At 34.2% G+C, this 236459-nt stretch overlaps 1 protein-coding gene and 1 pseudogene across 3 annotated transcripts; both read left to right on the top strand.

Annotated features, from left to right (window-relative positions):
- The first annotated feature begins 33789 nt into the window (after positions 1-33789).
- Positions 33790-38132, top strand: LOC127546703 (Fanconi anemia core complex-associated protein 24-like; annotated as a pseudogene).
- Positions 38133-90907: 52775 nt separating this feature from the next.
- Positions 90908-221824, top strand: LYN (LYN proto-oncogene, Src family tyrosine kinase). Of its 3 annotated transcripts, none has more exons than XM_051970178.1 (13): positions 90908-91284; positions 164050-164123; positions 167470-167521; positions 167819-167924; positions 169237-169335; positions 169456-169559; positions 171960-172109; positions 173115-173267; positions 189382-189564; positions 191833-191909; positions 210054-210207; positions 211829-211960; positions 218700-221824. In XM_051970178.1, the coding sequence occupies exons 2-13, from the start codon at positions 164055-164057 to the stop codon at positions 218900-218902; spliced, it is 1482 nt and encodes a 493-aa protein (XP_051826138.1). In that variant the 5' UTR covers positions 90908-91284; positions 164050-164054; the 3' UTR covers positions 218903-221824. The 3 variants fall into 3 exon arrangements, with proteins under 3 accessions (XP_051826138.1, XP_051826136.1, XP_051826137.1); XM_051970176.1 differs by having other exon boundaries at positions 164050-164186; XM_051970177.1 differs by lacking the exon at positions 90908-91284 and having other exon boundaries at positions 163439-164186.
- The last annotated feature ends 14635 nt before the right edge of the window (positions 221825-236459 follow it).

Raw genomic sequence — 236459 nt, 5'->3', positions numbered from 1 at the left:
AAGTCCTAAATAAATCAATCTCTGAAAAGAAATCGATCTACCTACAAAATAAATGTTTGGCTGGAGAGTGGGGGTTGGGGTGGAGAAGGGAGGAACCTTTTGGTGTTGATAGAGTCATAGGATAATTCACAGAATCCACTTTTCACAAGTTAATCTCAAAAACTGAGAAAGAATCCTTTTATGATATAACTATGGTCCTAATATCTAATCCTTGGAAAATAAGATACAAAAAGAAAACTGTAGGTCAACACCATTAATTATTCATTCTTGAGGACACAATCTAGATGGTGGAATAAAGCAGTAATTTGTAATGACCGCATATAATTCACCTAAACTATCCCAAATTCACCTCTAAACAACTATGAATTAACAACTCAAAATGAATTTTGGGAGAGCAGAACCAACAAAAGAAAGGAGTAAAAAAGAAAAAAAAATTTCCACCTCCAGATTTGTTTCACTTAGGTAGAGAACATCCAGTGCAGAAAGTGTTTGGGCAAGCCAGCAACAGGTCATGCCCCAGCATAGCAAGACAGTTCCATAGCTGTCCATACTCTTAATACAGTAGGCTAGCAGCCAGGACCCAAGCTTGCAGTATAAGAAGCTTGGGACAATGCCTCTAGACCCCAGGAGCAGAGCCAAACTTTAAAAATAATGAAAAAGGCCTGAAAAATGAGCCAGAAAAAAAAAAAAAAACACACAGAAAACAACCCTCACCAATAGAAAGTTATTATGGTAACAGGGAAGATCAAAACACAAACTCAGAAGAACACCACAATGTCAAAATGTTTACATGAGAAATCTAAAAAAATGTGAATTTGTCTCAGGTCCCAAGAAGAGGGACTTTTAAATCTACAGAGAGAGGTAAAAAAAAGATCAGCAAAAGAAATGAGAGTCATGCAAGAGAATCATGAAAAAAAAAAAAAAATCAACAGCTTGGCCAAAAAAAAAAAAAAAAAAACACAAAAAATGGGAAAAGATGTGTAAACATCCACTAAAGAAAAGAGAGGCTCACTGAAGAAAAAATTCCTTAAAATTAATTAGGCAAGTAGAAACTAATGGTTTCATGAGACATCAAGAAACAATTAAATGAAATCAAAAGAATGAGAAAAAATGGGAGAGGGGAGAGGGGAAAGTGAGCTAACTCATTGGAAAAACAATTAATCTGGAAAATATATCAGAGAGATGATACAAGAATTATTGAACTACCGGAAAGTTATGATCAAAAATAAAAAGTCTAGACATTATATTTCAAGAAATTATCAAGGAAAATTACCCTGATATCCTAAAACCAGGATAAACCAGAATTTGAAAGAATCTACTGATCACTTCTAGAAAGAAAATCCAAAATGAAAACTTCCAGAATATAGTGAAATTACAGAACCTCCAGATCTTTTTTCCCAAGGAGAAAACACTGCACATGGCCAGAAAGAAACAATGTGAATATAATAAGAGTTATAGTCATGCTTACACAGGATTTAGCAGCTTCTACATTAAAGGAATAGAGAGTTGGGAATATGAAATTCCAGCAGGCAAAGGAACTAAAATTACCAAGAATCATCTCCCCATTGAAATATATATATTTCAATATAATAATCCTTCAGGAGATGGAAAGAGGGGAGAATGAACATTCAATGAAATAAAGAATTTTTCATTCATTCCTAATGAAAAGAGATGAGTTGAACAGAAAATTTGATTTTCAAATACAAGCAAGACTCAAGAGAAGCATAAAAAGGTAAACATGAAAGAGAAAACATTAGGGACTCAATAAAGTTAAACTTTTCATCCCCACACAGGAAGTTGATACTTCTACTTCTTTTTTTTTCAAAAGTAAATATTATTATTATTATTATTATTATTATCATCATCATCATCATCATTATTATATTTATTAAAGCTTTTTATTTACAAAGCATGTGCATGGGTAATTTTTCCAACATTGACCCTTGTATAATGTTTTGTTGCAAATTTTTCCCTTCTTCCTCTCACCCCCTCCCCTATCTGACAGGTAGTCCAATACATGTTAAATATGTTGAAATACATGTTAGATCCAATATGTGTATACATATTTATACAGTTATCTGGTTGCACAAGAAAAATCAGATCAAAGACCAAGAAAAAGAAAAACTGAGAAAACAAAATGCAAGCAAATAATAACGGAGAGTGAGAATGCTATGTTGTGTTCCACCCTCTGTTCCCATGGTTCTCTCTCTGGGTGTAGATGTCTCTCTTCATCACTGCACAAGTGGAATTGGTTTGAATCATCTCAATGTTGAAGAGAGCCATGTCCATCAGAATTGTTCATCATATAGTCTTGTCGTTGCCATGCATAATGATCTCCTGGTTCTGCTCATTTCACTCAGTATCAGTTCATGTAAGTCTCTCCACAAGCCTCTCTGAAATCATCCTTCTGGTCATTTCTTACAGAACAATAGTATTCCATAATATTCATATACCATAATTTATTCAGCCATTCTCCAATTGATGGGCATCCATTCAGTTTCCAGTTTTTTGCCGCTACAAAGAGGGCTGTCACAAACATTTTTGCACATGTGGGTCCCTTTCCCTCCTTTAAGATGTCTTTGGGATATAAGCCCAGTAGTAACACAGCTGGATTAAAGGGTGTGCACAGTTTGATAACTTTTTTAGCATAGTTCCAAATTGCTCTCCAGAATGATTGGATCCGTTCACTGTTCCACTAACAGTGTATCAGTGTCCCAGTTTTTCCACATCCCCTCCAACATTCATTATTATCTTTTCCTGTCATTTTAGCCAATCTGACAGGATAGTGATTTCAAAGAGTTGTCTTAATTTGCATTTCTCTGATCAATTGTGATTTGGAGCACCTTTTTATATGGCTACAAATAGTTTCAGTTTCTTCATCTGAAGATTCTATTCATATCCTTTGACTATTTATCAATTGGAGAATGGCTTGAACTATTATAAATTTGAGTCAACTCTCTATATATTTTAGAAATAAGGCCTTTATCAGATCCTTTGGATATAAAAATGTTTTCCCAGTTTATTGCTTTCCTTCTAATTTTTTCTGCATTAGTTTTGTTTGTACAAAAACCTTTTTAACTTAATATAATCAAAATTATCTATTTTATGATCAATAATGATCTCTAATTCTTCTTTGGTAATAAATTCCTTCCTCCTCCACAAATTGGAGAGGTAAACTATCCTATTTCTTATAATTTGTTTATAGTATCATTCTTTATGTCAAGGTCATGAAACCATTTCAACCTTGATACACAGTGTTAGGTATGAGTCTATGCCTGCTTTCTGCCATACTAGTTTCCAATTTTCCCAGCAGTTTTTGTCAAATGGTGAATTCTTATTGTAAAAGCTGGGGTCTTTGGGTTTGTCAAACACTAGATTGTTATAGTCATTGGCTATTTTGTTCTGCAAGCCTAACTTATTCCACAGACCAACTAGTCTATTTCTTAGCCATCAAATGGCTAAGCCAAAACCATCAAATGGTTTTGATGACCGCTGCTTTATAATATAGCGTTAGATCTGGTAGTTAGGCCACTTTCATTTGATTTTCTCTTCATTAATTCCTTTGAAATTCTTGACCTCTTTTTCTTCCAGATGAATTTTGTTGTTATTTTTTCTAGTTCAGTAAAATAGTTTCTTGGGAGTTTGTTTGGTATATCACTAAATAAATAGATTAGTTTAGGGAGTATTGTCATTTTTATTATATTTTCTCGACCTATTCACAAGCCCTTGATATTTTTCCAATTGCTTAGATCTGACTTTATTTATGTGGAAAGTATTTTGTGGTTTTGCTTATATAGTTCCTGACTTTCCCTTGGCAGATAGATTTCCAAATATTTTGTATTCTCAACAGCTAATTTAAATGGAATTTCTCTTTGTATCTCTTGCTGTTGGATTTTGTTAGTGATGTATAAGAATGCTGATGATTTATGTAGATTTATTTTGTATCCTTGCAACATTGTTAAAGTTGTGGATTATTTCTAATAGCTTTTTAGTTGATTCTCCGGGTTTCCTAAGTATTCCATCATATTATCTGCAAAAGAGTGATAATTTAGTTGCCTCATTACCGACTCTAATTCCTTTAATCTCTTTTTCTTTTCTTACTGCCAAGGCTAGTATTTCTAATACAATATTGAACAGCAATGGTGATAGTGGGCAACCTTGTTTCACCCCAATCTTATTGAGAATGGTTCTAGTTTATCTCTATTACATTTGATGCTTGCTGATGGTTTTAAATAGATGCTACTACTATTTTAAGGAAAAGTCCATTTATTCCTATACTCTCTAGTGTTTTTAATAGGAATGGGTGTTGGATTTTATCAAATGCTTTTTCTGCATCTATTGAGATAATCATATGGTTTTTGTTACTTTGGTTATTGATATAGTCAATTATGCTAATAGTTTTCCTAATATTGAACCAACCTTGCATTCTTGGTATAAATCCTACTTTGTTATGGTGTATTATCCTGGGGATGATTATTTGTAATCTCTTTGCTATTGTTTTGTTTAAGATTTTTGCATCAATATTTATTAGGGAGATTGGTCTATAATTTTGCTAGAAATTGAAGTCAAGTTCACCAGCTGTTATTTAGATGTTTTACCTTCTTCCTTTTTACAAAAATTGGGACATTTGCCCTTCTCCAATTTTATAGTATTTCTTCTATTTGCCATAATTCTTTAAAAAAAAAGAAAACTATGGCCATAACACATACATTATGCTAGGGGCTTAAAAATGCAATGCCTGAATATGCTCATCATTCAAATTCACAAATTTGTGTAGAGAGCTGAAACTCTTGAGTCATTGCCCTGAGGTCGGTTCAAGCACTTAGGGCTAACTACTGATTGGACAATACTCTATAGGTATATGCTTGGAAAATGGTCCTTGCACTATCCTTTGCTGACTCAATGATTGGTGTATACAAAGGATTGTAGGAGGGACTGGGGGTGGAGTAAGACAAGGCAGGGTCACTTTGGCAGTAGACAAGGGAAAAGGAAGGTCATGGAGATTCTGCTTCCATCCAAGTCAATCCTGTGTCTGAAGACCAAGAATAAAGACTAAGGGCCAACAAAATAGTCATAGTGGAGTTAATCCTCCAATCACCTGTGACCAACTAACAGGTGTAGGTTCTTATGCAGAAATTTCAGTACAGATTAATTACTCCTTAACAACTTATGGGCAAATTGCTGCTGCTGCTATCAAAGCATGGACTTTGCTCCCCAATAAAAACAATAAAGATGAAGCCTTCACTAAAATAACACAAAGGCCAAATGAACCCTTTGCTGATTTTGTGGAACATCTGCAGACTGCTGTCATACGAACTAATGGTGAAAATGCAGTAACAGACATTATGATAAGGCAACTTGCTAAAGAAAAATGCTAATGAGGTTTATAGAAGAATTATATTAGGACTATGCATGGATGCTCCTTTAGAGGAGATCATAAGATACTGCACCACAGTGGGCACAAATACCTTTTATAGCCAGGTTATGATACAGACTTCCCAAGATCTCAGCATGGGAAGACAGGGTCCCTTTTGGCAAGGGACTTCCAGAGAGACTTGTCAATTCTTTCAATGTGGTAAAGTAGGGCATCTGAAAGCTCAATGTTGGCATAGAGACAGAGTGAGAAAACAGGGTGGGAGAACAAGACCCAATATCCCATGTCCAATATGCAACAGGGGCTACTATTGGGCATCAGAATGTAGGCTGATTCAGGGAAATGGGATGGGGGGCCCAGCCCCAGGGTCCAAGGCAAAAAATACTTAGGGCATGTTGGCAGCCAATGCTACACCCAGAGAGTGCCTAGAAGTCCAGTACCCACACATGACCAATCAGCCAGGAAGCAATTTGATGGGAGAAAGGGATTACCCTTTTCAGGATTCACTTTTGCCATACCAGCAGCAAAAGAGACAGCCCGAGTGGTCACTGAATTCCTCACACAAGCATTTGCCATTATGAGTGGGCCACAAGCAATAAAAACAGACAATGGTCCTGCATACACCTCCAAACATTTTGCACATTTTTGTGCACAGTATAAGATTTTACACACCACTGGCATACCCTTTAATCCTCAAGGGCAGGCAATAATAGAGAGGATAAACAGACATTAAGATACTGCTCCAAAAACAAATGAAAGGAGGAGCCACAGGTAACCCTAGAGAACTTCTAAATCTAGTTCTTTATACTATTAATTTCTTGATTTTTGACAAAGATGCACTGGCTCCGGCAGACAGGTTTTATAACCCACCAGAAGGGCAGGGTCCAGTGCGAGCAGCTCCACTATCTTTAGATAATCGCCAGATGATGTGGAGAGATAAGAAAGTGATGAATGGAAGGGACCAGATAGATTAATTGCATGGGGGAGAGGGTTTGCTTGTATCTCTGCAGATGGAGAAGGAATCAGATGGGTGCCAACGATCCATATTCACCTTGTCCATCACAGAGACGATCATACACCAGCTGAGATAAGGTCAAGCACCTCATTTCTGAGAGTATTGCCTTTAAAAGCAGAGATTTAACCTCTTGCATTTCAGCCTTCTGCCAAAGTTTTGAACCAGTACCCTGAAAGAATAGAAACTTTAAAAGTAATTAATAAGCAGAGAAATTTTTGATTTTGGTTTTTTGTTGTTGTTTTTGTTTTGTTTTGAGGGATAGGTATGTAGAAGCTGTATAGGCTAAATTCACTGTAGATATTAATGGAGCATATTGGGCTTTCCACTGGTTTTCAGAATTGAATAGGAAAAGTGAACTGGATTTTCTTGGGGAAACGGTTACTTTACCAAAGCCTATCTCTCTCTCTCTCTTTTATTTTATTTATTTATTTATTTTTTAAAATAATTTTTTATTGACAGAATCCATGCCAGGGTAATTTTTTACAACATTATCCCTTGCACTCACTTCTGTTCCGCTTTTCCCCACCCTCCCTCCACCCCCTCCCCCAGATGGCAAGCAGTCCTTTATATGTTAAATAGGTTACAGTATATCCTAAATACAATATATGTGTGCAGAACCGAACAGTTCTCTTGTTGCACAGGGAGAATTGGATTCAGAAGGTATAAATAACCTGGGAAGAAAAATAAAAATGCAAGCAGTTTATATTCATTTCCCAGTGTTCTTTCTTTGGGTGTAGCTGTTTCTATCCATCATTGATCAATTGAAACTGAGTTAGATCTTCTCTTTGTCGAAGAGATCCACTTCCATCAGAATACATCCTCAAACAGTATCGTTGTTGACGTATATAATGATCTTCTGGTTCTGCTCATTTCACTTAGCATCAGTTCATGTAAGTCTCTCCAAGCCTCTCTGTATTCATACTGCTGGTCATTTCTTACAGAACAATAATATTCCATAACATTCATATACCACAATTTACTCAGCCATTCTCCAATTGATGGGCATCCATTCATTTTCCAGCTTCTAGCCACTACAAACAGGACTGCCACAAACATTTTAAGCCTATCTCTTTTAATGTGGGCATCCCTCTAGTGATATTTTCTTTGGCTGAATGATACAATACCATAAACTCCAAAGAATTAAAGTTCCGAGCCTTGCCACCATTCATAGGAAATCTAGAGATCATAATTAAAATGGGTAGGCTTCAACATATTACAAATAAAGAAAGATTCCATTTTTCTTAAGCTAAGCATATAATTCTAATTTCTCCTTCAGAATTATCATCTCTCATTCAAATTGCTAGTTAAGCACACATAGATAAGAATTGCACATGAAAAGTGTCATAAAGGATACCATCATTGAATTGTTTGATTGGAAAGGAAGGTGTACTTATCTTGTAATGAGATTAAAGGAAAATCAATGATCAGTTCATACTATTTGTTGCTATTTGCAAAGAATATGCATATATTTTAAGTGTTTTTTAAATTAACAAGGTAGTAACGAAATTGTTCTGTTTGCTTCTGTTTCCATCTGAACTTCTTTTTGTTTTCTTTTATGTATATTTGTAGTTATATTCACTTTTTTTTTTCATCTCTATCACCTCTCAGTAAATCTTCCCCACACAGCCAAGCTCAAACGCTCATCAACTCTCACTTAGACTATTTAGATAACCTTCAAATCGATCTCTCTGCCTCCAATAAATCCTTCACTCAGCAGCTAAAGGTTTTTTGTTGTGTGTTTTGAATATTTTTTAATATAAGTCTAACCTCCTTATCCTAATTCAATGACTTTTTATTACCTTCAGGATCAAATATAAAGTCCTCTGTTTGGCATTTAAAGTTCTTCATTCCTTTGTTTTTTCCTACCTTTCCAATCCTCTTATACTTGACTTCTCTGCATGCTTTCTACAATCCAATCATACTAATCTATTTACTATTCCTCATATAGGACACTTCCTTTCATCTCCACTATCTCTTCATGTGTAGAATGCTCCCCATTTTCTTCTCTATTGCCTTTTTCAGGCTTCCTTCAATTCAAAGCCCAGCTTCTGCAGGAGATCTTTCCTAGGAGACCCTAGCTATTAGTACCTCTTCTCTGAGATTACTATCCTTTGATGTTTCTACTCCATTTATATCTTAAATACTATTTATATGCTCTCTCTACCAATTGGAACTCCATAAAGTTAAGGTCTATTTCTGCCTTTCTTTGTTTCTTCATTGCTTAGCATAAAGCCTGACATATAGTAAGTGCTACTGATTACTTCCACAATTTTTTTTTTACCTCAGTCAATTAGAATACCTTCTCAGAAAGATGAATTCACTAAGCAATTTACTCAGCAAAACTGGCTTATCTTGTGTTTTTGTTTTGTTTTTGGTGAAGCAATTAGGGTTAAGTGAGCTGCCCAGGGTCACACAGTTAGCAAGTGTTAAGTGTCTGAGATTGGAATTTGAACACAAGTCCTCCTTACTTTAGGGCCGGTACTCTATCCACTGTACCATCTAGCTGCCTCCCTTGTTTATCTTTAGGAGTCTCTTCCTTCCTTCCTTCCTTCCTTCCTTCCTTCCTTCCTTCCTTCCTTCCTTCCTTCCTTCCTTCCTTCCTTCCTTCCTTCCTTCTTTTTGGGGCATGTTTGCTACACAAAAATTAAATCAATGATGACAATCCTTGAATTCCAATCTTAATTTAATTCCTTTAGAAATTAGAGACTTCCCCTGCCAACATTATCTTTTGCATTCATTTTATGGAATCAACTTATTGATGAAGAATAAATGAAGAACTCCAATAATGTTTTAAAGCAATTGTGTTTGACACAGCTAAGCTGTATTTTGACCGGTTTCTTGTGTTTGTGTAGTAACAAAGGTCCTCTCATATGTGGGTATCTTAAATCTACTTCGGATTGAAGGCATATTGTGGAGTATTTTCTACTGAAAGTCATAGATCATGAGTTCCCACCAATATTTTGTTGTTGTCTTCAATTGTTATATTACTGTTTCTCCATGTAACGTATGGCCTATGAAAATCATGGAACCTGAACAGATTACTTGAAAAACGATGGTAACTTTCCCCCTACTTCCCTCTAGCAACCAAATTCTGAACCCTCCACAAATATAAGCTTTATAAGCAACAGTCAGATTGATAGAGATGCGTCTATTTCATATTGTGATTGTCTCCAGAAAGAAATAATTTTAGTTGCTTTGTGCCATAATTGGTGGGATACATCTCTTTTAAGAGACAGTGAGAAATGAAAATATAACAAACAAGCAGTAAATTATGAAAAAACAAGATAGATGATTTCAGAAAAGCCTAGAAAAACCTAAACTGATGCTGAATGAAGTGAATAGAACCAGGAAAACATTGTACATAGTAACGAGATTATGTGATGATCAACCATGACAGACTTACCTCTTCTCAGCAATACAACAATTCAAGGCAATTCCAGTATGGAAAATGTTATCTTCATCCAGAAGGAGAACTATGGAGACTGAATGTAGATTGAAGCATACTTTTTTTGTTTTTTGTTTGCTTTTTCTTTCTCATGGTTTTTTGTCTCTTTTGTTCTGATTTTTTTTTTACAACATGACTTATATGGAAAAATGATTGTATATATGTGTGTGTGTGTGTGTGTGTGTGTGTATGTGTGTGTGTGTGTGTGTGTGTGTGTGTGTGTGTGTATAGCTTCTTTCAGATTGCTTGTTATCTTGGGGAGGAAGGAGGTAAGGGAGGGAGAGAGAAAAAAATTTGGAATTGAAAATCACCTTTGCCTGTAATTGGAAAAATAAAATACTATTGAGAAAAAAAAAAACAAATTGGAATATGTATAAACATCCCAGATGTGATGAAAAGTGCCTCTCTGAGACATTGGATATCATTAAGTGAATAGCAATTACAATGATAATCAACAAAGTTGTTTTGCAAATATATAAAAACATTCTCTTTTGGAATCCAGAATATTTTTAAAAGTAGTAAACACTGAGAAACCATATTTTAAACATAAAGAATCTGAAACCAGTGCTTTTGATGTAAAACTGTAGGACCACTAACAAAATGATAAAAAGAATTCCATCTACTCACCGATCTCAACCATCCTGACTTCCAAGGAAAACATGATCCTTAAAGTATCCCTTCAGTCATGGCATGCCTTCTCTTTAAATCAGAGGTTCTTAATCTTTTGTCATGGACTATGTGTCACACATATGTCGTGAAACATGTGAATCTCTTTGGTACTCTGATAAAACTTAATGGATACCTTCTAATAATAATATTTGGATAAATTTTCTCTGTCAGAAAATATCTCAAAGATTCTCATCAAAATAACCTCACCAGAATAAATGCAAGTATTATAGTTTCATTTCAGGAGTTTTTATACCCAATGCAATGCTCTCAGCTTTAATTAACACTTCCTCTCTCTACTTATTTTCATTTACACAGCATTTCTCCTTTTTTTTGTCTGTGAGAACAGCAACATCCAGTCAGTAGTAGCTTTCTCATACAATATCCAAATTCACTATTAGCATAAGTCTTTACATAAGACTTTCCAATTTAGTTTTTAAAATATTAAATTACATAGAAATATCAAATTCCTCTAATAAGGAAGTGTTGGCATACATATTTTTAAATGGAAAAATTTATCAAAAATTGTTGTATTTTCATAGCCCTGATAAGGTCAATATCAGTACTAAGTAAAGTTCTGGTTTTTAGTTTACTTCCTAATTTTCCCCTACTCTATGCAATTTACAATTCAAAAAGAGAATGTAAGGACTTTTAAAAATATACTGTTTGCAATTTTCTGGGTGATTCCTTTCACTGTATAGTCCCAGACTCTTAATCATGCTTAACCCAACCCACCTTCCTACCATGCTTTTCTGTGGCCACTTCGTTCCTATACTCATATCTTCCCAATGGAACCTTTCTACTTTTTGCTTTAGGAAATGTAGTCAAATCAATATTACTATCAGTCAACTATAGTATGGCTATACTTGCTACCCCATGATTTTTCAAAGCAAAATAGTTTTTCTTTAAAACCAGTCCCTTAGATATGTAGTCTTTTCCTCTCAGATGAAAAGATTCTAAGGACCAGTGTAGGATTGGGAGTAAAAAAGACATGGGTTCAAGTTCAGACTCTGACTCTTATTAGCTGTGTGTCCTGGACAAATCATTTATCTTCTAATCTAACTTTCTAAAGCCCATAAGTTGAACAGAAAGTACATTGGTGAAAAGGGTTCCCTCACTGGGAGATCCCTACCCTGATATAAAAAGAGGAAAAAAAGATGTAGAAAGTCAAGACTAATTTTTTCTATTGGCGTGCTAAACATTTTTTATAATACCTGGCATATACTGAGCCTTCATAAATTATTTTTCATTCATTTATTCATGTTTTTATTCAAGTAGTACTATATTATGTATAAATAGACAATTATAGAAACTCACAATCAGAAGGCATTATTTCCTTCATTTGAACCTTTTTTTTTCACAAGCTGCCTGCAAAAACTGCAATAACAAAATTACCATATTGCTTAATGTTCACCATAAAGCACCACCATGAAAATAAATAAATAAAAATAAATAAAACACTATTTTGAATCCAGTAAAAGCCCACAAACCAATCCTCTCAGTCTTCATTTCTAGATCAAATTCTTGCTAATTCTGTAATATTACTGATGTTATAGGATTGAGATGAGATATGATATAGCATAGAGATGTGCATGAACTGGAAATCTTTAGAGGACCTATGTTATCCTTTGACACTATCCATAGTAAAATTATCCTTTTGAGGTACAATAATCTAACTTTCTGTCTTACTCACAGGTGACCCAAAATTTAGTCCATAAATAATATGAACTAGAGGTCCTGATATAAGGAGAAAGAAAACAAAATACAAGCAAATAACAACAAAAAGGTGAAAATACTATGTTATGATCCACACTCAGTTCCCACACTCCTCTCTTTGGGTGTAGAAGGCTCTCTTCATCACAAGATCATTGGAACAGTCTGAATCATCTCATTGTTGAAAAGAGCCACATCCATCGTACAATCTTGCTGTTGCTGTGTACATTGATCTCCTGATTCTGCTGATTTCACTCAGCATCAGCTCATGTAAGTCTCTCTAGCCTCTTTGAAATCATTTAGCTGATCATTTCTTATAGAACAATAATATTCCACAACATTTATATACCATAACTTAATTCAGCCATTCTCCAATTGATGGACATCCACTCAGTTTCTAGTTTCTAGCCACTACAAAAAGGGCTACCACAAACATTTTTGCACATGTGGGTCCTTTTCCCTTCTTTATGATCTCTTTGGGATATAACCCAGTAGAAACACTTCTGGATCAAATGGTATACACAGTTTGATAGCCCTTTGGGCATAGTTCCAAATTGCCCACCAGAATAGTTGAATCAGTTTGCAACTCCACTGTTGGAATCCAGTGTTGCAGAAGGAAAACAATGTTAAAATTCTTAAGAACTCTAAGAAATGTGATGACCAATTACAACTCCAAAAGACTGTTGAGAAAGCCTGTTTCCCTTCTCCTGATGAAGAAGGGATGGACAGTAGGCATAGAGTGAGACACACATTTTCAGATACGACCAATACAACACAAATTGGTTTTGTTTGATTACTTATTTCTTACAAAGGAGTGGGAAAAGAATTTTATGAGACAGAAAAGAAAATATAGATACTAACTAAAAGAAGAGACAGACAGATGAGAGAGAAAAAAAGAGAGACAAAGAAATGAGCTTTGATGAAACAATTTTTTAATATAGAAGATAATATAGAAGAGAAGGAATACATACAAATGAGTCAGTGTTGGTACTACTACATCAAATTTAATATGTAATTTAAAAAATCAAACTGGAGGCAGTGTGACATCATAGATAAAGAGTTGCCCTTGAGTCTTGAAGACTTAATTTCAAGTCTGCCTCAAGTACATTCTGGCTTTGTGGCCTCTTAGAACACTGTAGTACCAAAACATGCAGATCAGGTGCTGATCTGTACTGGCAGGTAGACTTCACCATAGGAAATACCTTTGCAGATAAAATCATGATCTGGTTTTGTTGTTTTTTTGTTGTTGGTTTTTTTTTTTTAAAAGGAGGAAGGGACCCAAACTATATATAAAAGATTTATGATTTCCATATAGAAGCCTCTTTTTCTGTTCTTTATATATGGAAATAGTTATTTTTGTTCTTGGTTATTGAATTTATGATAAAAAGGAGGGAAAGTTATTTTTAATTCATCAATATACCTATCTTGAGAAAGTAGCAATGGTTAACAAGCTAGGCTCAGAATTATGTGGCAGAAGGAGGTCAGGGTTGATTTCCTTTAGGAAATTGCATCTGTATGCTATTACAAAATCTCTCTGATAACAGGCAAATCACCAGAAATATGTAGTAGTTAGCAGGTTTGACAGATTCTGGGAGATCTTCTTCCACTTTACTATACTTACTTTATGACAAGATAGCAAACCACAATATCATTGATGTCAGGTCAACAGATAGCTGCTTTAGTTCCCTTTAGCAATCAACTACCATTACTAGTCTGTTCTTCTAACCCTTAAAGCACGATCTCTTCCCTCTAACAACTTTTGTATATACACATCATTATTCCTTGAAGGACAGACAGCTGCTTCCTCCTTGGAGGGCCCAACTGTTATTCCTTAGTATACCAGAAAGCACACTGTCTTCATATCACCTTACTGGCTAAGAAAGTGGGCTCTATCTTATATAGTAGCTGCTACAAAGCGTCTCACACACACACACACACACACACACACACACACACACACACACGACTACGATTGCCAGTACCACTACCATTACTATTACCACAACCATCACTACTACTACTCTTACTGCTACTGCTACTAGTAATAGTAAATGAAATTTTAAATGCTCTTTTACTGAACCCAGAGGTGTAGAATAATTTTATTGTGGAACTGACTCCCATTGGCTCCTAGTGCTATCCTGGTAGATCAGGCTTAGGTGGTTACAAATATTGGCAAGAGCTCCCAGATTAACTGGTGTCTTTTCCAAAATTTTGCAGTAGCCTATTTCATTGCCAATACTACTTTACTTTAGTCAAGCAGGAAAGAATAGACATAACAGACACAGAAACAACACCAGGGCCATATGCCTATGTTTCATGTTTATCCAGGAAGCAAAAGTAGGACACTACCACTAATTTTCATTCTCCATCTCTCTGGGTCTGTATGTCTGTGTGTCTGTGTGTCTGTCTGTCTGTCTGTCTGTCTCTGTCTCTGTCTCTCTCTCTCTCTCTCTCTCTTTTCTCCTTTTCTCTCCTCTCCCTCTCTCTCCTCTCTCCTCTCTCCTCTCTCTCTCTCTCTCTCCCTCTCTGTCTCTCTCCTCTCTCTCTCTCTCTCTCTCTCTCTCTCTCTCTTTCTCTCTCTCTCTCTCTCTCTCTCTCTCTCTCTCTTTTCTCCTTTTCTCCTTTTCTCTCCTCTCTCTCTCTCTCTCTCTCTCTCTCTCTCTCTCTCTCTCTCTCTCTTTCTCTCTCTCTCTCTCCTCTCCCTCTCTCTCCTCTCTCTCTCTCTCTCTCTCTCTGTCTCTTTCTCTTTTCTCTCTTTCTTTTCTCCTTCTCTCTCCTCTCCCTCTCTCTCTCTTTCTCTCTCTCTCTTTCTCTCTCTCTTTTCTCCTTCTCTCTCCTGTCCCCCCCCTCTCTCTCTCCTCTCTCCCTGTCTCTCTCTTCTTTCTCTCTCTCCTCTCTTTCCCTCCTTTTCTCTCTCTCTTTCTCTCTCTGTCTGTCTCTTTCTCTCTCTCTCTGTCTCTTTCTCTCTCTCTGTCTCTCACATACATTCTCACTCTCTGTCTCTGTCTCTCTCTGTCTCTCTGTCTTTCTGTCTGTCTTTCTCTATATCTATCTATCTATCTCTATCTCATTGTCTCTCTGTGTGCCTCTTTTTCTGTATCTCTGTTTCTGTCTCTGTCTTTTTCTACTCCCACTCCTTACCTATAGACTTACACTTTTTTCTTTCTCCTTCAGTTATAGCCAGACAGAAATGATAGAAAGTTGTTTCTTTTCTTTCTGCTCTAAGATTCAGTTCTAATTCAGTATCCTCTCTCCATTATAACATAAACAGACTAGAAACAATAATACTTTCACAAGCTCTGAAATGGGGAATAGGGCCCTTCCATTATAAGTCTTTGCACCTTTCTGGAAGCAGGCTTCTGGGATCTTCCATGTTTCCTAAAAGCAGGACACTTTTCTCTAGGGCCAAACTCCCACTGGTCAGTCTCCCCACCCCACCAATCCCATTATATTAGATTGTAACTTCCTTAAGATAAGGTATTAAATATTATTTATTGTTGTATTTGTCCTTGTATATAATACTTGTAGTAGTAAAATAATAATTTTATTAAATGAATTTGCAGTGTGCAATATACTTTGGGAAACAGAACAAGGGAATTCTTTAAAACTTAGTAATATTTAATGGGAGGTAAAAAGCAAAATCATCTTTTTCTTGTACAAGATCTAATAGAAATCCCACTCCATAAATTTAACAGACCTAAAAGATCTATTTTCTTGATCTAGCTTTTGATTTTGTTCATTTCTTAAAACTTGAAATTGACCAATGCAAAAGGTACATACTAAGGAGCAATCCTAATAGTTTTCCTTTTCCTCTTCCTTGCTCCTCATAAAAGCACATGAAAAGGTAACAGCTTTGAACTTTTCAAAAACAATTGATCTTTTCCGTCATTTTAACTTACTCGATATTATAAGAAATGTTGTCATGTGGACATGACTTTAAATTATTTCTCCATTTGAAATAGAATTATAGAACTTTTTTAGTAAATGACCATAGACAATGGTAGGCCAAGTACTTAAAATTAGTTCTTTCCCTTTGAGATAGAATTTTTCAAATGACATATGGAAACAATTTAGAAAAACATAAATTCCCAATAGACCTCATCTTCTCAAAAATTCATTTGCCATCTTTAGCACCATCTATAAATTTAAAGCCAAAGGAGAATATATGCTTCTATTTTCTTTTAAGAACAGTGATATTTGTTTCATAATATTTGTCTAGTGCCTCCAAATTTGGTGGCCTATATATAGCAGTTATTAGAGACATAACTAAAGTGAGGGAAGGAGGAATTTTAGGCATACTTAAGGGAATGTGGGAATTAAGAACAATTGTCAGAATTGCTCAAGTAAAAATTTGTACTTGTAACTCACAAACTATTCACTTAAACATGGTGCCTTTTTCCCCATCATGAAACTGAGGGGAGAAATTTAGGCCACAAAAATTCACAAAACTGACTTCATTTTATGAGGCAATTTTAGAGGCTGAGAGATTAGAGCTATCAGCTCCTTTCATTCCCAAGTCAATGCCTTCCTTCCTGACCACATTGTTTCTGTGGTAGTCTGATATCTAAAAGTACATTATGAAAAACAGACTTCAGTTATGAGACTGATGTTAAAGATGGCTGTATGAAGAGTGCCTGAAACCAGTTCTCTGTGAATTTTCTGGTTTTCTCTCCCTTCTGGATACTCTACTGCAATGAATACAGCATAAAATAGACTGATTTAAAAAAAAACAGAACTGGAATTTAGAAAACAATAATGCATTATATAAATTGAAAGAAGTTCAAGGAAATTAAACATTGTGTAAACTTGATTCCAGAAAAAATACTTACTTCAGGGACTATATGTGGGATGTCACATGAACTATCAAACTTAATATGGTAATTGGTTTTTGCACAACTTAAAAAAAAATCTTTATAAGAGATGAAAGTTTCACCAGGTAGGGGAAAGTAAGAAGAATGTGTTCAAAAATGAATTCATTATAAAGGTAATAAAAACTATTCACTAGATTTTAAAATATAGTGCTGAGATATGGGTGAACAAGTTCATTTACCATATAGTATCTGCAAACATAAATCTAAAAACAATTTTTTTATTGCTTTGGGAGAAACTTCCTGAGATGGTAAGAGTTTTCATTGACTATGCTTTCTATCTAAGCTCTAGTTATCACTGCAAGCAGGTGTTTTCTCATGCAAAACATATTCTTGGCCTTGTTGAAAGTCATGCTGCATCCAAATGTTTAGTTGCCAACCAGAAACTGCAGAATGGTTGAAAACAGAAAGACTAGGAATTTATGTGGATAATCTGTTCTCTCATTTACCTTTTAGGGTAAGGTTCTTAATACCCTTTTTGTGTCATGATCCCTTTGGGAATCTGATGAAACTCATTCTCAGATTAATGTTTTTTAATGGATTATTTAAAAAATAATTATATTGAAATAAAAGATAAATTATTTCACAGACACCATAAATTATGTTTCAAAGGGACATACTATTCTCATAAATTCATTCATTTACAGGAAAAGACAACAGGATTATAAAAACTGAGGTCATTACCATTACATTTCTGCTGTCTTTTCCTGTAAATGAATGAAGATGTGAGAATTTCCACAGTACCCTCCATACATTTAAATGAAGAATGTTGCTACTGCTGACCCTGCTAAGTTTTAAAAAACATTCTTATTCATGTTTTGTTTTTATATTACAAACCTTTGCAGATTATTTCTACTTCATGAGGTCTCTTATAACAAAGTAAAATAATTTGTAAATCTAATAATGTAGTGACCTCCTCTGAAAGAACATGCAACATTCTCCACCTATTCCCCCTACTTTTCTAGTTAAAAAAATAGAATTCTATTTTCTCTCTCTCCTGCTCAACAAATCACTGAAAAAGAAAAGAAAAGAAAACCAAATTCTTTGTAGCAAATGTGCAGAGTTAAGCATAACAAACTCCCTTAAGGGATGTAACAAAAATTATCTGTCTTATTCTGCAGCCTAAATCCATCAGCTCACTGGAAGCATATTCATCATTAGTCCTCTGGAATTATGAAGTTATTGGATTTCTCATAGTTCTTTCAGCTTTCAAAGCTGTTTGTTTTTGAAGTACTGTTGTTATTGTATAAATTGTTTTTTCTAGTTGTTCTTTTATTCATTAGTTTATAAAAGTCTTCAAAATAGTTAATTTTTGTAGTATCGATGATTTCTGCTTCTGCTCAGTACACTCTGCTTTAATTCATATTTTGATATCTTTTTTTGAAATTATCTATTTTCTTAATTTTAGAGCATAATAATGCCCCAAAATTTGTCTTAAATAGTGAGTTTTTACCTCAATAGGAGGGATATTTAGATTTATGAACTTGTTCTTTTTTTTTTAAGAACTTGTTTTTTATTTAACTAGTTTCCTTTTTGTTGCTTTTCTTAAAGGAAGGGAGGGCTAGATTTATTTTAATTTATCATGAAGATGTTGGCCTCTAAAAGGCATTTAAATTAAAGACAGCTATACTAGTAACAACAAGCTAAAAGCTTTGACATTTCTTACTACCCTAAAAACAAAAAAGAAGTAGAGAATTTTCTCTCATTTCCACGTGATAAATTTCTAAACTCCCTTTAAAATCCTAAAGTAAACTGAAATTTTTATTTTCAATTTAGAACTTATGTTATCTACAGTGACTAAGATGAAAAGCCTCAAAGTTCAACTATATTAGTTTGCCTTTACTGTATAACTACGAGAATCTATGACTGCCCACTATATTCTTGCTGTTGAATGGAGGAGGGGGAACAGTATACAATAGCAGAAAATAGGGTTTGAATTTTAAATTAAACTAATAGGAGGGATCATTACAGAAATTCCCTACTTCACCTAGGGAGTTGTATGGACTTAGCTAGTATATTAAATCATAAAATGGTGCTCAAAGGCTCACCAGCCTTAGGTATTTCAACAATCTCCTCCAAAGGTAAGATGTGCCTAGAAATCTTAATGAAGTGATTCCAAGCTCTACTGCTGGAATTTTGAATGGGTGTGCTCCTTTCTTTTTTCTTGCCCAAAGTATAAGCCTTAAGGAACTTGTTTATTCATGACAACACAATAATACCAACAGCTCTCTAATAACTAAGCAATTGCATGGTTGATACAATCTTGAGAGGCTACATGTAGTAACCATAATAATTATCAAAGGCTCATACACCCTGAATCTGAGGGGAATCACTCTATGTGTAAAAGAAGTCAAATTACAGACAAGCAAAAGCCTTATAAGAAATCCAAAGCACAATTCATAAGAGAGACACTCGATTAGCTGGATAACTGATTTCTGTTGGACTGGCACAGCAAATATGGAAGGGACAGTGAAAATGTCTACAAGCAGATAATTTTTTTTTTAATTCAGCAAAGATACTTTTAGTCTTAAAAATATTCAATAAGATTTTGTATCAAAAGAAAATAAAAACTCATGGTTAAATTGTTGTTTATTCAATCATTCTTGAAATCAATTTTAAATTTTGCTAAAAGAGTAATTAACATGTCTATTTTGGGGGGGAGGGGGATTTGAGATGCTACTACTAGGAATATTTATTTCCCCAGAAAGGCAAGATCAAACACACATCAAAATATTCATAGTACTTTTTGTGATAGCAAAGAAATAGAAATAGAGTAAATGCCCACTGAATGGGAAATGACAAAAAATTGTAGCATATTAATAGGATATTATTGAACCAGAAGAACTGATGAAAATGAAGAATCCAAAGAAGTATAGAAAAAAGTATTAATTGATGAAGAATAAAGTAAGCAAAAAAAAAAAAAAGGAAAACAATACACATTGATTAAAACAATGTAAATTGAAAGAACAAAAAGCTGAAAGTGAACACTGTAATTATAATGGTCAAGTTTTCTCCAGACAGAACTGAGCAGATGCATCATCCTCTCTCCTTTGTCAAGGCAAGAGACTATAGATTTGGAATATTACATATATTGTCTCTTTCAGTTGGTGTGTTGATCGGTTTTGCTAAATTCCTTTTATTCCTGATTTCTTTTTTATTCTTTGTTACAAGTATGACATAATAACGGGAGGGTAGAGGAATGTATTCAGAAATTTAAATGATACAAAATAATATGTAATTACAAATGATACTGGAGTGGTTTGCCATTTTCTTCTCCAATGGATTAAGGCAAAGAGAAATTATGTGACTCATGTTTAACCTGTATTGGATTATTTGCTGTCTAGGGAAGGGGGAAAGAAGAAAGGAAAAGAGAAAAAAATTGGAACACAAGGTTTTGCAAGGGTGAAAGTTGAAAACTATCTTTGCATGTATTTTGAAAAATAAAAAGCTATTATGAGACAGAGAGACAGAGAGAGAGACAGAGACAGAGAAATTAAGTGATTTACGCAGGTTCACACATCTCATAAGTGGCTAAGGCCAGATTTGAACTTAAGTTTTCCTTATTCCAGGCCCAATGCTTTATAGCTACCTAAAAGTCCCATAGAGATTCAAACTCAGATCTCTGGATTCAAAGAACAGAATGCTAAGTACCACACCATGGAACCACTTTTAACTTGTCAAAGTTATGCTTTTCTCAAATGACAGGTGGCACTAGGTGGTCTCTATGAGCCCTTCCAGTTCTTTGTTTATTATCCTATGATGGGAAATTTCTCAATTCTTCATTTCTTATCCAGAATCTATCCATTCCTCAAGAACCAGCTTAAGGAAGTTCTTCTTAGAAACATTAGAAAATATACAGAATTACAAAAGAATTCTTGAATGTGTGTGCTCCTTTTTGTTCTTGCCAAAAGTTTAAATTTTGTAAAACTTACTTTTTCATGAGCAAACACATTAATGGCACAGATCTCTAGAAACTAGGTTGTTGAAACAATCCTGAGGAGTAACTACTGAAATACATTTGTCAAGACATTTTTTAAAAATGTTCACTGAATCCCATTTAAGAATCCCTGCTCTAGACAGAACAGGAGAGGAGAGCTAGATCCTAGTTTCTCCCATTACAAAGTCATATATATATATATATATATATATATATATATATATATATATATATATATATACAAAGAATCACAGAATTGCAGGATCTCAGAATTGAAAGGGACAGTTTAGCACAGGATTCTGAATATAATGAATGTCCTATAAATATTTTATTGATTGATTACAAGTCTAATTGACTGATTTCAAGAAAAAGGATCAATAGCAGATGAAAATAGCTGGATAGTTGTATAACTGAGAGATTATTTTAGCTTTAAAAAAATAAGTAATCACAATTCTGGAGCAACTAGATAGTACAATGGATATGATTCTGGACTTGGAATCAGGAAATCTGGCCTCAGACACTTACTAGCTGTGTGACCCTAGGCAAGTCACTTTACTCCACTTCAGTTTCCTCAAGAAGTTGCCATCAGTAACCTCATTAGTTGCCTCAAAATGAGTTGGAGAAGGAATTGGCAACCACCTCAGTATCTTTCTCAAGAAAAGAGGTCATGAAGAATCAGATATGATTTAAAAACAACTAAGCAAAATCACAATTCTCTATGAACCGTTAGCTATTCACCTGAAAAATGACTTTCTGAAAAAGAAAATTATAGAGACAATGTTAGTTTTCTCCATAAGAAATAAACTGCGGCTATCTTGTGGTTCAGAATCTATTTAACTATTTAACTAATTATCAGTAGAGAACTTATTTAACTTTTTAAAATTTAAGTTGAAGAAATGACAATCTCTGGTATCAAAATTGTTCACTTATTACAAGTACTTAAAAAGTTTTCTACGTACTTTTTTTTTCCATTTGTGGTTTTCCGGCCATGGGCAGAGTAGCTATATGTTTAGTTAGGTCGCTAACATTTTTTCACTTCTCTAACCTCTGGTGTTCTTCCTGACTGACCAGCTGGCTAACAGCTGTCATATTACTTATAGTTGCTAAATTGAAGGGACTCCATCAAAGAGCTATTATTTTTTACTATTTAAACATTTAGAGAAAGTATCCTCATGTTGATGTCAGTGTCTACTGGAGAGACATGATGATTTTATGAATAGAGTTCCAAAGTCCTAGATTTTTCTTGGCTTCATTTTTGACTTCCTGTTCCACATGTTGAGCAACTCAGCGAAACTTTTACAATTTCAGTATTTCAGTCATTAACTGGAGACACCAACTGCTGCTGAAAGGCATTGTGACCCATGTTTAACTTATATCAGATTGCTTGCTAGAGGGGATGGGGGGAGGAGAGAGGGAGAAAAATTTGGAACACAAGGTTTTGCAAAGGTGAATGCTGATAATTATCTTTGCATGTTTTTGGAAAAATAAAATATTATTAAAACAGCAAATGTATCATACTATAGCCATAATTTAAGTTCTCATACAAATAAAATAAAATAAAAATTGCATCATAGGAAAAAAAAATTCCTCTCTTAGACCAAACTAATTTTTTAGACAAGGCTATTTTACTATAAAATAAAGAAAATGTTGAGAATTACATCAATATTTTAAGAAATTACTTGAGAGAATCTCTCATGCAATTCTTGTAGGAAAAATAAAGAAATTTGCACTAGAAAAAAGAGACCTATTTGACAGTACTAGATAAGTCAAGATACCAAATTCCATTTCTGGTAAGTAACCATGGGAATTTATTTAAGCCCTTGGAACCTCAGATAGTTCCTAAAACTATAAATTATAGGTGAGCTGTCACTCACATAAATGGAAGGAATTCCCACACTGATAAAATCATGAGTATTGACATAGCCTAAAGACATAGTGCAGCCACCTGGAAGAAACAGAATTATAAAGTAGCCATTTGCAGTTTCTTAGAAAATGTGATATTGATACTTTTACAAATTAATTCAGTGATGTCTATTCAATGTCAGAGAGCTAGAAGTCCTGCCCATTGGCAGGACTCTGCTCTCACTCATTCTCCACCCCTTCCTACACAGAAGATAGGGAGAAAATTTACACAGAATAAAATCCAGATGGGTTATGAATAATGCTGCTGTAGGGAAAACCCACATTAACAAGGTCAGAGATAAACCCATACAGATTTCAAAATGCATTGTAAAATTTCTGATCCTATACTAGTTTCCACTTCATGTTTTCATGGGAAATTTGGAATCTGATTGCTAAACTTAATTCATACACAGAGGATCATAGATTTTGATTCATAAGAGACCTTAAAGAGCAGGGCACTATGGAAAGGTTAGGGGACCTGAGTTCAAATTATGACTCTGATACTTAGGACATTCATCAAAACATTTAACTTCTGGTACCTCAGTTTTATGATGTATAAAAGGACAGGGTTGAACTAAATGGTCTCTGAGGTCTCTTCTAGCTATAGATCTAATCATTCTCCCCGACATCTTATAGATAAGGAGCCCAACAAGTCTAAATAATTTGCCTCTCACTTATAGGCAAAAGATCTACCCATGTCTTCAAACTCCAAATCCAACACCCTTTCCATTATAGCAAACTGCTTCCCAAGCCTGCAAGAGCCCGATTTTATTTCAAGAAGCAGATCATAGATTTAGAGTTGGAAGGAATGCTAGCAGGACCCACTCCACCCCATCCCTCGCCACCCCCATTTTCAGTGACTTGTCCAAACTCACATAGGCAAGAGTGTCAGAGCCATGAATGAAACTTCTGACTCCATAGCTAACATAGTTTCCATTATACTTGGCTTTCTCTAATGTCATTAGTTCATAGGTAAAGTGTTCCATGCTACCAGTCACTAGGTCACTCTGAAGTTGCTGTTTTCTACTTCTTAGCAACACTGGCTCAGCAGGAAGTAAAGCTGCTTCCAATATGATTACCTTTAGAGCTGGAGCCTCAGTCTAGTTGGTTGGACCATAGATAGAAAAACTTCCTCTTTGCAAGATGGACAGATTTCCATGAGAATGTTTTACAATTTGGGAAGCTACAAAGAATATATTTCTTCAACTTTAGAAATATATGGACAATTCAAGTTATAATCAGATAAATCCTCACTTATATAGCATATCTTCAGGAGGGTACAAGTTTTCACAGAATGGAATTGGTTTAATGTCTTCATTTTTGTTTTTTTTTCTTTTTCTATCAAAATACTTGCACAGATAGTTTTCAACATTCATCCTTGCAAAACCTTGTGTTCCAAATTTTTCTCCCTCCCTTCCCTCTATCCCCTCCCCTAGATGCCAAGTAATCCGATATATGTTAAACATGTGTAATTCTTTTATACATATGTCCACATTTATCATGCTGCACAAAAAAAACCAGATCAAAAAGGAAAAAAAAAATAAGAAAGAAAAAAGTAAACAAATAACAAAAAAAAGATGAAAATACTATGTTGTGATCCACACTCAGTCCCCATAGTTCTCTTTCTGGGTGAAGATGGCTCTCCATCACAAGTCTATTGGAACTGGCCTGAATCACCTCATTGTTGAGAAGAGCCAAGTCCATCAGAATTGATCATCATATAATCTTGTTTCTGTGTGCAATGATCTCTTGGTTCTATTCACTTCACTTAGCATCAATTCATGTAAGTCTCTGCAGGCCTTTTGAAATCATCCTGCTCAACATTTCTTATGGAACAACAATATTCTGTTATATTCATATATCATAATTTATTCAATCATTCTCTAATGGATGGGCATCCACTCAGTTTCCAGTTTCTTGTCATTACAAAAAGAGCTACTGCAAATATTTTTGCACAGGTGGTCCTTTTCCCTTTTTATGATCTCTTTGGGATACGGACTCAGTAGAGACACTGAGTATGCCCAGTTTGGTAGCCTTTTGGGCATAGTTCCAAACTGCTCTCTTGAATGTTTAAATCAATTCACAACTCCACCAACAGTGTATCAGTGTCCAAGTCTCCCCACATTCCCTACAACATTTATCATTATCTTCTCCTGTCATCTTAGCCAATCTGAGAGATGTGTAGTGGTACCTCAGAGTTGTCTTAATTTGTATTTCTCTAATCAATATTGATTTAGAGCATTTTTTCATATGGATTTCCTCTTTAAAAAAAAGTTTTATAAAAGGAAATTTACTTACAAGGTACAGCAAATATGAAAATTGTTTCACTCCAGGTGTGAATGAGGGCACATTCTTCCCATACCACCTTGGTTCCTTCCAAGAGTAGGCTTATTTTAGTGCAGTTTCTATATGGTATTCACTTCATCAGGTTCATTCATTTCTAAATGCTGCATGGTCAATGGGTGGATGAGAATTCATCTCTGCTACTACTGGACTAGGTCCTAGAAAAGTCATCACTATTAGTACTGCTAGACTAGGCCAAATTAGCAAGGTCTTTGAGACTTTACATTGTCTGGCTTGTGGCAAATTCTGCCATGGATTTTAGCTATCAGCTTTTTGGTGCCTTGCTCTCCAGAAATTTTTAAATTCACAAGGAGATAGCCACCCCAATCTTCCAAAGCAAGCAAGAAGGGATATAACAAAGCAAGAAAACAGTAGAATCATGTATAATACACTTCATGCTGACTGTGTATGTGAGTGTGAGAGAGACACAGAGAAAGAGACAAAGAGAGAGACAGACAGACAGACAGAGAGACAGAGAGGCAGAGACAGAAAGAGAGAGAGACAGAGACAGAGAGAGACAAGGACAGAGAGAGAGACAGAGAGACACAGAGAGAGAGAGAGAGAAACAGAGAGACACAGAGAGAAACAGAGAGAGAGACAGAGAGACAGAGACAAAGAGAGAGACAGAGACAGAGAGAGAACAGAGAGACAGAGAGAGACAGAGACACACAGAGAGACAGAGACAGAGAGAGAGAAACAGAGAGAGACAGAGACAGAGAGACAGAGAGAGAGACAGAGACACACACAGAGAGAGAGAGACAGAGACAGAGATACAGAGAGACAGAGACAGAGACACAGAGAGACAGAGACACAGAGAGAGAAACAGAGAGACAGCGAGACAGAGACAGAGACAGAGACAGAGACAGAGAGACAGAGACAGAGAGAAAGAGAGAGAGACAGAGAGAGAGAGAGAGAGAGAGAGGAAGAGAAAGAGGAGGAGGAGGAAGAAGAGGAAAAGGAGGAGGAAGAAGAGGAGAAAGAGGAGGAATAAAGAAAAAGAGAGAGAGACAGAGAGAGAGAGAGACAAAGGCAGAGACAGCTCAAAGCCCTTGCCTCATTCAACTAGCCCTCTTACAATGTTTCTTGTCCAAAAAGAGCCAGAGCTAAGAGATTCATCCTGGCTGACCAGTGCCTTTTGAATGCACCCTAGTTCTAACTATAAAGAGAATCAACAGTTCCTATCCTCATCACATGTTATGCAGACCAGAGCCAGCTACAAAATATCTCTGTATGCTCCTCATCAAGGGAATGATAATCTTTTTATTTTACAGATAAGAAAACCAAAGCCAAGTGGGGGAGGTGGGGACTGGGGGAGGGGGGGCAGTGAGTGATTTGCCTGAAGTCTCATAGTGAGTAAGGAGGAATCAGAATTCTAACCAGGATCCTTTGGCTACAAATTTAGTGTCCTCCTCTAGACCATCTGAGTCATAATCCAAGGAGGTGAATAGAATCAAGTGAATTATTCTGTTTTGGGTGGGAATTACCTTTCTCTGAGGAGACTGCAAGGGAAGATTGAGAGCATAGAATATGGCTTTTAGAGACTGCTAAGTGGTGTAATGTGTTGGCTTTAGAGTCTGGAAAAACTAGGTTCACATGCTGCCTCAGATACTTATTAGCGGTATGTGACTCTCAGTTGGTTTCTCATTTATAAACTGGGGATAACTTACTTCAAAGAATTACTATATCAAATGAAATAGCTTATGGAAAAAAATTTATAATTTAGCACCATATAAATACTAGCTCTTAATATATGTGATCTTCCAGCTGTATTTATTGTTCATCCAGGGGTCCTCAACCTACAGCCGCGGGCCAGATGCGGCAGCTGAGGATGTTTATGCCCTTCACCCAGGGCTATGAAGTTTTTTTATTTAAAGGCCCACAAAAAAAAGTTTTTGTTTTTACTATAGTCCGGCCCTCCAACAGTCTGAGGGACGGTGAACTGGCCCTCTATTTTAAAAGTTTGAGGACCTCTGAATTCTAAACCAATAATATCATGGGTAATGTCTTGACTCGAACATGGATTGGATTTAAACTAGGCAGAGCTTCACAGAGTTGTCAGTGGCATTCTCAGTTCTCGAGTCATCCAAGTCCAGTGGTAAGACAAAAATCAGGAAGATGGTGAGGAGTCAGAATGCAATGAATGACCTTGGTCTCTGATGTTGACCAAGTTCTAAGCAGTATCTGCTTTAGTTGCCTTCATGGCCGTTGAAACAAATTGTACTCATCTGCCTGTTATGTACGGAAAATCTTCACATGCTTGGGGCAGACATCTGACTTCCCAACAAGGTTGAGTACCCTCAACCTGGTACACTGAAGTGTGGTCTCTATGCATGCTACAGCTTTGGGGGGCCACAAGTGAGATCTGGGTAAATCAGGTGGACACCAAGAGCAGATGACCCACCCTGAAAAGGGTTCAGCAAACCCTCACACGAGAGGTGTTAGTTCCTCCTCCTGAATAACCCATACATCCTTGTTCAGTTATAAATTAATTGCTAATTAATTGACTGAGGGAATTATATTCCTTCAGGGAAAGGGGAAGGGCTATTGATAATACCCACTCCAAGGTGTGCCAGCAGATATGCTTTTTCACACTCATACCTAAGGTCACAACCATAGGTGAATAATGAAAATCTAAGTAAGTAATGAAAAGCAAAAGAGATAACTCCCAGACAAGAACAGATAATCCACAAGGAACAAAAATTAGGATTTTACTGTGTATGCTGTGAGATGTCAAAGAAATATCTGCATCACAAATTTTCTCTAAGAATTGCTTTAACTATGTCCAAAAAGTTATCATATTATAATAAATTCTCAGTAATCAGTCAACACATATTGATTGAGCACTCAGGAGTGTGCTTATAAATATTTAAAAATTGGCTTGCGGGGGACAGGGAGTATGTTAGACACATTTTAAAGTTTAATTTTTATTATTAATATTTTCTTTAACATTGTCTTAAATCTGGATATTCAATAAAATGATAAAAACAATCCCTAATTTGTAGCATTTGCTGATTTTTGAGGTATAAATGCTCACATCGGAAATTTAACAATCAGCTAGCATGAGGCAAGTATAAGCCAGCTCTAGCATTCCCCCAAATTGCCTCAATGTGATTATGGAGGTCATGAAGGAAGAGTCCTAGATTTAAGAGTTGCACAAACTAGACTCAAATTCTACTTTTGTGACTTTGACTTTATAAAATACTTGTCCTCTTTGGACTTAGTTGTTTTGTAGGCAAATGACCTCTTCCAGCACTAAAGTTATGATGTTAAGAATAAGCTATAGACCCTCCTCTTTTTTTTTAAATTTTAATATCTTTTTATTGATAGAACGCATGCCAGGGTAATTTTTTACAGCATTATCCCTTGCATTCATTTCTGTTCCGATTTTTCCCCTCCCTCCCTCCACCCCTTCCCCCAGATGGCAAGCAGTCCTTTACATGTTGAATAGGTTACAGTATATCCTGGATACAATATATTTGTGCAGAACCAGACAGTTTTCTTGTTGCACAGGGAGAATTGAATTCAGAAGGTATAAATAACCCAGGAAGAAAAACAAAAATGCAAGCAGTTTATATTCATTTCCAGTGTTCTTTCTCTGGGTGTAGCTGCTTCTGTCCATCTTTGATCAATTAAGGCTCTCTTTATCGAAGAGATCCACTTCCATCAGAATACATCCTCAAACAGTATCGTTGTTGAGGTATATAATGATCTCCTGGTTCTGCTCATTTCACTCAGCATCAGTTCATGTAAGTCTCGCCAGTCCTCTCTGTATTCGTCCTGCTGTAAACCCTCCTCTTAAGAATTTACTAGCCAATCTTTCCCTGTGTCCTACCATTTTAAAATAGCCTTATTAAGACCACTTAGGTCACAGGGGTCCTCAAACTACAGCCCACAGGCCAGATGTGGCAGCTGAGGAAGATCATCCCTCTCACCCAGGGCTATGAAGTTTCTTTATTTAAAGGCCCATAAAACAAAGTTTTTGTTTTTACTATAGTCTGGCCCTCCAACAGTCTGAGGAACAGTGAATGGCCCCCTATTTAAAAAGTTTGAGGACCCCTGAGAGAACTGCAAAATGGGTTTGTAGGTGGGCACTAAACTGCAGTTCAGTGGAACACTCATGTTGGGCCTTACAGATCCCCTGCAGCATCAGTAGCTGCTTTAAGCCCAGAAACAGTAACAGGGTCAGAAAACTGGTCAAAAAGAAATTACAGGAAACCCTTTACTGGCTCTGGCTGCAGCTGGTATTGATGGCAACTCTATTGCCCTATGTAGTTTTGGGTCACAATTCCAGGTTGGAAGAGTGTGCTTGTAATCAATCTCAAAGGAGCAGGACTCCTGATCACAGTTTTAGGGCCAAGGGGAACACTAACACTCACAACTACAAGAGAACAGGGGACCTTGAATAAAAATCAGAGTGCAGACCAGGACAGCAGTGACCACACATCTCCCAGAATAACATCACTTTGGAAGCACTGAAAGCTGGCAGTTTGGAGCGGCTAGATGGAGAGAGTGCTGAGCCTGGAGCCAGAACTTCCTGGGTTCAAATCTGGGCCTCAGACATATACTAGCTGTGTAACCCTGGACAAGTCACTTAACCCTGTGTGGCTCAGTTTCCTCATCTATAAAATGAAACAGAGAAGGAAATGGCAAACTATTCCAGTATGTTTGCCAAGAAAACCCTGGATAGGATTGTGAAGAGTAAAACAGAACTGAAACAACTAAGCAACAAAACAAGAACTAGCTCTGAATATGGTAGCATGAAAAAAATCTAACCCTAGATAAACCAAGTCCAACTTTAACATAAAATTCAAAGTAAATTCAAAGAAAAATGAGCAAAAAACAACAGCAACAAAAGAACTTAAGTATAAAAAGTTAGTGTGGTGGCAGAGAAAACCAAGACAAATTTAGAAGACAACAATGTGAAAAGAGCTACAAGCAAAGCTTCAAAAAAAATGCTATTCAGAACCAAATCCAACAAAACTTCGTGGAAGAGTGATTTTTTTTTTAAAAAAGAGTCCTAAGAATTGTAAATGAAAAATTGTGGAAAGAAATGAGAAAAATGCAAGAAAATAATGAAAAGAAAAAACAGTTTGGTAAAAGAGGTATAAAAAATACTGAAGAAAATAATACCATAAAAGTAGAAATGGCTTGATAGTAAAATGGACACAAAAGTTAACTGAACAAAAGAATATGGAACTCAACTTTTTAAAAATGTTAAACATAAAAAATTAAAATTAAAATAAATAAAAATCCTTATATCCTTTATTTTCTCATTTCACCTTATCATGTAATATTCCTTTTTTACTTTATATATAATCAATGAACTATATAAAAGTGAGATGGGCTGCCACTGGAGGCAATGAGTACATTATATTTCCCTGGAGGTCTTCAGTCAAAAATTGGATGACCATTTTATGTGTTTTATATTAGGGATTCTTTTTCAAGTATGAGTTAGACTACAAGACTTCTGTAGTCTCCTATAACTCTTAAATTTTATGACAGTAGAATTATCACAGAATAATCACAATAATACATTTTATGTATTTATTATAGAATTGAAATATGTTATATTGTTTCTTTTATCTGGTAATTTATTTTTTATTAAAGCTTTTTATTTACAAAACATATTCATGGGTAATTTTTCCAACATTGACCCTAGCAAAATCTTTTGTCCCAAATTTTCCCCTCCTTCCCCCTACCCCCTCCCCTAACTGGCAGGTAGTCCAATACATGTTAAATATGTTAAAGTACGTGTTAAATCCAATATATATTTATATGTTTTCTTGCTGCCAAAAAAAAAAAAATCAGATCAAGAAAGAAGAAAAAGAAAAACTGAGAAAGAAAACAAAATGCAAGCAAATAACAACAGAGAGAGTGAGAATGCTATGTTGTGTTCCACACTCTGTTCCCACAGCCCTCTCTCTGAGTGTAAATGACTCTCTTCATCATTAAACAAGTGGAACTGGTTTGAATCATCTCTTTGTTGAAGAGAGCCACATCCATCAGAATTGATCGTGACATAGTCTTGTTGTTGAAGTATATAATGATCTCCTGGCTCTGCTCATTTCACTTAACATCAATTCACAAGGTCTCACCAAACCTCTCTGAAATCATCCTGCTGGTCATTTCTTACAGAACAATAATATTCCATATTATTTATATACCATAATTTATTCAGCCATTCTCCAATTGATGGGCCTCCACTCAGTTTCCTATTTCTTGCCACGACAGAGGGCTGCCACACTCTCTTTAACAATGAGATGAACCAAATCAGTTCCATTTGTTCAAAAATGGATAGAACCAGCTACACCCAGTGAAAGAACTCTGGGACATGAGTGTGAACCAGTACATAGCATTTCCAATCCCTCTGTTTTTGCCTGCCTGCAGTTTTATTTACTTCATAGGCTAATTGCACACTATTTCAAAGCCCGACTCTTTTTATACAGCAAAATAACTGTTTGGACATGTATACATATATTGTATTTAACTTATACTTTAACATATTTAACATGTATTGATCAACCTGCCATCTGGGGGAGGAGGTGGGGGAAGGAGAGGAAAAATTGGAACAAAAGGTTTTGCAATTGTCAATGCTGAAAAATTACCCATGCATATATCTTGTAAATAAAAAGCTATTTTTTTAATGGAAATTCTCATTAATCACAGTAGGGCTAAACACAGTTGTTATTAACACACTCAAGTTGTTGCAATTAATTAGCTAGCAAATTTAAAATACATTGGGCCTTCATAAAAAATCACGCAAAGATTTCTATTTAATATTCCTTTCTACTAGTATTTGTCTTTTTTATTTTTAAAATTTTGAACTTAATTACAAAAAACTTTCCATGTATGCAGTACAACAGAAAAAGAAAATTCAATATAAAATCATGAATTTCATTTTACATTGTTTACTTTTGAAAAACTATGTACTAAATGCTATATATTGTTTTCAAAGATAACCCTACTTTTCTGTGCTTCCTTCTAAGTTTTCTTCTATTCTTTGCTGTGCATTTTTAATTTTTTCTCCCTCCCCATAATATGTGTGTAATACATATGTATGTAAAACATACTATACATATTTCTATTGATCAGTTCTTTCTGATATAGGTCCTTTGTAGTTGAATTGAATATGTACAATGATCAAGATGAGTTAATTATTTAAAATTGTTCTTAATAAGAATATTGCTGTTACTGTGGATCATGTTTTCTTGGTTCTGTTCATTAAACTCTTTGCTATTTCATGCAAAAAAAGAGGGTTGCCACAAATATTTTTGTACATGTGGGTCCCTTTCCCTCCTTTAAGATCTCTTTGGGATACAGACCCACTAGAGACACTGATGTATCAAAGGGTATGCACAATTTGATAACTTTTTGAGCATAATTCCAAATTGCTCTCCAGAATGGTTGGATCCATTCACAGTTCCACCAACCATGTATCAGCGTTCTAGTTTTCCCACATCCCCTCCAACAATGGTCATTATCATTTCCTGTCATTTTAATCAATCTGACAAGTGTGTAGTGGCATCTCAGAATTGTCTTAATTTTCATTTCTCTAATTAATAATGACTTGGAGCACCGTTTCATGTGGCTACAAATACTTTCAATTTCTTCATCTGAAAATTGTCTGTTTATATCCTTTGACAATTTATCAACTGGAAAATGGCTTGAACTCATAAATTTGAGTCAATTCTCTATTTGTTTTAGAAATTAGGCCTTTATCAGATCCTTTGGATGTAAAAAATGTTTTTCCAGTTTATTGCTTCCCTTCTAATCTTGTCTGCATTTTGTTTGTACAAAAACTATAATCAAAATTTTCTATTTTGTGATCAATAATAATCTCTATTTCTTTGGTCACAAATTCCTTCCTTCTCCACAAATCTGAGAAGTAAACTATCCTATGTTTTTATAATTTGTTTATAATATCATTCTTTCTGTCTAGATGATAATTTATTTTGGAACAAAATAGCTACACAATTACTTTTTGTCTGTGCTTTTAATCTCATCCACTCCAACTTGCTTAGATAGAAAAACAGAGACAGAATGACAGAGAAAAAGGCGGGGGGGGGGGGGGAAGAGAGGGGAGGAGAGAGAGAAGAAGGGAGAGAGAGAGAGAGAGAGAGAGAGAGAGAGACAGAGAGACAGAGAGAGAGAGAGAGACAGAGAGAGACAGAGAGACAGAGAGAAAGAGAGAGACAGAGAGAGACAGAGAGAGAGAGACAGAGAGAGAGAGAGGAGAGAGAGAGAGAGAGAGAGAGAGAGAGAGAGACAGAGAGACAGAGAGAGAGAGAGAGAGAGAGACAGAGAGACAGAGAGAGAGAGAGAGAGAGAGAGACAGAGAGAGACAGAGAGAGAGAGAGAGAGAGAGAGAGAGAGAGAGAGAGAGAAATGAGAGAGAGACAGAGAAAAGGCAGAGGAGAGAGAGAGAAAGAGAGACAGAGACAAAGAGATAGAGAGACATACACAGAGAGAGAGAGAACACCTTTACCAGCTACTTAAAGAACTCCATCTTTCACTTAAAGGGTAAAGATGGAGGGCATTATTAGGTAATTATCAGCTTCTAAAGGCCTCTGTATACTGCACCTCCCCTTCTTGCTGGGAGATTTCATCCTGATTCCTGTTTTCCATTTCAGATCGCAGAAATATTTCAGAGGGGAAACCACCCAATGTGGTATCTGTCATTCTTACAAGCTCCCTATTGTGACTTACTGTACAAGAGGTCTGTTGTTTTCTCCTGAATATGGATTCAGGAGAGTTATATAGGCAGTGAATGAAGAAAAGACCCAGAGAGCTTCAGCTCAAACCAGAAAGGAGTATCCATTGTCAGAAGACTATAGGCAGACACATTTGCCAAGAAATACACTAGTAAATCTAGCCGGCAATGTCTGGGTGGGCAAATATTAAGGCAAAATGGGAAATGTTCCATTTCCAACATGAGATCTATGGGACCTTTATGTTGAATTTTGAATTTCTGAACAAGTTTCTTCAATTCTAAATTATGGCTTTTCTAATGTGTTCTGTAATTTTAATGTCTACTAAAGAGAAGATTTTTAAGTAGCTGTTTAAGCAATGTAAGAATGGGGGGGGGGCAGCAGTATTTGGACTAGAGACAAGTTTTGAACATACAAAAGGGTTAAGCTTTTTCTTTTCTAGTATTAATTTAAAAAGTTGCTGTTTAGCGATTTCTATGTTTTTACCCTTTAAATTATTTATATCAATGTTGCTGTTAAATAATGGAGGGGCTGTCTTTGGGTTTTCTCAAGCCAATTGATTGATGTGATTACTCTCTTTATTTGTGGTAATTATAATTCTGAAAGCTTTTGCTGAAAGGCTACCCTGGGTCCACTTATTCCTGCATTGTTTATAAAAGCAAGTGGAACTTACTTATATGTCATAATGAGATGGTTGTTTTCCTTTCTTTTGTAGCTTTTTAAGTTTTTTCCCATCTCTTCAAATAATTTGTTCCACACTTTTGATTATCTATGCCTCATGGAGAGATATTCCCAGCTTGTGACTTTTCTGCTGTTTGTTATTAGTGACAATCTCAATAGCAAGGCTCTTCTTAACTCCCATCTAGCCCTCTTTTATATTTCTTTCCTTCCATTAGCTTCCATATAATTCTGTTCCCTACTAATATTCACATGTCTTTATAAGGGAAAGTTAAGCATCCAAGATGAACTCTGCTTCCCTTATCAGGGAGTACATTACAGTGAATCATTGAAAAGACTTAACCAAATCAAGGACCTGATACATTTTAATCATTTTTGTTTTCCTCCCTGAGAGTTAAATATAGGAATAGAAAAGCAGGCCTTCCATTTCTGTGCTGTACAAACTCGTTTATATTTAAGTCATTACTAGTTTGTCAGTTGGAGACTTCCTAAACCTCCTAGGGACCAGAATTTCCAGTGAATATGAAAGACACTAAAATCTGTGGCTGCATTTTTAAATGAGTTAGAGATAGCAATTGTACCAATGTTTTATTGTTGCAAAGATCTGCTGGATCAGGAAATTGCTTCTACCAGTTCAGATCAGCATCTTTTCTTTGATTTATAATCTTAAATTGATTAGAGGGCAAGAGGAAGTAAGGACAGGAAGAGTAGAAGGAAGAGCATGGGAGTGAAAAGTAAGATGGGAGTGGGAGAAAAGAGAAGAAGCACAGATAGTGAGACAGAGGGCCCTAAGCTTCCACAAGTACAGCTATGTCCCTAAATTCTCAAAACTAACTCTGGCTTCCACTTTCCTAACTCCTGATTCCCCATCCCTCAACAGTAAGTCACCATCATAACTATGAATCAGAATATCACTGATAGAAAAGGAATCCATACTTACAAGCATGGATCTTATATTTGTTCTTTTTGGACATGTTGGATGTGAAAAGAAAAGGTTTTAGTTCAAGAAATGTAAGGGAAGGTTGAACTTACCTTTGAGGAAAACATGACACTGATGAATTTTCACCTTTCTAGTGTATTCTGCATTTTTTATATTACTGAAACAGATTCAGTGTGGTAGGAAGCAGCTATAAAAAAGGGCTGTTCGACTTAGAAATGCCGATAATCTTTAAAGGATTATGGTAGATGAAAAAACACAGACGAATGAATGGTACTTTTTTTTTTTTTTAACAGTACAGAAATTTGTTCTGGAACTCAGACTTGTATTGCTTTTAAAAGCCAGCCAAATGGAAGCATTCCAGTTCATTATCCAACTATTTGTGAACAAACTGAAGAGAGGAATAGGAATCCTTTTCTCAGCTCTCTGAATCACCAGTACCTTGAACAGTACAACAGATACAAGGAGTTGGCAAAGTTATAGCCTTTTGCATCTGTTGCAGGAATTTACAAGTATCTAAGAAGTGTATAATAAGTATATGTGTGTGTGTGTATGTATACATTCTTTACATAAATTAGATAACATGGCACAGTCCTCCAAGCTTTATTGTTGTTTTCCAGCACCATCATATCTTAGACTGCTTTTCTTACCTATTTGAAAACCAAGAAACTAACTTTTGCATCTTATATCAAATATTGAAAAGTGAGATAGATTTTGAATCACAATGCCTAGACTCACATTTTAATTAGCTACTCTGGCATTAAGTGTTAAACTAGCAAAGCAAATACTGCTGTTTCTTGACCAGTTGTCTAAAAATGCTTTTTGTGTGTGTGATTCTCAAAATGATCACAACTTGAATGTATGGTATCACATTCTTTAGAAAATTAAGAATTTATCCTAGTTTCAATTTTTAAAAGCAATAATTAACTGAAAACATATTCTTGAACAATGGCATGACCTTAACTCTAATATCTCTCTCAGGCTTCCTCTGACAATTGAAGCAACTGTTTAGAAAGTCAGAAGCAAAGAAAAAAAGAAAGAAAGTCAGAAGCAATAACCAGTGAGATGTTCTATTTCATGGACAGATGCTTACAGATATCATAATGTTGTTAGCTTTCAATACCGCTCATAAAATGTGATTGACTTAAAGACCTCCAAAATAAATGCAGTTTCTGCTGCCTTAAAAAAGTTACCTTAGAGCAATTTTTTGGTTAAAGTGACCTCCTCCTCTTTGTAATGGCCAGAAACTGGAAACTGAGTAGCTGCCCATCAATTGGAGAATGGCTGAATAAATTGTGGTATATGAATGTTATGGAATATTATTGTTCTGTAAGAAATGACCAGCAGGATGAATACAGAGAGGCTTGGAGAGACTTACATGCACTGATGCTGAGTGAAATGAGCAGGACCAGGAGATCATTATACACTTCAATAACAATACTATATGATGATCAATTCTGATGGACGTGGCCATCTTCAGCAATGAGATGAACCAAATCAGTTCTAATGCAGCAGTAATGAACTGAACCAGTTACAACCAGTGAAAGAACTCTGGGAGATGACTATGAACCACTACATAGAATTCCCAATCCCTCTATTTTTGTCCACCTGCATTTTTGATTTCCATCATAAGCTAACTGTACAATATTTTGGAGTCCGATTCTTTTTCTACAGCAAAATAATGGTTTGGACATGTATGCTTATTTTGTATTTAATTTATACTCTAATATATTTAACATGTATTGGTCATCCTGCCATCTAGAGAAGGGGATGGAGGGAAGGAAGGGAAAAATTGGAACAAAAGGCTTGGCAATTGTCAATGCTGTAAAATTACCCATGATATAACTTGTAAATAAAAAAGCTATTAAAATTTTAAAAAAAGAAAAAAGAAAAAAAAAGAAAATGACCTCCCTGGGGTCAAGGAGTCTGAGCTCAAGTTTTCTGAGCTCGTAGACAACTGTCTATCCACTACACCATATACAACTATGATTAGATATTTGAAAATGTGAAGATATTCAGGATTGCCCTGACAAAAGTAGCTGAAAAAAAAACATTGAATTTTCTTCTTTTCATCTGGATCTTGTGGTATCATCTAGGTATACTGAATTGGTTTTATTGAATTGGTTTGGGTATCTGCAGAGTCTGAAGAAGACACAGAAATTTTTTTAAAAATGAACAAAAATAATTTATGTCAGTCACTGAACCATTTCTGATGACCAAGGTCTGATTATGAAATAGCATGAGAACTTACATCTGTAGAATTTGTGGTACCATAGCCATATACAGATGGCATGAGATAATTGATGATGTTCTCTCCATGTGACCAGAAATTTAATCTCTGGCACAAAGCACCAAAAAAGCCATCTGATAAAATTGCCCAGAACTTTTCTGTTAAGACTGGCCTGGTCCATAATAAACTGCAGTCAATAAAGTTCTACCAATTGAGGATTGGCAGCATATTTGGATTACCTAAAGCTCCCCACAAACAGCTGAATGAAAGTGTAACAGAACCCCCAAAAGAAGAACTAAAAACTGTTACATTATAAAATTAGCCCTTCAGAATAACAGATGGATGAATGACTGGGCCTTCTGCCATGTCTCCATTGTGTCTAACATGAGGGATATAAGCAATGTGGTCTAACAAGGATTAGCTCTAGTTCTAGGGAAGAATCCTGTTCATTCATTCACTCATTCTAGCTGATGACCAGACAAAAGGCATCATCTGGAAAGAATGATAAATAGGTAGTCAGAAAAACTGGATTCTGATCTGTAGGCTTTAGGTTCCTTATCTATAAAATGAAAGGGAATGGATGAAATGAACTTCATGATTCCTTATTTTATGAACTTAAGTCTAGTCAACTTCCTGCAACTACATCAAATAACCAGGTAAGGAAATAAACCTAGTATGTGACACTGCTTACTTTTAAGATTATATTTTACTTTCTTCAAACAGCAGAAATTCATCTTCTTCCTCTCCCCCCACAATTGAGAATGAGAGAGATACATAACACCTGTTATAAACATGTATAATCAAGCAAAGCAAATTTCCGTATTGGTCACATCCAAAAGATATCTCCTCTTACCTTACCCCACCTTAACTCCGTATGTCTCATTCTGCATACTAACTCCTTTAGTTCTCTATCAGGAAGTAGATAACATGTTTCATCATTATTCCTTTGGAATTATTGTTGGGAAATTCTCTAATTAGAATTCCTATTTTTTTCAAAGTTTTTGATGTTGTTCAGTTATTTCAGTTGGATTCAATTCTCCATGACCTCATTTGAGATTTCTTGTCAAAGATAATAGTTTCCTTTTCCAGCTCATTTTACATTTGAAGGAACTGAGGAAAAGAGGATAAAGTGATTTTTCCGGGTCATTAGTTAGTAATGTCTGAGTCCAAATTTTTGTACTCTATTCACTGTGCCTCCTACCTTCCCAACAATATTGTTGTTACTGTAAAATTTGTTCTCCTGATTCTGATCATTTCACTCTACATTAATCCATACAAGTCTTCTCAGGTTTCTCTGAAATCATCCCCCTCATCATTTCTTATAGTACAAAATCATTCCATCATATTCAACCATTCCCTAGTTATTGGGTATCTTTCAAATTTTCCTTCATTATCTTAAAAAGTTATACATATTTCTTTAGGACTTGAATCTCCCACAAATTTCCTTTTCTCCCTTCTTTCCTTTTGCTCCTTTCTCCCTGTTAAGTAAAATGTAGCTTTGCACTCAACTGTGTGTACATATTTCCTCCTATGATCAATTCAGATGAGAGTGAAGTTGCAGGGTCAGTCCCTCCCTCACCTCCTCCTCCTTGTTTATATGGACATCTACTTGTCCATATTGGTTTTGTGAGATAGTTTTCCCCATTCTTTTCCTCTTACCCCCTCACCAGTATATTCTTCTTCCCCATCACTTTCCATTCTTCTTTTAAGATTATTATGACATACCTACTTTTTGACATAATGGGACATCTTTGTTTAGCTAATAAGATAATTTGAATCAAAACAAAAAAATGCATAATGACTTACATCATTGCCTGCTTAGACTTTAAACTCTTATTTCTTTCCCTCCTCCATTCTTTCCATCTTTGCTACCAGGAACAGGGTACAGTTGCAAATTGAATTAAAAATGTAAAATTTCAGTAGTGATAACTCAATAAATTCAACAGCAAGTAAAAAAAAAAATATGATGACATAAAACCACTCCCAGGCTCTCTGTTTGTAAACCTAATGATGACAAGTTTCAGAGGGGACACATGTATCATCTCCCTGTGATAGAATGCAAGCACAGTTGGTCCCTTAGGATTGTTCATTCATATTTACCATTTTACATTTATCTTAACTACAGTGTTTGAAATGAAAATGGGATTAATAAAAGCATCCACCTCCCATAATTGTTGTGAGAATCAAATGGGACATAGTAAGTAGGTGCTTAATAAATGTTTCCTTCCTTCAAAGTTTCTATGTTCTACTCTTCTCATAAGGAATGCTTGCAAGTCCTCTATTTCATAAAAAAGTTCATTTTCCCTATAAAGTTATATTCAGTTTTATAATTATACCAAATATTCTTGGTTGTAAACCTCTATCTTTTGCCTTCTAGAGAATTAAACATCAAGCTATCTACTCCTTAATCATTTGCTAATTTGTATGGGATCCTGATTGTAGATCCTCAATACTTGAATTATTTATTTCTGGCTAATTTTTTTTTAAACGTGGAAGCTCTGGATTTAGACTATAATCTTCCTTGTAGTTCTTATTTAGAGTTTCTTTGTGGGGATGATAGGTTGATTCTATTTCTCTTTGCTTTCCAGTTCTATGCGATCTGGGCAGCTTTTTTTTTTTTTTTTTTAATATTTCTTGAAATGTGATGTTTAGGCTTTTTTTTTTTTTTTTTTTTTTTTTTTTTTTTTTTTTTTTTTTTAGTCAAAGAACTCAGGTAGTCTTTAAGTTTTTCTCCTTGAACTAGTATCCCAGTTTAATTCATTTTACTATGAGATACTTCTAATTTACTTCTATTTTTCCCCAGTATTTTGGCTTTAAGGAATTTTTCTTGTAGTCTCATGGAGTCATCAGCTTCTATTTGTTACATTCTAATTTTCAGGGAGCTTGTTGCTCTTGTGCCAATCTGTTAATTCCATTTCCCCTTCTTTATTGCATAGCTCTCATTTATTTTATGAGTTGTCTCATTTAATTTACAAAAAAAAATTTTTAGATTTTTGTTTCATCTCTTCCAGGAATTCTAATTGAATTTGTGCCCAACTGATCATTTTTTAAGGTTTTGCTTGTAGATTTTTATGTCTAGAGCATCCTTGTCATTATTATATATTTTTGTAGTAAAATTCTTTTTGTTTATTTGCTCATTCTTCTAACTTACTGACTTTAAATTTGAGGTTAGTTTTAAGTTATATATGTTTCTGGAGATGAAATTTGGGTTGATTTTTATTACTGGAGTTTTGGAGTACTGAGTTTTGTTCTATTTTCAAGGTTAGTTCAGACTGGTGACTTAGAAGCTCTCAGTGTTCCCAAAGTGGTCTGATTCAAGACAAAGGATGATTATTGTTCTCCTCCTGGTCTCAACTCGACAGTTTTTTTTGGTCTGAGTCTGAGGAATAATAAAATGTCTCCTGACTCAACAGCTCTCAGCTGTATGAGGGACAGAACTGCAGGCTTGTCTTTGATATAAGATTTTTCTTTAGGTTTCAGACTGAATGAAAAGCTAGAATTAAGATCCCACTCCACTCCTAGAGTAAAAGTTTCTGGTCTTGAAAGCTACTGCTTCTGAACTTGCTCCTCTCTTGGTATAAAACCCCTGAATACCACCCCTTGTCACAAATCTCCTCGTAATTCTGCTTTGGATCTGTGACTCAGAAATGGAAATAGCAAGTGACAAAGCTGCATATTCTCATCAGTTTCCTTATCTTGAACAGGATTAAGATGCCTTATTATGAATCTGGGACCTCTGCTTGCTCAGATATATAGCCTCTCCATTGCCCTGGAGTGCTCCTTAGACGATATTACATCCCCAGGGTCCTCAGACATCTTTAATTCTTTATGTTATTGTTGGTGGAGTTGTGAAACGATCCAACAATTCTGGAGAGCAATTTGTAACTGTGCTCAAAGGATTAGAAAACTGTGCATACCCTTTGATCCAGCAGTGTCGTTATTGAGTCTGTATCCCAAAGAGATCATAAAAGAAGGAAAAGGACCCACATGTGAAAAAATGTTTGTAGCAGTCCTTTCTGTAGTGGCAAGGAACTGGAAAGTGAGTGAATGCTTCTTAGTTGGGGATTAGTTGAATAAGTTATGGTTTGTGAATGTAATGGAATATTATTTGTTTTATAAGAAACAATGAGCAGGCTGATTTCAGAAAAACCTGGAAAGACTTACATGAACTGATCCCTAAGGAAGTGAGTAGAACCAAGAGACCATTGTGCACAGTAACAAGATTATGTGATGATCAACTCTGATGGACATGGTTCTTTTCAACAATGAGGTGATTCAGGCCAGTTCAATAGACTTGTGATGGAGAGAGCCATCTGAACCCAAAAAGTGGACTATGGGGATCAAATATGGATCACAAAATAGTATTTTCTCTTTTTTGTTGTTTCTTGTGTTTCTTTCCCTTTTGATCTGATTTTTCTTGTGCACTATGATGAATATGGAAATATGTTTAGAAGAACTGCACATGTTTAACTTTAAAAAAATTATTTATGCTGACTTGATCTGGAAAAATTACTCACTGTGACTTTTTTCCCCTAATTTTCCCATTAGGATTTGTGCTTTATAGATCTGATTGAAACAGTTTGGGGAAGAGTTTTTTTAAATCTTCTACATGACAAGTAATACATAATTCTATTGTTTCCCATAATACCTGTGGGAAAAACGGAGCTTTGTAAAACAATCAGAATCTTTATAAGATGATAAAATCATAGACTTGAAGTTAGAAGAACCTGGAAAGTTATCCTGTTCAACTACCTCTTTTTATAGAAGAGAAAATCAAGATTCCCATATTAGGTGACTTGTCCAAAGTCACACAAATGGTGAATAAAGGAGCTGACTTTTGAAACAAGCTCTTCTAACTTCAATTACTGAGCTCTTGCCCTGAGATATTTTGTCTCCCTCATCCCAGGTGTCAAACTGAATTTTAGGATGTTCCAGTTCTCAGAACACCTACTCAGAATACCACTATTGTTGCTGTTCAGTTTCAGCCACATCTAACTCTCTGTGACTAATTTTAAGAAATTTTCTTGTCAAAGATACTGGAGTGATTTGCTATTTCCTTTCTCTAGCTTATTTTATAGATGAAGAACTGAGGGAAAAGTTTAAGTGATTTGCCAAGGGTCACACAGCTAGCCAGATTTGAACCCATGAGGTCATAAATCCGGATTCATCACTCTAACCATCTAACTGCCCCAAATCACAAGCTTTCAGTGCTTCCAAGGTGGTGTTCCTGTTTGAAGCTGAATTTGAACTCATGAAAATAAATCTTCTTGATTCCAAGATCAGTGCTTTATCCACTGTAAGTTAGCTACCTTAAAAATACAAAAGAAGTAAAGAAGAAAGATCAGTGGGTCAAGAGTCTAAAAGCTTACATTTAAGACCTAGATCTGTGTTATTCTGGGTAATTCACTTTGTATTTCCTGGTGGGGTTCCCTCAACAGAAACAAAAGGGGGAACAAACATACTCTTATCCATGTGAACTAGGATGAGAAAATTAGCCTGAGCTTAGAGAAGTGGTAGTGTAACCTCTCAACTAGGTATAAACTCTAGACAGGAAAACCATCTTGAACTGAAGTTTCCAACCCTCATTTATAAAATGAATGTATTGGATTAAGTAACTTTCAAGCTCTTTGTGAGTAATCTTTTCTGCAGTGCTTCAGTAATTCCATGATTTCATTGGAATGGATACTCCACCCATCTTTGCAGGTTACAGCTTTTCTAGCATTCTTATCTTATCCAATTTTCTTTATACTTTCCTGTAAATTCTTCATAAAAAGTAGACAACTTTGTGTCAATTCATCTAGGACAAATAGGAATAGAACTCAGCAATGAACAAAAACCATTTAAGAAATGGACTGAGACAGAGTATGGTTCTATCAGAAATGCTGGAAGGTAGAGTGAATATAATTACTTCACAAGTGGTGGATTTAAAACTAACCCAAGTCTTCAAGCCACAATTAACATGAGCATTTCTTGAGTTTCTGTCTGCATAGAATAAAGAAGATAATATATCAGCTCCCCACCCAGAGACTGAAAATCAGGATTCGCCTGCTCCATCTCAGGATTCCTCAAAAGCCTTTTTTTCTTATGCCTTTGATGACAGATGCTAACATTCTTCATAGAAAATTCACCTGGGAATCTGAGGATCTTCCTGTGATTCATTTGAAATGTGAGTTCTCCTGAGACAATGTAAAGAACGCTGGTTCTAAATTTAATGAACCTGGATTCAAATCCCACTTCCAGCAGTCCACACCTACTTGGTTGGGCAGGGCATAAATCAGTTCACTTGCTCGAGTCTCTGAGCACAAGGAAGTGATTAGACTAAATAACCTTTATATTTTCTTTCTAGCTCAAAACCAATTATTGTAATTCACTATGATGTTTTTGCTGTGGAAACTGTCTCCTCCAATGATTGCAACATATCTAACTTATAGATAGGCATTGTTCAGAAAGAATGTTGATATGGCATTGGAGGACCTGTGTTCAAATCCCAGTTTTACCTTTCTAGGTCTCAGTTTCCTTATCTCCAAAATGAGAGGATATTGGACCTCTGAGGCACTTTCCAGATCTAAATCCATGATTTGATGGCAGTTGAGAGTCTCAGAGAGTTAAGTGATATATCCATGGTAACATGACTAGTAAAGTTCAGAGACAGAATTTGATTGCAGGTCTTCTTGAATCCTCACCCAAGACATTATTCCTTGTACCATTCTTTTTTGTTGGAAGATTATTTCTATAAATTGTTTCTGACTCTGTGACCTCATCTGGGATGTTTTGGGTTTGGGGTTTTTTGTTTGTTTGGTTTTTTGTTTGCTTTGGTTTTTGCTTGTTGATTTGTTTGTTTGTTTGTTTTATTTTTACAAAATTACTGGAGTGGTTTGACATTTCCTTTTCCAGCTCATTTTTACAGATGAGGAAACTGGGGCATTTTTTGAAAGTGTGAGTCTACTGATCTAACCATTCCTGAGAACAATTTGGAACTGTGCCCAAAGGGCTACCAAACTGAGAATACCTTTTAATTCATCAGTGTCTCCACTGGGTCTATGTACCAAAGAGATCATAAAAGAGGGGAAAGGATCCACATGTGAAAAAATATTTGTAGCAGCCCTTTTTGTAATAGCAAGGAATTAGAAAGTAAGTGGATACCATTAGTTGGAGAATGGCTGAATAACTAATGGTATATGAATGTTCATGGAATATCATTATTCTATAAGAAACAGTCACGCGGGATGATTTCAGAAAGGACTGGAGACACTTATGTGAACTGATGCTAAATGAAATGAATAGAAGCAAGAGAACATTGTACATGGAAACAACAAAATTATGTGATGACCAAGTCTGATGGTTATAGCTCTTTTCAACAACAAGATGATTTAGGCCAGTTCCAATAGACTTGTGTTGGAGAGAGCCATCTGCATCCAGAAAAAGGATTATGGAGACTGAATATGCATCACAACATAATATTTTCACCTCTTTGTGTTGTTGTTTGCTTGCTTTTTTTCTTTATCTTTTCCCCCCTTTGTGATCTGTTTTTTCTTGTGCAACAAGATAAAGGTGGAAATAGGTATAGAGGAATTTCACATTTTTAACTTATATTGGATTATTTGCTGTCTGTGGGGAGATAGGGGAAAAGAAAGAAAATCTGGATCTCAAGGTTTTACAAGGGTGAATGTTAAAAATTATCTTTGCATGCATTTTGAAAATAAAAGGCTATTATTAAAAATAAGTATGGTTCTAATGAGAAGACAAAAGAAAGGGAAGAAGGGAAGGAATAAAGGAAGAAGAGAGAAAGGGATGAAGGGAGGAATGAAGGAAGGGAGATAGAAAGGAAGGGATGGAGGGAAGGAGAAAGAATTTACTAAGAGCTTACCATGTTTTAGGCAGCATGCTAAGTGCTTTACAAGTATTATCTCATTTAATCTTCACAACAATCTTGGGAGGTAAGTACTATTATTACTTTCATTTTGAAGTTGAAGACACTGAGGCAGGGAAATTAAGTTATTTGCCCAAGCATATAGAACTATAAATTGGATGAAGTTGGATTAGAATGATGAAGAATGAATTTGGATTAGAACTCAGATCTTCTACCACTACACATCTGTCAGATTGACTAAGATGACAGGAAATGATAATGACCAATGTTGGAGGGGATGTGGGAAAACTGGGACACTGATACATTGTTGGTGGAGTTGTGAATGGATCCATCTATTCTGGAGAGCAATTTGGAACTATGCTCAAAAAGTTATCAAACTGTGCATAGCCTTTGATCCAGTAATATTACTAGTGGGCTTATATCCCAAAGAGATCTTAAAGGAGGGAAATGGACCCACATGTGCAAAAATGTTTGTGGTAGCCTTTTCGTAGTGGCTAGAAACTGGAAACTGGGTGGATGCCTATCAATTGGAGAGTGGCTGAATAAATTATGGTATATGAATGTTATGGAATATCACTGTTCTGTAAGAAATGACCAGCAGGATGATTTCAGAGAGACTTGGAAAGACTTATATGAACTGATGTGAAATGAGTGAAATGAACAGAACCAGGAGATCATTACACAAGGCCACAACAAAACTATATGATGATCAATTCTGATGGACGTGGCTCTCTTCAACATTGAAATGATTCAAATCAGTTCCACTTGTGCAGTGATGAAGAGAGCCATCTACACCCAGAAAGAGAACCATGGGAACAGAGAGTAAAACATTCTCACTCTCTCTCTGTTGTTATTTGCTTGCCTTTTGTTTTCTTTTTCAGTTTTTCTTTTTCCTTTCTTCTAGATATGATTTTTCTTGTGCAACAAGATAACTGTATAACTAAGTATTTATTTATATATATATATATATATATATATATATGTATATATACACATATATATACATATATTGGATCTAACATGTATTTCAACAATATTTAACATGTTTTGGACTATCTACCAGTTAAGGGAGGGGGTGGGGGGAAGGAGGGGAAAATTTGGAACAAAAGATTATGCAAGAGTCAGTGTTGGAAAAATTACCAATGCATATGCTTTGTAAATAAAAAGCTTTAACAAAAACAAATGTAAAAAAAAAAGAACTCAGATCTTTCCAATGTATGAACTGATGCAAAGTTAAGTGAAAAGAACTAGAATACTATACACAATAATAGCAATATTATAATGATGATCAACTGTAGAAAGCTTGGCTATTCTGAACAATACAATGATCCATGACAACTCCAAAGTATTCATAATAAAAAATGCAATCTACTTCCAGAAACAGAACTGATAAACACTCAATGCAGATAAAAGCATATTTTTTCCTCTTTCTTTATTTTGCTTGCTTTTTTTTTTTGCAACATGACTAATATGGAAGTATATCTTGCATGACTTTACATGTATGATGGATATTATATTGCTTGCCTTCTCAATAGATGGGAGAAGGGATAGAGGGAGAGAAAGATTTTGGAACTCAAAATTTGTTAAATGAGTGCCAATAAATAAAACAAATGAATGAATAATTAAAGAAAGGAATTCAAGTCTTCCTGACTCCAGATACAGAATTCTATCCACTATGCCATGTATATTCCCCCTAATTTGAATAATAAAGGCCATGTGGTGTGATGAAAATTGTGGCATCAGGAAAAATGTGGGTTTAATTCTTGGCTCCAATACTTATAAGCTATGTGATCTGGACCAAATTATTTAAATCTTTCTGAGCCTCAGTTTCCCTACCTATAAAATGGGGATGCTGCAAAATGCTTCTCTCAGAAAGCTGTTGAAAGGAAAGTGCTCCATGGAACAAACTACTACATAAATCTGAGTTTTTGTTATTGCCTACACAAAGGCTTATTGGCAACTTCTTGCCATCTATTTACATTAGTTTCTAAGAACTTTTTCCCCCTAAGAATTGTTTTTTCCTAGTCATCTTTGTTTTTCTATAAGCCAGAAGAAAGAATTTCAGGGGTTAATTACTCCAAAATTATTGGTAAAATGGTCTGACTATCAAAATCTAGGGAATACCACTATAAATGTTTCTCCTTTCAGAAAAGTTTCTTTTAATCCTATATTACAACTGTCATTAAATGAGTTTTCAATCCATGAGAAAATATTTTTCTTGTCCTATTATTAATCAAATGTAATATTTTGTTGAGACTCTTTAGAATGTCATGTTTCCTTGTGTCAAACATTACAAATGAATGGATTATTTTGACTAAGTTAGGTACAATAGTTATGTAATCTATGATATTGGATTTGTCACTAAATGATGACAGGCACAAAAAATGGAAGAATTCATAATGGTCATTCTCTTTGGCAAAAGGTAGATGTATTTAGGGAATTAGTTACAGACAAAACAAAGGAATATGATAGACACCAGGAATGGTAAACATGAAATAGAGTTGGGAGAGCATATGAAAGACAAGTTACTTAGTGGAACTCACAATTACCCAGTAGAAAGAGAGCATCCCATGAGGTTGGGGCTTGCCCTTAGCTGGCAGGCTAAATCTTGGAATGGACTTAGCACCCTAAAAGACTGAGAAAGCTGAAAGGAGAAGTGGAGTTAAGGGAACTACTATGTGGCTTGAGGCAAGGGGAAAGTGAAGGGGAAAAACACATCAAGGTAGAGTGTTATGGCAGGCTGACTCAAAGGAAGGCTCTCAAGTAGGTTTTATAGGGAAATTTTTACTTCAGGGACATGAATGAGATTTCTACAGAGGGTAAGAATTCCACCCTCTTGTCAGATTCAGATATAGGTGTGAATAATTCCATTAGAAAGAAACATGATTTTGGAAATCAAGTTAGAAGGAGCTGACCTCAAGTAGAGCTCAAAGAGCCATCCTTCAGACTCCTTTTATCCAGATGAACAAATCTCTACCTTTTGAAGTTCTGTGACATTTCTCTGGGATGGTGGGTTTTCTGATTTATTGGTCCTCATCCATACCTGTATTCAAACTCGAGAAATAATATTAGTTTCTTCTCAAATAGCCCAATCCTATATCAAAGGTTTTAGATCTAAAAAAGAAAAAAGCTTACAAATCATTGTGCCTAAAAGTCTCTTAGGGTTGATATGGTGGAAGGTAGTAAATAATGAGACCATGATGCACCTAATAAATGTTAGATTATTTTGATGAATGAACTTTGAAATAACCATTTTCAGAGAATTTGCAGTTAACCAGAAATCCAACAAACTTAGAAGTTTCTTGTATTACTAAACAGTAGAACCTTGATACAGCATCTTATCTAAGTGATCTTTAGTATCACAGAAATGATTTTGCTCTTAAGCACCACCAAGTTGAAAAATAAAACTAAATATTCAGATATTAATACCATGTAAACATAGGCTATCTCTTCCAGCAGGGAGGGCTCAAAGAAGGGCTGAGCAGAGTGGGATTCTTTCCACTGTCCCCAATAATCTATGAAGTGGGGGAAGGGCTTAGAGCAGATTAGGAGTAGCCACAACCAGTAAGAGAAGCTTGGACCAGGCCCTCCTTCATAATTATCTCAACTGATCTAAAATAAAACTATGATACAATTTTCAGTCCAAATTTCAGATTACATCTGTATTTTCTTTCTTGTTTGGGAATTTCACATTCCATACCAAGCTCATTTCCTAAGGTTTATGACCTTGCTAGCTACTAGAAAGAACACAAATGATAACTAAATAATTTTGAATGAAAACTTCATAAAACAAAGTAGACACATGTCCAGCAGGGCTAACAAAACTTTAAAATATAGCTCAAAACATTTTATAATTGCACAATATACAATTTAGAAAGCAACATGAGTTAGTTCCTAAATACATGTCATCCAATTTAGAAGATACAAACATGTGATTCAGTTTTTGCTTACAATCAAATCAAATACAGATTTAAATTTCCAGTGGTAATACTTACATATTTGCACACATCTTATACCAGAATAAACAAGTTCATACTTTTAGCATGCATTAGTTAATTAGTTAATAATAATTAGTCTAACCCAGACTAGCCAGGCCAGATTTCACAAGTCTCTCTAAGGGAGAGAAAAAGGAAAAAGCCCATAGAGAGGGAGCTTTTTCTTTCTGCAGCTATTCTGCAAGCCTTTCAGGACCGAAGAAGGCTTTTAGTTACAAGTCAAATCATTACTTATCAGTTAATATCTACTAAATTTCATAGCAAATATATTTCCTTTTTAAGTCAATTAAGAAGAAACAAGTCACAGTGCCAAACAGCTTAATGCTTAGTCTTAAAAACCCCATAATCTGCTAAAATATGTTAGCAGTTCCATAACTTAATTAATTATTTCTATAGACCCAAAGTGGCCAATTCTAAGTTTACAGAAATATGTCAGGTTTTTTTTTTTTTAAATATGACAGTTAAAAACTTTCCCTATCTCAGAACTAGTTATTATGGCCTTCAGGGATGAGAGAAGGGCTCAAAACCTAGAGTGCCCAACTCCTAGAAAAAGTCATCCACAGTCCTTCTTCTCACAGGACAGGAAAGCTAAATAGCTAGCTAAAAGCTATTTACATAAATTCGATTATAATTTCAAAGACAATTCGGGTCGACAAAAGGAAACCTTTCAGATTAGAGAGATTTTTTTTAATTTAAAGAGTCCTTTTTCTGGCATAAGGAGGTGTTCTTCCTGCCAAAAGGTACTTTTGATAAAAGGGAGCCCTAATCCCATCCTTTTAGCTGACTCCCACAGTCTCAGAGTCCTAGAAAAAGGGGGGTCCACATCAGAAATGGCAAAACTACTTGATTTAGGGTATCCTCCAAATAAGTCTAACCAGTAGCCCCTAGTTTGCTAAGGGATCAATGAGCCTTGGAGGAGAAAAACACTGGGTCTCCCCAAAAAGCTTTGCTATATGGAGGACTGGAACTTAAAAATGGGTGGAACCTCCTAGTTTTGGGCTAGACTCTGAAGGAAATCTAATAAAATTAGCAATTTGCTTAGCTAGTTTTAATAGCCTATAAAGTGATAAAAGAGAGTTAAGGAAAATAAGTGAATGTAGGGGATTTTCTTGGAGACAAATAAGGAGCAAAAAGGTTTCAATTGCTCCACCATCCTTAACTAGACAGTTAGACCCTGGAGTATGATCCATCATTTTCTCTTTTTTTATCTTTTGGGGAGGAGAAATTCTGGGAACAAGGGCTGTCTTCTCCTAGACCATGGCTTTTTCAAGCTGGAAAAGGGCATAATTCATCATATAGGTAAAGTTTACATTCTACATCTAAAACTCATCTTACATACAAAAAGAGAGCTACTTTTCTGGCTACATAACAAGGACTTGTTCTGGAAACTTAGGACTTAATAATTTATCATTTTTCATTATCATTACTAATTCAGCCATTAAAATCCCACCAACAATAAATGGTCACTATGATTTCTTAGGGATGAATTAGTAATGATAATTTTAGAAAGTCAATATTAAAGCATCAGAAATAGCAACTTTCTAGGGAGAATTCAGCTACAATAAAATCTGGAATTTCAACTGCATTACAATTCTGCATTTCTGTTTTAGTAGAATCCCTAATTTAAATTGGATAACTTTTTATCAAATGTCAGCACAGAGTACATGAAACTGTCCAAACAAGATCATAGATCTAGAATATTTTGCCAAGTTTAGGGCTCTGCTGCACCTTCTATGTGATTCCCTGAAAATCCATATTGACAAGGATCACAGTTTTCAGTGGGAAAAGGAGAAATACCTTTCAAAGCTAAAATGATGAGCTGATAAATTAGCTGAATTTACAGCAAGGATCCCAAATTCACAGCTTAATGGTTAGTCTAAATGAATTTAAGCAGAATGACTGAAAATCAATTTGGAATAATCAAGCTGAGAATTAGATATTTTTTCAGAATTAATCTGAATGACTAAAATATTTATGATATTTCTATAACACAGGTGTATGTCTATCAATGGCAACATATTTTAAAATGGTTATATTTTGGCATGGTATACCAATGGTATATGGTATACATATAGTATAAAAATACAAAAAAAATTACTTGTATCTTTCCTCATTCAATATAAACTACTTTGGATGCAAAAGTATGCAAGAAAAACCAGTTTTTCAGCAATGGAATAGATTATTTGTTGGATACAATTTTGTCTTATTTTCCGCAATTAATTTAAGGGTTCTCTTATTCCATGGTCTATTCATTTGGAGGGAAAAGAGAAAGATGTTAAGGTACAAAAGGTCCCAAATTTCCCCAAACCACCTGGAGGCAGTCTCTGTCTGGAGAGGAAGAGGGTGGGGAAGTATCTCCAGAGGAGAAGCTGAAATGGTCACACTCTTCTATATATTTGAGAGAATTTTAGGAACTCAGGAAGTTGGGGATACAGGAGGTCCTCATCTAGAGAGAAACTGAGGCTGGCTTCAGGGTATGGGGAGAGGGTTTTGGGAAGCCTACCATTCATCAGAAAAACTGGACATAATCCAAGCAGGTATCAAACAATATTTTTATGCAGTCAGAGTGGTGTAGTGGATAGTGTGGTAGACTTAGTGTGGAAAAGTCAAATATCCATTTATATATACATATATACATATATGTATATATGCATATAAATACACATTTATGTACAATAAACATATATAGTATGCATTATAGATGGATAGGAAAGCCTCCTATAGAAAGTCAGATTTGAATTGAGATTTGGTCAGAAGAATTTAGAAGAAGTGAGAAGGAACAATGTTCCAAACCTAGGGGGGGGGATGCCCATGAAAAGTTAAAAAGATGTTGGATGACATTCATGAGAGAGGAATAGAAAGTAAATCATGAAGCTGCATCACATAGAACATGGGCAAAGTAAAATAGACGAAGGCAGGAAAAACAGAAATGTGATTTGCACAGACTGAGATATAACGTCTAAAGGATAATATTTACTATTCATTTTCCTTTGCCTAGTAAGAAGTGTAAACAGAGAACTTCAAACATAAGCCACTCCCTACTCAACAAACAGCCTTGTGAAATTATTTATTTTCAGACTCCAAACTCAAAGCTGTTTTTGACCTATCACTAAAGTTTATAGAATTTTAAACAATCAAATATCTCTTCAGAATGACTCAACTAAGAATCATATTTGGTACACTTTCCTTCAAAGATTGAAAAAAATGAAGCTGCTTATCCACCCCACCTCCCTGCCAAAAAAAAAGATAATTGAGTGACTTCTTATTTTTATAACACTAGATTCTCCACTTCCAACTTAGGAATTCAGGAATCATATTATTCTCTATCATCATTCTAGGATAAAATAGAATTATAGGTTGAGAACTAGAAAGGATTTGGGGGAATCCAGTTCAACGCTATCATTTTACAGGAAGCTGAGGGACAGAGCCCAGGATCACACAATTAGGAAATGTCCAAGGTGATATATGAAGCTAGGTCTTCTTGACTTCAGCCCCTTCTTTCTTTCTATTACAGAGTGTTGTTTTTTAAATTGTCATTTAATGCCTTTCAGTCTGACTTCAGTCTGCTCTTACAGATTTATTTCTCATTATTTCTCTTCCACACCCTATGTTGCAGCCAAACTTGCTGTTTCCTGAACTAGGTATTCATTCCATCTTTTGCCTCTCTACTTTTGTATATCGCTAGAATATGCTCCATCTTCTTTTCTGTCTCCCTAAATTCTTAGCTTTTTTTTTTTTAATCACCTACCTCCTCTCAAATGATCTTGTTTTTATCTCAACTTCCTTTTTCTCAGAACATAAAAAACTCCTCAAGTGCAAGCACTATCTTTTTCTTTTGTCTTTATATTCCTAGATTTCTCTCCCTCCTTATCTTCACCTTTTTACTTCCTTCAAATCTTATCTAAAATTTCATCTTTTCCAGGAAGCCTTTCCCAATCACTTTTACTACTAAGGTCTTCCCCTTGTACATAGATTGTTGATGCACTATTGTTTTTGTGTTCTCTCCCCTATTAGACTGTGAGAACAAGGAAAATCTTTTGTTTTTCTTTATGTTTCAAGCTCTTAACTTGGCAGCTAGTTAAGTGCCTAATAAATGCTTATCGACTGATGTAGTAAGTGTTTAATAAATGCCTTTTGAACAAATGAATGAATGTCCTGTGTTCTTTAATTTCTCTTTGCCCATTTTTGATCAGGATGTTGGAGTGGGGAACAGAGATGATTTTGTAGCAATAATGAAGAGCAAAGGAAGTATGTCTAGTGCATAGTTAGTGTACAAATAAATGAAAGGAAGGTAATGGCTAAATTTATGTTATTGTATCTAAGTGGATGAATGAATAGGCTGTAGTCTACATAAAATCATTAAAAATATAACTAAAAGGCAAAGGGTAGTACCATGATAGGAGCCATATATTGAAGGTATTCAGCTATGCTAATTACTAAATTGGCAGCAACTCATAGGCAAAAAGTTTGAAAGTCTGTTCTTTTCTCACCCATTGACATTGTACAATTTTCAATTGGAAAAAAGAGAGAGGATATTATTTTTAAAGAAATTCTGTAATCTTTCATCTTTAAAAAAGGTATTTTTCATGTAGCCTTTTTCAAGGATGGGATCCTTTTTCCAACCTCCATTTGAAATGATGTCACGTTCCCCAGAGAAATACTAGTGGCTATATCTTCCCTTTCAAGTTTTGAGGGTAACATTAAGGGGTTAAAAGGTAATTCTCTAATGCCATTGGTTCAATTCTCCATTCCAGTGTTTTTCCTAATAGTTATTACTGTTACAGCTAATATTTTTCTTAATCAATGATAATAGATTGACCTAGTGATTAAGGACTCAGATTAGATAACAAATTAATATCAATTAGCTTTTTACAAAATAATATTTACTAAAAGGATATATTGAGAACAGAAGTTACAAAGCATTCCCCACCCTTGGCCATCTATGAGCACATAACCCCTAAATATTCCCCAAGTACAATTCTGAGTAAGGTAGACACTGGATGAGTCATCTCCAATGCCATAGAGAGGTTTTAACTACATCTCACTCAGCTCAGCTGGTAGCAAATTCTGGTGTGGATTCCCAAGACTGAATCTCAGATTTTTCAAAGTCACAAGATTGTAGCTATTTCCAATATTTCACCTAAAACTGAAGAGGCAAAGAACAGAGGTATATTCAGAGTACAGTTTCCATTGCCTTTTTATGTCTTCCTTCAATAGCAACCAGGAAAAGGGAGGAGACAGAGGAAAAGATAGACACACACACACACACACACACACACACACACACACACACACAGAGTTCAATTGTCTCTCACAGCTTTTTGTATTTATGTTTATTTTCAGGTCAGTAGTCAATCAAAGATGCCCTTTTCCCTCACATGGTAAGAGAAAGAAAAAATAATTTTTTTTATTATTTTATAATATGTGGGCATACTCTAAAATCCATTTGGGGATGGTAACAGATAACACACTGCACATGCTTAAAAGTTTCTTTGACCATTCCAATGTTACAGTCATTAATGCTGGTATTTTGGAGTTGTTTTTTTTTTTTAATTGATTATGAGAGATATTTGGTCCTTACAATAGCTTTTTGAGAAAGGTGAAAAATTGGTTCCAAAGCTGAACTAGAAGGGACCTTGAAGATTCTAAAGGTGTTGTAATTTAGTGTTTGTTTTATTGTTTGTTGTCATTTTCAATCATATCTGTCTCTTTGTGACCTTATTTGGAGTTTCTTTGGCAAAGAGTGGTGTGCTATTTCCTTCTCCAGCTCATTTTCAGATGAGAAGACTGAGGTTAATTGACTCATCCAGGGTCACACAGATAGTAAATGACTGAGTTCAGATTTGAACTCAGGATGATTATCTTCCTAATTCCAGGTCTGGCACTCTATCCACTGAACCATTTTTATTATTATATTATGTTATTACAATATCATATATTATAAGCTACCTTATGTTATAATGGTAGAAATGAAAGAACTGAATAGAACATCAAACTAACTAATAAAATTTTTGAGGGACCATTTTGGAGAGAAGTATAAAAATTCAATGAATCACAAAACTTGCCATACTTCATGAAGTTATGAGTACATTACTAAGATATTTTCATAAAAGGAATAAAATTTCATGGCAATTTTCTTGAATTATTTCTTGCATTATTGTGTCAAGGTCCTTATTTGGTTACAACTTTCAGGCAATCCAATTATTCTTATATTTTCTCTTCTTGATCTGTTCTTCAGATTTGTCATTTTTCTTATATTTCTCATTCTGTTTTATTTTTTCATTCTTTATAATCTGTTTTGTTATTTCTTGGTCTCTCATAACTTCCCTGGCTTCCCCTTGCCCAATTCTAATTTTCAGAGTTGCTTTTGTCTTTGAGAATCTGTATCTTCTTTTCTAATTGGTTAACTTTTTTTCATAAATTTTTTGTTTTTATTGGATGGCTTTTATTTTTTTTAATTCTTTACCAATGTCTCTCATTTGATTTTTTAATTCTTTTTTGAGTTCTTTTATAAATTATCTCTGGCCAGGGAGTCATTTTATGTTTCTCTTTGGGGAAGAAGCTTTTATTACTTCAATATTCTCCTGTGAAGATGAATTCCCATCTTCTCTGTTCCCACAGTAGGTTTCTATGTTGGTTCTTTCTTTGCTAGTTCATTTTTTAAAATGAGATGTTATATAAGCATCTTTAATGGTGGGGTAGGGGAGATGGTGCCTCAAGCTTTCCTTCAGCTCTCCCTTCTGATCAGTAACCCCAAACCATAAGTTCCTTCAGCCTGAAAGTGCCCACAGCCAACAGCCATCCCTGCTCCACTTTGCCCTCACTGGTGTGCTGATTCCTTCTCTCCCATGATCAGGTCTGCAGCACAGCTGAGCCTGGCATTCCCAATCAGCTGAGATTCTTTCAGCCTTCCCTGACTCGGGCCCAACTCCACAAACAGTCCAGAAAATGAAAATCTCTGTGGTTCCAGCTGAGGCTTCAGTTCCTCACTTACTGTTTCAGTGGAGCTACCCTGGAGGTGTTTATACTTCACATGGGTTAATCCCTGGCCAGAGGTCTTTCTTTGGATCTTCTTGCGTTGTATCAGGAAAATCCCTATTCTATTCCAAGTCTTCTTGATTTTTCACCAGTATATGTTCACCCTGAGACACAAATTTGTTTCATTTATGGGAGAAATTGAGAGAGCTTAAACTTTACCAAACTCTCTGCCTTCTTCCCAGAATCTTTCCCCTTTTGTTTCTTCATAACAGTGAGAAAAGCAGTGATTCTGGATTCAGAGGCCTGGCTTCAAATCTACTTTCTGTTGTTTAAAATTTGTGTTTACTCAGGCAAATTACTTGAGTTCCCCAGGCCTCAGCATCTTCCCCTTTTTCTCTAGCCTCCCCTTCCATCCCAACATTCAAAGTAAATTCTGTCTTGCAGTTCTGGGCTTTTGATTAGTGAGAGGTTACTGTAATCATTCTAACTGAGATTCAGAACACAGCTGCTGCTTCCTGACCATCTCCATACCATGCTACTGAATCTGCCCAAATTGGTGGATATCTACTTTGCTTCCAGTTCTTTGCTATGAGAAAAATGTATTTTTTTACTTTTTCTGTCCTATAATACTTAATACTTTTAAGATCTATGATTTTTTCAGTGTGGGTATTCCCTTGTTGATTCATATTGCAATTCCATTATAATCTAGAAGAGGAGACATTTGGTTTGGGCTTTAAAGGGTTGGTCATCACAAGCTTCAGTAGTTGAAAGATCAACCACATAGTTATGATATTTAGATTTTCTCAGACTGGAGACTCATATAGTCTGCCTGTTCCCAGAACTATACTCATTCTTCAAATCTCCTTTGAAAATTATATTTTCTTGAACTAATCTAAGTTGAACACTGTATCACTTTCTGTTTTGATTCTTAACCACTTTAGCAAATAAGAAAATATTTTTATGTCAGTCACTAAAGTGTACAATTCACATTTAAAATCACATTTACCATCTTTTTCTTCTCTTTTCCTTCATCACCAAACCCATTCTTCCTTCTGACTTTCTGGTTTTGCTTATGGATTCTCATTTTCCTGGATCCCACATTAGAAATTCAGACGGCCTTTTTGACTTTTCTTTCATCCTCTCACAGTCTGTGCATTCTTACTTCAAAATTTCTCATCCATCATTCCATTTTCCATTTTTGCTGATAGTTTCAAAACATAAAGAAGTTCTTATTATCTTATGCATTGGTTGTTCATCTAATTTTCTGTTAGGCCAAATTCTGCTCCTTCCAATATAGTCACAGAATCATAAAACTGGAAAGGAACACAGAGGTCAACTAGCCCAAAACATACCTGAAAATCAATCATTAAATTGTTATATATTTATTAATCACATATTATGTTAAAGGTATCTATTATGTGTAAGATACTATGCTTAGTAATGGGAAAACATAATAGCTCCTACCCTCAAGGAATTTATATTTCTTCAGGATAGACCATATAAAATTGTGGGATAGAAATCAAGAAAACTCCTGGAAAAGTTAGGAAAGTCTTTATGAAGTTTTGTAGATACTAAAGCACCTGCTAAAAGTATTTACTAAAGCACATTTATAAATTTTATAAATATTACTTCATTTAATACAACTCATCACTGTCCCATTCTTTGTTATAATTTAATCTCATATCATACCAGTGAACTTGGTTGGCATCTTTTATACCTGGTATTATCACCTTTTCCCCATCTCTAAATATTGTTCATATACTGCAAAACTCAGTTCAAACAGTACTTTTTATAAGTATATCCAATGAGATAATATTCATAAAGTGTTTAGCACAATGCTTGACACATAGTGGGTATTATATAAATGCTTATTTCCATTCACTCCACCATATTCTGTCAGTGCAGTTTGATTGAAAAACATAGGAAGGAGAATAATGAATAATAAGATTGAAAAGAAAATACAGGGTCAAGTTGTGTGTGTTCCATAAAGATTTATTTCACTTAATTTTGTTGAAAGAAGAAAAAAGTGCCTATTTAGCTTAATGATCATCATAAAAGCATAGATTTAGAACCAGAAAGGGCCACAAAGGCTGTCTAGTCCAACTCTTTCATTTTACAGATGAGGAACTGAGGTTCAGAGATGTTATGACTTGCTTTGTCTGAGGTAGGTTTGGAACCAGGTTTTCTGACTACAGAACTAGACTATGGGCTCTTCGCCCCCAAAGAGATCACAACCCTTCCCCCTTCTTATTTTTCATGATTTTTATCTGTAGTAAAATGGAAACAAGATTATAGATGTACAGATGAAAAAGACTACAGAGATCATGTAGTCCACCCATCTCATTTTAGAGATAAAGAAATTAAGTCCCAAGAAGCTAAATGAATTGCCCATAGTTACATAAGTAATAAAGGCTTGCCCTCTGAAATCCAAATTAGTATTTTTTTCAATGTAATATAGCAGTACCTGGAGACTAATGATATAACAAGATGGGCTTTTGTCACTAGTGGCACACAGGTTATTAGTATCATTGAAAATACTATGCAATTCCCCTCATCTGCTTCTCCTACTACTCATTTCTATGCTGGACTTATCATCACATAGGTGAATTAATTCAACCCAGATGCATATAGAAATCTTGATAACATGTATCTTCCATTCATTAGTATTTCACTTAATTTCCAAATGCAAATGTCTAGAATTATCTTTTTTACATTATTATGGATTTTACTGAATCTGTGGTTTTCCATGGCTTAATATTATTCATTTCAATGCCATAAACAATTTGGAGCTTAGCAAGAACCTCAACACCACAGTATACTGAGAATATCACACTCAATAGTAAAACATAGAAAATTCTTAGCAATGAATGGAACAGATAAAAATTGTTATCACTGTTATAAACCCCTATAAAATTTCAGGTCATGTTATTCTTGCTCTATATAAGTCTCCAGTTCTTGAGTCCCTGGGTAGTTTTCAAAGTGAGCTTCCTCATCAGTTCCCCAGATTAAAGAAAAAAAGAGGTTAAGAAATAATTTATATCTAGAAATAATTGTCCCTCCACTATTTTGTTATCTGATGCTAGCTTAAAAAAGAGGAACTATAAAGCTATTGAGAGAAGTGCAACATTTTTCACTTGATGTCTTTTATACTTATTTTATTATACTGTGATCTGTGTGTCCTAAATTATTTCTCTTCTTTATGAATACTATTAAAATATATGCTAACATTAGATAACAGTTACCTCTTTATTGACCCAAAATGTTGCCTGAACTTTGCATCAAATTTATGTTTAATATTAATGAGAAGGAAAAAGAACCAGGCACAATAAAACAGTTTCCGATCTTTAAAGTTTCATAGTGAGTCATGGGTCTGTCTAACAAGATAAATGTAACAGGACATCCTGTAGTCACTGTATAGTTTTTCCAACCCATCTAAAAATTTTTTGGTCCTCATGAAATTGAAAGGTATTTAATCAAATATTAAAACCTGCTTAACCTGTAGCTACAATAAAATGCAAAAAAAAAAAAAAAAGTAGCAGAGGATCCTTAAAAAGGACCATATTTGGAATTAATTCCTATTTTATTTACAATTTTACTTATGATGATTTTGAATACTATTTATGATTATTTTTAAAATAACAAACAAGCTAATCTTAGTGTTTTTATTGTTGTTGATTTATTTTCACCCTTTCTTGATGTATTCTATTTTTTGGCTACATTTTTAGCATTTAAAGGCAAATCAAGAACTTTTCTTTTTAAAGACTTAAAGTATTTAATGTTCCTACTAGACATGTCAGTTTGTTAATTTTATTTCCTATCCAATCTATAACTATGAACTTAAAAAGAATGTTTTTCCACTTTATGCTTCAAATGCAATCATGAACAATTCATATCAAGCTAAAATATATATAGCCTTCTATGCTACCAGTAAAAGACAGGAATGAGTGTCTGTGTGTGTGTGTATGGGTGTGTGTGTGAAAGAGAGAAAGAGAGAGGAAGAGAGAGAGAGAATGTGCTATCTATACATGTATATATGCATATATGTGATGTCCATAGTCATATATACACATACACATATAGATCAAGGGGGAAAGACTGAATATTAGCTAATGGCTACAGTTGTAAAGGACAATTAGCAAGTTCAGATTATTATTAGTTTGCTTATATGTCAAAGGAGTGTTATAGTTGGTTTTATTGCCCTTATATTAGCTTTTGCCTTGCTTATAAAATTAATAGTGATTATTATTTATTAAATTAAACCACAAATATGTTTTAATTTCATATCAACAAGCTGTATGACATTTTAAAAATGTGATGCAGGTTTAAAGAATCAGTAAGTCTATTTAGTTTAACCTAAGGGGATTTAGAAATAAACAATAGGATAAGTCATAAATAATTCTTTCTTATCTGTGGATTTTTTTAATGATAAAATCATATGAAATATAATTATATAGTACAATCTTGATGTTATTGTAAATATAAACTATGATTGTTGACTTCTGGCATTATTCTTGTCTTTGACTGTACATTTTCCCATGAAGCTATCTGAACTTCACATGCATATGTATTTATATTTATACATATATCATGTATATGTGCTCTATATATTTTATATATTTTTGCTTTATGTAAACATATAAAACAAATAAAATGTTCTGAGAGGAATTTGTTCTGCTTTGAACATGGATATAACATGAGATTCACATTTACTTGTAATATATTATTTTAAAAAAGATATTATCTGCACTTTTTTCATCTCTCATAAACATTAGCTCTATTTTGTTTTGGAAAAAGTGCTTAGAATTTTATCTCTGTCTCTATATGTGTATATAATTTAGCATATTACGAAGCTGAAATTATGGGATGGCTACATAGTAATAAGCAAATCCTGCATTATTACACTTGTTTTAACCTTTCAATCTAGTTGCCAAAATATTTTTATATGTTTTATAGTTATCAGAAATTCACAAGATTCCATAATTCACTTGACATTATCAGTACCTCCAGGAATCTATGCTTGATTTGTTTTAGCATCACCATTTTGTGTAGATTTGTTCATATTTTTGGCATCTTGGGTAAATTCCCTCCCTTCTTTGTAGATAGACCCATAAATATAAAGTAAATGTCCAGTTTGGGGTATTTTATTCAAAAGCAGAACATAATAATATCTTTACTAGCATCTATCAACCTCTTGGATAAGTTTCCTCCCTTCTTTATAGACCCACAAAACATAAAAGAAATGTTAAATTTTGAGCATTTTATTCAAAAACAGAATATATTAATGTTAACTGGGGAAATAAAAAACTATAAACATCATAAAGAAAATACTTTCTTGTAATAAGTATAGGGATGGGAACTGACTCTGTCATTTCACTCTTCTAGAACACTCCTAGGTAAGGGAACTCATTCTATCCATGTGAGTTAGAATCTTTTCTGAAGAGATATAGCATGAGTGTACTCTGGTACCCATTACCAGAATTCCTTGCATGTTACTTTTCATCCCTCCCCCCAAGGAGTTAGGAAAGGATTCCAACCTCTCTCATTGGATAGAACCCCCCTAACTGTTCTTCCCCATTTTAAGATTCAAAGTATCATTCTAGTTCCACTTAACTATGTAACAATCAGATCAGCTTTTACAAAGCAGTATTAATTCAAAGATGTGGTATGAACAAACATTTCCCCCACTACATAGGAGCATAATATTGAAAGAAGAATTAGGCTCATAGCTTAATTTAGGTCCAACATAGCATTAATCCCACCAATTCAAGTCCTAGCCTTCCTTTGGCTTGTCTCTGGGATCTTGGCTTTCTTAGTGCTTTCTTGATATGTTGACTACATATCTATCCTGGAATAACAGGCTCTAAAACCTTACAGCTTCAGATCTTGGTCCTAAACTGCATTCTGCACCTCATACTCAAAAGACCAAATGAAATAGATTTTTTTTGGAGCCACATGGCCTGAGGAAAGGGAAAAGTGACCAAAAACTTTCTCTGATTATCACATATTATCATCCATTGTGTTTGAAGGAGTCCTTCAATCCTGGATACTATAGCAAATGAGACTGCCCTGGCCAGGTAATTTTTAAAATACAGTGAGCTCTAGCTAGTCTGTCAATGGAAAGCCCACCAAGTAATCAACTACTTATTTTTCATGCTTATGTCTTACTTGAAAAATTGACACTGAGCTTGGGTTAAGTATATTTCATCACCCATTTTCATGCATCAAGTGTTAATCCACAATCTCTCCTTCAGCACCCATTATCACAGTATTATGCACTTAGAGCTTGAAGAAGTCTCATAGGTCATCTAATCTAATGCCTTCATTTCAAAAATGAGCAAACTAAGGGCTCAGGTAATTTGTTCAAAGTCATGAAGTAGTAAGGACTCCAGAGCTAGTATTCTTTCCATCATGCCACAATTATATATGCTGACATAGCTTGGTTTTCAACCCTAACTTCATGGATGATACCTGGCATGAGCTAAAAATTGAGGTAAGAAGAGATGAGGGAATCCCATATGTGAAAAATAGGACAAGGAGAAATCACAAGCAGGGAATGAAGGGTTGTTCCTGTAGTCATTCAAATGTAATGAAAACATGAAAAAAAAACCCACAAAACAAAATAATTTTGTAAATGAATAGCTATCTGCAGTCAAAGAACTGTACTTTCAAAATTCCCATCTGACTTCTTAGAGCTTCTTTTTTTTTATTATAACTTTTTATTGACAGAACCCATGCCTGGGTAATTTTTTTACAACATTATCCCTTGCACTCACTTCTGTTCCAACTTTTCCCCTCCCTTCCTTCACCCTCTCCCCCAGATGGCAAGCAGTCCTATACATGTTAAATATGTCACAGTATATCCTAGATATAATATATGTGTGCAGAACTGAACAGTTCTCTTGTTGCACAGGAAGAATTGGATTCAGAAGGTAAGAATAACCTGAGAAGAAAAACAAAAATGCAAACAGTTTACATTCATTTCCCAGTGTTCTTTCTTTGGGTGTAGCTGCTTCTGTCCATCCTTGATCAATTGAAACTGAATTAGATCCTTAGAGCTTCTTTTAAAAAAGAAAGACTGCTATAATTTCTCTAGAAACTGTGACAGAGTTTATGTGTAGGATTGTGTTTCATTTGTTTGTCCGTAGAGAGCAAGGGATGGACTCTAATTCAGAACTGGTCTTGCTACAATTCACTTAGTCTCATAATGAGTCAGCTCCCTGGCTTTCAGAGGTTTAGCTTCTATGTAGTTTACTCTGTGTGGGCAATTCAAATGATGGTCCCAAAAATGTTTTCAGAAGAAATGAGCCAATCAGAGATGTGGCATGCAGCATTCTGCTTATACTTCAGAATATGGGGTTTCATCATATTCCTTTAATCCCAAATTCAACTCAATACACATTAGTTAATGAGTCAACAAGCATGTATTAAGGACCTCTTATGTGTTGGACACTGTGCTAAATACTGGGGACATGAAAGGCAAAAAAAAATCTCCTTCAGTGCTCATTGTCTTAGGGAGGAGACAATATGCAAACAATTACATACAAACAAGATTTGGGGTGATATCAGAGACAAAATATTAGTGTTGGAGAACAGAGAAAAGCTTCTTACAAAGGATGGGAGTTTAACTCCTACTTAAAGAAAGCAGGCAAGCCAAAAGAGTTGAGGAGGGAGAACATTCAGGGCAGAGGGGACAGCCCATGAAAATGCAATGTTTCCATGGAGATGGAGTGTTGTGTGCAAGGATGAGCAAGGAGGCCGGTGCCCTTGGATCGCAGAATATGTGGAGGTAAGTAAAGTCTGAAGACTGGAAAAATAAGAAGGGGTTAGGTTATGAAGGGCTTTCATTGACAAATAGATGATTTCATATTTGATCCTAGGAGGAATAGGAAGCTATTAGGGTTTACTGAGTTTCAGAGGGGCATCATGATCAGACCTTAATTTATTTGTTCAATGGAGGATAAACTAGAATGGGGAGAGACTTCTGGAAGGACCAAACAGGAGATTATTATAATAGGGCAGGCATGAAGTTATCACTTGTACTGTGATGTAGCTGTGTCAGGGAAGAAATGGGAGGGTACATATAAAAGGTGCTATAAAGGTAGAAATGACTGGGCTTGGCAATTAATGGTAAATATCAGAGGAGGAAAAAGAAAAAAGTTGAGGATGACACCTAGGTTGTGTGCCTGGGTGACTGGGAAGATTGTGGTACCTCTACCAGGAATAGGAAGTTAGGAAGGAGGAATGGTTTTAAGGAAAAGATAGTAAATTAGATTTTTTATATTTTAAGATTTTTATGTGAGGATATCTATGGAACATCCAATTTTAAAAATATTCTCTCATTTGATCTTTGGGGTAACTTTAGACACTTCCTAGCTGTGTGATCCTGGCCACAAATGTTCACATGGACTACCTGGGCTCAGCTTGTGGTAGAGCCTTCCAAGCTTGTATTGGTCTGATCATTCATAGTCAAACACTTCATACTCTGATTCCAACCTTGTGATGTCATTTTGGTCCTCTTGGAGAATGAAGAATGAGAATCAATTATCCTTGGCAAGTCACTTAATTCTATTTCCCTCAGTTTCCTCATCTGTAGAATGAACTGGAAGAGGTAAACCATTAGCTGTGTGACCCTTGGTAAGTCACTTATCATCTTTGCCTCAAACATAGGATAGTTTATCTCTCAGACTTATGGAGGAGAAAGAAATTTGTGACCAAAGATGAACTAAAGACCATTACCAATCACAAAATAGAAAATTTTGATTATATCAAATTAAAAAGCCTTTGTACAAACAGAACGAATGCAAACAAGATTAGTAGGGAAGTAACAAACTGGGAAAACATCTTTACAATTAAAGGTTCTGATAAAGGCCTCATTTCCAAAATATATAGAGAACTGACTCAAATTTATAAAAAATCAAGCCATTCTCCAATTGATAAATGGTCAAGGGATATGAACAGACAATTTTCAGATGAAGAAATTGAAACTATTACCACTCACATGAAAGAGTGTTCCAAATCACTATTGATCAGAGAAATGCAAATTAAGACAACTCTGAGATATCACTACACACCTGTCAGATTGGCTAAGATGACAGGAAAAAATAATGATGAATGTTGGAGGGGATGCGGGAAAACGGGGACACTGATGCATTGTTGGTGGAGTTGTGAACGAATCCAGCCATTCTGGAGAGCGATCTGGAATTATGCCCAAAAAGTTATCAAACTGTGCATACCCTTTGATCCAGCAGTGTTTCTATTGGGCTTATACCCCAAAGAGATACTAAAAAAGGGAAAGGGATCTGTATGTGCCAAAATGTTTGTAGCAGCCCTGTTTGTAGTGGCTAGAAACTGGAAAATGAATGGATGCCCATCAATTGGAGAATGGCTGGGTAAATTGTGGTATATGAATGTTATGGAATATTATTGCTCTGTAAGGAATGACCAGCAGGATGAATACAGAGAGGCTTGGAGAGACCTACATGGACTGATGCTAAGTGAGATGAGCAGAACCAGGAGATCATTATACACTTCGACAACGATATTGTATGAGGATGTATTCTGATGGAAGTGGATTTCTCTGACAAAGAGACTTAACTGAGTTTCATTGGAGAAATGATGGACAGAAACAGCTACACCCAAAGAAGGAATACTGGGAAATGAATGTGAACTATTTGCATTTTTGATTTTCTTCCCGAGTTATTTTTACCTTCTGAATCCAATTCTCCCTGTGTAGCGGGAGAACTGTTCGGTTCTGCAAATATGTATTGTATCTAGGATATACTGCAACATATTTAACATATATAGGACTGCTTGCCATCTTGGGGGGGGGAGGAGGGAGGGAGGGGAAAAAACGAAACATAAGTGATTGCAAGGGATAATGTCGTGTAAAAATTATCCTGGCATAGATTCTGTCAATACAAAGTTATTATTAAATAAAATTAAATAAAAAAAATCATCTTTGCCTCAGTTTCCTCATCTGTAAAATGAGCTAGAAAAGGAAATGGCAAACAGCTCTCATATCTCTGCCAAGGAAACCCCAAATGGAGTCATGACCGAACAATAATAACACACTTGATCTTCATAACAGCCTGCCATTATTGTGCCCGATTTACAGATGGAGAAACTAAGTGATTTGTTCACAGTCATGTCCAGGACTAAAAATGGAGATCCAGGGAAACTAAGCTTAGCATTCTTTTCATTGCATCCCATTGCCTCTTGGAAAGCATACCTTCCTATAGTTCTTTTGTCTTCATCTCTTTCTCTTGAGTTGGGCTGGGTTTTGTTTTGTTTTGTTACTGTAAATCTATATTTCTTAAAGTGTACTAGAGGGCTCAGAGACCTTGATATAGAAAGGACCTGAAAGGTTATCTAATCTAAACATCTCATTTTGTAAGTGAAGAGATTGCAATCCAAAAAACTGATTTATCCACAGGTAGTAATTAAGTTGCAGAGACAGGATCTAAGCTCATATCTTCAGATTCCAACTGTGTTGCTCTTTCTCCTGCTGTCATTCCCTAGCTGTTCTAGTTAGATTAGCTTAAGAATGTGTTTGGCAGCTGATGAAGGCCCAATATTCATTTTGTTACCAATGATATTCTTACAATTCTATTGATATATATGTATACTCAACACATACGGAGTTTTTCCCTCTCTAAGATAAAGCTGCCTTAAAGAACTTTCAAACAATAACAGAAAAAAAAAAAAAAAACAGCTCCATGATGGTAAACTAACATATCATAATGATTTGAATATAGAGAGCTGAATGGACTTCCTAAAATGGCATGATAGATAATTTTAAGGTCCTTCACATTCCTATTCACCTTCCATTTTTATCCTAAATTTTATTTCTAAAATGTGGCACCTATAACTTATTGCAAAGCTGAATTGGGTCAAGAGTTAAGTAATAAGAGAACATTTAATTTGAGAAAAGGATTTTTTCAATTATCTCCAATGTAAATTCTTTTGCAAAAGCTAATTTTTTAAAATACTGATATTCTACCCATGAGATTATGAAGCTGCAAGTCAGGAAATGCAATCAAATTAGAAAAAAATAAAATTACAAATAACCCAAAGGATAATGAAAAGAAGTGTGATAGGTATAAATAGATTATACCATATTGCCAACAATGTGGCAATAATATCAAGGAAACATCCAATCAAAAAAGATGGAACTGATGTGTTGAAAATATTCTAATATATTAAAATGATCAGTAGACAGCCATTGAATTGGGTAAGTTATATAGCAGCCCTCTATGTAGGATTTATAGAATAAAGTGAGCAGAACTAGAAGAATGTTATATACAGTAACAGCAATATTGTACAATGAAGATTTATGAACGTTTAGCTATTCTCAACAATACAATTATCTAAGACAATCCTAAAGGATTTATGATAAAAAAGTACTATCTGCCTTCAGAGAAAGAACTGATGATTTTTGAATATAGACTGACATACTCTTTTTCACTTTATTTCTTTTTTTTAGTTTGAGTTTTCTTCCACAAAATGACTAATATGAAAATGTTTTACATGATTGCACATGTATAACCTATATCAAATTACTTGCTGTCTTGAGTAAGAGAGAAAGGAGGGAGAGAGGTAAAGAATTTAGAACTCAAACTTTAAAAAATGTTAAAAATTAATTTTACATGTAATTGGAAGAAAGTAAAATAGTAAAGAAAGAAAGACAGGAGAAAGGAAGGGAAAAGAAGGGAAGGGAAGACAGGAGAAGAAAAGGGAAGGGAAGGGAAGAGAAGGAAACAAAAGAATATTCTTTCATTTAATACCAATGAATCTATACTCATAAGATTATTATAGATCCTATATAATAATAATTATTATTATAGATCTTATAAACAAAGATGATACTTTCTTTCAAATTTACTTTTATGTAAAGATGGAAATCCCATCCACCCCCAATTCCTACTTAGCCTATAACAAATTTATCAGGTGAGAATTTATCTGTACTGATAAATAAATGTGGACAAGACCTGGACATTTCCTTAAGTGCCACAAAAAATCTGTTCAGATTGTCTGAGGGACTTGGTCCTACCCTCTGGCACTTCTAGTCAAAATTGGAGATATCTGCCAACATAGAGGAATCCAAGTAAATTCTGAATTAGGAGAGGGCTTTCCAATGAGAACAAATTTCTTGGGAGTGGAGGAGGAAAAAAGAAAGTCCCTTAGCCCTTTCCTCCTACTCAGTCTTGTTTGGAGGAATGCCTTATATATTAGGAAGATACAGAGGGTTTGGATATTTTCACTGATATTCTAGAAGCATCCCTGGAACATCAGCAGCTGGTGGTTATCATTGTCTGCCTCAAAAGCTGTGAACAGATGGGACACGGGAGGAAAGCAGATTCAAGGCTCTACAACGAGCTCAGCAGAAAAGCCACACTATATGGAAGGGGAATATTGGGAGAACTTTAGCAAAAGGATTTACAAGAATTATAAATTACTCTCTTGCTACATCTACTCTCTAAACTCAAGGCCATTTTTTCCTGGACTTTGCATATGCATTCTGGCCCCATAATCCAGTATTTCACTAGTCCCATCAACCTTCTGATTTCACATGAACTGGAGTTATATAAAACACAATTTTCTTTGACTTATCATCCCTAATCAGAATTTAGTCTGGGAAAAATTCCAAATGTAGTTTGTGTCTGTATTTCAGTAAATGTGGTTACTGGGGTCCCCAGTTCTGGTAAGCAATACAACAAATATGTCATATGGAGAAAGCTTTTATTTATCCCTTTAGAAAACTGCAGACAGAACAAAGGACTCACAAGAGCTCATAAAAAGATAAAAGAAATGCATAAAGTACTAACAATAATCCAAAAGCTGTCCATTGGGGGGGGGGAAGGAAGTTTGGGATACCCAATATGGCAACACTCTGATATTCAAGGGAAATTTCCCATAGTTTTTGGAAGGAGATGGGATTGAGAGCTAGGTACATCAGTAAATAGATTCTGTGTCTGGAGTCAAGAAAACTTTGGGTTCAAATTTGGCTTGGCAAGTCATTCTATTTACCTCAATTTCCTCAACTGTAAAATTGGGATAATAATAATATCTACCTTACATGGTTTTTGTGAGAATCTAACGAAATAATATTTGTAAAGCACTCAGCAAAGGATCTGATACATAGTGGTACCATATAAATCCTACTTATTAATTTTTATTATGATAATAATTAAGAAGAGATTTCTTTGTTCAGTACATTTAAATTCTCTAAACATTTACAAACACAGTACAAAAACATTAATGAAAACAAATCACAAAATTTTGGGAACTCAGAATAAGAATTCATTGATTTATTCTTTAACAACTTCAAAACAGGGCAACTAGGTGGTACAGTGGATAGAGCACCAGCCCTGAAGTCAGAAGGACCTGAGTTCAAATCTGGCCTCAGACACTCAACACTTCCTAGCTATGTGACCCTGGGCAAGTCACTTAACCCCAACTGCCTCAGGAAAAAAAAATCAATAAACATTTATTAAGCACCTCCCATATACATTATGATATTAGGTACTAAGGACATCAGGATGAATATTGACATAGTCTTTGCCTTAAAAGAGCTTAAAATCTAATGAGATAAGATTTACAAACAAGTGTAATACAAGGTAAAATAGATGAAAAAGAGGTTCAGGCAAAGTCCCATAAGAACTCTTAAAAGTGAGAAATCACTTTTGCTTAGTGATATCTAAGCAGGATTCATAGAGAAGGTAACACCTAATTTAGGCCTTGAAAAAAAAAAAGGATTTCAACAATCATAGACATGGAAGGAATCTTTTCAGATACAAAGAATAGTAAATGCAAAGAGTAAGATAAATATGCTATGGCACATTATGGCAGAAAAAGAAATTATGTGAAAAGAATTAGAGTAAAATAAGGCATTTGTTAATGCCAGATTAGGAAGAGGCATAAATGCCGATCTAAGTTTGTATTTTATCTTATCAGAAGAAGGGGAAGCACAAAGTTCTTTGAAGAAAGGAATAATAACTTGATCAAACCTGAATTGGATGGGATATGAAGAATCTTGGAACTTGGGAATAGAAAGACAACAGGAACAGTTAGAATGTTTCTATCCTCCCAAAAGTCAAGAGCAAAAAGCCTATTTTTTTAGGGCTTGGAGGAATGAAGAAATTGAAAGGATGATTTATTTTAATATAGCTAGGAACAGAAAAAAAGAAATGAGGAAAGTGAGTTAAAAAAAATTACCAGAGCAATAAACATGCCCAGAACACCTGAACAGTTCCTTTGTTTGGAGGGTATAAAGCTTTGTAAAACAACAACAGAAGAAATAGAGCTACAAGAAGATCAGCTGGGATTCCAGATAATCCTACCATGATTATACTGTTTAAAAGCTATCATAATGTCCTACAGAAAAAGAAGGAAATGTCAGAAAGCATCTATGGAAGGGAAGTCAGACTTCATTGAAAAGGATCACTGATGGCTTCTGGAATGGAGAATTCAGCTAAAGAGCTGAATAGGAGGAAAATGTATTAAGAAATAAGAGCTGAATGGAAAGAAGCAGAATTGAGAACAGGGACATTAGCAAAATCATGATGAAGCAAAGAGCAATGAGGTCAGGAAGATGCAAGAATGGGTAAATGGTACCAAGAACAACCAATTATCTACTGCATCACTGGAGTTCTATCTAGAGAGATACCAGCAGCTAAGTGGAAGCATATTTAGTCAGTCAGAAGGAACTGAGTTCAACTGTGACTTCATGTACCTATTAGTTGTGTGACATTGAGTAAGCCATTAACTTCTACTTGCTTCAGTCTCCTCGACTATAAAATGGGAATATTAATAAGATTTATCTCCTAAGACGATTGTGACTTTCAAATGAGATTTTATTTGCATGTAGATCTTATCCCACTATTAGATTTTAATCTCTTTGAGGTTAGGGATTACACCAATATTCATTTTTATAACCTTAGCACTTACTAAGGTGCTAAATGTTGTTGTTCTGTTATATCAGTTATGTTTAACTTTTCATTATTCCCATTTAAGGTTTTCTTGGCAAAGAAACTGAATTTGTTTTCCAGCTTCTTCTCCAGATCATTTTACTGATGAGAAAACCAAGGCAAATAGGGTTAAGTGGCTTGCCCAAGGTCAGACAGCTAAAAAGTGCTGTAGGCTTGATTGAAACTCAGGATGATAAGTCTTCTTGATTCCAAGCTCAGTGGTCTGTCCACTTAGCTGCCAACTTGTAGGTAGAAAGCACTGCTATTATTACTGTGATGGTTGCAGGGATCATAAAGAGTTACCCACTAAAATATGGCAAAGGACCCTCCTATCTCTCAATAGGTACAGATACAAGTGGTTTTTATGTTCTTTACTGTATAAATAAAATCTAATCTAGACTTTTTGCCTTGTGAATCTAAGAGTTTATGAGGAAAGTTGGAGTTAACATTGAAAAGGACCATATACTGGTATATTCAAGTTTTACCTCCAAGAAATCAAATGAATCAAGAATTAAGAAGTGCCCAAACTCCTTTATTTCAAGAGCAACCCAGTGGAACAAAGGTACATTAGCAAATATTTTGTAAACTTTCTAGTCTCTATGATAGAGAGCAAAGATTTGAGACAAAGATACTAGTTAGAGACTATAATAGTCGTCCAGATGAGAGGCAATGAAGGCCTGATCTGAAGAATTAGCATTGTAAGAATAAAAAGGATAATGGATGTCAGAAATATTATGGAAGGTGTCGATTTTGTAATTGGTTAGACAGGAGATTATGATGAAAAGGTGACTCCAAGCTCATGACCCTGAGTTTCTGGGAACAGGAAAGCTTGCATGGAGGAGATGACATTTGAACTGGGCCTGGAAATATGAGTATTTCAACAGGTAGAAATAGGGAAAGAAAAATGAAAACAAAGTAGGTGCTCATTGATTGGACAAACTGAGTAAATTAAGGGATATGACTATAATAGAATAGTACTATACCATAAGAAAAATAAAAATAAATATTTTAAAGAATTATAAAAAGATATATATAATATTTTGAAGTGAAAAAGGAGAACCAGAAATAACATGCACACACATACATATATATTTGTCATAATTAAGCTGCTAAAAATAATTGTGGTAACAAATATATACTATATAATAAATCAAATAAAAAACATATTAGAAAAACAAAGGTGATGTGGCTAGTACTACATTAACAACATAGACATCTCTTGATTAGAGATTAGTTATTGATAAGAGAAAATATAGGCATAGACAGTCATGTTTATTGATTTCTCTTCATTTTCTTAATATTTTTCTTTTGCTCTCTTGTTCAAGCATATTTATATTCAAATATTCATACTTATTTATGGAAATTTTTAAAGACATTTTTTAAAAGAGATTGGGGGAATGCTTTAGTTATAGGGTAATTCAAGAGTAGAGGTCTGACCAAAGTGATTAGTTCCTATGATGATGAGTAGTACAATTTGAGCATAGACTACATGATGGGAAATAATTTGATATGAGGTTAGAAAGGGAAGTTGGGACCAGACTGTGGAAAATCTTGAATATCAAACTAAGGAATTTTACTTAGTAAGCAATGAGAAACCATTTAGGGTGTCTGAACAGAAATTAGATTAAGAAAATTATCTACATAATATGAGTTGTAGGGGTGAAGGAAAGAATGGAGATGAATTAGACAATTATTACAATAAAGTAATAGAGACTTGAAGTAGATTTTTGGTGATGGGAAAAGTAATCCATATTATATTATAATCCATATCATTTTCAATCACTCTGTCCTCTCAATCTAAAATAATCTCAAGAATCTATCCTCACTATTCCCAATTATATATTTCACATTATATTGAACAAATGAATATAATCTCACTATGCTCTGTCTTCTTCAATTTACATTTGGATTATTGTGTCACTTTTAATTGCCTCATTTTAAGATAAACTAGAAATTTAGAAAGGCAGCATGATTTAGTGGATAGAGATAACCTTAGAGTAATGAACATCTGTGTTCAAGTCTTACTTCTGATATTAATTGTGCAAGTATAGGTAAGTCACTTAATCTCAGTATCTCAGGCTGCTCTCTAGGATGATAAATTACTAAACATTTACCCCTTGCTTTTTTAGAAGGGGTTTCCACATAAGTGTTCACAGACTGAAATCAAACATTTTTAAATTGATAAATTGGGAAGGAAGAACAGTCAAGATGGCAAAGAACTTGAGATCATGCCACTAGAGAATAGACTGAAGAATAAGAAACAGGATAAAGGAGAGGAGAGAGTAGAGGAGCAAAGTTAAAGAGGAACATAACTGTTTTCAAGCATTTAAAGGGCTTTCATGAAAAAGTACTTGCTTGGTTTGGTCCCAGAGAGTAGAACTGGGAGCAATAGGCAGGATTTGCAGAGGAAAATTTAAATTTTATATAAGAAAACATTTCCTAACAATTAAAACTGTCCAAAAATGTTCTGGGAGCAGGTTTTTCTCTTGTTTTAAGTCTCTCAACAAGGAAAAGAGGACCATTTGTCCAGCATATTACAAATTGAATGAATTCTTCTTAATGTATGGCTTGGACTAGATGGACTTTGGGATCCCTTTCAACTCTCAGATTTTGTGATTCTGTGAATTGTCTTTGTTTTTACTGTAAATTAATCTGTTCAGAATAATTGTATCTTCTTGTCAGTCAAGTGCTTAAAGTTATAAACACCCTAACAGGATTTTCTTATGAAATGAACTTATCTAGAAAAACAACGGCTTTTAAAATAAAAACTATATTAGAAATGCAAGAATGATCAAAGATGGGATAGGATCAGTTTTTAGGGTGAATATAATGATGAAAAACTACAGACAGAAGATAGAAATGCTTAACTAATTTTGCTTCAGTTTTCTCTGCTAAGGAGAACGATTTTTTGGACTGATAAAGATAGAATTAAAAAAAAAAACAGCTAATGGGGAGTTAAAATCTAAGATAAACAGGAAAATAGCAAAAGCTTCTAGGTTTTCCTTTGATGAGTTCAGCTCACTCAACCTAAAAGAACTACATTCCATGGTGCTAAATGAACCATTAGATACAATTCTGAATCACTATCAGTGTTATTTGGAAGATAGGAAGAACAGAAGAGATACAGCATTGAATAAGAGAAAAAGTCTTTTTTTTTTTTTAAGGAATAGAATGGCAACTTTAGCTAAAAACCTTGACTTATATACCTGGGAAAATTCTAAAATTTAGTTATTAGGGGGTTGAGGGGTGGTAAAGAAGAAACAATCAAATTTATGAGTTTTCCAACAAACCTGATAAATTACAAGGTTTAAATCTTTGTTGCCTGGAATCTGAGAGGGACTTCAACTCAGAATAGGCATATCCACTGACGCCTTGTTGAGACAACACAAGGAAGTGTTCTGATTGATTCCTAGTAATCAGCTGCCTCCTCTATGATAACTAATCATCACAAACCAGCCCAAACCTTATAAAAGGTATTCTTGCTATCTTTTCAGGACTTTGTCTTTTTCCTTATGAGTTCGTATAACAAGTGGGCAACAAGAAAGGATAAGATTTCTTTCTTCCATTGACTAGAACGCTTAATGGTGACTTACTGATAAAGCAGATGAGGCAAGTTGTCTGTACTTCTGGTAGCCTGAGGTTCTTATACTTGAAATTATTTATATGCTTTATTTTTGTTTCCTTTTCTGAGTGTAGATTGGAGACTAGGATTCCTGTGGACAAACATTCCCTACTCAAAGCATTCAAAGCAACTAGGGTATTGATAAAAATAATGCAGAAGTACACAGCAGAAATATACATGTATTTGCATGCAGCCTTGGAAGAGAGATGTTGGAGGAAATTTTCCATCTCTCTAACTTAAAATTCAATAGTTTTCAAGTTCAAGAGTTTAGGCAAAGATAGAGTTCTTAAGCAGTGTAATTAGGAGAAATTGCATAAATGGCTCCAGTTTCTGGAAAGCTGTGGGAAAGAGCAGGTAACCTAGATCTTGCTAGTCCCCCCCCCCCCTCCACTTATTGCCATGAGTTTCTTGGATAATGCAGATATGCTATAAATGAGGTTCTTCTTCAAAAAACCCAACATGCATTTATCTTATGGGGGAGATCTAATATTCCATTTTTGAGCATTTGCATCTCTCCTTGGACTTTCTGTGAATCCTTTGTGCCTTATGCATTTTCTGTAGGGTGAAATAAAGGCTGCCCCATACCCAATATGAATTTAGTGGCCTCCATACTTAAGCATGACCTGTTATTACCTCATTCGAGCAAACCTAAACAAGAGCTATACCATAAATTAAAGATTTTTCTGGAGAACTATAGATGGGGGTGATGAGTCTCCAGGATTGAATCCAGATCATGTGAGTCCAAGTCCATGGGGGTCCCTGGATTAAATATTTTTAAAAGGATGATTTGTATGACTTGTAAACATTTAGAGAAAATAAAAAGCTGGTGATGATGAAGAACCAATTAATTATTTCCAAAAAGTATTTATGGAGAAGAAAGAAGAGAGGAGAGGAAGAGAGAAGAAGAGAGGGTAGAAACTGTGTTAATTTTGTAGTTAGCTGGTTTACTGTTCCCTTGCATTTAAAGGCAAAAGTAATTGTACTCTTGCTGGGCTTAGACAAGAGCCCTTGCTCCAGCTTTTCCCTTTTACCCTGACACCTTTATTTTCTTTGACAACTAGATTTAGTGCTTAAGATACTAGACAGTGTATGTGGCAGCAAATAGGTAGAGGCCATTAAAGCTCTTAAAATATAAGCTTGAATAGTTGGGTTAACCTAATTTTATCTTAACCATGATAGAAAGAGAGGGAAAAGGAGAAGGAAGAGGAAGTTCACAAAGTGGGGGGAGAGAAAGTGGGGAAAGAGAGATACAGAAACAGAGACAGAACGTTAGAGAGAGAAGACTTGGAAGGGAGATACCTGATAACTCTTTTCAAGTATTTTAAGAGGTACTGTGGAAGAGGATTGGACTTGTTTTATTTGACCAGAAGTCAAAACTAGGAACAATGCAGAAAAGATACAGAAACAAATTTTGGTTTAATGTAAGAAAAAAACTTCCTTATAATTTGTTGTATTGCTCTTCAGTAATTTCACTTATGTCCAACTCTTTGTGAAGCCATTTGGACAGATACTAGAGTAGTTTGCCTTTTCCTTCTTCAACTCATTTTCCCATGAGGAAACTGAGGCAAATAGGATTAAGTGACTTGCCCAGGGTCACACAGCTAGTAAGGATTTGAGGTCAAATTGGATATCAGGTCTTCCTGAGTCCAGACTCAGCATTCCATCCACTGTATCATCTAGTTGCCCCTTTCCTCATAATTAAAGTTCCTTAAAAGGGACTCAGGATGCCTCTAGACATAAGGGATTCCTTCCAATTAATAGCCTTCCAGCAAAGGCTCTGAGGTCCCTTTCAATTTGAGATTCAATGATTCTTTATAAAATAATCTTACAGTATGCGTCCAATAACAGTCACTTAGACCTCCAGCATAAAGCAATCTTAGAGAAAGTGAACATGTCTAAACAAATATTGAAATAAAGATACTATATAACATCAGAGAATTTATAGGATCTTTCATTATATCAAGGACATGTTTCATACCCATTGTTTTAAGATAAGTAAGCATTGTCACAAAATCTGTGAGGCTTAATGCAGTATTTGTTAACTCTTATCATATAGGATCTTAGCCTTTTACAAAACTTTGCTGTTAAAATATATTTTTAAATGTTTTACTGATGCCTTTTATGTTTAAATTGTACTCATTCCTAGCTGTTTCTCTCCACTACTTTCATCCCCCACCAAATGTATCTTTCCTTGTAACACCAATAATCAATCAATTTAATTAACAATTAATTTACCAAGTAACTACAACAATATCGTGTCTAACACTGTATATAGTATATGTGGTATTCTGCCTGTCTAGAATCCAACCTCTCTACTGAGAGGCTTTATCATCTTTTTTTTTTTTCTCAAAAAATTATTGATTTTCCATTTACTAAGAGCTCAGCTTCTTTTCAGTTATTCTTTTATTTACTTTGTTATAGCTATTGTGTATTTTGCTCTTCAGTTCTATATTCTTCATTTTGTATTATTTCATATACCTCAGTTGATTCAGCCATTTTTGATAAGATACCCACCTTGTTTCTAATTCTTTGCTACTATTGAAAAAAGACAGTTTCTATTGCTGATTTCCTTGAGAATATACACACCACAGCATGATCCAAAGAGCAAAGGATATGAATAATTTTGTCATTTATCTTGTACAATTCCAACTTGTTTTCTGGAGCAGTGGGACTGACTGATAGTTCTGTCACATTATAATTAGTGTGCCATTTTCTCCAAACCTCTTTGACACCAGTTGTTTTGAGAAATATTTTTGTGGCTCATTTTCCTAACCTTTTCTAAAAAGGCACACATGAATACTTTTCATTTTGTGTAAGTTGTCCTATAATATCAGTCCCACACATAAGTATCGCCACCAACACTACCATCCCCTCTTACATGGATTAAAAAGAGTTAGGTCTAGTGATCCTCGTAGGTTTCTATGTTAGATTGTTATTGTCCATCCGTAATTTCTGAAGAGGACTAATGATATCATAGTTGATGACCCCAATGTGAATTGGATTAAGCGGGTAGAGTTGCACAGAGTCATCCGCCTCTCTCTTATAAAGTTATTGAAGTCCAATAGCAAAACAAAAGTTAAGATGATTGGTGATAGCCCAGGATGCAGTGGATGACCTTGACATCTTCAATGTCTGACCATGCTCTAAGCACTGCACAATGTCTGCTTTAGCTGCCTTTATGGCAAACTGTTCTCACCCACTCATTCTGGAGAAGTATTCACATGTTTGGCGGTTTATTCACATTCCCCTAACTCACCAACAGGCTTGAGAACTATTAGTTACCTTCAACCTGGTTTAGCTCACCATGCTAAGATGATTTTGTTGAGATATGGCCATTGTGAATTCTACAGCTTCTTGGAGGCACAGGTGAGAGTTACATAAAAGTGAATATTAAAAGTCGATGCGCAGCCCTGAAATGAATTGTTAAGTCCTCACACAAGAGGTACTAGCATACAGAAGTTTAGTTATATATGGCAACTTCCTATGGTTTCAGTAAGTCTAGAAATACTTTCTGAAATTCCCATAGTAGTTCCCATTTGTAGTTCAGTTTTTAAACTACATGAGTAATTTAGTTTTCAAATGGTAATCAAGTTTCTTCTGATAGTAAAAGTGAATACATTCTGAACATCTTAAACTTATTGGATCTTATTTTCCATTTAGTAATTCTGATCCATCACTTAGAATTGGATTTTAACATGTAGCTGAACAAACTGCAAGTAGTGTAAACAAGGAACAGTCTGTGATATAATAGTTATATTTTTAGTATAGTAGCATCCTTAGAACTTTATAATAACATAAAAATAAATAGAACTTCTAAGGAACATTATATATAAACTATTGAACTAACAATGAAAGACACACCCAGAGTCAGGAGCATATCTTACTAAAGTTTATGTCACCCAATGTCACATAGCCAAATGTTGATCTTTCTAATGAAAAGGACCTGGGGTAGGATGATAGGATAGAAACATTGATATAAACTGCCAAATTACAAGATACCAAGGAGATTATAACAATTCAGGCAATCTTTATTTTAAGGATTATTTGTGATTTTTGTTTTTGTTTACAGCCTTAGTACTGTCATAGCATTGCCAAAATCAGAATGCTGGAGTTAGGCCAACATAGCAACATAAAGGATTTTGTTACATGAAAGTGTTAAATTTGTAAAGCATATCTGAGACATTTGTTTACTCCCAATTACAAAAGAAGGTAAAATTTTCATGAGTCCATCTATTCAAATCAAACTGGAATTCCAAGAGAGTCTCGAGTTGGATTTGTGCTACTGTGTATCCCTAAATGAGAGCAAAGTTGGACTCAGGGACAGATACACTGTTATTATGCCCTTGATGCGTCCTTTTCACTACTGGTTTGCTTTAGTATCAATAAATTATAGTAATATAAGTTTACTAAATATGAACAGTATCAATTTCCTTCATATACTCCGCTCAAGCCAGAACTCTTCCTTCAGGACCTAGCATAGTGATAGACTAGATGTTAAATGTTTGCTGAATGCAACTAATGTTTCCTTCATTCTTTTTAAGGTTGTGAGCAGGTAACTATGTGGCAAAAAACAAACAAACAAATAAACAAACAAAAAAAAAAAAAACTTGAGGTTGGAACACTTAGGAGTAGTATCATAATCAAATATAACAAAAGAAAGTTAATTTGGCCACATAGTCAACAATCCACATAATTGCCATTTTATCCCATGGTAATTATATTATATGAATTCAATTTTCTTTAATTTTCTGGTGACCGTAAAGAACATTAATTTTTCATTTATTCAGCTTATTACCTATCCTTCTCTTCATTTCAAATATACAAAATTATACTGATAGGTCTCATATCTTATTTCCATCAATCCAGTAGAGTGCCTCCTCATATTCAATTATTATGCTCCTGACCACAAGAGTTAGTCATTCATAAGAGAGGACATATTATAGAAAAAAAGATAGATTTTTAAATCCCCAACATATGAAGTCATGGGTGAAGCAAGGGGATGGGGAAGCTATTGGGGAAGCAAGGGTGGGGGAAGAAGTCATGGGAGGAGAGCCAGGAGAAATAATTTCAGAAAGGGAAAGTACTAAAGAAAATATTCACTTGTTTTAATGCTTTGCCTAGAGCTAGCCTTACCTATTCTCTTCCTAAAGAACAAGACAATTGCCATTTAATTTTTTTGCCTATTCTTCCCAACTATATGTCATTTGCTCTACCAAAGTAGTAGAAGGATGGGAATGAGTAAATCACTATCTCTATAGTGACATTTAATCAAATACAGGGATAGGGAAGGGAAGGACAGGGAAGAAAAAGGACAGGATAAAGCGGTGACCTCCAAACAGCATCTGATAGACTAGAAATGATCCATGTCAAATACTTACTAGTATTCAATTTTTTTTCTACCAAAGATCTTTATTTCTGAAAATCTTTATAAGCTCATAAGAACACATTTCTTCTTTTCTCTTCATTCTGATCCTTCTTTCCTCAGCTGGATTTCTGGTGTGTGATCCTAGAAAAACTACTATTTATTTTATCAATTTGAAGGATAGGAAGTAAGAGACCAACATGAGACAAATCAGCCTCTATGATGCAGCTAAACTGATGCTACACTGACAACTGGCCCTCCATCATTGCTTTAGAGAAGGGCTTCTTAAACTTTTTTCTCTTGCTATCCCTTTGTGCAGAGAAATTTTATGTATATAGCCATATAAAATAGGCATATAAACCAAACATTTATTGATAATAAGTTACAATTTTAGGATCCCCCCTTTTCTGCTATGTGACCCCATGTGTGGTTGCAACCCACAGTTTAAGGAGCTTTGCTAGAAAATGAATCTTTAACATGTCATTCTATATACCTCACTACCTTTCATAAAGTCATACTAAAAACTTAACCTAAAGGAGTAGAGAAGTAGGCCAGTCAGCCTGTACCTGATAATTCCAACAAAAATTTCTCATAAGAGCCATACTAGAATATTAATGGGGTATTGATCCTGAGAATGTTCTATTTATCTACTATCACCCAGTGAAGCTACTCTCCTAAATTCCCAGACTTTTCCTTTATAGGGGTTAGAAATTTTTGACTTCTTTTTATTTTTCCAATCTCAATTATTCCAGATCTCTGAATTCCTAAGAGGAAGTCATTCTACTTCCTAACCCCTGCTATGTATTCACTTGTTCTTTTATGAACTCAATTCTATCCCATCCACGTCCTACTCATGTCCCTTCCACTGTGCCCTCTGAAATTCTATAATAAATAAGCTTCCCTTCATCTTGACCTATTTCATTCATATTCCTTCCATTTTCTGGTATTCACAGAGATCTAGCATCCCTTGATATTTTTTTTTCCAATATTAGTTGCACTTTGTCGTAATACCCAGTTCCTTTCATGAATCGCAACTGGCCAAACTATCATACCAGTGATCCTCTCACATAACACTGCATCTCCCTTCTCTTTTGCCTTTGTATTGAGTGTCTCCCATGCCTGGAATAACCTATTCCCTTGCCTTTGCCTTTTAGTTTCTCTATCTTCTGTCAAGAGTCTGTTCAAATTTCATTTTCTGTTAAACTTTTCTATCAATGCTCCTGGCTATTAATGATTTCTTTTCAGATTAGTTACTCTACTCCACATATATCTTGTGTGGGCTTCATTCTTTACATGTTGTTTCCCCCATTAGAAGTAGAAGTTCTTTGAGAGCAGGGACTGTTTTCTGCAATTTTTTGTTTCCACATTAGCACAATGCTTTTAGTATTTGAATGTTTATTGATGGTGACTATTTTGTCTCCCCTTACCAGATTATAAATTTCTTGAGGTCAGAGACCATTTCATTTTGTGTTTGTATCCTAAGAACTTAACACAGAGCATGGTACATAGGTAGGTGATTAGTAAATGCTTATCAAATGATTAATTGTTTCAAGGTCCAAGGTTCTTCCCTGATTTATACAATACAGTTGATCTTCTCTTGTGGACTTGTTACTTATTGTTTACTTGTCGCTTTGTAAGACTTCTTGATTCTTTTTCTTAAGCATGCTGCAAGCTTCTGTGTTCCATATGTTAATATTGTTGCAACCAATAAACTATCAACAAATATTTAGTAAATGAGCCCTCTGCTCAGCATTGGTGTGCAAGGTGCTATGGAGACACCAAAATAGTATCATCCCTGTTCTCAACATCCAGGTCTATCCCACATGGACAGTCATAAACAATACAAGATAGTACACGATTAAGTGCTAAATTGGGCAACATTGACTGCAAATTAGACAGGAAAAATTCAGAAGTTGTTGAGGTGGTCAGACATGCCTGATTTTCCATGATCCCCATTTAGGGATTTCTTGGAAGAGATATTGGAGTGGTTTGTAATTTCCCTCTCCAATTCATTTTACAAATGAGGAAATTGAGGCAAACAATGTGACTTTGTTCAAAATCACATAGCTAATAACTGTCTGAGGACAAATTTGAACTCAGGAAGATGAGTCTTCCTGCCTCCAGGCTTGGCAATCTATCCCATTATTTATACCATTTAGCTACCTCATTCAGAAGGAGAGAAAGGGTTAAACGAGGATGGAAACAGTAAAGGAAGGCTTTATAGAGAAAGTCTGTAGAGAAAGCTTTCTATAGAGTAACAATGACTTCAATATCACAAATATCCATTCCAAGTCTCCATAGATGTCATTGGTGTGAGTGGTTCCTCCAATGATATGGATTGAAATTCATTCATTAATTCAGGGATTTTTAACCTGAGGTTTATAGACTCCAAAGTTAACTTTAGATAGATGATAGGGGGTCTTGTGAAATTGATTCAAAATATTTTAATAACCAAGTTATAAAAATTGTTTCCTTTTCAATCTTGTACATAATTTTTAAAATCAAACTTGTGATTTTATATTATGAAAGGAAAGGATCTTTTGGTGAGGAACTCCCTGTATCAATTCCTAGTGTCATTTTTTTTTTTGCAACTTACATTACTTTTTTTAAAAAAGCTTTTTATTTTCAAAACATATGCATAAATAGTTTTTGACATCCACCCTTGCAAAACTTTGTGTTCCAATTTTTTTTCTCCCTTCCCCCCACCTCCTCCCCTAGATGGCAAGTAATCCAATATATGGTAAATATACAACTCTTCTATATATATTTCCACATTTATCATGCTGCACACACACACACGCACACACACACACACACACAAATAGATCAAAAAGAAGTGGAAATGAGAAACAAAACAAAATGCAAGCAAAAATAACAAAAACCACAACAACACTATGTTGTGATCCACACTCAGTCCCCACAGTCCTCTCTTTGGGTGCAGATGGCTCTTTTCATCACAAGACCATTAGAACTGGTCTGAATTACCTTGCTGTTGAAAAGAGCCATATCCATCAGAATTGATCATCATATAATCTTATTATTGCTGTGCACAATGTTCTCTTGGTTCTATTCACTTCACTTTGCATCAGTTCTAGCCTTTCTGAAATCATCCTGCTGATTATTTCTTATAGAACAATAATATTATGGAATATTCATATACCATAATTTATTCAGCTATTCTCCAACTGAAGAGCATCCACTCAGTTGCCAGTTCCTTGCCATTACAAAATGGCTGCTACAAACATTTTGTACATAATAATTTTTTACAATTAAAAAGATTTTTCTGAGAAAGAGACCATAGGCTTCACCAGTCTACAGAAGGCATCCATAACAAAGAAAAGATTAAGAACCTCTGGATTAGCAAACAGTTTAATGAGGTGCCTTGGCCAGAAACAATTTATTAATTTGAGAAAAACCCTTGGGTAATGAATTACCTTATGGTAATCTGAGGATTACTGAAATATGCTACAATTCTGGTCCAAACTCAAAGTCTTTTTGACTGAGCAGGAATTGCTAAAGCTTTTGTTTTATAATCATAGTCTTTAAAAAAAGATCCAGAGTCATTCTTCTACCATGATGAAGCACAAGAGTAAGCACTTTAATAGGATTAAAAATACTTTATATGAATTCACTTTTATATAGAAATTTATATAGTTATTCCTTCCACATTGCAACTTTACCCATCGTAGTTTTGATATATCAAGGATTGGCATAAGAAATTAAATAAAATTTTTTGGGAGTTTTGTGGAAGTTTCAGACTGTATACAAAGGCCAGCAAATGACACAGAAAAAGTTTAGAAGCTTAGAAATACATAAAATATATGTATAGTATTACATATTATCAACATTTTATCTCTTAATGCTATAATAATTTAGATTTCTTCTTTGGCACAAAGGAAAGGACAAAAAAATTTCACATGAATTTTCCAGATTTGGGGGAAGGGAGAAAGGAGCAGTTTTAATCCAAGTGATATGGAAAGGATAACTATAGTTTATAAAGCACTTACCTTCCTATGCATAGCTACCTTGAATATTCTCATTTTAGAGATTAGGAAACCAAGGCTCAGAAAAGTTAATACCAAAGCCAAAATGCTAGCAAGAAGGAAATAAATGCCTTTGACTCCAAGTGTTTTGTTCTTTATATTATGGTATGCTCTTTTCAGAATAGATAAATTTGGGATAGATAGAGAAAAAAGGAAGAATCCCAAGATGATTTTCAGTTTAAAAAAATCCATTTTTTAAATAGGCAAAATATTCTCTTAGAGATGCTGCATAACTATAAATCTTGAACACAATAATTTCCAAAGAATCAACATGGTGAGTGATACAAAAGCCAGTGGAGAAATACATAGAAGCAGATTGTAACATATTCCAAATATGTTGAAGAAGTAGAATTGAGGAAATGTCCAATGTGTGATCAGAAAAAAAAAAAAGGCAAGCCAATCATATAAGGGAAAATAAATGCTTAACTGGTACTCATGAAATACAAAAAGACCTGGAGGAAAGCCTCCAGAATGTTGAGATGAGATGATTTTTCTGTGAAAAATCTTGGATATGTACAAACCTTGTATAGAATGAGAATATAGGGAAAAGTTGTCATTTTAACTAATGATTTCATACTCTAGTGAAATATTGAGATAAATACATTGAAATACTTAAATGTTCTTTTATATTCTTATCTGGAAAGACCCCATCTGAAGTACCATGTTTGGTCTGGTACCTCACATTTTCTTTTGTTTTTTCCCTTTTTCTTTTTATAAAGCCTTTTCTTTTCTTTTCTTTTTTGATTTTATTAAAGCTTTTTATTTTCAAAACATATGCATGAATAATTTTTCAACATTAACCCTTGCAAAATCTTGTGTCCCATTTTTCCCTCCCTTTCCCCCACCCCCTCCTCTAGATGGCAAGTTATCCAATATACGTTAAACATGGTAAAATATATGTTAAATCCAATATATGCATACATATTACAATTATCTTGCTGCACAAAAATCCAATCAAAAAGGGAAAAAATGAGAAAGAAAATAAAATGCAAACAAATGACAACAAAAAGAGTGAAAATGCTATATTGTGATCCATTCTCAGTTCCCCTAGTTCTCTATCTGAGTGCAGATGGCTTTCTTCACCACAAGATCATTGGAACTGGTCTGAATCATCTCATTGTTGAAAAGAGGCCCGTCCATCAGAATTGATCAACGTATAATCTTGTTGTTGCCATGTAAGATAATCTCCTGGTTTCACTCATTTCACTTAGCATCACTTAACATCATTAGAGGAAGCATTTATTTCCTTTAAGTCTTTCCAGGCCTCTCTGAAATCATCCTGCTGATCATTTCTTGTAGAACAATAATATTCTATAACATTCATATACCATATCTTATTCAGCCATTCTCCAACTGATGGGCATCCACTAAGTTTCCAGTTTCTTGTCACTACAAAAATGTTTGCTGCCATAAACATTTTTGCATACATAGGTCCTTTTCCCTCCTTTAAGATCTCTTTGAGATATAAGCCTAGTAGAAACACCAGAGGATCAAATGGTATGGACAATTTGATACCCCTTTGGGCATATAGTTCCAAATTGTTCTCCAGAATGGTTGGATCAGTTCACAACTCCAACAACAACGGATTAGCGTCTCAGTTTTCCTACACCCCATCCAACATTCATCCTTTTCTTTTCCTGTCATCTTAAAAGATTTTTATTTTTAATAAACACATGCATAGTTTTCAACATTCACCTTTGAAAAGCCTTGTATTCCAATTTTTTTTCTTTCTCTTCTCCCATCCTCTCCCTTAGATGGCAAATAATCCAATATATGTTAAATATGTACAATTCTTCTATACACATTTCCACAATTATCATGCTGCACAAGAAAAATCAGATCAAAAAAGAAAAAAAATGAGAAAGAAAACAAAATGCAAGCAAATAACAATCACCAAAAGGTGAAAATACTATGCTGTGATCTATACTCAATCTGTGCCACAGTCCTTTCTCTGGGTACAGATGGCTCTCTCCATCACAAGATGATTGGAACTGCCCTGAATCACTTTGTTGTTGAAAAGAGCCATGTCCATCAGAATTGATTATTCTATAATCTTGTTGTGAAGCATCACGTTTTATTTTATTTTTAAATTAAATCTTTTTATTTACAAAACATATGAATGGGTAATTTTTCAACATTGACCCTTGCAAAACCTTCTGTTCCAGATTATCCCTTCTTTCCTCCCACCCTCTCCCCTAGATGGCAGATAGTCCAATACATGTTAAATATGTTAAAATATATGTTAAATCCAATATATGTATACATATTTATACTTCTATCTTGCTGCACAAGAAAAATCAGATCGAGAAGGAAAAAAAAAACCTGAGAAAGAAAACAAAATGCAAGCAAACAACAACAGAAAGAGTGAAAATGCTATGTTGTGGTCCACACTCATTTCCCATAGTTCTCTCTCAGAGTGTAGATGGCTCTCTTCATCAATGAACAATTGGAACTGGTTTGAATCATCTCACTGTTGAAGAGAGCCATGTCCATCAGAATCGATATTGTTGTTGCCATGTACAATGATCTTCTAGTTCTACTCATTCACTTAGTATTAGTTTGTGTCTCTCCAGGCCTCTCTGAAATCATTTTGTTGGTTGTTTCTTACAGAACAATAATATTCTATAACATTCATATATCATAATTTATTCAGCTATTCTCCAACTGATAGGCATCCAATTTCCAGATTTTAGCCACTACAAAAAGGGCAGCCCACAAACATTTTTGCACACGTGGGTCCCTTTCCTTCCTTTAAGATCTCTTTGGGATATAAACCCAGTAGAAACACTGGTGAGTCCAAGGGTAAGAGCATCACATTTTGAATAATATGATGAATTGAAGTAACGAGGATGTTAAAGGGATAGAAAATCATGCAATGTTAGGCTCTGAAGAGGTTTAGCCTAGAAAAGAGAAAACTTAGAGGACCATGATCTCTCTTCAAGCATTTGAAGGATTATCAGGTAGAATACAGATTATGCTTATTCGCTTATTCTTTTTGACCTGAGGGCAAAACAAGGAGTGATGTGTGGAAATTGTAGAATGGAATTTTGGCTCGATATAAGGAAAAACATCCTTACTTTCAGAAATATATAGGCCATCTCTGAAGATTTAAGATTCTCTTTTATTGAATGTCTTTAAGATAGCAAGTGCTTAATAAATGTTTGCTGAATTGAATTAAAATTGAACAAACTAGATGATAAAGGTGCCACACCTAGGTTGTATAGGAGATTATTAGTAAAATATTAGAAATTCCTTTCAACTCATATTCTGAGTTTATTCTTTGTATAACTCAGGAAGCAGTAAGGTATGGTGGTTACAGAATTAGATTTAGGGTCAAGCACTAGATCTCAAGACATTTTATATATGTGATGCTGAGCAAAGTATTTAACTTTTCTCAGCCTTACCTGTATCCTTACCTGTAAAATTGGCATGATAATATCTGTCATGGTTACTTCACTGGGTTGTTGGAAAGATTCATTATTTGGAAAATGAGGAAAATTATAAGTTGTATTTACTTCAGGGTTATTGCGAGGAAATAATGAGATTATTTATGTAAAGTGTTCTACAAATCCTAAAGAATTATAGAAATTTTAGTTACTTTTCAAAAACATTGAATTGTTAGTTGTTGAGAGCAGAATCTTTGTCATAGTTAAACTACCTTTTCTAACCCCAGTACCTTGATCAGAAGCTTTTCACATAATAGATTTGGTGATGTTAAAATTATATATCTTTAAAACTCTTGCAGAAAAATTTAAAGTACCGAAACAGGAAGAAAAACAGGTAGAGATGGTCTAAGACAGGGGTTCTTAAACTTCTTCTATTCACTACCCCTTTTAGACTGAGAAATTTTTATGTAACTCCAGGTATATAGGTATACCACAAGTATACAGATATACCACAGGTATTTAGGTATAATTATACAAATCAAACATTTACTGATAATAAATTATAATTTCTTGACCCCCCCCCCACATTCCCAGAACGGGATGATGAACCACAATTTAAAAAGCTGGATTCTAAGACAATGATCTCCAAACAGTGTTTATTACATACCTTTATCAGTACAAAAAAAAAATCAGTATGCATTCCCAATTTAAGTTATTAAAGTTAAGCTGTTAAAACAAAACTACACTAAATCTTTGATATATATTATGAGTACATACATTTATAAATTAAATGCACATACTATTGTATTGATATGTACATAAACATGGTAAATAAAAATTAAGATGAAACAAGCAATATTTTAATATTTATTTCTTAATGACATAAAAAGCCTTTTCATTTTTGAGAATATGATTGAATATGCTTCATTATTTTAAAAACCAAATAAATAAAATGTATATACCTTGAGAATAGAGTAAACTTGTAATGGTTAGTATTCATTAAATTAATGTGATCTATATGGCTAACCAAATTGATGAATTTCATGTTTGCATACTTTTCTATCGAAAAATATGCAATGCCACAATTACATTATAGGTCACAACTGTCAGTAAACAGAACAGTTTTTCAGCAGGAGTCAGGTTTCTTGGTATATTGATATTCACTATAAACAAAGCAACAACAAAAGAAAAAGTGAATTATCTTTAATTCATCTTAGCAGGGAGTTTTCCACATAAATTCATTCCTCTTTTCCCCCCTGATTCTGCTTATTGTATTACATCAGAGCTTAATTTCCTATTCATGTTTGGATATTTTAGTTGTATTTTTTATATGAGCATGAGAAACAACAAGAAGACCAGTTTGGCAGGATCTTGAAATACTTGAAGAGGAATAATGTATAATAAGGCTAGAAAGGTAGACTGCAGCCAAGTTGCGAAGGGCTTTAAATACCAAACAGAAGACTTGATACTTGATCCTCGAATTAACAGAGAGCTGTTGGAATTTATAGGGTACCAGGGATGACTTGGTCAGATTTAAACATGGAAAACCACTTTGACATGTGTGGGAGTAGAAACTGCAATAGGGAGAGATGAGGCAAGGAAGTCAATCAGAATCCCATTAAACTGTTCAGGTAAAAGGGCCAAAAATGGGAAAATGGTTGGTGTGAGAGGAGAGATTAGAGAAGGGAACAAAATGAGAGGTGTGGATTTAGAAATGACAAGATTTGCCAGCTTCTTGAATGTGTGGGATAAATGAAAGTGAGAAGTCCAAGATGACTCCAAAGTTTCAAACTTGGATGACAAAGAATTGTGATGACCTCAACAGAGATAGAAAGAGGATTGGATTTCCAGAGAAAGATAATGCAATGACACCTATAATGCAAAATGCAACCCTTTTCTTTGGGATAATCCTGTGAGATTTTTTCTATCCCAGAAGAAAAGAAGAAGTTAGGGCTTTTGTTCACCTATCACTTACTTCCTTGGAATGGAGAGCCCACTTTCTTAGGAGCTTCTGACTCTGGAAAGGATCCAAAGGAAAAGGGTGAGGATATGTTAAGGATTTAGAGAAGGGTTTTCATCAAGGCCCCATCAGTTGGTGTCTTTGGGCTTAGGTTATAACTGTTCTTAAGGGGTAGGATGTCGAGCATCCTAAATTCCATCCACGTTCTTCCTTTTTTAAATCTATCTTTTTTGTTTGTTTGTTTGTTGTTGGCTTTTTTTTTTTGTTTGTTTGTTTGTTTGGTTTGGGGAACTCAGTCCAGATTATGCTTAGCTTCACCCGAGTAGCAATTTATAGTCTTGCCTGGAGCTACGGATAAGGGACTTGCCCAGAGTCACATAGTCTAGTAGTCAGTCACTACTTCAACACAGTAGTGTCAGACATTACTTCAATAGAGGTGTTCCCGCTCCTAGAATTTTGGATCTTGTGTTTCCAATGTCAGGCCCCTCCTGTTTTCTTTTCCCTGTATAGAGGTAACTTAGTGTAGCAGAAAGAAGCCCCAAATCATCAAACCTGAGTTCAAATCCTATCTCTGACACTAACTACTCAATGTAACCTCTCTGCGAGTGTTAAGTAGTAAATAATTCTCCCAGGTCCCTAATCAGAGCCAATCCTATAGATATCTCTATCCCTCCCTCTCCCCCCCATTCCCCCCCCCCCCATCTAAACTGAAAATCTCCGAACTGCAGCTCCAATCCAGAGACTAGTCTTTACTTGGCTTTGCGCGGGTTCCCCCCTCCCCGCCCTTTTTTCTTTTTTCTTTAAGCTCCTTGGGATAGTCTCACAGAGGAGTAAGACTTCAAGAGATGAAGACCCAATGGACACCTCCCCCATTGAAGGCTGTGTATGCAAATTGAAATACCAGGAAGTAGCCGGGAACCTCTCAGCCAACCCCCTGAAACCCAGCTTAGTTCCTCTCCGGCTGCCAGGGGCTGGGTGCGCGAGTTTGCGTTGAAACTCTGTGGCTGCTCTATACTTTTTCCTAACCAGGGGGAAAGCGACCACCCCTCAATCCGTGGTGGGCCTCTGACAGCCACAAAAGAGTAGGAATTTTCCCTTTTCTGTCGGGAAATATTGAAACCCTTCCCCCGATCCCCGTCCCCTTTTCTCCTCCCTCTCCCTTCTTTCCCTTCCCCAAAGCCTTCCTGGGCTTCGCCTCCCTCACTCCCTTCCCCACCCCTTCTTAGGATTGGGCTGAAGTCACCGTGGAGCTCAAGCGCGGCACCCCAACTTTCGAAGCCAGGAGGGTGAGTAGCGAAGCGGGATCATGGGATTTCGTGGGTCGATCGGGATGGGATGGGAGGAGGCGGTGTCTCAGGGAGTGGCGCCCGGAGCTGCTTAGAGAGTAAAAGCCTTTGGTCGGGGCTCTAACTGCAGGACACAGATTTGCACAAGTCAGCAAACCATCTATGAAGCGCTTACTGTGTGCGGGGAGAACTGTGCTGAGACCAGGGCCGAAAAGCTGGCGAGTGGCCTAAGAACGGCTGTGTGTGTGTGTGTGTGTGTGTGTGTGTGTGTTTAGGGGCGCGGGAAAAGTGCCTGGCTTTACAGAAAGGTGGGGGCAGTGTCCCTTAGCCAGCTGGAGCGGGGAGGAAGCTGCTGCCCCTTCCTGACTACTCAGCCCTTAACTAAGGTATCCTTAGGTCTCTTGGTTACAGGCCCCCACCTCGCTTTCTTGGCCACATAAAAAACCCGTGGGCGGCTCCAAATCGGACTGTTAGAACTACGGCCGGAGGGAGGGAGGAAGGGAGGGGGGGGAGGGAGGCGGGGCGAGAAATCTTTGCAGGTGTTTTACCTGTAGCGGGCTCCTAGCCCAGGAGGGGCGTGGTGTTGGGGATTCGCTAGCGGGGGGCGGGGGAAGCCGCTGTGAGATATTTTTTGTTTTCGTGTTATTTGGGTCTGAGGTGCGGAGTTGGGTAATAGGATGAGTTCTCTGGAACTGTGTGCTGGACTCCGGGTGGAGGGTGGGGAGAGAGGAGTGGATGTTGTGGAACGTCCCTCCAACAGGTTGAAAAGGTTGCTGGCTTTCTCCGCTTCCTGGGTGCCTTTCCAGAAAGTAAAGAGAAGTTCCCTTCACTTTCTCTGCGCTGGATTGGGGGCAGTGGTGGCAAAATGGGCAGAAGTGTAGTAGGATAATTGTCAGCTTGAGAAATCCAATCAGTCCTCTACTCTGAGATCCCCAGAGAATGTAGCAGAGTTAGATATTAGAGCTGGAAGGGATCATCTCTGTTTCCAGATAAGGATACCAAGGCCCAGAGAAGGGAAAGTCTCATAGGTAACGAATAGCAAAGCCAGAATTCTACTCCCAAATCCTCTGAACATGATTTACTGGATCTCTGAACCGACACCAAACGTAAACTTTATTTTTTTTTAAACCGCATTTCGGGCTAGAGAGGAAGCAGAGTTTTATGTGGGATGTCCTCAGGGCTGCTGGTCATACAGTTATTGGGGAACAGGGCTTTTGGATATCTGATAAACTTTCCAGCCCTTTAAGTGAAAAGGAAGCGAGAGTTATTTTGAGACTTCAGAGGTTTGCTTTTCCTTTGCACTGGGGGGAGGGGTGTAGCTCCAGTCCCAACTTTTTCCTGCATGATCTCGTTTGCTTTAGCTTTCTCCAGAATGCAATTAATGCATTTGAACTTTTTTGGTTTGATTTTTAAGTCAACTTTCTAGAGAAGGTGAGAGGTATTTTAATATCCAAATTGCATCCAAATTCAGTCAAATTGCTTGATTGCCAAGGTAGTAGGCTGGTAGGATTTTTGTTCAGTTTGTTGTTTTCTAACTAGTATTTAATCTGTGATGTGATTGTGTTGCACAAATATTAGCTATCTTGTATTCACTATTTAATAAAAGGAATCTTTGTATTGTATAATCTAATGTTCAACAAACTGAGCATCCCTCTAACGCCCAATAATAAACGCTCTAGAGTTGCTATTACTATTCGGAGAATAAGGGCAATATTTTTGCCTGAAAAAGCATCGCATATAGAAAAGAACATGTAAAAAAAGTAATGTAAAAATGATGGAAATATAGAAAAAATGAAGTGTCAGAATGGCCATTTTATTTATCTCATGTGTAGGAAAGGTATTGGTTTAATTTCATAAGCTCCTTATTATCAAAAATCTATTTGAGATTTTTTTCTTATTCTATGAAAGTTTGGTGCCAAATGCTAATAGTTGATCTTTAATCAGCTAATCATATTAGGTCTTTGAATTGTAAAGATATGGAAAGAGACCCCAGGATCAGTTCTCTTTTTATTTGAATGAATTTTTTTCGATGAAAAGATTGATCAGATCAGTAAAAAAATCATTGTGCTTATACTGCTTTACTTTTTTTTAATTGGGAAAGGAATTCTTTGGAATTTCAGTGGTTTAAAGTAATTCAGGTTATTAGGATACTAAAAAAAACTTTAAATTTTTATAATTTCAAATATACTCCATGAAAATTTATGTTTATCTGAAATGAATATAAATAGAAATATACATATCTGGATAGATAGGTTTTTACAGTGGATAGGATTTGGAGTCAGGAAGATCTGAATTCAAATTCAGCCAAAGACACTTATTAGCTGTCTGACTCTAGACAAGTCACTTAGCCTTCTGTGCTTCTAAATTAGGAAATTTAAATTTCATAATCTGTATAATGTTTATAATAATAGTGAGAATCCAGTGGGTTATCATTTGTAAGGCTATCTACTTTCAAGTACTAAGAGTGCAGCCAGGAAGACCGGGGTTCAAGTCTATTCTGTACCACATATTGGCTGTGAAGTCACAGTTGAATGTTGTACAGCCTCATTTAATGGCTCAGGAATCTATGCCACTTTCTGACTATAAGTTTCAGAGAAGGTGTGTTAACCTACTATTGAAGCTGTTTCTTTATCAAAGAATTCTGGATACCAATGGAATGGTCAAAGGTCCAGTTCTTATGCCTAAACATGTATTATATATAATGACAAAATATTGATGTGAATATTGTTACTTAAAAGTTTGCTGAATTTAATTGTTAACAATTTTGTCCAAAGCTGTATGCACAGATAGTGATCACTTAATATTATATTTTCTTCAGGTATTCAACAGAGATAAGATAACAATATTAACCAAAGCTGAAGATTTAAATCAGACAAAAATATTCATTAGGGACGGGGCTGTGTATCTGAAATTGCTTTGGCATCTTCCACTTGACCCATAATAGTAATAGTACATTAGTTATTATATGCTTTTTTCAAAGAGTTTTCATTTTCATTCTAGTTTGAGCCTCAGAACAAACTTGTAAGGTAGACAGATATCATTTCCCACGTTTTCAGGGGAAGAAAATTGAGTCACAGTAGTAGAAAGAATAAGCCAGGTCACATGACTACAATCCAGGTCTTTTAACTTCTAATCCAGTATTCTTTCCACTATACCATACCATTGGACACAGAAAAGACACTCAGTGAGCATGTCTTTTTAAAATATATTTTATTTTCCAAATACATGGAAAGAGTTTTCGACATTCACCTTTTCAAATCTTATGTTGCAAATTTTCTTCCTCTTACCTTCTTCCTTCCCCAAGGCAGCAAGAATTCTGATATAAGTTAAACATGTGCAAATCCTCTAAACATATTTCCCTATTCATCAAGCTGCTCAAGAAAAATCAGATCAAGAGAGGGAAAAATGGGAGAAAGGAAAAAAAGCAAACAGAAAAAAGGTGGAAATATTATACTTTGATCCACATTCAGTTTCCATAGTTCTCACTTTGGATGTGGAGAGCACTCTCCATCACAAGTTTATTGGAATTGCCTTAAATCACCTCATTGTTGAAAAGAATCAAGTCCATTACAGTTGATCATCACGTGATCATGAAGTTGCTGTGTACAATGTTCTCTTGTTTTGCTCACTTCATTCAGCATTGGTTCATGTAAATCTTTTCAGGATTTTCTGAAATCAGCCTGTGCAGTTAGCATGTCTTAATCAATTCTAGGAATGTGGATAGTGCTGTGGATAGAGCTCTGGACCTAGAGTCTGAATGTTCTGAGCTCTAATCCTATCTCAGACAATTACTTGGCTGTATGAATTTTTGCTCCTTGTAGAATGTCTACTAGCCTCAGTTTTTTCAACTGTAAATTGGGGGTGATAATAGCACTTATCTCATGCACTTAGCTTTGTGATCTTGGACAACTCACTTAAGCTTCCCTAGCCTCAGTTTCCTCATTTTCAAAATAGGGATAGTAATAATATCACCTTTCTTCCAGAGTTGTGGAGAGGAAAAAGTAAGATAATATTTGTAAATGTTTTCCAAACTCTTAGGCATAATGTGGACAGCTATGTGGAACAGTGAATAAAAAGCTGAGTCTGAAGTTAGGGAGACATCGTCCTAACTTCAAATATAGTTTCAGACACTTACTAACTGTGTGATCCTGGACAAGTCATGTACATGTTATTTGCCACAGTTGCTCATGAACTGGAGAAAGAAATGGCAAATCATCCCAATATGTTTGCCAAAGAAAGCCCAAATAAAGTCACAGAGTCTGACACAATTGAAATGACTGGATGACAACAACAATAAAATACAATGAGAGTACTGTGTATTATTGTTATTATTTTTGGATTCGATCAGAAAAACTTTTCAAGATGGATTTTCTCAAGTCTTCTATCCCTAGATAAGCCTCTATTGTTTTGGAAGTATTCTTAAAGACTGACTTCCATTAGTTGCTTATGGGATTATAGAATCAATCTACTGCTAAAAGACAATATAGATTTTTTTTTTGGACTAGGTGAAAGAGATTCTTTGCCTCAGTTGCTACTTAACCTTAATCACTAAGTGGGTATGGCCTCAGTCAAACTGAGACCTGTTGAAGACGTTAGCTTAAAAAGGCCAAGATCTCTCATTGCATTCAGAGCCATCTCCAGTCATCCTGATTTATATTTGGTCATTGGGCCCAGATGGTGAGGCAGGTAACCTTACACACCCTTCCCTCACTTAAATCCAATTCACTTGCATGTTATGGCATCACTTCCCTGATGTCATGGTCTTCTTCAAGAAGGAAGGCTAGACAACAACGACAACCACATAGAAAATGAAAGTCCATCTTACGGCTTTCTAATTTTGCCACAATGAGAATCTGCAGATATTAAACTTTTTTCTAGTTATTCAATTCAATGAATATTTATAAATAGTTGCTGTGTGAAAAGCAAGTAATAGTAGGCAGCATGGGAAATAGAAATTTTAGCTGAGACACATTCTTACCCGCCATGAGACTTAGCACAAGTTACCAACCCTTTCCTGTCACTGGTTTCCATTATTAAAATGACAGGTTTGGACTAAATGATTTTTGAAGTCTCATCTAACTCTAAATTGCAAGTTACTTAGGGAATCAGAACTGGAAATGGAAGCTGATTCTCCTTATGTAATATGTATCACATACATTCTGATATATAAAATATATCACATATATAGCATACATACATATTTCTAAAAGTATTTAGCAATTAAGACAATGATTTTATTCCCAAGGCTCCAGCAAATATCCCTTTCTTCTATTAAAAAAGTACAGTAAGATGTAATTAATTCAACCACCATTTATCATATTTTTACATAAGGAGGACATAGTATTAACATCTTCCCCTGATTCTACATGTTTCCAAAATGAGAAGTCTATTTTAAACTGGGCTTCATCTATCTAAGCTTGAGGTCTTGCAAAGAGGAGAGATGATGAAAGGAGAAATAGGATGGGCAGGAAACAAATTAATTAAATGAAGCTTGAAGGAGAAATTGATTAATCGGAATATGATGAAGTTAGGGAGACTTAGTTTGAGAAACACTAAACTCTTGTGTTCAATATATTCAGGAACTACTTCCTAATTAGCTCTCCTTTATTACTGAATTTACTTAGTATAACCATGAACTAATTTTTAAACTAATTATTTCAACAACTATATTAAAATTTAATTGATTTGCCTCATAATCATACATATTATATATAACATGTATATAGCAATATAGGCATGTACAAACATACATATATGTACATACATACATGTGTGTGTATGTATAGTATGTATACAGTGCATATATGCCTATATGCAATATGTAATGTGTATGTATATATAGTGTGTATATAGGTATATGTGTGTACCCATATATAGTGTATGTGTGCTTGTGTGCATGTGTGTATGTGTGAAGAGATTCATAGGTTTCACCAGATTGTCAAAAGAGTCCAAGACATAAAAGTTTAAACACCTCTGTATAGAATATCTTATTGGTCATGGCATTTGGTGACCCTAAATACTGCTCTAAGATGTCACTTCCCTGACTGGGTTATAGAGCCTTTTTTGTATCTTTTGCAGACTATAGATTCCCTTGCAGTACCTGGAAAGCAGTTTCTTCTCTTGGGCTATAATTACTTTTCTGTCATTCTGGAGAATGTATTATCATATATTTGGGAAGGGTGATGATGACCCATAGATTAAATGGAGGAAAATTAGAGGTGGTAGTGATCCTGGGAATCAGGGTAAAATATATGAAAATTAACAGAAGAATCTAAAAGATAATATTGAAAGCATCTCTTATTAATGTCACTAATATTGAAATTTTTAGCAATTTTAGGGCATTTAAACATATAACTTTTGCATTTTCTGACAATTAAGTTACATAGTTTTATGGGTACTTCCTCTCCTCTCTCACAACCTCCACCCTCCTGATTTATTTCTAATTTATTTTTTATCATTCTTTTGTTTTGATTTCCAAAATCTCTTTCTCCCTCCCAGTATCTTCCCATCCATTGAAAAGTCAAGCAAAAAGATGTCAGTTATACATGTTAGATCATGCAAAACACATTTACATATTAGATATATTTATTTAAAAAACAAAGTTAAATTAAAATTTAAAAACAAAAAAAAAAAAAAAAAAGAAAGTGAGAAAGTTATACTTCAATTTGCACTCAGAGTTCATCAGTTCTCTTTCTTAAGGTAGACAGCATTTTTTCATCCTAAATCTTTGGAATTGTTGCTCGTTGTATTGATCAGAGAAGCCATGTCTTTTACAGTCGGTTATCATTACAACATTGCTATTATTGTACACAATGATCTTCTGCTTCTTCTCACTTAACTATGCATCACTTCATGTAAGTAATCATGTTTTGCTGAAATCACACTCTCATTCTTTCTTATTGCACCATAATTCTCCATGCCAATCACATGCCCTAACTTGTTCAACCATTTCCCAACATCCCCTTTATTTCCAATTCTTTCCTATTACAAAAAGATTGGTTATAAATATTTTTGTCAGATAGGTCCTTTTCCTTTGATCTCTTTGGGATATAGATCTAGTTGTGGTCTTGCTGGATCAAAGGACATTCACAGTTTCATAGTCTTTTGGCTTGATCCAGATTATTCTCTAGAATGATTAGACTGGTTCATCACTCAACAAACAGTTCCTTAACATACTCCTCCCTCCCCCCATCCTCTCCAGCAATTGTCTTTATTAATAGGTATGAGGTACTATAGTATCTCAAAGTTGTTTTAATTTGCATTTTTCTAGCCGTGATTTAGAGCATTTTTAAAATTTGAATCGATTCCCCATGTATTTTAGAAATGAGGCCTCTGTCAGAAAAAAATACTGTAAGAAATTCATTATTTATGGTACCTTATTTTAAAATGTAGTTTCTCTGATTATCCCTTTTAATTTAATTTGGTCTATTTTTGTTTTGTCTGATCATGACTATAACTTCTGCCTTTTTTAAAAAAAAAATTCAGCTGTAGCATATATTAGGTTCTGCTCCAGTCCTTTATTTTTAACTCTGTGTATATATTTCCATTTCAAATAATCTCTTGTAAACATGTTGTTGGTTCTGTTTTCTAATCCATTCATCTGCTTCTGTTTTACAGATTAGCTTATCCCATTCACATTCACAGCTACAGTTTCTCTACACCTTCCTATTTGCTTATATTTCTTTCTCTGCTCATTTTATCTTGTTCCCCTTAAAAGTCTATTTTACTTTTCCATTCTTCCTTCATCTGCCCTCTCCTTTATCATCCCACATTCCTTTCTTTTTCCCCCCTTGCCTCCTTTTTCTCTATTAGCTAAGTTACAGTATTATATACAACTGAATCTCTACTTATATTCTTTCCTCCTTGAACCAATTTCTATGACAGTGAGGACCAAGCATTGCCTGTCCCTTATTTCCCCTTCTATTATAAAAGCTCTTTCTTTCATGACTCTTTTATGAGAGAAAAATTTCCCCATTCTACTTTTTCCTTCCCCCTTCTCCCAGTACATCTCTCTTTCTGTCATTCCTTCATTTGTTTTTTGAGATAAATTCCAATATGATAGACTTACATCCATGTTTTTGTCTATATAAATTCCTTTTAATTATCAAAATAAAAGTTCTTAGGATTTGCATCTTCATATTTAGGAATGTAAATAGTTTAATTTTGTTGAGACTCTTATGATTACTTTTTCATGTTTACCTTTTTATGCTTCTCTGGAGTCTTGTATTTGAACGTCCTATTTTATATTCAGCCTTGGTCTTGTGATCAGAAATTCTTGAGAGTCTTCCATTTTATTAAATATCTATTCCTCCCACCCTAGCCCCCAGAATAGACATTTTGCTGGGTAGGCTATTCTTGACTATAATCCTAGTTTATTTTTTTTTCCCAGAGTAATACATTCCAAGCTCTTCATTCCTATGACATGAAGCTGCTAAATCTTGTGTGATCCTTTCTGATTGTGTCCCCACAATACTTGAATTGTTTCCTTTTGGCTTCTTGTTCTAGAATTTGGCTGCAATATTGCTGGGAGTTTTATTTGGGGATTTCTTTCAAGAGGTGATTAATGGATTTTTTTTTTTCAGTTTCTATTTTACCTTCTAGATCTAAGATATCAAGGAAGTTTTCCTTAATAGTTTCCTTTATAATTTCTTGAAATGTGACATCTTGATTCATTCTTTGATTATGGTTTTCAGGTAGTCATACTTCTTAAGTTCTCTTTCCTTCATCCATTTTCCAGATGAGTTGTTTTTCCTATGAGATGTTTTACAGTTTCTTCATTTTTTCCATTTTATTTATTTTTTTTGATGTCTCATGAAATCATAAGCTTCCAATTGCCCCATTCTCATTTTTAAGGAATTATTTTCTTGAAGGAGATTTTGTACCTATTTTTGTGTTTCTTAAGGAGTTCTTTTCTTCAGTTAATTTTTGTGCCTCTTTTACCAAGTTATTAATTTCTCCTTTCTTAATTTTTTCGCTCTTTTTTTCCCAATTATTCCTCTACTACTTTCTATCTTTTGCAGGAATTCTTGTCTCCTTTAACATTTTTCTTTGAGGCTTTAGTTGTAGGTGTATTTGCATTAAAGTTTTCTTATGAGTTTAGTTTTGGTCTTCTTTGCCACCAAAATAACTTTTATGATAATTTTTTTGATGTTAGTGCTGTGTGTTCATTTTCCAGCCTTGACTTTGAATTTTATGTTAACATTACATTCTGCTCGTGATGGGGGTAGGAAGACACTAATCCTGAAAGTCTGCAAGTTTTTGGTGTTTCCAAGATAGTGTGACCCTGGCAGAGGTATAGTTATTGTTATACTGGTCTGAACTTTACTCAGGAAAAGTCCCTGATTCCCTGCAACCAAAAGTAGTAGCACTCTCTTTGCCTTGGAACTGGGACCATAATCCCTGATTCCTTGTGATTTACCCCAAGGGCTCCTTTCCATCCTCAACTGTGACCAAGAATTGTGCATAGCAATAGAGTTGCCAATCAATTCTAGCTATCCCCAGGACCAACAAAAAATCTCTGTAATCTGGGCTGAGAGTTTCCAAAGATTGATGCTGCTTTCTTAATTTGTGTGGGATCTGGAGAGACTTCCACCCAGCTTTCATAAAGTTCTGCTGACATCTTAAAATTTCTTAGACCAGAAAAATGTTTGTATAGTTGTACTACCCCAAAATTTGATTTGAGATATTATTTTTAAATTGTTTGGAGGGGAATGTTGGGAGAATTCAGTTGGGTTGTCTCTAATCTGCCATTTTGGTTTTCACTCTACCTCTTTCACAACTTCTAAAAATATAAATCTGTAATAGGGAAGGGAGCAAGACTTGGGAAGGAGGCTGAAAATGCAAAGAGGAGTGAGAGTCTTTGGTTTGAGAAATTTGAACTTCCTCGTTTGAAATTTTCTAAGTTTCGATCCTTCCCTCAGAATTTCTTGACCTCAGTTAACTGGAAGAACAATGAAGAAATTCTGGGTGAAACATTCTTGGTTAAGTCTCATAAAATTAGATAACCAACAGATTCTGCCCTTCTCAGCAAATGATGATGGGACATCAAGAGTTTCCATTTTTATGTCACTGGGTGTTTTTCTTCATTCCTATTTTGTTTTTTACAGACTTTTTTCCTTTTACTTAATAAAGTTGTAGAAAAGGTAATTTTTAATTGGCTTATAGCATTATTTATCTTGGGTACTTCTCTTTTAACAGAGTTGTGATGTTTTGTTTTGTTTTGTTTTGTTTTTGGGGGGTGGGAGGGAGCCAGCTTAATAAGAAAAAATAAAAAGTTTAATTAGTTCAGCTCTATGCTCTTTGTTGCCCACCTAACTCTTTTTGTGGTAATTCAGTGAGCCCATCTATGCAATAAATCATCTGTTTGCCTTAAAGTTCTTTATAAAACATATCTATATGATTATTATAGTTTTTATATTACCAAATTATATTAATGTCTTATGTTTGTAATGTAAACTTTATTTTTTAATGCTTTTATTTTCATCATCTTATGCTAGACCATACATTCTCAATGTGTGTGTGGGTGTGGGTGTGTGTGAGAGAGAGAGAGAGAGACAGACAGACAGACAGACTGACAGAATAGACAGACAGAGACAGAGATTGACCATTTCCTATAGTCTCATTAAAATGTTTGTAAAAACATAAGGTAAAAGACATAGTATTACAAGGGAAACACATTAAAATGAAATATCATTATGTTTTGAAAAATCAAGTTCTTGGTCTCAGGTTAAGAACAGCTGCACTGGGGATGGGTGGGTGAATGAAACTTCCTTGAGTGTTTCCTTAATTAAACTCTTCTGTTGCCTGCCTTTTGGAAAACCTATATGCCTCCTAATCTGACCAGCTGGGAATTTGGGGAAGGAAGTTAACAGCTGATAGGATTTAAAGCTGGAAGAGATGAGAGGTCATCTAGTCTAGGCCTGCTAATCTATAAATGAAGAAAATAAAATACAGAAAAGTTAGAATATGGTACCTTCAGAATTTGAACTTAGGTCTTCTATCTCAAAATCCAGTGCTTTTTACCTCTACATGCAATGGAAGATGTTTCTATATCATCATTTTAAAGATATATTTACCAAGTGCCTAAAGTTCTTTTAGGTTACACTTGGGTATTTTTTTTTTTTTTTTGGTTGTTGGTTGCTGTGGTCATTGTGTAGTGTTTGCTGATTTTTTTCTCTTATCCCTTAGCTTTTCTATTTTTTTTTTTTTTGTGAATTGTAAGAAAGGACCTCCACTATATGAAATTGTAGGTGATGTGGGATCTTCAATAAACACCCATGTTTCTGTTTAAGTGAAGAACTGGAAAAAGGAAATTGGATAAAAAGGTTAAGGATATAGAGAAAATTGTTAGGATATCTAAAAGTTATATTCCAGAATTTGGGGGATATGTGTCTCAATTATGGAATCAGAGTTCAAATAAATGTTACCTATTGGATTTGTAAAATGGTTCTTGTAGTCAGAAAGCTTTAGGATAGTTCTGGTCTTTTCTTTTCTCTTTTGTAGTTCAAATTTCCATATGAGGAGACTCCTGGCAGTTTTTTTTTTTTTTTTAGTAGGGCCTATGAATCCCTCTTGTAATTTTAATGTATGTTGGTATAAATCTTTGTTTTTAATTCTCTCCTCTTCTTTCTACTCTCCCTCTTTTTGGGCGGAGTAGAATCAGGTACAAAGCAAGGTATCTGAATTTCCTCACATGGGCTTAAGAGGAAGGAATTGGGATGCGCCCTTTTCTTTCTCTCTCTCTCACCCTCTTTCCCTCCCTCCCTTCTTTCTTTCCTCCCTTCTTTCTTTCTTGCTTTCTTATTTAGAATGTTCAGATAGTCATTGGGAGAAGTAGTTGCATTGTGTGTTTAATCAATACACCAACAATAACTATAATAATAAAAAATTATCACATATAAACCGAGTCTGCAAAGCACTTTACATACAATGGCAGCAAGATGATTTCTTTGGTTGGTTGGAGCTTTTGAGCATGTTGAAAACTTGGTGCATCTCTCTACCATTTCACTATTCTTATAAATTATGGTCAATTACACTATAGACAGGGAGGTTGCAGGAGAGAGATTGGCTGGGCCACTTCTCCTTTCCATGGGTAAAACTATGTTGCTCAAATCAGAACCAAAGCTGCAGGAGGAGGAATTGGTGCCCAAGTGTCAGAGGAAGTAACACTTCCTCCTACTCTTTGGGCCTCAGAAGGGTGGCCTGAATAATTAGCAGTAAAGTACCACCTTTCTTACCATTCTGATATTTATTTTTTTTTTTCATTTCGTCCTTACCATCTCTTGGCAAGGAAAAAAGGAGACAAGTAATTACACAAAAAATTCTCTCTTTTTCTTTTATTAAAGAAGCAATATTATATGTGGGAAGAGAAAAGAAAGATACAGTTGAAAGATTGCAAGATTTGGAGTAAAGAATCTCCATTCAAATTGGCAAATTACTTAACATTTCTTAGTATCAGGCTCCTAAACTGCAAAATGAGAGAAGTTAGATTTCCAATTGCTTTTCAGTCATGTCTTTGTAATCCCATTTGGGGTTTTTGGGTCAAAGATACTGGAATGGTTTGCCATTTCCTTCTCCAGTTCATTTTACAGATAAGGAAACTGAGGCAAATAGAGTGAAGTGATTTGCCCAGGATCTTATGGCTAGTACATATCTGAGGCCAGATTTGAATTCAGGAAGGGGAGTCTTCCTAGCTTCAGGCTAACCACTCTATTCACTGATTGCTCTATTGAGGTTAGATTTTATGAACTCTAAGGTATGTTTTGGTTACAATTCTAGGATTCTAGATTCAAATAAGATTTTTTTTAAAAAGTGTGCTGATCCTGGAGGCAGAATAAATTTGCATCAAAATGGCTCATTTGACATTGATTACTTAGGACTACAGATGAGGAGTGTGGTCTTGACAATAATGTTCATTAGTGTTGTAAACTGTTCAGTAAATTTTAAAATGAATATATGTGTCTCTTGCTGTTAGATGGTTGTATAAATGCTAGTTAATCTTTAAGGTTTATAAACTTTAAAGTTTACAAAGTGCTTCACATATTTTTTATATCTTAATAACAATAGTCAGTATTTATATAGCATTTTATAATTCATAAAGTGCTTTACAAATATTGTTGTATTTTACCCTTACAGCAACCTCATTTACAAGTGAGGAAACTGTACTAAGTAAAGATTATATGACTTGCTCAGACTATTAAGTATCTGAATCAGATTTGAAATCAAATATTCCTTCCTCCACTAGTACATTATTGGTGGAATTGTAAACTGATTCAACTATTCTGGAGAGCAATTTAAAACTATGCATATCCTCATATCCTTTGATCTAGCAATGTCTCTACTGGGTCTCCCAAAGAGGTCATGAAAAAGGGAAAAGGACCTTTGTGTGCAAAAAGGTTTGTAGCAGCCCTTTTTGTAGTAGGAAGAAACTGGAAACTGAGTAGATAGATACCCATCAGTTGGAGAATGGCTGAATAAGTTATGTATATGAATGTTATGGAATATTACTATTCCATGAGAAATGATTAGCAGGATGATTTCAGAGAGACCTGGAGAGACTTACATAAATTGATACTAAATGAAGTGAGTAGAACCAGGAGAACATTGTACACAGCAATAGCAAGATTATGTGATGATCAGTTCTGACGGTCTTTTCAACAGTGGGGTAATTCAGTCCAATTCCAATGGTCTTATGATGAGGAGAACCATCTGTACCCAAAGAGAGGACTATAGGGACTGAGTGTGGATCATAGTATAGTATTTTCACTTTTTATTTTTGTTTCCTTGAATTTTGTTTTGTTTCTCATTTTTTCCTTTTTGATCTGATTTTTCTTGTACAGCACAATTGTGAAAATATGTATAGAAGAATTACACGTGTTTAACATATATTGGATTACTTGCTATTTAGGGGAAGGGGTGGGAGGAAGGAAGGGAAAAATATAGAACCCCAGATTTTACAAGAGTGTATATTGAAAATTGTTTATGCATGTTTTGAAAATATAAAAAGAAAATGATAAAAGTATTCCTTCCTCTAAGTCCAGTGCTATAACTATTGTGCCATTTACATGCTATGTATTTGTTATATAACATAAATACATATTATATATTTGTGTATTTGATCCTCACAACAACCTTGCTAAATAGATATTATAATAATAGTTGTAGTATTTAGTGGGTGTTACATTGTTATCTTTATTTTATTGGATTTGTTAAGGATTACCTAGCTAAACACAGCTGTAACTTGCTCAGGGCTGCAGAACTAATACGTGTCTGTCAGAATTTGAACTCAAATATCAATGCTCCAAATCTAATCTCAGAATTGAAAAAACGTTGGTCATCTGACTCCAAAACTAATATTCTACCAGTTGGTTCCTTCTGAGATAAGGAATAAGGTAAAACCAAAACAATGAAAACTGTTTCCTGCCTAGCACAACAGGTACTCAAAGAAGTTACAAACCAAACCTTACAATAGAAATCCTTGCTATTTGGAGTAGATGTATTTCCCAAGAAACTGTTTAAACAATAATTCTATTTTAAGTATCTCAGTTGAATTATTTACCTTAGGAAACATATACTGAATCCATCTGTAAAGCAAATGTCCACTCCTTGGTTTATCTCTTTTCAGAGAAAACCTGATGTACAAAACAAAACAAAACCCTCCAAAACACAAACCAAACCAAACCCCCAAATATGGCAATACACCCTTATTTTTTATTTTGTTTAAATTAACTCTTGTAGTTTTCATTTCTAGGCAGTTAGTATTCCTTTGATAGAATTTATGCCTTATATATAAAAGATTCTTAGCACATATTTGTTGATTTATTGATTGAACAACTGAGCTTATTTGCTAGGGAGACTACCTCTCAGATTTGTAATTCTATGAAATAGGTGATAATGACTTCATATGTACCTAACTGTAAATAGGAGTAGAGAACCCAAAATGTCTGCTTCCAAAATTATGATTTTAATTATTGTAGCTTTCTTCTTTAAAGAAACCTGGGTATATACTTCTTCTTTTTTTTAAATTATCCCACCAGTTACATGTAAAAAACAACATTTTTGGTTATACATGTATCTTCCATTTTTTACTTATTTCCTTATGAATACTGTTGAGAAAGAAAAATCAGAATAAAAGAGAAAAACACGAGGAAAAAACCCAGATTAAATAAGAGGGCAACAGTTCTCTCTCTGGATGCAGATGGCATTTTTCCATTCCATGTTTTTTGGGATTGACTTCAATCATAGAACTTCTAAAAAGAACCAAGTCTGTCATAGTTGTTCATCACACAAGCTTGCTATTGCTGTGTACAATGTTTTCCTGGTTCTGTTTGTTTTGCTCAGAATCAGTTCATGTAAATCTTTCCAGGTCTTTCTAAATCAGATTTATTCCATTACGTTTACACAGCATAACTTATTCAGCCATTCCCCAATTGATGGGCATCTACTCATTTTCCATTTCTTTGCCACCACAAAAATAGCTGCTACAAACAAATATTTTTGCACATGTGGGTCCTTTCCCTTCTTTTATGATTTCTTTGGGATATAGACCCAGTAGTAGCGCTGCTGGCTTAAAGGGTATGCAAAGTTTTATAGTTCCAAATTTGGACATAGTTCCAAATTGTTCTCCAGAAAAGTTGGATTAGTTCACAACTTCACCAATAATATATTAGTGTCCCAGTTTTCCTACATTCCCTCCAAAATTTACCATTATCTTTTCCTGTCATCTAAGCCAATCTGAGAGATGTGAGGTAGTACCTCAAGAGTTGTCTTAGTTTGCATTTCTCTACTGAATAGTGATTTAGAGCATTTTTTCATATGACTATAAATGGCTTTAATTTTTTCATCTGAAAATGGTCTGTTCATATCAGATCATTTATCAGTTGGGGGGGTGATATGTATTCTTATAAATTTGATTCAGTTCTTTATATATGTGAGACCTTTATTATATATACTGGCTATAAAATACATTTTTCCCCAGTTTTCTGCTTCCCTTCTAATCTTGGCTGCATTGATTTTGTTTGTACAAAACCTTTTTAATTTAATGTAATCAGAGTTGTCCATTTTGTATTTTATAATGTTCTATAGTTCCTCTTTGGCCACAAATCCCCCCCTTCTCCAAAAATCTGATAGGTAGACTATTCATTGCTCTCCTAATTTGCTTATAGAATTTTTACTCTTTACACAAAAATCATATACCCATTTTTGACCTTATTTTGCTATGGGGTATGAGATATAGGTCTATGCCAAATTTCTGACAGTATTTCCCACTTTTTCCAGCATTTTTGTGAAATATTGAGTTCTTATCCCGAAGCTACAGTTTGGGGGATTATCAAACACTAGATTACTATAGTCATTGATTATTGTGTCATGTGTATTTAACTTATTTCACTAATCCATCACTGTTTCATAGCCAGTACAATGTGGTTTTGTTATATGCTTCCTTTGGTGGGATGAATCACTTTATGACTTTTTGGAGGCATATTTTATCCTTTTGGATATAGCTATTATTACTGCCTTATCTTCCATTTTTTTGTGTTGTTGGATATCCCTCTTCTTTGCATTCTTTCAACATAGGAGAACTTTGTATCTAAATTGATGAAGGAAAAAAATGTGTCTTGTTTCCAAATATCACCCTTCATCTTATTATAGAATTGACAAAAATATGCTTCATTAAGTATACTTATAATTACCTTCTTTAGACTGTCCCCCCAAAATCTTTTTTTTTTCTCTCTCAGTAGTTAGGGAAACCAAAAAAGGAAGGGAAACATGGATATGAGGAATGATTGTGGAGTAAGCAGAATGGCTAAGGGAGAAGTTTATTGGGAAAAACTTCAATTAAACAAGTATTTATTAAGTGGCAGGTTCTGAAGATGTCAAAATGTTTTTTTTTAAAGCACCCAGTCTCATTCACTAAATAAGCTTTCAGACTTGAAGTGGATGAGGGATGTGTTATTTACAAAAGTAGTTATAATATGAGTTAAATGAATGGAGTTCAAACAGAGATGCAAAGATATTTGGAGAAAGATGGATTACCTACAGCTTGGGGGGATTAAGAAAAGATCCTTAGCAGATGTGGCACCTGCACTGGAAGAAAGGAGTTCTACAAGTAGAAATAAAGTGGGAGTGTATATTAGATGTTCACAAAATTCACAAAAGCTGAAGAAGGATTAGATCAGGGACATTATTAGTCTTGACTGGCTGGATCATAGAGTATGTGAGAAAGAATGTTATAAAAATAAGACCAGATAGGTAGGTTGAAGCCAAGTGGATGAATTTATGAGGAATTGTGGAGGTAAACATCAAGAGTAAGAGGGAAGATTCAAAGGTTTTCTGAATCTTGTAATGGACAATAGTTAGGGGATTGAGCAGAAATAAGGCAGTTGGGAGAGGTAGATAAATGGAGTTTTGGAGGGAGGGGGTAGAGGAAGTGATAGGCTTTGAATCTGATCTATCATCAGGAGAATTTAAATATGGGGCTCAGGAAAGAGGTTGGGAATGAAGATACAGATTTAGAAGACTATTGCACAGAAGAGCAGATGAGATAATCAGGAAGAGAAAACAGACAAAACAATAAAAAGAACGAAGCTTTAAGGAATGCCTGAGCAAGAGTAGAAGTTCTTATTATAGTTTTTTCCCTGCTTGGCCTGTGTCAGAGATTAAATACAGTTGGAAGGACAGATGTAAATATGGGATTATGCTGACCTCTTTGGCAGTTATGTTGTGGAAGATACCATTTGTAAATGTCTTTTCATTGACTAAAATCTTTCATTTAATGTTCTGCAATCTTTTTTGAGTTCCTACTTCTAACTGAGCAATATTCATCTGTGGTAGACCAAGAAAACTCATCTTGAGTCCAAATCTGCCCTCAAACCTTAGTTGTGACCCTGGGCAAGACACTTCACCCTATTTGACTCAGTTTCTTCATCTGTAACATGATCTGGAGAAGGAAATAACAAACCACTTCTGTATCTTTATCAGCAATAACCCAGATGGGGCCAGGAAGAGTCATATAGGACTTAAATGACTAAATAACAACCAAACTTCCTGAATCCAAACCTAGTTGTCTATAAATTGTGCCAGTTACTTCAAAGTATTAGTATTTACCTAGCCCAATCCTCTTATTTTAAAAATGAGTAAAATGGACCAGAGAAATTTAGTGGCTTGTCCAAAATCATAAAAGTAATAGAGATGGGATTTGAACACAACCGAGTTACCTTACTGTTTAATCTAAACCCTGTATCACTTAATTATATGACCTTGGGCAAATCACAGGTGTTATTTCTTTTGAGCTTAACTGTAATCCTATGATGTCTGGTGGTGCAGGAATTATTCTCATTTTACAGGTTAAATTGTGCCTTAACTTTAAGATTACAAAATTTTAAGTTGGAATACAGTTAAAAGATAATCTCATCTAGTCCTTTCACTTTACAGATGAGGAAAGAGAAGTGTAAGAGATACAGATTTGTTTAATGATGTGTTAGTAAGTAATAGAACTCTAGGTCAAACCCAGATCCTTGGATGACAAATCCAATGCCTTCTAAAAGTTATTACTGAAGAAGGAAGGAATTTAGCAATGAGTGAGTTTTGAGACAGAAGTGGCAACCAAGGTCTATGTATCAGTCTTGATCAAAAATAAACCTGCCAGTCCAGAAAATTTATCCATAGCTGTTCATTTTCCTTACTTACACAACCTCCTCTCTTCATTTCCGAGTCAGGTTCAAGTGATGAACTCAAATAAATATCTACACTCTTCCTATATATTTGTGGATTATTCAAAAATATTTGTAAACAAAGTTTAACCAGAGCTAATTTGGATAGAGGAAGATCAATAATGGAAGTATCACATAAAAAAGCTTCCCTGGGCTAATGTGAAATCATCATTTAACATCTGCCTTAAAGGATGTTAATGTCATTTTTGGGCAGAATTTCTTTCAGCTTTGGACCAAAATACTCAAAACTCCTCTCAAAAATGGCCAGAGTAGAGGTCTGAGAGCACAGTTTGAAGATTTGTTATTAGCTGTATCTACCTTTTGGTACAAAAGAGACTTGTTTGCTTCTTGAAGATATTCTCTGGGTAAAAGGTATAAACACTTGTAATTGGAGCTACTGAAATTAACAAAATAAATTCATTATAAAGCTCTGTTTAAGTAGAGTTACTAAAATGAATTACAAAATATAAGTCTACCTGCTTCACTAGCCATGCAACAAATAATAGTACAATATGTGTTACATGATTAGATACTATGTGGGATAGCGAGATGAATTGTAGTGGGCCAAATCGCTGCACTAATGGAAATTTATGCATTATTTGCTTGGAATAGTTAAAGTAAGGCAGAGTGACCTTGCACAGCCTTCCCTCACTTAAATCCAAATTATTTGCAAGTCATGATATCACCTCCCTGATATCATGGACCTCTTTGAGAATAAAGACAAACAACAACAATAACAACATAAAATCACTTACCATAGTATTTAGAAAGCTGACATTTCATAAGTCTAGGGATAGGCATTGGACCCATTATTTCTTTGGTGTTAAATACTTCTTAATGAGGAAATTCCCTCTGCCATTGCAGGTCAGACATCTTCTCTGCAACTTAAAATTTTAGAAACTTACCTAGTTCAGAGGACTAAACTTGGGACTGCAGGCACATAACACTGCTAGTGTATCCTGAGCTAGCTTAAAATGTAGTTGGGAAATATTTAATGAAATGTGTTATAAAAATGTTATAAGTATAATGATTATATATTGATGTGTCATATAATATTTGAATTAATAAATAATATATAAATAACAATGTTATATACATATTCATTGTATCATTAATTATATATCATTAAATAATTTTATATTTTAAAACTAAGTAAATATGTAGCCTGCAGGAATTCTTAATTAGCATGTTAGAAAGAGAGGAAAGGCAGAAGTTATTCACAGTTTTCTTATTCTACCACAATTAAACATTCTCCCTCCCTCTCCCATTTCCTACCTATCTCAACTATGGCAGGTGTAAATATTCTAAAACCATATTGACCTCCCCCAACTTCTCCTTCTTCTTCTTCTTCTTCTTCCTTCTTCTCTTCTCCTTCTTCTTCTCCTCTTCTTCTTCTCTTCTCCTTCTTCTTCTTCTCCTTCTTCTTCTTCTTCTCCTTCTTCTTCTCTTCTTCTTCTTCTTCTTCTCCTTCTTCTTCTTCTCCTTCTCCTTCTTCCTTCTTCTCCTTCTTCTTCTCTCCTTCTTCTTCTTCTCCTTCCTCCTCCTCTTCCTCCTCCTCCTCCTCCTCCTCCTTCTCCTCTTCCTTCTTCTTCTTCTTTCTTCTTCTTTCTTCTTCTTCTTCTTTTTCTCTCTCACACACACTAGACCTGTGACCTAAGCATAAGAGAGGAAGAAACAGACTACATTGATAAAAATTAAAATCAAAGGAAAAAACATGAAACAAAGGAAATTGAGAAGGAAGGTAGAGTTGTCCAGAAAATAGAAAATTGCCTTTGATGCTATTTAATGTCACCAGTGCTATAATTTTCTATGCCTGTGCAAGTATTTGAAGCATATTCTTGAATTTTTTACATGTCAACACATTACACAGAATTGAGGGAGAAGTTTCTTGGCTCCCTTTAACAGATTTTGCTCAGAGTTTGTAAAGATATTAATAGGAGGGCTTTTCTGGCTGAATACTAGGGTTGTTCAATCTACTGTCCTCCTAGGACTACTCAACCAGTTGTATAATAAATAAACTTTATTTATAATAAACCAAGCTTTATTTAAATGACAAGAGCTTTTTTTTAAAAAAATCTAGTCATTCAGATTGATTCAGTCGATAATTGTTTATCGATCATTGTAATTATATGCAGGGCACAGTACTAGACATAATTGAGGTTAAGAACATAAATAATTCTTTGTTGGTTGCTTTTCAAAGAACATTAAAAGTAATACAAAAAACCAAATTCAGGTTTTCAAGAATTTCTGCAAATTGCTTTTGTATTTTTGTAATATGCTAATACTTCCAAAGACCTGCAAATTTTTCTATTTGGATATCTTGTCCATATAGATCATATCCATTCTGTCCTTTTGTTGTTGTTGAGTTGTTTTAGACATATCTGACTCTCTGTGAATCCATTTGAGGTTTTCTTGGTAGAGATATGGAAGTAGTTTGTCATTTCTTTCTCTATCTTGTTTTACAGGTGAGGAAACTAAGGTAAATAGGAGTGATTTGCTCAGAGTCACCAGTAAGTATCTGAAGCCAGATTTGAATTTAGAGAGATATTTTCCTAGCTCCAGGCCTGGAACCCTATACACTGCTTCACCCAACTGCCCAGTTCTGTTCTTAAGTGGACAGTTTCATGAGTTATTGTGGTTAAGGGGAAAAATCATCCATACAAGATAAGGTAATGAAAGTAGGACTTCATCATTATTTAAAAAAAATTCCCATGCAAGAAATATTGTTGTGTCCTCTAGAGTTTTTTGAATAATGGGAATTGATATGTATGTATAAAGCATACACACATACATACATATATACATACACATATGTGTGTGTATACACACATGTGGCTCTGTGTATATGTGTATATAAACTGTACAGGTTCTAAAAGCTCTCCAGGGCAGTTGGTTTGTATTAAAACAAATGCCATGTAATTGTGTGTGTGTACATTTTAAAAAATATTTAATTGATATCTTTTATTTTTACATCATTTAGATTTTTTCTAGGCAGCTAGGTGGGAGAGTGGATAGAACACTTGGCCTGAAGTCAGGAAGATTCATCTTCTTGAGTTCAGATCTGACCTCAGATACTTACTAGCTGTGTGGCCTTGAACAAGTCACTTTACCCTGTTTGCCTCAATTCCTCAACTGTAAAATAAAGTGGAGAAGGAAATGTCAAACCACTTCAGTATCTTTGTCAAGAAAATCTCAAATGGGGTCACAAAGAATCAGACAAGACTGAAAAAATGACAAATTTCCTTAGATATTTATTCCTCAGAAAACCATCCCTTGTAATAATTCATTTGAAAAAGAAGCAAAACGATGAGAAGAGGTAAAAATCAGCAAAACTGATGAATATATTTTTAAAATTTGATGATACATGCAGTGTTCCATGTCTACATATTATATACTTTTCAAAGGCACAAAGAAAGACGTCTTCTCATCTTACTTTTTTGGGAGTTAAATGTGTTCTTCATAATTTTGCAGTATTCAATTTCAATGATTTTTAGATTCTTATACTATTACAACTAACATGGACCTAGAAACATCTCATAGTTCAACTTCATGATTTTGATAGTTAAGGAAACCAAGGTTTAGGGAGATGGAGTGACTCATACATTTGAATGTTCTTCAGTTTGCATTGTTGTAACCATTGTCTATTGCTTTCTTGACTTTGCTTATCATATTTTGCATCAGTTCATATGTCTTTCCATGCTCTTCTGTGTTTTCATCATGTGTGTTATTTTTATAGGACAATAATACTCCATTACACTCATGTGCCATAATTTGTTTAGTCATTTCCCAATTAATGAACAACTACTTTGTTTCCAGTTCTTTGCTACCAAAAAAAAGTGCTACTGTAAGAATATTTTGCTGTTTATGGACCTTTTCTTCTTGTCAATGATCTCCTGAGAGATCTATATTATACTTTAATGGGCTCAAGATATATTTGATATGAGTATTGTTTTAATCTGTGCATATCACAAACTTTAAATTCTTTATTCTTTTTTCTTTAGTTCTTGTTAATATTCTTTCATACAGCCTTAGAGAGGATTTGCCAATCATTTTGGAAGCCTTCCTTTTCTTTTTACATTCTGTGCCACACTTGAACTGAACATTTTCTGTAATATGTAAAAATCATTTATGTCTGATTCCTATTTTTATCTTTGTGTGTTGAAAAAAATGCATTTGGATTTAAACACATACACACTTTTTTGTATACATCTTTATCATTTGTAGGAATTCTTGCACAATTGAATTTGGTTTTCTAGGTAAGTATAAGGAAGATACCTTTAAGTAGATGGGCATAAATAAATATTTAAGTCATTTATCTTATTTTCCACTCATATTTAGACATAGTATGATGGATTTACAAATTAAAATGTGTGGGTCTTTTGCTGGGGAAGTAGAATTGTATGTGATCTGCACATAATTGTGATTCACCGCAAATCTCTTATAAGATATTTGAAAGTAGTATTTAAACTATTATTTAAATTGTTTTAAAATATTGAAAGTATTTAAACACATTGTTTAAAATATATTTTCTTTGATCTTCTTTACCAGAGTAGGCTTAAATGATATTGTTGGTACTAGATGTTATTAGCAGTATAAAGTGTAGTTGGGCTTTTACTGTACATGTAAGAATTTTGTTTTATTTTGGAAAAGGGATATAACTTGATTTGTAACATTTTTCATCTATATTGAGGGGCCATAGCAATAATAATAATAGTAGTAATAATAAATCACTCATGTATATAGCTCTTTACAATTTAAAAAAGTAGTTGCCTCAGTAGAGTAGTACTTCACTCATGTAGAAAGTTTACATTTTTTTTTCACTAATATAAAAAAAAAGGAATCAGAAAAGGTAATTGATTTAATTAAGCAATGTTACATAACTAGTATTAGAGCTACCTTTGATTCCAAATTTGCTCTGTAAAGCATATTCATGTCCATTTTTCCATTATAACATGGTTCTAGTGTATGTATTTAACAGGTCACATTGTTCTTGTTTTTAAATATAATAAAATGGTTTACATAAATTTCATGTGAATTCTTATTTTATTTTTATTTGTATTTTGTCTATGTCATATATATTTTAGATGTAAAGTATAAATAATAAATTGGTTGTCAGTAATATATGAACTATTGATTCATTATTTCTTAATGATAATATGCCTTATAAGAGATATACATTTTATGAACAGCCATAAATAAATATGGTCATAATTTAAGAGTAGAAACATCATTAGGGAAAATTCCTTTCTGCTGGCATTATGATCTCACACACTGTAGGTCTCTGTTACCTAGCCTTTAATTAAGCACTCTAGCCTGGACTATTGTATTTTTCTTATAATTGGTTTTCCTATCATTAAGCTTCCTCCTCTGATTTTCTTCATCTTTCATGGATGCCCAAATAATTTTTATAGGATTATAGAATATCAGCATAGGAAGGGATATTTGAAGTCAATTAGTCCTAATTTGAACAAAAATCTCCTCTGCAATATACTTGAAAAGTAATTAATCAGTGTTACAAAAAGAGGCTTCCTGTGAAAGGAAATCCACGCCTTTGTTTTGGTGAGGTAAATGGAGTTAAGGGGACTTGCCCAAGGTCACATAACTAGGACATATTAAATATCTGAGGCCACATTTGAACTCAGGTCCTCCAGATTCCAGGGCCAGTACTTTATTCACTTTTCCATCTAGATGCCCTGAACTCACTACTTTTTAAGACTTTTATTCCATGTTTGAGTAGTTCCAAACATTAGGAAGTTTTTTTTCCTTACAATAATCTAAATTTGCTTCTGAAGTTTCCTCATTGCTACTAGTTTTTCCCTCTGGAGCTAAGAAAACTTTATTCCTCTTCGATGTGATAGGAAGCACTTCAAATTCTAGAAGATGGCTAAGCCTTCTCCAAGTTAAACACATTGCCCCCATCTTTATTTTTTGTATGGATGAACTTCACCATCCTGATGGCCTTCTTTTGTCATTTAGCTTATTTTCCTGAGGTACAGGATTGTCACTGTCTCTGGACACACCATTTTAGTGATTACCTATTGCTTCTAGATTTGACATTACTCTTTCATAGCATTCTAGCCAAATTAGATGACAACATGTTCCTTGGATTCAGTGTAGTGAAACTCTGGGGATCCTTATTTCAACTACCTCTCTAACTAGGAAGTTGGCTACCCAAAGTTTTATAGTTCTTTCTCAGAATTTTAGAGATGCTCCTGAATGATTTGGGGTATCTTTCTAATATAGTACTCAATATTAATCACATAATTATCTCTTCATATTTTTAAGTGACTTGGTATTTACTTATCCAATTATATCACTTAACCCATTAACATCAACTAGTTTCTACAAAATGACATTTCCTGAGAATGTATTTCAAGAACAGGAATATAAAAACATCATCCTCAAATGTGGAACATAATGTCTTCTTTACCAACTTGTTCCTAGGGAAAAGTCAGTTCAGACTTAAAGAGGTTGCTGTACAAAATCCCATCCCCTCACTGCTACTTCAGGTTGCTCTCAATCTCACTTTAGCTGATGAACAGAGTCACTCTCGTGTTTATAAAACATGGTACTTCAGCATTGAACTACTGCTAGATTAAGTCAAGCTGGCCACATTAGGGCTTAGACGGTGAAGTTGGCTTGACTATCAATAAGCTCTGCTTTAATTTTAGTTCTTGAATCTGCCTCTAGCAGCTTACTCTTCTGACATTCCAAATCTCACAAAGTCTTAACCTAATACCTTTCATCTTTAATTAATTCTTCACCTAAAAGGAGAAAATATCTTTGTAACTTAACTATGTGACTTATAGGCTACATAATAGTAGCTAGGATTGGTGGAGAAGATAAAAGCTCAAGCTCTTTTTCCCTACCAGGAGGCAGCATTTTATCCTTGTGCATCTTCCCTTGGTTCTAGTTCAGAAGCCAAACATAAAACCTTTTTTAATTTTAATTTTAAATTACCATGTAGTAAATTGACAAGATATAGAGAAAACCTACACATGCTTTGAAGTGGACAGTTGGGTCCTTCCATTGCACATCATCACAAACTCCCAGAGACAAGCTCACCAAAAATCCATGAGTTCACTGAACATGCTCTTAGAACTAGATGCTCATTTGCTAATTCATCATTATATCAACATTTCATCTGTTTCCATTCATTTCCATTTCCTCTAGCCCTGGAATACAGTCCCTCCCTTTCTCATCCCATTTTTACCCTTATTTTTCTTCCAAAATTCAACTTGGACACCACTCACTCCACTAGTGTCTTTTTTTTTTTTTTTTTTTGCTGAGGCAATTGGAGTTAAGTGACTTGCCTAGGATCACACAGCTAGGAAGTGTTAAGTGTTAAGTGTTAAGGATCAGATTTGAACTTGGGTCCTTCTAACTTCAGGGCTGTTGCTCTATCCATTTTATGGCCTAGTTGCCCCCAATAATATCTTTTTTGACTACCCTGTCTCTTCTTTGAATGCCTGATACACTTATTTAACTGTGTACATTTATATCCCTTCAGTAGAATTTTTTAGGATCATAGGATTAGAGACCTAGAGCTAAAATGGATTTTAGAAGCTTTTGACTAATTGCTGATTAGCAGCATAGTAGATCTGAGTCAACTTCAGTTCTGGTCCCACTTCAGTCAGTATTTAGCTAAATGACTTTGATTAAGTCATTTAATCTTTACTAAGTTTTTAGTTTACTTTTTTGCAAAATAAATAAATAAAGATCATGATACTAGCCCTGCCTCCTTAATAGGAGACTTTCTTTTATGATAAACTAGTGAGCTAATGTATGTGAAATTATTTTTAAAATTGGAAAATACCAAACAAATAAATTGATGTACATCACAATCCCTTTTAATTGCAACAATTTTAAGTGATATTCTTTGAGAGTCATGGTGCCTGGGATTAAGGTGGTGGTTGCTGAGGGTTGGGGTGGCTGTGATGATTTCTCAAAATATGACAACAGTGAATTTTGCATCATAGACAAATTAACTCTTCATTTCACTTGAACAGTTAGAGGTCATTGTAGGGTTATTTATTGGCCTAATTCCAATATTGTCATGTCTCAGGAAATAGGCCAGAGGAAATAGAGAGATGGGGAATGACTGGTTAGTGAGCAGTCAGAACATGCAAAATATTTATCAATCAAGTTTACTGCCTTATATAGGCTCAGTTTGCTATTCTCCAAAACAATTACAGTAGTAAAATAAAAAAATCACCAATCACAAATCACCATAACAGATATAAAAATAATGAAAAAGTTTGAAATACCACGAGAATTACCCAAATGTGACACAGAGATACAACGTGAACTCCTACTGTTGGAAAAATGACTCCAATAAACTTGTTTGATTCAGGATTGGCACAAATCTCCAATTTGTAAAAAACAAAATATCTGTGATGTCCAAATGACTCTAATAAACTTGCTTGATTCGGGGTTGTTACACACCTTCAATTTGTAAAAAATGAAATATCTGTAAAGTGCAATAAATGAAACACAATCAAATGAGGTATGCCTGTTTACTGAAGAAATAGGAAATAATTAAAAGAGGTATAACATTAGAATTAAGAAGGGTTAGGGAAGGCTTCCTGCAAAAGGTGACATTTTAGTTGGAGCTTAAAGCAAGTCAGAGAGATCTGTAGTCAGAGTAGAGTTTTTGAATTCTTTGTTTCTTTCCCCATTCTGATGTTGATTGTTGACTTGGTTCTACATTCTTCAATCTTGATATTCTTATTCGTCAATTTCTTGGCACTATTATATGCTGCTCTTTCTTATGCATACTTGAGCAATTCTCTGGTCTTTAGCTATGCTGGCAAAAATTCTGGATTTGGATTCAAAGTACTTAGGTTTGAATCCCAACTATAGTAATCATCAGATTCTGGATGAGCCACTTTGTCTCTTTGAATCTCAGTTTCCAAATCTGGTAAATAAGAATCCCATATCACAGGGCTGTTGTGAAATTCACATGAGATAATGTTTTTTAGGATATTCATTTCAAAACCAAAATATCCTTCCCTAGCTACTCCCTATATATGCTGAATCTAAGTTCTTTGAGGAAGGGAACTGCCTTTGCTTTTGTATCTGTATTTCTAGTATTAGCTTAGTGTTTGGAATTTACTTACTGCTTTTTCATTCATTAATTAGTCGTTCATTCATTCATCATAATCTTTTTCTATGTGTAGGTCAAAAGTGGCCTAAATTTATATCCTTAGTAATGCCTTTTCATTCATTCATTTTTAGTTCATTCACTCATCATTACCTTTTTCCATGTTTAGCCTAAGCTTGATTCAGGAATACTTGTTTGTCTTCTACTTTACCTGGAGCTTATTTCTATATGCTATATATACCTGGTGCAAGTTTCAATAGTGCTGCATTCAAAGGTAATAGGAAAATGAATTGATTAAAGGGTTCAACTTCTGAGACATGTAATATATGGACTAGCTCTCTGGAGGACCTCATGATTAGCCAACAACCCAAAGTAAACATGGGATTTAATTCTCTAAGTGGAGGAAGCATGTACATAATAGAGAATATAGAGATGGAAGCTGTTGACAAGGATGGCAATGTTCAATTCAGGTTCAAAGTTCATTCACATCAATAAGTAGAGTTCATATATCTGAAGTCAAACTTGGCTTGCCTTCTTCTTTGGGTTTTCCTACCAAGAAAACAAGAAGCAAACATTATGAAATTAAAACTTTGCTTCATAGCAATGGTGATTCTTGGCATATCTGATCAATGAAATTACAACTTTTATGGAACTTTATCTTAGAATCTGGATTTGATTTTTAGCAAATTCTAATACCAAAGTGCATGTGATTTAAAGTCATCTGAGTTAGAAACATCACTTAAAATCATCTAAGTTAAAAAAAAATTAGAAAACAAGAACTAGAGTTCAAATATTTAACAGACCCTAAATTTAAAGAGGCACATTGAGTGGTTGCCAAATCAGAACTGAATCAACACTAATGAGGAATTCTAAATCCAGCTCTGTGGCTGACCTCCTTTGTTCTGACCAAAATCATTTCCCCAAAGTTTCCAGTGGAGAATGAGTTTGTGTGTTTTTGTGTGTGTGTGATAGAAATGTACCACTTGGTAATTCATAGGAGGTTGCTTATTTGTTTGTTTTTACTATAGTTCTTGGAGATTTTTAGGTAAATGATGAGCTCAGTATTATATATTCCTTTCTCAGATGCTCTGCAGTAGGATAATAGATCTTGAGCTGAAAGGGACCTCAAAGGCCCTCTAATTCAAACTCTCTATTTTATAAATAAAGGAAATAAAGTACAGGGAACATAAATGGCATTCCCATGATTACACAAGTAATAAGTGTCAAAAGGAGGATTTGAAACCAAGTGGTCTGATTCCAAAGGCAGTTTGTTCTTTTAAATGTGGTTAATACTACTTGCTACACTTAACTAATTTGGGGTTGTAGTGGTGGCAGCAGTGACATAATTATCTTTATTTTAAAAATAAGATTTTGTTGATAAATTTTGTTTTTTTATATTATCGTTGTTCTCCTAAGTTTCCCTCTAATCCTTCCAGAAAGTCATCCCTTATAATAAATGGTATTTTTAAAGAGAGGGGAAAAAAAGGACAACTGATCAATATATTGATAAGTAATGCATAATACTTGTGGATCTCCCTTCTTTGATAAAGGACAGGGTGAGAGTATTCTGTCATATCTCTTCATTCAAGTCCTTCTGGATCTGTATAATTTTGTTATATTTATTCTTATTTTTTTTGGTGTGTAGTTGCGCTTTCCATTTCCATTTCTGTAATCATTTTGTATATTGTTTTCTTGGAAATCTATCACTGTGATGATCCTTTCAATCATCTTATAGTTAAGATAGTATTTCCTTTAGGAATTTGAATGAGTTTGTCTTTCAGCATAATAATTTTTATCCTTTTTAAAATTTTTGAATATTTGCTTTTGCATTGTCAAATTATGCTGATCAAGCTTATGCTTTTTTGGATTTACTCAAAGCATAGAAATCTTTTCCCCATCCCATCAATTTTATTTTATTTTGTTGTTGTTTTTTTAATGTATGGGCAGCCAATAGTAAAGTTTTGTTTTTTTCTCTAATCTGTTACTCTTTTTTGCTTTATTATATTGTTTAACCCATTCACATTTTAAATTGTGAGAGTAAGGTTTATATTTCACACTCTTTCTAATATTGTTGTTTTTTTTCAGGTTATGATTTTGCCCTCTGTTCTGCTAAATGCATAATAATATGTTCTTTCAATTATTTTACCTTTATGTTTTTTAAAGGGAGCCTTGTTAATACTAGCTCACTTTCGCTTATAGCTAATCCACTATTATTTCTTAACCCCTTTTTCTTTGGGGTATTGCTTATTAGTTCCTTTTTGTCTCTTGATTTCATTTGAGCATATACTTCTCCCTCTCTTTTTCCCTTTTCACATAGTTAAGTAAATTTCTTCTTCCTTTTCTCCCTTCAAGTGCTCCTATTCATTAGATTTTTTATTTCATTTCTTTGTGCCACTTTCAACAAAAGGATTTCTCTTATTCCTTTAATTATTCACCCTCTCTTGCTGTCTATTCCAGACCCTCATTCTCTGGTTCTTGACCTCTGTAATTGTTTGGACTCTGTTTTTTCTTTATATTCCATATAGAAAAGCAAAAGCAAAGCTTTCTAGGTATCTGTTCTAGGTAGGCTTTTCAAGATAGTTTCTGTAGACCTTGTAGAACTTGTCCAGTGAATTCCCTTTTCCATTGTGCTTAATTCCCAGAACAGTATTATTTATTACTGATGTCACAGAGGATATTGCCGTATACCTTACCATATTCCTGACATGCAACCTCCTCTTCTTGCCTTTCTCCCAGCCCATTTACTGTAAAACTTTCTCCCTGAGTCCATGTTCTCACATGCAGTAGTTGCCAGTTGCTCCCAGGAATTTTAACATCCCACTTCCTCCCATAACAAATAATTAGATTTTTCAGATACCAAATCTCCCAGGTCATAATCGACACAAGGTACCCAATTCCCTTCATAGACCATTTCTTTTCACCCATGGGAGCACTCATCAGTGAAACATCCTCTTATCATCAAAGCAAAATCTCTTCCTTTGCCTCCCACCATTTCAATTTTTTCTACCTCCTCTTCTCTTACTCCCTTGTAAGTTCTTCTGAAAAGAGATTTTTCCCTTCATTGCTAGCCCTTGATTCAACCCTAACATATAACATATTCTTTTCAAAATCCTTTTTCCACTTTCTCTCTTTCCTGAACCTTTCCATGCTATAATGTAGTCTCATTTGTAGGCATGTATTACCAGGTTCTGTTTATAATGCCCATGCACCCCCCCCTTTTTTTTTTACTATTATATCCCATCAGACTTGTGCCTTCATCCTTGTCTCCTACTTTTAGAAAAAATTTCTTCCTGATCACCCTGCTGTCACCATTGCTGTTGTTGTCCTTGGCTGCTGCATTAAAAAAAAAAAAATTTCTTTGTTTCTACCATTTAGGATATTCAAGAAGCAAATAATCTCCTCAGTTCTGTTTTTTTTTCTAAAAATATTTCAAAAAACATTTTTATTAGAAGTTCATCTTTTTCAAGTATTGTTAAACTCTGATTTGCTGGGTAGGACATGAATCCTGGCCTGAATCCTAACAATAATGCTCTTCTGAAAACATTATTTCATTCCCTCCTATATGTTTTTGTGTATGCACATAATAGTTTTGTTTTATTTTAAATTCCCTTTCTTTGTGTTTAAAGATCTTTCTTCCAATAATGCAGTAAGGTGGTGTAATGGAAGACCTGAGTTCAAATTCAAGCTCAAATGCTTGCTTTAACACAAGTTATTTGATCAAGTCATTTAACTTCTGTTTGCCTTATTTTTCTCAGTGGCAAAATGGAGATAACAATACCTATCACAATTGTAAAGACCAAATTAGATAATATTAGTAAATTGTTTAGCATAGTTGCTGGCAAATAATAGGTGCTATATAAATGTTTCTTCTCTTCCTTATAGCATATGTAGCACTTGTTTCTGAATTGAATTGTTAAATTTAAAACCTGCAGTTTGTAGGCTTTTTTTTTTTTCTGGATTCTTTCAATTGGTATTTCATTTTCTTTTTGCCTATTATTTTTGCTGTGCAAGTTTATATATTCTACTCATGTTTCTTTAAAAAAAACACTCAAGAATAGCATGTTGTGGTTCTTTTTAAAAAAAATAGCTTTTTATTTTCAAAATATATGCAAAGATAGTTTTCAATATTCACCCTTGCAAAACCTTGTGTTCCAATTTTTTGCTCATTCCCTTCTCCCCACCCCTTAGCAAGTAATCCAATATATCCAATATATGTTAAACATGTATGGTTCTTTTATATATATTTCCATCGTGTTGCACAAGAAAGGTTAGGTCAAAAAGGAAAAAAATGAGAAGAAAAATAAAAAGCAAGCAAAGAACAATAAAAAAGGTGATGTGATCCACATTCAATTCCCATAGTCCTCTCTCTGGGTACAAATGGTTCTCTCCATCACAAGTCTGTTGGATCAGACACCTCATTGTTGAAAAGAGCCATGTCCATTAGAATTGACCATTATATAATCTTATTGTTGCCTTGTATAAAATTCTCTTGGTTCTACTAACTTCACTTAGCATCATTTCATATCTCTCCAGGCTTCTCTAAAATCAGCCTGGTCATCATTTTTTTGGGAACAATAATATTCCATTACAGCCATACATACTAACTTATTCAGCCAACTGATGGGCATCCACTCAGTTTCTAATTTCTTGCCACTACAAAAAGGGCTGCAACAAACATTTTTGCCATGTTGTGGTTCCAATATTCTCATATTCCAAAGGTTTCTCTGTCTCATGAAATGTTTAATCATTTTCCTTTACTTTGATGTATTTATTCATAGATGCTTAGATTTGTTTACTAAATCTAAAGTATTGCTTTGCTAATATATGCTCTCTTACATTATCTGCTTATGTTCAAGATCTTTGATTTTTTTCCCCTGATATCTTTAGAAACTTCAATCTTCTCCTTATTTCCGAATTATCTTCTATTACTTTCTGACTGTTTTTTCTGATGATAGTTTCCTGGGGAGCCATATCTCAAAATGCCTCAGTCACTTCCCTCATGTTTAGTGGAATGCTGCAAAAGCACAGTCTCACCACAGAAAGTGTTCTGCCCTGCTATCTTGTATTTGTCTCTCTGCCCCTTGTTCTTTGACCTATCACCAGCAGTTCAAAGAGCTGCCATGGTGGCACAATAGGGTTTTACTGCCTTGGTTCTAGTAACCATTCTGCTATTATGAGGTTTCCTGTCCCACAGTGGTAATTTCAGCTGCTCCACCAGTGTCTGCTCTGGCACTAGCAGTCTAGAGCTTTGCAGCACTGGTCTAAGGGGTTGTGGCTACTGACTGGCTGTCTTAGCCATTCAAACTCTACCAGTCTGAGGGAAGGAAATACAGGGGAGTGTAGGGTTGGGCTTCATTGTAAGCCTGTGACACATTCTTGGGTGTGCTGTTGCAGTCTTGCTGCAGGTAGCATGAAAGGTGGGGAAAAGTGCTGAATGAATATAGGGTCCTGAATTTGGAGGTTTTAAAATTTTATTTATTTATTTATTTTTTTGATGCTGGGTGTCCTAGACTGTGGAGTTAAAGTTACTGAAATTACTTTCCCCCTGACACAAGATTTCTGTTTTGAAGAGGTTTAAGTGGTCACAGGGAACAAAGAAAATGTCTAGTACTTTATCTTCTTGTTCACATGACTCGGAAAATATATGCTCCCTTTGTTTTTAAAGAACAAAATGAAAATGGCTGCTTCTAGTGATATTTTTAAGACTTTTTTTTGTATTGTTTAGATTAATATGTATTAAAGCAAATGGATTTTATTAATCTACTTTGGAGAATCTCGAGGTAATTTCATATTAGACAGAGGCAATATTTTAGAATTTTACTGTAGTAAATCATAATTTTCTCAAAAAGAGGTATCAGAAAATCAATTTAAATACAATTATTAAAATAATTGCATCAAAGTCCATTTATTTGAAGTAGTTTTGCCTCTTTTCTCTATCTTTTACGAAAAAAAGTCCTCATGCATTTTGTTCTAGCATTCATAAAGCAGTGGTTTTATCATGAAAGAGGTTGAGACCTCAGAAGAATTCTTTGAAGAGTTCTAAGGAGCTTGGAGGCCAGAGTTGCAAACTTTAAACAGCTGTCTTATGGGGCCAGAAGGGGAATTGCATGTTACATAATGGGGAGATAATACGTATATCTACTCCACTTTCTTGGTCTCCCATCTACCTTCCCTTTTTTCTTAGCTTTAACATCTCTTCCCTCTAAGATGATCGGTAGCCCTTGCAGCACCTTCAGGAAGATTGTATTTTGGAAAAAGTCTGAGGCATAAAGACTGATAGGGATTAATAAAGTAGAAATAGTAGATACATATGACAGCTGGACCTAGGTATAAATCTGGACTTAAGCCAGCATCACTATCAATGCCATTTTGAAATGTTGCAGCTTAAAAATACTGGACATAACTGGAAGGGAAAGAATGTCTGCACCAGAAAAAAATACACAAGCAAATAATTTTGATTCTAAAATTAATTCACATAGATGTTATGTTTTGTAAGTGAAAATTATAGCAATTAGCTTATATCCATTATTTAGAAATATTTAACTCTTTCATCGTCTTATACAGAATCTTGTAGTTGTATACCAAATCTGAATAATAGTTGCTTTCTTCCTTTCCCATTACTTTCAAATTAAAAGACAAAGGGTTCTTACTTTTTACTTTAGTGGTGTCTCTTCAATTTATTTCTAGACCTGTTTGGGAGAGGTTTGGGTGATTAAAGCATTATAATTTTCTAAAGGCATTCTACCCTGTTTTCTTTCTATTTAATCATGGATCCTACTCATCCATATGTACCATCTATTTCAGATACAGATACATGTTTTGTGTATACTGATGAATACGATCTATAAATTTTTCCATTTAGCTAATATGTTGGAACAAATCATTCTTCATCCACTAGATTTTTCCTGTGCAAATGGTTAGTCCAAACACTTTTGAGTGATTATAGATCTTTTCTGGAAAGCTCAGTTTCAAATGATAGGCACAGTACTATCCATAAACATTAACATCTAGAGGACTTTACTCCATCTTTAAGGAATCCCTTTAATGACTCCAAACTTCTCCCCCAAACACTATTCAAAAAAAAAAAAATCACATAAGCTAAATCTTAGCTTTAAAAGAGTAAAACAAAAATAAGACCACTGTGAAATACGAAACTTTGAAGAACTGGAAGGGAAAATATCTAATGAAAAAAGAACTGAGCATGTGAGGTACGTGAGTGGTAACAGAGACAATCTGAATGTTCCACTAGTGTCCATCCTGTCAGCGGAGGGAACAAGAAAGTGCCCTAGTACATTGTGTTGATCCCCAATAGTAAACTTATGAGAAGACATCAACAAAATGGTCATAGATGGCTTGCAAGCTCTATCATAGGGAAAGAAAACATGTTGATGACATCACAGATTCATTTAATTATTTCATTCCCATGGAATGGGAATTCTACTTAACTCTATTTAACTCCCTAACTATTTCTGCCTGGATGACTCCTATTTAATCCAATCCAACACACATTTATTAAGTAACTAAAAGACAAAATTTAAAAAATAATAATCTTTGACCTTAATAATCTTATATTCTATTCAAATAATAACTGAAATTTATATAACTCATTACAGAATCATTTTGTATGTTCTCCCTCATACTGTTGTTATGGTTCTTTAGCTGCTCTATCCACCTCCAGTCACTTCCTCTTGTATTTTAAACTACTCCTTGATTTGGAATAATCATTATCGAATAATACTCTGGTGATATCACTTTATTGCTCATTAACCTTTATGACTCCTCATTTACATTTGAATTAAAATCCTAGCATTTCAGTCTTGTATTCTCAGATTTCAGCATACTTTTTTTGTGGAATCTTCTTCCATCTATATCTTTATCTATGCATCTCCCATTTCCTATCTGTTGAAATATTCTATCCATCATTCAGAATGCCCTTTAAATGAAACCTCCTTCATGAATAACCCTTCCTTCACCTATCTCCCCCAGAAAGTCTTTACTTCTAATTACCTCCCATAACCCAAACTGATTGTACTTCTCATTACATCACAATATAGTTAATAACTCTGTGACAACATGATTTTCTGTTAATTATAAACTCTTTGAGGGCAGGAACCATGTCTCCTTCATTTTTATATCCTCCTAGTCTGGATGAATAAATGATTGTCGAATGAGTAAGTAAATCTCATAATGGCTCAGATATGGAAACTTTTTACTACAGATACATTGTTGTTTTATTGTAGATATGGGAAATTTCTGTCCTTGTCAGGAAAGAGGAATCAAGTTCTTTTTTTTTTTTTTTTTTATTACTAATGCTATCGTTTAACTTCTTTTACAAATGCTAAATCTTAGCTTTAAAAGAGTAAAACAAAAATCTTAACCCAGTGGAAAAATCTCTCAAATGGTCTCTATTCTCAAAGGACCAACATGCAAATCACTAAATGTATTTCTAAATCACATCCTAAAATAGCTTTCAGCTACTGTTCCATTTCACAATTTATGAGTTACATCCTAATTAGGGAAAGTATTTTAAATACTTTTTTAAAAGGATTTTTAAATGTTTATTTTCAGGTTATAATATGAAGTTGGAATAATTTGTTAATTTATAATTGCATTAAACCTTATCATTCTAATTTCATAGTTCCTAGAGTTATTATTCTTTTTATGGAGAAAAAGACCAAAATCCTTTTTTTTAAAAAAGGGGGAAAGAGTTTAACATTTCAAAAAGTATAGATTTTGCCACTATTGGATTCAGCAAGGTGTTGGGCATTTTAATAATACTTATGGTGGTGATAATGATGAAATGATAAATTTATATAGAACGCTAAGGTTTTCAAAGTACTTTATTCACAAAAAACCCTATGAGAAAGGTGATATGAGTATTTCTATTCCCTTTTTAAATATAAATAAACTAAGGCCTTAAGGGGTCACATGATTTATCCAAAGTAACATAGAAAACAATGGAAGCCAATATTTTGGGTTAAATCTGCACATGGTATCAAGCACAGTAAGTTGAATCCCTCTTGCATCTGAGTGACTTCTGACCACTTGTACACAATTGTCTTTCTTAAGTCTTTTCTCCCTTAATGAAATATCCCCATTATTTTTCCAGTTCCTCCATATGATACATGCTGTTTATCTTTTTCTCAGGACATGTTCAGATTGTCCATATTCCTCACAAGGTATAATAATAAGTACTATGATGATGGTAATAAACAATATTTAAGTGCCTACTATATGGCAGGCACTGTGTTAAGCACTTTCCAAATATTGGTAAATATTTTGCTCAGTGGTTCATATTGTACTACAAATGAAGCAGTAGCATACTGTTTTATAAGAAAATGTGGTTTCCTTTTGAATAAATTGCATTTGGAAAAGTTAAAAGCTACAGACAACACCTTATGAAATATTGGATAATAATTACTAGTCAAAATAACTGCTGTGTAATCCTTAAATTTAATGAGTATAGTTTGTCCCTCATCAAAAAAGAAAATTAAGAAAATGTGGTTTTACCACTCAGTTCAGAATTAGTAAAGTTGTTATTAGAAGTATATATTTTCATTCTGGAAACAAATTGGAAAAATCTAGAAGGGAACAATGACTATTATTAATTTATATCAAAAGGGAAAAAAGGATCTTCAAGCAAAGGTCAAATGATATAGTATGAAAAAAACAACTCCAGGGAATATCTCAGCACTCACATCCATAGCTGAGCTCCAAATCACCTTGATATGGAACTAAAATTTTATTTTTTCAATCTTCCCCTTCTCCTCTTCCTAATTTCCCTATTACTGACAAGAGTGTCATGCTCTTCCCTGTCACCCAACCTTTCTATGTAGGTGCCATTTTTAACTCTTCACTCTCCTTTTCTCCCCTCATATCTAATTATTTGGCAAGTCCTGTTGATTCTATTTCCCTAACATCATTCAATTTGCCCTCTTCTCTCATCTGACACTATCAGCATCTTAATATGAGCCTCATCATCTATTTCAATAACCTCTGGTTGGTCTCCTTACCTTGAATCTTTCGTAATACATCCTTTACTCAAATTGATCTTCCTAAAGACTGAATCAAACTCCCTAATCAATAAACTTCAGTGGCTTCCCTCTGCCTTTGGGATCAAATATAAAAATCTCAGTATGATAAAGTTCTTCATAACCTCTCATCCTCCTTTTGAAGCTTATTATCTTATTCCCAAGCAGTGACCTCCTTTCTGCTCTTTGAATAAGACACTTCACTTCCTGACTCTTCTTTTTAACTTACTGTTTTTTTTTTGTTTTTTGTTTTTTAGTTTTAACTAACTCCCTCCCACCCCATGCTTGGAATTCACTCCCTCCTTTATTTCCTCACTTCCTTCAGTGCTCAGTTAAAAGTCCACCTTCTGCATGAAGCTTTTCCCAATTTCTTTTAATGCTAGTGTTTTTCTTCTCTTGATTATCTCCAATTTATCTTGTATATAGTTTTACACAGGTATTGATTTGCCTACACCATTAGAACTGTGAATTCCTTGAGAACAGGGACTTATTTTTGCCTTTCTTTGTATTTTGAGTACAGTGCCTGGTACTCTGAACATAAATGATTTTTTATTTGTTGACTTGATCATTTATTTATTCTTCAATATCTCAGAAATGCCTGTAAGTTTTGAGTAATTAATCATTTGATAAATATTTTTAAATTAAATTTGAGTACCACTACATGTTAGTTCTACTCTTAAGTAATATACTCATAAGTTACTGTTTATACCCTTAATATATACCTATATCCAAAAGTTAACAAAATATTCTCACTTCTTAACTGATTCAACCCTTAAGTAAGGTTAGACTTGTTTACCCCTTCTTCCAATTGGCATCTAAGCTTGACTTTGTTATATGGCTGTTCAGTGTTCATCTTTTGAGTATTCCTCGAGCAAGATTCTATCTCTTCCCCACTTAAACACAGGCTACCAGTTCCCTAGCTTCACTAAGACAGTTTCTATTTCTGCCTGAAGTAGTGGCCTCTTAGCTTAGGATCACTTGGACCCAATGGAAATCACATCTTAGGACATAGCTCCAGAATCTCAGGCAATTCCATTTTATGGACCTCACTGTCCTCCTTCCTTTCCCAATTCTCCTACAGGATCTTCATCAAGAAGTATTTCTCAATATATAAGGTAGTTTCATGAAGAGAATACAAAGGAGGAGAAAGATCAAAGGACTTTGTAATAAAGCCTTATGCTAAGAGTTTTGAATTTCATCTTTGCAAGGATTAGCTTCTAAAAGATTACAATTAAATAATTTGTCAACGTAAAGTCCTGTACTTATGTAATTTTTATATTTATTTTCCTTTACTGTATTGTCTAATCTAGTTAGCCAAGAAATCTTTTGTTTAGAAGGCATTTATTATCCTTTTTTTGATCTTGTACATTTGTATACTGAGGCTTTGACAAGGAATACATTTTATACAAAGCCAACAAAGTAACACTAGTTATCAATATTAAAATATTTGATCTTTTGAAAGATAATTGTAAACAGCTAGGTAAAAAAAAAATTTCTAAATAAGGGAAACAACAAAAAGTTTTATAATGGATAAAAAAACTCATAATATTTGAAAAAGGCAAATAAAGATAAGCTGTTCTTTGGAGTATATTATAAAGTATAATGATAATAACTATCATGTATGTAGTTAAGATTTGCAAAGTGCAAATATGAAAAAAAAAGTTAGTTCCTGCCCTCTAGAAACATGCAGTCTGATGGGGGAAGACAATACACAAGAGGAAGCTGAAAAGCAGAGAGAAGGGAAAGGAAGCTGTCTAGGGTAGGGGCATGTTGGAAAAATCCAAAGGAATACAGCATCATAGAATCAAAGATTTCCTGGAATAAACATTAGAAAATGCCAAGTGTAACCCTATTGTTTTGTTTTGTTTTGTTTTTGCTGAGGCAATTGGGGTTAAATGACTTGCCCAGGGTTACACTGGACTAGGAATTGTTAAATGTCTGAGGTCAGATTTGAACTCAGATCATCCTGATTTCAGGGTCGACACTCTGTCCATTGCATCATCTAGCTGCCACAACCCCATTGTTTTACATATGAGGAAACTGAGGCGCAAAAAGGTTAAATGATGTTCCCAGAGTCAATTTGAAAGTATCTGAGTGAGATTTGAACCTAAATCTAATGGAATCTTTCAGTCTCTAAGTCCAGAATTCTATCTACAGCACATTGCCTCTCAAAATAAGTAATGTATTTCCAGAGAGATTAAGTAACCTCTTACTTAGGTCTCTCAGGTAATAACTAAGGGAGGATTTGGATTGTGGTACTTTAAATTAAATTAAATTGAGGTCTTTTCTGTATCATAGTTCTTGTCCAAATTGTCCATTCTTCCTTCATTGCTTCCCAGATTTGAAAAAAAGTTAAATAATAGAGCCATTAAATAAATGGTTTTCTTCTTGTCTAATTGTTAAGTAGCAGGGCTTATGCGGATTTTTTTTAATTGTGGGAAGTTGTATCATTCTTATGTTCTCTCTATCTATATTTATAACTCTGAAGAGAGCAAAGAACAAAGTACCTGGTCATATTGTAAGTAATTAACAATTGCTTATTGATTGAAAGAGCAGATCATTTCTCAATCCTAAGAAGTCAAGACAGTGGTTTAAACAATAATAGCATGTATTATAAATATGTATGTTTCATAGCAGGGGAAGACTTTGTAAGTTCAATCATCTCAGAAATAGTTGCCCTAATAGACAGAAGTTTTCATATATGTAAGATGACAGATACTTTCCCTTCCTCATTTGTCATGTGGTTTCCTGTCCTACCATGAAGTCAAACATTCAAAAACTGGACCACTAGGGTAAACATTTTATTTTTTCAATAGTTTCTCAGATATTAAAACCCAAAGAGCTGCACTTATTTTTTCTAAAAATATGATTCTGGTTTCTAGGGTTTCTATGAAATATGGCTGTAAAATAATGTGAACACACCTTGTTACTTTATTAGTTACAAGTTACTTTATAAGATTTCTATTATGTGACATATTTATTGGGGATAGAATGAGGCTGTGTTCTAGAGATCTCAGGAGCTTTCTAACTCTAATAGTCTATGTAACTATAAGTCTAAGCAGCTATTTGACTGTAGAATTGTAGAGATAGATGGAATCTTTGAGGTTTTTTCGTCCAGCCCTCTCGTTTTTCACAAGTTAGGAAAACTTCAGATCCATCATTGTTGCATCATTTATTAAATGATTAGTTCATGTTAATGACTTAGTAGGTCATTTAGAAGAATTGCATTCGATTAGGAGACTGATTCTATTAGGAATCAGTTGATAGATATTTAATACTTATTTTTTGTTATGTTCTGGACACTGTGCTAGATGCTTGAAATATAAACATAAAAGTGAGACAATATTTCCCTTCAAAAAGATTACATTCTATGGGGGTGGAGGGGCAGGGAGAAACAGTATCTTGTTATACCCATTTAGTCCAAAGCAAATGACATAGCAACTGTTATATCACACTTAGTCCATTAATACATATGTTACCCATTTACCCAAAGAAGGTGACCAAGGGAATTTTAGACAAAATGACTGGATGGGGTTGCTTTTAGGTCCTCCTTCAGGACAGCTAAGTGGCACAGTGGATGGAACACAGGATTTGGAGTCAGGAGGACCTGAGTTCAAATTTGGCCTTACATATTTGCTGGCTGTGAGATCCTGAGTAAGTGACTTAACCCTATTTGTTTCAGTTGTTTATTTGTAAGATGAACCAGAGAAGAAAATGGCAAACTGCTCCAGTATCTTTGATGAGAAAACTCCCAAAATGGGGTTATGAAGAGTTGGGTATGACTGAAACAATTGAGCAACAACAACAGTTCTATAATGGCAAGCTGTCTGTGGCTTTACTGTTTCTTAGGGATAGCTTACATCTGTATACACACTGAAAATGAACTAATTTTATTCCTATACTCAACAAGTATCTTTTAAGCTCTTACTATGTGCCAAATATCATGTTATTGAAAGACAAAAATAAGCTAATCAGTTACTTCCATAAATTACCCAACAAAATAAAGAATTTAGGGAAGAAGAGAAAACATTCTTATTTTAAGTTATCAATGATAGAAAGATTAATTTTCTTTAGCATTTTGAAGTAGATTTTAGGAGGGGCACATACATTTTGCAATTTCATTCAACTTCAGGGCATTGAGTAGAGTGCAAAGGATTCTGACCTAGAAGACTTGACTTTAGATATACTCTTGTTTTTTTATATGACTGCTGTGTGATCATGAGCAAATCACAAGAGCTCTTCAGATCTCTTATATGTAAACTGTCAGTTGACTTAGACTAGAAAGTCTCTTAGATTCCTTTCAACCCTTTGGTTCACAGTGTTTATGACACAGCAAGGAAGCACTCTGGGTTAGTCTTTTAATTTGTTTTTATTTCTAATGGGTTGAGTGAGAGTCAGAGATAGATTGGGAATATTTTCACTTGGGAGCAAAAACAGTGGAATTATGAATGGAGGAGTACACAGAGGACTTTGGGTGCAATCCATCAAGAAAGGGTGCAACCCACTTCCTTCTCCCAGTCCTTTGGAAGTTCTAAAATCAATTCCTTCTTTTGAGGCCATCTGTCCAACCCCCGTTAATTCCCAAATGGTAGAGAATAATGAGGCACAAGGCAAAAGGATGGTGGTCTTTGGACTACTCCAGGTAGAAAACATACTATTCTTAACCTTAAATGTTGGTTCCCTGGAGTCAAGCTTTAGGTACCTCATTCTAATTAAAGTTTAAATGAGAATCAAATCCAAGGTTGAAATACATACTATCATCACAAAGCTTGTCATATGTATCCAATAATTTTTTAGACCTGGAAAGGAATTATTTTTAGAGCAAGAGATCCTTTTTTCAGAAAAGGAAGAAAAATGTCAAGTAATATTTTTCAACCCTCTTCCCATTCATTTTGTCATTAACTGGAGCCAATTTTCAAATGTGCAAAAGAGTCACTGACATTGATCAATGGTATTTGGTGATCAACAGAATTCAAAGGTACCTTACAATTTTCATGTTTATAAACTGTTAGCCTCCTAGCTGTGCCAGGAATATCACTTGAGTTGAATTAGTAATAATTTAATAATAAAGATGGGGAGTAGGGATAAGTTTCTAAATTTAGATGAGTTGGTTATGAGATTTTCTTCATGTTTTTGTCATGACTATTTTAATCTATTACTTTGACTGTTATCAGAAGCATTTTTGGAAACTTTTGGAGTTGCATGGTTTTTAAAAATTCTTATCAGTCGTTGAAGAACAGATGGTGCTGCCTTATGTTTTATTTCATCAACTTAATCTGATACTTGCAATATACTATGTTTAACTTGAATGTGGTTGCTGGACATCTTAAATGATTTAGCTTTCTACAATATTTTTTTTTGTTCTCTTTCCCTCATTAAATCCTGTAGTCATATAGATCTATTTGCAAATCTCATATATAGTCATCTATGCCCAGTTTCTGTGCCTATGCCTGGAATATACACTGTCTCCTCACTTCTATCTCTTGAAATCCCTGACATTTTAAAACTCAGTTCCAGATGCAAGCTATGGAGTGAGGGTTAGAGGATCCTGATGCTACAAAGCATCAGTGCTCTCTCCCAGTTTCCCAAGTCGTCTGTTATTTACTTTGGACAACTTTTGTATCTATCTATCTGTAGACTTTAAGTTCCTTGAGGGTAGATATTGTTTTTCTTTATTTCTTTGTTCCCAATGTCTATCATACTGCCTAACATATAACAATAATAATAATAAATATTTATGTCATTTTGAGTTTATAAAACACTTTATAGCTATTAACAAATTTAATTTCATATAGCAATTTGTGAACTAAATACTACTTTTATCCCCATTTAATAGATGAGAAACCTAAGGTCGAAAGAGTGACCTAAACAGGATCATAAAGCTAGGAAGTGTCTAAATCAGGATTTGAACTTAAGTCTTTGTGACTTCAAGTCAGAAGTTTTATTTACTATGCCAATGGAATTTACTTTAAGTGAATAAATTTATTATTATTATTATTTATAAGTAGTATTTATATATTATGTATTTGCCAGGCACTGTGCTAAGCATTCGCAAATATTTCATTTGATTCTTATAACAACCCTGAGAAGTAGGTGCTATTATTTTGTCCATTTTACAATTAAGGTTAAATGACTTGTCCAGCTAGCAAATATCTGAGGCCAGACTTGAATTCAGGTCTTCCTGATTCCAGCCTCAGTGCTCTATTTAAGACCACAGAGCTGTTTGTAAAGTCCCAGAAAAAAAGGATAAATGTATCATTAAATTTAACTAACACTTATGTGTTAAGTGTCATCCTTGATTCTCACTCTCCATATTCAGTCAGTTGTCAAGTCTGCCTTTGCAACATCTCTCTTATTTGGCCACTTCTCTCTTTGAATATTTACACCTTGGTATAGGCCCTTATTACCTCATGAGTGGACATTGTAACAGCCCCTTGATCTCCCTAATTCAAGTCTCTCCCCACTCCAGTCTGTCCTCGACTTAGTTGGCAAATTGTCTTAAAGTGTAGGTTTGATCAAGTCACTGTCATTAACAATGGAGACAGGTTTGAAATATACAAAAGCCAAATGAGTTAGTGATCAATGGGATTCGATAATCAACAGAATTTTAAGTTATCATAGAATTTTTGTGTTTATTAGTTACTTGTTACCTATATTCCTTCTACCCATTGCCCCCAATTCAGTAAACTCCAGCGGCTCTATCACTTTGTGGTTCATACAATCTTCTGTTTAGTATTCAAAACCCTTTATGATCTGACCCTATCCTTCTCTTTCTCCTATTATACTTTGCTTCCCTCTTCACATACTCCATGATGCATTGATATTGATCTACTTGCTGTTCCTTCTATAAGAATATTCTAGACTCGGAGTTTTCACGGATTGAATTCTATGACTGGAATACTCTTCTGTTTCATCTCTCCAGCCCCTCTGCTCCCTTCAGGTTCTAGCGAAAGTCCCTCCTTGAATGGAAAGCCTTTCTGCATTCCGCTTACTACCAGTGCCATTACTTTTTTGATTATCTCTAATTCATTGTGCCTGTATTTTGTTTCTATATAGTTTTTGCATGTTTTGTATTGTGGACATGTTTTGGGGAGGGACTGTGTTTTTGTCTTTTTTTTTAAATATCCCTAGTGCTTAGCACAGTGCCTGACACATAGTAGACACTTAAATGCTTATTTAACTTATAGGCACTGTGCTAGTTCCTGGATACAAAGACAAAAAAGAAAAGTAATCCCTGCTCAAGTAGTTTATATTCTAGTGGAGATAAGGCAAACAAATCATGATTTAAGTACTCTGATAATCTTTTTCATCCTCTGGACTCTTTCATATTTTAGTAGCTGTCTATACTAACATGCTCCAACCTGCTTATACTAACACGATTCTCTCCCTTGCCTTTAGGTATTAATTTTTTATTTTCTGAAAATTGTTTAATAGGAGAATGTGATATGAGAAAGAATGGCATGACTTGATTTGGGTATAAAGGATGATACTATAAACAAATTAGAAGAATAAGGGATAATTTACCTATCAGACCTTTGGAGAAAGAAGGAATTTATCACCAAAGAGGAACTAGAGAACATGAAAAAAAAAATGGACAACTTAGATTACATTAAATTTAAAAGGTTTTTTACAAACAGAAACAACAGAAACAAGATTAAAAGGGAAGTACAAAGCTGGAGAAAAAAATCTTAACAGCCAGTATTTCTAATAAAGCTTTCATTTCTAAATATATATAAAGAATTGACAAATTTATAAAAAATTTAAGTCATTCCCTAATTGATAAATGGTCAAAAGATATGAACAGACAATTTTCAAATGATGAAATTAAAGCCATCTACAGTTATATGAAAAAAATGTTCTAAATCACCATTGACTAGAGAATGCAAAGTAAAACAACTCTGAAGTACCATCTCACACCTCTCAGATTGTCTAAGATGAGAGGAAAAGATAATGATAAACTTTGGAGGGCATGTGGGAAAACTGTCACACTAATGCATTGCTGGTAAAATTGTAAAATGATCTAACCTTTGACCCAGAAGTTCCATTACTGGGTCTATATCCCAAGCAAATCATAAAGGAGGGGAGAAGATGCATATATGCAAAAATATTTGTAGTGCTCTTTTTGTGATGGCAAAGAATTGGAAAATGAGTAGATATCCATCATTTGGGGAATGGTTGAACAACTTATGGTATATCAGGTAATGGAATATTATTATTCTATTAAAAATGATTAAGTTGATTTTAGAAAGGTTTAAAAAGATTTACATGACCTGATGCTGAGTGAAACAAGCAGTATCAAGAATACATTGTACACACTAATAGCAAGAATGTACAATGACCAACTATGAAAGACTTGGTTCTTCTCAGTGATCTCAGTGATCCAAAGCAATCCCAATAGACTTTGGGCAGAAAATGCCATCTACATCCAGAAAAAGAACTAAGAAGACTATAAATCAACACATGCTTTGTTAACTTTTTTCTGTTTTTTTTTTTAATCTTGCTCATGGTTTTTCCCGTTTGCTCTGATTTTTCTCTCCCAACATGATTCATAAAACAAAGTGTTAAAAAATAAGATAAAGTAATTTTTATTTTAATCTTAAATACAATATGAGAAAAAATTGTTATGTACCATAAGAGAGGATTTAATATAAAGTAACAAATTTCCATATCAAGAAAACCTATCCAATAAATACTACATATTATTTTCAAAGCTGCCTGACTCTTTGCTTCCTAGTTGGTTTTCTTTTGTTCTCTGATATGTACTTTTTACTTTATTTCCTTCCTTCCCCACTCTAAATATATCTACAATTAAGCATGGACACACACACCCAAATACATAGATACTTATAAATATATAATATATGTAAGAACATGCTATGCTTATTTCTACTTGTCATCTGTTTTTGTAAAAGTGAGTAGCATTTTCTTTCACAGGCTTGAATCTTTCCATTTTTTCTAAATCAATTAACTAATCATTTCCAATACCAAAGCAGTATAGAAACATACCTAAATATAATATATTAATATGATACATATGATAATGAATTATTATAAGTCACATTTATATACATAGATCTATATAAATATAGAAATCTGTTTCAATTTACAGAGTAGTTTCCTCACAACAACTCTGTGGGGTAAGTAGTAGAACTATTATCATTTCTGTTTTATAGATATGGAAACAGTTTCAGAAAGAGGCTGCCTTGTCTAAGGTCACAGTGGCTGACAGGACTCAAAGTTATGTTCTCCTAATTCCTAATTGCAGTGCTTATCCCCCATATTCCAGGCAAATTCTAAAAAATGAATGTATGAACAGAATTTTAGAATATAAGCCACTTGACAGATTGGAAGCTGCTTCTACTTTTTTTGTTTCATCAATGTAGCAAATCCCTTCATGAGAAAAAGAAAAATTTGTTCATCTTAAGTCAATTTTTGATATGAATGACCTGTTATATTTTGGGGAATCTCTCATTTTTCTTTTTGGCTTATCTGCTCTCACCCAGATGGTATCCAAGAACATTAATGTTTCCCCTTCCCTAAGGAATGATTATCAGTTTTCCTAAAGCAAGCATCAGGCTCATAGGATATTAAACTTAGAACAGGTATTATTTAACACATTAAAGGTGCACATTGGACTCATAAAGTCAAAAAAGCTCTCTTCATTGCAATGGACTTTTGCCTTTCCAAGAGAAGCTATGTAGTATTACAAAGTGCTAGTAATGGGCTGGGCTTTACCTTCACAAATTGAAATAATTTAGGATTTGCCAAGGATTCAAGAGAAACCTATTCCTTCTTCTAGTGGGCCAACCCCATTCTCAGGTTGTCTTTAATCCTTTCCTGTATGGGCATTCCAAGAAGAGGCAAGATTTAGATTTGCTCCCTCATACTGGGATCTGGTGCTTTGTTGCTCCTTAGTCAGTCCATCCTCCAGTTTTTAGTCTGTTCTCTTTTCTCTTCCAGATATTTCATCAGTCCTCTACCACTGTTATCTGTACCTAGTAGCAGCATATGTTTTTCTTTACTGTTTCTTCTTCCCACATATCCTCCTCATTGTGGCTTCCAGCTGCTTCCTACACATTTCCCAGTTGTTCACTCTCATATATCTCCATTGCTGTCACTGCTCTCCGCTTCCCATTTGCTGTCTTTACCAAAGTATAGTGCCGGTTTTCAAGAAAGCTACATCATGGAAACATTACACTGGAAGGGTAATATTTTGTATTACTTTTTAAAAATGAAATAACTAGGGCTGTTTGAACTTTATAATAATTTCAGGGTCAGAATTTTCTGGGCCTTTTTACTCTGCTATTTCACCTAAGGCCCATAGCTTCCATACCTTCCATATAAAGGTTCTTTCAGGTAGCTGAAGGAATTTACTTTTCTCTAATGGCTCCAGTTTTCAAGGTACAGGAGTTCTGTGTGTCCCTTTGTTTTTCAGAGCCTGGATGGTGTGCCTCTCAAGATAAAGCTTACACTGAGTTGTTGGGTTTTTTTTCCTTTTTTTTTTTTTTTGTACAGTTCAGAAAAAAGCTCAAAAATGACTTGCCTTTCTATTTCCTATTTCTGTTGTGGCCAGACTATCCAGGTCACACGCTGCCCTGAGCTTTGTGGGGTGGAGTAACACTAGCTGTTCACAAACATCTACGACACAAGAGGGGTGGGGGCCAGAAGTGAATAACAGTGTTGCACTGGAGAAGATTCATATTTCTGCTATGTGAAATTCCACTCAAGTTAAATTATCTAAAGTACACATGCCTTCTTCCTAAAGAAGGTAAGGAGAGCTACAGGTAAAGAGCAAGGTATAAAGGTGTTTTACAAAAATAGGATAAAATTCATACAAAATAGGAAAGGCTATATTCTGAGAGATACCCAATTTTCATTCTAGCTTCTGACCAACAGTGTAATAGTGAGATATTTAACACTAGGGACAGCTAGCTGGCAAAATGGTTAGAGAGCCAGGCCCAGAGTCAGGAATTCTCCTCTTCTGGAGTTCAAGTCCAGCCTCAAACTCTTGTTATTTGACCCTGGGAAAGTCAGTCTTCCCTATAGGCTTCAGTTTCCTTATTTGTAAAGTGAACTGAGAAAAAATGGCAAACCAATATCTTTGCTGAGGAAAACCCCAAATAGGGTCATGAAAAGTCAAACAAAACTGAAATGACTTCAACAACAATAATCATTGTACTTAACTGATTGCTTATTGTAGAAAACAACATAGTTTAATCTGAGTTGGAAGATAACTTAAAGACCATCTATCCCAGTCCATAAGTAAATAGGATTCTCTTCTATATTATTGGACAAGAGAGCACCTGGTCTTTATTTGAAGACCACCAGAAGACTGCCTTACTCCTCAAGCAGCTTATTCCATGACTGTTTGTTTCATTGCATTTTACATTTACTCTTACCTAGTTCTGCCTTCTCAAGCCAATCAAAACAAATTTAATCCCTTTTCCTTGTATATCAGCCCTTCAAAATTCTTGAAGAACACTATTGCACATTTACTTTTTCTCCTTAGGAAGTATAGAAAGTGAGTATAGGATGAGAAATTATCTAAACACTGAGAGAGAGGTAACAATAGTTGGTTTTATGTTAAAATATTAACAGTGATAAGATAAATTGTTGTTATTTCACAGTATACTTCTAGGAATCCAGTGAGAAGTAAAAACAATATAAAAATGATGCTAGTAATTTTTTTTTTTTACAATTCTCTCTCTCTCTCTCTCTCTCTCTCTCTCTCTCTCTCTCTCTTTGATGCTAGTAATTAATTTGTTCTGATCTTTGTCAGATTAACCTAGTTTTCTTGGGAAGAGCAAGATTGAGTTTATGGTCTAAAATAAATCTTATAAGTGGTCCTCAAATGCATTATTCCACCAAGTCTATGATAATGACAAAAAAGCCAATAATTTGAGCATCCCCTTCTCTGAGGAAACCCTCTGGGGAAATGTTAATGAATAGGAAAATGGTCAAATTAGAAGACTGTATTATCCCTGTGAACATATATTCCAGTATCTTCCTGTTTGGCTATCTGGCTATTTCTGTCAGCCTGTCTATCTTCTCAGACCCTGGGCTTCTCATTTAACCTCTTTGCCTTAGTTTTCTTATCTGTAAAATGGAGGTGATAGCATCTACCTCACAGGATTCTTGTGAGGATCAAATGAGTAAGCATATAAAACCTGTTCAAATCTAAAAGAATTCTAAATGCTAGTTTTCTAATAAAGAGGTACCATAGTATGGGGGATAGAGATTGAATCTTTAACTTAGGAAAGCCTAGGTTCAAATACCAGATATGAACACATATTAGCTATGTGATCCTGGGAAAGTCACTTAACTTATAGTGCTCCAAGCTCTATACTCTAAGATTATACATTGCTCAACAGATGTTCATCTATATCCATAAGAAGGAATTTCCTCAAATAGAAGTTCCATATAGAAATAAAAGCACACATACAGTCATTATCTATCCATCCATCCATCCATCCATCCATCTATCCATCCATCCATCCATCCTATAAATCTGAATTTAGAGAGACATTCAGATTTAGGAAAGTGCTTATAATTGAATAAGGGCTATCATCTAAATTGTTCTTTTGGAGCATTTGTTCTGTTTAGGTATTCTGTCTCTGAAAATGATTAATTAATGCCAGGTGTTTCAGAGGAAGGCATAAATCCTTCCCCCTGTGCTAAATTAAACAATACAATTTCCAAATGGTTGGAGAGAGACATCTTCCTCTTGACATCTATTTAACTTTATTGTAGTCACTAGCTAGCACACATGTAGCCTAAACTTTTATAGAGTGCTTCGTGCAGATTATCTCATCTGATCCTCATAATTAGACAAGGTGAATGCTATTATTACTCACATTTTGCAGATTAAGAAATCTAGGCTTAGATTTTTACTGACCTGCATTGCAAAACACTACTAGTTTGTTATTGTGGTACAATGGTTTCAGTCATGTCTAACTCTTATTGACTCCATTTGGGGTTTTCTTGTCAAAGATACTTGAGTGCTTTACTATTTCCTTCTCCAGCCCATTTTACAGATGAGGAAATTGAGGCATTGACTTGCCTGGGACCATATAGCCAATAAGTGTATGAAACTGGATTTGAACTCAAGTTTTCCAGACTCATTTCATTTGTGTCTGACTCTTTGTGACCCCATTCAAGGTTTTCTTGGCAAAGATACTAGAACAGTTTGCTATTTCCTTCTTCAATCCATTTTAAAGCTAAAGGAAGCGAGACAAACATGGCTAAGTGACTTGCTTAGAGTCCCATAGCTGTTAGGTGTCTGAGTTCAGATTTGAATTTAGGAAGATTCTTTCTGATTCTAGTTTCAGCTTTCTATCAAATGGGCCACCTAGTTTCTTTCTCCATTATCTAATTAATTGTAACCAAAAAAAAAAAATAGAGATAGTTGCTCTTATTATCTACCTTTTACACATGGGGGAAAAAACAACTCAAGACTGAGCAGTTATTTGCCAGGATTACATACCTAACAAGTGTTTGAGGCAGATTTGTACTCTGGTGCTCCTGACTCTGGGTTCAAGACTCTGCATCTCTAAAGGGAATGGCTTAGCTTACAATTTTATGGTACTTTAAGGTGATCTTATGTGGTGTTATAACCCACATTCCATAGAGAAGGAAATTGAACTCACAGAGATTAAATGACTTTCTCTTGGTAACACAAACCTGTTAGAACTGAAATAAAAATACCGGTTTTTTAATCCAGTGTGTTCTTATATGTTATGCCATATAAATGTGTGTGTGTGTTTTGCAAAAATTAAGATGTAAAGGAACTTGGAAAACTATGTTCTGTGAGAAATGGTTATAGAAACACTGAATATAATCAGTTTAGAGGAAAAAAATAAAGGAGAAATAGGGTCTTTTAAAGTTATTATTAGACAATTAGAAAAAGGAATTTATTTCAATGTTACTGAAGAAAATAGAAATCAGAAAGAGTTCAATTTCAGCTCAACAACAACAAAGCCTTAAAATCAAATACAGACTTTGATTGTAGGAATCTACTCCTCATGGTGGGAGAGGAAAAGCATTTAATTAAAGGGGATGGACATTTTTTTCAGGGGTTCCTTAAAAAGTCAAGTCAACAAGAATTTATTAAGCACTTACTATGTATCAGGCATTTTGCCAAGGACTAGGGATACCAAGAAAGACAAATTATAGTCTTTTCCCACAAAGGGATCTAATGGGGAAGATAACATGCATGATATCTACAGCATAAACTAGATATAATCAATTGAGAAAAAGCATTAAGGTGAACTGGGGAAAGTTTTTTTTTTTTTTTTTTTTTTTTTAGGAGGCAGGACTTTAGCTGAATATTGAAAAAAGGAGAGCATTTTAAGCAAGCAGGAAAGAAGGAATACAGTGCCTAATGAAAGAGAAATTGGATTAGACAATTATTACAATTAGACAATTGAAATTCTGCATCTGATCTATACCTGATTTAGACCACGTGAGAGGTAGTTCCTTCAAATATAGAAGCAAAAAGACTGCCTCGATCTTTAAAGTTGTATTTTCTTCTTTCCCAAATTGTCACTTGTAGATATTCCTAATTATTGACATGGAAGTAAAATTTTCTCCCAGTGACTTAAGAATATCGAATCATAAATATTACACATGCTTATAACGTGATTATTATTCTAAATCTTGACTAATATCACCAAGAAAATATATCTTTTAAAGAAGTAATTAAATTTGTATTATCAGGAATATGGCCCTAGACATGAAATTTTGAAGAATACAGAATTTTAATACATATATTTACTTTTCTGGAGCTAGAAATCATTAACATTGTTTTGTCTTAATTCAGACATTTTCATCATGAGTTCCAAAATTGAATCGAGAGTCATTTTTTGTTATTTTCCACCTGGCCTGTTTTATTCTGTTTACTCTATAGTCCAAAATGCTGGAATTCTATTCAAATGATAAAACTAAATAATAATGAAGATTTCTAATAGCACTGGAAAATTACAAAGGCATAGATCAACCATTCAGAGGACAAATAGTAGGTAAGTTATTATTACAAAGAAAAAGACCTTATTAAGGGAAGAACAATTGGCAAGAAAGTGAGGGAAGAGAAAAGCTCTGGCTGTATAGAAAGAGGTCTTATTAAAAGGGAATGAGGAAGAACAAATACTCATGGCTACGGGAATATAGGCTTTATGGGCAAAGAGAAATGCTAAAAAATCTAATTGCATAAAACAATCAGAAGATCAGTCATTTAATCAGTCAATAAGGATTTGTTAAACAATTATAATTATCCAGGTATGGTACTAAATGCTGGCCATGAAAAATGAGGTGAAAGACACTCTGCCCTCAAAAGCTCCCAATCTAATGAGGGAAACAACAAGCAAATAAATGTGTACAAACATGCTAAATGCAAGATAAAAAGGAAATAATTAAAAGAAGGAAGGCACTAGAGTTAAGAGGGAGAAAGGCTTCCTCTAGAAGATGAGATTTTAGTTGGTACAAGGAAGCCAACAAATATAAAAGAGTAAGAGCATTCCAGGTGTTGAGATTATTTTTGTTTGTCCTTCATTATCAAAGACCATGTCTTTAGGAGGAGATGCTATGACATGCAAGTGTATTGGATTTAAGTTAGAGAGGGTGTGTAAGGTCACCTGCCCCACTTTCTCCTCCAGAGCCCTCTGGGTCCAGTGTAAGATATAGATGAGGAACACTGGAATTGGTCTTCAGGTGTGAAGGATAACCATAGAAAATGCAGAGTTGAAAGGATATCATGTAAAGGAAATAGCAAGGAGGCCAGTAACTCTGGATTGAAGAATATTTGACAGAAAGTAAGAAGTAAGAAGCCTGGAAGTAGGGGAGAGTGCTTTATAAAAGGCTTTGAATACCTAATAGAGGATTTTGTATTTGGTGGAGGAGGGAGATAGGGAGCTTCTAGAATTTATTGGATAGGAAGTGACATGGTCAGATATGTATTTTGGTGGCTAACTGAAGAAGATGAATTAGAATGGGGAAAGACCTGAGGCATGCAATGCTATCAACAATCCAGGAATGTGATGATGAAGGCCTTCCTAAGAGAGGGGCAGTATTGGAGGTAGGGAAAGGGGCTCTATTCAAATGATACAAAGGTAAAATCAACCGGCTTTGGTAACAGATTGGATTTAGGGTTGAGAAATAACCAGGATGGAAAATGACACCTAGTTTGTGAGATTGAGGAACTGGTGAGATGATAGGGCCTTGATAGTAAAAGGGAAATTTCAAGGAGAAGAATTTTGGGAAAAGATAATAAATTCAGCTTTGGACATAATATTCAAGATATCTGAAAGGCTGTTGGAGATTTAAGATTGGAAGTCAAGAAAATTTGGGACAGGATTGGTAGACTTGAGAATTGCTAGCATAGACATAGTGATTAATCCCATGAAAGTTAATGAGATTTCCAAGTAAAATAGGATAAAGGGGTTTAAAAGAAAAAAGGGCTCAGGACAGAACTCTGAGGGACACCTATGACAAAAGGGCAGGATCTGGATAAGGAACCAATAAAAGAAATGAAAATAGAGCAGTCAGTCAGAATGAAGTAGTAGTGTCCCAAAACTTTACCAGAGGAGAGTATCAGGAGAGGGTGATTAGCAGCATAAAAGACTACAGAGAGGTTAAGGAAAATGAGGGTTGAGAAAAAAGTACATTGGATTTAGCAAGTAAGAGATAATTGGTAACTTTGGAGAGATCAATTTTGGTGGAATGATAAAGTCCAAAGCCAGATTGTGAGAAGTTAAGAAGAGTATGAGAAGAAAGAAAGTGAAGGAGTCCATTATAGATGGTCCTGCCAAGAATTTAGCTACAAATGACAGAAAAGATATAGGATGATCATTAGAAGGGTTGGAAATGAGGAGTTTTTGAGGGTGGAGGAGTCATGGACATTTTTTTAAAATAACTTTTTATTGATAGAACCCATGCCAGGGTAATTTTTTACAGCATTATCCCTTGCACTCACTTCTGTTCCAATTTTTCCCCTCCCTCCCTCCACCCCCTCTCCCAGATGGCAAGCAGTCCTTTACATGTTGAATAGATTACAGTATATCCTAGATACAATGTATGTGTGCAGAACCGAACAGTTTTCTTGTTGCATAGGGAGAATTGGATTCAGAAGGTATAAATAATCCGGGAAGAAAAACAAATGCAAGCAGTTTATATTCATTTCCCAGTGTTCTTTCTTTGGGTGTAGCTGATTCTGTCCATCCTTGATCAATTGAAACTGAATTAGCTCTCTTTATCGAAGAGAAGTCATGGACATTCTTGTAGGAAGGAACCAATAGACAGAGAGACACATTAAACTTAATCAAAGTGGAGATGGTAGGGGAACAATGTGTTGGAGGAGATGGGGTGTAATAGGTTCATTTGTGCAGGTAAAGGGATTAGCTCCTCAGTAAGAAGTAGGGCCACTTTTTCATGTGAAATAGAGATGAAAGGAGGAGACAGGTGCAGAAAGCATCTTATTGATATGAAATGAGGAAGAGAAGAGGGAGTTCCCAAAGAAGTCATTGAAGGAGGATAAAGCATACTTTGAGAAAAGAGTGGAACAAAATAAAAGAGAAAATGAAAAGAATTTATATTTATAAGGTAGTTATGAAATTTAATTTTCAAATTTCCATTTGCTTGCTAGAGAATTATAAACATATAAAAATATTTAATGTGTAAGTGCCATTTATACTTATGGGAATCTGTAAAAGTTACATACAATTTAAAAACGAAACATGTCTCTAATGTTGTAAGTGAAAGATAGATGTACTTATCTACCATCTGACCTTTGGGATTAAGTTACATACGGTATGGAAAGTTTACTTCCTGATTTCAGAAAGGAGAACCATATAAAAACACATGCATATACACCATATCAATAGGAACAATTAACTTCCTCTTCTGAATTCTCCTTGAAAAATATATTAACTTCTCCTGAGATTTGGAATCAATTTACAATTCATTATAATACCTATATGGAGAATGGAGTTCAATAAGGAGACACAGATTTCACTGAAAGAATAAAAGAATATGGACCATGTAAGATTAATTTAGCCACTTTTTATTTTGGCCCTAGGAATAAACTTCAGGCAATAATGTAGCTTATACCTGCATATGTATACATACAAATACATACACATATATGTAGGTATGTGCATGTTATATATTGCTGTATCTAGTGGTTAGTTCCTACATGCTGACTGGTCACAAAAAGAATGTACTCTAGAGCTTACTAGAGTAAACTGATCCATGATCACCACCTAAGGATGGAATTTTAGGTTTTACAGAATTTTAATATATGTTCTCCTTTAGCAGCTAGAAATCATTAGAGTGACTATTTCCTGTTTCACCTCAACTGAATGTTTGAATTATGTTTTAATTACTTGTGTATGCATATATGTATGTGTATATTATATAAGCATATATATAATATACATATATATCTTTAGTAAATTTTTATTCTTCTCACTCTATTATTCTTTTACCTAGTTTCCTTTTTCCCTTTAAACAAATGTCTTGAGAATGAAAAGAATAGTACTTCATTTAAAAATTTAATTATAACAGGACTAGGTGAGAAAAGGACAAAGTCCTCACCTAGTTCTGAGAAGAGGACAAAGTCAATTGAAGGATAAATTTCATGAAGTTAAATTAATTGAAGAAAATGCTTTTAAAAATTGAGGAAAGAACCAAACTTCAAAACTTTAAACTATGATTTTATTGCTATCAAATATATCTGATAATAAAATAAAATACATTATAAACAATAAGATGTGAAAGGTGGTACAGTAAAAAGAGTACTGACTTAGAATTAGAGGATTTAAGCTCTAATCCTATCTTGGTCTAAGTTTACTCATCTGTAAAATGAAAATTTGACTAGATGATTGCTAAGAGCTCTTCTGAGTCTAAATCTAAAGATTCCTAAAAGGGCCAATAAGGCAGACATAGTTGAGAAAAAAGAAGTGAAGCAGAGAGACCAGTTAGAAAGCTGTTGCAAAATATGAAAAGGGCCTGAATTATGGTAATGGCTAGAAAGAATAGAGAGAAGGGGCTGGAGTCAAGAGCTGTTGTGGAGGTAAAACCTATAAAACTTGGCAACTGAGTGGATGTGTACAGTGAGAAATTGAGGATGATCTCAAGAAGGTAACCTTGGGTCATCACCTCTCTGGACATAAAAACATTCTTTTTTTTAATAGCTTTTTATTTTCAAAATATATGCAAAGATAGTTTTCAACATTTATCCTTGTTCCAGTTTTTTTGCCCTTTCTTCTCCCCACCCCTTCCCCTAGACAGCAAGTAATCCAATATATATAAAACACATGTAATTCTTTTATACATATTTCCACATTTATCATGTTACACAAGAAAAATCAGTGCAAAAAGGGAAAAAAAATGAGAAAGAAAACAAAAAGCAAGCAAATAACAAAAAGGTGAAAATAATATGTTGTGATCCACATTCAGCCCTACAGTCCTCTCCTGGATGCAAATGGCTCTTTCCATCACATGTCTATAGAATTGGCCTGAATCATCTCATTGTTGAAAAGACCCACGTCCATCAGAGTTGATCATCACATAATTTTGTTGTTGCTCATAGAAACATTCTTCAGAGAAGGAGGTTTTGGGGGAGAGATAATTGTGTTTTAAACATGCTAAATTTGAGATGCTAATAAAATATTCAAGACTGGCTAGGATTCATCTTCATAAAGATGATAATTAAGCCAATGAAGTTATCAAAAGAAAGTACATAAAAAAGAAGAGAAAAAGATCCCAGTGCACATCTGTAGGCATATCTCTAAGCAGAGAATTTGATATGAATGATGATGCAGAAAACGAGACTGAAAAGGAATCCTATGTACTGAAGGATGAAGCTCAAATAATTATAATGCATGATAAATACATAACAATGTTTAAAATGAAGTGCTTTATGAAATTGAAGAATAAATTGTTACTGACAGATTGGATTAGGAAAGGCTTCCTGCAGTGAGTGAGTTTTGAGCTAGACTTTAAAGTATATGTAAAAATTTAGGATTCCAGGAATAAGAAATAACATGGATGGGGACTCGGAAGTGGGGAGAGAGGAGTAATATAAGACTGAAAAGGTAGTATGTTTTCAGACTTTGAACTATACTCAGTATCACTGATGACCATTGAATTGAAGAATGACAAGGTTAATTTTTTTTCTTAGTTTGTTATCAGTATGAAGGCTATTAGAGAGTAGAAGGGAGAAAACATATCAAGAGGTTATTATAGAAGCCCAGGCAGCTTTTCCTGAGGAACAGTATTATGATGGTGACAGTAGGAATTAACAAGGAACAAATACAGGAGATATGGTGAGGTAGAATTTATTGGACATTGATATAAGAATTTGAGAAAAAGAGAAGAGTAAAAGATAGTACCAAAATTTCAAATAAGGAAGTGTTAGTGAATGGTGGCACCACTGACATAGTAAAATTAGAAGGAGGAACAGATTTAGGTAGCAACATCATAAAATCAGTTTTGTAAATGTTGTGTTTTGAGATATAAGTGAAACATTCATATGGTTGTCTTATGGGTAGTTGGAGATGAAGATCCAGAGTTGAGAAAAGTATTTAAGGCTAAAGATGTAGACTCAAGAGTCCTCTGCATAGAAGAGATTATTGAAACCATGCTGTAAATGCTATTATCATGGTGAATTAATGAGACAAGAGTAGAGAACCTTGCAGAATTATTTTTTTGAAATCAAGAGAAAATTGGAAGCCCAGAAAAAGAAACAGAAGAGGAATGATTGGAGAAATAGGAGTAGAATCAGGAGAACATTGCATCTCTGATGTCAAAGGAAAAGATGGTATCCCAAAGAGAAAGGGTAGTCAATACTATTCTTCTGGAGAAATTAAGAAGGATGAGGACTGGAAAAAACCATTGGCTTCAGGAATTTGAGAGATCTCAAAAGTAGATGAGCTTTAAGAGAACAGTTTCAAAAGAGTGGTAGAGGTAGAAGCTAGAGTAGAGAAAAGGAGTAAGTAGTGACTAAGTGTAAGCATGAAATTTTTCCAAGAACTGTGACACTTGAAGGAAGTAAAAATATGTTAATATGTGTCAGGGAGTGACGCCATGTTTTAGAGAGTAGAAACTATGTGATTATTTTTGTGGCATGGTATAGGTGTGGGTATTATATAAGTTTTTTCGTGATGAGGATGAAGGAAATTTAATTCTGAAAATCAGTCATCCTGAAAAGAAAGGCAAACAGCCAAAACATTCCCTAGGAAACTCGCTATTGAAAGTCAAAGAATAAATCTTTGTTTATTTAAGTCCTTGAAACTGGATACTCTTAATTTGTCAGATCAAAATCCTTCTGTAGTTTTCACAGTCATAATAATCAGAGAACATTTATTTACTGCTTTCATACAACATAGCATTGTGGTTAGCCTATAAAGCACTAGTTCCACTTTCTTAGTAACTGACCTCTAGAAACGTATAGGACAAAATAGCAACTGGCTTTCTATACCACTAAGCCTCAAATATTAATGAACTACTAGCACTCTCTCATATCCTTCAGTTTTGTTTCAGAATACATTCTAACACAGTTCCATCACTGTTGGAACACACGGGAGCCACCTGACAGTGGCTGCTGGAGATCCAACCCAGACCTGCAGAATGGTCTCCTTGGGTGAGAGGATGATACAAGGAGACTGAGAGGCAGTTGCTGTTCTCTGACCTCTCTGACTGAGAAGCCATTGTGTTTGTCTGACCTCTCTCTTCTTCCCTCTGCCTCCAATTTATCTCATTCCCAGTCCACAATACTTGTGTCAGCAAAAGCTATCCTGCAACTCCTTCAGATATTATGATCCACAGCTGTGGAGGCTCTCGGAGAATTGATCTGTCCCATAACACATCACATTTTGTCCAAGTGCTGCTTATTCTGAATAAGAAGCCACCATTTTTCTCTTGGTCTGATGTATTTCTCCTTCCTATAAATCTACCTCATACTATCTGATATTATCTTGCATTTAAAATACTAACACTCCATATAACCCAATAAAGGCAAATATCATTGAGTGTCTGTTTAATTTGTTCAAAAAATGAGGAGAATATGTGTGACAATCACCATGATTTCTGATTTTATAGTACCTAACTAGAAATCTTTTTTAAATTGAAATTCTCCATTAAGTACATATGGGATTATTTGATATAATATGATAAAAAAAAAAAAGGGATTATGAGGCATGTGACGCCAAGATGATGGATTATAGGCAGCTACCCAACTGAAACCTCTTAACATTTCCCACCAAATTGCTTTTAAAATAATTCTTCAAATGAAATTTTGGAGTGTCAGGGCCAACAAAAAGTTAGGGTGAGGCATTTTTTCAGCCTAAGAAAACTTTAGGAGGCCCATAAAAGAGATCTGTCATTCCAGTGTGGAGATCTGTCCAAATTGTACATATGTAGTGGCAGCAGCCACAGTAATAACTGTGAGAGCTTTTAACCCAGAAATATTAAGGAGGTCAAACAACTGGTCAGAAAGAGATTAAAGGAGACCTAGTGTTGGCTTTGGATACAGCTGGCACCAATTGGCAATCTATTCCCCCAATCGCAGCTGTGGGTCAGAGAGTTCAGGCAAAGAGGAGTACTTATGGTCATTTTCAGTCTACCTGTTATGGTAGTTTCAGAAAAACAATGCAAAACCTATATGAATTCATGCGAAGTAAAGTGAGAAGAATCAGGAGATCATTCATTGTGCACCAATGAATGTTGTAAAAATCCTTGTGAAAGATGTGGCTACTCTGATCAATACAATGATCCAAGACAGTTCCAAAGGATGTGTGAGGGAAAAAAATGCTACCCACCTCTAGAGAGAGAACTGATGAATTCTTAGCACAAATTGAAGTATAATTTTCTCCATTATTTTGCAATATAGCTAATGTAGAAATATATTTTGCATGTTTTCACATATATAATTGATAATATATTGTTTGTCTACTTAGTGGGTGGGAAAGAAATGTGAGAAAGAGAATTTGCAATTCAAAATTTAAAAAGAAAAAATATCAAAAATAAATAATAAAAATTATGGCCCTCATTGATTGCTATGAAAAGGGAGTTAACTTCCTTTACTTCTGTACTATGAACTGTTTTTACCATATTTGGTATGGCCATTTAGTTTTATATTTTAATTTATGGTTTTTATCTTTTGATAGCCTTGTTTTTCTGACTACAAAACATTTCCTATTACCTACTGAATGCTATTTTGAATCTATTTGTCAAATTAAAAGTTGATTTTGCAGCTCTTGTGTGTATTTTTGAAGATTTGTCTTTAGTATGGCATTTGCTTATACTCTATGCATGTAGGCCCTATAAAAATAGGGGTTGATATTATATTTGGAAATTCTGTTTTCTGGCATGTATTATTAAATAATTGCATTAATACTAAATCTCATTCTTGAAAGTCATGTAAAATTGTGTGATTCAGATAGTTTGTAATGAAAAATTCAAATAGGTACAGCTGATGAATTATTAACTATTCAATATTAAGCTGACATAATTAAACAAATAATATGTTGAGGTAGAATTTACTTAATGTTTGTTCTTATGATTCAAGTTTATCTATTCTTCTGATTATAGGAGCTTTTCATTAACCCTAAGTACATTGCCAACTCTTTTATAATTTGTATGACTCTTGTAGCTATTTTACTGGCATAGTATATGATTTTTGATCTGATTAGCTATTTATAGTACATAGTATTAAAATGTAAAGATGCATTTAATTGAAACTTGTCAGAAAATATGTTATGAAAATTTCAGTGCCAGACATGGAATATGTTCATTAAATTAGGGCCAATTCCCATTAGTAATGGGAATTGAGGCTTTCTCAGAACAATTTAAAAATTAGGAGAAAATGATCAATTTTTCTGCCCATTCTTAATCCTTCATTTGGTAGCAAATGCCTCTCTAAATAAGTGAAAATAAGCATCTACATCAGTAAATGAAAAAGAAACTCATGCACAAGAATTAGGTATCCAAAGAATATATTTTAAAGCAAAAAATTTTAACTGTTATGTGTTAGAGAGAGAGAGAGAGAGAGAGAGAGAGAGAGAGAGAGAGAGAGAGAGAGAGAATGCATGTATGTGTGTGTGTTGAATACATTTGGCAGTCTGGTAAACTTTAAATACCCTTTCTCAGAATAAAGTTTCAAATGCATAAGATAAAGGCCAGGATTAGCAAGAAGATCATTTACAATAATATATTGAAATATTGTTACCAAAATATAGGGGAGGGGATTTAAAGACCTCAGCTTAAAATTTCCTGTATTGAAAAATATTCTTTACATGGAATTAGAGGCATAAGTGATATATACTCTGAGCCCCTACATCTTTATCTAGATTGAGATAAATATGTAGCAATTCTTCAGGCTGGGTGATGTGAGCTTACAGCTATAGGACTTGGAATGAGGAAGATCTGAGTTCTAGTATTGTCTTGGAGACTTAATAGTTAGATGATACTGATCAAGTCATTTAACTTCAGTCTTAGTTTCCTTATCTGTAAAATGGGAAAGATAAATATTTATCTGAAAGCATGGTGACTACAGAGGATAATTGTGAGGATCAAATGAGATAATATATGTAAACTACTTTGCAAACCTTAAGCCAATAAATAAATGTTCAATATTTAGAGTTATTTAAAGTCAGTAAGATCTGAGTTCAAATTCTCCCTCAGACACTTATCCAGCTGTGATCTTGAACAAATCATGAGACCTTCACTTGGCCTCATTTGTAATGGAGATAATAATAGTACTTGCCTCCCAGGTTAACTGTAAGGACCAAATGAAATGACATACAAAAAGCTCTTTGCAAAATTTTAAGAACTAAAAAGGAAAAAAAAATCACTACACACTAGAAATTATTGTTGTTACTTTCCCCCAAATATGGTCTTAGCTTAAAATGCTGCTTGAAAAAATTTGACTATAATAGCAACAATAGCACATGCACACTGATTTAATTTTTGTGGGGTTTTTGTCTTTATTTATTGAGGAACTGTGAAGTAGAAGAATTCAGTGGTTCATGTAGGCTCTTATAGAATGGCTGTAAAGGTTCCTTGCAGTTCTAGAAACCTATGATTCCATAGAATAGTTATTCATTGATAGTTACTTATTTTCTGACTGCCTGATTTGCATGCTACCAATAGGTATATTTAAAAATACTTGTTGAATTGATTATTTGTGCTGGGATCAGGAAATTAAAAGATTGTTGATAAAAACAAAACAAATCAAATCTGCCTTCACAGAGCTTATAGTTTATTCAATTCAAAAAGATGTGATGTACACAAATATAATATAGGTTATGATAGGGGAAATTGATAAATCCAGAAAAAGTACTTTATGAGGATTTGTCAAGATATAACACTTTTAATGGGGGTTTGAAGAAAGAAGATCAGGGGAAAAAATGACTCCTGAGCTGATCCTTGAAAAAGAAACCATACTATAAATAGTATATGTGTCTGTAGTATAAGACCTTTAAAAATGAGAACTACCACCAAGATTTGAGATACTTCTTTGTGCTCCATTCATGATTTGTTTATTAACTTCAGTAAGGAGCTCTTTTTTTTTTTTAACAAGGAAATTTCATGACATAGACCAATAAGAAGCTCCTACTATGCCCCCCCCCCAAAAAAGGATCTATTCTAATTTTCTTCTTGTTGAAAGCAAGCTTAATTTGTATGATTTTTGTGGTTATTTTACTAGCATAACATAAAATTCTAATCTAATTAGCTATTTGTAGTTCATGGTATTAGAATATAGACAAGCATTTTATTGAAACTTATAAAAAAAGATATTATAAAAGCAAACTTAATTGATATGCTCAGAATCAGGAGAGCCGTGGTCAAATCTTTCCCCTATTCACTCATTAGGTATCTAATTCCTATATGCTATCCCTACTGTTCCAAACATATTTGAGCACATTGATTTAGGAGAATGAAGGAGGAGACTTGAGGAAGTTGCCCAAATTGACGAGTATATTTATCAGGGGAGGAAGTCCGTCTCTTGACAATGAAGAGAAAGCAGATTGGAACAGGTACCCTTTAATATTATAGGAGAGAAATTACACAACTGTGTTGTGGGCATGAAGAGGATTCAATTGAGGTTTAGTAGTCAGGGAGTACCAGCAGAAAAGGGAGATAGGATAAATGTAAAATATATAAATATTTGCTAGTTAATATGGATTATTGGGCTACTACTTTAAATGTCTCTCTCATTGGTTAGTTTTCATGAGCTCATTTTTTGAAAGTTCCTTTTTATTGAGAAAAACAAAACCAAAAATCCCCACTTGTTTCAGCAATCCACATTTCTCTTCCTCTGTTTAAAGTTGCCTAAGAGTTATGTAAATATTTAAAACAGGTCAGCAATCTAGTGAAATTTGTTGGAATTTTTAAAAGTATCTTTCAGTAATAGAAGGGGAGAGGATTGAGGGCATATATATGGATTAGATTTGGTAAAGAGAAGTACTACTTTAGAGGCTAGAGTAAAAGATTTAGACATGAAGAGAGGAGAATGACTGATGTTAAGAAGGTGGGAAATGAGAAGGGAATAAGAACTTTTGGGAATGCTCTATTTTTTTAAAGTATGAGTGACAGTGGTCCTCAGCTGGGAAGATAAGGTTGGGGTGTTGTGGAAGGCTTTAGGAAAGAAGAAGTTTGAAACAGAATTGTTTCATTGTTGAACTTTTAATTTCTCATTTTCCTTCTTCTCACTAACTTAGAGTCATTTATTTATGCTAGTATCATATTTCTAGGGAAAATTTTTAAAAATTCTGAACAACCAGGTAAAAATATGCAAATTCCTTTCTCTTGTTATTGTTTGGCTCTGTCTAGATTGTAGATGATAATTACACAAATTATCCACATGAAAATCTTTATCTGTTTGTTTCTTTTTATTCTAAGGCTAGACACATTTATCCTGGAATCACTGTGTATATAAATTCCATAATCTATACTTAAGGCAAAAACACAAAACAGATGGAGAATTAGGGACTCACCTAAACCAATGTGTTTTAACCCCTTGTGCTAGGTATGACATTTTGGGCTGGGTGAAAGAATGATGGCTCCTCTCATACTCCCCATTAGAGGGAAAGAGAGCTATTTGCCACAAATTGAATCAAAGGAAAAGAGCAAGCCAGAAGAAGTCTCTCTTTTAACAGATATTCTATTCCTCTCTGCTCTTTTGGGGTAGGGGAGAACCAAGGAATTACCTAAAAAATATGATTTCTATAGCATATTTCTTCTCTCTTTATTTTTTCTCTCTTCCTTCGATTACTATGTATGGGGTTTTTGGTATTGGTTTAGTTTGTTTTGATTATAGCTTCCCATTTTTCTATTCCTCCTCTTGTAACATTTAAAAGAAATCAACCTACACACCAAAGGACCAAGTTCTTTACTGGGAATGTCAGAGTACAGATTTAGGATTTGTTCTAACCAGACCTATCTCCATTCCATCACAGAATAAAAAAATATCATCTGATCTAGGGCTTAAATCACCTTATATACATAAGCATATTTGCTAGATTTATCATTTAGGAGGAAAAGCTGCTGTAGTCTATAAGATCACTGGACTTGATGTTGAGTAGATGTGGGTTCATAAAGTTGAATATATGAATATGCATGTCTGTAAGCGTATATGTGGGGGGAGGGAGAGAGAGAGAGAGAGACAGAGAGAGAGAGAGAGAGAGGGGGGGGTTGCTATTGGTGTGCGCAACATGAGGTATGAAGTATAATTTTTTTTCCTTTTTTTTTTAAAGATGAATCAACTAAGTTATGTGTGGAGTGGCCAGGATGAGATTCAAACCCAAAGCTCTCCAGACTATGTCCACTATTCCTTCTTATTTTTCGTTCATTTAAAAATGCAGATATTTATTGAAGTTTTTTTTTTATTATCACTGTAACTTCACAATGCCTTCTGCCAATCTCTTCAATTACAATATTGTTCTTGTAACAAATAGGTTCATAGTCAAGAAAAACACATTGCCATATTAGTCATATATGAATATGCCTTTTCTGCTCTCATCTAACAAATATGTTTACTGTTATCTAGCAAATGAAGAGAGACATTACAAATCTTCAACCTACAATTCACAGATGAAGAAATAGAAACATAGATGGGTTAAGTGGCTTGCTCAGTATCACAGAAGTAGTAATAAGTGGTAGAACCTAACTTCACATCTTTAAATAGTTTGACACTTTCTATTGAGAGATAGTAGACATACTTCATTATCAGTCCTTTGATGTAAATGACTAAATGCTTATTTATGAAGTCTTTCAGTATTATCTTCTTTTACATTATTATGGTCACTATGAAAATTGTCCAAATTCTGTTTACTGTGCTCTGCATCAGTTCATACAGTTCTTCCCAAGTTTCTCTGAATTTTTCATATTTGTAATTTCTTAATGCACAACTACATTTATGTGATATAATTTATAACTATCACTTCTCTGCTACCATGAAAGATAATGATAAAAAACTTAAATATAAACACCTTTTCCTTTTTCTTAGATCTTCTTGAGTTATATATTACTTGTATTACTGGGTCAAATGATATGTATGATTTACCTTTTAAAATTAGAATTTCAATTTTCTAGAATTGTTGGGTCAATTCAACCAACTCTACTAACAATGTATAGTGTATGTATCCTCCTACAACTTCACTATCATTAAATTATTCTCATCCTTTCCAGTCTGTTGAAAATGAAGTAAAATATCAAAGTTATTTTGTTTACATTTCTATTTATAATAGTAATTTTGATCATTTTCTTTTCACCACTCATCTATTGGAGAGTGATAATTGTTCATAATATTAGTATCAGTTTCCTATATTTCTTGAATATCAGACCCTTAACAAAGATATTTGCTCCAAATTGTTCTTCTTGATTAACTATTTATCGTCTAATCCTAGATGCATTGATTTTATTTGTGCAAAAGTGCTTCTATTTAATGTAATTCACATTGCCCATTTTATTTTTTATTAATAAGTTCTTTAAGAACTAAAAACTTAAGAACTGTCCACTCATACATAGTTTTGCTGGTCCCACCTTATAGTCACCTCTTTTTTTTTTTTTAAATGATGTGACATTTAGGTCATATATTCATTTGTAATTTATTGTGGAAAGTGTCATAAGACATTTGTCTAAACCTAATTTCAGATAACAGCATTTTTCAGTTTTCCCAAGTATTTTTGTTAAATTGGAAATCTTGACTCCCTATAATTGGTAACCTTAATTTTGTCAAATACTAAATGACTCAGTTCTATAAGATCTTGCTTTTCCAGTCTGTTCCACTGATCAACTTTTGTAGCTTTTATCCAGTACCAAATAATTTTATTAGTTACTGCTCTATCATCTAATTGAGATATGGTAATACTAAACTGCATTCATTTCCCCCTATCAATTTTATTAAAATTCTTGACCTTTTATTTCCTCCCAGATGTAGTTTGTTGTGATATTATCTAAGTATCTCAAGTAAAGCTCTTAGTAGTTCAATATGGCACTAAATCTCTAAGGTAATTTATTTATTTGTTATTATTGTCCACTCATAAACAATGAATTTCTTTCCAATTTCTTGTATTCCTTTATGTATATAAAGTCTTTCAGGGTTTTGAGTGTATCTTTGTGGGACAATTCCTGATAGCTAATATATTTTGTGATTTTGCATGGAACTATTTTCCTATTTCTTATTAGATTTGGCTAATAATATATCTAAAGATTGATCTTATGCATCTATTACATATCTTGCTATCTTATGAAAATTATTATTTTTTTCATTGAATATTTAAGATTTTCAATAAACTATGGTATCATCCAGTAAAAAATATTTTGAAGTTATCTTTACCAATGTTCATTCCTTCAGCTTACTTTTTATACTAGCTATCATTTCTAAAACAGAAATAATAGTACCCCTACTTCTTCATTATAATTAATGCTAGCTCTTGATTTTTAAATAGTATTTTGAAAATGTGTTGCATTTTATTAGAACTTTTTTCTATTTGTTCATATAAATATGTAATTTTTATTGTTTTTGTTATCAATATGGTTTATGTTTAGCTTCTTTGATGTTGAACTAACCCTCTGTTTCTGGTATACACCTAACCTAATCATAATAAATAATATATTTTATATATTTCCAGTGGTCTCTCCTATACACTGCACTAGTAAAATGATTGAACAGCATTCAAAAATGAGTAAGATAATGAATGTCAATAACAAATTCTTATTTCCTCTGGTAGTAAAAGAAGTCTGACCAAATCACATTCTTGAAGTGAATGAGATACTTAAGATCAAATATTAAGATCAAATCTAGATTCATCCAGAACTTGAAAGGACCTTATGAGATGCATAGTTCAACCCTTCCATTTTGCAAATGAGGAAAATGAAGCTAAAGTAAATTAAGCAAACCCAAAATTACACTCATAAACACCAGAGGAAGTATTTGAAGCCAGTTCCTCTGAATCCAGGGGTTTGTTCCATGGTATCATGATGCCTTCTCAAGAAAAAAAGATAGCAATATATGTCAGAAAATGATTAAAGCATTCAAAACTAACTTGAGAATTAAATATCCTAATGATTAATAATATCTTTGGATTCTAAGCATAGCATTCTAAATTTTCCACCTTTACATTAAATGTAAAATTCCCAAAATAAAACTATGAATCAATCACTATCTGATTTAGCTTTCATTCTCATACCTGCTATCCATATAGCCCCAGGTAACTTGCTTTCCATTGTCCCAGACTCTACCTCTTATCCCTGAAAATCTGCACTGGTAGTGAAAATAGTGATATTGTCTATCCCTGTGGACTTGATGGTTAGAGAATGATTGGCTACTTTTAGCTATTGGAGACAGGACTGATTTTGCAGGTAATTTTTCTTTGTATGGCATGCTCATTGAAAAAGTTTACTGAGTACTAGCCCCACATGTTTTTCTGGAAGTTATGGGGAAACTATCATTTCCTAAGAATCTTCTGCAACATATCTAACATATAAAGGACTGCTTGCCATCTAGGGGAGGGGGTGAAGGGAGGGAGGGGAAAAAAATCGGAACAGAAACGAGTGCAAGGGATAATGTTGTAAAAAAATTACCCTGGCATGGATTCTGTCAATATAAAGTAATTATTAAATAAAAATTAAAAAAAAAAAAGAATCTTCTGCAAGTTCTTATGAGTTCTAATTTGCATGTTGTCTGGAAGTTAGAAATTAATGATGCAGAGGTTTATATTCCATTAGACAGAAATAAGTGGATAACAGGAAAATAAATGTATGCTATCATGGACACCTTTTTTTTTTTTTTCTATTTGGGTAAGTAAAAGCAAAACCTGAATTATGCAAACTGCTAATGGAAGGAAATTTAAAAAGCCAGAATGGCATTCCACAGAAATAATTTCATTGCAGGAACTCTTAAAGTTCCTTAACTTAAGTTAAGTCTATTAATGAATTTCAAGATCATTTTAATTTAGGAATATCATCATTCAAATCTGATTTTCCCATACTTCTCTTTGGCCTAATTTGATCAATTTCTTATATTGCTTTTTTTTTTTTAATATAGGAACAGAATATCAAACTTACTCTGTGCTTGTTGAGTGATTAACCATGTTACACCAATAAGGCCATACCTCTTTTTTTTTAATATTTAAGTTCATTTTTATTTCACAAGTAATCTAGATATTTAACAATCTTTCCCAAATCAAAAATCTTCTACAATCTTTTTTACCTATATATACACTACATATAAAATCACATATCTTTAAATAAACCTGAATTTTCATGTGCATGGAAACAGTGAATTAATGTATACACATCAGCAAATATTTCTGAGTCAAAATAAAAAAAAACTTTTTAAAAAGATACAACCTTACATTTGTCATATATATTATGAAAACATATTTTCAATAAATTGGAAATTTAAAGGATTTGCTCAGGCAAATATTACATCAATTAGATTGAAAAAGGACATTTCTAATATCCCCAATACAAATCCTCAATCTAGTAACCAACTCATGTCATACCTCTCTTTCCAAAAGGGGAAAGTTCTGAGCTTCCAGTGGGCACAAGATGGATGGTTATCATTCCTAGGAAGGCTCAGTTTTTGAGTTTTAGGAAGTTGTGGTAAGAGAGTAGTTTTGTTTTCAGTAATCTCTCATTTAGTAATTGAGATAAAGGGCAATTCTTAGGTTAAAAAGAGAGATTTTCATTTCTTTTCTCATTAGAAGTAAGAGATGAAGACTCAGGGTTTAAATTAGTAAGACTCTTGAAAGTTCAGAGTTGGGAATTTGTTTTTTAAGTGTTTTAAATCTAGGAATATGGAGAATAGTATTGGACATGTGCTCAAGGCTCACTCGAGTACTTGATTAGGAAAGAAACACTCAGTTCTTTGTTTTTCTAAATATTGAATAATTGAAACACATTGAATAATAAAATGAATAATTTAAAGACTTAAGTAGGTGACATGGTGAAGTGATCTCTTCATAGGCTCAATTATTGTTCCCATACCAATCACTTTCAGATCTACTTTTCCATCCCTAACCTTTTTGCTGATCTCCAGTCTCATCTCTTCAACTATTTGACATCTCAAATAGGATGTCTTGTAGACATTTCAAATTAAACAAGTCTAAAACTGAACTTATTAACTTCTTCCCAAATCCCCTGGTCTTCCAGATTTCCCTATTCCTGTCAAAAGTAGAATTGCAGCCTAAGTATCATCTTTAACTCCTCGCTTTTAAGTCCCTTATCCAATCTGTAGCCAAGTTCTGTCTATTTCATCTTTAGAGCATTTCTCCCTTTGTTCCCTACTCTCCTCTGACACTGGTGCTTCACTTTAGACATAAACTATTTTGTAACAGTCTGCTTATTGGTTTACCTGATACAAATTTCTGCCATTCCATTTTCCACTCAGCTGTCAGTGATGTTCCTAAAGCATAAGTCTCAATGGATCACCCTCCCTAGTAAATAAACTTTAATGGGTTCCTATCTCCTCCAAGATAAAATGTATAAAATCTGGCTTTCAAAAACCCTTCACAATCTGTACTACCACCACTCCATTCTAGTCTTCTTACACCTTACACCACTCCTCACGTCCTCTGCTCTAGTGACACTGGTCTCCTCGCTGTTCCTCAAAACAAACAGTTTATTTCCAGAGCTCCCAGATAAAATCCTACATTCTGAAGAAAATCTTTTGGATCCCCCTTGCTAATTTGTGCCTTCTCTTTGTTGATTATTTCTGATATGTTCTCTATATAACTTGTTTGTACATAGTTGTTAGCATTTTGTCTTGTCCATTAGACTTGAGCTCCTTAAGAACAGATTTGGTGTTTGTTATTGTTGTTGAACTTTCTTTGTATCCCCAATGCTTAGTACAGTGTCTTATAATAGATGATGAATAGTTGTTGAGGATCCCAAGATATATTTTCTATAAAATTTCCAGAGATATCATAATCATTCCCTTTCTCTTCACATTAAACAAATAAACATTTAGAACAAGTAATCCTTATTTATGTGTATGTGTATATGTGTGCCAGCCAACTAATGGAAGAAGAATTAAACAAAAAGCCTATTTTTACTTCTTTGTGCTAAAACCTTCTGGTAGGCTTTTAACAGTGACTTTTAATAGTATGATGATACCTTAATGAAAATTAATAAATCCTAATATCTGGTAAAGAGGAAGATTATGATTTTTTTTAAGAAATGGTTTCTGGATGCCATTTGCATCAGAGAAAGAACTATGGAGACTGAATATGGATTGAAGCATAATATCTTGAAGCATAGTATCTTCATCTTTTTTTTTTTTCCTTTCTTGCGGTTTTTTTCCCTTTTGGTCTGATTTTTCTTGTACAACATGACAATATGGAAATATGTTTAAATGAATTGTACATATTTAACCCATATCATATTGCTTGCTGTCTTGGGGAGGGAGGAAATAAGGGAGAGTAGAAAAAATTGGAACCCAAAGTCTTACAAAAATGAAATGTTGGAAAAAAACTATCTTTTCATGTATTTGGAAAAATAAAATAAAATTTTGGACAAAAATTCAATGTAGATCCAAGAAGAGAGACAGTGTTGTATACTGGAAAGAGTGGTGATCGAAAAAAAATTGGTAGACCTGAGTTCTAATCCTAATTCTGCTTAAGTCTTATTGACTTCTTACAAATTACTTTATCAGTCTGAACCTCAATTTTTTCATCTATAAAATGAGATAATTAGACTAAATGATCTCTAAAAGTAATGAGTATGTGAATTTCATGTATATTAGTCATTCTTCAAAATTAGTAACATCTATATCTCTTTATTTTTACCATTATGAAAAAATTAAAATATTATTTTCAAAATAACCTTTTTAATTGTGACAGAACCAGGAATCTGTTATTTAATAACTAAGGGAGTCCTTGTATCAGAACACTTTTCATCAATAATAATAGGTTATTTTTCTATAGTACCTTAAAATTTACAAAGCACTTTTCAAATATCATCTAATTTTAGCCTCACAACAACCCTCAGAGGTAGGTATTATTATTATTACCATTTTGCAGATGAGAAAATTGGCAAACACAGGTTAAGGGACTTGCTCAATGGCACATATTTAATAGGTATCTGAACTAGGATTGAATACAGGACTTATTAGCTCACAAAACATTATTGTGTATTAGTATTGTTCCTAGTAAAGCTAAAATTATTATTAAATCAAATTACTTTTTAAATTTTGTTATGTACTTCTTAATGCCTGGAATTTGCTTTTCTGCTTATTTGATAATCCCTACAGAAGTAGCAATTACATTTTTACTAATGTTATTGATAGTATCTATATACAACTTTATTGACCAGCTATGATAGAAATGGAGAATTGTGAATTGATAATATCATTAATTGCATGTGTGATGATTAAATGAAAAATCAGTTCTAGTATGGCTAAAAAGTTAATTTTTTTTTCCAACAGGAAATATGGGATGTATAAAATCAAAAAGAAAAGACAATCCACCTCACGATGGAATAGATTTGAAGACCCAACCAGTACGTAATACTGACCGAACTATTTATGTGAGAGATCCAACGTCCAATAAACAGCAAAGGCCAGTAAGTAGATAGTCTCAGGGGAGAATTCCAAGAACAAGATCCAAGCATGACTGGAATAATTAAAATTCAATTGAGAACATATGAATGTAGATGTCATCTTGATTGATTGGTTCTCAAGTGATTTGTTTTGTAATTTAACCTTTCTAAAGGCATGCACAAAGGCAGATATATAGATATCTGGCCATTTATTATGTAGTGACAATTCCATTCTTTTTTGTACATTGAGGAAAAAAAATTTTATATTACTGATGGTAAAAAAAAAAAAAAAAAAAACCACACCCCAAAACCAAACCAAATACTTCAAACTCAAGAAAATGAACCTGTTATTCTGTAAAGGCAAAAAAATTTGTATTAGAATATATAGTGAGATTAGTACAATACCTCTAAATGCAAAGTGTATCTAAAATGCAAAATACATCTAAACTCTTCTTTCCTTCCTAGATTTCCCTTGTATTCTCCCCTCCTGTTCAAGCTTATTAAGGAAAAGAATTTAATTTTTAGTATAGGGCAGAACACTGTAGATCCTTTTTTTAAAATTTTAATTAAAAAAATTAAATATATTTATTCTTTGTTACTGGAAGCCCTAGCCAAGCTTTTATAACAATGAAATCAGTGGTGTTTCATTTTCATTCTTTCCAGAAAGGTTTTGGCTAACAAAGAAGTAAAACTACATTTCTTGGAAAGGAAAAAAAAATTAAGAATAGGGACCTTAAATGTACTTGATATTAAACCTTCTATGTCTTCCTCTTCATATTCTGTCACCACCAAAAAAAAAAAATCAATCATATACTCTTTCATAGCATAGTTTAATAGGATAATTCAATACCTAACCACTAAGAATATTTTTAAATAATATCTTTATAATATAAAATATTTTGGAGAGCTATACCATTTCTGTAGTTTCCAGTCTCCTACAATCAATATTAAAAATGTAAATATTTTGGTTGGTAATTTTTCAGGTATTAAACATGTATAGAAGGTTTTTTTGAGGATTTATGAGTTAGAGGAAAGTTTTTTGAGAGGAAGGTTAAGAGTGACTGAACTGAGATGTGATAGAAGGTGAGAGGGCACAAAAATTAAACAGTTGCATGTTTGGGACTTTTTTTAAAGTTATAATATTTCTCATATGAGTACAAATCTCATGGAATTGTATTTGCCACATTCAAATCATTGTCTTTATAAATAAAAAGCCAAGGAAATATGGGGAGAAAAGTGAATGATTCTTATTTCTCTCATTATGAGATGTTAAAATTCCCATGCAAAATCATATCCTTCTTTCCTAGCACATTCAATATAAATTGAATGTTTTAAATCAAGTGCTTTTTAATTGCATTTGCATTTTCAATTCTGTTGGATTACAACTACTAGGTAAAGGAAAATATTAAAATGTGCTTAATTTAATTTTAATAGGGAGAAATTATCTGCTTTATAAATTTTTTCCAATAATAATGAGGTTAAAAATCACTTAATTTATAAATCACAAATAGCTAAATATTGTTGAAAATTTAATAATAATGAACAATGAACTATGGTGTTTCACTTGGCACCTTTGACTATGTAGGTAAAGATCAAGGATTCTATTTTTTATTATCAAGTGGCTTTGCTCTGATTGATGACCATGGTAATTACTTACATTCTAGACCAATCATGAAAATATATACCACAGGTCAAAAGGATAAATGGACATCAATGAATAAATAATAGAATGTAATAGACATATAATAGAATAATAGAAATAAATATAATAGAAAAATAATAGAATACAATAGAAATAAAAAATAGAAATAGAAATGTAATAGAAATTTTAAAATGAACTAAAAATCAATAGCCATAACTGGAAATAAATTTTATTAAAGAGACATTATATCAAAAAAGATGAGACAGCATAGTATCAAGGAAAGAGTTTTAGACTTGGGGTCCTGAGTTTGAGTCTAAACTCTGAAATTTATGGTAAGATTAGCACAAATCACTGAGCCTAGTTTTCCTAATTTGTAAAATGGCAATAATAATTGGACATTTATAAGGTTATTGAGAAAGTCAAGTGAGATGATAAATGTAAAGACTTTATAGATTTTTAGGTACTTTATATACATATTATGCTCTGATTACTAAAAATAGGGTGTCAGCAGCTAATAATATAAAATGCAGGTTGTCTCATTTTAAAAGCATAAATTAATCATGTATTTGAAAATCATTCAAAGAGGCAAACTCAGTAATAATAGCTGTATAATATGATTTTTCTAGTCTCAAGATCAGGGGTCCTCAAACTTTTTAAATAGGGGGCCAGTTCACTGTCCCTCAGACTGTTGGAGGGCCGGACTATAGTAAAAACAAAAACTTTGTTTTGTGGGCCTTTAAATAAAGAAACTTCATAGCCTTGGGTGAGGGGGATAAACGTACTCAGCTGCTGCATCTGGCCCACGGGCTGTAGTTTGAGGACCCCTGCCAAAATTTTAGTCTTTTTTATCTTTGGATTATTTTCTTCAAGTCTTATATAAACAAACACTGCATTAATTCTACAAATCTTAATGATCAAGAAATTAAATATAAAAGGGATTCCAAATGAAAAAATATACTTAGAGCTAACTTAATTATTATAGACAGGTTAAAAAACCCAATAAAGCCTTAGTATTCATGATAGAATTCCATCAGCCTGGGGATATCTATGGTGGGTGCTTTCTTTTTCTTTTTTTTTTTTTTAACAGTCCATACTTTGTACTATTTATATTAAATCACTTTAATCAAATGATCAATGAAATAAAATTAAAGGATTTGTGATTACTTTACACTCAGTCTATCTTTCCAGAAGCATTAGAAGCTTCCTGAGTCATTGTACCACCTTTGTGGAGCAAGAGAATATATCATCAGAATTTACAGTGATTAGATGCATATTCCTTCCCATCCCTATCCTCTACTCTTTTTACTTCCAAACAAAGAAAATAAAAACATCCTGGAGAATATATCACTGCTACCAGTGGTCATCAAATATTTCTCTGTGAATTCTTGACATTACAAGCAGGCAGCTTCACACTGGTGAGAATCTCCGTTTGGCACTTTATCTTTTCTTCTCGCAGGATCCCTCCCTAGTTCAACTCAATCCCATAAGCTATTATTGAACATAAGTTTTCAGAATTTCCAGTTGTATTTTTCCCTTTTTTTAAATAGAAGCATCAAATTTACATCCCAATTGCCACTATTAGTATAAAAGCACTATACGGAACACAGATATAATCCAGAAAAACCGTTATTGCGAAGAGATGCTTAACACATATTCTCTTTATAGGTGCTCAATCAAGGCACTCAACTTTTACCAGGACAAAGGTTTCAAAACAAAGGTATGTTTTCATCTGAACATCCATGTGCTTTTGAAAACATTTTCAAGTTCATTATAAAGTAACTTCCCCTTAGTTTTTGTATATCCCTATGCTGTTGCAAATAATTATATCTATTTCTTCATGTGGATCCTTGTAGACTGTCCATTCCTTTATTCCCCAGAGGTAGGAACCATGTGTCATTCCTTTTAAGATACTTCTGTATAATTACTGACTCAGTTTGTGCACAGAATAGGCATTTGATCAATGTTTCTGAGGGTTTATCTTTTAGGTATTTTCACTTGAGTTATTCATTAACAGATCCGGAAGAGCAAGGGAATGTGGTAATAGCCTTATATGCCTATGAGGGCCTTCACCCTGATGATTTATCCTTCAAGAAAGGAGAAAAATTGAAAATCCTTGAAGAGTAAGTATTTTCCCATTGCAACTTCTGGCCTTTGATTCCCATACCCATTTTATCCACAGCCTTTATCTTATAGTAACTCAATGTTAATCTGTCATGTGAAAGTGAAACTTTATATCTTTGCCACTAGTGCAGTTTGGTACTCAGGTAGTGCAAGGTCAAAGTAACTATTTTTGTCTTTTAAGTTTGACTAGTAGAACTCTCTAGCTAGTTATACTTTGTAGAAAAATGTCATTTCTTTTCATCTGTTTTACAACTTTAGGAATTTTTTTTTGGTTGAGTAGGCTTCAAGAACTATTAAGGATACCGCTTTTTACTTAAAAAACTTATTTGGTTTTATAAATTTAAAGTAAATTAAGATAAAAAACCAACCATTCTTATTTGGGAAGCCCATACTTAGTATTAATACTGTAACTTTGATAGATACTTAGTATCTCATTTCCCACATTATTTCCCTAACCCCTCCTACTCTATCTCATTTACTCAGAGTACTAGACTAGCTCCTGACCTGAGAATTATATTCCACATGTTTTAATCTTAGCTACCTCTATGACATACCAACCTGTTTGGAATATATGTGCTATCATTTCAATTACTGAATAGATTTGATGAGGGGAAAACTGTAAAGATCCCCATGCATATTGTAGCCAAAGACTTTTTTCCCCTATTCTGTAATAGAATGAAGGCATTTGAGTAGGCAGTTCATACTTCTCAATGATCTTGGAGAGGAGGCAAATCATATAAATTAGTTCTCATCTTTTATTTGTTTCCCCTCACACAGACACACATAACACATAGTTGATTCTATATATAACTTCTTTATAAAAACTGGAGAATGAGGAAATATCTCATTATATTGGAATTTTTTATTCAGAGTTTTCCTTCAATGAATATTGAAATAAAAACCAGGTAAATAATGGAGTTAATAAAACACAAAAGGATGACATTTGCTCACTTGTCTCATTTTCCTTTTATTTTTTAAATTTGTCACAAGAATAGTGATACATCTCTCTTAGTTGAATTGAACTAAATAACTGATTTATACCTGAATACAAGTGTGTATGTGTGTTCCTAAAATATGGTAATATAATCCATTAAAACTGCTCTGTGTAACACTAAATAAAGTGACTCATATTTGGGCTTATGAATCAGTGCTCTACATAAAGTCCACATTCACCTTATGTTTGAACTCAAGAAAGAGGAGAGTGATGTTATTACTCAAATTCTGGAGTTCTAGTTTAATCTACCAAAAAGAGCAATAACTAGTTCTTGAATTATTGATATGAACATTCTTTTATACATCTCTTTATTCTAGGCATGGAGAATGGTGGAAAGCTAGATCTCTTATATCCAAGAAAGAAGGTTTCATTCCCAGCAATTATGTAGCAAAAATCAATACCTTGGAAACAGAAGAGTAAGTTCTTCCAAAATTTCATTTAACTGATGCACTATCTATTGTTGTATTTTTACTTTATTTCTACCATTCCTTCCCAAGGAAGTAATATCAATAAATTGTTTCAAATTTCCTTTTCAGATGGTTCTTTAAGGATATAACCCGGAAAGATGCTGAAAGACAGCTTCTGGCACCAGGAAATAGTGCAGGAGCATTTCTTATCCGAGAAAGTGAAACATTAAAAGGTAGGACACATTTATTTTATTTTTTAAAAAATATTCCTGAAGCAGTTTACTGAAACTATTCTAAACTTAACTAAGTGAAGTACAAGCAAAAGCTTAAAACTTTAAAATTTGGGAGATTATAGAAAGAGTAGGCTTTCACAATGTTATTTTGAGGAGATATATACATTTTGGAGGTTCCCCCCCAGATCAATATGAGTTTTTTAGTCTCAAAAGAAGGTTTAAAATGAGGGAGGAAGGAAAAATGGAAAATTGGTATGAAAAAGAGGGCTAGTAATGGTGATACATTTTTAAAAAGTATGTGTCAGTAAAACATTTAAAGATGAATAGAAGAGCTAAGATTTAGAAGGAAAGCAAGGAGACAAAGAGAGGGCAAAGAGGAACTTTGGAATTAATGTACTGAATTTATTATGTAATTTTAAAAACCAGGTATAAATGATGGAAATTTGAAGATTCATGGATAATCCTGTTTTCTCTTTTTTTCCCCTAAGAAATGCTTATATTCAGAACTTGAAAATAGTTCTGAATTACAAAAAATATTTTTGAATTATTATGTATAGTATAAAAACAATAAAAATAAGCCATTGTTGATGATTATTTCTTACAATGATTATTTGTGATTATTTCTTACAACGTATGAGTCTTTAAAATATTTTTCAAACATTCAAATATTTTATAAAGGTAACTAGGTGACACAAAGGATAGAGTCCTGGAACTAGAATCAGTAAAATCTAAGTTGAAATCCAGAACTAGACATTTACTAACTCTTTTTAAACCATTTTCCTTAGTTCTTTCATCTGTAAAATGGGGGAAAGAATAGTATCTACTCTCAGGGTTGATGTGAGAGCCCAAAGAGGTAATATTAGTAAAATTAGTAATAAAGTTATAAACAAAGTAAATAAAAAGTAATAAAGTAAAATTAGCATAATACATGTTGCATAGTAAGTATTATTTAAATGTTAGCTATTATGATTAAAAGAAAATAAATCAGGAAGTTATATTTCTATTTATTTTAAAACAAATGGAAAAAATCCATTATGAGAGAATAAAAATAATATGTTAGATAAGTTTCTTAAAAGAGTTGATACTGTTTATCTTTCGAATATTTCAAAAGAATATTTTAAAACATCTAGATCTTAAATTTTGATCATTAATATAAAGCAATTTTAACTTATTCTAAGAAATATGCTAACGTTTCTAAATCCTTTGACCTAGAGAGCCCATTTTTAGACAGATATTCTAAAGAAGTCAAAGATTTTTTAAAAAGCCCTGTGTGTGTGTGTGCGTGTGCGTATGTGTGTGTATGTGCATGTGTGTGTGTGTGAAATATTTCAAAAGAATATTTTAAAACATCTAGATCTTAAAATTTGATCAATAACATAAAGCAATTTGAACTTATACTAAGAAATATGCTAATGTCTCTAAACCCTTTAACCTAGAAAGCCCATTTTTAGGCAAATATCCTAGAAGTCAAAGAATTTTTTAAAACCCTGTGTGTGTGTGTGTGTGTGTGTGTGTGTGTGTATGAAAATATTATCCAATATTTTAATACAAAAGAACTAAAAGCAAAGTAGACCCCACAGGCTAGAGAGTAGTAAAATATGTAAGACATAAATGTAATGCAGTATTGCTTGCCTCTAAAAAAAAAAAGACGAATATGATAACTACAGCAAAGTATGGAAGGACCATAAGAATGATCTAAAGTGAAGTAAGCAGAACTAGGAAACAAAGTATACAATGATTACACTAGTGCAGTTGGAAAGAACAACAAAATGATAACAATCAAAACTCATGGAATTGTAACACTCAAAATTTGACCCAAAGAACACATATGAGAATATATTTCCTCCAATTTCTTTTTTAATAGCTTTTGATTTTCAAAATTCATGCAAAAAGTTTTCAACATTCACCCTTGTAAAACCTTGTGTTCCATTTTTTCCCCTCCTTTTCACCCTCATCCCCTAGATAGCAAATAATGCAACATATGTTAAACACGTGCAATTCTTCTATATGTATTTCCATATTTATCATGTTGCTCAAGAAAAATTAGATCAAAAGGGGGAAATGAGAAAGAAAAAACCAGCAAGCAATGCTCCAATTTCTTTGTAGAGACTAACTATGAGTGTGGGACACTGAATATAATGTCAGGCTTTTTTTCTTTCTTTTTCTTCTGGATATGTTGGTTAAAAATTCTTTGTTATGAGGGATTGCCCTCAAGGAGAGAAAGAAGGGGAGTCTATTAGGGAAAACTTGATGTAAAGATAAAAGATTGATAAAATTTCATTTTTAAAGGATAATTGTGAAAGGTTTTAAACAATTTACATTTATCATATTTAATAACATCTTCTATAATGTAAAATAAAATGAAAATCTATAACTATTTCTTAACCTATTTTTCCATAGGAAGTTACTCTCTCTCTGTTCGAGATTATGATCCACTGCATGGTGATGTGATTAAGCACTACAAAATTAGAAGTCTGGACAATGGAGGTTATTACATATCTCCAAGAATTACTTTCCCCTGTATCAGTGACATGATTAAGCATTATCAAAGTAAGTAGAGAAAGAAAATACTACAACATGCATTTTTAATAATTAATAATAGCATAAAATGCTTTTTATATTTAAATCTTTAGCTATTTATCTTTAAAAAAGCAAATGTTTCTTCACTTCTAATGATCTTGGTAATTTATAATATCTTGGGATACACATATCTATCAATTAGTATCTCATATACTGTTGCTGTTAATAAGAAAATATTAATGTTTAAGTATCGTGCTGTCCTAGTTCAATTATCAGAGAAACAAGTTGATTGAGTTTTACCTAACATATTCTTTTTTTTTTGACGGGCCTTAGGAAGATTTTTAATGTTTTCTTTTAAGGGAAGAAAATACAAATGAACACATATTCTGTACAATCAGTGTACATTATTGTGGTACACAATGTTTATTCCTTCTCTCTGTTGAGGATACAACTATTTAATGCTTAGCTTTACTCTTTCATCTTCCTCATTCCACATAGCCATTCAGTTGCCAAGTCTTGTCCATTCGAATTCCTCCACATTTCTTGTATCTGTCTTAATTAGGGTCACCTAGACACTAACCTACTTTACCATTTTTATTAGTTTACTTCAGTTCTGTGTCTGTTTCATGTCTGTGCAATTGTCATTATTGGTAGTGTCCTAATTATGGATATCACCATTGTCAGTGGTTACTATGGCATTATGAATGCTCTCATTAGCACAATACACTGGAATAGGTATTTCTATATTTTCAGTGTGGTTTGTCATAATCCATCTCTATCAAGAGTGAGAGCTACAGAATGATTATCCTCAAACTTTTTAAATAACTATCAAAAAATTTTTAAACAATACCAAGAAAAATAAATCTGTCCATTCATTTAGAAACTTCTCAAATTAATACCCATTTAAAGGAAAACCTTATAATTTTAGAGCTAGGGCAATTCTGAGATAAATATTTCCAGTTTAAAATATAGAATTTCTGAAAATGATGCAACTACAAAATCCTATTTTAATGAGTTTTTTTCTTTAAAATTTAGAGCAGCCAGATGGTCTGTGCAGAAGGCTTGAGAAGGCATGTATTAGTCCAAAACCACAAAAACCATGGGATAAAGATGCTTGGGAAATTCCCCGTGAATCAATTAAGCTAGTAAAAAAGCTTGGAGCTGGACAATTTGGAGAAGTCTGGATGGGTGAGTGGTCAAAGGATCATATAGAAATCTTTCCCACATTGTAGATTAGATTATTAGAAATGTTAAAAATGTAATGAGAATAAGAATAAGAGAACTTTCTTTGTATCTGTTTTAGCATATGATAATACAAAATATTAATTTAGTTTCAGTGACAACATTTCAGTTGCCTTCCTTTATTCCCTGAGAAGATAAGGGAAAAGTCTGGAAAATACATCTTTTTTCCTTCTTTAGCTGATAAGATACAGGGACAAGAATGATTCTTATCTTGTATCCATTTCCCCTTTGAACAGTTTTCTTATTAAATAAACAGTTAAGAGAGAAAAACAGGAAATTTTGGTTTTTACTGTTATGCTACAGATTTGAATGACTACTTTTCCCCAAATTAGATGAACTGAAGAAATATTTAAAGGTCATAAAATGTATTTCTATGTCATTAATAAAGGTAATATGAATTCAGAGCAGGCTTTATATTCAGTAAAGTAGGAGCACATGCAGAGAACTGGGACTGAGGCTGAGAGAAGTTTAAGTAATGTGCCAGTGATCAATGGGAGTAAATGACAGAATTTTGCCATTAATGGAATTTCATTAATTCTGCCTTAATCATTTCTATCTCCTTTTAATTTTTTTAAAATAAAAAATATTGCAGAGATACAGAAAAGTCATACATGAAGGCTTGAAACTGAGAATTTTTTGGATCACTTTAGGTTTGTAAAAGATTTTGAGGAGTAAAAGATTCTGGATATCTGAAGAGAAGGCATATGAAAGAGAAAAGGATAGGGAATTTTAAGACAAATTCTTATTTTCTTTAAGGTTTTCTTTTTTTAAAATGGGACTAATTCTAAAAGAAGAATCTTTTGCTAGATCACCACCACTTACTTTATTGCTATCTACCAAGCAGATAGTTCCAAATTGTTCTTCAGAATGATTGGACGAGCTCACAACTGTACCAACAGTGACTTAATGTACCTATTTTCCCACATATCCTCCAATGTTTATTATTTTCATTTCCTATCATCTTAGGTAATCTGACTCATATGAAATAATATCTCAGAGGTGTTTTAGTTTTAATTTCTTTCATTATTAGTGATTTAAATTATTTTTTATTATTAATAAAATAATCATGTTATTATTAATAGCTTTGATTTCCTTCTCTGAAAATTTTTCCCCTGCCTACTCATATTTGTTGGCCATTTATTAATTGCTGAATGGCTCTTATTTTTATAAACTCAGCTTAGCTATCAATATTATTTGAAAATTTTATCAAGGAAACTTGCAATAAAGTTTTTTCCCAGTTTCTTTTCTTCTAATTTTAGCTATATTGGTTTTGTTTCTGTTAAAAAAATTTTATTTTATATAATAAAAATTATCCCTTTTACTTCTCATGAATTTCTATATCTCTTGTTTACAAACATAGGCCTTTCTGGACTCCAGGTCTTATGTTGTTTCCATTTTGCACCGAGGCCTTTGCATCTCAAGATCATCTTCTCTTTCCAACCCTGCATGGGTTGCAGTTCTCTCTCAATATATTTTCCCCCATTTCAATAATAAGTGATAGGTGGGATTATACTCCAATATCCATATTAGATATGTGCTTTAGATATTTGCTGAGGGGAAGAAAGAATATGATTATCAAAGAAGAAAACAGTAAATGGGAATTTAAGTACAATGTGTAAAGTGATTTTTCTTGATTTCATAAAGGACTTAAAAATATTCTATATTGAAGCCAAACTAAAAGCACACAAAACTGCAATTTTGTATGTCAGTAGGAAGGACAAGAATAGCCATCACTATTTAAAACAAGTGGCATCCAAATTCTATTACTCATAGAGCATTAGGTATTAAAGATGTTACTGACAACATTTGTCAAATGAAGCATCTAAGTTACTTACTAGGGAAAGGGGAAGAGCTGGGGCAAGCATTCTGTGTATAGACTTTTTAATCAGTCAAGAGGAACAAGTATCAGTGAGATTGTGGATATAAATGATGAAACAGGAAAATTATTTTTAGGAAGTGCTGCCAATATGTAAAGTTAGCAGTTTAAGGGGATATGATAACTACCTATTATATTTTCCTCAAATATTCTGTCAGGCTTTTAAGCAAGTCCAAAAACCTTATGAACTTTATGATTGTTCCCAGAGGTTCTAATTTGCTGATTTGACGCTTTTATTCTAAAGGCTCTGCATTGTTAGGGCTAAAATTAATCTCCCTCTTCTCACATATATAACATGGGCCTTTCTAACTTCTAAAGTTCATCTTCCATATATACTGCTTATGTTAAGTATTAGCCATCTGTAACTCAGGTTCCTTGGTCCTACTAGGGATCTGGGCTACCCAATTGTTTTCTTTTTCTTTTTTTTTTTAATTTTATTTTAATAGCCTTTCAATTGTTTTTTTTAATATCAGCTGTATTAACTCTTCCTTCCCAGTCCTTAATTATCTCCACCTAGATGTCATTTCTTTCAGTTATTTCATAAGTTTATAAATTTAGAATTTTAAAGGACTTTAGAAATTGCCCCCCTCTGTCTCCATATTACAGATGAATAAAGTGAGGCTAAGGAAGTTTTAAGTTACTTGCTTAAGATTATATAGCTAATAAGCAATAAGAGAATTATTTGAACTCAGTTCTCCTGACCTCATGCTAACCATGCTAACCACTGTCATGCTAACTCCTCCTTGTTTTTCTTCCTTAGACTCATAAACTTATTTTCAGCTAATTAGCTCTTCTATTTATGGTATTAGCCTTAATGGCTACTGGTTACTCGATCTGAGAAGCATAAAATAGGACTGAGGGTTCCAATGTGAGTGACAGGAAGCAATAAATTTAATACTATCAAGAGATAAAATTTCATTTTGAATAAATCTGTAAAACATGGATCACAGATCATATGAATCAGAGATTTAAAAAGGAAGTGGATCTTAGAGATCATATAATTCAATCTCTCATTTTACAAATAAGAATTCTGAGTTCCAGAGAAATAATGGGAATGGGCCAAAGCCATAGATCAGGGTCCTCAAACTTTTTAAATAGGGGGCTAATTCACTGTCCCTCAGACTGTTGGAGGGCCGGACTATAGTAAAAAACAAAAACTTTGTTTTGTGGGCCTTTAAATAAAGAAACTTCATAGCCCTGGGTGAGAGGGATAAACATCCTCAGCTGCTGCATCTGGCCGGGGGCATAGTTTGAGGACCTCTACATAGATAATAAATAGTATAGACAGGGTTCTAACCATTGTCCTCTGAATCTGAAAGTAACATCAATTCTATTATTCCAAACTGCTTCCTATTTACCTCTTTTCTCTTTTCATTGATGCTTCCCTACTTTAATCTGTACCTTAATTATTATTGACTGATCAAAAGAGAGATCAGATTAAATATTAAACTGGAAGGAATTATAAAGATAGGCAGAAGAAACAATATGCAAGTGCAGCATTTCCAGTCTCAACTATTCCAAATGTTATCTCTTCTAAAAAATATAAGAGTAGAGACATTGATCCTTACCATTCCTTACATAATCAATACAAAACACTTGAGGAAATAGAGTCTCCTAAATCATCACAACCAGAAAAGATTAATTTCCTTGCCAATTGGCAAAGAAGAACATCTATTTTCAGGAAAGATTATTTGCAAAGTTAATTGAGGATTAGAATTATGAGTAGAATCAATTCAAAAAACATTAGAAGCATAATAGGAAAAAAAAAGAGAGAGAATTCAAGGAACTTGGTGTGAGATCCACCTAAATCAAGTCTTCTAGATATCATTTGTACATAAAACCAGAAAGACTACAAATGTAAAATGGAACTAATATTCTGGAATTTCTGGAAAGATGTAATCACATTATTAATATTTAAAGAACCATATTTGGGTCTAGTTCCTTCATCCATGTTGTGAAGAAGAGACAGTGGCACTGTAGAATATGAAGTTGGTCAGAGAAACCAAAACTTCCTCAGATGAAATTCACAGTAATGCAAAAAAGATTACTCTAATCTTCCACAGTTGTGAAAATAAAGTGGATACAAAAGGATGTTATTCCAGCTATGAATATGGACAATGAACTGGGTAATTCAGAATTGGATAGTAGGAAGTGCTAGTTTTTAAGGAAGAAACCTCATGGCACTCTTGATGGTCTCAAGCTGCTCTTTTCCACAAAAATCCATTTTTAGCATTCATCTTCCCTCAGTGATGCCATGTGGCACTGAATCTTAGGATATCACAATCTTGGGAGAATCAAGGTTGTAGTGATTTCCAAAAACAATGGAAAAATACATAGGTAGTGTAAGGCTGTGTAGTATATAACTGACAGTAACTTGTGAGAAAGTAGTTATAAGGAAGGAAGACAATATCAAGGATGTATATAATTAGCAAAAATCAGAGGCTGGAAAGAGATAGAACCAGGATGGTGGAGTAAAGACAAGAACTTAACTGAGGTCTCTCCTAAACCCCTCCAAATACCTTGAAATAATGACTAAAACAAATTTTAGCAAAAAGTCAAGCAATTTTTCAACCAACTAAAACAGAAAGTCAGCAGGAAAGGTCTGCTGTACCAGGATGGGAGAGCATAGTAGTCCCAGCAAAGCAGCAGCAGGCCTTGGAGCCACTAAATCAACAGCAGTAGAGGTAGTAAAACAGTAGCAGTAGCTACATTTTCTGGAGGTCTCAGCCTACAGACTTCCCTGGCAAAGGGGAGTGGGCTCCAGCAGCTGGTAACAAAGAGGTCACTTTACTAGCATAGAGACAGAACTTTATAGCTTTGCTCATATTCAGATGATCCTAGCTCACAGTTCCAGGGCAAAGGGGAGCATTAATATACTAGAACTTATACAGCCACTGTGAATCAGGAATCCTCCTCACAGTCCCAGGGCAGAAAGAAGTACTTGTGGTCTCTCACAGACCAGAGTATAGGCCAGGGGAGTAGCAGACATACTTCTTTTTGAGTCATACCATCTTCAAAGAACTGAAAAACTAAAAGTCCCTAGAAGGATCTCTGAATACCTGCACAAAACCCCTGAAGCTGGGAACACTGCATTTTTTACCCTAGAAAAAGAGTCCTACTTTAACAAAGACTTAAAAGCTGAGTGATAGGCTGGGAAAATGAGCAAACAAAAGAAAAAAATTTCTAACCATAGAAAATTATCATGATGACAAGGAAGATCAAAATACACAATCAGAAGAAAATAATAAAGTAAAATTCTACATCCAAAGCCTCCAAGAAAAATAATTGGTTTCAGGCAAAAAACTCAAAAGGATCTTTGAAATCAAGTAAGAGGTGGAGGGAAAATTAAGAAGAGAAATGAGAGTGATGCAAAAGTAAGTACAAAAAGCTAATGAGGAGGAAAATGACTTAAAAAGCAAAATTAGCTAAATGGAAAGGGAGGTACAAAAGCTCACCAAGGAAAATAATTCCTGAAAAATTAGAATTGAGCAATTGAAAGCTAATGACTTGATATGAAATCAAAAAACAATAAAACCAAAAGAATGAAAAAATAGAAAACAATGTGAAATATTTCACTGGAAAAACAACTGAACTAGAAAATAAATTCAGTAGAGATAATTCAAAAATCTGAAAACCATGATTTAAAAAAAAAAAATCTAGATACCATCTTTCAAGAAATTATTAAAGAAAACTATGTGAGAGTAAAATGGAAATTGAAAGAATCCATTGATCACTCCTGAATGAGATTCCAAGATGAAAAATGCCAAGTGTATTATAGCCACAAAAATCCAATTTTAGCACTCATGATCTCCCAGTGATGCCATGTGGCACTGAATCTTAGGATATCACAATCAAAGAGAAAAAATATTGCAAGCATCAGAAAGAAACTATTCAAGTATAATGAAACCAAAATCAGGATACACAAGATTTATCAGCTTCTACATTAAAGAATCAGAGGGCTTGGAATATGTTATTCTAGAGAGCAAAGGAGCTAGAAATACAACCAAGAATCACCTACCCAGCAAAACTGAGTGTAATCCTTCAGGGGAAAAAGTTGGACCTTTTGTGAAATAGGGGACCTTCAAGCATTTGTGATGAAAAGACCAGAACTGAATAGAAAATTTAATTTTCAAATACAAGATTCAGGTGAATCATAAGGAAGTAATCAGGAAAGGGAAATCCTAAGGGACTTAATAATATTAATCTATTTATATTCCTACATGGGAGTATGGTGTATTACTCATAAAAACTTTCTATTGGGGCAGTTAGAAGGAGTTTATATAGACAGAGGCACAGATGTAAGTTGAATAGGAAGGGATAATACCTTTAAAAAATGAAACTAAGAGGTGAGGGAGGAATGTACTGGGTAAAAGAAAAAAGGAGAGGTGATCTGCCATAAAATACAAGAAAAAGTTTTTACAGTGGAGGAGATGAAGGGGAGGGAGTGAACCTTATTCTTATCAGAATTGGTTTAAAGAGGAAATAACATACACACTCCATGTAGGTATAGAAATCTACCTTGCCCTGCAGAAAAATAGGAGGGAAAGAGAATAAGAGAAAAGGGGTGGGGAAGATGATAGAAGGAAGGGCATATTGGGGAAGAGAGTGGTCAGAAGCAAAACACTTTTGAGGAGAGAGAGTTTAAAAGGAGGGAGAACAGAATAAATGGGGAAAATACAATTAGCAATAATAATTGTGAAAAGGATTTGAAGCAAGTTTCTCTGATAAGAAATGATGATTTCTCAAACATAGGAAACTGAGTCAGATTTATAAAGAAATAAGAGTCATTCCCCAATTGATAAATGATCAAGAGATATAAACAGTTTTCAGATAAACTAATCAAGCTATTTATAATCATATGAAAATGCTCTCACTATTACCAACTGTATGACTATGAGCAAGATACTTAATCTTTACTTTTTTTTTAACTTAACTTTTCAGTGCTCAGGTTGCTTTTTATATTATTAATTGCAAAATAGTTGTCAGTTTGCATTGTTGTTTAGTCATTTTAGTCATGTCTGACCTCATTTGGAGTTTTCTTGGCAAAGTTATTGGGAGTCGTTTCCCATTTCCTTCACACAGTTAGTAAAGAGATTTTCTTTATCTGGCACACCCTATCTTGAAGATAATATGGGTCCGGGCAAGGAAGTTATTTTTGCATGTGTCTATACACATATGTGTATATCAACGTACATGTGTGTATGATATTTGTTTTTAAAAAGTGGGAGGAGACAATATTATAAAATACATCACTAAAAATGAGACTTAGAAATTATTGCTGATTTACTCCTATAATTTTGGCCTTGACTCAGGACACTTTTTTGTAAGCAATGAAATTAACAAATATACTGAATATGTTTAACATAGACATAGTATCCAATGAATGTAGCATATATGATTTAATGTAGGTAAGAAAATATGATTTAATAATGTATTTTTTAAATTTCTCAATCTTACTGGGGACATGAATGCTTTTAAAAAATTAAACACATTAGGATATATACAATTGAGGGTCTGAGTAATTTTTTTTAAAAGAATCGGTGGAGAAAGGTAATCTTTTCTTATTTATTATAAGCAAAAATTTAAAAATTTCCTGAGTCAAATGAATAATTTTTTGTTAAAAATGAAAAATAGGTATGAAATGGGGTAGTTTGTTAAAAGTTTGTAATATTTTTGTCTGAAAAGGTAATTAATAAATACGAGGAAGTGACCAGTTCAGGGGGAGGGGGAAGAATAAAGAGACTATTTCTCCTCAAGATGTTTCCTCTTGTTTATGAGTTCTTCTTGACGTCTAACTGGGGCAAAATGTTTTCCTCTGTGGATTGTTACACTGGGGGAAATTGTTGTCCAGTGAAGCTAAGCACTACATTTCCTCTCACTCTTTGGTTCTGAGATTTGTTTGCTGAAGAAAGAGAAATTATTGTAAATAAAATTTCAATTTGGTTGGGGAAAGTTTTCATACTTTCACTGCATCCTTGTCATGTGAAGAGCTAGTCACCTTTTTTTTTTTCCTTCATTTGCTTTTTCTTTCTCATGTTTTGTTTTTTTTTTTCCTTTTTGGTATGATTTTCTTGCATAACATGACAAATATGGAAATGTGTTTTAAAAGATTTCATGTGTTTAACCTCTATCAGATTTCTTGCTGTCTGGGTTTATATCCCTTCACCTTTCAATGACCTTCACTAAAACAATGTTAAAAAGAAGGTACTTACCTGACATGGTAAAGGGGTTTTCTTCATCCTAGAATTTCCCTATGCTAAATAAATCACATACATAGTTCCTATTATTTCTATAAATTTAATCAAATTTCTAAATCAACTGCATACTTAAAAAGCAAAAAAAAAAATCATTTTTCAGTGTTTTGTTGTTGTTTAGTCACTTTTTAGTAATGTCTTACTTTTTGTGACCCCTCTTGGGGTTTTTTGGCAAAGATACTGGAATGATTTTTGCCATTTCCTTCTTCAGCTCATTTTATATATGAGGAAACTTAGAGATAAGTGACTTGCCCAGAATCACACAACTAGTATCCCGAGGGCATATTTGAACTCAGGTCTTCCTGACTCCACTATTTAGCAAATATAAATAGGCCTTCTTTAACAAGTACATTCAAACTTCTTCATTCTTCAACTATCATTTAGTGTCACTCAGAAAGAAAGTTTTTTTTTTTATCACATCTTGGAATGATCAAAAATACCCATTTTCCATTTGTGTTGATATTGAAAGTCCAGTGACTACTATTTTTGAAACTGGAGGCCTCTAGTAAATAACCTTGGCAAAAGTAATATTTGATTCTTAGTGCTATATAAATAGGCCATGTAGATGTGATTATGAACTCATATCTCATCATGTTGAATTATTGTTACTATGTTAACGGTGACAACATCCCTGAGAAAGATGCAATTAACTATTTTACTGATTGTCCCGACAAGCTTTATTAGCAAATGTTAATATTTTTAGCAGTTACAATATTTTCTAATATTTTTTTCTGACCTTGAAAAGCATAGTTTTTATCTCTCATCAAACTTTTTAGCTAACTAATATCATGTAACTTTGTATTTTTTGGCAACTCTCTGTAAAGCATTTTAAAAGAATTTATAACTTAATCTCTTTGAGTTTTGAAATATAACACCAAAAGATTCCTTTTTTGTATCTTGCTTTTGTCTCTCTTTTATTATAATTTTGGTGGGGAGAAAATTGTTTCTTAGGGAAAAGACCATATTTTTACGTTTTATGGATTTTCCTAATATAATACAAATCAGTTTTATAATCTCATGAATTATTATTTTCTTTAGATGGCTGTTGGGGGAAAATAATCTAGGACATGATTTTATTGATTTTGTATTTTCTATCTTTCCTGTATGTTAAGGCTTTTGTTGCAGAATATAGTCTTGACTTTTTGATAGCAGCAAGCCATACTGAATCAAAATAGAACATAAAAGGAAATCTTTCAATAGAGAAATAATTTTGACCATTAGCTGACAAATAGAAAATAGAATCACTAGATGGTGATGCAGACATGCCCCCATTTCATGGAATTAATTGTTTCCTTGAAAATAAACTGGATAAACCTGTGTTACAGAGGGCATTTTTTTTTTTTTGTTCTATAAAAATGTTAGAGCAAGAAAAGCATTTCTTCTTCTCTTTTTCCTCTATAGTAGAAATTTAAATATTTTGCCATGCTTGTGTTTTTTAAATAAGCTCATTAAGGCCAATTTTGCATCAGAGCCATTTCTGGATATTCTCTTTACCTCCTGAGATTGAATTATCTTTTTTTAACAAGGAAAAACAATTCAGCTAAAACAGGCAGCTCAGTGACCAACTACTTTTGACAAAGTAGGAGTCTTAGGAGTTCCCTCCTTGGATCACTATAAGTTTTGCATCATTTAGAGTTTGGCTGCCTTTACTGATCTTTTCATTCACACTGTTGTTATCATGTGTGGTTTTTTTTCTGGTTCAGTCAGGAGTAGTTTAAGAGGTTTTTAAGGGAAAGCATTAATACTTAACAAATATAGAACGTTCAAAGGAAATATTGTACTAGAAGTGATTTATTTTTGTAGCATCAAGAGGATTGGTGGCATTAGAGTTTAAGGCAGATTGGAAAGTAGTTAATATTTTGGGAGGCACCTTCTTCCTTTCATTCCCAGGAAAAGGATGGGTTAGACATTGCTAGTCAAGGGTAGTGGATTTCACTTAGGAAAGTGATACGATAGAAGATTGTCTACAATTATCTTTGGCACTTGCTTATGATTCTCTCTTCTATCACCAAATGCTGGAACCCCATTCCTGAATAAAACTTAATGTCTTGTTATCTCTATCACATACAGAGAAAACCCTTAATAATACATGTTAAATTTTTTAACTATCCTTATTCTTCACTGAGACCAATCCTCTTTCATCTATGCATCTTTTTCCCAATCTCATTTATTCTAGAATTTTTAACTAGGATTCTTTCCTTCCATCTCATGTATCCTGAATTCATGTCTCAAATCTTTTCTAATATCTGTATTAGCAAAATTATTAAATAATAAAGGTTTTTGCTTTTTCTCTATCCCAAATGATGTGTGCATTTTAACAGTTATCTTCAGTAAATAATATTGTACTCCTGTTCTCTGAACCTTAGATATCTGTAAAATTAGGGATTTGGATTAGATCAGTGCTTCTTAATCTGGACCTCTTTGTCATTGACTCCTATTCAGAATAATGTTTTTTAATTCATGCAATAAAATACCAGTACATAGGATTATACTAAAACAGTTGTCAATATTTGTTTTTACAAAAAGACCCCAAGTTAAGAACTTTGAAGCACCAGATAATTTCTAAGAATCCTTCAAGGCATTATTGTTTCTATTTTCTTTCACTCAGTATCATTCTAATGATGAAAAAATTGGAATACACTATCAGGCTAGGATTGACCTTGTGGAGTTCTAAAATTTCCTTAAATATGTGCCTGTCCCTGCTTTGGCCATTTAGGCCCTTCTTGTTTTCAATTCTTCCTGCTTCTTCTACATTCCCTAGGCCTTTTTCCTCAATGCAGAAAAGGTGTATGGAATGAAATATTTGTCAAAAAGAATATAGACTTTAAACAGATAAAAAGGAAAACTGTTGTTGCAGTTGAGGTTAGTTCAAAATAGGCAATGTTCTTTCCCTTCAGAGGGTAGGAAAACATTGTCTTTCTGGCAGCAGAGAAATCACAGACTCTAGAAATTCATCAGCTCTAAGAATTAAGGGAGAGTAGATAATGGGAAAGTTGAGGAATTAGGAAGGAATTGGGGAAAGTCCCTGGGAAAAATCTTTTTGTTAACAGAAATAATTGAATTCTAGTTTGAGTGATAGGGAAGATATTTGTCTAAGTAAAGACAGAACTGATAATTTTGGTTGCAGATGTTACTTTGTATGTTACTACTTTCATTAGGAACTTGAAATACAGATTAGAAATCCAACTGAGTTGTTGAAAAGCCTTTTATATTTAAAGGGGAAGGAGGGAAAGTGGGAGAGACAGAGACAGAGACAGAGACAAACAGAGAAAGAGAAAAATAGAAAAAGAGAGAGAGAGAGAGAAAAAGAGAGAAAGAGAAAGAGAGAGAGAGAGAAAGAAAGAGAGAGAGACTCTGAAACTGCATGTTTTACTTACAGGAACAAATTTAAAAATTGGTAGATTTTTGGGTTTTCTAAGTGGGCTTTTTATTTTGTTTTGTATATATAATAACTGGCCACATAATGGGGATATTGAATATCCCTAATACAATTTTAATTATAATTAATATTTGCATAGCACCTTAAACCTTTGTAAGCACTTTATAAAGTGGTTTACATAAGTTACTTGATTTAACTTTCAGTTCAATGAGGTAGATACTCTAGACATTATCCTCATTTTATAGGTGAGTAGATTTTTCTGTGGTCACACAGTTTAGGTATCAAAGATTAGTTTTAAACTGAGGTCATCCAAATTCCAATCCTAGTACTCTACTGTGCTATAATATTTTCCAGCAAGCGACAATCTCATTCCTCTCCTCCTCTGAGATTTTTACCAGACTCCTTTAAAAAGGTATCTACTCTCTTCTCAAGTCCTTGAAGTCTCATTTCTGCACTCCAGTAATTCTGTTGACACTACTCTTCAAAGATACCATTTTCTTCCTAATTTTGAAATCAAATAGCCTTTTTTTTTTGAGTCCTTATCCTTAAATTTTTTAAAGTTGATGAACAATTTTTCTAGATATTCTCCTCAATTTACTTCAAATACCAAGTCACTGGTTTTTTCCCCCTATCTTTAGTTAATTCTCCATATCTTTTGCTGACCCTTTTTCTTCTGCCCAAGCACAAATTCTCTTTCTGCATTCTCTCTCTGAAATCCAATTTACTGCCATGACTTTAACTATCACTTCTACACAGAAGACTCCCAAATATCTACTCCAAATGGAGTCACAAAAAATTAGATAGGACTGAAAAACAACTGAGCAACAATACAATCTTTATCTCTACCTTTGACTTCTTTTTCTTAGGCTCCAGACTCACATCTTCAACCATCTTCAGGGCATCAATATATAAATGTTTTGCTGATACCACAAACATAATTGAGGCCAAGTTGAAATTTTTATCTCCTTCTCCTCAATCTACTCTTCTTTGGATTTCATAGTTTCTGTCACTAGTATTGTCATTCAGCTAGACCCCCTAAATTTGAAATCTCGTTATCTTTTACTCTTCTTTCTTTCATATCTGATCAGTTATCAAGCCTGATTTCCGTTTCCACAAACTGAGTCATATCTACTCCCCTGCTCTAGTCTTATGCAATGTTATTCTAACAGGTTTTAACACTTCCATTCTCTTCCTCATTTAAAACATCCACACATTGTTATCAGATTGCCTTCATTATGCACAAATCATTTAGACTTCTCACTTCTCATTCTTCTGTCCAGAATCCTTCAATGGTATCTTATTTTAATTCACTACAACTCAAATGGGTCTACATATATTTATTTTCTACTCTATAAAGTTCAAATTCTTTTGCCTAGCATTCCAATCTCTAGAGCAAAGTTTCTTAAACTGTGGATTATGACCCTATATAGGATTGTATAACTGAATTTGAGGATCACAAAACTATGATTTATTATCAATAAATGTTATATACACATATATGTGCATATATAAATTTACACACACACATATACTTATATATCTGGGATAATTAAAAATTTCTCTAGAAATTTCTTGAACCAACATACCTAATCATTTTTATCTCCTACTTCCCTTGATATATAAAATACTTGAGCTGAATTTCATGCTTGCTGTCCCTATATAAACTTTGTGGCCTCCTTGCTATAGCCTGTTTTACATTCTTTGAATATTTTCTGCACCAAATCCCCAGTTACCTTTCTTTAGGTGTGATTGGTGTGGTGTGGTGGGTGTGATGTAGTGTAGTGGTGTTTACATTTACAGACAAGCATTAAATATTAAGTTTTTATCACTAAGTGTACTAATTAGTTCTACTTAGTACCTTGTTTCAGGTCCTGCCCAAAACATCTTTTTGTAAGATTAGATCAACTCTAATTAGTTAGCAGTTTGTAAGGATTCCAACAACTAAGCTTGACTCTGATGATACGCAGATATAAACAAAGTAGTCACTATGCTTTAGGAACTGCACAATCTATAAGAAAATTTTTTTTGGAGGGGATCAGTCAACAAAGAGTTATTTTGATTTTGCCTACTGTCTTTTGGGGAAAGAAAACAGGATTTTCTGGATGTCAGATTCTGTTGCTTTGAGGAGGTTCTGTTGTATCCTGACACTTGATAATGTTTGTACAATGTCACTTACAAAGTAAATCTCTATAAAGGATAGCTCTTCTATTTGGGTTCTGCTAAAATCTTTCATGTTGGCCAATATAGTTCTTCCTTTATGTCCCTTTTACTCAGAGGGCTGGCAAACAAATTTATCTCTGTGATTGTATCTATCAAAAAAAATCTTAATGTTTTTATAGGAGACTTCTTGTTGGAAAAGAGCTTTTAAGACTTCATTTTGCTCTACTGAGCCAATTTTAAAATATAATCAACACATAATAAATTATTCTATATTTCATCTTCCACAGTTTTGTCAGTTGTGTAACTATGAAAATATGGTGCAATATAGAATTGTTTTCATATACAAAATTTCTAATGCCTCTCCTAGACTATTAGTCATATAAAATCAGAAACATTGCCTTATCTTAGTATCTTTATCAGTAGTTAGCATGGATTGTATATGTAGTAGATGCTGTGTGATACCAGGTAAATAATTTAACCTCTCAGCCTCAGTTTGCTCATTTGTAAAATGGGGATAAAAGCACTTAGTTTAATGTTGTTGTGAGGCTCAAGTGAGATTTTTCATATATGTGTATGTGATTTTAAAACCTCAATATATTCTATAAATATTAGCTATTGTTATTAATAAATACTTAGTGAATTGAATTACGTTAGTCACCTCAGAGAAGCAAAGATTAAGAAATCTAAATACCTGTTGGCAGTTATACTTTTTATTTATTTTTTCTTCATTCCTGGGGAAATGCTGCTATCCATTTGTATTCATAGAGTTAATGTGCAAGAATCTATGCAGAAAGAAGAGTTTACTACCCATGCTTTCAGGGAAAGGTTAAACTAGACTAATAACCTTGCTCCTTAGAAGTACCTTTTTGAATTCTGCTATCTTAGTATCTACAAAATATTCTTTTATATTAGAGAAATAAATATACCAAGTGACACTATGAGAAGTATTCAAACCAATTTGCAGTATTATCCTTAAAGTTTCTTCCAGTCTGAATCCTATTCTCCTTTTGAGTTACCAGTAGAATAAATGGTTTTGAAAACTTTGAGCAGTGAAGTCAAGCAGATTTGGGCTTCTATTTCCCATGGATGGTTTTTGAGCCAAATTCTATTGATTATGTATTCCATCTGGGTGTTCAGAGTTCACTTCCATTAGTATTGTTCTGGGTCTGCCAAAATATGGGCTTTATAAAGATTCCCAGTAACTCATAAGAAAAATAAAAACCTGAGTTACATTTACCTTCCTAAATACTCCCGAAATATCTTCATAAAGAATTTAAATGTGAAGTCTCCTATGCAGACAGTTATTGACTGCCAAGCAGAAACAAGAAAGGAACAGGAACTGTATGTCAGTGGAAAAGGAGGTCATAGGTTCAAGGAGCCTGAGCATGCTCTGTTTATTTTCAGTAAGGCAGAAGAGCTACATTACTGGTATCTAGCCACCAAAACTTCCCAAAATATTTGGATAAAATTTCAGGAATGTGAGAAAAATGAATATTCTGGGGAAAAGCCCAGAGCAGCTTTTACCACAGTTACTACATACTGGAACACAAATCAAATTTAAAATACTCCATAGATAGGGAAGTTAAATTGTTCTTATGCTAAGAAGGCTTATAATACTACCTCTTCTCTAAATATCAGTGAGCTACGATTAAACACTAAAATGAATGTTGAACATTGTTCCATAAACAAAAGAAGCAAAATGAAATAGTAAGGAAAATATGAAAATTCTAATTACTTTTTGTTAGTTATAATAGCTAGCATCTATTTCTTCATCACCTCTATCTTTCAAATTTTTTGGAATATTGAATTATTCATATAATAAAGTTGTACATAGATATTGTTTCCATTGGGTTATTTTTTCTCCCTTTTTCTTTTTTCCATATTTTGGGTTTAGAAAATAAAAACCAAACATAGCTTATCTATTCAACTTAAGTAACTTTTTATTCAATCTACATATATAGTAAAAAAAAAAATCCCAAATTGAATATAGCTAGCTTCAATATTACATATATCTGTCATGCTTAATAGATTGGTGTTTATAGGTTAGTAACTATAAGTTAGTAATGGGCTTGTCATGCAAACATCAGTTGGGATTTTATTTCTGCTACTAAGCTGTGCATCCTTGAGTAAATCACTTAACCCTGCTTAACCTCAGTGTCTCCATTTGTAAAATAAGGATAATAAGATTTGTACTATTAACCTACAGTATTGTTGTGAGGATCATAAAAATGCTCTGGAAATTGTAAAGTGCAATAAGTATAAGTTATTGTTAGTAAAATTTTAACCTAACTGTAGTCTATTAATGCACAGTTCCATGATTATTTTTGGAATAAGTATAGCCACCCTCATCTTTTTCTCTTATTCCTCCTCTACACTCCTGTTTCTCCCTAGGCTACTATAACAATAGTACTAAAGTGGCTGTGAAAACTCTGAAGCCAGGAACCATGTCTGTGCAAGCATTCCTAGAAGAAGCCAATCTCATGAAAACACTTCAGCATGACAAGTTAGTGAGACTTTATGCTGTAGTTACCAAAGAAGAGCCCATTTACATCATTACAGAATACATGGCAAAAGGTAAGCATCTACAATTTATCCCAGTAAGTGTATTTTAAATAGCATTAAACAATTCCATCAAAATCCCATATCGATTCCTCTTCATGACATGGGGAAGACCTCAAGTTCTCAAAGTCAAGTTAGTAATACACAAATTCTAGAAAATGTTAATTAATAAGTGGGACCAGTTTTGAGGGCAAATTATTTATTGTCAGTGTACCAATCTAAATCAGTGAGGGAAGCTTATTTTGCCTCCTAAATGATGAATGTCTTCTTGGCTCTGAGAACTGATTCATCTATGCTGACTAACCCAAAGACCATCTATTAAGACATGAAGTAGTGGGACATATAACAATCATGTATATTTGGAAATATTGAAAAAATCTGATACTCATTTTCTTAGATTAATATCCAAATAGGAGTATTTTTGTCGCATAGTTTTAAAATTGAATTCTATATTCCCAAACTAGTTAATTTTGTATCTTCTTGTATCATTTGTGGATCTTGAGAATTCATTGGTTCTACCACTTTAGTATAGGCATTCCATCTATTTGTCTAGATAACCAGACATATATATAACATATACACACATACCTATGTATACATGCATATATGTGTGTGTGTGTGTGTGTGTGTGTGTGTGTGTGTGTGTGTATACACGCGTAGGTAGATATATAGATATACCTTTTCATTCTGTGCAATCCTTATCCATTTTCTTTTATCAAATCTTAGATATAGGACAAGGTATCTTTCAGGTATTAGTGAAAAACTCAAGTTCCCAAACTTATTATGCCTAGTTCTTGTTATTTGACAAGACCTTCCTTTTCAAAATTCTTAATGACTTAGTAATAGTTGTAAATCTTATTGAAGCTTACTTAACTCATTATTTGATGTATTTCTGGTGCCCTTTGGCTTGCCTATTATGATTATTTTGAATTGTGTGGGGTTTTCAGACTCATTGCCATATTACATTATTGGAAGAATGTTGGTGTTTTAAGAAATAAGCTTTGGTGGCAACATTCTTCCAATAATGTAATATGGCAATGAGTCAGTAGTTAGCAACTCTAATACTTTAAAATTTCTATTTTTTAAAATTATCCAGCAGAGTCTTACTCTTGTGAAATAAAAAAAATAGGTGAAAAACTATAAAGCACTCACATAATTGCTTTCTTCATATGTCTACCCAGAAATAAAATTACTAAGAAATGGTCAGATGGACCAGAGAACAGCTGTAGAGGAAAAAATGAAATAAATGTATTAACATTATTGAGAAATTAAGAAATCCTGGGAACAATGATGAAATGGTTATATTGTCATCGAGCTGATTAGAAATGTTACTATTTATATCAGTAATGCTAGAGATTAATCAACCAAAATCAGTCCAATTTTCAGAATTCTGTGCTTTTTGGGGGGAGGGGAAAAAGCCTTCCCCTTCTGTTGCAGGATCCTATTCCTCTTCGCTTTGAACCTTAATGTGAATACTTCATGTCAGTAAAGAAAAATCTTCCCAAGATGTTTAAGGACAGATCATTTCTACATTAGTAGAAATTCAATAATTTAATCTAAATCAAAAGGCAAAATATCAATTTACAGAAATCTTGATTTAGAAATGGATCTTAGAGCCCATCTAACTGAACTTCTTCATTTTTATTGACAAGGAATTGTTGTAAATAACAAGGAGTCGAGGAGGACTTACCCAAACCAAAATTAGAACCCAAATCCTCTAGCTTTAAATTCAGCACTCTGTTTACTTCACTATGCTGATTCCCTAATAATAATATTAATATTAAAAGTGGGAGGGGTGGGAAAAGGAAATATGATGATTTTTGTATTGTTTTTATTGGAGCATTCAGAAACTGTGATAACTAATTCACAGTAATTTAGCTTTTAGACAAGACTAATAGAAACTAAGAAACACCAAGATACAGAGATAGTCAGAGATAGATGGAGAAATAAAATAGAAGGTCAGAGACACACAGATAGTGTCAGAAAAACAGAGAAAGAGAGAATTTCTATCCCTATATCTCCCATTAGCATTCCTATTTGAAGGAATCCCTATTTTCATACACATGTATGTATATACACACATATGCATATGCATATATATATTTTTCTATATTTGTGAAAGATATGAAGAATATAGGTAGTTGAATTTAACTTTGGGGAAAATGTTGTAACTCAAAAACTTACAAAGCTCCAGAATACAGTAAAGTGATAATGATTTAAATTTAAGTGTGGATTCTCCCCAGAGCAGGGAGAAATAGCACTGACTTTTTGTTCTACGAACAGGGAGTTTGCTGGATTTCCTGAAGAGTGATGAAGGTGGGAAATTGCTGCTTCCAAAGCTAATTGACTTTTCAGCACAGGTAAATTTACTAAAAATTTAAGCATGTTCTAGTTTATAAATATCTTCTATCTTTGAATTTTGTGTTGGATGTTGTAAAATGTATTGTTCTAGGAAGCCAGATTTCCTTTCAGTATTTCCCCATGTAATAGCCATGTAATGGCCTTGGGGAAATGCACATTCAAATCCTTGAGAGAGAAGAAAAATGGCTATTTCTGAATGATTGTATTAATGTCTTAAGTGTGCTTATTCTTCAGACTAGTTGAACTGTATTACCCATGATTTCATTTTGTTTTTTATGGAAATGAAAGTTATTTTGTATGTTCTTATAAAAAGTTTTTTTAGATTTCTAGTTTCAGCCATCTTCCCTTTGGCCAATTAACCTCTTTTTAGTCACTTCCACACCTGGAAAAATGGGAAAATTAGAACTGAATTACTTTCCTCATGGGGACTTATGAGAACTAATTTAATGCTAGTTAAGTAAAATACCAATTATACAAACAAATATCTGCTAATGGTACTACTCAGCTGACTAGTTCATAGTTTCAAGAAAACAATGATAATTAAAGGGTTTCTTTTCCCATTTCTTCTTGTATAATAGAGCAACTAACTACATGTTTCTTAGAGATTTTAACTGATCTGTAATCTTTTCAATAGTGGCCACTGGTTTTTTTTTTTTTTTTTAAGTATAATATACGTGAGTATACATGAAAGCAGAAGCAATTTGCCAAGAAATACACCTGACTTCCTGTTAACATATTTTTGAAGATTTCTCCATATCTGTTGACTTCTGACAGTTTCCTTATGTCTTTCAGATACCTATAGAGTTTTGTGTTTGTTTAATCCTCTGTATTGATTTATGTGATGATATATGAAGGGAAGGTCATTTTCCTTATATTGAATTTCTACAATCTTATCTTAAGAAAGTATAAAGTAATTTAAAACAAAATTATTAAAATTCTGGGAGAAATATATTTTACATTTTTTATCTCCTTCCCTGTCCCCCTTTATTTCTCCTTAAGATCTTCATCTCAAAAGCATTTTACAGGAAAACTTTGAAAAAGATCTTTTGTAAATTACAAATCATATTCATAGGAAATGATATGGTCATGTTGGTGTACTATGCAGGAGTACATTTTACCAACATCTTTAATTCAATAACATATATAATTTAATATTGGTCAGGAGTTTTAGCTATTAATTATAACCAAGGGAATAGGAAGTTTTAATGACTCACCACTATTAATGTAGGTTAGGGTTGAACTGAGGAAGTAAACCTTGCTTCTCTTCACAGCTATACCTACCACCACTGCTGACCTAGTCTAAGTAGCTTCACATCTGAATGAGAAATGATTCATCAGATGTCAGAATATAAACAGTACCCTTCTACAGTGGCTACATGGGGCCAAGTAGGTATTCTGAGATGGTGACCTATTAGGACATATCTGTGCTATCATAAGGGATGAGTGGAAAAGCCCCTTGATGTTATGCCAAAGTGGCAGGATGGAGTTATATACAGTCTTTCATAGAAAAATGCTAGGCTCTGGAAAAAATACTAGGAATCCAGGCAATTATGGAATAATCCCTCTCTTCAAGGAGCTTACAACTGTATCTTGGGTGGAAAAAAAAAAACAAGAAAATATTTCCCCTTCATAATTTCTCTCCCATTTCATTCTTCTCCCTCCCTTTGCTTTGAGCAGAATCTATATCAGTCATTTTTAACTTTTTCCTATCCTTTACAAAGTCCCATCGTCACCTTGCCACTTCAGTTCTCTCTCCTAAATACCTCTTTCATTGTTTGCCTTCTCTCCATTCATACCACCATCATTGAGTTTCGACCCTTGTTACCTCTCAGCTAGACAACTGTAATAATTTAATTGATCTTCCTGTTTCTCTTCTTTCCAGTCTGTTCTTCACAGAACTTTCAGATAGATACTTCTTGTTCAGAGATCTGATTGTGTCACTCCCATGCTCAAGAAGTTCTAGTGGGTTCCTCTGTATTAGAACAAAATGCAAATTCCTCTATAAACAGATGGAATATTTAAAGCCCTCTAACCTACTGTGCCAAACTTATTTCATACTACTTCCCTAGCTAGAATATTGCATCCTCTACACACAAAATTCCTTCTCTTAACTTTAGGTCTTTGTACAGACTGTTTCCTATGCCTGGAATACCTTCTTCTCTCTTCTCAGCTTCTTGGAATCCCTGGCTTTTCTCAAGATTTAGCTCAAAGGCCAACTCCTGCACAAGGCCTCTTCTGATTGTTCAGGGAAAAGACAGAAATGCTTAGATAACTTATGGTGCTTAAGTTCTGGGGGAAAGTAATACATAGCAATTTAGATTGAATAATATATTACCAGGCTTTCTTTGCTTCCACAATAACCATCAATATAGAATTGGGAAATCTATAGCATACATGAGATTACAGTCAAAATGTTTTCAGATTTCCTAATAAAAGTTTAAGTACATTAAGTTGAGAGTGTGATGGGAAGAAAGAGGACTATTTGTCTGAATAAACAATGTATAATTCTGTTGGGGTTGTCTAGTATAGGGTGAGTTGTAGAGAACTGTTCCCCAAAACTCTATGGTTCATCTACCCTCCTCGCAAGAAGAAACCTTAGATTCTTCAGTCCACAATTTCTCCTCCCTTCCCCAATGGAAACAGGAAGTTGGGTGAATACACATTACAACATCACACTGTATGAGCCATGATGTCATCACTTCCTGATTTTGAATAGTTAGGGAAGGAAAAGCTTTTCTGATATTCAGGAGTAACCTCTTCCCAACTTGACTTCTAGCCCTTTTGGCCAAAACCCTTTTCCTTCCAGTATGACACTAACTAGGTCATTCCTAATTCTAATCAGATTTGCTGTGGAGCTTCACTTATTCTGCAAATAAAAGGGGTACTTTCATTCTTCTTTCAGTGAAAAGGAAGATTATTTCCTTATTAGAGAGACCAAGCCCTGAGGGAGTTTTATGTTCTCAGCACAGAGATGCTATATGTACTTCTCTCTTCTAGTTCTCCTTTTTAAAAATAGATGCTTTATTGATGCCTTTTTTATATCACTATCACTTCCTGAAACTCTCCCTCCTCTATCACCACTGCCTTTGACTCTTCTCTTGTACAAGTTATCCAATCAATAAACATTTATTAGACTTTTCCTATGTGTCAGGTACAAACCTGGTTACAGTTGACAACATATGTCTTATTTAGTACTTTTTAATAATGTACAGATTTAGAGCTAGTGGAAGACAATTTCCTCATTTAACCGAAGAGGAAATTGAAACGTAGAATGGTAATGGCCTTTCCCAAGATCACGTATGTAGTACGTGGCTTTGAACCCTGGTCAACTCCAAATCCACTACTCATTCTCTTGAATCATTTCTTTGCTGAGAAGGATGAGTTCTCCCTCACTAGCTTTCTTTGTCATCAAGATTGTTTATTACATAGAGAAGAGTTCTGGTGTTTTTCAATAATGTTTTCTTTGACATTATTGTAGTCACTGTGTAAATTGTTCTCTTGGTCTATTTACTTCAGTCAATACCAGCTCAAGTGATTAACTGACAAATATTTATTAAACACTTACTATGTGCTGGGCACAGGGGATACAAAGGCCAAAAAACTGAAATTTTTTTCATATATATCTTCTTGCTGTACAACATTATTCAATTATACTAATAGGTTGAAATTTATTCAACATTTTCACAGCTATTGGGCATCTTAATTTCTAATTTTTGATTGCTTATTTGTAAAAACAAAAAGTGTTGCTAAATATTTTTGTGTATATGGAATCTTTCCTTCTAGCTTTGACTCTTTTTAGGTGTATCTCCAATATATTCATTGGAATCAAATGGTAGGTATAATTTAATTACTTTTCTAGCAAAATTCCAAATTGTTTTATTGACTATTTGGAATAATTTCAAACTACACCATAGCTCTTTGAATATTTATAATTTTCTTCTTTTTATCATTTTTGCCATTTTTGCCAATATGATAGGGATAAAGTAAAATTTTAGAGCTCTTTTAATTTGTTTTTACAAGAATAGTTCTCAACATCTGTGAGGACTTGTTTAAGCAGTAAAGGATAAAGAAGAGTAATCACACAATCACAGTTATAAAAATGTCAAAATAGAAAAGTTTGAAATCAGTAATGACCCAGAGAGATAGAACTGATCATTAAGAATGTCATAATTTCTAAAATGAGAGGATAGACTTTTTTCTGTCTTAATTCTAGGACCTTTCCTTTATGAATTATTTCCTATGCATCTTATATATATGAAGCTTGTTTTGTATATATTTGCATTTTGTCTTCTTCATTAGGTTGTAGATTTCTTGAGACTGTCTTTTATCATTTTTTTTTGGTATTCCTAGCACTCATCATAGTATCTGGCATATAGTAGGTGTTTAATAAATGTTAATTGATTATTGTAATCTTATCTGGTCAAAGCATATTTCAAGAATTATGCTCAGTTTGCCTCATCACATTTTAGGAATAGCCTTTGTAAATTAGAACTCATTCAGAAGATAGCTGTCAGAATAATGAAAAAAATAAACTGTACCAAAACTGAAGGAACTGGGGGTGGGGAAATTAATGGAGATAAGATAACTATTTTCAAGTAACTGAGGGATTTCCAAGTAGAAAAATTATGTTATTGGTCCTCGAGGGCAGAAATAGAAACAATGGGCAAGATTGGCAGAGATGCAGTTCTCAGTAAGGAAAATTGTCCCAATAATTAGAGGTGACTGCAAAGGGGGGCAATGGATATAACATGTAGTATTTAGAGTGGGAAGATCTGAGTTTAAATCTTATCTCAGACACTCACATGTTTTACTCTGGGCAAGTTACTTAATCTTTCTTTATCTTTAATTCTATAGGAATATAAATAGGAATAATAAAAGCACTTACCTCTCAGGATAATTGCAAGGATAAAATGAGATCAAATGTTGTTGTTATTAAGGATTGGCCCATCAGGCAGTGATGAGTTCCTTCATTCTAAGTAGATGAACATTTGTCATTGATGGTTGGAGAGGGATTCTGGTTCACTTCAGATTGTGTGAAATGTTGTCTGGGGTTGTGTTAAATGTACTCTGAGGTTTCATCCAAGTCCAAGATTCTGTGCTATGACCTAAGTTGTACAATCATTTAAAGGAATGATTCCCTAAAGCTGAAGTATAGCAAATAATGGAGAAAAGCTTCACAGGGCTTTTGACCACGAGCAGATCAAAAATGTCAAAATTAGGAAATCTGGTTTCTAAAAGGGATTCAGGAAGAATTAGGTAAGAACATACTAACTGAATTCTGTTGATAAAAACACAGGAGATTTGTTGTGATTGACAATGTTTAAGAATTACTGATCAAAAGCATCAGTTTTTACTTAGAAGTTCATTTCACTGAACAGAAGACAATTGATAAATATCTTATAGTTGCATTTAATTGGGAAATATTTAACAAAATATATAAAAATATAATAGAATATAAATGTTACTATGTGTTTGCTAAGTCAGTCTGTAGCCCACAGAGATCTTTGTGTACGATTTATTTAGTAGCCACTGTTTCTGTTTGCATTGGACATCATGGTTCATACCACTTGAATTAAAGCCGTATTGCCACCTAGTGTCAGCATAACCTAATTGCAATAAAAGTATTAAAAACTATAGGTTTGGGTTTGCTGTGTTATCATTAAGGGTTAGATTACACTCTAATCCTTACCTGTATTTTTCCCTTGTCTTATATTATGAAGTTCTCACTATAGTATCTCTGAATATTAAAATTGTTTTTAAGTGTTTATAAATTCCCAGTAGTAAACAAAACAAAATCTATTTCTACATTCTTTTGGTATTCCCTTCTATTTCTTCTTAATATTCTATGGAGTTTCCCTATTAACTCTTATATCTTTTTCAAATCACTGAGACTTTCTGTTTCTTCCTCCAATATGCCTTCCCATCTCCTACCTCCACCTTCTCCCTGCCCAAAGAATACAGTTATTCTTTGTAATTTCCACTACTATGGTGATTTTGTTCATGTAACTTAGATAAGACATTGTTAGAAATAGCAAAAAGTAAGGTAGTCATAAATAAGATTTAATTTAAATGCTGTTGTGTCGATGCTGGTTACTAAAAATGGGACTGTGATACAGTGGTGCCATAGGTCATTGAGAGGAGCTTAGCTAAGATCCTCAAAAGTTGGCAAAATCAAATAACTTTGGTAGGCAAAGGCTCCATCAAGAAAAGGTACTTGACACAGAGAAATTACATATGATAGTTGATTTTTTTCTTGTTAATCAATTTTTTCATTCTTAGTATAATTTTGGAAAGAGGTAGCAATATATCATGTTCTATTTTAATATTTCTTCCTTTGGATTTGACTGAAAATAGGATTGAAAATTTTAATTCACAGAGAATGGAATTAAAGCTTTGTGAGTTGGAGATATATTTCTTCAAGAGCATAACAAAAGTTTGGTAACTTCATTGATTGGTAAATAAGTTTGGAGTTAAATGGTTTAAAAAAAAGAAGAGACACTTAAAGCAGTTGACCCTCTAACTATAGGTATCCCTCAAGATTCTATCCTGGGCCCCTTTTCTCTTCTCTCCCTATATTACTTCACTGGGTGATGTTAACAGCTTCCATGGACATAATTGTAATCTCTATGCTGATGTTTCCCAAATCTATCTTTCCTGCTTCAGTCTCTTCTGACCTCCAATCTCATCTTTTCAACTGCCTTCCACACATTTCAAATTAGATATGCAGTAGACATCTTAAATTCACTATGTCCAAAACACAACCCTTTATCTTTCTCCCTAAAATCTCCTCCTGCTGCCTTTCTTATTTCTCTAGAGGGCAACACTATCTTTCTAGTCCTTCAGGATCACAAAGTAAGAGTCATTCTGGATTCCTCACTATCTCTCATCCTTCTCCCCATCCCCAGTCCAAACTGTTGTCAAAAGGCCAGTTGATTTCATCTTTGCAGCATTTCCTAAATATGCCTCCTTCTTTTTTTCTGACACTGCTACCACTCTGGTGTAAGCCCCTTCCTCACTTCACACCTTGATTACTACAGTATCCTGTTTGGAGGGTCTACCTTCCCCAAGTCTCTTCCCACTCCATCTATTCAGCCACTAAAGTGATTTTCCTAGAATGCAAATCTTATCATGTCACCTTTCTATTCAATTAACTCCAACAGCTTCTTATTACTTCCAGAAGCAAATACAAAATGCTGTTTGGTACTCAAATTCCTTTATAACTTAAGTCTACTTTTCCAGGCTTCTTGGATCTCACTCCCTGAGACAATGACTCCTCTACACAATGCAGTGACACTGGTCACCTTGTTGTTCCATGAACAAAACATTCCATATCTTGGCTCTGGACATTTTCTCTGCCTGTCCCCCTTGCCTGGAATTATTCTCTTTCTTCCTCTGATTACTGACCACCCTGACTTCCTTTAAGCCCCATCTAAAATCCTGTCTCTTACAAGAAGCATTCCCTAATCTTTTTTAATTCGATTGTCTTCTCTCTATTAATTATTTCCATCGATCCTCTATATAACTTGCTTTGTATAGCTTTGTTTGCATGTTCTCTCTCCTTTTAGTCTGTAAACTCCATGAGAACAGGGATTGTATTTTAGTCCTTTTTGTATCCCTCACTTAGCACATGGTAGGTAATTAATATTTATTGAATTGAATCAAATTAATTCTTACAGCCTCCTAATGTGGGAAGTGATATTGCTATCCTATTTACCTAAAAGGGGGTGGAGACAGAAGGGAAGCATTTAGCCTTTGTACTAAGACTCTACCTCTATCAGACTGATACCAAACTAAAAACTCAGAATGAATGAATCCCAGCTCTGTGCTCAGAGGTTCCCCTTTCGTGATTCAGTTTCCCAGGTACACTAGAAAACCATTTCTGGTAAGTGACGCTTCAGTGACTATTCAGTGTTTCTTCCCCTTTTTAGCTGCTTGTTTTCTTTCTGTTCAGAATACCAGACCTTGCTGTCATTATCAAGCAAATGGAACTTCCTCAGCAAGAAACGGTCAATCAATCTTTTTTAAAGGCAATTTATGAAAACACTGCTGTATTATTTTTACCTGAATTTAGTAATTTTATCTATATAGAATATCTGTAATGAATATCCTTTATCATTAGGATGTTTTCTTTTTCGAAGTTTAAAAAAATATTGCTTACTTTATACAATGTTCTCTTGATTTTGTCCACTTTACTCTTTATTGTTTTTTGCAAATCTATTTTTAATATCAAGCTCATCATTTCATATAGCACATTAGTATTTTTCAATGGAATGTCTGTTTTAAACATTTGGTGAACTTGTAATAGACACACATTCAAATTAGAACTTCACTGGCATGGAAGATAGCCTATATCCTGTTAGTCCTGACTTTATTACAAAATTATATGACTTCAGTGAGACACTTTATTTTTGCAAACCTTACTTTCCTCATTTATGAAAAAATGGAAGGATTAATTTAGATTTTCATCAAGGTCCTTTTCAGCTCTAAAATTGTCTAATTCTGAATATATTTGACTTCCTTTTGTAAAATAGCCAGCATCACAAATTTAGAGCTGAAAGAGACTATGGAGAAAAGTTAGTCCACCCTTTCATTTTACAGGTGAGGAAACTGAGGCCCAGAAAGCTTGTGACTCATCTGAGATGTCAAAGATAGTAAATAGCAGATACTTCAAGGTTCCATCCCAGTCCTCGGATTCCAAGACCAATATTCTTTTCCAGTAGTCATGATACTTAAGTATATGTTCCATTTTTACTACTGTTATCACTAGTGAAAAGAAATTGGTTCTTTTAGGATCAAGTTGTGTTGAGAATTTGCATCAGAAAGCACTAATTAGTATAGTACTTTATAAAATTAAAAAGACAAGGTCACTACTTTCTAGGAGTTTGATTAAATAGATTATATTAATCTAAGAATATGAAACTGACTAAAACACATAAAAGAATAAGCAATTAATATAGGATTCATTCATTAAATATATAAATTATAATTTTAATCTCTATATCTTTATTATAGCCCTGCTGAGACTGGAGAATAAACTTTAGCCTTTGAAACACACAAAATGGATAGATACAGCTAAAATTGTTATAATAATTACAAAACAGGAAAACATGATTGCCTCATTTAAAAGGCAAGAGGATGCTATACTGTCATTTGAAAAATTGTGTAAAATTAAACTTTTTTTGTCTGGGCAAGAGGAAAGAAATTCTTGGAATGACCTCAGTATATAGGAAGTTATCACGGGTATGTCACATTATGTCTTCAAGCTCTCTCTTACTCTCTCTGTCTCTATCTCTGTCTAACTTTCACTGTCTCTGTCTTTCTTACTGAATTTCTTTTGCTTTCCTTTGAGAACTTTATAGCACTAATGGTAGATTTGGGTTATGAATCTATTAAATTAGATAATACAGAAAAAATACTAACCATAAAACTAAATAAATGCTTATTATTATGTAGGCCCTGCCTTCAAGAAGTTTGCATTCTACTAGATCTAGTCAACAGGGAAAACTACCTTCTGGCTCTTGTATGAGTTGGACTGGATGAACACTGAGGACCTTCCAGTTAAATTTTATGATTTTTGTTCATGATAATAGCTTACATTGCTACGAGTACTCTTTCATCAATTGGACTGCAACTCTTCCATGATTTGAAAGAGTTTCATGACAGGGAGGGGAGTGGGAAGGGAGATCAAGTGACCAGTATTCTAATGATGACCTTTCCTATCCTGCTGGTCAGAACCAACAGAACCTCAGTCTTGTTGAGCCTTCATTTGGAGCCTTCTGGGCTGGGTGTAATTTCAGCCATAGCCATATGAGTGCAACATTCCATGGTCATGGAATACAGGACAACCTCCATGACATAGTGAAGTACCAGATTCAGATCTCAGTAAAGGAAGCTAGGGTTTTTAAAGCCCTCCATAACATCGACTCAATGATCTGTCCAATCTTATTTCCCATTACTTCCCAAGGCAGAACTTTTGTGAATTCTCCATTGCCCTCTCCTGTAAATTTCCCTCATTCCCAGCACCTTTGCTTTAGTAGTCTAACTCATCCTTTGACATCCAGCTCAAGCCTCACTTCTTATTCCATGAAGTCTTTTCTGATAATTCTCGCCTACAATAACTTGAATTTCTGGTATGGAATATACCATACCACTGAGTACTTGATTATAGATTATCTGGCCTCTTTGTTTTATGTACATTTGTGTCATTGTTGGAAGGCAAGGCTTCCGCCTTAGGATTTATTTTTATTTTTAATCTTATGCAATACTTAATCCAAGGCTCATGTTAACTATTCAGTAAATGTGACCCTAGGAAGTCTGTGAATTCTTGCCAATTCACTTTAAATATGTCAGGATGTGGTATCTTACAGTTTATCTACAGCTTTCTTCCCTGAAGTTCTCTAGAGAATTTCTAACCACAGTCAGTTAATTTTTATGCTTCCAGGATTCTTAGCCAGTAGCTGTACATGGATGCTACTTTCAGAAAACTGTTCCATTCAGTATGCTACATTGAAGAAACACTATCTTTGTCCCCCAGTGGCTAATATGCTAAGGAATAAGTGAAATATATACTCTTACACTTATATTGGAAACATTTACATGAATACACATAGTGGATATTTTGTATACATGGTGAATGCTAACTCACTATGTCTATTCATATAAATGTTTTCAACATAAATATTAATATGTACATAAATGTGTACATATGTACATTAAAAGTCACATAAAAGACTTGACTCAGCAATAGTGCAGCTATTTTGTTTAAAAGGTCCACTGAGTGTATACATTTGGCTGATGATCTAGGACAAATTTTTGCTCCATCTAATCAATATATTTCTGAAAATGTGACACCCAAAACTGGACATAATACAGCAGATATTGTCAGACCAGTAAATAATGCAGCATGGCTCAAATTCTTGGAAACTCTGCTTCTGTTCATGTATGCTAAGATCACCTTAATTCTTTTGGCTCTCATATCACACCTTTGACTTAATGAATAGGCAGTTCACAGAAATTCTCTAGTCTTTTTCCTGTGAACTCCTTTCTTGCCATGCCTTATTCACTCTGTTCTTAATGAATTGTGTTTGTGTGTGTTTCCTAATCCAAGTACAGAGTTTTATATCCATCAATATTGAATTTAATTTTATCATTTATACTCCTTATTTTAGTCTGTTAAGATTCTTTGGGATAACAATTCTATCAAATTATTAACAATATTTCCCAGCTAAGATGATAGAAGCATTGCTTGCTATTATCTCCTATAACACTGATAAAAATGTTGACCATAACCAGACCAAGAATAAAGTCCAAAGGCTTTTTATTATAGACCTAGATTCAGGATGATTCAGTTCATTAAACACTGACCTTTGGCCCTGGTCATTGCTCCAATTCTAAAACCAATCAACTGGACCATAAGCCAGTCTTTAACTGTCCATCTTGACCACAAGGACACTGTGAAAGATTTTATCAGATTCTTCACTGAAACCTAGATATGCTTATTCTAAGTAACTATGATAAAACTCCAAAAGGAAAGAAGTTAGTCTGATATGATTTTTTATCAATGAACAATACTTCCTAATGTGGCAGCAGAGTATAGTGTATAGAGAATTGGTCTTTGAGCCAAAACGACCTGGGTTCTAGTTTTGTCTCTGACCTACATGAAACACTTAATCCCTTCATACAATAAACAATTCTCTTAAGGGTGTAAGTTTTTATCACTTGCATTGATAGAAGGAGACTAACTTGGTTGTGATCAAGTCCCAGGTTTGGTCCATCTTTACCCATATTTTTAAATAGTGGACACTACTTTTCTTTCTAAGTGTTCATAAAGTTGCCCCTTTGAAAAATCTGATCTAGACTGTTGTCAGGAATCAATAGCACTCTATATTTTAAAGAATTGACCTTATTTTCTATTTTAAAAACTAGCATATTTCCTCATTCTCAATCCCATGGACCTTTCTCCTTCTTCATAATTCCCTTCCACCCCCAAATTATTAACAGCTAAACAATCACACCTGCAAATTGTTTTTTTTTTTTCTTTTTCTTTCTTGTTTTTTCAAAGTACTCAGTGCTCTTTGGATGAAAGGATCAGTATGATTTTATATTTTATTTTTAGTTTTATAGTTTTCACTCTGACAGGGCACTAGCCTCATTACCACAGGAAGTATTAGGAGGTATAACACTCCAGTCTATCTTGTTTTTATTCTTTGACTCAGTGGGCAAAACCCTCTTTACTTTCTCTGTTTCACTGAAGGTCTTTCTTTTTCTTTTTTCTAATACTGTTCCAAATTCAGTTTGTCCAATATGCTATCTAAATCAACTCTGCTTGGCCTGTATTCATGAAGAAGACTTTCTTTTTAATTTCTTAGATATAGCTGCTCATCCATTATTATTTTAATGTATAACAACCCAAAGGCAGATAGGTGGCACATAGACAGAGTCTTGGGCCTGGAGTCAGAAGACCTGAGTTCAAATGTAATCTCAGATACCTACCAGTTGTGTGACTGTGGGCAAGTCACTTTACCCTATTTATCCTGGTTTCCTCATCCATAAAATGAGTTGAACAAGGCTATGACAAATCACTCTTTTTTTTTGGGGGGGGGCCAAGAATCTTTGCCAAGAATCCCCCAAATGTGGTCACAAAGAATCAGACATGACTGAACAACTAGAGTCAGAGCACATGGATTCAAATTTCTGACTATGTTAACTGGGACAAAGCATGTAACCTTTGTTGGCTTCAGCTTTCTCATCTAAACACATAAAATTAGTTGTTAACCATTTGTGGATAAGTCATTCAACCTGAGCCTCATTTTTCTCCTCTATAAAATGGGGATAGTAACTTGCATTACCTATCGCAAAGTAAATTCTACTGGAGTTGATTCCTTTGAAGTTGACTTTAGACCAACAATGACTTATACTCTTTAGGTTTAGCCAATCTACTTAATTATAGCTCACATCTCTTTAGCTACTCCACAAGAATAATGTGAAATGTTTTGTCAAAAAGCTTTGCTGATATTAATAATTGCTAATAAGTAATTAATAAGTAATACTTATTAGCAATTATTAATATTACGGTCTGGAGATATGAAGAAGTCAAAATACAATCCCTGACTATGAGGAGTTTAAAGTCAAATGGGGATGTGAACATGCAAACAAAAGTAAACTTATCTATTGCATTTCACTGACTAATAGGTTAGTAACTGTCAACAAAAATCTATGTGACTTGACTTTCCACTTTGAAATCAGCTCATTCCTTTTTTTTTTCTAGATCAGTGACATCAAACACAAATGGAAACTGATTCCTGCAGACTGACTTAGAAAACCACAAATGAGCATTATTTATATTTTTATTGTAATTTTATGTATTTTGTTAAATACTTCAAACTACATATTAATTTTGTTCAGGATACACTAGGAAGAGCCTGGGCTTAATTAACACCTCTATCCAGATGACAGTTAACCTTCACTTTAGTATTAATATGTTCTAGAGTTGTGCCAGGAATCAGTAATGAACACTGGCCCATAGTCTGCTGTCTCATAATTTCTTTTAAGGAATAAAATAAAGATTTGATCTTTAAAAGATCATTCATAATGGACCAATAATTATATCTGCCATTTCTTTAAATATTTGAGGATAGAATTCATTTGAACTTGGTAAATTGAACTCAAGAGCAGCTTAGGCGACCTCTCACAATCTCCTTTTTTATTTTGAGAATTGATAGGATAAAGGAAAGCAACATGGCAATACCAGATCTCAAAATAAAACAGTAATCATCAAAAATTATCTGCTGCTGGATAAAATATAGAGTGATAGATCAGTGGAATAGATTTGGTACATAAAACATACTAGTCAATGTGCATAGTAAACCTAGTGTTTGAAAATTGATAAGGTTGCTATGAGAAACAACTGAGATGACATGCATAAAAATGCTTTGCAAATCTGAAAGTGCTTTACAAATCGTGGATGAGCTAATTTTTTTTCTTTTAAAAAATTTCTTTTGAGAAAAAAAAAGTATCACCATCAGAAGTCAACTGAAATCCATATTCGGATATGAAGTAATTACTATAATATCAACAGATTTAGAAATGGAGTATAGGAAAGAAGAAGGCATCTAGAGTAAAAATCAAGTTTTTTTCTCTAAGGCTATCTGTCTTTATACATTTGGCAATAAAACTGTCCTATACTAAGACTAAAGCTGTTGTTCACTAAAGTGCTGATCAGCACTTAACCAACTCTGTCACTTTTATTGTTCCTTCATTTCATTCACGTTCTCATTTGGAGTTGTCTTGGCAAAAATACTGGTGTGGCTTGCCATTTCCTTCTCTATTTCATTTTACAGATGAGGAACTGAAGCAAACAGAGTTAAGTGACTTGCCCACAGTCACCCACAGCTAGTGTCTGAGGCTGTATTTGAACTCAGGTCTTCCTGACTCTGGCTTTGCACTCTATTCACTGTACCACTTAGAATTCTAATAACTAATTGATCAGTTGGGCCAACAATTAGAATCAGAAAAGATCCAATTCTAAGAATATGAATGTAATTTAACAGGAATATTTCTACATGTATGTAAAAGTATTTTTTTTGTTGTTGTAAGATGTGATTTCATTTATGTATCAAAGTAGCGGCGGGGAAACCCCTCTACATATACATCTTGGCACCTGCTTTGTGGTACTTCTACTTTTAGTTTCAAGATACAGAGGATATTCTCAAACTTTCTTTATGGCTGTAGTCCATCATTCTTTTCAACATACCAAACTACTTTGTTAAACCAAACTTGAAATCATTTTTTCTAAATTAGCTCCTTAGCCTTATTTGCTGGTTTCTGTTCATTATTTTTTAAAAAAAAACATTTTTATTGCTGTCACTCTCTTTTTTTTTACCTACCATATCTGGATAGAGAAGTTTTTACTTCCTTAAGTTGTACTTCCTGCTGAGGAAAGAGATCAATATCTTTTATACTTTCTTGGAAAGATTCTTTGGAATCTGTACTTAGACTTCAAAGGTTAAGGAAGCATAAATAATATTTTAAAGGAATTGATTCACCAACAAACTGCTATTTCTGTTTTTGTTCTTACATAGGACATACCAACCCTACAGGGATGATCATTGTTCACTTCTTATGGGAAGGAGCACTTGGCAGCTAATTTAGGAATATCTACAATCTTTTCTTTGTGAATGAAGCTTAAGACAATTAATAGTTGAGGATGAATGAAGATCATTGGTTTGACTTCCTTGCACAATAATAGTTCTAAAATGGTACTTGAGGGAGGATATGCAATAATACAGGGATTTTTCCATGACTTATGTTTATCTGGAGGGGAAGGGGATAAAGAGACAAAGAGAGGGGGAATAAGAAAGGGGAAGATGGAGAGAGGAAGAGGAGAGAGCAGAAGGGAGGGTGGGAGGAAAGAAAGGAGGGAGGGGGAGAGAGAGACAGAGACAGAGAATAGAGAGACAAAGACAGAGAGAACACTTTTTAATCTAACATTTTAGCAACAGTATGCGCTAATGAGAAGATTGAATTTGAAGTTAGAAAACTTGAGTTTCAGCTCTCTACTCTGAACCTTACTTCTCTGTCAGTTATTTGTTTCAAAATTATATTCATACTACCTTCCTTGCTTACATTCAAGAATAGTCATAAGGGTCACATGAAGTAATGTATGTAAAATGTTTTGTAACAGAAATAGATTTCATTAGCCATTGGTGGGAAAATCTCTGGCAGGCTCCTCCACAGTTGATCATGACTTGTTTAGTGACTCATCATTTTCGTCCTAGAGTTTTGCCTAAAGAACAAAGAAATCAAATAATTAATATTATGATATTTTCTTTTATTTCATTCCTTTTGAGGGTATTCTCAAACTTATTAGAATATTTGGGAATTGTGTTTGGAGTCAGGAAGTTCTGAGATTGAATCCTGCCTCAGATACTTACTAGGTGTGTGACCTTGGGCAAGTCCTCTAAGTTCTTTAGGCCTGAGTTCTTCATCTGTAAAATGAGAACTATAATAACAGCTACCTGGAAGGTTGTTGTGAAATCTAATGGAATAATATATGTAAAACACTTTGTAAAGCTTTATTGCTATGCAAATGTGAGATATTGATATTTTATTAATTTAGTAATTATAACATTCCTGATTTCAAATGTTGACATAGTTTTCGTCTTTTCATTTGAGATGAACAAATAACCAGATGAACTCAATTTTCAAAATATGTTCATACACAAACAAAAAAGCTGTCATTCTAAACTACAAGAATGAAAAGTGTATATGTCTTTCTATACATATAGATATATGTATCTGTCAATGATCTGATGTGAGGTCATGAAATTTGCTAGATTAAGAATTGCTGCAAATGCCAGGTACAGGTGAAGCTTCCAATTCTACACAATGACACCATTTTCTGGTCTTTGCACTTAGATATACAATACAAGGTAATTTAGATACAAACTACAATTTCTATGGAGCTATTCAAAAATAAACTAGTAAATTAAATAATCAGTTGCCCATAAATTTAATTTCATATTCTATATTAAGGTGATATTTAGATATCTTTAATTAGGATGAATTGGCATGGAAAGTAGGATTTATGGATAAAGTAATCATCTAAAACTTTTTTTTCAAGCTTTCCACTTCTATTTTCACTCCCCATCCTTTACTAAAAATGATATAAACTGTATCTTATTTATCTTTATATATAGTGAATCATACTCCTTTCCAAAAGATTGTGCCATCTTCAAACTTACATTTTCAGAGCCTAGCATGTAGTAGATTGGAGGTTTTTAAAATCATGGATCTTGTTAATACTCAAAAAAAAGGTAATTCAGAGAATATCATGAACTACTAAGCCACATACTGGAATAGACACATAAAGTGTTTTATTGAACTGAATTATGGTAAGCCAAATAATTTGATAGTTTGCCTATTAATGAACTCAACACATTCTTCAAAAGCTTTAAAACAAGGATTTTACTTAACTTTTGAATTGGTACTATTATTCTTGGAAATCATGTTTAGGAATGCAGCAAGATTTTCTTTTCTTCTTTTTAAAAATTTTTTGGTAATTTTGTTTTGGGAACTTAATCCTCAACACATATATCTCCATATATATTTTTTAAAAAGAATTATAAGAGGTTTGTGTAAGAAACTATATACTGCACATTCAAAAAAAAGTTTATATATGTGTGTGGCCACATGCACACGTGTGGGTGTGTGTATGTATATATAAAATTTAACAGAGTGGTGATAAAAAATTGTTCTTTTTTTTTTCTTTTTTGCATTTTAGAAATGTCTTATTGATGCTCTTTTAAAGCTATCTCTTACCACACTAACATTCTCCCTGCAATACCATTTTCCACCCCATCCTTGTAACAAATACATATAATCTTATCAAAATAAATCAATGTATAAGCCATGTTTGAGAACACACATCTCAAATTCATTACTTCTCAAGAAGTGGAAGGTATATTTTGCTATCTGCCTTTTGAAGTTACTATTGTACCCTGCTTTGACCAGAGTCCTGAGATTTTATGAATTTTTTTATATTATTGTTGTTGCCACCATATAAATTAGTAGTGACAATAATATGTCTAATCTTATCATTTTACTTAAATTTTCAGTGTCTATTTCCATTCTTTGTTAAACTAAAATTCTGTTTAAAATAGGTGAGCTGTAAAAGCTTTTAAAAGACAAAAAGCTGTAGCTATTAACTAATCTAAAATATAAAGGCCATTGTATTAAGCAAGTGGTTCTTTAGATAGACCCATTTTGGTATATTAGTTAATTTTTATCCATTAATTTGTTTTTTCTAGTTATTCATATCCCATTCCTGTTTCTTCTATCTCATTTGTGAAATGGAACAATATTAGTAATGTCTTTGAAGAGGTAGCTTGAAAGTTTTCTACTTTTAGAGAATCTATGAAGCAATAAAAATGCAACATTACATTAAAAAGGAAAAGATTTATCTTCATTAAAATGTTAGGAAGTATGGTATTTCCAGAAGCCTTTACAACAGCAATTCTGGTTTATTTATTGATAATAATCAAAAAATATTGATAATGAATTTGAAATGGCTGTTTTTGTTTTTTCTTATTGGTCCTGCATAATGTACTAAGGACAGAAAATGAGAGCTCTTTTTCTTGTTACAGATAGCAGAAGGAATGGCATACATCGAGAGGAAGAATTACATCCATCGAGATCTGAGGGCAGCTAATGTTCTTGTTTCAGATTCACTGATGTGCAAAATCGCTGATTTTGGCCTTGCTCGGGTAATTGAAGATAATGAGTATACAGCAAGAGAAGGTATAGTGATGATTTTCAAGTTTGTGCCATGTATAGATTATGAGGTGAATGTCTTTTTAAAAAAAAGTCTTGGTTATAGAATATTAATGTGCCACAATCATCTGTTTAATTTGCTATTCTTATAAGTCATAAGTTGCTTTTTTAAATTGCCATGTTGATTGACTCCAGATGATTTTAACTAGAAATTTAACACAAACTACAATTTTCCCTCTAATTAGGCAACTAACAAAAATGGTTTTTACACAATAAAATGTGGGTTTTGTAAAGCTTTTGCTTGTATCAAAACAGTCTTTTCTTAACTACATAGGAAATGTTACTAACATTAAGTCTATCTCCAAAAACATAATTTAGACCAGTCTTTATATTAGAAATCAAAATGTGAAGCTGTTACCATAATGTGCACTTAATTCAACATAATCTTGCAAATTAACCTACTTTCATAATCTAGTTCAGATATTGCATATTAACTAATTAAAGGTCAAGGAGCAGAAATTTATTTCCAGCACATTAAAAAATTGACAGCAAAAAACTTGGAACAGTTCTTTGCACATCATGCCCAATACTGTTTTTGAGTACTACCTATTCTTTGTCATCAATAAAGATGTAGGTTAAAAAAAATAAGGACATAGATGAGGTTTAGGACAAAATGTTCTAATGAACAAAATGAGGATTATTTTTTTCATTACCTTATCTTGTTCTAAAAGGACTAGTAATTTGATTGTATCTGAGTTGGCTCAGATTGTTTCTCTTATAAGAGTGTGCCATATGTATTTGTTACTGATGCCATTTGGAAGAGTTGGCCCCACTTAGAGAGTTGATAAAGAAATAACTTCAAAATTTGGTTACAATTTGTTCTATATCTGCTTTGGTTATGTTAAAAGATCACTCTTTTTGCCTAGAGAGACCTACTTATCTTGGGCAGTTTCTCTAGCTCCACTATTACATTTTATCAAGTCTAAAGGTGGGGCTAGTACAAACAGTAGCTGAATTTGGACTTATGAACTAGCTATATTATAAAGACAGCTTTGAATTTTTTTCACTGAGTCTTTCCAAGTTTCATTTCATTCTTTCATATTTCATTGAAATTAGTCATATAAATAAGAATGCTCTCTTCACTTTGAATTTTGATCTTGTACTACACAAAATACCAAAGTTAAGTTGTATTTCATAGGGTCAGCTTTCTGCAAAATATACTTACTGAAAATTCCATCATCTTCAATGTTTCCCAAGTGCTCCAAATTACAATTCAAGCCTAAATCATTTGATTTGTTGACAGCAGAAAGACATTAGCAGTTCTTCCCAAGTTACTTTACTTTGACTTTTGTGAATATAAAAACTTCATTCCTTATAACACTTTATATAGAAATCATTTATGGCAATGGAAACCCTAAGGTTTGGTGAGAATTATTAATACACAATTTAAATCTGTTTTCTCACTTATAAGTAAAAGAATTGAACAATCTTTTGTGGAGACTTTGAGGGAGCTAATATCTCCAATGGTTTATATTTTTTTAAAAATTAACTACAATATAAATTATTTTTTTAAAAAAGGATTGTTTCCTCTTAGGTATAGGCTAACATTTTTCCAATTGCTCATAATTAAATATGTCTTGTTTCATAGGTGCAAAATTCCCTATCAAGTGGACAGCTCCAGAGGCAATAAACTTTGGATATTTTACTATTAAATCAGATGTATGGTCCTTTGGAATTCTCCTATATGAAATTGTAACCTATGGGAAAATTCCCTATCCAGGTACTGTAAGCCTGTTTGTATCCATTGTTGTGTTCATTCTTTGATATGTTGTTGTTTTGCTTCCTGGCATGTGTGGAAAAGAAAAATCAATTAAAAGGATCAGTGGAACAGGACAGAATTAGAAAACTATTGGAGACTATCATATCATAAAGGGAACTCTTGTTAAGGCGTAGATTGGATTGAGTGACCTTTGAGGAAGCTCCTAACTCTTTCTTTAACTACCAGCAGCTTAACTATTCTGATAAAGATAAATAAGGCAACTTCTTGGGCTTGGAATTGTAACAAGAGTCTTAAAATGAAAAGGAGTTATGTAGAATTCTTCTCAAATTCTATGATTTGAGTTGTTCTGGATACCAAGTTTTTTCTAATTAGCTGAAGGGTAACTTTTAAAGGATTAGAACTTAATAACTTACTTTTGTGAAAAGTATTTCTAAAATTAGCTATAGACCCCTTTTAAGCAGAGTATGTAGTAGTAGTAGTTGTTGTAGTAGTAGTAGTAGTAGTAGTAGTAGTAGTAGTAGTAGTAGTAGTAGTAATAGTAGTAGAAGAGTACTTCAATTATTTGAAAGCACCAACTTATTGCAGTGTACATGCATATATGGAAGAGGAGTGAATGAACACTGATGTCAGCACTAGTCTTGAAGCTTATTTTTTTTTAAGATTTTTTTTCCAGATCATGTTCATTTTTGCTCACTTGTCTTTTTATTAAGGGATAAAAAAAATGTAGCTTTCTGACTTCTTGGACATCAGAATATGACTCTATTTCTACAAGATCATTTAGCAAGTCAAAGGCCAAACCTCCTTCAGCTTCTAGAAATTTTATGCTTTTTTTTTTATCAGCACTTTCAAGATTCTTTGATTTACCAGCACAATTCAAAACATGATCTGTGATTTCTGCATCACAATAACAATAGCCCAGACAGGTATCTCTTTCTCAACTTCCAACGCTGTCTCTCACATTTTGGCACATGGGGTTCAAAAGCATATGATACAATGGGAAGAACACTAACTGACATGAAAAGACTGGGTTGAAATCCCACTACTGACACTATTCGTGTGAGTTTAGTCTAGTTGCTGAGTGTCTGTAGACCTGACTTTCTTTATCTACAAAATGAAGGGGATTAGACTAGATGAACCTTGGGATTCATTCTAGAATCAGTACTAAGATGTGTTGGGGAAACGTTCTTATTCCAAAAGCTTCAAATTCTTTATCAGAAGAAAATCATAATATTTCTGCCAACATAACACCAGACTACCATTTCTCTAAGTTTGACTTAATATGTTTACTTTGAACAACATTCTAGGCACAAATGGTATTAAAAGTGGACCCTTTAACATTATGGTAGAATTAGAAGTTTTGACTAGTTCTTGTATGAGAGATCACCCTTCTCTTAAAGTCTTTTGTGTAACAACATGAGGTTCACAGGGATGTTTTCACAAAGGTACTTGGCGCCAAGGTGACTAACATGAATGCTTTTAGGGATTCCTGAACCCCGGAGCATTACTGACTTCTCAGTCTGAGGGACTGTTTCTTCTTCTGTCTTTACATTATTCCATCCTTATTCTGTTGCCATCATCATCATGATCTTGTTCCTCTTTCTTTTCCTCCTCTTCCTCTTTCTTTTCTCTCTATATCCCAACCCTTTCTCCATGCTTACCTGGCATATCTGAAAAGCCTATGTAGGATAATAAATTTAATAATACCTAGGCTTTTTATAGCACTTTGCAAAGCAAACAAAACAAAGCCTTGTAACTATATTCTTATTTTCACAAAAACCCTGTGAGGTACATGTCCCCGCTTTACAGATGAGTAAACTGGGACTGAGAGACCTTAAATGACTTATTCAGGATCACAAGCTAAGTGTCTGAGGTAGGATTTGAACTGTCTTACTCACTCTGAAGTCCAGTCTTCTTACTCACTGTGCTACCTTGATGCCTTTGATCTGAAGGGGATCTCAGAGGCCATCCAGCCCAATCAACTCCTTTTACAGATGAGAAAACTGAGATCCAAAAGGTTGCCTATACAAATAGTAAGCATGTATGATGACATTTGAATCTAGATTTTATAACCCTAGAGTAAGTGCTGTTTTTATTGTATCAGCCAGATTATTTCTTTTCTTCCATGTGGCAAACCAACCAGTGACAGCATGCCAGATCATCAGCTACTCCCTAGTTATGTTTTATTCTGTCTGGGGACTCAGAAGCTGTTGTTTCACTGCCAAAAAAAAAGAAAAGAAAAGAAAAGAAATAACTTCAAAAAATGGATGTAGGAGGGTACATATGAATGATGAGAAAAAGAGCTGGGGATAGGGATGGGAGCAGAAAACCCTCAAGAGGAAGTTGCTTCCATGGGAGACTCCTGGCTTTATTTACTTAATCAGGAACATCCTAGAACAGAAGCGGAAGAGAAATCCCCAAGTAAATCTGCAGTTGTTGTGCGTACATTATACTGAATATTGGACTTCCACAGCTGGAAACCTGGAACTTAACGGAAGTAAAAGCATTCCTTTCTTCTGAAATTGGTCCAAGTGAATAAAGTTAAATACAAAAGTTAGAGTATTGGAAATACCACAGCTCTTCTGTGGTGAACAGAAACCCCAACTAAAAAAAGTTATACAGATTTTTTCCTTGAGTTTCAGGCATTTACATTTCGAGCAGCTTTCCATTAAGTAAATTCCTATCCTGTATATATTCAGAGATTGTGCTACTGAGGGAAGAGTAGGCAAAAATTGTTTTGTTTTGTTTTTTTTATCATAAAAAGCACTCTAGATTTTTAAAGATCTAGGACTGCTGTCAAGATCTAGGACGTTTGTTCAAAGTGTTGCTTAGATTATAATGTTTGGCTTTTCCAGAAAACTATCTGTGGCCTCCTTCAGGGGCTTTGTCCTTTAAAAGGGTCCTTATCCTGAGTGATTGAAGAGAACCACAATGACATTGTGATGTTAGATTCAGTGTGTCCACCTGTGGCTGATCAGACCAATGTCAAATTGGAAGTCTGTACCATAGGTCGGGTACAAACACTCCACATGCATATTTGGGGAGGAAATGTCTCTCACTTGGCCCCGTCTCACATTTCCTTTGAGCTAATACAATTCTGCTTTGCTTATAGAGCATATTACCTTCCAAAGAAGGTATGTGATACAAGCACATCATGCTGAGCAGTCCCATGCCAGTGTCTCCCATGTCTCAGAATTGTAACTGAAGGAGGCAGATTGAATACATACATCCCTAATGACATGCTGCATTAGTTTAAAGGAAACTGCTCAAACTTCCCTCCCCAGATCTGTCTGTTAGCATGTACCCAAGAACCTCTAATGGTAAATCTTTAGCAGAGATAAGGGGTGGTCTTAGTTAACTGTGCTGTCACCACCTGATTGTTACTACACAGAGCATTATCTAAAGCCAGGCTTTTAAATGAGATTATTGGTAAGATGCTTTCCAGCTATAACATTCTAACATCATTCTCACATAGTACATAAGTACATAATTCCTGCCTTTACCCCTAGAAGCTTACATAATAAGTCAATATTTCACATGGTTTATATTGAAGAAAAAGCACCACCAATCCAATACAATATATTACATATATTATGTTATATATTATATTATAATATATTAATTTATAATTTAAAAAACCAGCTAAATGGAATAGAAGCCAGCAAACGACTAAACACCAATACCAGAAGTAGTGGATTGCTATTAAAAACAAAAAAAAAACCATAGCTGGCCAAATGTATCAGAATAATGAAGCAGCAGTAGAAACATCACTAACAATTAGCAAGTGAATAGCTACAATTACAAGCTAGTGAGAGGAGAGGCCTCAAAAGCTTTATTGTCATTAAACTAAAAAAAAAAATCCTGCCAGGTCTTTTGGAGCTACAGGCTGTTCGCACCATGCACATGGAAAAATGTAAAGACTGGTCTTTTTTGTTTGTTTGTTTTTTACTTTACTAGCTTTCAAATTATAAATCTCTCCCTTTTGTTTGATTGACTTCCTTAATGAGATCATTTGGGCACCACATTTATTGATTAACTATATGCAAGGAATTGTGTTAGATATAAAGATGAAAAAAATGACACAATCCTTGCCCTCAAGGATCTTGTGACCTAAGAAGGATAAAATGTGAGTGGCAAAGAAATGATCCAGACAAATGGATTTTGAGGAGGGAGAAATAACTTTCAGTGGAATGGAGAGTTCAGGGAAGGCTTCATGGAAGAGATAATGCCTCAGAAGGGCCTTTTAAGGAAGAGAGTGTGAACAAGACCGGACATGTGGAGATACATGTGCAGGAGGGAGGAGGACAAAACTGGGAAACAGCTGGGAGTCAAGTCTGACTGGAACATAAAACACCTAAAGGCACATAGTGTGTATGACAGGGGTTGGGGGAAAGACTGGAACAGTAAAATTATGCCAAATTGCAAAGGAATTTCAATGTCAGACTAAGGAAAATATTAGTCACTGCCTTTTCCTAATAGGAAAAGGCAATGACTGACATTATTTTGTTTTGTTTTAATATAAGGGTGATGTGATCAGATCTGTGTAGTAGGAAGATTCATTTGTCACTTGCATGAAACTTAGAAAGGGGAGAGACAGGAAGAAGGGGAAATAGTATAAAACCTATTATTTTTTGACAGGTCTATCAAAGATAGATCAATCAAGTGATTGAGAGATAGATATAGCATAGATACATAAATATACATATGTATGTATATACATATATATTTTTATATAATATATATGTATGTGTGTTTAAAATAAACCACACAAAATGCATACCATCAATACATAACCATATCTCCAAAAATAGAATCTTTATAAGAGCCATGGCCATTTTCTCAGTTCCAGTATTTAGATTTTTCAAATTATTAGGTCATGATATAATTTGTTAGAAATTACTCTGGATTTATAGTCAGGAAGCCTGGGTTGGTCCCCAGCTCTGATACTTTATAGCCATGAATCCCTAGGTGAGCCACTTAACATTATAAAGCCTCAGTTTTCTCATCTGTAAAATGGATTTGATAATACTTTTACTATAGTAATTTGTAAATTACAATAAAGTAAAAATATGAGTTAAAGAATAATCTATTACTGCTAAATAGACTTTTCTTTTTAAAAAAAAAAAATTTATATTATGTCTAGCATTGGTGAGGAAAAACACCAGGACAGCTCATTGTAATGTCTAGACCATTGTCTTTTCACAGTAGATTCTCAACAAATATTTATTGAATTCAAGCCTGCTTGATCCATCTGTTCTATTCAATAAAATGTAAACCAAAGGACTGTTTTCTTTTCTTTGTAGTCCTGGTGCCTATCTAGCAAAGTGCCTTGCACATAGTAAGCTTCTAATAAATACTTTTGAATTGCATTGTTAGCACCTTTCAGTTACTGCCTGTGAGCACTTTTATCCTTCTTGTGCTCAGTCCTTGTTCAAGTAATGGATGATCTCTTCTGGAAACACTAAACCAAATCCTTGATGTGTGAAGAGTCACCTCATTGTCAAAAGTCAACAAATCAGGCTTTTCAAGTAGCCCTAGAGATTCAACCATCTCTCCTAAATTCTCATAGTTCCAGTATTGGTGAAACTTTCTTAATCTTGCTATCCCATTTAACAATAAATTCAGATAAAAGATATTCCAGATAGACTATGAAGTTAATTTGGAAAAAAGCTGAACTGTGTAATCTATATCAGATTGTTTATCATCATAGGAAGAGGAAAGTAACTCAAAACTAAAAAAAAATTTTTTTCTTAATGAATGCTAAAAATTGTAACTACATGTAATTAGAAGAAATAAAATACCATTTAATAGAAAAAGGCTGACTATAGATAATGTGACATGACTCAAGCTCATTGTCCTCTATCCCCTTTTGTTAAAAGATGACTTAATAAGTTTATAGTTTGTGTTGTGTATAGACAGTTGATCTCATCCAAGTCATCAGTCTGTAAGTTTGAAAGCAAATCATAGGATCATAAATTTAGAATTGGAAACTGTCCTCGTTACACAGATGAGCAAATTGAGGCCCAGAGGCACAAACTTACCAGAGATGTTAAGTGGTTTACCTGAGGTCACACAAGTAGTAAGTGATACAGTCAAGATTTGAATCCAGGTCCTCTGATGCCGTGTCCAGCACCTATACATGGCATTTGGTAAGTTGGTCTCCTCCTAGCGATTAAAAGAACCCACTTTTGTTTGAATGACCCAGATAGGTTTGACAGGGTAGTCCAACCCCCCACTTTTCTGGGCAATTTTACAAACATTGATTTGACTTGGAAAGTGTTGATATAACCCAAGAGTGTAAATAAGAAGGATAGAAGGAACAAGAGAATTGAAAAGACTAGGAGGAGAGTTTTGACAGCTGGGAATGGATGGGTGGGCTTTTTAAAGAAAGAGAACAAATGCCCCAGATAGATGAACTCCAGCATACATTAGTTCAAATCGTTAAAGGAAATTGGATGAGACTGAGCAAAAAGGCTTGCTTTCTACAAACTTTGCTGGCTCTTGGGGCACACACAGTCTTATTTCCCCAATGCCTCATTCTGAAATATTTGGCAGGCTAAATACTACCTTGGAAACCCAAGACTGAAAATGTATATTTTCAGTCTGTCAGAGCAGTCTCCTTAGCCTTTAAAACTTGCTTATGTTAATGGCTGCAGTACGTGGGTAACAGGAGAACAGCGCCGTACTTGAGAGCAGACGTACTTAGGCTGGTTTTCTGAACGGTGTGTTTTGTTTGCCTCAGGGAGGACTAATGCTGATGTGATGATGGCTCTGGGGCAAGGATACAGGATGCCACGCATGGAAAACTGTCCAGAAGAGCTCTATGACATCATGAAAATGTGCTGGAAGGAGAAAGCAGAAGAAAGGCCAACATTTGATTATTTACAGAGTGTGCTGGATGACTTCTACACAGCAACAGAGGGGCAATATCAACAACAGCCTTAAAACAAAGGAATACTTTTTTTTCCCAATTGACATATTCAGATACACACACACACACATACACACACACACACACACACACCCCAAAAACTGGTTGCACAAGTTATTTCAATGTGCCTGGATTAGCCACTGCGCCTGGTTCCTGAAAGTAAAGGCTGAAATAACTCAGGAAGATTCTGTATACTTTACCCAGAAAGGGAAACCCTGTTTTTGACTGATGGAACAGAATTGAAAAGAATAACTGGGGACTGACTAGCTCAGAGGATAAACTACTCATCTACTAGTAACCTTATCCATCTAAGCCAAAATCTGAATCCAAATTTAGAAGGGAAAAAAATAGACCCAATTAAAATATACACATTCTGACCCTGCCTTTCTAGGTGGGGATGCGATAATTATTTTAAATATAATTCATATCAGCAAATTGTGGTACACACAATTGTTTTCAAACCAAATGTATTCATTTATAATGTCACCATCAATGGTTATACTGTTGCAGGAGTTCTTTGTATTTTCCATAGATTTGCACTTATTTAAAAAGGAAGGGGAAATGTCATCAAACTACCCATATCCCACGTGAAGTCAGTGGCTGAGAAATACCCACTCCCACCCTCAAAACCTAGTCCCATAAACATCATTCTGCTGCAGGTACAGTTCAGCAGCAGTCTTTTCTTCAGTGGAAAAGGACCAAGATTTCTCATTTTAATGTCAGTGTTATATTTTAAAAATCTATGTTCTAGAGACAAACCATAATCCCAATGTATGGAAATTTTCAATAACTTTTGATGATTTGGGCATTAGAAACAGCAGTATGATTATGATGTCTGCAAGAACTTACTCTAGCTATTCAGTTAAGATATTTTGGAAAAGAAAATGGAAAGACTAATTCTTTAGCTGCTTACAGTGATTGAAGAGGCATTTTTATTACCAAATGTTTAATGTTAACTGCATCATAGTATATGCATAAATGGATTGATTTGTTTTTCATGATTCAGACTATGATTTTTAAGTAATTGGAGATTTGTATGGGACTATTTGTAGCCAGAAGCAAAGCAAGAAAAAAAAAATATTTACTGTCTGTGATATGAGGTTCGAAAAGACATATTTTTGTTTACTAAATTTTTCTACTATCAATATTGGATGACCAAAAAAAGAAAACCTCATTCTTATAACATTTCACTTATATTACTATGTAAATATTTAATATGTCTATTGTTTGATTGTTTTTATTTCAACATGCACTGGTTTGATAACTTTTTTTTACAAAAAACAACATTTCTATGTTTGTTGCCTTCCCAAATACTGTCAATGTTAAAAAAAAAGACAAATGGCAGGAGAAAAAAACAATGTCATTGATTCCCTAGAGCTGCTTGATTAAAGTGACTAATTTCCAATTCTACTTATACAACTTGGTAATATCAGGAATAAAGTAAAAAAGAAATTGATCGCTTAGAGGCCTAAATATCCTTTCATGAGTGCAAAATAGACCATTTCTTTTCCCACAGGCTTCAAAATTAATTGCTGAGAGCCATTGTCATTTTAAATTTTGGATATTAATGGAAAACAGTAGTCCAATCAAAGGTTTGTTTTTTACCTTATATCTCCATTCTTTCCCTATGGTTTTATAAAATATACCCTGTCTAAAACATTCTATGGTTAACATTTCCAAATGCCATGTCTGCATGTGTTCTATATTTATAGGTATAGTATTGCATTTAAGCAGGATCTTCACAGCCAGTACCTTTTTATTTATTGTGTCCATAAATACTGTAATTGTCATCTCAGTACTATTAGAATAATGCACAATAATTTGGGGGTCAAGGAGAGATTCACAATGTGAAAACATTTCCATTAAAGCTCTAAAATATAATCTATGATTTCCTAATATTTCCCCATGGTCCCATTGTCTTTCAGGTTTTCCTCCTTTTATTACTTTCCCCTTTCATTTTCTGAAAATCTTTTCCTAAAAACACAAAACCTGACCTGTCAAAAGATCTTTCTTCTTAATCCATTTTGTTCTTTTCTATCTTGCCTAGAACTCTTCTGTCTGACACATATGCTAGAGACACATCCTACTTTCCATGGAACAACCCAATTCTCTTCATTTTTCTTAAAAACTCTTCCAGGCTTCTGAGAATCTTGAGGTAGTTCACAACTGATAGACAAAATCAGTGACTGAGAGGGAAGGTTGTGTAATATATTGATATCTGCAATAATTTATTGGATGTCCTTATGTACATATATTGTTACATCTGAGGAAACTTTCTGTAAAATTTTTTCTGTCTTGATGAGGATCCTAGCTTACCAATAAGGTCACCAAATTCCTTAGTTCATTTTGGATGCTTGTAAATCTAAATACTGGAGTAGTGAATAAAATCCCAAATGTTGCTCATACAAAACACAAAGAAATCTGGAAGAGCTCAGAGACTGATCATTTGGGGGACATGAGTCTTGGGAATGGGAATCTTGCAATTGTTCCCAGGTAGAGTGAATGTCTTAGGTTGGGGAGAAATGGTGATCCAGCCTAGATGAACAAAATGATGGCTTAGACACAGAATGAAAACTAGCTTGATGATTTCCTTGAGTCAGTGGCAGACACTCTTTAATAACAACCCTATTCCCTAGGTAGTTCAGAGCTCTAAAACAACTCTTAAGTGCATAGCCACCCTGGCCCCATCCCACTTCTTCCCCAAAGCCAAAAAAAAAAAAAAAAAAAAAGATTGACCCTTCTTTCTATGGCAAACACTATATCAGAAATAAGCAGAAATTTTTAGAAGGTGCTGTTGGTATTTTATTTTGACAATCTTGGAGTAAATGAGCCCTATCCCAGCAAAGTATATGATTGAAAAAAGGAGTAGTTGTATTTGTATTCTAACATGGCAAAGCATATCATGGGTACCTAATAAAATGTTAACAATTTTTAAACTTGTTCAAGATTCTGCCTCTATCATCTACCTCAACTTCTCTTTTTCCCCAGTCCTTTGCCTTTACTGAGTATATTCAACACAGGGTAAAAGTAGTTTGGAAGGAACTTGCTGCCTAGGTATCTGAATCATAGAGGTCCAAAGACTAGAAGATTGGAAATGTAATTTAATTCTATGGCACTATGTCCTCGCCCTTGTGGCAACTGCTGAGCTGCTAACTTTCTCAGCTATGAACAGCTCTTAGGGGAGAAGTAATAAGAGTGTTGAACTTAGTATCAGAAGACCTGGTTCAAAACTCAGCTCTGCTGCTACGTGAATCTAAGTAAGTCTTTTATTTTCTCTAAGCCTCAGTTTTCTTATCTGTAAAAGGAAAGGATTACACTCTGAGATTCTTCCCTGTTCTAAATTTAGGATCCTATGAAAGTAAAACATTGCATATTGCCCTCAAATTTTCCTTTCATCATTACCCTGCCTCTCCTCTGTCCTTTTCCATGCCTGCCTATCAAGAAAAAAGTGGGATCCAATACCACTGAGTTTTCTTTTGAGCTCTTACCACAAGTCGAATAAAATTGAGTCTTGCTGTAATTCTTGCTCCTGTTTACTGGAAATACTCTTGCAGGACTGAAAAAGAGGCTATAGTGGCTTCTCTTTTTAAAGTGGATAAAATATCCTTGTCACCAAAATTCCTTAGTTCAACTGGATACTCATAAGTCTAAATACTGGAATAGTGAATAAAACCCCAAATGTTGCTCATACAAAAACAGAGAAATCTGGAAGAGCTCAGAGATTGGTGATTTGGGGGACATGAGTCTTGAAAGTCTGGAATGGAAATCATATTGTCCTCTACTCCACACATACTTCTGAAGATTATACACAGTCCAGAGAGATTATACTGTCAAAAGTGTTTTGATAACATCAGTTTTAAGTTTAAACCATACACACCAAAGATGTGGTACTGATACAATATTATCCCAAGACGAGTTTTAATCTGAGGCATGTGTAGGAGGAAAGATTCCCAATTTAATTTCCTGTGTTCTTATAAATACAAATATTTAAGACTAGAAATCCCCACCAAAATGTCACAACAATACAATTCGACCATCCCAGGGTAGCTTCATACCATAAAACAAAGGAAAAAATGTGATATCTGGCTAGTTTTATTTTTAAAGCATAAAACATCACCATACCTAGGCTTTGGCCACTACCAGGATAACATGGCTGCCTTAAGAAATGAACAAAAATATGTTGCTATTCAGTGTCGTAAAGTAGTAAGAGAGAAAGATTTGGAGTCAAGAGCTCTGGGGTTTAGGCAAACCATTCCACTTCTCTGTGCCTTAATTTCTTCTTTTATAAAATGAAGAAGTTAGATGAGTTGATCTCTAAAGTTCTCTTAGTTCTAAATCTGTCTCACAGGAGAGTTGATGACATGTTGTATGACCACTTCCCCTTCACTAACAGAGGTAAACTAGGTTGAAATCCAGTCACTCAATATATATATATATATGTAACTCTTTCACCAAACTTGACTGAAGCAGCGCTTTGATGTTTTAAAAAAAAAATGACGAGAGATTGCAGCCAAAAAGTCCCACACTAGAAGGGGATAAAAATCAAAATAACATTTTTATACTTAATTATCAAGCACTGTGCTAAGTACTTTACTATTTTCTTATATGAAAGAATTTTAAACTTTTTCAAGATTCTGCCTCTATCAACCTACTTCAATTTCTCTTTTTCCTCAGTCCTTTGCCTTTTCTGAGCATATTCAACACAGGGTAAAGCTTAAAAGATGTGCTATTATTCTTATTCTATAGGCCACACTTAATAACTCATTTCTTGGCTTCCTACTTCAAAAAATCCTGTAGCACATGCACAAGGAATCTCTCAAGTTCCTTTTTTCACCTCTCTATTTCCTTTTCTTTCCTTTCTTTTTTTCCCCCCTGAGGCAGTTGGGGCTAAGTGACTTGTCCAGGGTCACACAACTAGGAAATGTTAAGTGTCTGAGATCAGATTTGAACTTAGGTCCTCCTGAATTCAGGGCTGCTGCTCTATCCACTGTACTATCTAGATGCCCTTTTTCTTTCCCTTCTTTACTAAAGAGCTATTCTTATGGTCAGATTATATCCCCTTCAGTCTGTTCCAGTCATCATCCTCTAGATCATCCTTCCAAGGCAAGTTCTCTTTAATTATGAAAGCTTTCCCTTAACTGTTTGCCCAAGGACTTTCTCAAGCTACAATATCTGTCTTTCCCTCTTTTCCATTGCTAATTTTTTTTAGAAAATGTGAACATCTGATTCTTCTATTTTTTTCCCAATGATTTATAATCTCAGATCTATCTCCACTATTTTATGTAAGTTTGTCCTTCCAAAGTCCTCTTAATTATGAAGTCCAATGGTTTTGATTAGCCTCTTTTTTGGAAAGAATTCTTTCCTCCCTTGGTTTTTAGGGTACCACTTTCTCTTGGCTTTCATCAACCTCTTTAAATTAATTTTCTCCTTCTCTTTCTCCTCATTATCCTTTAATGTGGGCATTCCCCAAGATTCAATCTTTGAATTTCTCTTTATTTTCCTTAGCAACATAGCATCAATTATTAGCTCTATCCCTAGGATCCCTAAATTTATATATGTAGCTGTGATCACTTAGCTGAGTTTTAGTCCAAGTCAATCAGTAAACATTAATTGCCTATGATGTGTCAAGCACTGTGCTGTGCTAGAGATACAAAAAGAAACAAACAAAAAATTAACATCCCCTGCCTTCAAGTAGCTTCAATTTTAATTGGAGAAGTAGCATGCAAAATATATATACAAACAAGCTTAATTCAGGATAAATAGGAAAACACTGACAGAGTGAAGGCACTAACAATAAAAGGGATTGTAAAAGACTATAAAAAATGAGATTTGGGTTGGAATTCAAAGGAAGTCAGGAAACTCAGTAGATGGAGTTGAAGAGAGAGAACATTTCAGGCACAGGAACATTCAGAGAAAAAAACTGGAGCTTAGAGATGGAGTCTCTTCTTTGTGAAACAGCAAGGAGGTCGCTGACATTGAATCAAAAGGTATGTGGCTGGGAGTAAGGTATAAGAAAGCTTGAAATGTAGGAAGGGGCTAGGTTATGTGACAAATGAATGACAAAGACAAAGGATTTTCGATTTGATCCTGGAGGTGAAAGGGAACCAGAGGAGTTTGAGTTGGAGAAGGACATAGATAGACCTACATATCTCCAACTGCCTCAGGGCATTTCTACTTGAATGGCTGGCACCCCCAAAGTAATAGGCCCCAAATTGGGTTTATCCTCTTAAAATTTTATTTCATTTTTATTGCTTTAATATATTTAGCAATGGATTTAGCAATCCATTTCTAGATATAGTCTGCCTCACTCCTCTACCCAGCAAACATTCTATTGCAACAAAAAATTTAATAGCAAAAAAAGTAGTAAAAGTAGGCAAAACTTTACCTAGTAAAACTGACATTTATTCCACCCCCTATTTTCTCCCCACTAACACTGCCTTGTAGTGGAAGAAGACAAAGTGAACTTTCACAACCTGCCTCTGGTCTAAATTTGGATATTATTTTTACAAGGTTTTTTTTTTTTAATTTCATTATTTTATATACATTATTATAATCATTGTTCATATTCTGTTCCTCATTCTCATTTTACTCACCTGAGTCTTTCCAGGCTTCTTTGAATTCTTCATGTGCCTCAAAAGTTTTGGGGGAAAGCTATTCAATAAGTTAAGAGATGAATAATGATCTTCCTGCTCCACCATTACCCACAAGTTATTCAACTTAGATTATTTTAATTCAGTTACTTCATGACACATCTCCCTACCAGACTGCATGTTCTATTGAGGCAGGGATCTATATCTAAATTTGATTTCTCTTATACTACACTCCATACAATAGACACTTATGAAAAAAAAAAATGATCTTCCTGCTCCACCATTACCCACAAGTTATTCAACCTAGATTATTTTAATTTGATTACTTCATGACACATCTCCCTACCAGACTGCATGTTCTATTGAGGCAGGGATCTATATCTAAATTTGATTTCTCTTATACTACACTCCATACAATAGACACTTATGAAAAATTTGTTTAGTTGAATTGCCTGTTAAATGGGAATGTTGATATTGAAGGAAATATGAAAACTGTTGATGGTAAACTAAAAGAGATAATTTGGAAGCAGAGTGGAAACACGACCAGGCAAAAAGGAAATCTGACATCAGAAGTTCCTGGGACAACATGCTGCTGAGAAAAATAAGTAATCATTACAAGAGGTTCCTTTCCTTTTTTGGTGGCAAAGGGCTGGTATCAAAGTAGATGTCTGTTGTTTGGGAAATTATTAAATAGGTTGTGGTACTTAAATGTAATATTACTATGGCATAAGAAACAACATAATGAATACAGAGAAGCATGGGAAGATAAATATTAAAAAGTACCTCGATGATTCTTCCCTATGTATATGAGAAAGAAATACAAATATCCTCTAGAAAATGGCTTTTTACTGTGGGAAATTTTGTACTGCTAATCCATCTAAATCCAGGCCATTTAGAGTGAATTTCATACCAAAGAAAATCACACCCCAAATCCTCATCCCATCAAGGAGAAGCTCTTAATCTGTCAACATGTTTAAAAATATCAAAAACATTTCATGAAAGTTTATTCCGTGGTTGGTAGGTGGGGAGAAGGAGCAGAGGGCATGTGAGGAAGGATTCACAAATTCCACATTTCCTTTGAGGACACAAAACACAAAAGTCTGAAATTCCCAATGTCAAAGAGTCAGATGAGTCGGGCATGGAAAATCTGCCCTAGAATTTATGGATAACATTATTCCTTAGTGAGCTAATTCACACACTATTCTAGTGTTTCTGAAATTTGATCACAATGCTACATGCTGAAATGGATACAGAACCCATTTTTAAAAGGCTCAAAATTATCTCAGAGAATATAAAAGAAAACTTAGAAGTGAAGAATCATTTTTTTTTCCTAGCCCAAAAGCAAAGGTCATTTCAAAGAGTCCTTGATTCAAATATCTGGAAAATATATGTGAAATGTAAAAAATGATGGTTTTCCCTCTATAATGCATAAATACAAAAGCAGATATACAAATAGTAATAGTTAGCATTGATACAGTAAGGTTCAATGAATTTAAGTGATTTACCTGCTCAATGTTGCACAGCTATTAAGTATCAGAGAGAAGATTTAAATCTAGATTCTCCTGATATCATATCCAAAACTTTGTTCACTACATCATATTGTTTCTTTTTTTTTATTTTTTTATTATAGCTTTTTATATACATGGGTAATTTTTCATAATATTGTTTCTTAAAAGAAGTTTGTTATCCAGTTACTTCAGTTATGTCCCATTCTTTGTGATTCCATTTGGGGATTTCCTGGAAGAGATACTGGAGTGAGTGGTTTGCCATTTCCTTCTCCAGCTCACTTTAAAGATGAGGAAGTGAATTCAACATAGTTTAATGACATACTCAGGGTCATACAGTAAGTGTTTGGATCTTGATTCAAATGCAGCACCTCCTGACTCCAGGCCTGGCACTCTATCCATTGCACCACCTAGCTACCGTCATCCTTATCCTTATTTGATAAGGAGTTGCATTACAGATTAAAACAAACACACTAGGCAAATTATGAAGGATGGCCAAAAAACTCCCTTTCCCGTCTCCCCCAACTCTGCAATGATGAAAGTTCTATAGAAAAACAGGAACGAAGACTTTGTTGCTGTATCTGGGAACTGGTATATCACTCAAGTTACTGATTTGGAATTAAGCAAGAAAAATTGACTAAATTGTTCAAAGCTTTGAGTCACCTATCCTATTATGAGGTGATTCTACTACTTGGATCTCCAGGACATCAAAGACAAACAAAAGCCCATCATACCATGTTTCCCCGATAATAAGACCTATCCCGAAAATAAGCCCTCCCCTTATTGTGTAAGATTCCTCTAAAATAACCCCTCCCCCGAAAATAAGCCCTATTGAGATTGCTACTGTAGTGAAGGTGATCCCCTGCGCTACATGCTACATTACGGTACCCTCTGTATGCACCATCTCCTCCCCGCCCCCCAAGTGAAACGCACGCTGCGCTCTGAGTTGCATCCAATCAGAGCTGCAGCAGTGAGCATGTCATCCTGTTCTTCCCCAGTGATTTGCTTGCTGGCGCCATTGAGAGCAGTGCCGCGGAGGAGAGCTGAGGCAGAACAACATAAAAACCCAGTATGTAAGCAGGAGTGAAGGGGCATGATGGAGGATAAAAGGGGCATGATGGAGGATAAAAGGAGAACTCAGGGGGCATGATGGAGGTTAAAAGGGGCATGATGGAGGATAAAAGAAGAACTCAGGGGGCATGATGGAGGATAAAAGAAGAACTCAGCCAGCATTCACCGCACTAAAGAAATGAAGAACTTCCTTGCAGAGAGAAGAATAGATCAAGTAATGATTCCTGCAGGAATGACTGCCTATCTCCACACCCTTGATATTGCAATAAACAAGCCATTCAAGGACCATTTGTGCATGGAAGTCAATGACTACATTGAAAATAGAATGGAAAGAAATCAGCGTGGAAACTTTGTGAAGCCCTGTCTGCAAGAAGTTGTGACTTGGGTGAAGAAGTCATGGGATAAAATTATTGACAGCTGTGTTGCCAAGGTACTACAAGCAGGTTACCTGGACAAGACATGTTCATTTAAAGAGAGCTATATTGCTGGACATGACAGATTGGGTCCACGTCTTCTGAAGGAAATAGAGGCACAAGACATCCAGAACGGAATTCAGGGTATGGATGCTTATGACGATGTTGTTGAAGAAGATGACATGATCATTATTGAATAAAGGTACTTTTTTTTGTTCACATTTACCTGTTTATTAAAATTGCTGTCAATGTTCATTAAAATAAGCCCTCCCCTGAAAATAAGCCCTCTGGTGTTTTTCTGTCCAAAAAAGACAGTGTCTTATTATCAGGGAAACACAGTAAATCAAAATATTGATTCAGCATTCTAATAACAGAGTACCAAAAGAAAGTAGATGCTTCTCACTTGGGAAATGATTGAAAAAAAAAACTGTCTGTGATGGAATAGAACTTCCCATACAGTAAGAAATGATGAATATGAACAATCCATAAACACACTGTAAGACACACAAATGCAAAATGAAATAAGTAGATCCAAAAGAATAATATGCCATCAAATTATTTTAAATTAGGCACAGGGTTTTTTCCCATTAACTCTTTAGATACCTACTGTTATTAGCCATGCTACATCTGAGATCTTAAATCTCTTAAAGACTTTCCATGAAGGGAGACCCATTACTTCCTGAGGCAGCCCATTCATTTCCCTTTTGGACTGCTCTCATTGTTAGCATAGTTTTCCTCTCAATAAGCCTAAATTTGTCTTATTGCAGCTTTAAATCATTATTACTGATTCTGCTTTTAGAACAGAATAAATTTAATCTATTCTAAACAGAAGAAATCCAATCTCTCCACATAAAAATGATTTAAAGTAATGTGCAACTGTTTTGCTTCCAGAATTTTTGCCTGCTCTATTCTTTCTCCCTGTGTTTCCCCTCTACTTTCCCCTTTCCTTTTTCCCTTTCCCTCTCTTCTCTTCCTTCCTCCCACTCTTCCTCCCATCTCTTCCCATCTTCTTTCTCTTCTCCCTTCTCCCTTCTCCTTCCTTTTCCCTCCCTCTCTCCCATCTTCACATCCTTCACCTCTTCCTTTTCCTTCTCTCCTTTCACTTCTCCCTTCCTCTTCCCCCTCCAGCCTTTACTCTGGAAGTGTCTCTATCATTTATAGACCCAACCCCACCACTGATTGGCATAGAAGGCTTGACTTGCTTTTTTGTCCAAGTCATTCCTCTTCAGGCAGTCTGGTGGCTCCATTACAGCAGAGAGAAGTAGTTCACCATATTGGTACTGAACATCTGATTGGTTTTAGTAGTTCAAATGATCTATTAGATTCAGCTACCCAATTTCAGGGATTACAAGAATGCACCATCATGCCCAATTTATGTCTTCTCTTTTCCAGATTAAGTATTCTGAGTTTTTATCTTCATACAACACAGATTCAATCCAAGAACTGTCCACTCCTCCAGATGTACTCTGAACAGGATAGATTATAAATCACAACTTTATTTCTATAAACTAAGTTTTTCCAAGTAGCCACTATCATAATGGCCTTCTTGACTGCCTGAGGAAACCATTTACTTATATTACAATTGTAATCCACTAACACCATCAGAATTTTTTTTAACAAGCTGTTTTCCAATCATGATTCAACAATTTTGTTGAGCAAACTTGTGCCATTGATTTTTTTGAACTAAAGAATAAAATTTTACATGTATCCTGATTTAACTTCTCATTATATTCAGCCCAACATTCTATCCTTGAAGCTGATTCTTTCATCCATTGTGTCAGTTATCCACAGCTTTTTGTCATCTGGAAATTTGATAGTCATGCCAGCTACATATTTATTGAAGTTATTAGTTTCTTAAAAATGATAAATAGCACAGTATAAAAGATAAAGATCCCTGGGGAGCTACACTAAAAATCTCTCAAACTCACATTGATTCATTAATGGCTCCTCTGAGCCCATCCATTCAACTAGTTCTAGATTCAGCTATCACCTTTTGCCTCTCATCTTTCCATCTTTGGCACAAGAATAATGTAATCCATTTCATCAAATGCTCTGCTAAAGTCCAAGCAAACAATGCATGCAGCATTCCTCTGATATAATAGTTCAGAAAAAAACATATAGTTAGTCATGACCTGCTACTGGTAAACTGCACTGGATCTTTGTAATTATTTTCTTTTTCAGATGTTCCTTATGCCTTTAATAATCAATTCTAGAATTTCCCCAGAAATAAAATTTAAGTCCACTAAAAAATAACTTGTAGGATCTATTTGTTTTTTTTTTTTTTTGGAAATTCAGGAAACTTACTTTTCTTCAATCCTGTAGTATCTCTCCCTTTCAAAGATAAGTCACACCTGCCATTTCCCTCTGTTCCCAAGAATGTAGTTCATTGCTCAAGGTAACCTGAATTCATCATGTTCATTTTTATATTCATAGCACTCAGCACAGTTCCTGCCACATAATAGGAACTTACTAATTGCTTACTAGACAATTGACCATGGTCAACTAAGTATTTTCTTAGTGTCTTATTACTTATTTTGGATATTGCCAACATCCTAATTGGCTACTGTGTTTTGTGCTTTCCAATCCAAAAATCATTGTTTGGCAAATAAAAGAGGAATAAAATAAGAATTAAGTAGCTCAACTTTCTTTGTCTTGGTGCTTATTTGTCATTCCATTTGGATAATTCATTCATTGATCCCAGTATTTTTTTTTTTTTTGATCCTTCTCTTTTCCTTAAGGTAACAACTTTTGGTTATTGTTGGTTTTAGTTGCTTAGTTTAGTTTAGTAGTTGGTTTTAGATTTCCTCATCAACCTCAACTCCTTTTGATTTAGCACACCTAAGAGTCTTTTTTGCAGGACCTAATATGTTTTTATGTCCAATATCTCTTTTCTGCTCTTATTTACATATTCTGCAAAGATCATGTAAAAAATCTAAATTGGTTGGTGAGCTGCTTGTGTGTCTTCATCAGCCTCAGTCCCTTTTGAGATTTAGCTCTCCTAACAGTACTTTATACAAGACTATGACATGTTCCTTTTATACAACGTTATACAACTTTTCCTGAAATTTCTGTGCCTTTGTGTCTTCAGAATTTTATTAAAAGATTCTTATCCTTCCTGGATTGATTTCCCTTAGGTGCCAAAGATTTCTATCAAATACCTTCTCAGAATCTTTTGAAATCTGGTCTCTAATGTAGTAGATATCAGATTATACATGGCTTTCCTCAGTCACAAATTTTAGGAGAGCTATTTCTTCAGGTCCTATAGGTGTGAACTTCTATTTCCTTAGAGTGTTTCTGTCATATTTTATAAGTCTTCCTTCCTGTGGTGACTCCATGGGATACTGAGGTGTGTTATCTCTTTCTGTGCAGTGGGTGGCTTACTTATCCATAAAGACAGTGTTTTGAGACCCCTCACCCCAAAAAAAGAAAAGAAAAGAAAAGGTGTGTTAAATATTATTTACTGGACTGTCTTGCCAAAGTTGAAATAAAGCTATTGTTTTAAAATAGCAAATCTAGTTTCATTTGACCATAAAAAATAAAAAAGGCCGAAACGATCCCTCTTCTAGAGAGACAAAAAAAAAAAAAAAAAAAAAAAAAGCATGAAATTTTGTTTCTTCATAGAACTTCGCCACCTAGTGTTCTATCAAGTTAATGACAAGGTTAAGTCTAATCTTCATTCTGAACTCTCACAGATAACAGTTTAAAATGATTTTTAAAGAAAGAAAATAAAAACTCAATGGAAACATTTATGAAATCTTTTTAATCCCTCAGCAATTATATTGTTTCCATACTTCTTCCTCTTAGCTGTCCAATTTGAGTTAAACTTTGTTCAAAAATTTTATTTATCCAAATGGCAGCAGAAAAATGGGCAATTAGATATAAATAAATGGTTAGGTAAAATTCTTCACCTCTTCATCAAAATATTCTAAGTTAGGAATCCTATATTCTCTGGGCCTTCCTCCAAAATCACATATTAAACAATTTAAAAACTCAAGGGAACCTTACCATATATTACATATTACTTATAAATCTTATTATTTTATTATATATTATACATCACTTATAAAAAAGTAACAGGTCAGGACAGTCAGTGGGTAGAACCCTGGAGTCAGGATTTCCTGCGTTCACTTATTACCTACATAATTCACTTATTACCTACATAACCCTGGGCAAGTCATTCCTGACTGCCTGTATTTCCCCTATCCCCCCCAAAAAAGTAAGAGGTAATTTGATATCTCAAAATCATCAGATTTTATATTCCAAGATCAGTGCTACACAACCTGAAGCTCATAAAGATTTGCTATTCTGACATTGGAAAGAAGCTGTATTATATAATGAGGTTATATTCCTTTCAATTCAAACCTTTGCCACATAACATAAAAACTTTCCTTAGGATCCAGTACATAGCTGAATAAAATACTGAAATATATGGAGAAGATCTAAAAGGATCACACATGAATGATGAAAAAAAAGATTAGCTCCTACATATTTGACAAATCAGAATCTGAAAAATGCACTATCAAAGTAAAGGAAAATAACCAATATTATGAATCCAAATAATTGCAAAGAACTCAACAATGCCAGTTTTCTTGAATGGCTGAAAAGTGTTTCTGCACACCCATAATATTCAAAAAGATGGAGAAAAAAAAAACAGTTCTCTGATTTTATGTAGAAGAATCAATCCTGGTTGTCTCCATTCTTTGCTTTTGTCCACAAAGATAACATTCAACTAGGTGTTAAGGTAATTCTTTTCAACACACAAATTATATCCTTTCAGACAGCAAATCATTTCCTGGAAGCAGCTAGTGATTCTTCAAATTTCACTGAGATTTTAGTAGTCAGGAACTGTAAGGTAGCAATCAGGGGTAGTTTTAATTTGTCAAAAGTCTTTTCATGGATTTCAAGCTTTGAGAATTTCCTGAAATCAAGCCACTTTCTTCCAAAAGTAATTGATGACAATTTAATGAAATTTCAAAAAAGTTTTTGTCCCATTTTAATGGTTTCCTATGCCCATTCTTGGGGAGAATTTTAAAAATTAAACTTTATCAAATATAAAAACAACACCCAAATTTTTTTCATTCTGAAATATAGAGCACAAACTGATAAAATATCAAAATGTATTTCCTCCTAAAACTAATTCAAGGATACCTTAAAAAGAATTAACACAGAAGTATTGCAGAGGCTTAATGTGCACTCTTCTTGGCATTACAACTTAATCCATGTCACCGAATGAAAGCATCAAATAATCCATCTTTATTATATATTTACTATGTACTAAGTTCTGACGACACAAAAAGACAAAAGTTAGTTCCTACCCTCAAAGAACTTGGGTTATAATGGGAAAAACAACATACAAATAAATATATACAAATAAACTATATAGAGAAAATAACAGAAGGAAGGAACTGAATTTAAAAGAGGTTGGGAAAGGCTTTGTGTAGAAAGTAGAATTTTAGTTGATTCTTAAAGAATTCCAAGGAGATTATTTGGAGGGAAGGAGACAGAATATTGCAGATATGGGAGTGTAGAGAGAAAATGCCCAAAGCCAAGAAATGGAGAATAAGGGACAGTCAGGAGGCCAGTCACTGGATCAAAGAAAAATGTTGGGAGAGAAGGTGTAAGAAGACTGAGAGGAAGAAGCAGGACTAGATTATGAAGAGATTTGAATGCCAGAGCATTTTCTATTTGATTCTGGAAGGAAAAGGAATCCAGTGGAGTTTATTGAATAAAGGAATGACATGACTGGATCTGTACTTTAGGAAAATTATTTTGATGATTAAATGGAGAATGGATTGTAATAAGGAGAGACGAAGCAGGCAGACTCAGCACCAAGCTATTCCATCACCCAGATATAAGGTGATGACATCCTACACTAGAGTGGTGATAATTTCAAAGGACAGAAGGGACTAGCTAAGGGGACAGAGATCAGAATAGTATCTACTCACATAGCTAATTAGTATGAGAAGTAAAATTCAAACTTAGGATTTTTTTTTACCCCAAATCCAATGTTCCATGCACTTGGTCAAACTGAAGACCCCCGATTAAGGAAGCACCCACCACCTTTGTTTAGGTTATCAAGAGAATGAAAATTCTGAAACAGTGGTTCCGCTGATGCAGCTGCGAGATGTTGCCATAGTGCAGAGTACCAGACCAGGAGTGCAGAAGCTCATCCTCCTGGGTGCAAATAGGACCTCAAACGGTGAGTCACTTAACCCGAGTTTCCTCATTTGTAAATGACCTGGAAAAAAAAACCACTCCAGTATTTTTGCCAAAAGAGATAGAAATGACTGAATAACCTCACTACCACCTTCCAGTTAAAAGATAATTTGGATAGTGAAAATTTATGAAAATGGAGTTTTTACCAGTCCAGCAAACAAGATTTATCTAAACACACACACACACACACACACACACACACACACACACACACACCCTAAAGCAGAAAAACTCTTTATAAAACAACTGTCATGGATCTGAGTGTATTGCAAAACTGTAAAACCAGAGCCATATCTCCCCTCTCTACCTTTCCCTAAAAGCAATCATGGCTTGAAAGAGAAGCCTGGGGATGGGGAAGAAAGTTTAATGTATTAAAAGTATTTTTAAAGAAAAATTGAGTGATTCCATAGAGGCTGTAGCTATTTTTAACAAATTAATATGATTCTGAACAACTTGTATCCCTGAAAAAACTCTATACTGAATGATTGTGAATGAGGGAGGGAAATCCTTAGGCTAGCTTACATCGATTGATGACACCAGAGGGCAGAGTTGTAAAGATTAAGTTAAAAGGGCTTTTTATCAAAATTAGTGGCAGAAAAGCTACTACTGACAATAATTAACAGACATATTCACATACAGACACACACACACACACACACACACACACACTGAACACACCCAAAGTGAAAAGATTGAGAGAACTTGGAATTTAAAATGTATTAAAGACAGGAAATTATAGCTGAAAGAGCAAAAGAATAGTTAGGAGGAAACCAAATTCAGAAGAAGAGCAGTTCAAGAAAACTGAGTAAAATACTGAGCCAAGAGAAAGACTAGTCAGATATTTCCTATGGGCATAGTCTAGGAAAACATTAGTCAAATTGAGAGTCATTTGGTTTATGTATAACAGTTTTGAATCAAAATCAAAGCAGCATGGAGAAAAGAAAAAAAATCTTGCTTTTCACTTGTAGGAAGCTGAAGGAAAATTAGGCTCAACCCTGGAAATAGGAATAGAGGAGAAGATTAGAAATCAAGGTCCCCAAAGATCATGATCCAAATTGTGGCCATGACACAAAAAGTCCAGAAGTTTGAAATAAGAGACTGCTTAATATTTCAAATCTGGTCCATTCTGAGTAGTATGAGACTTTATTTGTAATTTATTTCAACCTAAGTAATTTGCATCCTGAATTTCTCTGATTCCATAATAAATGATTATTGGATACTTGAGGTGATCATGAGTGCTAAACTCCTTCAGTGAATAGTACAATAGAAAAATGTTCATGTGAAACAAGAGTGGAAGAGGAAATAGTGACAGAAGGCATCTAATGGTAAGAGGAATTTCAAAGGGTTTCTAATCTTTTTCTTGGTATAATCTCTCAAAGAAGACAAATAAATCATTACATTTTTAAAAGCAAGCTTTCTCTATATTTTTAAATATTTTGGGCTAGCAAAGAAATGAAACATCAAAGTTCAATTTATTTATTTATTTTTTAAGTAATAAAGTTAGGCAGAGTTCCATTACAGAGCAGCATTGGCTCTTTTAATGAATGTTATTGATGGCTATGATTAGGAGAGCATTTGCTATTATTTTTCCTAATGTCTAATCACCATTAGATAATCACCATTATTATGCACTTCCTTTTAAATGCCCACATACTTGAGTCAGGGTAATGTTTTGTTTTAGTTTTTTCATCTTCTTACCTCTAAGCTTCCTATGTCTCCGGTAGTTATTAATACATGGCTGCTGCCAACTCTTTACAAACCTGAAAATCCAGAAGT

Source organism: Antechinus flavipes, chromosome 1 (genome assembly GCF_016432865.1).
Source record: "Antechinus flavipes isolate AdamAnt ecotype Samford, QLD, Australia chromosome 1, AdamAnt_v2, whole genome shotgun sequence".
NCBI classification, from domain to species: Eukaryota; Metazoa; Chordata; class Mammalia; order Dasyuromorphia; family Dasyuridae; genus Antechinus; species Antechinus flavipes.
Note: the sequence above shows the minus strand (reverse complement) of the source record. Positions and strands in the feature narration are given on the sequence as shown.

Excerpts from the sequence above, each read along its gene's own strand:
- LYN (XM_051970176.1), top strand. The coding sequence starts at position 164,055 with ATGGGATGTATAAAATCAAAAAGAAAAGACAATCCACCTCACGATGGA. Across the intron at positions 169,560-171,959 it reads AGAAAGTGAAACATTAAAAG|GAAGTTACTCTCTCTCTGTT; the intron begins GTAGGACACATT and ends ATTTTTCCATAG. Across the intron at positions 173,268-189,381 it reads ATTTGGAGAAGTCTGGATGG|GCTACTATAACAATAGTACT; the intron begins GTGAGTGGTCAA and ends GTTTCTCCCTAG.